At 42.3% G+C, this 288,358-nt stretch overlaps 3 protein-coding genes across 6 annotated transcripts; all 3 read left to right on the top strand.

Annotated features, from left to right (window-relative positions):
* The first annotated feature begins 51,802 nt into the window (after nt 1-51,802).
* LOC121397197 lies at nt 51,803-56,019 on the top strand. The gene is made up of 2 exons (XM_041573546.1): nt 51,803-55,037; nt 55,581-56,019. Exon 1 carries the CDS (start codon nt 51,834-51,836, stop codon nt 54,318-54,320), a length of 2,487 nt encoding a protein of 828 aa, XP_041429480.1. The 5' UTR covers nt 51,803-51,833; the 3' UTR covers nt 54,321-55,037; nt 55,581-56,019.
* Nucleotides 56,020-79,252: 23,233 nt separating this feature from the next.
* On the top strand, nt 79,253-247,313 carry LOC108699399 (kin of IRRE-like protein 1). Of its 2 annotated transcripts, XM_018231453.2 has the most exons (15): nt 79,254-79,824; nt 214,991-215,140; nt 221,484-221,633; nt 224,685-224,842; nt 225,276-225,426; nt 228,063-228,168; nt 231,558-231,706; nt 232,831-232,958; nt 234,352-234,478; nt 235,721-235,821; nt 241,049-241,247; nt 242,184-242,291; nt 243,956-244,095; nt 244,355-244,429; nt 245,618-247,312. In XM_018231453.2, exons 1-15 carry the CDS (start codon nt 79,773-79,775, stop codon nt 246,086-246,088), a joined length of 2,265 nt encoding a protein of 754 aa, XP_018086942.1. In that variant the 5' UTR covers nt 79,254-79,772; the 3' UTR covers nt 246,089-247,312. The 2 variants fall into 2 exon arrangements, with proteins under 2 accessions (XP_018086943.1, XP_018086942.1); XM_018231454.2 differs by lacking the exon at nt 244,355-244,429 and having other exon boundaries at nt 79,253-79,824; nt 245,618-247,313.
* Nucleotides 247,314-275,130: 27,817 nt separating this feature from the next.
* aph1a.L (aph-1 homolog A, gamma secretase subunit L homeolog) lies at nt 275,131-286,355 on the top strand. 3 transcript variants are annotated; one of them, XR_005963579.1, is made up of 8 exons: nt 275,131-275,316; nt 279,232-279,402; nt 279,884-279,957; nt 280,440-280,562; nt 280,818-280,945; nt 282,323-282,446; nt 282,800-285,109; nt 285,185-286,355. XR_005963579.1 is itself a non-coding variant. In XM_018231451.2 (7 exons), the coding sequence occupies exons 1-7, from the start codon at nt 275,204-275,206 to the stop codon at nt 282,862-282,864; spliced, it is 798 nt and encodes a 265-aa protein (XP_018086940.1). In that variant the 5' UTR covers nt 275,131-275,203; the 3' UTR covers nt 282,865-286,355. The 3 variants fall into 3 exon arrangements, 2 of the variants coding, with proteins under 2 accessions (XP_018086940.1, XP_018086941.1); XM_018231451.2 differs by having other exon boundaries at nt 282,800-286,355; XM_018231452.2 differs by having other exon boundaries at nt 275,134-275,316; nt 282,847-286,355.
* The last annotated feature ends 2,003 nt before the right edge of the window (nt 286,356-288,358 follow it).

Genomic DNA, 288,358 nt, shown 5'->3' with positions numbered 1-288,358 from the left:
TTAAAGCACAATTAGTAGACCAATAATGCTGCAGGGTTTATGGCTTGATCGTGGACAAAGTTTTGGCTTAGAGAGGGCATGGGCAGGTTGAATCAGGGGGCATGATTGCATGCAAAGGGTACTATTTCATTTGGGCACCATTTTATTTGTTGGCAGGGCCCACCACCCGGGTGACTTAATAATTTTGGCACCGGGGAAGGGCCTTGATAACTTAATATTATAGAGCCCCATGATGCACTAAAAACATTTTTAAGCATAAGACAATTTTAATCTTGTAGAATCACTCACCAAAGTAGAAACGTGGCCCAGCTGCTCCAGCCACAGCCCCTCAGCTCAAGGGATACAATCCGTATTCAAAGAGTAAATGTAGGTGCAGGGCACATTGGTAACTCACATATAGATCACCCCAAACGTTTGCAGATAAAAGAATGGATCCTTTATTTATACAATCATCTCTTGCCTGATGCGTTTTGTGTCACTGGGACACTTAATCATAGGCTTGATTAAGTGTGATCAGTCTATGATTAAGTGTTCTAGTGACACGAAACGCGTCAGGCAAGAGACGATTGTATAAATAAAGCATCCATTCTTTTATCTGCAAACATTTGGTCCGATGTATACGTGTGCCCTGCACCTACATTTACTCTCCCCATGATGCACTAGCAGACATGTGGGGTCGTTTTTTTTAAGATGAAACCGCAGTTTAGGGTCATGCAATTTTTTTGCTGCCATGTGAATCAGCAGCATTCATTAAAGGTAATTGCGTCTAAAGCTGCTCTTTGTACCAATCAGTGGCGGAACTACCGGGGGAGCAGGGGGTGCGAGCGGGCCAGGGCCCACACCCCCTCAGGGCCCCCCCCGGCAGCCCGCGCGCCATTGAGAATGTGGGCCGTACGGAGGGGGACGGGGCCCGGCTGCGCGTCACGCACCAGGGCCCGCCCCCTCTAGGATCGCTACTGGTACCAATACATCTTGCCAGTCTGTTTGGAGGACTCAATTTTAGGGCAACTATTGAGGCTGGGAAACCCCAAAACCCAGAGCCGGGCCAACCCAGCCAGGCGCCCTAGGCAACCTGGCTGGCCATGTCGCCGGCTGAGTGCGTGCTGTGCATGCGTGTTACGGCGCAATAGCGCGCATGCGCGAAACTGCGCTGTGGCATGCATGTGCAAAACTGTGCTATGGCGCGCATGCGCAAAAGCGCAATTAAAAAAAATATCCACGGCAGTCGGGGAGAGACAGGACCGGACAATGGGGTGGGCGACAGAGCAGGTACGTGCCTGGCGCCCCCCCAGCTTTGCACCCTAGGCACGTGCTGACTCTGCCTACCCCTAGTTCCGGCCCTGTCCAAACCTACTTCCATCTCTAGGGCACCTACAGAATTGGGCTCGGATGTGATTTTGTTGCTGAAAGTCACCAGAACAGTGCAAATTCATCCACTATGCGTTGAACCATAAATGCATTTTAGTGCATCAACTTCAATTGAAATTACGCTGGCACATGGTGGGGAACTGCATTGTGGGTAAAAAAACATTGCCTAGGGTTGGCACCTTTTGCACCTACAGAGACCAGGAAGGGGCAGGTGGATGATGTCAGGAGGTGGGGATGATGGAATTCTGGGAAGCTGCTGACATTGACCTCACATTATAAAAAGTCTGTCCCCTCCTAAAAGGGATAATGGATAACTAAGTGACATTTCATGGCAACTGCCCACTAATCTGGGATACGTAGAACCTGGTACAAACGCCCGGGCTCCGTACTGCCTGTTTGATAGGAATTTACTGAGAAATAACGTGTTTTTATTCCTACAGTTTATTGTAAGTGAATTATTTACTGGTGACCCCGACGTAACGCTTCTCTTTTTGGGATAAATTATTAAACGGTTCGATCTGTCCGGAGATTTCCCATAAATAAGTAATTTGCTGCCATGTTTAAAGCACGCCGTAAATTACTGGCTGACGCCCTCGTCTAAAATGCTCTCCTGGGTAAATTACTTCTCTCCCCGATGACTTATGAATGGAGATTGGGACGAGCACGTCAGGCTGTGGATTTACGGGGCCACATTGAAAGTGTTGGCACGTCCTTTAAACGCGGCCGGACGCACGAGGCTGTGTAGAATGTATCAGGCGCAGCCTCCTGGCTCTGGCTGACAGTTGCATGTTTGAATTCAGCCTCGGGCGATAGAGGGAATGCAGGACAGGGCACCCAGTACATCTGGTCATTAAAATATTCCCGCGGATGAGTCCTGGAGACGAATGAACGGCCGAGGTGCAGGTGAAAGTGCCGACGCAGCAAGTGTTCCACGACCCTCTTTAATTACTCGCCTGTTAACAAATGGCTAAAAATAAGGCTTAGTATAAAAATAATTGCCAAACGCAGAGTCACCATTACTATAAATCAGATTCTAATTCTATTACACATCAAAGACTGTGAAGATGTTTAAGCCTATGGAACTTAACCTTTATTCCCCAGCTAGGGATAAGCCCTTTAATGCTAATTTATGAATAAAACACACTGAAACAGAATAGTGGGTGAAAGTCGGCCACAGCTTTATTTATACTGTATATATTTATTTAATTCCCGATCCTTGCCATTTCAAAACGTATCTCGTTAACTGTCAAGTATATGACCTTATATATCTTACCCCGAATGCCGGCCACTGTGTGCAGTGGGCATGTGGTGTCGCCTTTTATACTAGGCCGAATACAGGCAAAGGATCAATAACCGCCACGCTGTGACAAGAACACTGAAATCCAACAAATATACATTAAAATGAACAACCTCAGACCTCGTCCCCTTTATTTTTTTTTTTTTTTTTTTTTTTTTTTAAAAAAACATAACAACACAACAATGGAATCATTTATCACTGGGTGGGTGGGCGGGAAGTTGTCCCTGTAGCTGCTGTGGGCGCCAAGAGGAAGCTCAGTGGGAGGCGCTGCCTTATAAGGCCGTTCCTGTGAACAAGCGCGCATGCGCGCTGCGCGATGACGTCACCCCCCGTTCTTGCCCTGCGCAAAAACGCCAGGCGCCAAGACGCCAGGCGCAAACACGCTGGCGAATTTTCGCCACTGCTTACAAAGGGGGAAATCCCCCTCCCAGTCAGTAGCGCTTTCGCTACTTGCTTCAGCGCTGCTCATCATTATTAGGGCATTTAAAGGGAATATTACAGGATTACAGGATTTTTTTTCAGTTGGAGCTGCCAGATTCTCTGCCAAAAGCTAGGTACGTTAGATAGTTTCAAGGAAGGGTCGGATGTCTTTTTTTTACAAAGTGAGAAAATACAAGGTTACTTAGATTAATGCCGAGGTTTATTCAGGGACTGGGGTCAGGAAGGCAGCATTCTTATCAGGGGTGTAACTACAGAGAAAGCAGACCCTGCAGTCATAGGGGAGCACAGGAGTAGTTAATGAGCAATTTTAATATATCTTGGTAGAATAGGCCAACTAAATATTTATTATATCTAGTCACACCATTTATTCTACATGGTCTAATATCATGGCCAGTGTATCAGAGCCATGATGGAACTCTTCATAGCAGGAACAGTTTTGTAATGTTTCTTATAGCCTGTACAGAGAGATCCCATAAAACTATGACAGCATAGGTATTCCTCTGTACTAAGCACAATTCAGCAGGAACAGTCCCTAAGTTTGCTCATAGTCTGTACAGAGAGATCCCATAAAACTATGGCAGCATAGGTTTTCCTCTGTACTAAGCACAATTCAGCAGGAACAGTCCCGTAAGTTTGCTCATAGTCTGTACAGAAATACCATAAAACTATGGCAGCATAGGTATTCCCCTGTACTAAGCACAATTCAGCAGGAACAGTCCCTAAGTTTGCTCATAGTCTGTACAGAGAGATCCCATAAAACTATGGCAGCATAGGTATTCCCCTGTACTAAGCACAATTCAGCAGGAACAGTCCCTAAGTTTGCTCATAGTCTGTACAGAGAGATCCCATAAAACTATGGCAGCATAGGTATTCCCCTGTACTAAGCACAATTCAGCAGGAACAGTCCCCTAAGTTTGCTCATAGCCTGTACAGAGAGATCCCATAAAACTATGGCAGCATAGGTATTCCCTGTACTAAGCACAATTCAGCAGGAACAGTCCCGTAAGTTTGCTCATAGTCTGTACAGAGAGATCCCATAAAACTATGGCAGCATAGGTATTCCCCTGTACTAAGCACAATTCAGCAGGAACAGTCCCCTAAATTTGCTCATTGTCTGTACAGAGAGATCCCATAAAACTATGGCAGCATAGGTATTCCCCTGTACTAAGCACAATTCAGCAGGAACAGTCCCCTAAGTTTGCTCATAGCCTGTACAGAGAGATCCCATAAAACTATGGCAGCATAGGCAGGGCCGCCATCAGGGGGTCACTGGGGGGACAGTCCTCCCGGGCCCGGTGGATTTCCCCGCTTCCAGGGGGCCCGGCCGCGACCTGACTCTGCCCTGCATTTTTCCCCACAGAGCTGCGTCCCGTGCGTACGCGTGACGTCAGTACGCACGGGCGCAACTCTATTTAAGCCGTCGCCGCCTGCCGCCTGCAGTCAGAAGATTGAGGACGTCGCTGGAGGAGGACGTGCTTCCTGGAGACAGCGAACGGACGGTGAAGACGACGAAGAAGACCCTCCTGGAGGAAGAAGAAGACGCCAGCACAAGCAGGTAAGTCCCCTGAGCCACCAATGTAGCCCCTGAGCCACCAATGTAGCCCCTGAGCCACCAATGTAGCCCCTGAGCCACCAATGTAGCCCCTGAACTGCAGGGCCCCTGAGCCCCATACTGCAGGGCCCCTGGGCCCCATACTGCAGGGCCCCTGGGCCCCATACTGCAGGGCCCCTGGGCCCCATACTGCAGGGCCCCTGGGCCCCATACTGCAGGGCCCCTGGGCCCCATACTGCAGGGCCCCTGGGCCCCATACTGCAGGGCCCCTGGGCCCCATACTGCAGGGCCCCATAGCCCCATACTGCAGGGCCCCATAGCCCCACACTGCAGGGCCCCATAGCCCCATACTGCTGGGCCCCATAGCCCCATACTGCTGGGCCCCATACTGCAGGGCCCTTGAGCCCCATACTGCAGGGCCCCTGGGCCTCATACTGCTGGGCCCCATACTGCAGGGCCCCTGGGCCCCATACTGCAGGGCCCCTGGGCCCCATACTGCAGGGCCCCTGGGCCCCATACTGCAGGGCCCCTGGGCCCCATACTGCAGGGCCCCTGGGCCCCATACTGCAGGGCCCCAGAGCCCCATACTGCAGGGCCCCTGAGCCCCATACTGCAGGGCTACCATACGGTTTGTGAATATGACCTTTGTGGTGAGGGGGCGTGGTTAAGGTGAGGGCGAGGTTAGGGGCATGGTTAGGGAGGTGTCGTGAGGGGGGCCCCGAAAATTTTGTTGTGCGGGGCCCCGTGATTTCTGATGGCGGCCCTGAGCATAGGTTTTCCTCTGTACTAAGCACAATTCAGCAGGAACAGTCCCGTAAGTTTGCTCATAGTCTGTACAGAAATACCATAAAACTATGGCAGCATAGGTATTCCCCTGTACTGAGCACAATTCGGCAGGAACAGCCCCCTAAGTTTGCTCATAGTCTGTACAGATAGATCCCATAAAACTATGGCAACATAGGTATTCCCTGTACTAAGCACAATTCAGCAGGAACAGTCCCTAAGTTTGCTCATAGTCTGTACAGAGATACCATAAAACTATATCAGCATAGGTATTCCTCTGTACTAAGCACAATTCAGCAGGAACAGCTAGGTGTTCCATTTCATTTACTGATTTAGGGTAACAATGTATCATCTTTCAACTTTCAAATGGGCATACATTTCTGTTAATAAATCTGCATTGTATTGACAATATATCTCCATATCAGGGCATCATCATCCACCTCATGATCCACATTTTTATTTTTAGTGCCCTCTCCGTGGGTTGCTGGGTATATGGGTCAACAGGTGCGGGAGCAGATGCCTCGCTGTACGGGACCAGGAAAAATCCGATAGAATCTGCTGAGCGTTTGGCTGGGACCTATGACAGAAGGGATATAGTCATAGCTGAACAAAGAAGGGACTTTATAAATACACCAACTGTATGTTGCCATATCTTCTAGTGACTCACTAGAATGTAAGCTCTTTAGGCAAGAATTCAATTTATTATCAAAATCCCAGAAGCTGGGCTTACTTGGCTTACTTACTGACTCATTGGCTTACTTTTTAGCTAGGAGAGTTATTTTTTTTCAATAAAAATTAGATACATCTCATTCTAATGAACTTAAAGAGCAAAAAATTGGGCACAGCACTTTGTACTCCTGAAACTGAGCTTTAAGAGCTGTGCCTTAAGCTCCCCATAGACGCAAAGATTTCTCTTGGCGAACGACCGATTTTTGGCCAAGTCCGACCAATCCGTCAAATTTTCATGCGGTTAGTGGGACTCGAACAATCGCACATCTTACGATTTTTCGTCCGACATCTGTCAGAAAACTGATCGGCCAGGTTAAAAAATCAGTGCAATCTATGTTTGCAGGGACAAGCAGGCAGCTCCCCTTTGTTTTACTGGCAATGTCACGGCCGGCACCCAATACCAGAACAGGTGCCAAGTACCCTGGTCTCGGCTCGGCTTCACCAGCAGTGTGACCACCGTTGGGCTTCGGGAGGAGCCCTCAGCTTACTTGGGTGCCACCTGGACTTAACGAGGGGTACAAGGCAAGATGTTCTGGCTAGCAGAGGGGCACGGCAGGTAGCAGAGTCTTTTGTGCCGAGGGTCACGGTACAAAACAGGAAACAGAATCGTAATCAGTACAGGCCGGGTCAGGGCAGGCGGAAGTAAATCATAACAGGCAGGCCAAGGTCAAAACCGGGTAATCAATCAGACAGGAGGGTTCAGCAGAAGGATAGTCGATATTCAGGCAAGGGTCAGATATAGAAGTCAGGATAATCGTAAAGCCAGGCAGGGGTCAAAACCAGAATCAGAATCACAACAAAGCACCAGGAACAAGATCCTATCACGGGCAATTACAAGCAGCAACCCTGGGCTTTAAATACTATTTGAATTTCGTATGACGTATGACGTCAGCGCGCCTGCGCCTTTAAATCCCCAGGAGGCGCACCTCGCGCGCCCTAGAGAGAAGCTGGCGCCAACGAAGACACTCTGGCGCGGCTAGAGAGGAGAGCGGTGTGGCAGGCGTCCCTACCGATGGCGCGGTGGACGACCCCGCCGCACAGGTACTCTGACAAATTGTCTTTTTAGTTGATGGACAATTCGTACGATCATTTCAAGATAATCGTGGTCTCGCGATGACGATCAGATCTTTTAAAAATCTTTACATCTATGGTCAGCTTTACTCTATATGCTGCACTGCATCCCTAAAACACCCTCAAACTTGAGCATCATTCACATATACATATGGGTGTATTCTGTGTCACAGTGCTGTCCTATGACGGGGCTCATACTGCTGTCCTATACTGACAGTTGCTGGTATCACAGTGACATTTTATGTTAGGTCATGCTGAGAGTCACAGTACAGGTATGTGTTCTCTTATTTAGAAACCCAATATCCAGAAAGCTCTAAATTACATAAAGTTCATTTTAAGCATATAATAAAACAGTAGCTTGTACTTGATGGTAACTAAGCTGCATGAATCCATATTGGTGGCAAAACAATCTTATTGGATTTATTTAATGTTTAAATTATAGGCCAGTAAGTTTGACATCTGTGGTGGGCAAATTATTTGAAGGCTTGTTAAGGGATCACATTCAAAATGTTGTCCGAGTGAATGGCATTATGAGCAGCAATCAGCATGGCTTTATGAAGGATAGGTCATGTCAGATGAATTTGTCAGACTAAATTTCCATCCAGGATGTGGCACTTGCAACAGGATCTTGACAAACTGGCAATCTGGGCAGCTAAGTGGCAAATGAGATTCAATGTTGATAAATGTAAAGTCCTGCACCTGGGATGTAACAATATCTACTTATACCCTTAATGGGACTGCACTAGGCAAATCCATTATGGAAAAGGACCTTGGAGTCCTTGTAGATGATAAACTTGTCTGTAGCAAGTAATGCCAGTCAGCAGCATCAAGGGCAAATAAGATCTTGAGTTGTATTAAAAGGGGCAGAGAGTCACGGGAGGAGGGGGTCATTCTTCCACTGTATAGAGCACTGGTAAGGCCCCATCTAGAATATGCCGTACAGTTTTGGTCTCCATCACTCAAACAGGACATTATTGTATTAGAGAGGGGACAGAGAAGGGCAACTAAGCTGGTAAAGGGAAAATCTTAGCTATGAGGAAAGACTGGCCAAATTGGGGATGTTCACGCTGGAGAAGAGGCGCTTAAGGAGTGATATGATGACTATGTATAAATATATAAGGGGATCATATAATAATCTCTCTAATACTTTATTTACCAGTAGGTCTTTCCAGCTGACACAAGGTCACCCATTCTGATTAGAAGAAAAGAGGTTCCGCCTAAATATTGGGAAGGGGTTTGTTACAGTGAGAGCTGTGAAGATGTGGAATTATCTCCCTGAATCAGGGGTACAGGCTGATACATTAGATAGGTATAAGAAGGGGTTGGATGGTGTTTAGCAAGTGAGGGAATACAGGGATATGGAAGAATCTCATAGTACAAGTTGATCCAGGGACTGGTCCCATTACATTTTGGAGTCAAGAAGGAATTTTTCCCCCTCTGAGGCAAATTGGAGAGGCTTCAGATGGGTTTATTTGCCTCCTCTGGATCAACTGGCAGGTTAAAAGAAGTTAAAAGGTTGAACTTGATGGACATGTTTCTGTATCAACCTAACGTACTATGTAAATATATTTCAACAGACCTACAGTTAAGGTGATCTAAATTACAGAAAAACTCCTTATCCAGGTCACAAACATTCCAAATCCCAATACGGCTGATTTTTGAGGCTGGGGATTGGTTGGGTCTCTGTGTTGTTTTATCCTGGGTTTTCTGGGAATCACAGTGGCATTTTATGCTGGGAACCACAGTAAAGTTCAATGGTGGTACTGTTGTAGATCAGGAGTAAATGTGTTGTCCTATGCTGGGGTTTACAGTGCCATGTTATGCTGGGGGTAAAGATAGTGTTATTGTAGGTTCAGAGTAACAGTGTCATTTAATGCCGGGAGTTAAAATTACGATCTTTTGCAGCCTATAACCCTGAAAAACCAAAAAGTCTGAGACTTAGAAAAATTTTCAACTTTTTTTTGAGGAATTCCTATCTACTCTATTGCACTTCACCTGGTCTTAGGTGGTGAAGGCAAGTCTGGCACAGGAGATAAGGTTCAGTAAAATCCGCATCTTAGTGAATTTGCGCAGTTACGTCCAGAAACGGAACTAGAGGAGGGTGGGCACTGGTGCAGGACGCGCAACCGGGCCCCCGCACTCCTCCGTACACCCGGAACTGGCCCGGGAATATGTGCCGCAAAGTGGCGCGGACTGCCGGGGGGGCCCTGGCCCGCTCGCACCCCCTGCTCCCCTGGTAGTTCCACCCCTGGTTACATCCATTCGCCAGAGTGAAAATTCGTCTGGCATTAGAGTGCGAAGTAGCACTCAAGTCTATCTCCTTCGCTAGCGAATTTATGCCAGCGGCCATTAGTATATCGATAAAGTCCTGAAATGACGAATTTTCGCCAGCGTTAGTCACTTCGCCCTTTAGTAAATTTGCCCCGTAGTGTTATCCCATGCTGGGGTCTCAGTGCCATCTTATGCTGGGAGTCACAGTAATGTCCTGTGCTGGGGTGGAGGTCACAATATCATTTTATGCTACAGTTCATTTGATTTGGGTTAACAGACCAGGAAAAGCTATTTTCCTTTATTACCCCCAATAGCATAACATGACCAGTGTAATGTGACTATACATTAGTATGGGGGTGATACAGGTATGGGACCTGTTATCCAGAATGCTCGGGACCTGGGGTTTTCCGGATAATGGATCTTTTCGTAATTTGGGTCTTCATGCCTTAAGTGTACTAGAAATTCATTTAAACATTAAATAAACCCAATAGGCTGGGTTTGCTTCCAATAAGGATTAATTATATCTTAGTTGGGATAAAGTACAAGCTACTGTTTTATTATTACACAGAAAAAGGAAATCATTTTTAAAAATTTGGATTATTTGGATAAAATGGAGTCTATGGGAGACAGCCATTCCGTAATTCGGAGCTTTCTGGATATCGGGTTTCCGGATAAGGGATCCTATACCTGTACAACAAAAAAACATAAGAAAAGTAAATTTCTTTCTATGGTTTCTAGGCCTGTTGCACCTTTTATAACTCTACGTCTCATTGCCTGTAATTCTTGTTTATTACGCCATGCGACCGGGTTTTTGTTATTCCACTAGATATGTATTTTTTTTGTAGTGTATAATCAGATGTTGATTGTGTTTGCACTCGTATGCCCCTATATAACCGCAGCCCGCCATTATAATATATTCACATTACAAGGAGATCTGTATTGAGTCAATTGCCGGTACAAGCTGAGCGTTGCTTGGCTGGATGACAGTTGTTATTATGACTCGGCGTAAAGTAGATGTTATGCCCCAAATCGTGTTCTACATGTTGAGCAATCGCACAGCCCAAGTGACTTAGGTTTACACAAGCAGGTTTTCCTGTGGAGCTGTTTGAACTCTGAGTAATCCTGAAAATTACCATTTCCATCATATTTCCGGCCCCGGGGCGCTGCGTATTCTGCCAGAATAATGAATATTTCATCTTCCAGCCCTGACTCATTGTGAGCGAATCTCCCCTTCCTCGTGTCTCATAGTCTTCCTCTGCGTAAATTGTTGCTCGGAGAGCTATTTTATCTTGTGATAGGGCAATAATCTGAATAGAGTGGGAAATCAAGAGACCGGCGGCGGCTGTTGCAGCCTCAAAGAAAACAAAGCTCGTCGCATTTGGCTTCTTGATTTTTTTCAGAGGGGACGTACCGGCTTGAACACACACATTTTAAAAGGGAATTTGTTTTTAATATCGATTTCTGTCAGCTCAAATAAATAGGTTAGAATTTTTATTTCACTGTTATGGAGATGTTTATTCCATTGTCTGTCCATCCGCTGCTAAAATACTGACTTGGCCCTCAGCCTTTCCTAAGCAGACTACTGCCACTTGTTACCCAACTCTCAGCAAACTCAAACCAAACGTTGTTTTCCCCAGTAGGCATGCAGGATCCGCCAACCAAGACCCTGTATGATCAACCTTCAAAGAAGGCTGCGTGCCTCTAAACGACACCATCTGCCCACCAGGATGATGGAAGCCAATCAGCCATGAGCAATAAAGTGAAGTCACACAATGTAATTATATATTGCATAGTAACATAGTAAAGTAGGTTGAAAAAAGACACGTCCATCAAGTTCAACCTTTTAAGTCTATATACAGTATAACCAGTCTCACTGCCAGTTGATCCAGAGGAAGGCAAAAAAAAAACCCATCTGAAGCCTCTCCAATTTGCGTCAGAGGGGGAAAATTCCTTCCTGACTCCAAAATGTCAATGGGACCAGTCCCTGGATCAACTTGTACTATGAGCTATCTCCCATATCCCTGTATTCCCTCACTTGCTAAACACCATCCAACCCCTTCTTATACCTATCTAATGTATCAGCCTGTACCCCTGATTCAGGGAGACAATTCCACATCTTCACAGCTCTCACTGTAACAAACCCCTTCCCAATATTTAGCTGGAACCTCTTTTCTTCTAATCGGAATGGGTGACCTTGTGTCAGCTGGAAAGACCTACTGGTAAATAAAGCATTAGAGAGATTATTATATGATCCCCTTATATATTTATACATAGTTATCATATCACCCCTTAAGCGCCTCTTCTCCAGAGTGAACATCCCCAATTTGGCCAGTCTTTCCTCATAGCTAAGATTTTCCCTTTACCAGCTTAGTTGCCCTTCTCTGTCCCCTCTCTAATACAATAATGTCCTGTTTGAGTGATGGAGACCAAAACTGTACGGCATATAGATTGATGGTTTTGTATTACTGATATTTACACTACTACCCCCTTCACCCACAACACCCACCACCTAACACTATTAACTAGGGATGTAGCGAACGTCGGAAAAAAAGTTCGCGAACATATTCGCGAACTTGCGCAAAAACGCGAGCGGTTCGCGAACGGTTCGCGAACCCCATAGACTTCAATGGGAAGGCGAACTTTAACATCTAGAAAAGACATTTCTGGCCAGAAAAATGATTTTAAAGTTGTTTAAAGGGTGCAACGACCTGGACAGTGGCATGCCAGAGGGGGATCAAGGGCAAAAATGTATCTGAAAAATCTGCCTGTGTGTGCTTGGAAGAGATAGTGTAGGGGGAGAGCTGTTAGTGATTTCAGGGACAGATGATAGTAAGTTTGCTGGCTAGTAATCTGCTTGATACTGCTCTGTATTGGAGGGACAGAAGTCTGCAGGGATTTGAGGGACATTTTAGCTTAGGTAGCTTTGCTGGCTAGTAATCTACTGTTCTCTTTAAACAACTGCCATACGTTGACCTTGTAGGCATTGTTTGCCCAGTTTTTTTGGACGCAGCCACTGAAGCACAGTTGCCAGAAAAAATATGCCATATAAATGCTGAAAATAGTCATTTTTCGCCATACGTTGACCTTGTAGACATTGTTTGCCCAGTTTTTTTGGACGCAGCCACTGAAGCACAGTTGCCAGAAAAATTATGCCATATAAATGCTGAAAATATAAATTTTTTTGGTTGCAGCCACTGAAGCACAGAGGCCAGAAAAATTATGCCATATAAATGCAGAAAATATGCATTTTTTTGGTCGCAGCCACTGAAGCACAGTTGACAGAAAAATTATGCCATATAAATGCTGAAAATATAAACTTTTTTGGTTGCAGCCACTGAAGCACAGAGGCCAGAAAAATTATGCCATATAAATGCAGAAAACATGCATTTTTTTGGTCGCAGCCACTGAAGCACAGTTGACAGAAAAATTATGCCATATAAATGCTGAAAATATAAATTTTTTTGGTTGCAGCCACTGAAGCACAGAGGCCAGAAAAATTATGCCATATAAATGCAGAAAATATGCATTTTTTTGGTCGCAGCCACTGAAGCACAGTTGCCAGAAAAAATATGCCATATAAATGCTGAAAATAGTCATTTTTTGCCATATACGTTGAGTCAACGTATGGCAAAAAATGACTATTTTCAGCATTTATATGGCATATTTTTTCTGGCCTCTGTGCTTCAGTGGCTGCGGCCAAAAAAACTGGGCAAACAATGCCTACAAGGTCAACGTCGTTGACCTTGTAGGCATTGTTTGCCCAGTTTTTTTGGCCGCAGCCACTGAAGCACAGAGGCCAGAAAAAATATGCCATATAAATGCTGAAAATAGTCATTTTTTTGGTCGCAGCCACTGAAGCACAGTTGCCAGAAAAATTATGCCATATAAATGCTGAAAATATAAATTTTTTTGGTTGCAGCCACTGAAGCACAGAGGCCAGAAAAATTATGCCATATAAATGCAGAAAATATGCATTTTTTTGGTTGCAGCCACTGAAGCACAGAGGCCAGAAAAATTATGCCATATAAATGCAGAAAATATGCATTTTTTTGGATGCAGCCACTGAAGCACAGTTGCCAGAAAAAATATGCCATATAAATGCTGAAAATAGTCATTTTTTGCCATACGTTGACCTTGTAGACATTGTTTGCCCAGTTTTTTTGGTTGCAGCCACTGAAGCACAGAGGCCAGAAAAAATTAAACCAGTAGGGTTTGCACCCTAGTTTGTAACGGTGGCGGAGGGAGGAGGAGGACGCTAAAGGACAGCTGTGTGTGGAGTCATGAGGCTTGAAGAGAAGGACAGCTGCATAGAAGTCAGAACAAGTCTTCCGGCGTGCAGTAACCCTCCGAGATCCACCCCTCATTCATTTTAATAAAGGTCAGGTAATCGACACTTTTGTGACCTAGGCGAGTTCTCTTCTCAGTTACAATCCCTCCTGCTGCACTGAAGGTCCTTTCTGAGAGCACACTTGAGGCTGGGCAAGACAAGAGGTTCATGGCAAATTGTGACAGCTCTGGCCACAGATCAAGCCTGCGCACCCAGTAGTCCAGGGGTTCATCGCTCCTCAGAGTGTCGATATCTGCAGTTAATGCCAGGTAGTCCGCTACCTGCCGGTCGAGGCGTTCTTTGAGGGTGGATCCAGAAGGGTTGTGGCGCTGCCTTGGACAGAAAAACATTTGCATGTCTGACGTTACAGACTGGCCAAAGGGCTTTGTCCTTGCAGGTGTGCTCGTGGCAGGATTACTGGCACCTCTGCCCCTGGAATGTTGATGAGTTCCTGAAGTGACATCACCCTTAAAAGCATTGTACAACATGTTTTGCAGGCTGGTTTGTAAATGCCGCATCTTTTCGGACTTGTGGTATGTTGGTAACATTTCTGACACTTTATGCTTGTACCGAGGGTCTAGTAGCGTTGCGACCCAGTACAGGTCCTTCTCCTTAAGCCTCTTGATACGGGGGTCCTTCAACAGGCATGACAGCATGAAAGACCCCATTCTCACAAGGTTGGATGCAGAGCTATCCATCTCCGCTTCCTCATTATCAAGGACTGCATCATCCACGGTCTCCTCCCCCCAGCCACGTACAAGACCAGGGGTCCCCAAAAGGTCACCACTAGCCCCCTGGGAAGCCTGCTCCTGTTGGTCCTCCTCCTCCTCCTCCACAAAGCCACCTTCCTCCTCTGACTCCACTTCTGGCACCTCTCCCTGCGTTGCAGCAGGTGCCTGGGTTCGTTCTGGTGATTCCGACCAGAAATCGTGCGCTTCCAGCTCCTCGTCACGCTGGTCTACAGCCTCATCTGTCACTCGTCGCACGGCACGCTCCAGGAAGAAAGCGAAGGGTATTAGGTCGCTGATGGTGCCTTCGGTGCGACTGACCATATTTGTCACCTCTTCAAAAGGTCGCATGAGCCTGCAGGCATCGCGCATAAGCACCCAGTAACGGGGGAAAAAAATCCCCAGCTGTGCAGATCCAGTCCTACCACCCAGTTCAAAAAGGTACTCGTTGACGGCCCTTTGTTGTTGCAGCAGACGTTCCAACATAAGGAGCGTTGAATTCCAGCGAGTCTGGCTGTCAGAAATCAAACGCCTGACTGGCATGTTGTAGCGCTGCTGAATGTCAGCAAGGCGTGCCATGGCTGTGTAGGAACGTCTGAAATGGGCCGACACCTTTCTGGACTGGGTGAGAACGTCCTGGAATCCTGGGTACTTGGAGACAAAACGTTGGACTATTAAATTTAACACATGTGCCATGCAGGGCACATGTGTTAAATTGCATAGTCTCAACGCTGCCAACAGATTGCTTCCATTGTCACACACCACTTTTCCGATCTGCAGTTGGTGTGGGGTCAGCCACCGATCGGCCTGTGACTGCAGAGATGACAGGAGTACAGATCCGGTATGGTTTTTGCTTTCCAGGCACGTCATCCCCAAGACAGCGTGACAACGGCGTACCTGGCACGTCGAATAGCCTAGGGGGAGCTGGGGGTGCACAGGTGTGGAGGAGGAGAAGGAGGACCCAGCAGCAGAGTAAGAAGAAGAAGAAGACGAGGTAGAGAGCGATGGAGGAGTAGAGGTGGTGGCAGAACCGCGTGCAATCCGTGGCGGTGACACCAACTCCACTGTTGTTGTTGAGCTACCCATTCCCTGCTTCCCAGCCATTACCAAGTTCACCCAGTGGGCAGTGTAGGTGACATACCTGCCCTGACCATGCTTGGAGGACCATGCGTCAGTAGTCATATGGACCTTTGGCCCAACACTAAGTGACAGAGATGCGGTAACTTGGCTCTGCACATGTTGGTACAGGTGTGGTATTCCCTTTTTAGAAAAAAAATTGCGGCTGGGTACCTTCCACTGCGGTGTCCCAATTGCTACAAATTTGCGGAAGGCCTCAGAGTCCACCAGCTGGTATGGTAAAAGCTGGCGGGCTAAGAGTGCAGACAAGCCAGCTGTCAGACGCCGGGCAAGGGGGTGACAGTCAGACATTGGCTTCTTACGCTCAAACATGGCCTTCACAGAAACTTGGCTGGTGGCAGATGACTGGGAATGGGAACAGGTGGTCAAGGTGGAAGGCGGAGTGGAGGGTGGTTCAGACGGGTCAAGGAGAGCAGAGGTAGAGCAGTAAGATGCTGGACCAGAAGGAGTGTGGCTTTTAGTTTGCCTGTTGCCTTTGAGGTGTTGCTCCCAAAGTGCTTTGTGCTTGCCGCTCATGTGCCTTCGCATAGAAGTTGTACCTATGTGGCTGTTGGGCTTACCAAGGCTCAGTTTCTGACTGCACTCATTGCAAATTACAATGCTTTTGTCAGAGGCACACACATTAAAAAAATCCCACACTGCTGACTTTTTGGAAGTGTGCGATCTGGCGGTAACAGTAGAAGTTGGCGGAGTTGGCGGTATTGGCGGCAATGGCGGGTGCGTTGGCCGGCTGAACACAGGTGCCGATACATGTTGTTGCCCTGCTGATCCCTGCGGGCTGTCCTCCCTGCTTCTTCTAAGTCTTATTCTCCTACTGCCTCTCTGACTCTCCGTCTCTCCATCTGAACTACCCTCCTCTTGCTCTCTTCTACTAGGCACCCACAAAACATCAATCTCCTCATCATCATTCTCCTCAGATGCATCAATTTCTTCTGACACATCACAGAAGGAAGCAGCAGCGGGGACCTCCTCCTCATCACTCATTATGTCCATCTCTATCGTGTTCTCTGCCAGAATTAAATCTGGTGTAAGGTCCTCATCTCCTTCATCTTCTTCTGGCAATAATGGTTGCGCATTACTCAGTTCAAGAAACTCATTGGAAAATAACTCCTCTGACCCCAGTGAAGAAGGGGCACCGGTGGTGGAGGAAGTGTTACGTGGGGTGGCCATAGCAGTGGAGGATGAGGAGGATGTTGTGGTAAAGTTAGAAACGGTAGAGGATGGGGTGTGCTGTGTAAGCCAGTCAACTACCTCTTCAGCATTTTGGGAGTTCAGGGTCATTGGCTTTTTAAAACTGGGCAATTTGCTAGGGCCACAGGATTGCATAGCAGCACGGCCCCTAGCACGGCCTCTGCGTGGCGGCCTGCCTTTGCCTGGCATTATTTTTAAAAAAACAACAACAACAACAAAAACTCAGTTGGTTTTTCTGGAAACGATAATACACACAGCTAGATGGCGGGTTGAAGAAAACACTGTGCAAATAATGCCTACAAAGTCAACGTATACACTACTACAGCGGTGGATACGGATTACGTAAAATATATGAATGCTGCTTGAAAAAAAGTAACTCAAGTGGTTTTTCTAGAGACGATAATATTATCAATATTTAGACAAAATGTGAACAAGCTCACACAGCTCGATGGCGGGTTGAAGAAAACACTGTGCAAATAATGCCTACAAGGTCAACGTATACACTACTACAGCGGTGGATACGGATTACGTAAAATATATGAATGCTGCTTGAAAAAAAGTAACTCAAGTGGTTTTTCTAGAGACGATAATATTATCAATATTTAGACAAAATGTGAACAAGGTCACACAGCTCGATGGCGGGTTGAAGAAAACAGTGTGCAAATAATGCCTACAAGGTCAACGTATACACTACTACAGCGGTGGATACGGATTACGTAAAATATATGAATGCTGCTTGAAAAAAAGTAACTCAAGTGGTTTTTCTAGAGACGATAATATTATCAATATTTAGACAAAATGTGAACAAGCTCACACAGCTCGATGGCGGGTTGAAGAAAACACTGTGCAAATAATGCCTACAAGGCCAACGTATACACTACTACAGCGGTGGATACGGATTACGTAAAATATATGAATGCTGCTTGAAAAAGTGACTCCGGTGTTTTTTCTGGAGACGGTAATATTATGGATATTTAGAAAGAATGGGAACAAGGTCACACAGCTCGATGGCGGGTTGAAGAAAACAGTGTGCAAATAATGCCTACAAGGCCAACGTATACACTACTACAGCGGTGGATACGGATTACGTAAAATATATGAATGCTGCTTGAAAAAAGTGACTCCGGTGTTTTTTCTGGAGACGGTAATATTATGGATATTTAGACAGAATGGGAACAAGGTCACACAGCTCGATGGCGGGTTGAAGAAAACAGTGTGCAAATAATGCCTACAAGGCCAACGTATACACTACTACAGCGGTGGATACGGATTACGTAAAATATATGAATGCTGCTTGAAAAAAGTGACTCCGGTGTTTTTTCTGGAGACGGTAATATTATGGATATTTAGACAGAATGGGAACAAGGTCACACAGCTCGATGGCGGGTTGAAGAAAACAGTGTGCAAATAATGCCTACAAGGCCAACGTATACACTACTACAGCGGTGGATACGGATTACGTAAAATATATTATGGCTGCTTGAAAAAAGTGACTCCGGTGTTTTTTCTGGAGACGGTAATATTATGGATATTTAGACAGAATGTGAACAAGGTCACACAGCTCGATGGCGGGTTGAAGAAAACAGTGTGCAAATAATGCCTACAGGGCAAATAATGCCTAAAAGGTCAACTTATACACTACTACAGCGGTAGTAAAATAAAAAAAAGTAAAATAAAAAAAAAATGAATATTAAAAAAAAAAATTAAAGTTGGTGCTGCTGAACTACTAGGAGCAGCAGATTAGCACACCAGTCCCACTCCCCAACACTGCTAGACTAATAGCACTGGGCTCTTATAGTAGTAGTAGTAGTAGTAGTAGTAAAACAACAAAAAAATAAATAAAAGCAGTCCTTACAAGGACTACTGTTATTGCAGCAGTCAGCAGATGAGATGAGAAGCAGGACAGCTGCCCACTGCAGCTACATACAGAGCACTGCAGTAGAAGGTAGATTACTAGCCAGCAAAGCTACCTAAGCTTAAATGTCCCTCAAACCCCTGCAGACTTCTGTCCCTCCAATAACAGAGCAGTATCAAAACGATTACTAGCCAGCAAACTTTCAACTGTCCCTGAAATCACTAACAGGCAGCAGCTCTCTCCCTACACTATCTCTTCAGCACACACAGGCAGAGTGAAAAAACGCTGCAGGGCTTCGGTTTTTATAGGGAAGGGGAGTGGTCCAGGGGAGAGCTTCCTGATTGGCTGCCATGTACCTGCTGGTCTGGGGTGAGAGGGCAAAAAAAAGCGCCAACAATGGCGAACCCAAAATGGCGAACGTCGCGCGACGTTCGCGAACTTCCGGCGAGCGCGAACACCCGATGTTCGCGCGAACAAGTTCGCCGGCGAACAGTTCGCGACATCTCTACTATTAACTTCTCCATTATAGATTTGTTCATATCTATGTGCCTAATCCAAGCATTTACTGTTCAATCCAGTGCCAGGGTTATAGCTCTGGTCTCTACCTCACCATTGACCTCTCGGAATTTCTCTGCCTATTAGATTTTACAATCAGATGTTTCTGTTTCTTCATGAATTCCAAGCCCTTCACTCCCTCGCGGTCAGTTTCATTACAAGCCTGGACTCCCGCAATGCTCCCACACATCTTGTGTTCTGTTGATCCCCTGTTGTGCCAGATGTTTCATTAACATGCGCTCCATCTGATCAATGGTCTTTCACAAACCCATTATTGTGTGGCATCACATTTGGATTCACCAGGGGGCCATGAATTCTTCTGTAGATATATTTGGGAAATCCACAGACAAATAACACACATATAAAAATGGGTAAGATAAGCTTGGGGAAATCCAGTAACTCTTAATAAAGAGAGACGTAGAAGGAAGAGAGCTTTCATGTAAAGCCCCTCATGCACCTTCTTACAGGAATGAATCCTCAAAGATAAAGACACCAAGGCCAACCACGCGACTAAGTAGAAGCGCTCCCGGGGCCAAAGCTGTAACTGGGGCCATTGCCCAAAGTAGCAGACGCAAGAAGTCAAGGTTAGAGGGGGGCTTACCTCCGGAAACTACCCCAAGTCTAGTGCTCCTGTAGCTGCGGCCAGCGCCGTTTCTGTATCCATTGCCGCCTGAGGCGGCTCCAGTAATGCCGCCCCCCCAGCCCGATTCACGCTAGTGCGGAGAGCGCAATTGCGCTCTCTCGCCCTAGTAAAGCCGAATTTCCGGTTCAAAAACCGGAAATTCGGCTCTTAAAGGCACCAGGAGCGGCTTTTTGCCGCCCCTGGAAACCTAGCTGGCGATGCCGCCTGAGGCGAGCGCCTCAGCTCGCCTCATTGGCGGATCGCCCCTGGCTGCGGCTCTAGCTGCATCCGGTACTGAGATACGGTTGCGGCCAACATGAGAGACGGAAGCGGCCGCCTAGAGTACAAGTGGCTGCCTGGACAAAAACTCGAGTGTGCCGGAACCCTCCCAAGACGGCGCCAAACTCCTACCTACGCATATAGCGAGCAGTGACACCTCGGGTGGTGAGTGTCATTAGTCCCCGGGGGCACCATCACCTAACTGCTCAGACACATTGCAGGACCCCACTAGCAGTTAAGTGTGACTCTACCCTGCATAACACACTGGAGATAACAGCTTCACTGATATAAGCAGCAGCAGTGCTGGAACCACTTCAACCCAGCAGCAGCCCCCAAATCAACAGAGAGCACTGGGAAACCTACACTGGACTGCTTTAATTGCACTCCTAAAGCTAAACATCAAGCTGGGTGCATGGATGGGTCCAGGGCCGGCCTTAGGCCTATTGGACCAATTGGGCCCAATAGGGCCCCGCACCTCTGGGGGCCCCGCACCACAGGGCAGCACAGATAATATTTCCCTCAGCACATGATGCTGCCTGGCCTGCCCCCAACTTTGAGAGTTCAGCCCATCCCCAAATCCATTGGTCCAGCCCACCCCCAACTCTGATAAGCCAGCCTATCCCCCAACTCCATAGGTCTAGCCTGCCCCCAACTCTCATAGGCCCAGCTTTCCTCCAACCTTGATAGGCCCTGCCTGCCCCCAATCCAACCAAGCCTGCTCCCAAGCTGAATCGGCCCAGCCTGCCCCAAACTAATTGGCCCAGTCTACTCTCCTATTTCCTCCCTCTCTCTTACCCTGTGTGCCCCTATTATGTGCCCCTATTTCATCCCTCTCACTCTCTTATAGGGATGTCGCGGACTGTTCGCCGGCGAACTTGTTCGCGCGAACATCGGCTGTTCGCGTCCGCCGCAAGTTCGCGAACGTCGCGCGACGTTCGCCATTTTGGGTTCGCCTTACCTGGCGCTTTTTTTTGACCTCTCACCCCAGACCAGCAGATACATGGCAGCCAATCAGGAAGCTCTCCCTCCTGGACCACCCCCACACCCCCTGGACCACTCCCCTTCCATATATAAACTGAAGCCCTGCAGCGTTTTTTCATTCTGCCTGTGTGTGCTTGGAAGAGCTAGTGTAGGGAGAGAGCTGTTAGTGATTTCACTGATTTGAGGGACAGTTGATAGTAAGTTTGCTGGCTAGTAATCTACTTGATACTGCTCTGTATTGGAGGGACAGAAGTCTGCAGGGATTTGAGGGACATTTTAGGGTAGCTTTGCTGGCTAGTAATCTACCTTCTACTGCAGTGCTCTGTATGTAGCTGCCTGCTGTGGGCACTGATCTCTTCTGATCTCATCTGCTGACTGCTGTAATAACCCAATAGTCCTTGTAAGGACTGCTTTTATTTTCTTTTTTGTTGTTTTACTTTGCTACTTTAACAGCCAAGTGCTATTAGTCTAGCAGTGTTGGGGAGTGGGACTGGTGTGCTACTGTGCTGCTCCTAGTAGTTCAGCAGCACCAACCCGAGAATATTTTTTTTTTTAATATACATATAATTTTTTTTTTATTTTACTTATCTTACTGTTCTTTAAGGTGTCCAGTGCTGTTTGCTGTTCTTCATAGTAGTGCACCAATAGTAGTGCACTTGCAGGCATTATTTGCCCAGTGGCCATCTAGCTGTGTGAGCTTGTTCACATTCTGTCTAAATATCAATAATAATACCGTCTCCAGAAACACCACCTGAGTGACGTTTTTCAAGCAGCAATAATATATTCCGTATCCACCACTGCTGTAGTGTATACGTTGACCTTGTAGGCATTATTTGCCCAGTGTGTTCTTCATTTTCAAACCACTGCCACTTAGCTGTGTGAGCTTGTTCACATTCTGTCTAAATATCAATAATAATAGCGTCTCCAGAAACACCACCTGAGTGACGTTTTTCAAGCAGCAATAATATATTCCGTATCCACCACTGCTGTAGTGTATACGTTGACCTTGTAGGCATTATTTGCCCAGTGTGTTCTTCATTTTCAAACCACTGCCACTTAGCTGTGTGAGCTTGTTCACATTCTGTCTAAATATCAATAATAATACTGTCTCCAGAAACACCACCTGAGTGACGTTTTTCAAGCAGCAATAATATATTCCGTATCCACCACTGCTGAAGTGTATACGTTGACCTTGTAGGCATTATTTGCCCAGTGTGTTCTTCATTTTCAAACCACTGCCACTTAGCTGTGTGAGCTTGTTCACATTCTGTCTAAATATCAATAATAATACCGTCTCCAGAAACACCACCTGAATGACGTTTTTCAAGCAGCAATAATATATTCCGTATCCACCACTGCTGTAGTGTATACGTTGACCTTGTAGGCATTATTTGCCCAGTGTGTTCTTCATTTTCAAACCACTGCCACTTAGCTGTGTGAGCTTGTTCACATTCTGTCTAAATATCAATAATAATACCGTCTCCAGAAACACCACCTGAGTGACGTTTTTCAAGCAGCAATAATATATTCCGTATCCACCACTGCTGTAGTGTATACGTTGACCTTGTAGGCATTATTTGCCCAGTGTGTTCTTCATTTTCAAACCACTGCCACTTAGCTGTGTGAGCTTGTTCACATTCTGTCTAAATATCAATAATAATACCGTCTCCAGAAACACCACCTGAGTGACGTTTTTCAAGCAGCAATAATATATTCCGTATCCACCACTGCTGTAGTGTATACGTTGACCTTGTAGGCATTATTTGCCCAGTGTGTTCTTCATTTTCAAACCACTGCCACTTAGCTGTGTGAGCTTTTTCACATTCTGTCTAAATATCAATAATAATACCGTCTCCAGAAACACCACCTGAGTGACGTTTTTCAAGCAGCAATAATATATTCCGTATCCACCACTGCTGTAGTGTATACGTTGACCTTGTAGGCATTATTTGCCCAGTGTGTTCTTCATTTTCAAACCACTGCCACTTAGCTGTGTGAGCTTGTTCACATTCTGTCTAAATATCAATAATAATAGCGTCTCCAGAAACACCACCTGAGTGACGTTTTTCAAGCAGCAATAATATATTCCGTATCCACCACTGCTGTAGTGTATACGTTGACCTTGTAGGCATTATTTGCCCAGTGTGTTCTTCATTTTCAAACCACTGCCACTTAGCTGTGTGAGCTTGTTCACATTCTGTCTAAATATCAATAATAATACCGTCTCTAGAAACACCACCCGAGTGACGTTTTTCAAGCAGCAATAATATATTCCGTATCCACCACTGCTGTAGTGTATACGTTGACCTTGTAGGCATTATTTGCCCAGTGTGTTCTTCATTTTCAAACCACTGCCACTTAGCTGTGTGAGCTTGTTCACATTCTGTCTAAATATCAATAATAATACCGTCTCCAGAAACACCACCTGAGTGACGTTTTTCAAGCAGCAATAATATATTCCGTATCCACCACTGCTGTAGTGTATACGTTGACCTTGTAGGCATTATTTGCCCAGTGTGTTCTTCATTTTCAAACCACTGCCACTTAGCTGTGTGAGCTTTTTCACATTCTGTCTAAATATCAATAATAATATCGTCTCCAGAAACACCACCTGAGTGACGTTTTTCAAGCAGCAATAATATATTCCGTATCCACCACTGCTGTAGTGTATACGTTGACCTTGTAGGCATTATTTGCCCAGTGTGTTCTTCATTTTCAAACCACTGCCATCTAGCTCTGTGAGCTTGTTCACATTCTGTCTAAATATCAATAATAATACCGTCTCCAGAAACACCACCCGAGTGACGTTTTTCAGGCAGCAATAATATATTCCGTATCCACTGCTGTAGTAGTGTATACGTTGACCTTGTAGGCCTTGTTTGCCCAGTGTGTTCTTCTTCTTCTTCATTTTCAAACAACTCCCATCTAGCTGTGTGAGCTTGTTCACATTTTGTCTAAATATCAATAATAATACCGTCTCTAGAAACACCACCCGAGTGACGTTTTTCAGGCAGCAATAATATATTCCGTATCCACTGCTGTAGTAGTGTATACGTTGACCTTGTAGGCCTTGTTTGCCCAGTGTGTTCTTCTTCTTCTTCATTTTCAAACAACTCCCATCTAGCTCTGTGAGCTTGTTCACATTCTGTCTAAATATCAATAATAATACCGTCTCCAGAAACACCACCTGAGTTGTTGTTGTTTTTGTTTTAAAAATAATGCCAGGCAAAGGCAGGCCGCCACGCAGAGGCACTAGGGGCCGTGCTGCTATGCTATCCTGTGGCCCTAGGAAATTGCCCAGTTTTAAAAAGGCAATGACCCTGAACTCCCAAAATGCTGAAGAGGTAGTTGACTGGCTTACACAGCACACCCCATCCTCTACCGTTTCTAACTTTACCACAACATCCTCATCCTCCACTGCTATGGGCACCCCACGTAACACTTCCTCCACCACCGGCGCCCCTTCTTCACTGGAGTCAGAGGAGTTATTTTCACATGAGTTTCTTGAACTGAGTGATGCGCAACCATTATTGGCAGAAGAAGATGAAGGAGATGAGGACGTTACACCAGATTTAATTCTGGCAGAGAACACAACAGAGATGGACATAATGAGTGATGACGAGGAGGTCCCCGCTGCTGCTTCCTTTTGTGAGCTGTTAGAAGAAATTGATGCATCTGAGGAGAATGATGATGAGGAGATTGATGTTTTGTGGGTGCCCAGTAGAAGAGAGCAAGAGGAGGATAGTTCAGATGGAGAGACGGAGAGTCAGAGAGGCAGGAGGAGAATAAGACTTAGAAGAAGCAGGGAGGACAGCTCGCAGGGAACAGTAGGGCAACAACATGTATCGGCACCTGTGGTCAGCCGGCCAACGCACCCGCCATTGCCGCCAACGCCGCCAACTTCTACTTTTACCCCCAGATTGCCAGCCTCAAAAAGGTCAGCAGTGTGGGATTTTTTTAATGTGTGTGCCTCTGACAAAAGCGTTGTAATTTGCAATGAGTGCAGTCAGAAACTGAGTCTTGGGAAGCCCAACAGCCACATAGGTACAACTTCTATGCGAAGGCACATGAACGGCAAGCACAAAGCACTTTGGGAGCAACACCTCAAAGGCAACAGGCAAACTAAAAGCCACCCTCCTTCTGGTCCAGCATCTTACTGCTCTACCTCTGCTGTCCTTGACCCGTCTGAACCACCCTCCACTCCGCCTTCCACCTTGACCACCAGTTCCCATTCCCAGTCATCTGCCCCCAGCCAAGTTTCTGTGAGGGCCATGTTTGAGCGTAAGAAGCCAATGTCTGCGAGTCACCCCCTTGCCCGGCGTCTGACAGCTGGCTTGTCTGCACTCTTAGCCCGCCAGCTTTTACCATACCAGCTGGTGGACTCTGAGGCCTTCCGCAAATTTGTAGCAATTGGGACACCGCAGTGGAAGGTACCCAGCCGCAATTTTTTTTCAAAAAAGGGAATACCACACCTGTACCACCATGTGCAGAGCCAAGTCACCGCATCTCTGTCACTTAGTGTTGGGCCAAAGGTCCATATGACTACTGACGCATGGTCCTCCAAGCATGGTCAGGGCAGGTATGTCACCTACACTGCCCACTGGGTGAACTTGGTCATGGCTGGGAAGCAGGAAATGTGTGGCTCAACAACGACAGTGGAGTTGATGTCACCGCCACGGATTGCACGCGGTTCTGCCACCACCTCTACTCCTCCTTCGCTCTCTACCTCGTCTTCTTCCTCTTCTTCGTCCTCTGCTGCTGGGTCCTCCTCCTCCTCCACACCTGTGCACCCCCAGCTCCCCCTAGGCTATTCGACGTGCCAGGTACGCCGTTGTCATGCTGTCTTGGGGATGACGTGCCTGGAAAGCAAAAACCATACCGGATCTGTACTCCTGTCATCTCTGCAGTCACAGGCCGATCGGTGGCTGACCCCACACCAACTGAAGATCGGAAAAGTGGTGTGTGACAATGGAAGCAATCTGTTGGCAGCACTGAGACTGGGCAATTTAACACATGTGCCCTGCATGGCACATGTTCTGAATTTAATAGTACAACGTTTTGTCTCAAAGTACCCAGGATTCCAGGACGTTCTCAGGCAGTCCAGGAAGGTGTCGGCCCATTTCAGACGCCTTGCTGACATTCAGCAGCGCTACAACATGCCAGTCAGGCGTTTGATTTGCGACAGCCAGACTCGCTGGAATTCAACGCTCCTCATGTTGGAACGTCTGCTGCAACAACAAAGAGCCGTCAACGAATACCTGTTTGAACTGGGTGGTAGGACTGGATCTGCAGAGCTGGGGATTTTTTTCCCCCGTTACTGGGTGCTTATGCGCGATGCCTGCAGGCTCATGCGCCCTTTTGAAGAGGTTACAAATATGGTCAGTCGCACCGAAGGCACCATCAGCGACCTAATACCCTTTGCTTTCTTCCTGGAGCGTGCCGTGCGACGAGTGACAGATGAGGCTGTAGACCAGCGTGACAAGGAGCAGGAAGCGCACGATTTCTGGTCGGAATCACCAGAACGAACCCAGGCACCTGCTGCAACGCAGGGAGAGGTGTCAGAAGTGGAGTCAGAGGAGGAAGGTGGCTTTGTGGAGGAGGAGGACCAACAGGAGCAGGCTGGTGGTGACCTTTTGGGGACCCCTGGTCTTGTACGTGGCTGGGGGGAGGAGACCGTGGATGATGCAGTCCTTGATAACGAGGAAGCGGAGATGGATACCTCTGCATCCAACCTTGTGAGAATGGGGTCTTTCATGCTGTCATGCCTGTTGAAGGACCCCCGTATCAAGAGGCTTAAGGAGAAGGACCTGTACTGGGTCGCGACTCTACCAGACCCTCGGTACAAGCATAAAGTGGCAGAAATGTTACCAACATACCACAAGTCTGAAAGGATGCTGCATTTACAAACCAGCCTGCAAAACATGTTGTACAATGCTTTTAAGGGTGATGTCACTTCAGGAACTCATCAACATTCCAGGGGCAGAGGTGCCAGTAATCCTGCCACGAGCACACCTGCAAGGACAAAGCACTTTGGCCACTCTGTAACGTCAGACATGCAAATGTTTTTCAGCCCAAGGCAGCGGCAGAACCCTTCGGGATCCACCCTCAAAGAACGCCTCAACCGGCAGGTAGCGGACTACCTGGCATTAACTGCAGTTATCGACACTCTGAGGAGCGATGAACCCCTGGACTACTGGGTGCGCAGGCTTGATCTGTGGCCAGAGCTGTCACAATTTGCCATGAACCTCTTGTCTTGCCCCGCCTCAAGTGTCCTCTCAGAAAGGACCTTCAGTGCAGCAGGAGGGATTGTAACTGAGAAGAGAACTCGCCTAGGTCACAAAAGTGTGGATTACCTGACCTTTATTAAAATGAATGAGGGGTGGATCTCGGAGGGTTACTGCACGCCGGAAGACTTGTTCTGAGTTTCTGATTCTGACTCCCCATGCAGCTGTCCTTCTCTGCACGCCTCATGACTCCACATACAGCTGTCCTTTAGCGTCCTCCTCCCTCCACCACCGTTACAAACTAGGGTGCAAACCCTACTGGTTTAATTTGAATCCAGGTAAATCCTGAGTTTTTCTGGCCTCTGTGCTTCAGTGGCTGCGACCAAAAAAAACAGAATATTTTCAGCATTTATATGGCATATTTTTTCTGGCCTCTGTGCTTCAGTGGCTGCGACCAAAAAAACCAGAATATTTTCAGCATTTATATGGCATATTTTTCCTGGCCTCTGTGCTTCAGTGGCTGCGACCAAAAAAATTGAATATTTTCAGCATTTATATGGCATATTTTTTCTGGCCTCTGTGCTTCAGTGGCTGCGACTAAAAAAAAACAGAATATTTTCAGCATTTATATGGCATATTTTTCCTGGCCTCTGTGCTTCAGTGGCTGCGACCAAAAAAATTGAATATTTTCAGCATTTATATGGCATATTTTTTCTGGCCTCTGTGCTTCAGTGGCTGCGACTAAAAAAAACAGAATATTTTCAGCATTTATATGGCATATTTTTCCTGGCCTCTGTGCTTCAGTGGCTGCGACCAAAAAAATTGAATATTTTCAGCATTTATATGGCATATTTTTTCTGGCCTCTGTGCTTCAGTGGCTGCGACAAAAATAAATGAATATTTTCAGCATTTATATGGCATATTTTTTCTGGCCTCTGTGCTTCAGTGGCTGTGACAAAAAAATGAATATTTTCAGCATTTATATGGCATATTTTTTCTGGCCTCTGTGCTTCAGTGGCTGCGACTAAAAAAACAGAATATTTTCAGCATTTATATGGCATATTTTTCCTGGCCTCTGTGCTTCAGTGGCTGCGACCAAAAAAACTGAATATTTTCAGCATTTATATGGCATATTTTTCCTGGCCTCTGTGCTTCAGTGGCTGCGACCAAAAAAATTTATATTGTTAGCATTTATATGGCATATTTTTCCTGGCCTCTGTGCTGCAGTGGCTGCGACAAAAAAAAAATTAATATTGTTTGCATTTATATGGCATATTTTTTCTGGCCTCTGTGCTGCAGTGGCTGCCACAAAAAAATTTTCAGCATTTATATGGCATATTGTTTCTGGACTTCTGGTTCAGTGGCTGCGACAAAAAAACATAATTTTTCAGGAAAGTACACATGCCTAATTTTTCAGGGTTCTGCAACAGTGGCAAAATCGCATCTTTTATGGTCACCGCAGGTGATCAATAAAGTAGACCAAAACTGGGCCCACACTGCAGAATCAGTGTTTTTTGGTTCACTTCACTGTACATTGAATTACCTCTGCCTGACCGTGCACGTGCGCACAAGCACGGTGACTGCTAAACACACCACTACAGAAATATTGCCACCAACAGGACGAACATCCTGGAGGTGACAAGCAACTAGTAATTAAAAACTATTATTTGCTCACTTGACGGTATCATTCATTAAAGCTCTTTGCGTCTTTTTGCGTTGCAGTAAGCACCGCGTTTCGTCTTTGCGTGTGAACAGGCTGTAACTTTTACACGACTTGATTGGCATGTAGACGCCGGACGTTTTAAAGCATTTTATTACACAGGTTTAGAAATGTAGTGTGATTTCTGCCCTTTACAGCACAAAACGCAGCGCTGTGTCAACAATGGATTTTTTAGAAACATTTTTGCCCTTGATCCCCCTCTGGCATGCCACTGTCCAGGTCGTTGCACCCTTTAAACAACTTTAAAATCATTTTTCTGGCCAGAAATGTCTTTTCTAGCTTTTAAAATTCGCCTTCCCATTGAAGTCTATGGGGTTCGCGACGTTCGCGAACCGTTCGCATTTTTGACGCAAGTTCGCGAATATGTTCGCGAACTTTTTTTCCGACGTTCGCTACATCCCTACTCTCTTACCTTGTCTGCCCCTTTCCTTTCTATTTTGTGCCTGTATGCCCTTATTTTCCTAAATACTTGGTGTGTCAGTAGCCAGCAACACTTTGTCTAGGGGCCCCGCCAACATGGTCCCAATTGGGCCCCACATTTGATAGGATCAGCCCTGGATGGGTCATAAAGTTTAAATACTTAGGCATAGGTATAACACGGAAAGAGGATGAATATGTACATGAAGATGTTGAACTAGTGTTGCTACCTGTTAAGACCAGAGCAAGTCAATGGAAGAAACTTCCACTCACTCTTAGGGGCAGGATAAACTTGTTTAAAATATCTCTGCCTAAATGTATGTATATTATGCAGCACCCCCAACCTGGCTTCCCCCACAACTATTTAAGCGTATAGATGATATACTATTTCCCTTCATATGGCTCCACTGGACTGTGGCGGTTTAGCACTCCCACATTTAAAAATATTACTACTATGCAACACAGTTAATGTACATACACAACTGGCTTGCGCCGGACCCTGAGAATCCACTTACGACACTGCATGCCACTATGGCGGGATCCCTAGAAGCGTTGAGGAATGCGCCTTATAGGAAATCCGGAGACATCCCGGAACTGCCACCCGTATTATCGGTTCGTCAGAAAATATGGGCGCTAGCTACTAAAACAGTATCCAAATCAAACCCCCAACCTTCGCCAAATGCACCACTTTGGAGAAATTCGAATTTTAGTTTTGTGCAAATGCCTGATTTACATTACTGGCCCAAAGTGGGAGTCTGCCATTTGAAGGACCTGCTCGTGGAAGGCACCTTAACCACCCTGGCCCAACTAAGAGAGCGCCTAAAGGTGGCCAAACACTGAGAGATCCGCTCATTTGGCTATGTCGCCAAACGAGCGGATCTCCCGCCGATATGCCCACCTTGAGGTGAGCAATATTGGACTGATCCGATAGTGGGCCCTAGGGCCCAACGATCGGATCCTAACACATGGGAAACATGAGTCGAATGGTGGGACCGCATCAAGGAACAGATGCGCCCGCAATCCGACGGGATTTTTCGTCTCATCCGATCGAGATCTGGCCGACTTGGGGGGCCCGTCGGGGGGCCCCATACACGTGTATGGCCACCTTAAGTCAGCCCAATATACAACGATTCCGGTATCTCCAGCTACGCCATGCATTTACTTCCCAATTTGGTTCTCTAACACCTAACACAACGACCTCATCCTACGAAAGTAGATTTTGGGAACCAGCCACAGGCAAGCTAATTTCCGTAATATATAAGTCCCTGATTCCTAGCCTGGGGAAACCCTTTGACAGGGCAAGGAGTAAATGGGCTGTCGACATGCCCCATTTGAGTGATGAGATGTGGGCAGAGGCAACCGAGGGGCTATATGATCACCTAATCTCCACCAAAGATAAGATGGTACAGTACAGAATAATTCACAGGACGTATATCATGCTGCTAAGGCTAAAAGTAATGGGTAGGAACCCTACTGCATCATGCCCAAAATGCAATTCTCCAGACTCAGGGTTCTTCCACTTGCTATGGGCATGTCTGGTGGAATATAAATGCTGGGCAGAAGTAGTGCAATACATTAATGAACAAGTCCTTTTACCTGGCATTCTTGCCCCGGAGGTATGCTTGCTGGGAGTGTTAGAGGACACGGCCCCAGTGATTAAGACCTGCACCCTACTAAAGACACTGTACTTCTATGCCAAAAAACATGTGGCAATGAAGTGGATGTGCCCCCTTCCCCCACAGGTTCAACAATGGGTCAGACTAGTAAACAGTATCCTGCTAGTTATTAAACTAACTTATCTGCCCCCAAAAGTTTGAGAAGGTTTGGGACCCCTGGCTGGATGTCAATCCAGGGGTAACCCCCTAAGAATACATAGGAACTCCCCTCACGTAATTAATCTCTCAATACCACTTATTCCCCTCTAAGTTTCCTCCCATTGACTACTGGAACGTGTCTTACTATATACTCCTGATGTGTATAACTTACTATTGCCCTAAAAACATGTCATTTTGTTTGTATGGTCATAGCATTGCAACTTTATGTATGTGCTGTTGTGTTGAGAAAATGTTAAATAAAAAGATAAAGACACCAAGAAAAATCCATAAATGAGTAATGGAGCACATGCCTGTGATTGTGATGCTCTTTGATATCATGGCATCTTGTTAACAGAGATTCTAACCATGACCTTGACTATCAAATATTGATATCTCCCCTAGCACAGAACGCTTTCATTGTACCAGCTGTTTCCCACCTTCAACCCTACTGTCCAGAACTCTGGACTTTGTGCTAACTTACCTGTCATGCCACTGGAGGTCCTTAGTCTTGTTTTGTTTATTTGTGTTCCTGATATACCTCAGTCTTCTGCTTTACCTCTCCGCCCATCTTATTATCCCGATCTGTTTTTCATGATCCAATCCTGACCCTTTATAAGCCTGCCCTTGACCACTGCCCGGTGCATTAAGCTATTCCCATGACCTTGTTGTTCCTGAATTCGTCTGATCCTGTTCCAAGTTCTAAATTCCTGTGACCCACCTTGTACCAAGTTCCTTCCTGCCTTGTTCCTGTTCCCTAGGTTCCCTCCTTGCTCTGCTTGTGGATTCCCCGATTCTGACTCCTGGCCTGTCCCTCGACTTTGTTTGTCTGCCGCCTGCCTTTACTGTTTGGCCTGCTTATGGACTGTCTACTTTCTTTCTACTACAAGTTTGTAAATACTTTGTGAACACCGTGAGTTTTAATCACTTCTAAGTTTTTTAAAGGGATACTGTCATGGGAAAAAAATGTTTTTTTCAAAATGAATCAGTTAATAGTGCTGCTCCAGCAGAATTCTGCACTGAAATCCATTTTTCAAAAGAGCAAACAGATTTTTTTATATTCAATTTTGAAATCTGACATGGGGCTAGACATATTGTCAATTTCCCAGCTGCCCCAAGTCATGTGACTTGTGCTCTGATAAACTTCAATCACTCTTTACTGCTGTACTGCAAGTTGGAGTGATATCACCCCCTCCCTTTTCCCCCCCAGCAGCCAAATAAAAGAACAATGGGAAGGTAACCAGATATCAGCTCCCTAACACAAGATAACAGCTGCCTGGTAGATCTAAGAACAACACTCAATAGTAAAAACCCATGTCTCACTGAGACACATTCAGTTACATTGAGAAGGAAAAACAGCAGCCTGCCAGAAAGCATTTCTCTCCTAAAGTGCAGGCACAAGTCACATGACCAGGGGCAGCTGGGAAATTGACAAAATGTCTAGCCCCATGTCAGATTTCAAAATTGAATATAAAAAAATCTGTTTGCTCTTTTGAGAAATGGATTTCAGTGCAGAATTCTGCTGGAGCAGCACTATTAACTGATGCGTTTTCAAAAAAACATGTTTGCCGATGACAGGATCCCTTTAAATATTATTTCATTGTTACCATGGATTTCAATTTCTGTAATGCTGTGTATGGTTACAACCTGGGCTACTCTACTCCCAACTTCCTGGTACTCCACAACGTCTCCCCAGGGAAGACGGGACACCTACGGTCTTCTAGTTACATAATCAAACAATTTACAGTGGTAGAAACATGTCCTCCTTGGCCAATGCAGCGCCATCTTGGTTTGGGTAACAATAACGCTTTCATCTGAAGATGGGGGGGCATTCAATTAAGGAATGGCTGGATATTAGGACTGACAATCTACCTACTCCATAGCACAGATTTAATTGCCCTGGTTTAGATCCATTGATGCTCCTGCAGCCCAGATGGAAAGCTACAATACAAGGCTAAATGGCTTTTTCTTGCTGAAGCTGAATTCCCTTTGTGTGCTTGACTATAGGAAGAGAAAACACAAGGTCCCGGTGACCGAAAGTGAGAAATGATCAGGCGGCTGAGCCAGCGCGACTCTCTCTGCTGTTAATAGAACATTACAAGAGCTTGTCGAGTGATTCAGAAGGTTTTTATTACACCTCTGTACAGCGTTAAATCACATCACTAAGGCCTATTAAAGGCGCATCACTTCTGTTTATTCTCCCAATTTCACCCCTTCAACCCCTTCCCTACTTGTTATTTCTGTGCCATTCGCAATGAGTTCTCAGTATCTTTCTAGGATGTCGGCACAACTCGTCTATATGCACGAATATCGGTTGGCACCCACACTCAGACGTTTTTTTTTTTCTATAATAAATCATTTATCAGAGATGATATGAAGAAGACAAACTTCCCAATGCAAAGGCTTTCAATCATTCCTATGGGATTAATCAGTAATAGTGATCAACGAATTTGTCCCTTTTGCCGTCGTGGAAAAATTTAAGATTTTTCCAAGAAATTCGCGAAACGGCGGAAAATTCTCAGAACGAAACTTTTGACGCTGACGTCAAATTTGCGGGCATCAAAATCGATGCTGGTGACAATTCCGAAACTGGCGACAATTTGACACACGCCTATTTTGTCAAATTGCATTAAAGGGATACTGTCATGGGATATGAAATCAGAAATGAATCAGTTAATAGTGCTGCTCCAGCAGAATTCTGCACTGAAATCCATTTCTCAAAAGAGCAAACAGATTTTTTTATATTCAATTTTGAAATCTGACATGGGGCTAGACATATTGGCAATTTCCCAGCTGCCCCAAGTCATGTGACTTGTGCTCTGATAAACTTCAGTCACTCTTTACTGCTGTACTGCAAGTAAGAGTGATATCACCCCTCCCTTTTTCCCCCCAGCAGCAAAACAAAAGAACAATGGGAAGGTAACCAGATAACAGCTCCCTAACACAAGATAACAGCTGCCTGGTAGATCTAAGAACAACACTCAATAGTAAAATCCCATGTCTCACTGAGACACATTCAGTTACATTGAGAAGGAAAAACAGCAGCCTGCCAGAAAGCATTTCTCTCCTAAAGTGCAGGCACAAGTCACATGACCAGGGGCAGCTGGGAAAATGACAAAATGTCTAGCCCCATGTCAGATTTCAAAACTGAATATAAAAAAATCTGTTTGCTCTTTTGAGAAATGGATTTCAGTGCAGAATTCTGCTGGAGTAGCACTATTAACTGATGCGTTTTGAAAAAAAACATGTTTTCCGATGACAGGATCCCTTTAAAGTCAATGGAAGTGCATTAAAATGTCGCCGGCGCCAGAATTGTCGACAGCATCAAAAAACGTATTTTCTCCAGCAGCGAAACGTGGAAATTCGCTGTGTGGCAAATAAATTCAGCCATCACTAATCAGTAACGTCAAAACAAAATGACACTACTGTTCCATTCACATGCTTTAGAACAGAGAACATGATCATGCGATCTTCTCTTCAATAATTCCATTGGATTTATTACGATTTTTAAAGGGGAACTGAAGTATAAAAAGAATCTGGATCGATATGCTGTATTTTAGAGAACCAGTAGCTACATATACCCTTATGGGGGCTGACAAATCATTTTCATATAAAATAAATGTATCCATTTCCGTGGAATTGCAGACGTTAGGAAACAAGAAAATGGTACAATTCATATGTTGTAACTTTTTATATTTCCCGCTTGATTTGTTTCATAAAAATAATATAACATTTGGGCATTTGAAACCCTACTTATAATGTATTGAATAAAGGACCTATTATCCTCTCTTATCCAGTGCTGTGAGCCGTGAATCTCTTTCTCTGTATGAAATTTTGTGCCAACCCTGAGTGTCTAATGCCCATAACGGCATGGATGCAATTTGCACGTTTTTTTTGCCCCATTTTCATATTGGTTGCATCTAGAAATGGGCATAGACACTGGAACGCTGAGAAAAAAATGCACTTTGCACATGTGACCACGTCCATTTTGTGGCCTCACCCCCTAATTACCAAGTTCATTTTACAACATTTGGCAGGTTATGAAAGTTTGAACATATTTCTTTTTTTTTTTATCAGTTTTGCTAAAGAAGGTGAATTGCCCTTTAAGCTGTGAGTCTAACTTCTCCCAAGGGACCAACAATCTAAATTGTTACAATTATTTATTTCCTTATCTCAAATTGTTACAAAGTATCTTATCAGCTGCTGTGGCTGTTCTGGGCTCTCTGCTAAATGCCAATTAAGTGAGAAACTTTGTTTCTTTTTGTGGCTGTTCAGTGCAGAGAAAGTCGGGACTTTCCAGTGCAAACGAGGGACTGCAGGCAGAGCTGTCAAAAGAGGGACTGTGCCGCTGAAAACAGGACAGTTGGGAGGTATGTGTTAATGACAGACTTGTCTTAAACTGAGTGCAAACAGAAAGTACTCACCTAGCTCTGCAAAACAATAGCAGGAAGTGTGGAGGGTTTTGTGTATATATATATATATATATATATATATATATATATATATATATATATATATATATAGACAAATACAAGATTCCTCTGCACTCAACCCATTATCAATATATTTAAGACAGAGACATTTTGTGCTACTGCTACTGAAAAATGCCTTACCCTTTAAACACAACAGGGATTGTTTGTCCATATATTGCAATATATTTAAGCTGAACAACTACGTCACAGTCATCCCATATCTGGCCAGTCCTATGCTCAATTTTCATCTGATTCATTAAGAATTCTATGGTTTCATTATACATTTTATAAAAGGGACGAATACGTTTTACCTGCAACTTACTAGCTGCTTTCAAAGTAAAACTCCCAAACTTGGCTGCCCTTTTATTAGACACCAGTGGGATCACCTGACTATAGTTGGAGGGGGTGGGAGCTACAACATGGAGCTGGTCACTGCTCTTGTAGAACTATAACAAACAAGGGAAAGTTGTGCTCACCACTAGTTTTTAAAATCATTAGGCGGGGGTGCAATGAGGGTGTGACCACAAAATACATATAGACAAATACAAGATTCCTCTGCACTCAACCCATTATCAATATATTTAAGACAGCGACATTTTGTGCATACTGCTACTGAAAAATGCCTTACCCTTTAAACAACACAGGGATTGTTTGTCCAACTATAGTCAGGTCAAATTTTCATCTGATTCATTAAGAATTCTATTGCTTCATTATACATTTTACAAAGGGACTAGGTTTTACCTGCAACTTACTAGCTGCTTTCAAAGTAAACCTCCATACTTGGCTGCCCTTTTATTAGACACCAGTGGGATCACCTGACTATAGCTGGGAAGGGTGGGAGCTACAACATAGAGCTGGTCACTGCTCTTGTATAACTATAACAAACAAGGGAAAGTTGTGCATAACCACTATTTTTTAAAAACATTAGGCGGGGGTGCAATGAGGCTGTGACCACAAAATACATATAGACAAATACAAGAGTCCTCTGCACTCAACCCATTATCAATATATTTAAGACAGCGACATTTTGTGCTACTGCTACTGAAAAATGCCTTACCCTTTAAACAAAACAGGGATTGTTTGTCCATATATTGCAATATATTTAAGCTGGCCAACTACGTCAAAGTCATCCCATATCTGGCCAGTCCTACGCTTAATTTTCATCTGATTCATTAAGAATTCTATGGTTTCATTATACATTTTACAAAGGGACTAGGTTTTACCTGCAACTTACTAGCTGCTTTCAAAGTAAACCTCCCAAACTTGGCTGCCCTTTTATTAGACACCAGTGGGATCACCTGACTATAGCTGGGAAGGGTTGAGTGCAGAGGACTCTTGTATGTGTCTATATATATATATATATATATTACACAGTTCAAGATGGACCAGCACTCCGGTAGTTTGATCAAATAGATTTATTTACACATCACTCGTGTATTCCAACGTTTCGTCCCTCGTTGAGGGTGCTGGTCCATCTTGAACTGTGAATTTATACTTTGACCGTGCACCCACCATTGATTAGTGTACGAGTGCAGGTACTTTTGTGAATTTCTATATGTATATATATATGTGTGTGTGTGTGACGCTATAGTAAATTGAGTGGCACCGTTCTCGGACTACCCCAATAATTTGAGACCTTAATTTTCTGGGATTGAGCTAGGGTTGCCACCTCACCCCTTTAAAAGCGAACACATATGGAATAAACAGTTTGCATGGCTAATTAGTAATTAATTGAGATGCATGCTGCAGACTGAACTGATTTGTGAAGCCATGGGTGGGTTGATTGCACCACTTAAGGCCCCCATACACGGGCCCTTGCGTCGCGTCCCCGATTGATATCTGCCCGAAAGTCAGCCAGATGTTGATCGGGCAGGGTAAAAAATCCTGTTGGATTGCGGCCGGATCTGTTCATTGATGCAGTCCCACGATCCGACCACCCATATTGCCTCCATTTTGAGCCGATCATTGGGCCCTAGGGCCAACGATCGGATTAGCCCGATATCGCCAATCTCAATGTGGGGATATTGGGGAGAGACATCGGCGGATCTCCCTATGTATGGCCACCTTTGGACTCAACTGGTCTGATTTTTGTCCGGTTTTCTCAATGGTTTAAACTGGACAGAAAGTTTTGATAGACAGCCATTTGCAAAACTGAGTCCAGATCAAACCCACATAGGTGGCAAACCTATCTCTATCCTGCCTGATGAGTAAGCCATATTCTTTTATTACAGGTATGAGATCTGTTATACAGAAATCAGTTATCCAGAAAGCTCTGAAATACAGCAATGCTAATTTAGAAAAACAATTTCTATTTTTTAAATGAATAGCTTTTTATGGTTCTGTAATAATAAGAAATTAACCGCACTTGATAATAACTAAGCCATGTTGAGGTAAGTATCTTAGTATTTAAATGTTTTTCCTTTATTGGCCAGATTATTGTTCGGGTTTCACAAGGCTGAAAACCAAACAGAAATTTCAGATCCGAGCAGGCCTCAGAAAAACCGAATTGTTCGGATCAAAACCAAACAGGTGGCAATCCTATCCACATAGGAGCTGACATGAAGATCAGCAGAAACATAGAGCAACAATGAATAGGCAAATCCCCGTAGCGAAAGAGAAAATAAGCAGCACTTGGGAAGGTACACCCAGCTTTTAGGCTTTTCCCTAAGTGGAACCTATGGGAACTACTCTGTTCACTTAGTCCCTACTTCTGGGCAATTGGTACCTGGAATCTTAATCCCATTCACACTCCTCGGAGGAGCCTCAGGCTGCTTAGCTAAATAGCCTGACTATCTGTCACTCCTAGAGTGACCTATAAAAATGAGTAGCCTACCCTTACTAGACCTGAACTGTCTAGGTTCCACTTCACCTTTCTTGCCTGCTCAGGTAAGGGGATTAACAAAATGGATCCTGAGCACCTGGCTGCTCAGGACTTTTTATTTTAGCACAGTCATCTTCTGGTCACTTATTGAACTACAGAGGGTACAGCTTTAAGCAGGATCAGGAAACAGCTCCCCCTCCTAAATGTATTTTAGGACCCAGTTTAGGAGTGCCTGTTAAATAATAACGGGAGACTAATTTACCAGTTCCCTACAGTATATATATATATATATATATATATATATATATATATATATATATATATATATATTATATATATATATATATATATATATATATATATATATATATGTATGAATGTGAACTTTTAAAAACAGAGCAGGGTTAACGTTCACTATCCACCACCTGCTTCTTAATACAGTAAAGGCTGTGCCGCACAAGTGTTTCCTTTATTTCGGCAGTTACTTCCAGTAACCCTGAGCTGGTATCCATCACATTTCCATCCATGGTGAGCGTGCTGAACACGACTAGAAATATGGCCACTGCTCTGTAATCTTTTTGGACATCTCATAATAGTTAACATGACAAAAAATGAAGTATCTCTGCCCCCTCCCTAATCCAGTCCCCTGCGCTCCCCTCTTGCTCCGGCTCTATCAGAAAATAGATGGTGTTGGTCACGCTTAAGATGGTTCGTGTAATCACAGGATGTCCAGGCTCTTAAATGCGATGCAGCTCCTTCCAGGCGGCATTATAAAAACTCTTAACCGCTGCTCGTGGCTGAGAGAGAACCGGGAGCTTTTAGAGAGGGGAATTGCAAATTATCATTATTATTGGCTGAATTTCTATATCCATTTGATTCCAAAGTGCTGTTGAGATTTGCTCACTCGTCCTCACTGCAGTTTAAAATGCCTGGTCAACAACATTATTCCTACTGCTCGTCTGGCTGCAGTAAAAGGCAAATGCCTCCTATTTATATCTATCTAGAAAGAGCAGTGATGGGCGAATGTACCAAAAAAATCGATAAAAGGCGAAAAAGTTAATGGGCATTAAAATAATTTTGACGTGCATCAATTTTGACGTGAGCAACAATTTTTATACGAACAAATATTTAGTCCAAAATGCATTAAAATCAACTGATGTCCGAATAATTTTGATGCACGCCAATTTTGACGCTAGCATCAATTCTGACGCATGCCAATTTTTTTTGCGTGCCAATTTTGTTTTTTGCCTCAGTTTCGTGAATGTATTCACTGGCGGCGAAATTCGCGCCTGCCGAATTTATTCGCCCATCACTAATAAAGAGCCAACACAAGGTGTGTTCTCCATTATTTTAAAAGGGAACCACTCAACTGCTGTACAGGAGTATTTGGTTGTGAACAGCATGGCAGCACAGCAGTTACAACTGATGCCTTCAAGTGATGGGGTTTTCGCTATGATTCTGTCAGGTCCATTGGTCCAATGTTTGGAGGTTTCACCCAACTGGGAAGCAGGAACAGGCAGTCAAAGCAAGACAGGCAGACAGCAATGCAGAGACTCAAAGTCCGGACAAGAGGTCAGGGCAGGCAGAAGTCAAGCATGTTCTTCAAAGCAAACAAAAAAAAATTTGTGATCATACTAGGACATTTTCTATTGATATTACATGTCCTTGTTGGTAGCTGATCTTCGCTGGTCCATGTTGCTGGACAAAATGCATACTGTGGTGCAGTACCCTTTAAACAGCTATGGGATCCATTATCCAAAAACCTGTTGTCCAGAAAAGCTCTGAATTACGGAAAGGTTGTATCCCATTGATTCCATTTTATCCATATAATGCAAAATTTTTTAAATAATTTCCTTTTTCTCTGTAATAATAAAACAGTGACTTGAAATGGATCCCAACTAAGATACAATTAATCCTTACTGGATGCAAAACCAGCCTATTTGGGATTATTTATAGTTTACATGGTTTTCTAGTAGACTTAAGGCATGAAGATCCAAATTACAGAAAGACCCATTATCTGGAAAACCCCAGGTCCTGAGCATTCTGGATAACAGGTCCCATACCTGTAATAAAGTGGCAAGTGCAACACTTTGTGCCGTGTTAATTCTGTAAAAGTTGATTAGAAAAGTGTCATGTATTGAGGACCCTTCAGCTAAATTAGACCAAAGATAATAGGCCAGCCACCTATTCACCAAACTTTAAAAATAAACACACACCTAACACAAGTTTATACTGAGTCCATGTTGTCTCCAGGTATTCACACACTATTCATTATAATGAAAGAACTACATTCAATTGGAGCTCTGAAGATACTTCTAACTACTGTATATTCCAACAGAGCTCTGAAGGTACTTCTGATTATATTCCAATGGAGATTTGGAGGTGCTTCTAATTATATTTCCAATGAAGCTCTGAAGTTTCTGGAAAGTTGTTTGGGAAAGGCCACTATGGGGAATCTTGGGCAGTGGCAGGGGACTCAGTCTGACGGACAGTTTGGGGTGAATATGTATTTGCTGTCCTAGATATATTTGAAACTATGGTTGAATGATACACAATATATATCTTATATCTGTTCTTGTTTCATGAACTAAAGGGCTTAACCAAAGGTTGGACCTTCAATACTGGCCAAAACTTAGACCTTCAAGTGGGGCTTGAATTAAAAGGCTTTGACAACCACTGATCTAATATGAAGAGATCAATGGCAACTTCCACACTTAGGAACAGCAGGAGTAACTCGGACAGGCAGGATGACCTAAACAGTTAACCCCTCAATGGGGCGTTTAAACTGAATTTTGCATTATTGAACTGTACTCTACTTGGCATGGGTGCAATTACATTAATCTACCTTAACCAACCTAAAGCTGGCCATACATTGAAAGATCCAAACAAACAGATCACAACTCCAGAGATACATGCCATCAGTATGAGAGCTACATAAACAAGCTGATACCATTTTTAAACCTGGCTGTTTTTTTGGCCAGATATTGGTTGGGTGGGCCCATCAGAGTGTCCCATACACAGGTAGATAAGCTGCCAACTTGGACTTAAAGAAGACAAATCAGCAGCTAAAATCTTCCCGTGTATGGCGACCCTCAACGTGGCCATAGATGTAGACATACGGCCGTTTGGCGATGTCACCAAACAAGTGGATCTCTCCCAGAAATGCCCACATTGAAATGGGTGATATTGGAGCTGATCCAATCGTGGCCCTAGGGCCTAACAAACGAAATCATAATGGATCCGATACAGTTGGTCGAATTGCAGGACCACATACATGCATAGATGGCCGACTTTCAGCCAGACATCAATCGAGTTCGATAATTTAACATTAGCCAAAACCACTACTAATGGATTCACTGACTAGGAATGTGCTGGCTTCTAGAAGAAGACTGCTATAGAGAGTGTGTTGCTCACTAGATGTAATATTTCCTATATACCTTTCTGGGGCAATAACCAGGCCCAGGATTAGTAGGAGGTCACCTATATACAGTACCTGCCCGAGGACAGAAATGCATCTCCTAGTTGAACCTCTTTCTGTGCCATTAACCAGCTCTGCTTCTTGAATTTGCTCTTTTATGAGCAATGTGTATTTTATTATTATTCTTCATTAGTTTCTTTTGCTGTAAAATGTAAGACTAAAGGGTATATTTAGTCTCACAGCTGTAGCCTTCCTCTTCACCAAGCCCTCTGATCCTCTTCCTCCTAGAGGTTCCTACAGTTCCTGCAGTGGCCAATTTGGCAGCTCTTTATTTCCCTTTCACATAGTTCCGCTCTAATAGAGCCTATATGGATCTCTGGCTCTTTCTGTCTCATTCAATCTTTTATTTATTTTTATTACTCAGTTGTATCACTGGCTCATCATCTCGCTCTGCTCTTGTGCATCTTCCAGACAGGCTCTTCTCCGAGAGCACAGGAGCTGCAAGAACAGCTCCCGGCAGGCAATTAATTAACTCAGAATGGAGGTCAGCCCTGTGATCGCTTGGGAGCCCATTCAGGAGGGGGCTGGTGTGTGTGTGGTGGGATAGAAACCTGCTTGGTGGAGGGATAAAAAGAGAGAAAGAGAGGCAGAAGGAAACAAATGGATAGCACAGAAGTGATGGTTCAATGTTGATAAATGCAAGGTTATGCCAAAAATAATATAAATGCAAGTTATACACTAAATGGCAGTGTGTTGGGAGTTTCCTTAAATGAGAAGGATCTAGGGGTCTTTGTAGATAACACGTTGTCTAATTCTGGGCAGTGTCATTCTGTGGCCACTAAAGCAAATAAAGTTCTGTCTTGTATAAAAAAGGGCATTAACTCAAGGGATGAAAACATAATTATGTCTCTTTATAGGTCCCTGGTGAGGCCTCATCTGGAGTATGGGGGCAGTTTTGGACTCCAGTCCTTAAGAGGGATATAAATGAGCTGGAGAGAGTGCAGAGACTAAGTGCAACTAAACTGGTTAGAGGGAGGGAAGACTTAAATTATGAGGGAAGACTGTCAAGGTTGTGGTTTGTTTTCTCTGGAAAAAAGGCGCTTGTGAGGGGACATGATTAGACTTTACAAGTACATTAGAGACATTATAGACAAATAGCAGGGGACCTTTTTACCCATAAAGTGGATCACCGTACCAGAGGCCTCCCCTTCAGACTAGAAGAAAAGAACTTTCATTTGAAGCAACGTAGGGGGTTCTTCACAGTCAGGACAGTGAGGTTGGGGAATACACTGCCGGGTGATGTTGTGATGCTGATTCAGTTAATGACTATAAGAATGGCTTGGATGATTTCTTGGACAGACATAATATCAAAGGCTATTGTGATACTAAACTCTATAGTTAGTATAAATATGGGTATATAGAATTTATGTGAAAGTAGGGAGAGGTGTGTGTATGGATGCTGGGTTTTCATTTGGAGGGGTTGAACTTGATGGACTTTGTCTTTTTTCAACCTGATTTAACTATGTAACTATGAGTGAATGTTTTCGCTAACTTTTGGTGTAAAAATTGCGGCCATAGACTCCAATCGGTAAAAAAAAATTGTTTTTGCATCAAAAAGAAATTGTTGTGCATCATCAAAACTTTTTTGTCGAACATCAAAAAAATTTTCGTCGTCGATTGACTTCAATGCATTTTGCCAGATTTTTGTTGAAGCCAAAAGGGTCAGATTCGCCCATCACTTACTAATAAATGGGCTGCTCTGAAACAGGTCACTGCAACAGTCCAATACGAGTTCTACTCTAATGTCCGTGAGGAAGGGATTGTCTGTCTGTGAGGCTGTAGCAAAAATACAATTCCCAGTGGACCTTCTCTTTTCTTCACCTCCCTAGGGCAAAATAGAAATCAGAACTGTAGGGTGGATGGGAGACCTAAAAAGATTTTGCCAGAGGGCCCAATAACTGTTTGGCTGGTAGTTTAGCACAATGAGCACAATCCCAGGTCCATATACTACTTTTGTGCAAGAATTTGACTCCCAAAAACTATTTACTGTGTATAAATAAGTATTAACAGTGACAAAACAACATTGTCTTTCAAAAGGGGAAATGGGGCTGAAAATGATGCGCTGACTCACCAAAGGATTTTCTCTTGATAAAGTCTCCTACTTTTGCATTTAAAGAGCCGGACGTCGACGTGTCAATGCAGAAGAAGGATGTTTCTAGTTGGTGCTGTGCTCAGGGTATATTTGGGCTTCCTCCTCAGCATGACACACACTGACAGCCTAATGGAGTGAAGATAGAAAGGTGCTCGAATTCAGCCTTGATGGACGGATGAGCATTGGGTCTGTCAGTCAAGCCATGATACAGAATACTGATATGTTTCCAAATATTTACTTTTTCAAGCCAGCCCTCTTTGTCTCAGGTGGAGGACACATCTCAGGGGCATTCATACATGGAGACTCTGTGGGAGCATGGTCATCAGAAACCCAAGTTTTTCTCTAATCCCAGTACATTTTGGGTCCCCTGTGACACACAGAACCATAATCAGTATTGGGTTTCAAAGCAGAAGCAAAAAATTACTTTCTGGAACTGTACTGGAATGTACCATTGGTGCTATTGGCATTCTAACCTGTCTCCCATAAATAAATGTATAAACAATGGTGCATGGCTCTGTTCTTTGAGCAAAAAATCATAAATCTAAAAGAAAAGAGAAAAAAGTTCAACAGTGGTCTCTCCCTAAGAAAACCCCCAGTCCAAGGGTTGTCAATCACTTTTTGGAGTAAATGGAAAATTCAAAGTAGAAACAGACCCACTACTAGTGAAAAAGTAGCCCACGTATTTATAAAGTTAAAAAGACTTTAATATGACATAAGCCTAACGCATTTCATGCCTAAATGGGCAGTTGCTTTTGTCTCATTCTTTTTATCAAGCTCCTGGTGAAAACATAACTTTGGGCGGCAGTTGGCTGTTATCTGATTGGAGACATTGTTATTAGGCTCAGAGTTGGAATGGTTTCTTCCTATCCAACTGTATGGCAGTTTAATGCATCTTTCCATCCTCAATATAACGAAAGTTTGTCCGTTGTTCACCTTGAAGTTAACTTTGGGAATAAATTTATAACAAGTGTATTAACCAATCAGCAGGTAGCATGTGCAGGGCCGCACTTTAAAAGCAAACATCTGATTGGTTGTTATGGGTTACTTGACGTGGTCCAGCAGGCAGAATGCTCTGAATTTAAATGTTAAAGCCTCCGGACTGATGTGCTTGTGGTTATGGGCAGTAAATGAGAGAGAATCCACACGTCTGGGGCAGTGAGAATCTATTCAGTGTGGAATCCTCCTTGACATGACACCAATTTAATTACATTGCTTCCCACATGCACCCGACCCAAGCGCTCGTCATTCCGGCTCAATGGCCTCGACTGTTAGTAATGATGCGAGACCCCAAACATTCCTCGTCCGGCGTTTTCTAATTAATACAAATTCATTCTCCCATCACAAGGAATTATCCTGTTCAATCTCTCGTGTCTCCGAGCGAGAGGGTATTTATCTCGGGGAATGAAGGGAGCGAGAGACTGACGCTGGCAGATATAGAGCCGACGAGTGATAAGCCCTTTGTCACAAATAGAAATGTACCCAGTGACAGCCAATCACAAACTCATCTTGATAAAGAAACCGCATTCGGAGCTTTGATCTTTCGATTCTGAAGCAACTGTCACTGCTATTTACTTCCTGGCAGGGGAACAGGCTCTCCTGTTACCCCTTTAAATTGGTTCTATGCCCTAGGGCCCCTGCCTTGTACAGGTATGGGATCCGTTATCTGGAAACCAGAGACCAGAAAGTTCAGAATTACGGGGAGGCCATCTCCCATAGACTCCATTTTAGCAAATAATTCACTGTTTTAAAAATTAGTTCCTTTTCCTCTGTGATAATAAAACAGTACCTTGTCCCAACTAAGATCTAATTAATCCCTATTGCAGTCAAAACCAGCCTATTGGGTTAAATTTAATGTTGACATGATTTTCTAGTAGACTTACGGTATGGAGATCCAAATTATAGAAAGATCCATTATCCGGAAAACCCAGGTTCCCAAGTATTCTGGATAACAGGTCCCATACCTGTACTAATGTAATAAACAGTCACAACTTTGGTTGGCATAAGTTATATGATGTAGACAAATTTTCAATTTTTTATAACACTACTCCAAAAGTTCTAAGCAGGTTGGGCAACACTGAAGGTGGGGGTTACAGTCTCCATATTCACTTACTATCATTATACTGCCCTTATGCTTCCATCATGACCTACTGAGTTACTGAGTTCATCTTGCCAGTAGGGCCACCATTGCAAATCATGGGGCCCTATACTACTCCCAGGAGGCCTGTCCTGCCAGCTCGAAAGGGGACAGTTTTTTCTATAAATGCAGGACACAACCAAGGCCAAGGGCTGCCATTGGGGTAGGGAGGGTGGTAGAGGGGCAAATTCAAAGTGGGGGGGAGAGGGTACCACCATGAAAGGAGTTGGGCAGATCAGAGCAGGGTTGGGCGGATCAGGAGCAACACTGGGCAGGCTCTACAATGTGCAAAGTGCAATAAAGTCGCTCCTAATTGGACCTTCTTCGACTCATTTTATACAGCTTGAGTTCCATCTGAACTAGTTTTAAATTCTGCCACTGCTAAACCACAGTTGACTGACTGGCCCAAACAGGCTAACAGAGAAACAAACCAACTTGGACCTACAAAACATAACAAACATTTTTTCATTGTGCTAACTGATTTACTACACCTTGGATTGTCCAGGGGGCAGTCTCCAGTCAAGGGCAGAAATAGAAAAGGTCCATATTGGAAATCGAAGCTATGTGCTGCCGCCATCTTGTTTTCTGCTGAGCCAATGAGTTCAGGCTCATTGTTAATGTTCCCTTTGCTTATAAGGAAAAGGGTAGGTTTCCATATCAATCTCCAGTTTTTTGAGTCTCTTTCCTTTAGCAAAGCTAATGATTCTTGTGCAGAAGGGAGGAAATTGCCTCTCTCTCTCCCCGTGAAATTGCAGCATCAGCCGGGTGAAAAATATCCCCTCTTTTTTTTCCATTAAAATATTACGGAGCGACTTATTGCTTCCAGAGACATCTGCCATAACTCATAGCTCACATGATGGGAACGGCATGCCTTCCTAAGGGCCCGCAGGGGTGCCAGTGATTAGGGAACACAATCTTATTTTCCTTAACGCTCTGTTCCCCGAGTTGTGTCGGCAGCCAGTTAAATAAAATGTTGGGCGTTCAGTGGACATGGGAATTTATATAATACAACTCCCAGCACCCCCTCTCCATACAACAGTCTTTGTATTTAATTAAAGTCCTGTCCAGATCTTATGTAGAGATTCACATTGGAGGACATCAGTGTAGCTGAGGCTGGACGCAGAGCTCATCTACATATATATATATATACATCTGGAATACAATTTTTCTGTGAATCAGAATATTTCTCAGAATATGAATTTCTGCACAGAGCTAATCCTTTGGTAATTAGATAGAGGGAGAAGAAGAGAATTTGCATAGAATTATATATCTGAGACGGTGTAGTGGATCAGCAACTTTTTTCCTCGATTGCTCTTTTCTCTTAGGGGCTGATTCATTAAGGGTCGAATATCGAGGGCTAATTAACCCTCGATATTCGACTAGGAATTGAAATCCTTCGACTTCGAATATCGAAGTCGAAGGATTTAGCGCAAATACTGCGATCGTACGATCGAAGGATTATTCCTTCGATCGAACGATTAAATCCTTCGAATCGAACGATTCAAAGGATTTTAATCCAACGATCAAAGGAATATTGTTCGATCAAAAAAACTTAGGAAAGCCTATGGGGACCTTCCCCATAGGCTAACATTGACTTCGGTAGCTTTTAGCTGCCGAATTAAAGGGGGTCGAAGTTTTTTTTAAAGAGACAGTACTTCGACTATCGAATGGTCGAATAGTCGAACGATTTTTAGTTTGAATCCTTCGATTCGAAGTCGTAGTCGAAGGTCGAAGTAGCCCATTCGATGGTCGAAGTATCTTCGAATCCTTCACTCGAATTTAATGAATCGGCCCCTAAATGTCTGTCGGGGCATTGCTGGAGAAGAGCCTTTTATTCTCCCATAATATTATCATTTTATCGTTAATGCACACGGCTTTATGGCAGCCGCAAACAATTACAGTCGCAGCACAATGAGGGAGTGACACCAATATGCCGAACAATTATACAATAATGAAATTGCTTCTGCCGGAGATGTTTGTTTTTAATTTTGTACAGGAGCCTCGAGACATACAAATGTGCCTTCCCCTTTAGCTGTCTGGAGCAATCAGCAAGACGGATCAGCAGTCCGTGCAAGATTAGCCTTTCTTCCCCCCCCCCCAGATCAGGTTAGATGTATTGCAAATTAACCTTTCTTGAAAGAATTCCCAGCATTGATTTTTTCTCTTCCCAACATAATGGGATTGAGCCCTAACTGTTAGAATTTCTAAGTGACGTTAGGCATCCTTGATCTATAGCCACAGCCTCAGCTTTTCTTGATGTCATTAGTCTCTCTAAGACTAATTGTGCCCAATGCCAAACTGCTAAACTGCAGAGCAATATTGTGCCAAAAACCCCATCATTTGTTTATATGGACAGATGACAAGACCTAATTTGTGCCAACAGTTTTGGGTCTATACAGAATGGGATTGGTGAGATGGGAGTGGAAGAACGTGACTGGCCTGCACAGAACCTTGACCTCAACCCAAGTGAACCCATGTGGGATAAATTGAAACCTCAACTGAAAACGAGGCCTGATCTCCAACATCAGTGGCCACAGGAATGGACTCAAATCCAATAACAATGTTCCAACATCTAGTGAGAACCTTCCCAGAAGAGTCAACTTCATAGCAATACTTTTGGTTTGGGAATGAGATGTTGGAAAGTCAGGAGTCTTCATACAACTGGTCATATCGTGTATATAAATCTGGTGACTTGGCTCAAGGAACACTCAAGTTTCACTCTCCCTATTGCTGCTCCAGTCGGGTGCTCTGTCCGCAGCGTCCCCACTGCTGAAATCCAAATAAACACCAAGAAAAAGGACGGCACTCCGATGCAAAGGAATATAGATTTATTCCATACTCCTGTAAGGATCCAACGCCCTATGCGTTTCGGGAAACACTCCCTTAATCATAGGCAGGATTAAGGGAGTGATTAAGGGAGTGATTCCCGAAATGCGTAGGGCGTTGGATCCTTACAGGAGTATGGAATAAATCTATATTCCTTTGCATCGGAGTGCCGTCCTTTTTCTTGGTGTTTATTTATAAATCTGGTGAACCCCAGGCAGATAGTGTGGTTTAAAAATGAAAAGACCTATTGGACATCATTAGCGTACTGAATTTCAGTGTGTCAGTGGAAAAGGTTGTGGCCATAACTGGCTACACCAACATGATATTCCAGAATGAAGGTTCCTCATCATGATATCATGAATTTTAAATGTGTTCTGCATAAAATACAAGCTTGGTTAGATAAGATGTCATTTACTCACACAGAAGTTTTAAGTTTTTCTCTGGTGACATGTTGACTACCAAACCACAAACCCCCATATGCAAGAATGCTACTTGTAAACTGCTTCTCTCTAAAGTAAGCATCAGGGTAAATAAGGATGAATATTCTTATCAGACTGCTGTGTATGAGTATTGTAGTAGACAGACTAATAGACCCACTGGGGACTTTGTGACGAGACAATGAGTGTCACAGTTACACCATATACTGTATATCACTATCTAAGGGTAGTTTTAGTGAGGAAATTAATCATAAAGGGGAACCATCCATACCTACTTTGTATAAAATTCTAATTCTACAACTGGCCATGCATTAGTAGATCAGCTGATTTGTTGAGGTCACCAAATAGATGCTTGACAGACACCCAAGTGATGGGCTAAACATGGTCAATGAGAATATCTGTACTCCAAGCCAATAACTGGATTACATGGAAGTCCATGGAGACCTGCTAAGAAAAAACTGCATACACAGCCCAATTTGGTCCACGCTCAATGGAATTTTTCAGTACTTCTTTCTGATAGCTGACATAAATGTGCAAATCCTCTCATTTGACATGCTCAGCATAAGAACAGATGGATCCTTTACAGATTTTAGCCATCCAAGTGAGCCTGGCTTGACCAATCAGAATGTTTGTACCTCAAGCCAATAACTGTATATTGTAGGAGCCCATGTAGATCTTAGAGGAATGGAATCCCCTGGCCACTGTGAACCTCACCTAGTATAAACTTCCAGCCCTCCCTATTGATATCTCACATACAAAGGCTGATCAGCTCAGTTGGCTAGGTCACCAATAAGCAGATCTTTGGTAGATCTTAGTCACCCAAGTGATAGGACAAATTGGATAGAACATTTGCCCCACAAGCTAATGAGTGGACCTCGTAAGAAGACATATAGACCTGTTAGGAGAGGGCTACACACACAGTCCAATGTGGACGTCTCCCAAATTGTTATTTCAGCCCCCCCCCATTAATATCTGACGTACATGGGCAGATCCACTCATCTGGCAAAGTCATCAAACAAATTATCAACAGATTTAGTTAATATTAACATTTGACCCACAAGCCAATGACAGAATTTAGACCTGTTAGAAGAGCATTATATCACCAACCTAATGGTCCTCTCCAAGCCTTCTTTCTCACCTTCTCTAAATTCTTTTAACGTGAGATGGACATCTCTGAAACGGATAAGTAATAACACCTACTAGAAGAACTTAGCCAAATCTTTCCAGAGCCACGCTGCTTCCCTGACCATGGAAAGAGAAATATGTGATTATTTTATTCCAGAAACAAATGCACATTAGCAGTTATGTCTCACTGTTTGCCTTTGCTTCCCGTCGGGCCGTAGAGATGCCACCAGCCTATGAACGACTCTCCTTAATGAGCTAAGAAATGTGATACTTTGTGCATACTATCTCTAGCATGAGACAACTCATTAAACCCCCTGAATAAATATCATTACGATTTTGCTTTTATAATAGTGATCACTACAGATATAACATAACACAAAGAGCACCACTGGAATCCTTGTGATGCCTCCAGCAATTTCTTGACGAAAAAAGTGAAATCTAAAGAGAAAATCACATTTAAACAATCCATCACAATATGTCTCAGTGGATCTGGGGCACTCATTTCTTTGAAACTGAGAGAGGAGATCTTTGAAGGTGAAGTTGACCTGCAATACACTGTTAATTTGATATACTGTATACAGTGAGACATTTCACAACTGGTCTTCAGGTTTTTGAATTAGGGACAATGATAACTATTGTAAGCAGCAGTCCTGTTCTACTTTATGGCTGAGATTCTAGCTATCTGTATAACAGAGCATTCTGTCCCAGTGGCTGCACAGATCCTATCTGATCCCCATTGTAAGCAGCAGTCCTGTCCTGCTTTATGGCTGAGATTCTAGTTATCTGTATAACAGAGCATTCTGTCCCAGTGGCTGCACAGATCCTATCTGATCCCTATTGTAAGCAGCAGTCCTGTGCTGCTTTATGGCAGCTGAGATTCTAGCTATCTGTATAACAGAGCATTCTGTCCCAGTGGCTGCACCGATCCTATCTGATCCCCATTGTAAGCAGCAGTCCTGTCCTGCTTTATTGCAGCTGAGATTCTAGCTATCTGTATAACAGAGCATTCGGTCCCAGTGGCTGCACAGATCCTCTCTGATCCCCAGTGAAAGCAGTCGTGCATCAGAGAGCTCTCATAGAACCAGAGGGATGGAGAGTGTCAGCCCAGGCCATGCAAGGCCTGGGCGGGCAAACGCCCAGCGTGAGGCCCAGGCCTTGGGGCCTACACTGGAAGGTGTGAGATCCACCAGGACGGTGCAGACAAGGAGTAAAGCAGCAGGGAGTGAAAGGAAAGGAGCGGCAAGAAGATCGAGATCTGTTTCCTTGGGAAGGATTTCTTCCACAGACATGGAGGATTTGGAAAAGGCAGCTGCCAGTGCTGTGAAAACGCCTGACAGGGAAGTAAAGTGTGTGATGAGTGAGAGGGAGGGAAGGAAGGAGGTTGTTGGAAAAGAAAGACAAGTGGAAAGTAAAGTAGAAATTGTATCTGTTGCAAATATGGAGGGTTGTGTGCAGAGTAAAAGCTCTGAGACATGTGTTGTTAAACATAAAGATAAAATGGAAACCAGTCAGCTTTTTATTTCTCCTGATCTCTTTGCCTCTATGAAATCTGTGTCAGGGGAAGACTGTGAGTTTGCAGGTGGAGAGGCAGCACAGAGCAAACCCAGCAAACAATCAGGGGCTGAATATGCAGCAGCTGCTTTGTACCATGCGGCCGACATGCAGTCTCCAGTGGCTGATTGTGGGGGAGGAATGGCTGCTTCTAAAACTTCCCCTGAGAGGCATCAAGCACCCCATGCTCTGGTAACAAAAACTGCCTCATGTGCGGGGGTGCGGGTGGTGTCTGGAGCTGGTGTGGAGTCAGGGGAGGCAGTAGGAACAAACTCCAGCAGCCATATTGCTACTCCCTCTGTAGAGATGTATAAGAGTCTCACAGGGAACAGCCATCTTGGTACTCCCACATCAGAGGGAAACAATTGTTCTGATATAAATGAACAACCCCAAGCAGAAAGCCTCTTAAAGAGACAGTATGCTGGTTCAAGTCACAACCAGGATCAAACACCTACCACTGATGAACTGGTTGAATTAATAAAACTGGCAAATGAGCAGGAGCTGCAGCGAAAAAAATTTAAAGTTGAGTTGCAAAAAGCATTTTATAACTATTCCACTGCTGATGTGGAGAAGCAAGACTTTTATTTAGCAAAAGTCAACAAAATAAATGAAGAGTTCAGAACCTTAGAAAAACAGATTTTGCAGAATTATAAAAAAATTGGTCCCCTTTCTGAAGTCTATACAAACAGGAGAAGGTTTGAGGACTCTCGGCAAGCTCTTAAACAGCCGGCTAAATACAGGTCCATGAGGCAAATTGCATCTGCTTCATCTACTTCTGATAGTGACAAGGAGACTAGAAGGATTGGCCAACTGAAACCAAAGAAATCAGTTGTTGCTCAGATACATGCACCCAATTTTATCTTCAGCTTGGATGAGGCAAATAATATAGAAGATAAAATGGGAAAGAGAAGCCAATCTGCTCATAAGGAAGAGGAAAGCTTTGTTTTCTCAGAACAGGATTTTCCCTCCCTTCCCTCTACTTCCCAGAATGACTGTGTCCATCAGCCCTCAGCATCCAAGGAGACCTTCACTCAACCATCAGCCAATAATACAGAGACTTCTGCAGTTGTGCAGAGTGCCCCAATGTCCTTGGCACTGGGGCATGGGAAGCTGAGTGAGCAGGAATTGACGGCAGCTGCTGGTGTGGGAGCGTCTGGGAAGGATGGAGTGGATGGAGTGGAGGCTGGAGCAGACTGTGTGAATGCAAGTGATGTTATGGAGTGTGGAGGTGGAGACATCAGTGAAAGTGTTGCAAGGCAGTGTGTGGAATCTGTGCTGAGTGATGTTAATGAAGTAAACAAAGATGCTAATTCATTGGCCGATGTGATACAACCTGTTCCTTGTACCACCCCTTTAAGTACTGCCGCTTTAATTTCTATTCCATCTTCTTCTGCTGTACTCACCACTTCTTCTATAGCCTCAACCTTTTCCCCAGCCCTTACAGTTTCTCCAATAACAACTTCCCCTTTAACTACTCCAGCTGTTTCTCAGAATCCTCTGCCTACAGTGCCCTCCGCACAGCCAAGTTCTGTCTCTGCACCTGTTTCTTCCTCTGTAAGGGGACCAAATGGTCAGCAGTCTATTCCTTCAGAAAGTGCAGGCAGCAGAAATGTGCCCCCACCACCTCCACCAAATGCTTGGAATAGGCCACTGAATAGGGTGAGGGTGCCTGGGGTGCAAAACAATATCACTGGGCCGGTTTTCAAGCAAAAGAATGTGATTAGGCTCAGGTGGCAGGGTGATAAGGAACAAATGCCTTCTAGAGATGTGATAGCCAAGGAGATGCTGCTTAAGCAAAGTACTTTAACACCTACAGGCGTCAGGGCTTATATAAAGTTTTCTGACACCGAATATGACATTGTGTTCAAAACATCACAAGCCCTGGAATTTTTTTGGCAGGATTATGACAGCTTTAAACATTCAGGCCTGTGGGAAAGCTTTAGAGTCATCTCAATCACTAAACCTGAGACAAAAAAGTCACCATTTTGTTTAAGAATGATTGTGTCCCACCCGAGGATATTCTAATATGGCTTAGACGTCATTGTAAGGTGCTTACCCCTTTGAAGAAGGACATTGATAATAATGGATATTGGTCAGGTGGGTGGTGTACTAATGTGGAATTGTACATGAGGTATAATGTGCCACAGCATCTTCCAAACTCTGTCTTCATTGGAAGTGAGCGAGGGGTGGTTTTTTATCCGGGTCAGCCAAGGGCCTGTTTCAAATGTGGTTCTTACCGACATCGGGCAAGTGCCTGTGCAGTGGTCAAGTGTTCACTATGTGGTGATGTAGGACACACCGGGAAAGATTGCAATGATGTGAAATGTAACTTGTGTGGAAGCTATGGCCACTCACATAGGGCTTGTCCAGAGGCTCTTCATAACATAATGGAGAGTTGCCCTCAGTTAGAGGAAGAGATGGCAAAGGATTTGTTGGAAGAGATAAGGGATGAGATGGATTATTTCCAGTCTGATTCACAGCCATCGGTCATTCCCCCTTCTCAGCCTCATGATACGGTAAAAGATCAGTCAGCTGTGGCAAGAGATGCAGGAGATTCTGTTCCCCTTACTGTTTCCTCTTTGTCTCAGGGAGCAAAAAATTAGTTGCCAGTTTCTATAAAAGAGGCCCCCATCATTCATCCTTTGGGAATACAGCCTCTTCCCCAGAGACAGAAACCTCTTGCACAGTCTGGAAAGGGAAATTGTGAACCAGCAGATAAGGCAATTCCACCAGTAAGACTAAGTAAGTCCCCTTTCTCACAAGATTGGACAGTAATAAAGAACAAAGACCTTTCAGGAAAGCAGTCCCCTCCAAAATACATTCCACCTATGCAAATCAGCCTAGAAAACAAATTTGAACTTTTGGCAGAGAAAAAATCTTGGGCAGATGCTATGGAAGAGCAAGATGAACTTGAAAGGATAGATATGGAAGACAAACAAAGTGTGAAACAGTGTCATGGTCAGGCTGATGTGGGTACAGATAGTGGTGCTGAAGGCGATACTGACAGTAAGGGAAAGGAGGAAGTTGTTTCAGGGTCTGAAATGGAATGTAACAAAGTGCAAGTCCGCAGGAAAATTGTCTCGGTTGAGTTCAGGGAAGATGATAAGGCTTTATCTGATGATGCAAGTGAGATGATATCGTTAGGAGATGATGATCCAATCCCATCTGGTACACAGATTAAAAGATTTGGTGATCAAGATGATAGTCAGGATGAGAGAAGGAGTAGAAGGAGGAGGAGGCACAAGAAAATTAATAACACTTAACTATGGCTTCTTGCCCCCTCAGGTTTATTTCAACAAATGTTGCAAGCATTAAAGTGGCCAGTACAAGATATCAAGCCTTTGAAGCCTTAAGCCACACCTCAGCTGACATCATCTTCTTGCAAGAGACCAGACTGACCACCACTGCAGATATCAAGAAAGCATCAAAAGATTGGCTTTGGGGTCCAGCTTTTTTTTCAATTGCTGCAGAACCTGGGGGCGGTGTTGGTATTTTGTTTAAAGGCTTTTCTGGAATATTTGTGCACCGCCTTATAGAGGTGGAAGTAGGCAGGTGTCTTCTATTAGACGTCTCTGTTGCAGGACGCAGACTGAGACTTATTAATGTTTATGGGCCTCAGTCTGGGCATGGGAGAAAAAACCTTTTGAGGGAAATTCAGCCATATCTCCATACCTCCACTTCAGTCATCATGGCTGGTGACTTCAACCAGGTCCTTAGAGCAGAAGATAGATCAAGGCTTTCCTTTGACAAATATGAAAGTAATTTTCTTAAAAACATACTTGAGCAAGCAGACTTGGTTGATGTCTTTACCCATGGTGGTCGGATGTCAAAGCATACTTACCATTGTGCAGGTTGAAGCAGCAGGATTGACATGGCTTTTGTTCGAAAGGAGGAGATCTTTACACAGACTGAGGAAATCTTGGTTGATTACTCTGACCACCTTGCCTTATCTTTTTTGCTGGGTGTCTCCTCAGTTCCAACCAAAGGTAGGGGGTTATGGAGATTGAGTTCAGATACCCTGGAGAGCGAGTCAGTGCAGCACTCCTTTGAGGCACTCCTTCAGTGTGAGTTAACAAAGATTGTGTTTTTCGACTCAATGTCGCAGTGGTGGGAGGAGGCCAAGAAGTCATTCCGCACCTTCTTCCGCAGACTATCTGTTATAAGGGAGGGAAACAAGTATAAAAAGTACCTTGCCCTACGAAGAAAGCTTGAATCCTTAATTTCGGACAGGGTGGTTGGGGAGAAAGTTTCCCGACTAAAGCTTCAGATCAAACGGCATCAGTATAGTCGTTACAGGTCCTTGGTTCTGGAGAGGGATTATGGGGGATTTCATTGCCCAGATCCCTTTCGGAATTGCAGGGAAGCTGTGACGAGGAAGTTGATTGTTGGTTTGAAGGACTCTCAGGGTATAGTTCAGAAATCTAAGGGTGGGATCCTGCGAGTTGTTCAAACCTACTATGCTAGTTTGTTCGGAAGTAAGGTTTTGGATAGGGGAAGGATGAAAGCTTTTCTGGAGGGAACCCCAGGTCCAGACCTGAAAAATTTGGATTTTTCACCCTTGATTGAGGACATCACAGAGGAAGAGGTCAAAAAGGCAATTGAGCAGCTAAAATTAAAGAAAGCCCCAGGTCCAGATGGCCTAACAGCTGAATTCTATAGAACTTTTAAGAACCTTTTGACCCCGATTCTTGTGGAGGTCTTTAAAGACTGCCTGGGAAGAGGCATTTTGCCTCCCTCCACGAGAATCTCCTCTTTGGTGTTATTATCCAAGGGTAAGGATCCTACAGATGTCAAGAACTGGAGGCCAATTGCCCTCTTGAACACAGATAGGAAGCTTTTGGCAAAGGTTTTTTTTTTCTAGGCTTGTTTTATTTTCAGGCACGTTATTGTCCCGTGAGCAGTTCTGCACGGTGAAAGGGCGGAGCATCTTTGGGGCAGTCTTGTCTGTACGAGAAGTGCTCGAAACATGTAAAGCCCAAAATAAGGGGAAGTATGTGGTAGGTCTTGACCAAGCTAAGGCTTTTGATAGGGTGGATCATGATTATCTGTGGGCGACCTTGCGTAAGTATGGCATCCCGGACCAATTTGTTGATTGGCTTTCTGTTTTGTATAAGGAGGGAGAAAGCTTTCCACTTGTCAATGGGTGGTGTGGTGAAACCTTCGGGGTTGAGGCTGGGGTACGCCAGGGTTGCCCTCTTAGTCCACTGCTATATGTCTTTGCGATTGACCCATTTCTTCGTGGAGTTCAGGCTTTGGATTTGGAGGGCTTCCAGGTCCCCTGTTACCTGCCCCTGAAGTAGGTAGCCTACGCGGACGATGTCTCGGTTGTCATCTCCCGTCCTGAAGAAGTTGGGATGTTGGCCGGGGTTATCGAAAGTTACTCAGAGGCCTCAGGCTCTCTGGTCAACGCTGATAAGTCGGAAGCTTTCTGGACCTTGGATGGTGAGCCGGATTTTCCGCTCCCTGATTTCCAGCATGCCTCCGGTGAAATAAAGATTCTAGGGGTCAAATTCAGGAGGGGTGATAATGCCAGGTTAAATTGGGAGTCAAAACTGGATGCTGTCGACTTAAGGATACAGCGATGGAAAAACTGGAAGCTGTCCTATAGAGAAAGAGTGAAGCTCATCAAAGCTTACCTGGTTCCTATCCTCCTGTATGTGTCTTATGTTTACCCCTTGCCAAAAGCTTTCTATGTAAGGATCCACAGCTTGTTCTTTCAGCTCCTTTGGGGGAACAAGCTGAATCATGTCAAAAGAGGGATCACTTACCTGCGGACTAAAGAGGGTGGGCTGGGCATGTTATGTCCTGTGGCCTTCTTTGGCACAATTTTCTTGAAATTTAATTTTGGGAATCTGGGCCAAAGAACCGATGTTCCGTGGGAAAACAGTGTCAGGGGCCTGGGCATCCCCTTTTATAGGGCAATGGTTACAAGGCGATAGGGTGAAGTTGGTGCGGGTGCGACATGGTCAACTCCCACTGCACTTTGTTGCCGCACTGAAGCTTTTAAGAGTTTGGGACATTAGGATAGGCGAACTTGGCACAGCCTCCAGACGTGATCTTTATAAGAGGGTGTTGAGTGTCTATTTTGCTGTTCCAATGGCCTTAAAGGACTGTGTAGGGGGAACTCTTGTGGAGAGCCTGCGTTACCTAACAGTAAGAGATTACCCCCAAAGTTTTTTGATCTGGCATGGCTCTCTCTTCAGGGAAGGCTCTTTGTTAGGGGGAATGTGAAATACCTGTCTGCAGTAGATAAAAATTGTCCCTGGGGGTGTGGTGTGGAGGAGACCCAGGAGCATTTTCTTTTGCAGTGTCCCATGGCAAGCAACGTCCTTCATCAAGTTTCCCAGGCCATATCTGCCCCATCTTTAAGTTCCCTTAACTATGCTGAACTTGCATATGGTGTTTTGGCAAGAGACCTTTCATATCAAAGGGAGACAGTGTACCTCATTATTACTGCCTACAAATATCACCTTTGGCAGGGTCGTTGCAAATACACTTTTGGGATGGATATGAGTGCAGAGAGGATAGTGTCCTTTATACTCAGAGAGTTATGTTTTATAAGACAGATGGAAAGATCAAAATCCTCATCCAATATTTCTTCATGGAGGGATTTCATATTTTAATGTTTAGTTTAAACCTGCTTTTTTGTTCAATGTTTATTATTTTTATTATGTACACCTTGGAGGAGAATTACTGCCTGCTTTGTTTTTTCCTTAGGGGGTCCTTTGTTTTGGGTGGGGGACGGGGTTAGGGTGGAGGGAGTGTGTTACGAGGACATTTCAAGAAGACTCTGGACTTGAATATGAATGTCCTTTATTATAGGGAGGGGATGATGTCAGTATGGACAGAGTTTGGACAATGGATTCTGACTATCCTCTGGAGGGTGGATTGGGTGGTTTGGTGTCACATACTACATGAACTGCCACAAATGGACTCTCATTAATTAGAGTTTGCATCATGCTAGTAATTTGAAGGTGTGCATTATTTTGTAAAAGGGTTTTTATAATCTATGTAAATAAAAAAATTCCTATCTGATCCCCATTGTAAGCAGCAGTCCTGCCCTGCTTTATGGCAGCTGAGATTCTAGCTATCTTTAAATAGACTAATTTACCCAGCAATCAGCCTAATTGCTGGTTACCAGGGTCAAAGACCATAGCAATCAGATAAATGAATTCACTTTGGAGAAAAGTGATAGTAAAAATTCAATTGAGGTTGAACTTTTCTTTTAATATCATCCTCTCGCCCATAGCCGGGGGATGTTCCTCAGTGTGAGATGCTCTGTGTGTTTTACTGATTTTTGGCTTGTATTCAGCAGGAACGTGCTGTATCTTATCTTGTATTCTGCGCTACATATGCAATAAAAGAAAGGGGATTGTGATAGTGTCTTGTGTCAAGCTGGCAGCTCACTCAGTAGGATGTATGGCTGTGTACCCGGCGCACTGAATCAGTACAGTGTAATCCATCTATTATTCACCATTCTGTCTCGCAGCATTCACACTCGCACTGACAACACAGACTCACATTCATCTCGGCATGTTAGATATTTAATAGACAAGCAGCGTCTCTAATACAGAATTCCATAAACACAATAAACCTGGTACTAGATGTGTCTTTAGTGGTGGTCCATCTGGGGACACAACAAATCTTACAGGGTCCCTTTATTTCTGGTGTTGTCTTTTGTTTCTTACTACAACTCCCACAACTCCCTGGCAGTTTCCATCTGGAACAGTTTAATTTTATATGCCTTATACTGTATGTATCAGCTGAGCCCTCTAAAGGCAATTGTGTGAGAAAGATATGGCAATATCAAAATACAGGACCCCCCTTGTATTTCTTCAGTTAGACCTTCAAGGCTCTTAGAGTCCCCCTCTTCCACAGGCCCCTGATTGGACACTTTCCTGTACCCCCTTCCCTTCCCATGTCACCCTGTCCGAACAAGCTATAGTGATCCACAGGTTCAAATTGACCTACTAGGCTACCAGGAGAAATCCCAATGGGCACCAATGTATGACAAATCCCATTACGTCTCTTGTTTCTACCATAGATATGTGTAATATAGATACAGTTTTCTATTTAATGGTGTGTTGAGTGGGCCCTGGATGTCGAGTTCTGGGGGGCCCTAGGAGCCGCAGCCCAAACCCTGTAAAGAGATCATAATTTTCATTGTCGCTAATCGGATTGTAAAGGAATCTTGTGCCATCTAACCCCCCAAAAAAACTGTATCTAGATGGTTGGGCTGAATAATTGCATGTAGATTACTGGGTTCTGCATGAACAACTGTGATGCCTGTACATTTGCAGGTATGTGCTTCTTAGTGATGAGAGATACAGGAGATTAATGATCCATACACAGGGATGTGTGCAGCCACTGGGACAGAATGTTCTGTTATACAGATAGCTAGAATCTCAGCTGCCATAAAGCAGGACAGGACTGCTGCTTACAATGGGGATCAGATAGGATCTGTGCAGCCACTGGGACAGAATGCTCTGTTATACAGATAGCTAGAATCTCAGCTGCCATAAAGCAGGACAGGACTGCTGCTTACAATGGGGATCAGATGGGATCTGTGCAGCCACTGGGACAGAATGCTCTGTTATACAGATAGCTAGAATCTCAGCTGCCGTAAAGCAGGACAGGACTGCTGCTTACAATGGGGATCAGATAGGATCTGTGCAGCCACTGGGACAGAATGTTCTGTTTTACAGATAGCTAGAATCTCAGCTGCCATAAAGCAGGACAGGACTGCTGCTTACAATGGGGATCAGATAGGATCTGTGCAGCCACTGGGACAGAATGCTCTGTTATACAGATAGCTAGAATCTCAGCTGCCATAAAGCAGGACAGGACTGCTGCTTACAATGGGGATCAGATAGGATCTGTGCAGCCACTGGGACAGAATGCTCTGTTATACAGATAGCTAGAATCTCAGCTGCCATAAAGCAGGACAGGACTGCTGCTTACAATGGGGATCAGATAGGATCTGTGCAGCCACTGGGACAGAATGCTCTGTTATACAGATAGCTAGAATCTCAGCTGCCATAAAGCAGGGCAGGACTGCTGCTTACAGTGGGGATCAGATGGGATAGACAGAATGCTCTGTTATACAGATAGCTAGAATCTCAGAATCTCATATTTTATGTGAAACCACATCATCCTTTGTATAGAATGTGTGAGAAATGTCTTATTTTATTCCCAATAGTGAGCACTGTGAAGCCTTTGCCTTTTCTTCATGTAACGTAATGGAATAGTGGGGATGAAAGGCTTGTGGCTCCCTGTGGCAAGACAAGGGTTAATGGCAGGGGGCCTGAGCTGTTCATTGCTGAGGGTTCACGCTCCCACCCTGTGGTTCCTTCTGTTTGATTGGAGTTTCTCTGCTTCAGCCTGAGAGCCATTCTCATCTTTTCTGATTTAAGCAGCGAGGCAGCTCCCGGGGCTACAGTTTATTTTGCTTCACTAGACCAGAAAGGGCTTTGCTTTTACAATAGCCATTATTTTATTTAGGAATCACATCTTGCCCAGATTTATAAGGAAGAAAGAACAAGCCCTCAGGGGGTGCTTGGCCTTTTTTTAGAATTCAGTTAGGGGCTGTCCATTGGGCAAGCAGATGCCGAATTACTGAGCAAGCTATTTCCAGCTGTTGGTGGATGCGTGCTCCCAGAATCCTCTGCAGAGGGCTGCTGTTAACTCTGAAGCAGTTCATTTACTATTCTGTATGTCTAGTTGGATGACAAAATTGGAAATTGAAATCACAGTCCCAGTCCTTCCAGTTTTGTTAACCTGCACCTTGCCTTACTACCATAATGACATCACCACCCAGCCTGACCTCCCTAATGACTTCACAATCTGCATGGTGACATCCCATCTAGCCTGACTACCCCAATGACATCACAATCTGTATGGTGACATCCCACCTAGCATGACCACCCCAATGACATCACAATCTGCATGGTGACATCCCACTCAGCCTAACCACCCCAATGACATCACAATCTGCATGGTGACATCCCACCTAGCCTGACTACCCCAATGACATCACAATCTGCATGGTAACATCCCATCCAGCCTGACCACTCCAATGACATCACCATCTGCATGGTGACATCCCACCTAGCCTGCCCACCACAATGACATCACAATCTGTATGGTGACATCCCACTTAGCCTGAACGCCCCAATGAGTTCACAATCGGCATGGTAACATCCCAACTAGCCTGACCACCCAAATGACATCACAATCTGCACGGTGACATCCCACTGAGCCTGACTAGCCCAATGACGTTACAGTCTGCATGGTGACATCCCACCCAGCCTGCTCACCCCAATGATGCCACTATCTGAATGCTCTGTTATACAGATAACTAGAATCTCAGCCTAACCACCCCAATGGCATCACATTTGGCAGGTGACATCCCACCCAGCCTGACCACCCCAATGATGTCACAATCTGCATGGAGACATCCCACCCAGCCTAACCACCCCAATGGCATCACAATCTCATTGGTGATATCCCACCTAGGCTGCCCATCCCAATGGTGTCACAATTGAAATGGTGAAATCACCAAAGCAGGCTGGATACAGGAAGGAGGGTTGAGGACTATGACTTTAAATGCCAATATTTTCTGTCAATTACAAAAGAAAGAATAACAAAGCAACAAAAGATTGGGATAACCCTCTCCATGCTGGCAGGCCACTACTTGTGTGTATGGAATACATAGGCTTTTGTTGTGCACGAAACCAACTACAACCCATACATAAAAGTTTGTTGGTGGCCACTATTGTGGCAGGAGCACTGACCCCACCCCCCAAACACCCTCATTTGTATAGAAGAATATTGTATATGAGGTACACTGTGCCTTTAAGAGACAACTGTATATTATACTTAGCATCACATTGTTACACTTCATTTCCTCTTTTCTCCCCTTTAAAAGCCGCACTTCATACTTTGGGGAGGCCTGGGATTTCTCTGCGAGGATCTGAGTGAATTCAATAATGGATTAGGCAGAGAAGCCGGGGCCGCTTCACCCCTCGGAGGGTCAGAATAAAAGGCCAGAAAGAAAGCCGAGGAGGGGATATAGCGGCACAGAGCACTTTTATAACCTCCCCGGCCAAAAAAAACCCCACACCACCCGCTGACTCCTGGGATACCCAGTAACTGCCTGAGCCCATTCATGTCTGCCGGAGCAGAAACACTTCTTTCTTTCCATGTGCTGGGAGCACAATTCCTTAAGCTGGAATTTCATGGTCTTTAAGGTAATGGGCCTCATTCTCTGTGGGATCAGACTTGTACTCCTGAGTAGTAATGAAAGCAAAGAATGAAGGAATCTGAAATTGTAAAACTACAACTCCCAACCCTGAGAGCGGCTTTCTGCTGAAACTAGAGAAGCATAATACATTGTCCAACATAAAGCTGCCTGGTACTTACCCGAAGTACATATTAATACAAACGGTTTCTGGTTTCTTTTTCTATTGGGTTCTATTTCTCCGGGTGCTGACCCAGCAATATTACCCTTCTCTTAAAGGATAATTAAACCTTTAAAATAAGTGAATGTAAATCTGATGAGGGTGTTATTCTAAGAACTTTTGCAATTTACATGCATTATTTATTTTGTTTTAATTCCAAGATATTAAGGGATACATGTACTGTTAATATGAATGAATTTTGTTACAACAGCGACACCTGCTGGTCATTTTCCCACCAGTCTGACCACCAAGTAGTCAAGGAAGTTGTCAGGAGAAAGAAAGAGGCTGATGTTCTTCTGCTTAGGAAAAAATTAGAAACCTTTCTTACACCTTTCCTAAGCAGAAGAACATCAAAGCAGCCTCTTTCTTTCTCCCAAAAACTTCCTTGACTACTTGGTGGTCAGACTGGTGGGAAACTGACCAGCAGGTGTCGCTGTTGTAACAAAATCCATTCATATTAATAGTACATGTATCCCTTAATATCTTAGAATTAAAACTAAATAAATAAATGTACATTACAAAAGTTCTTAGAATAGCACTCTCATCACTTTTACATTCACTTATTTTAAAGGTTTACTTATCCTTTAAGTGTCTGAGAAAGACCAGACTATTAATGCTCAGTTATTCCAGGCATCCAGCGCTCATTCTATCCGCTAATACCTCCATTACCCCCCCCCCCTTTCTGTCTCCCACACTGTCATTTTGGAGTGCGACCTCCTTATATTGTTTTTTCTTCCTCCCTGTTGCACTCCCTTTTTCAGTGCAATTGGCCTGTGTCTTTATTATTCTCCACTAATGGCAACACAACTCTTCAGTCACTCCCTAACACCTACAGATAGGCCATAAAGTCTGCTATACACTGCCAGATGCAAACTGCCAGCATCAAACTGTCGACAGCTTACTGGTTCATAAGTTGGGGGGTCCTGGAAGACCCGTCCAACTGATATTTGGTTGCCAATTGTCCAGATATCTATCAAGCAGGCCTGAAAAGCAGACAAGGACTGGATTTAGGGTTGCCACCTGTTAGGGTTTTCCTAAGGCCTGTTCGGATGTCAACTTTCTGTCCGGTTTTCAGCCTTGTGAAACCTGAACAATAATCTGGAAAATAAATGAAAGATATTTAAATAGTGGTGACTGGTGGCAACTAGTGATGTGTGGGCACCTGTATCCGACCCTAACCTGCCTGCACTTGATGCAAACCCAGCCAGCACTCCATTTATAGACCTGTATGTGACCACTGATGTCTGACATTATGAAAGGGGTCGGGCGTATATAAATGGAGGCTGCAGGAGCTGAAAGTGGGCAGAGTAAGGTTGTGGGCAGGAAGAGTAGAAGAAGCATTGAACCTGAACCTGTTCGCAACCCGCAAAATGTGTGTGGAAGTCCGACCAAGCCCGCGAGAATTGGGCCAGCCTACACATCCCTAGTGGCCAGCAATCCTAAGTGTGATCCAATTGTTGCTTTGGGGATGGATTTCTACTACCATATGAGGGTCAAATTGTTTGAGATGGTTCGACCCAAAGTTAGAGTCAAGGATGTTCTGTGTATGATGCTATGGGGCTGTTGTTGCATTGCAGGTGATGTTGCCCAATCCCGCCCTATGTTATTTCTTCCCCCGTCTATGGAAGAACAATAGTCCTACTCAGAGGCTGCAACAAGGACAACTGGATTCTCTGGTGTTATTCCCAGGGAGGAATCATCGTGCCTGTGCAAGAGACATCAGCAATCGGCGTCTGTTGCCTTTACACACCCAGCTGCTGGGATTTTATTCCTTGGGAAAGGTGGGTTCTGCAGATAAGAGAACAAATATGAAGCAATGACAAAGCCAAACAATGCTGGGGTGGAAAACTGCTGAGTCCAAACATGCTTTTATCCTTCCTCAAGGTCCGAGGGGTTTATGGGAAACCTTATTCTATTCATTAGCTCTGAAGCAAATTGCACTAGAGTTGCCCAAGAAACAAGTGGTTACATTGCACTGGAACAGGGGTGGCTGCAAGATCCATTGTATCCTTTGGAGCAGGACAAATTGTAGTAGGACTTTCCAGAAATATGTCCCTCGGTCCTTGCAGATATCTCCAAGTCATTGCTCAGCTGCTGTTTGATGATAAATTTTTGTATTGACCTTGATCTAGGAACCTATAGAAACCAGAATCAGCAGGTAGCATTTACTCATAAGTTGCTATGGGTTAGTAGACCTGGTCATAACTTTAATCTATTACCCACAGACACCGTAGACTAAAGGAGATATTTAAGGTGCACGTGACTATTACTTGCAGGGCGTCTGTTACCGGGATTTACCCAATGATAACTCAAACCCCAGTGATGATTCCATATTTCCTCTGGTTGATTGCTGAGAGGAGACTGAAGGATCCTTGAAAATGAATACAAAGTAGTGGAGACTGAGGCTGTGTTTAAATAAAGGTATATGGGCTATACATCCGACAATCCAGCGGATCACAAATAATAGCAAGATGTAATCTTTGTAAGTCAAGGGGGTCCCTAATAAACAGAAGGTCCAACTAAGAAATTCCTATAGTTCTAAAGTAGACAGGTAAGTGGACCTTGACTTACAGTTAGGCGTCTTTCTTACACCAAGGTCTTCTCTTCACTGTGGTTTCCATTGCCCCAGGCTTTTAGCACCAACCACCCTCCACCATAAGTGGAGCCCAAGAGCTGGATACAACCTTGAGCTTCAGCATCTGGTCAGGGCCCTCTTCGCCTTGGGAAAATATTATACACACATAACACAACTTTTATCCACCATTCCCAAATTATATAGTCAGCAAACAAGTGTTCATCCCAAATCCCACCCTTGCTGACCTTCAGTGAGGTGTCCGTTGAGTAACTAGGGTACAAATAGTCATCCTTCTCTAACTGGTATTCAGTCTACAAGTCACTGCTTTGGACCCCAGTTTGTTGACCACTGAGCTAGAGGAAACCACCTGATATCCCTGTGCCCCCCACCACCACCTAGAGAATCCATGTTATAGATCTAAAGCATGATTCTGCCCCCTTGTATCTGAAACTGCTATTTTGTCTGCTCCTCTTACTTCCATTATCTATTCTGCACCCCATTTACTGGCTCTGCAGTTCCATAATAAAAGCATTAGCCCTTTCCTTGATAGGTGTGTTCAGCAGGGCATTCATCCTTCTATATGTTCTCAGGGTCTTGACCATGGAATAGACACTACAACTAACCTACCATTTTTCCAGAGGTTTTCATATGAGAAATAAACACCCCAATATATGTTCTGATCTTTATTACTCCTATATCCTATATCCTGCCATGTGATTTGTCGGTATAATACGTGACATTTGCATTGTATTTATCCTGTTTTGTTTTTTAGGAGGTTATAAATAGCGATGGGTGAATTGTCCCATCACTCGCAGTGAAAAATTTGCGAAACACATTTAAGTCAATGGCCGTCAACATTATTTTGACGCGAGTCAATTTCAACGCCGTGACAATTTTTATACGCGCGCCTATTTTGTCCAAATGCATTAGTCAATGGGCATCCAAATCATTTTGACGACAATGTTTATGCACACAACTATTTGGACAAGCACCCACATTTTTTTGATGCACAGATTTTTCACTAGTTATAATTAGTATAGTTTTTCATTAGTTATAAAAGATGGAATTAACCTTTTATTTATCCTACATCTTTTATTCTGGGGGGGGGATTAGCACAGGGGGGCATTATAAATGAAATTGGCAAGTCATTTACCCTGACTGCATCCGTAACAGTAGTGTCCCTGCATCTCATTAGATAAATTGTGTCTGGTAATCAGTATCCACAGTGTTGGGGGGTCAGTACCCACTGCCTTACAGTTTCTGTGGCTGGTGTGTCAGTGCCCAGTACCTCTCACGGCATATAAAATCCTTGTTGTGTATCCACTGCATCTCTTTGTATCCGTTGACTCAACTGGCAGCTAAACAGGTTTCATTTAAGTCAAAAGGCCGACCTTGATGGACCTGCGTCTTTTTTTCAATTTGTCAATTTCTGTTATGGTTTAATGTGCTGGAGATGACTGTCACAGTGCTTACCAAAGATATAGCTATTCCAGTGCTGATTAAAAAAAAAAAATCACTATCTGAATGGTGACATCCCACCCAGACTGCCAACCCCAATGATGTCACAATCTGCATGGAGACATCCCACCCAGCCTAACCACCCCAGTGGAGTCACAATCGGCATGGTAACATGCCACCCAGGCTGCCCACCCCAATGATGTCACAATCTGCATGGAGACATCCCTATCAGCCTAACCACCCCAGTGGAGTCACAATCGGCATGGTAACATGCCACCCAGGCTGCCCATCCCAATGATGTCACAATCTGTATGGAGATTTCTTTAAAAAAAAAAATCACTCCCACGCTGTAGTTGTAGGATGCATAGTTGGACCAGCAGTGGATCTGCTACATTTAACACTGGCTTTAAGTCACCCTGTATATTGGCAACTTTAGCCTGCCCAAACAAAAAAAACACCATGCGCTCATGCCCTGTGGCCATTCTTACACCTAGATCCAATGTACTTCATCACAGACTTAGCAAAGAACCAGTTCTAATAAAGATCCACTCATTTGATGAAGGCACCAAACAAATGAATGTTTCCCCAGTCTGGTGGGGCAAATTAGTCAGATTCAAATATTTGAACCCCAGGCTAATGATTCGATCATAATCAGGCCCGGATTTGTGGAAAGGCCACGTAGGCCCGGGCCTAGGGCAGCAGGATTTTGGGGGGGGTGGCATGCTGCCCAACCACACCCACATTGGTTCAAAAACACTGGGGATGCGCTGGAGACAATCATTTTTTCGGTCCAGATGATGAAAATTTGCACAAATAAAGGGGAGGGGACAGGGGTGACATAGGGTGACATAGGGTGACATAGGGGTGGCCTAGGGGCCAACACTATGTAAATCCAGCCCTGATCATAATATGGGCCCATCAGGAGAGGAAAGAACCAATTGGAGTTCTAGTTCTTGCCTGAATTGGATCAATGTAGGTGGAAGCTAAAACTGTACTCTGCTTGAGATCTGTAACAGTCGTGTTTGTGTAAATAACTAACATGGCATCCTACTATGAAATAAAGAGGGGACTTGCAGCTGCCACCATGGCACAATTCCAGGCACAACATTATTGGTTGGTAAAAGTTTTAGCACAATAACCTGATCAAATTCCAGCACTCCACAATTTGGGAATACTGCAGTCATGGGAACAAGCTGCCATCCGCCTGCCATCTGCTCCGAACAATTCCCTGGCACCCCCGTGCCACCCAGAGCAACACCTGTGTCTATTAACCCTCTGCACTCCAGAACAGGATTTCATTCTGTAGGGACTGGCACAGACTTACACAGGGCACGGGAGGGTTTGAATTGCACTGAGCAGTCTGCAGCCAAATTAGCTAGCGGCCTTCCAAGACTGGCACAGACACTCTGGATACTAAACCTTGTTATAGGGGCCACAAGGGCAGGAATTAACAAAACACATTTCTGGCATTCACCCACCCGCCTGCTTATCTGACATGGGGAATCACTAAAATAGGTTGTAGCACAGTGTTAGGAAAGGGAAGTGAGAGGAAAAGGGAAGAAAAGAGAAAAAGAAAGAAAGAAAGAAAGAAAGAAAGAAAGAAAGAAAGAAAGAAAGAAAGAAAGAAAGAAAGAAAGAAAGAAAGAAAGAAAGAAAGAGAAAGAGAAAGAGAAAGAGAAAGAGAAAGAGAAAGAGAAAGAGAAAGAAAGAAATAGGAAGGAAGGGAAAGGAATGGGAAGGGAAAGGAATGGGAAGGAAGGAAAGAAGAAAGGAAGGGAAAGAAGAAAGGAAGGGAAAGGGATGGGAAGGAAGGAAGGAAAGAAAGGGGGGAAAGGATTGGGAAGGAAGGGGAAAGAATGGTAATGGGAAGGAAGGGAGGGAAAGGACTATTGAGGAAGGAAAAATAATGGGAAGGAAGGAAAAGGAATAGGAAAGAAGGGAAAGGAATAGGAAAGAAGAAAAAGGAATAGGAAGGAAGAGGAAGGAAGGAAGGAAGGAAGGAAAAGAATGGGAATGAAGGGAGGGAGGGAAAGGAATATAAAGGAAGGAAAAAGAATGGGAAGAAAAGAAGAGAAAGGAATGGGAAGGAAGGAAGGTAAAGGGATGGGAAGGAAGGGAATGGAAATAAAGAAAGGGAGGAAGGGAGGGAGGGAAAAGACTATAAAGGAAGGAATGGGATAGGAAGGAAGGAAGGAAGGAAGGAAGGAAGGAAGGAAGGAAGGAAAAGAAATGGGAAGGAAGGGAAGGAAAAGAATGGGGATGAAGAAAGGGAGGGAAAGGACTATAAAGGAAGGAAAAAGAATGGGAAGTAAGGAAGTGAAAGAAATGGGAAGGAAGGAAGTATTTAAAGGGGAAGTTCACCTTAAAATGAACATAATTATATAGTAGTTGAGGCCGACTGACTCAAGTCCATAATTTTAACCATTTTAAAATGGAACCAGTGCCAGTACCTACACACATTATTGGGTCCCTCTGGCTATCTGTGAACATGCACAATTCCATAAGTGCCTGAGGCAAACACACTCACCACCAGGCTATGGAAACACACATCCACCCTCAAGCCTAAAGGAGAGGCAAGTGACAGATTGAGACAACTATACTTCTTATATACCCTCTTAGTAGCGAAAGTTGTTACTCATATATATTATTTTAATTATCAAGTACCTTTACTAGTCAGTGTTTTGTTTAAATCTCTGGCTGGTTGCTAGGGTAAGTGGGACCCTGTCATGTTTAACTCCCAGATTTGAAGGCAGTAGGCAACAATTACAGGTCACCTGTTAAAGACCAACATACGATTGGTTGCTGTAGAACACTAGACCTGTGCCTTTTATTATACTGCTGTGTGTGCCGGAGGCCTTACACAATACTCATAAGAGCACAACATTGAAGAATGTTTTGCATGGAATCTGCTGCTCTGTTCATTTAGTAATTGTAAGGATACAATGCCCTTTATGGTACAAGTGTCTGTATAAACAGATATAGACTCTATTAACACAAATACCCCGCTGGGAGCTGCAGGTTGTTTTTTCATAGAAGACCTTGAAGCTATAATGTGTATGTGTTAGGGATCCAGCAGGGGGCAGTGTGGTACAATTGTTTCCCCTGTAGCTTTTGATGCAGCTTATAAATCACATTTCTGTAACAAGTCATTTTTGTGCAGAATTTACTGACTTTAGAAATCGGGCAATAATGTGTGCAAAGGGAACTTTTACATATATCATAGTTAATGAATCTCACAAGGCTGCCGTGATTCTCCTTTGAATTGGTTTAGATGCTGAAATGACATAAGGATTGCACTGGGTTGGATCAGAAACAGGGATCCTTGTATAACAGGCCTGGGTTATACAGCAGGTCGTATACTCTGTATATTTTAAATCAGACAGAAAAGTGGAAGCTGCCATAGTGATATCCTTAGAGCACTGGTAGAGCTCATGTGTATATTTGTCTATATACTAGGGATGCACCGAATACACTATTTTGGATTAGGCCGAACCCTGAAGCCTTTGTGCAATATTTGGCCGAATACCGAACTGAATCCAAACCCTAATTTGCATATACAAATCAGTGAGGGGGAGGGAAAAGAGAACGCTCGATCACTTAACCAATGGGTGCTTATTAGGAAGGCAAGATTATTGGGCAGGGCCTCTATCAAAACGCTTGGGGCCCCCATACAACTACATGATAGGTCACTGCAGGCCCTTTGTAAGCACCACCAGGGTCTAGATATTGCCTTGCACGCCTGGGAAATGCTGCTCCCAAAGGGGTTCCTATTGCCATGTAACAGGCCCCTAGCCAAAACCTTTTTGGGTTGTAAGATATTCGGTGTGTGTATGGTTGATCAGGCTGGCAGGAAAATTTTGATTGGGCACCTTTGAAGGCACCCGGACATTGGCCACTGTTTAGTGCTGAATCATCACATACAGGTAGAATTCTAATGTTTCTATCTGTATATCTGATGATTCAGGTGGGCATAAAGGTTCACTGGAGAGCGGTATTTTCAAGTGATTTATTTAAGGTTACAGGGCACTACATGTTTCGGACCTCATGAGTCATTCCTTTGCTGCACCAGAGGAAGGACCCATGAGGTCCGAAACATGCAGTGCCCTGTAACCTGAAATACTGTAAATCACTTGAAAATACAGCTCTCCAGTAACCCTTTATTCCTACCCAATACATTTTCTGGAGGTGGCAAAAACAAATCACTGTTTGATTGAGCAGCAGACAACATTGCACATGGTTTGTGGGTTCAAATACTTTATTTTGGACATTATCTGATGATTCAGGTCTACACGTGTGTATTGAAAGATCATGATTGTAACATCTATGGCTAACTTAAGGTCCCCATACACGGCACAGCTTATTAGGCAGTGTATGGGGCCCTCCGACTGGCTTCCCAGATCGAGAACGATATCTGTCTGAAAGTCAGGCAGATGTTAATTGACCAAGGTTAAATATTGGGGGTCATTTATCAACACTGGGCACATTTGCCCATGGGCAGTAACCCATGGCAACCAATCAGATTGCTGCATTCATTGTTCTACTTGCAGCTGGCTTTTAAAAGCTAATTGCTGATTGGTTGCTATAGGTAACTGCCCATGGGCAAATTTGCCCAGTGTTGATAAATGAGCCCCCCTGTCAGATTGAGGACCACATGGGTAAAGCTGGCCATACACGGGCTGATAAAAGCTGCCGACAGACTGAGATGTCAATTGGGCATGGTTAAACATCCCGTCGGATCAAAGCTGCATCTGCTCATTGATGTGTTCTTGCGATCCGACCACCCGTATTGTCTACATTAGGGCCCAACAATCAGATCAGACGATATCGCCCACCTCAATGTGGGCATATCGGGGAGAGATCTGCTTGTTTGGCAAAATCGGCAAACAATTGAATCTCTATGTGTATGGCCACCTTTAGTTGATGTAGTCCTCGATCTGACTGCCCACAATCGGATCAGCCCAATATTGTCAAGGTGAGATATCCGCTCCTATGGCGACTTCGCCAAATCTGCGGATCTCCATATGTATGGCCATCTTTAGCTGTCCAACCAATATCTACCAGATATCTATTTATTTTAGCGACCTCTCCCAACAATCAGATCTTTACATGTATGGTCAGCTTCTTAACTAGTCCTGGTTCCCCTTCCCTGCTATTGGAACATGGGGTACAACACCCCTAAATGGAACAATGGAGTATTACAGAATCCCAAATTAATATGTGACACTGCTTATATCTAAACCTATTTGCCTTGCTAATCCCATGGGACACATCTATCACCATAATCTCAACGTAATCTCACTTCGTGTTGCTCAATAAGTAATAAATCTCAGAATCTACGTCCAATAACAACACTTGACTATCCAAATGATTATTTGAACCACCCACTTCTATTTAGGATTATTCTGTTTTTAAATGGCCCAGTCCAAAAATAAGTAATGTCCATGTAACGTGTCCTTTGCATGAGGTTTTTCCTAACCTGTTGCTTTAAATAGCAGCCTATCTACACAACTTGGCCAGGCACCTCTGGAGAAGTCCTATTTAACAGGGATTTAATATGGCTGTAGTGATAATAAAATAAAATCCAGCAGACCCCAGGGTGAATATTTGCTGTTTTTTCCGTTGGAAATGTAGCGGCCGCTTCTAAGTGTCACCTGGGGAGTTGGCAGCCGGGGGAAAGGTGAGGAACGCTGGTAATTGGCAGCACTTTTGAGGGAGAGACTTGCGCTTTGCTCTAGGTGCTCCTTAAAGTGGCCAATTAGGCAGCTGCCATAGAGACCTGCTGCTCAGCACCGGCACACAGACACCGCCGCAGCGGAGAAGAAGATTGAAAAGAAATAGGGGGGTCGGGGGGAGGCAATGAAATGACACACAGGCCACTGATAGGGTTGCCACCTTTTCTGGAAAAAAATACAGACCTTCGTATATCACCCGCAACTCGGCGCTGACCAACGCATTCAACGGAGTCAACGGAGTGCGACAAGTTCCGGATTGAAGTTGCCGGATTCCCGGGAGAGCTGCAGGCGACAGGGAGACGCTACACAATATGTTGGCGCTATATAAATACATGTTAATAATAATACACTACACGTGGGTGAGCTCCGCTTTTCTACACAGCCTTAATTACTCTGAGACCTGTATTTATCTTTTTCCCTATTAATAACATTGGGATCAACCATTATTTTTACCGGCCAGGCTGGTAAAATACGGGCCAGGTGGCAACCCTACACACAGGCCACTGACTCACTCCAGCAGTGGCGTAACTACCGGGGGAGCAGGGGGTGCGATTGGGCCAGGACCTGCACCCCCTCAGGGCCCCCCGGCAGCTCGCGCCACTCTGTTCTAATGCAGCCGTTTCCGGCCGTACGGAGGGGGGCGGGGCCCGGCTTTACATCCCGCGCCAGGGCCTGCCCCCCTCTAGTTACGTCTCTGCACTCCAGATTATAATAAAGCAGCACAGCTAGGGCTGCCACCTTTTTTGGAAAATTTGTTCTCTATAAAGAACATTGGTCAGGCCGGTAAAATACTGGCCAGGTGGCAACCGTAAACCCAGCCTTGGATTTCCTCAATATTGACTGCTCTGGGGTCCCGTAGCCGACACACACTCCTGCCGTCTAATGCGACTGCAACGCAAGATTAATGTCGGGCTGCTCAGCTTCCCAAAATAGGGGCAAAGAGTGGGATTTCTATGGTATGGGGCACTGAACCTGCTTCAGGCCTGGACTGGCAACCTGTGGGTTCTGGCAAATGCCAGAGGGGCTGCTATAAGTTGCCATAGAAAATCAGTATTTAGTGGGCTAGCGGGGGCTGTTTGGGCCTCTGTGTGGGCTGATTGGGCCTCTGTGTACCTAAAATGCCAGGGCTTATTTTAATTCTCAGTCCGGACCTATTCTACAGACTGTTGTCATCTCAGTAACCCAGACACTTAAGAAATGTGCTGCACATGGGTAATTAGCAGTTCATTTAGTTGCATGCTGTAGGCTACACTGTAATGTGCAATAACTACCCAACTGCAGGGGGTCACAGGAGGGGGTCCACTAAGCACCAGCAGGGCTTTACCTTATGAGCATGCACGAGGGGGAGCTGGGAGTTGCATCAGGCAAGGGGGGGAGGGGAGGCAACATTTGTATTTGTGCCCAGGAGCCACATGTTGATACTCCCACTTGACATAAGCTTTTATACCATTTTTGATGTCATAGATGGTAAGACAGAAGTGGGGGTACACGGACATACTATAAATGGTCTATACATTGTAAGGCATGGAAACTTACTGACATATACATTTCTACATTCTTACAAGATGTGCAGTATTGCAAGATAAGACTCTTTCCTGGTCCCAACCGCACACGACCTCAAGAGCTGGTGTCTAGTCATTTCAGACAGGCAGGTGAAATCAGATATTGAGCAATACTTCTGCATAGGGCCCGAAGAGACAATGCTGACTCTCTGATTTCTAATAGAAGAATCCAGATTATTTGTTTTCACGCCCTAGTATCATTTATCTGAGTGACCACTGTCCATCTAGAACAGTGATCCCCAACCAGTAGCTTGTGAGCAACATGTTGCTCTCCAACCCCTTGGATGTTGCTCTCAGGGTCCTTAAAGCAGGTGCTTATTTTTGAATTCCTGTCTTAAAAGCAAGTTTTAATTGTATAAAAACTAAGTATAGTGCCAAGAAGAGCCTCTTGTAGAGTGTCAGTTCACATAGGGGCTACCAAATAGCCAATCATATCCCTTATTTGGGACTCTAAGGACTTTTTTCATGCTGGTGTTGCTCCCCAACTCTTTTTTCCATTTGAATGTGGCTCATTAATAAAAAGGGTTGGGGACCCCTGATCACTGAACACTTGACCATTCTCCATGTCCATATCGTGGCTTAGGCCGTTGGCATTGTGGCATCAGAGTGATTGGGGGACTTAGATAATAGATATAAACCCTATATTATTATTATTACACTCTGACAGTAACCATTCGCCCGTCAGAGGAATAGGCTATTCCCATGAAATATATCAACAATACCCTTAAATTAACTTTAAGTATGTTATAGAACGGCTAATTCTAAGCAACTTTTCAATTGGCCTTCATCGTTTCTGAATTATTTTCCTTTTTCTTCTGACACCAGCGTTCAAATAGGGGTCACTGACCCCGTCTAATAAAACAAATGGGCTACAACACATGTATTGTTGTTTTTTATTACTCCTCTTTCTATTCAGGCCTCTCCTATTCATATTCCAGTCTCTTATTCAGATCAGTGCATGGTTGCTAGGGTAATTGGGACCCTGGCAACCAGATGGCTGATATCGCAAACTGGAGAACTGCTGAATAAAAATCGAAATAACTTGAAAAACCGCAAATAATAAAAAATTAAAACCAGTTGCAATTTGTCTCAGAATATCACTCTCTACATCATAATGAAAATGTATTTAAAGGGGAACAACCCCTTTAAGATAAGGGATGACACTTTCTGCCGCTTATTGTTCACATATTGGGCCAAGATGACTGGGCTATTTCTGGTCAGGGATTGGCCAGGTATGTTATCGGGCAAATTGGGTCTCAGATGCTTTGCCTCTGTTGTTCTGCTTCATGTTAATAAACAAGCCCTTAAGTGCCTTTTCCTCCCCAGATCTAGATCCAGTATACGACTTTCTCACTTAGATGAGATAGCTGCTTAGGTTGATGGAGGATTCTGGGAAATGTAGTTCACTCGGGGGGGGCATTGAAGCAGTCCTTTTTAGTACACACGTAGGCCTTCAGTTTGTGCCCCAAAAAACAAGAGGGAATAATTCCCTGTCCCAAAGAGCTTACAATCGAATCTACAAGCCTCATAAGTAGTGATGGCCGAATTTGTCCTGTTTCGCTGTAACACTAGCGAAACGTGAATTTTGCCTCCCGCAACAATTTGACGTGCGCCTATTTGGTCCAAATGCATTAAAGTCAATGGGCGTCCGAATAATTTTAACATGGGATCGTTTTTATGAGCGCTTCAAACTGACGCAAAAAAAATTATGCCGCAGCGAATTTTCTCGGAAATTCGCAGTGAATTCGCGCCTGCCGTATTTATTTGCCCATCACTACTCATAAAGCAGACACAGAGGTCACCCATAATTATATACATACATACGAGAATGACCCATACACATAAATACTGGAGGATATACACTTTTTTTATTGCCCAGCAGTCAGCCTACTGCCTGTAATAAACTACATCCCCCAGAATCCTTGGCTACAATCACAGACAGCATGGGAATTTTGAAACAGCTTAAAGCAGGAAACTAGTTATAAAGCAACGGATATTGTGACAAATATGGTTTTACACTAAGGTCTTTGGCACACTGGAAGATTCTGTTATAGCTCAGCTTAAAGCTTGGTATGAAAACTCCCCAAATCCATTTTGCTGCCTCCATAGCAATAGGAACACATGTGACACCAATGGGGGCAATTTGATATACATCAGGGGTCTCTATGTTTAAATGTGAGGGCCTTTGATAAGTCACTATCATGTTATAACTCAGCGACAGACTGTAAGCTCTGTGGGTCTCTATTGCCTGCTGAACAAAAGTCCATTTGTTGCCATTAAGAGACAGGCACGCTCTAGGCAAAGAGACAGCCGGGTGATGGATGGAAAGATAATCGCACTGATGGACTGACGTGAATTAAAAGATAAATCTAACGATCAATCAAGTGATGGACAGACAAAGAGACAAAGGAAGCGGGAAGGAACATTGTGTGACATCCAATTGATTTCGTTGTTTTATAGAATCCCCAATCCTGGCTGCACCTTCTAACCTGTTAGTAAGAGGGTCTTCCTGCTGGCCCCATAGTACTCCTTAATTACACTGCCACTAAAATCCCTGGTATTGAAAGGGTTCATCTTGAAATTGCCCCAGAATAGACTGCCCGGCTTGAGTCACGCTTCAGTCTTACCTGGGTGCTGCAAAAAGCTTACAATCTAAAGGACTAATCTATGGGTGTGTTTGGGGCATCATTAAGGCCCCCTCTAAGGGTCGTGCCTAGTACAGGTATGGGATCACTTACAGGTATGGGATCCATTATCCAGAAAGCTACATTTTATCCAAATAGACTAAATTTTATTCAAATAATCCAAATTTGTATTACATTTTTTTCTGTAATAATAAAACAGTAGCTATAATATAATTAATCCTTATTGGAAGCAAAATCAGCCTATTGGGTTTATTTAATGTTTACATGATTTTCTAGTAGACTTAAAGGATAAAGATCCAAATTACAGAAATATCCTTTATCTGGAAAACCCCAGGTCCCAAGCATTCTGGATAACAGGTCCCATAGCTGTACTTGTGTCCCCTCTGATACAACAGCTTGTGCTCCAAAGCAGAGCAACAAATAGCCGTGCATGAGTGTAACAGGAGCAACTCCATGGGGGCAAAGTGCAACACACACACACACAGGGATTTGCCTCAATCGTTTTTGCTTCTTGTTAAAAAAAACTTAGCCCATAAGTGCCTTTGTCCTCCCCAGATCTAGATCCAGTACACTACTTTTTTCACTTAGATGAGCCAGTTCACAAATGTTTGTCCTGTGGCTGTTGGATGGAGGATTCTGGGAAATGTAGTTCTCTGGCAGAAAGCTTTCCGGCGATGCAGGTTCTTTCTTTAACGAATACACTTTCTATAAATATAAAAAAAAAAAGGAGCGAGAAATATTCTTTTTAAATGCAACCCTTTTGCTTGTTATAAAACGACAACTCCGGGCATTCTCTGTTGATAATGATACAATAATAAGAGTGGAATACCTGAGAACTGACTGGCATCATCATCGTCATCATTTATGTATAGAGCGCCGACAAGTTACACAGTGTTGTGTACAGTAAATTATCCACTAACTTAGATTGCAAGCTCTGCGGGCCTCTTTACTCCTGCGCCTCTTAATCTTTGAAACGGTGTATATTTATTTATTGTAATGTGTATTATCTTTAATTTATACTGTGCAGAGAGTATTCATCATTCCAATTAGTCCTTGCGCAAGAGGAGCTTACAATCTAAGGTCCCTATCACATTTACTCCCACTAGGGGCAATTTAGTGAGCAGCCTATTACCTGCCTGTATGTTTTGGAGGGAACCTACACCAAAATTAGGAAAACATAGAACTCCTTGCAGACGGTGTCCCAGCTGGAATTGAATAAAGGATCCCAATACTGCACTAATGTTATGCACTGAGCTACCATACTGCTTACATATAACATTAGAAATGCCTGATAACAGCAGTTATAAAAAAAAAAAAGTATTCCCCCAAAGAGCTTGCAATCAACTGCGTAGAAACCCCCTGGGAGCAGAGCTCTTCCAGACAAGCACAACAGAATTGCTCAATCCCATTTCAGACAAGATATGGAATGTTTAGAGGGGAAGGACAATTCCCTCTGTGTCACCGCATGTAAGGGGTGGGGGATGGATTGGTTAAAAAACTTCAGTCTAAAGGGAGGCAAAAGAAAAAAAAAATCCCAAATTCCATTCCTCACATCAGCAATTCCTTCCCCAAACTCCCCCTGGAACTGGCAGCCCTTTCTCTCCTCCTGCCTTTAATTAAATCCTACTGTTTCTCTTTCTCTCTCCTTCCTCGTGTGTGTTGTTCTGATACAGAGAGAGAGAGAGAGAGAGAGCGCAAGGGAGAGAGGAAAAAATGTGTTGGTGAAAAAGAGAGTTTACAAAGTATTTTTCCCTTCCCTCCCCCTACTGTTGGAGGAATGGTTCCTTCCCCCTTTGGATTCTCAATCCACTCTCATTCCAAGACTTTTTTGTGCGTGTGTGTAACAGGGGAGAGAGAAAGCTCTGCGCTCCGTGGGAAAGGAATCACCATCTCTAGCTGAACTCTACTATCCAGCCCTGGTTTTGCTGTGGGATATGGTTGGCAAAGGACAGTGAGATCCAGCCGGAGAGACAGGGACATTGGAGAGGAGGAAAATCCAGTTGAAGTCGTCAGTTTCCCTGGATTTGGGGGAGACCGGGAGAGAGCATGTTTTTTCTCTTTATCTGGATATTTACGCTGCCTGAGACTCTAACACAAGGTAAGGCACCCAAATTAAGATCCTTAAAAGCATTTCATGGAATTGAAGATGATGTTGATGTAAATGGCATGCAACTTTAAACAATGAGCCGAGATGTTTTGGGATCCTGGATTTTGGATGCTGGGTTTGGGTATATGGCACGGCGCCTGAGGGGGGGTGTAAAATGAGTTTTGGAGAGGTTTAACCATGTCGAGCGAGGAGGAGAAGGATGGAGAGAGAGGAACAGGCAATAGGGATGGAATTTTCAGACTGTTCTGTAGCCTAGACTGATGGAAGGAAGGATGAAGTGGAATTCTGTGGTTACCTAATGAGACCAACAGAGAGATGGAAGGATGCTTTTGAGATGGGGGTGGGATAAGACTTTTTGAGACTGCTGGAACAGAGAGCTAGAAAGAGATGAGTTTGGCTGTTGCTTGCTAAGACAGACAGCTGTACAGACTAGGTGGAAGAATGGATGGACTTTGGTGGAAAAATGGAGGGACTTTGGTGGTTGAGCAACTTCAATGGATGGACAGACTTTTTTTCGGATTATTTAAAGATTCCCGAGAGGGCGGATAGACTTTTGAAATGGTTTAGCTCTTGGTGACATAGGAAAGACATACAGCTGTAGACAGACTGGTGGCCAGAGTTTCAGATGGTTTAGTTGATGGAGACATAGGAAAGGCATACAGCTGTAGACAGACTGATGGCCAGAGTTTCAGATGGTTTAGTTGATGGTGACATAGAAAAGACATACAGCTTTAGACAGATGGATGGCCAGAGTTGAGTAGATAGTCTTGCAAGCAGTAGAGTAGACTTCCAATCAGTATCCCTCCCTCTCCTCTCTGTTGCTATCGAGTTTGCTGCATTGGCTGGGGAGCTTGCAACTTCTCTCCGGTCCACACGCCGCTGGACATTGATGGGGCCACCTATTGTCTGGATTGTTGACTTTGCACACGCCTCTGTGTTTGGATGGCTCATTTAGCATTTAGCACAACACCAGGGACACAAGTGTGACAATGGACAGAGCTAATGTGAGCCCAAACAATAAAGAGCATTAGCAGCGTTGTTTTAACCCTTTGCATGCCAACTATCCTCCTGCCCTGGTTGACTAAGCAAGTGGAAACGCCAAGGGGGGGGGGGGGTATGTGATGTAGATTTTTGCTTCTCTGTATAGCAATCTGTTGCTCCAGGCTTCATCCATCCAACCCATCAGCAGTTAAGGTTAACACTGCCCAGGCACATGAAATCCACAAGTACATAGCATAGATGCCTAACATGTGTCTGATATCCCCGAGCTATAAAAGTCTCTGCTGCTCCAGAAAATCGCTCCGTATTACAGAGCTGGCTCACAGCTTTTTGACTTGGAGGGGAAATGAATCATACTGGTGCAGATACCAGACAACCAGTTGATATTACATTTCAGCCGTGCAGCAGCAGCAGGGAGGGCTGGGAAATGCGCTCATCCTGCCAACCATAGCGGCAGCAAACCTCAGATGCTGCAGAACCTCTTGGGCAGCTTTCAGCTTCCTCAAATAGTGGCTTCCAGATGTTCCTCTGCCCACCCGGGTGGCAAGAATTTGTTAATAAACTGCCAACGTAGGTGGCAATGTGCTGATAAAACAGTTTAAAAAAAAAAAAGACATGACCATAGCCGACGTTTGAAAGAACGACTACTGCGATCGTGTAGGGGTTAACTGGAAGTATAAATGAAATGGAAAAAATTGGGAGCAGGGAGGAGATAGACAGAGAGATGGATATTTCCTTCCTTAATTTTACAGGAAGAGGAAGGGAAGTCACCTCTGTGTTGGATGGACTTTCCCCACCCTCTGGATCCCCCTCTTATCCATGGTCAGTTGTAGGCCACATTTCTCCATCTACAAACACAATTCCCATGTTTCCTTTCCCTGCTTCCCTTGTAGAGACTCCCCCCACCATCAACCCCAGCTCCCTTTATAAACAGCTGGCAGCCTAGTCAGCATCTTGCAACATCACTTCTCAAACTTGCCTTGATTGAGAAGATGACAGTTCCGCACTATTAACTGCTGGCAGTTGCGACTAAGCTTGGCCGCCTCTGTTCCCCCACAATTTATTGCACATAAAGAAAAAAGTTCTGGCAGTAGTCATGGTAATCCCGCTGGGAATGGCACAGCCTAAATCCATAAACAAAATAAGCCTAAACAATGAATAAAGTTCTACCAGAACTCTTTGGGCTTCAGTATTAGCTCACCAGATAGCAGCTACAGAATTTTCAAACTCCAATTCATAGTAACATAGTAAGTTACATAGTAAGTTAGCTTGAAAAAAGACACACGTCCATCAAGTCCAAGTCACACTCTCTCTCTCTCTCTCTCTCTCTCTCTCTCTCTCTCTCTCTCTCTCTTCTCTCTCTCTCTCTCTCTCTTCTCTCTCTATATATAACCTGCCTAACTGCCAGTTGATCCAGAGGAAGGCAAAAAACCCCATTTGCAGCCTCTCCAATTTGCCTCAGAGGGGGAAAAATCCTTCCTGCCTGACCAAAATGGCAAAAGCAATTCTTATCCTGATTGCTGTTTAGTCTAGGAGCCCCTATATACCCAGATTTTAATAAAGGCTCAGGCAACTACAACTCCTTAAACCAGAACCAAAGAATTGCCTACAAACACAAGACAAAGTTATTATACTTTACATGGAATTGGCACTGTATTTACCCTGCTGTGTGTTTTGGGGTATTATACATGGAATTGGCACTGTATTTATCCTGCTGTGTGTTCTGGGGTATTATACATGGAATTGGCACTGTTTTTATCCTGACGTGTGTTCTGGGGTATTATACATGGAATTGGCACTGTTTTTATCCTGACGTGTGTTCTGGTGTATTATACATGGAATTGGCACTGTATTTATCCTGCAGTGTGTTCTGGGGTATTATACATGGAATTGGCACTGTATTTATACTACAGTGTGTTCTGGGGCATTATACATGGAATTGGCACTGTATTTATCCTGCTGTGTCTTCTGGGGTATTATACATGGAATTGGCACTGTTTTTATCCTGCCATGTGTTCTTGGGTATTATACATGGAATTGTTCATGCCAAACTATGAAAGAATCCATGTAGAAAAGGTCTTTAATTAGCCTTTCCCAAGAAAAATCACCCTCCACGTATGGGCCCATAACAGTTGCACAGGGCCCTCTTGGGAGCCAGTAGAACAGCTTTGGAATATCCGGGCTCTACTTTAACTGATGCTCATTTTCACTGGAGCAAGCAAAATGAGTTTTCCTAATAAGAATCAAGTAAAGAATAAGCAAAGCTAAATATACTGTATAACCTATTTCCTATATATACTGTATAACCTATTTCCTATGGCAGTGCTGTACAATTTTTTTCCATAGGATTGGCTAAATAAGTGATATACAATGTTGGGCTGGATTACAGTACTGTCTACAAGTGGTGGGGCTTGGGGCAAAACAGAGAACATCATTTATATATAGTAGGACTGCCCTACTTAAGACACTTCAGCTATTTTGGACAGCAATTCTCAACATCCTGAAGGCTGAGTAGCTAAAATTCTACAGGTTGGGCAACAATTATGGAAATTTGGACTCTTGTCATACTGTATTGCCCTACTGTTGTCATCTTCTCCTATTGCTGCTCTCTTTTCCTATAACAACCTAATTTCCTCAACCACTTTTTAATTATAACTTCTGTATTGTGGTAACCCACAATATGGGGCAAAAGTTAGTCTCCATACTATTGGTCTATAGCTTTGGATAGGTTGGGGGGGTCAGCTTGAATACAAACTGGGATTAGATGTGGTTCAAATGTTTATTAATTTTCCTGGTAGCTCAGCCCAAAGGAAAATTAGAGTCCTATTTGGGGTGATTGTCCTGTATATTCTTGTCTAGATATTCATAGAATTATTGTAGAATGAATGACTACAAGACTAAGGGTTGGTCAACAAAGGGAAACCTGAAGACCAATCCCCCAAAGACACATTGATGGTCATACAGAGAAGTCCAAAGAGAGGATGGAAGGTGACAACAACATCCCTGTTTTATGGGATACCCCTCATTGCAATGCAAGTTACACATCACACCTAGAGCTGAAAGTCTACAATGGCTTAAAGAATTCTTGTTGTAGCTATAGCAATGGTCTTTAAAGCTAATGCTACTCCATAGATCCTGCATATTGGTACTCATTATTTATGGGCTGCAAGGCAAGCATGATCTTGATGTTGGTATAATTTATGACTATAGTGTTTATAGCCGCACAAGCCTCTTTACTAAACGATAACTCGAGAGAGAGAGATATGGCAGAACAGACGCCAGAGATAGGGCATGTGTCATTAGATATTATCACAATGAAATGAGTCAATTCCACTGAGCTTAATGGGAACGGTGAGTTAAAGAAAGGGAATACAAATGGCATGACTTCACCATAAATGCCTCCTATTGTTTAAGAACCTCGGGTATTTAGCCTGAAATGTGTCCGCAGCTCAATGCAAATGAGGTGCAATTAAGTGTAATTAGAATCAGTGTGCACATTAAAAAAACAACAAGTATTTGCATAGAAGGTGGAAATGTGGTGGAAAAAAACCAGATAATGTTTCATGGTGAGCGTTTTAACAGAAATAGTTGGGCACAGATGTCTTTAGGGGGTTCAAACAGGGGCATAATGGGCCTCTTTAACAGCAGTTGTGAGGACAGAGATAGTAATAGACTCTGGGAAGGGAGTGTGACTGTTGAATAGCAGGTATAGTAGGGAGAGATGGTGCCTATAGTAACAGTGGGATAATAGTCTCTGGGAAGGGAGTGTGACTGTGGGATAGCAGGTATAGTAGGGAGAGATGGTGCCTATAGTAACAGTGGATAATAGTCTCTGGGAAGGGAGTGTGACTGTGAGATAGCAGGTATAGTAGGGAGAGATGGTGCCTATAGTAACAGTGGATAATAGTCTCTGGGAAGGGAGTGTGGTTGTGGGATAGCAGGTATAGTAGGGAGAGATGGTGCCTATAGTAACAGTGGGATAATAGTCTCTGGGAAGGGAGTGTGACTGTGGGATAGCAGGTATAGTAGGGAGAGATGATGCCTATAGTAACAGTGGATAATAGTCTCTGGGAAGGGAGTGTGACTGTGGGATAGCAGGTATAGTAGGGAGAGATGGTGCCTATAGTAACAGTGGATAATAGTCTCTGTGAAGGGAGTGTGACTGTGGAATAGCAGGTATAGTAGGGAGAGATGGTGCCTATAGTAACAGTGGAATAATAGTCTCTGGGAAGGGAGTGTGACTGTGAGATAGCAGGTATAGTAGGGAGAGATGGTGCCTATAGTAACAATGGATAATAGTCTCTGGGAAGGGAGTGTGGTTGTGGGATAGCAGGTATAGTAGGGAGAGATGGTGCCTATAGTAACAGTGGATAATAGTCTCTGGGAAGGGGGTGTGACTGTGGGATAGCAGGTATAGTAGGGAGAGATGGTGCCTATAGTAACAGTGGATAATAGTCTCTGGGAAGGGGGTGTGACTGTGGGATAGCAGGTATAGTAGGGAGAGATGGTGCCTATAGTAACAGTGGGAAAATAGTCTCTGGGAAGGGAGTGTGACTGTGGGATAGCAGGTATAGTAGGGAGAGATGGTGCCTATAGTAACAGTGGATAAAGGTGGCCATACACGGATAGATCCGCTCGTTTGGCGATGTCGCCAAACGAGCGGATCTCCCTCCGATATGCCCACCTTGAGGTGGGCAATATCGGGCTGATCCGATCGTGGGCCCTAGGGCCCAACGATCGGATCCTAGCGTTCGCCAAACGGGCGGTCGGATCGCGGGACCGCATCAACGAACAGATGCGGCCGCGATCCGACGGGATTTTTAATCCCATCCGATCGAGATCTGGCCGACTTTCGGCCAGATCTCGATCGGGGAAGCCCGTCGGGGGCCCCCATACACGGGCCAATAAGCTGCCGACACGGTCTGTCGGCAGCTTTTATCGGCCCGTGTATGGCCACCTTAATAGTCTCTGGGAAGGGAGTGTGACTGTGGGATAACAGGTATAGTAGGGAGAGATGGTGCCTATAGTAACAGTGGGATAATAGTCTCTGGGAAGGGAGTGTGACTGTGGGATAGCAGGTATAGTAGGGAGAGATGGTGTCTATAGTAACAGTGGATAATAGTCTCTGGGAAGGGAGTGTGACTGTGGGATAGCAGGTATAGTAGAGAGAGATGGTGCCTATAGTAACAGTGGTATAATAGTCTCTGGGAAGGGAGTGTGACTGTGGGATAGCAGGTATAGTAGTGAGAGATGGTGCCTATAGTAACAGTGGATAATAGTCTCTGGGAAGGGAGTGTGACTGTGGGATAACAGGTATAGTAGGGAGAGTTGGTGTCTATAGTAACAGTGGATAATAGTCTCTGGGAAGGGAGTGTGACTGTGGGATAGCAGGTATAGTAGGGAGAGATGGTGTCTATAGTAACAGTGGATAATAGTCTCTGGGAAGGGAGTGTGACTGTGGGATAGCAGGTATAGTAGGGAGAGATGGTGTCTATAGTAACAGTGGATAATAGTCTCTGGAAGGGAGTGTGACTGTGGGATAGCAGGTATAGTAGGGAGAGATGGTGTCTATAGTAACAGTGGATAATAGTCTCTGGGAAGGGAGTGTGACTGTGGGATAGCAGGTATAGTAGAGAGAGATGGTGCCTATAGTAACAGTGGTATAATAGTCTCTGGGAAGGGAGTGTGACTGTGGGATAGCAGGTATAGTAGTGAGAGATGGTGCCTATAGTAACAGTGGATAATAGTCTCTGGGAAGGGAGTGTGACTGTGGGATAACAGGTATAGTAGGGAGAGTTGGTGCCTATAGTAACAGTGGATAATAGTCTCTGGGAAGGGAGTGTGACTGTGGGATAGCAGGTATAGTAGGGAGAGATCGTGCCTATAGTAACAGTGGATAATAGTCTCAGGGAAGGGAGTGTGGGTTCATATCAACTAGAAGGCCAGGAGTTCATTTCTGGGGCTTTGTATATCAAACATGAGCAAGATGGACAAGTCATTTTATACTGGGTAAGGAAAATGTCTCCCTCAGTGTCGGACTGGCCCAGTAGGATACCAGGAAAACTCCCGGTGGGCCAAGGTGTCAGTGGCCTCCTGCTTCTAACCTTTGGCCTGTTTCATGGTCATTCCCTATTTCTTTATGGGAATAAAGTGGCTTGATAATGGAAGAATAGAGTATAGTATGTAGAGAAAAGAGACTAGGAGAATAAAGAGGTTGAGTGAGGAGAGGAGGTATAATAGTTTGGATATAATAGTTTAGGTTTTCTGGTGGGCCCCTGGTATCCCAGTCCAACACTGGTCTCCCTGCCTGGCCCTTCATCACTTGAAGAAAATCTATGCCAGAGATCATTAACCTGATGTTCTGCTCATGTTTCTGAGCTACAACTCCCACTGGCTCTCCAGCTGCTATAGAACTGCATCCCTCAGAGAACAGCTAGAGAGCCACAGGTCAGGTTTACTGATAAAGAGAGTGTGGCCAGCTCAAGCTCTTTCCCCCTCTCCCTCCCTCTCTCCCTGCCTCCTAAATACTCTTTCTCGTGGAATTTTAGCGGGCTGAAGAGATCTTAATGCCCAAGTAAAATATGCAAATCTGTGCCTAAATGGATGCACTCGAAGCATTCAATCAGCCAAATGAATAAAGTCGTTGCCATTAAAGCTTTTTTTCTGATCCATTCAGATATGATGCATCGGATTCAAATCCGTAGGTATTGTTGCCTGTCTGAGCCAAAAACCCTCTTTAAACCATCCCAGTCGTTGGCATCATTTGCAATTATCTTGTTACAATTTCTGGACCGCTGCCAATGATTTACTTACTAAAAATATGACTTATCCAGCTATTAAAAAGCCGATTTTTAGAGAATCTTTAAGGGCAGAGACACACGGTCAGATTCGGGGAGATTAGTCGGCCGGCGACAAATATCCTTTTCTTCGGGGCAACTAATCTCTCCAAACTGCCTTCCCACCGGCGATTTTCATTTTAGCCAGAGGGACGGTAGTTCAGGGAGATTAGTCGGAGCACTTAAAAGAGGAAACTTTGGGCGACTTCCGAAAACGAATTGCTCCGAGTGCCACCCCGCCAGCAATTTTCATTCTAGCCGGTGGGAAGGCAGTTCGGGGAGATTAGTCGGAGCACTTTGCTTTCTGAAGTTGCCCGAAGTTGCCTCGTGAGGAAACTTCGGGCGACTTCGGAGAATGAATCGCTCCGAGTGCCATCCTGCCGGCGACTTTCATTCTAGCCGGCGGGAAGGCAGTTTGGGGAGATTACTTGGAGCACTTTGTTTTCCGAAGTTGCCTCACGAGGAAACTTCGGGCGACTTCAGAATCGTTCCGAGTGCCATGCTGCTGGCGATTTTCATTCTAGCCGGCGGGAAGGCAGTTTGTCACTGGACGACTAATCTCCCCCCAAATCTGACCGTGTGTCTCTGCCCTAAAGGGTCTCCTCTTCTTCGGGGCGACAATCTCCCCGAACTGCCTTCCCCCTGCCCTCTGCCGGCTAAAATGAAAGTCGCCTTGGCAATGCACACGCAGCGCTTCGTTTTCCAAAGTTGCCTCATGAGGAAACTCCGGGCGACTTCGGAAAACCAAGCTCCGCGTGTACATTGATGCAGGTTGAATTTTTTTGTGTCATTCATAAAAAAAAAAATTAGACAGCAAGTTTTGAAACTTTTACAAGATGAAATTTGGATGAATTCTGAACCGAAGTCTACAAAAGTGCCAGGATTTGGCCTAATCTTGGATACAATCCGTGCCTAAAATTCCGTATACAGCCAACCCCCATAACAACAGTTAAAATTCTTGACAACTAGATGTTTTTGATCAAAGATGATGCCGTTTTTTTAAATCTCAATACTCAGAACAAAATCTTAGATTCAATATATATTCTGATCCAAATTTTACCTTGCCAAAACTTTACATTGGATCAGAAAAAAACTGAAATCAGTATTATTGTGAGTTATACGGTTTCACACTTTTCTTTGTGCAGGGGAATCTGTTGTCAATTATAGAAATTGCCTACATAACACCAATTTTGGCAGAAAATTACAGGGAAAATGTAAATTATTTTCCATATGATTAGGAATTGTGAAAAAAAACCTGAGATTTTGCTGCAATTGGTTCTAATTTTTTATTATTTGTGTTTTTTGAGTTATTTAGCTTTTTTTTCAGCAGCTCTCCAGTTTGTAATTTCAGTCATCTGGTTGCTAGGGCCCAACTTACCTTAGCAACCACGCATTGCTTTGAATAAGAGACTGGAATATGAATAGGAGAGGCCTGAATAGAAAGATGAGAAATAAAAAGCCATAACAAAACATTTGTAGCCTTACAGAGCATTTGTTTTGAAATGGGGTCAGTGACCCCCATTTTAAAGCTGAAAAGTCAGAAGAAAAAGGCAAATAATTGAAAGACTTTAAAAATGAAGGTAAACTGAGAAGAGAAAAGTGACAAAACCCAGAGGGACCCACTTGGAGCTGGAAGGAGGAACAGTAAAAAGGAGCAGAAGGAAATACTTATTTACAGATAGGGTGATAAATACAAGGAATGGCTTTCCGCCAGATGCAGAGAGAAAGGAAATATGAAGCCCCGTGGGAATGTTAAAAAAAAGGGAATTTAGTCTTTCAGTGTAAAAAAACTTACTCCGGGTCTTGTAACCCATAGCAACTAATCCTATGTTTGATTTTACACAGCAGGCCAGGAATGATAAATGGCGATTGGCTGCCGTTGCTGTTATAAACTGTCAAATTATAATTCTTTATATAGCACCAACATATTCTACGCCTGGTTGTCAGTCTGACCATCAAAAATCTTTTTGAAAAATATAACGTTTTCCGTCTCAGGCCCACCCCCATGTTTCAGTGTGTTTTGGGTTATGGTGGGGCCCTATAAAAATTTTTTAGCAGTGGCAGCCAGTAAGTCATACCTCACAATTGTCCCGTTTTTCACGGGACAGTCACGACTTTGATTAAACCTGCTGTCCCGGATTGTTACTGAAATGTCCCAACTTTCTCTTTGATCCCCTGCACTGAACAGCCAGAACATTTCTAAAACTTAATTGGTTTATGGCTAGGGATGCACCAAATCCAGGATTCGGTTCGGGATTCGGCCAGGATTCAGCCTTTTTCAACAGGATTCCGATTCGGCCGAATCCTTCTGCCCAGCCGAACCAAATCCGGATCCTAATTTACATATGCAAATTAGGAACGGGAAGGGAAATAAACAAGGAAGTAAAAATAATTTTCCTATCCCACCCCTAATTTGCATATGCAAATTCAGATTCTGTTCGGTATTCGGCTGAATCATACGCGAAGGATTCGGTGCACCCCTACTTTTGGCAGAGAGCCCAGAATATGTGGCAAATGCACTTGGATACTTTTGTAACAATTTAAGATAAGCAAAGGATTAAGATAAGCAAATGATAAGCAAAGGATTGTAACAATTTAAGATAAGCAAAGATACAATTATAACAATTTAAGATAAGCAGGTCTCTTGGGGAAACTGTGACTTGCAGCTTAAAGGGCAATTCACCTTCATTAGCAAAACTGTAATAACACATAAAAACTACATAAAAAAGGCACCTCACTCCGAGTAGCAATTCTATTCATCCCTCTTTCTATTTCCAAAATGTTGGGAAGTATGGTGTAAATAGCTGCAGTTCAACAACAACCCGGGGGTCTGCGGTGTGCCTATACCTGCTCTGTATAAATAAGCAAGTTGTGTCTGGAGCCAGAGAAACCTTATCTCCCAGCAAGGAGAGCTATTACAGAATCCCTTGTGTTTCCTTCCATGTGACAGCACAATCCTGCAGTGAAATGTATATCCTGCAAGTCTGATAGAAGAGGCAGGAGCCCGGAGTTAATAGGAAAGGTAATGTGAAGAGTGGAGCAGACAGGAATAACACCAGCAGTTACTAAACCCTTCCACGCTCCACTGAACGCAAGAGAATGGCCTCTATGTGCTGCTGGAATGTGCCCTACACTCTCTATTCCACACCAGCCTGCGCACAAAGGCAGCTGGGAAAAATAGAAAATGGGGGAAAAAATAGGAAAATCCCCAGATTTATTTCTATAGGGAGTTCAATTAAGGGCTAGTCCACACGGGGACAAAGCGCCGCATTTTCAGGCGACTGTTGAAAAGCGCATCGCCTCGTGTGGTTAGCACAGGCGTTTTTACATAGGCGCCCATACAAAACTGTCGCCTGCGCCGGTCGCGGCGCTTTGACGCCGCGACCGCAAACGCGTCGCTATCTCCCCGTGTGGACTAGCCCTTAGAGTTCTGTGGCCCTGGGGCCACCCCATGGCTCTTGTCATTGACATCAATTGAACTTTTTTAGCCCCACTATTGCCAGTGGTGTTGCTATAGGGTAGAAGACCTTAAGGGCTCTTACTGACCAGCGTTTTTACCTGCGCTCCCCTGCGTTACGTTTTTCTGCGTTCAGCCGCAGGGGAGCGCAGGAATAGACGCATTACGTTTTTTCCAATGGGGCTGTACTCACACAGGCGCGTGTAGGCAGGAAAAATGCAGCATGTTGCGTCTCAACTTGCGTTCGGCGCCTACACGCGCCTGTGTGAGTACAGCCCCATTGGAAAAAATGTAATGCGTCTATTCCTGCGCTCCCCTGTGGCTGAACGCAGAAAAACGGAACGCAGGGGAGCGCAGGTAAAAATGCTCGTCAGTAAGAGCCCTTATACAGGTAAGGGATCCGTTATCTGGAAACCCGTTATTCAGAAGCTTGTACTTGATCCCAACTAAGATATAATTAATCCTTATTGGAGGCAAAACCAGCCTATTGGGTTTATTTAATGTTTAAATGATTTTCTAGTAGACTTTAGGAATGAAGATACAAATTACGGAAAGATCCGTTATCTGGAAAACCCCAGGTCCCGAGCATTCTGGATAAAAAGTCCCATACCTGTATATAATATATATATATATATATATATATATATATATATATATATATATATATATATATATATATATATATATATATATAATATATATATAAACTCATATTATTAGATAACAGAAATAAGGCAGATTTCCGCTTTAATTCTGCTGGAAGGAACTGCAGGGTAGATGTATTTTTGCAGTTCTTCTGCCTGACTGTGTATTGGCATATTCTCCTGTCTATCAACCTGTCTGCTTTGGGCAGACCACGTTCAATCAACAGATGACTGCTTCACTTAATAGGCCGGTTCTATGACATAGTGCAGTGAATGTATGTTTAAATCAGTTCTTTTGGGGGTTTTTTTCTCTCTTTCTCCTACTGAAAACATATAACTTGGGTGAATAAACGAAATAAGAGGGACACTGGGAAAGGGAACATTCTGCTCTTTGCATTGCAACTTGGGGATGTTTGTAGATAAGCAGAAAATTGAAGAGCCTGGACTAATACAAAGGATAACATTGTTACAAATTGTGACATCACTCATGTAATTTATGGAATCAGTTCCTCCAGCTGCTTATAAACTACACCTCCAGACATCCTTCTGAGCTGGACGTGGAACTGTACAACTATAAACAGTCAGCCTGCCTATAACCGTTTTGCTTTAACAGTCACACTTGTGACGTCATTCATGATGAAGTAATAGTATATAACTTATATAGTCCTATATAACTTAAATTGATATAAAGCTAGGATATTTAACCTTCTTTGGAAACTGCCAGATGGTCCTGACAGCACTATAGCTAGACAACATTTTACACGTCTCCATGTCAGCTCTGTCTTCATATGGTTACTAAACACTCCATTGTGACATCTAATATTTATCATTTATTGGAGCTATATTTTCCCTTATATTTCAAGCCAGAGAGGAGTCGTGTGACTATATAAAAGCAAAAGGCCACAGGTCAAATTATACAGGTCAGAGTGTTCAGTCTTGCAATCCTAGCGTGGTCTCTACTAATGGAAAACAGTATCAGTAAAAAGAGCCTTCAACCTTTGAGCGCTAAAGATTTCATGCAGATGATGCGAATGTAAACGTATATTTTAATCTCCTAATAAACGCAAGTTGTAAGATATATAATTATAAATAGAAGGGTGATGTCACAATAGTTGTCCCTAATAGCGATCATTGCTTATGAGATTTGAGTAATAGGGTTCTAATGGAAACCACTTACCCCATATTTAATAAAAGGCACTGTTTGTCTAGTAGTAGTAACCCATAGCAACCAATAAGATGACCAGTAAATTCTACCCGCTGATTGGTTGCTATGGGTTGCTGCACGTGGGCAAACTTAGTGCCTTTTATTGCATGACCCCCTAACTCTTCTAAACACTGCGTTTCTTTCACCCATCTCAATTTTGTATGCTATAATTACGAAGCCAATTCCCTGAGGTCTGAAAAGAGCATTAATGTTGCTTATTTCTGCCATGGCAACATAGAAATGACGCATGAGTGATGCCACAATGGCACGAGTAAAGCCACAATGGTGCAATTTGGCAGCCATGGGGTTTAGATTTTAATAAATAACCCTATCTATTTGTACCATAGGTGAAACAATGTACCACCAGCTCATTGTAGGATTATAGCAATATTATCTACAGGGCAATAACACTGATAAATCAATAGCCAGTTGGGCATATAAAGAGCTATATTCTGAACATAATGTATTGAGTTCTCCGGCAGATCCGAGGTTACATTTATTAGATACGGGCAAGGCGACTGTGGGGGGAAAAGAATGTAGCGTAAAGTAATATGTGAAGTCAATCACAGCAAATCCTGTATTTGTGTTCATCCGTAGCGCGGCCCAGGGGCTGCTCATCTCCGAGCCCAGAAGTGGCTTTAATAAGCTCTGAAGGATATGCCATTCCTCTGGCTGCCCCGGCCGGATCCCATTCTGTACACACTGTACGTTTCAATCAATTGCTACAGACGTTTCATGCTGGAATTACCAAGCTGTTTCGCTAAGGTCGGAAAAGCGCATTAATGTTGCTTATTTCTGCCATAGCAACATAGACATGGCGCGGGTGGGGTATAAAAAGACACTTTTACTCACAAAACTCAACCCTTTGCTGAGACTATTTCTATAGTCTCTCTCTCTATAGAGAGGAAGGATGAAAAAAAATATAGATTTTAAGAGAAGAACCTTGGTTCCTCTTGTATACCTCCCAACTGTCCTATTTTTCGCGGAACAGTCCCGCTTTTGACAGCTCAACCCACAGTACCGGATTGTTACTGAAATGATCCGACTTTCTTTTTGATCTCCTGCACTGAAGAGCCGGGAAAAGATACAAAGTTTCTAACTTAATTGGCTTTTGGCAGAAAGCCCAGAATACATGGCAGGTGCACTTAGATACTTTTGTAACAATTTAAGATAAGCAAATATACAATTGTAACAATTTAATATTAGCAAAGGATTGTAACAATTTAAGATAAGCAGGTCTTCATTAGCAAAACTGTAATAACACATAAAAACCACAGAAATGTGTTCAAACTTTCATAAGCTGCCAAATTTTGTAAAATGAACATGGTAATTAGGGGGTGTGGCCACAAAAATGGGCATGGTAAAAAAAACATCCAAATATATTTCCAAAATGCTGGGAGGTATGCTCTTGGTACAGAAACAAAAAATCCTAAGGGTTCATAGGCAGTGGTGTAACCATTTGTAGCCAGTCATCTCCCTCCTCACGGAAGAACTTTGGGCCAGATTCAATGCAGTGAGAAAAAGGTTTATCACGTGAAAAGTCATGGACGAGATTAGAGATGAAATTCAATTCAGAAAAACTTATCACTTGGTTTATCGCTTGAAAATCCTATTGAAGTCAATAGGAAAAAACTGGAACTGAATTTGGAGAAAAATCTTTTCCCCTTAAATTGAATTTCATCCATGAGTTTTTACTCTTGATAAACCAGGAGATAACTTTTTCTCCCTGAATTGAATCTGGCCTTTAGTGGGATCATTCCCAAGTCTCTGGTGGCAGTTATGGAAGGATACATTCCCAACTCATTGGAGCAGTAGAGACTATTTATCAAAGGTCGAATTTCAGAGCTATGTGAGCTTTTTTAGACCTCGAATGTACTCACAACTCAAATGGTTTCATATTTAAGACTCAAATGTAAAAAACTCGAAAAAACCCGAAAACGTTAAGTGATTGAGTTTTTGGCTAAAAAAAACAAAAATCACCCGAATTGAGCGAAACCCACTGAAAAAGACTTAAACATCATGAAGGCCTACATGACCCTCAACAGGTTTTGGATGGTGGATTTTCGGATTTAAGATATTTCCAGATTCGGGGTATAATAAATCCCGAAAAAAATTAGTTTTTTAATTTAGAAAAGCTCAAATTTTTTGTTTTTTTTTACCTCGAAAATTCAAGTTTTGACAGCAGGGGCCCACCCGAAAACCTTTGACCAGGGGCCCACCAATTAATCTTAGACCAGTGGCCCACTCTTAGTACTATTTTTCTTCCTCTCCTCACTCAACCTCTATTCTCCTAGTCTCCATCTATTTAGCCTCTTTGTTCTCATAGAAATAGGGAATGGCCATTAAATAGGCCAAATGTTTAGCTGCAGGAGGGCCCACTGACACCTGGGCCTATCTGGACTTTTCCTGGTATCCCTGTGGGCCAGTCCAACACTGAACATCACTCCCTGCTGTGTGCGGCCTCTAAGGCTTGTGACACACGGGCAGATTTGGGGAGATTATCGATTATCGATAATCGAATCTTCTTCTGGGTGACATTTGCTATTATGAAAAGTCGCCTGCACTAAAGCACATGCAGCACTTCGTTTTCTGAAGTCGCCCGAAGTTTCCTCGTGAGGCAACTTCGGTCGAAGCCCCGTGTTCAGCTTTAGCGCAGACGACTTTTCATTATAGCGGACAGGAAGACACGCTAAGGCATTTCGGGGAGATTGTCGCCCAGAAGAAGAGGAGATTAGTCGCCAGGCAACTAAATCTCCCCGAATCTGCCCGTGTGTCACAAGCCTAAAGGTCTCCATAGACACAAAGATTTTTCTTTGATGAACGACCGATTTTTAGTGCAATCCAACCAATCCCTCAAATTATTGTGAAGTTAGTGGGAAACGAACGATCGTAAATCTTATGGTTTTTTGTCTGACGTCTGTCAAAACATTGATCGGCCAGGTTAAAAAAAATGTATTGGCCCCAGTGAAATCTATTTATGTCTGCAGGGCCAAGCAGCTAGCTCCCCTCAGTTTTCCTGGCAATATCACTTGAAACTGTTGATGGACAAATCGTACATTTAAACGATGGTTTCAAGATAATCTTGGTCTCACGATAGTGAAAAGATCTTTTAAAAATCTTTTGGCCAGCTTTAGGCAGGAACTAAATTGCAGAAGAAATTGGCCTGAACCGTAGGTTGCCCATCAGCGTTATCGTACCTTTCCAGGCCTAATTGTAAATATTCCCATTTTTGTATGTGTGTGTGTGTTACTGACCCCCTTCCCACCTTGCTACCTCCCCTGCTGGGTAGCCTTTCCACTGATCCACAACGTTTGCGGAGCTGGAGATCGGATTTGAAAGATCGGCTTTTGTTATGCCTCGCCGGGCCCTCGATTCGTTGCCAGACCCTGACAAGCCGTGCGGAAAATAAAACAAACACGCAGCACACACCTCTGAGTCTGCATTTATCTTATTTTTCCTCGCCGCCGGTACCTTCTACAGGAGGCTGAGGATATAAATTATGTAATTGTAACAGGTGATTACTGCATTGTGCAAATCTCTCCTTAAAGTGCCTCGTACAATAGGCGCTGCCAGCTCTCCGCTGCGCTGTTGCTCTACCGTTTGGGGCTTTTTTACTTCTTTTTATCCAAATGTTTGCTACAAGAAGTAGGAATTTTATATTCTCGCTTGCGGTAAAAACCCTTTCCCTGCCATGATGAAGTGAAAATCATTGTTGAGTCCAAACCTCCATCCATTATATTTCTACAGGAATGGGATCCCTTATCCAGAAACCCATTATCCAGAAAGCTAACTGGCAGATGCGGGTAACTTAGTGTGTCTGTATGGCATTTCTCACGCTTATATACACAGGAATAGGATCCGTTATCCGGAAACCCATTATCCAAAAAAGCTCAGAATTACGGAAAGGCCGTCTCCCATAGACTCCATTTTATCCAAATAATCCAAATTCTCTAAAAATTCTCTGTAATAATAAAACAGTAGCTTGTACTTGATCCCAACTAAGATATAATTAATCCTTATTGGAGGCAAAACCAGCCTATTGGGTTTACTTCATGTTTACATGATTTACAGAAAGATCTGTTATCCGGAAAGCCCCAGGTCTCAAACATTCTGTATAACAAGTCCCATACCTGTATTTTTTTTATACTCTTTACAAATGTGCCAAGACCCAGATATGGGCTCCAGGCTGATCTATTTTTTTTCTTTAATCCAATGTGGCCACATGGAAACTAGGGGCCACAATGGACCACCAGGAGCCACTGGTACCTATTAAGGGTTCATTTAGGATCAAGGCACAGCACAGCAAGGGTTACTAAGGTACAAAGTCCAGGACAGGCCTAGGTTAATAACAGGATACAGGGGGACCTACCATGGGCAAAGTGTTTTAAAAGGGAGGTTCACCTTTAAGTTAACCTTTAGTATGTCATAGAGTGGCCAATTCTGAGAAACTTTTCAATTGGATTTAATTTTTTATAGTTTATTTGCCTTCTTCTGACTCTTTCCAGCTTTCAAATCAGGGTCACTGACCCCATCTAAAAACAAATTCTCTGTAAGGCTATAAATGTATTGTTATGGCTGCTTTTTATTATTCATCTTTCTATTCAGGCCTCTCCTATTCATATTCCAGTCTCTAATTCAAATCAATGCATGGTTGCTAGGGTCATTTGGACCATAGCAACCAGATGGCTGAAATAGCAAACTGGAGAGCTACTGAATAAAAAGATGAATAATTCAAAAACCAATAAATAAAAAATGAAAACCAATTGCAAATTGTTTTAGAATATCCCTCTCTACATCATACTAAAAGTTAACTCAAAGGTGAACAACCCCTTTAAGCAACACTGAACTAGTCAGGTTCCCAACATGGAGGTTATGGGTCAGCAGGTCACTGCTCCGCCTCCCTTCCTTGCTTCCTTCTGCCTCACTTTTAGATGATGTCACTTCTGAATCTATGATGATGTCACCAGTTAATTAGGGTGGGCTGTGAGGAAGTGAAAAGGAAAATAGTGGTAAAACCACAATGAATAAAACTATTAGAATAAAGGGTAAATTCTCACCGTGTGCTTTATACAAAAAAAAAGTTAGTTTTAGGGCAAACTTCCCCTTTAAAGGCTATCTGTGCAGCTTTAAAGGGGCTCTGCACCTTTGAGTTAACTTTTTGTATGATGTAAAGAATAATATTCGGAGACAATTTGCAATTGGTTTTCATTTTTTATTATTTGTGTTTTTTAAATGATTTCGCTTTTTATGCAGCAGCTCTCCAGTTTTCAAGTTCAGTCATCTAGGATCCAAATTCCCCTAGCGACCATGCATTGATTTGAGAAGAGACAGGAATATGAACAGGAGAGGGCTTGATAAGAAAGATGAGAAATAAAAAGTAACAATGACAATAAACCTGTAGCCTTACAGAGCCTTTGTTTTTAGATGGGGTCAGTGACCCCCGTTTGAAAGCTGGAAAGAGTCGGAAGACAAAGGCAAAGCTATAGAAAATAAATAGTGAAGACCAATTGAAAAGTTGCTTCGAATTAGCCATTTACATGCAAACAGGTTACACCAATCAGGACTCTGTATTTTCCCTTAGCAAGGGGGGGGGACAAATGCACAAAGAGTGAATCGGGGATTATTTGCCCTTGCACATACATTGAGTGATTGACAGTGAAATGAATAGGGAATGCCTGGAACAGGGCTGAGCTCCGTTGCCCATAACATGATGTCTTTTCCATCATTGCTGGGGCCTGCGGGGGTTAAACAAACCCCTGCAGCTCAGGGCAGACAAGAAATGACTTTACCATGTTACTAGTTGCTTAGTAACTGGGAGAATCAGTCCGTTTCCAGTTTGTGAGCGCCTGGCAAGGTCGGGAAAGTTTTTTCCGTACAGCGGGTCCCTCCCGTGAATCATATTTGTTTAATGGATCATGGAATGTAACTGATCATAAAACTGTCCAGAAATATATCCACCCCCCCACAAACCAATGATTTACGTAAATTGTTTTTTTGGCCCTTCGGCTGTTGTTGAACTACAACTCTTAGCGACAGCCCCATCAGTTGCAGGAGATTTGTGCAACAATGTCATAAAGCGTAACATGGTATTAAAAGGGTTAAATGTAGAGGAGAATTTGTACCCCTCTAGGCAGTGGCGTAACTAGATATTACTGGGCCCCACAGCAAATTATTTTTCAGGCCCCCAAAATGTTTTGGGGTTGACTTGTTTCTCCAATATTTATTGAAATTTTATATGAATTAGGGCCCATGGGGCCCCTATACCTCCTGGGCCCCCCTGCAGCCGCAGGGTTTGCTTCCTCTATAGTTACGCCCCTGCCTCTAGGCTTGTCGATAATACCCCGACATGGCAGGCTTCGCTAAAAGATTAGGCCCTCGCCCATCACTTCATTCCTATAGTGTAACCGCACATCACTACCCGCGGGCGCTGAATCCTCCTAAATCTGCTCTAAATCTCTTCATTTTCCTGTTGGAAAGCTCTAAGGGCCTGGAATCTGTCCATCCTATCTACTACATTCACTTAGTGCAGCTGTATGGCATCTCCCACACACACACACACATATATATATATATATATATATATATATATATATATATATATATATATATATATATATATATATATATATATATATATATATATATATATATATATATATATATATATATACACACACACAGGAATAGGATCCAATATCCGGAAACCCATTATCCAAAAAAGATCAAAATTACGGAAAGGCCTTCTCCCATAGACTCCATTTTATCCAAATATCCCAAAAGAGATTTCCTTTTTCTCTGTTATAATAAAACAGTAGCTTTTACTTGATCCCAAGTAAGATATAATTAATCCTTATTGGAAGCAAAACCAGCCTATTGGGTTTGTTTCATGTTTACATGGTTTTCTAGTAGACTTAAGGAATGGAGATTCAAATTACGGAAAGATCCATTATCCGGAAAGCCCCAAGTCCCAAGAATTCTGGTTAAAAGGTCCCATACCTGTATATAATATATATATTTATAATGAATATATATAAACTCATATTATTAGATAACAGAAATAAGGCAGATTTCCCCTTTAATTCTGCTGGAAGGAACTGCAGGGAAGATGTATAAATATCTGTACTTTTGCAGTTCTTCTGCCTGACTGTGTATTGGCCTATTCTCCTTTCTATCTCCTGTCAATCAACCTGTCTGCTTGACTGTCGGTCTCCCTGCCCACCTGCTTGTCTCTCACTAAGGGCCCGCACCCCCCCCCCGTGCATCCCAGGGGCCGGAACTGACTGTCACCCACGTCCCCATTCCTCCATGCTGGGGCAGACCATGTTCAACCAACAGATGACTGCTTCACTTAATAGGCCAGTTCTTTGCAGGCCATTTATATAGAGGAATGAGAGCTGTTTAGCCAACTATACCATCCAGCATCCAACAAACAGCCTGGGATTTACAGCAATTATTACAGATATGGGATCTGTTATCCAGAAAGCTCTGAATTACTAGATGGCCACCTCCCATAGACTCCATTTTTAGCAAATAATTCAGATTTTATTTTTACAATGATTTCCTTTTTTCTGTACAAAAAAAACACTACCTTGTTCTTAATCCCAAAATGATGTAATTAATCCTAATTGAAGGCAAAACAGTCCTATTGGGTTTTTATTGAATGTTTAAATGATTTTTTAGTAGATTTATGGTATGAAGATCCAAATCACGGAAAGATCTGTTATCTGGAAAACCCCTGGTCCTGAGCATTCTGGATAACAGGTTCCGTACATGTACCCTTGATTTGTACAGCACTGACATATTGCACAATGCTTTATAGATATTATACATTATTCTCATCAATTCCTACCCCAGTGAAGCTTACAATCTAAGGTCCCCATCGCAATCACACCAAGGGGGTAATTTACTAAAATCCGAATTTATCTCATATTTTATTTTAAAAAAAACATGACCAAACTGCCATGCTCGATTTGACCTTATTTATTAAAAAAATAACCAGATTTAATCGGAATTGCGGAAAAACCCAAATTGCTTACATTTTTTCGGGTTTTTTTTCCCAAATCACTCAAAGTTTTTGCCCGAAAAAGTCAGATTTTCGAGCTAAACCTAGCACAGAGCAGGATAACTCCAGATTGAGGTTGGTGCCTCTCCCATTGACTTATACAGGACCTCGACAGGTCTGAGATGACGACAGATTTTCAGATTCTGGCTTTTTGGAGCAATCTGGAAAAATTCAAGGTTTTTTTTCATGAAAAATTCAGGTTTTTTTTTTATCCCAAAAAGCAATATGTCAGTGCTATACAAATCAAGGGTACATGTATGGGACCTGTTATCCAGAATGCTCAGGACCAGGGGTTTAACAGATAACAGATCTTTCCGTGATTTGGATCTTCATACCATTCGAGGTTTAGTAAATAACCCCCTTAGGGTCATTTTTTTAAGGAGTCAATGAACTTGTCTGCATTTATGGAGGGTGGGTAGAAAACTCACACAAACGTGGGTGGCATATAAAAGCTTCAGTCTGTTGCCCATCTGGCTACCTCCCTGTCCCGTACCTGTCACCAGGTCTCAGGCATCTGCCAGTTACCCGCAGCGACTGCTCATGGCTTGACTGATGCCACCTTTATTTTCTAATCAGCTGCATTCACACTCCTGTCAATAGCTCATTACCAGCAGCTGCTGCTCAAGAGCCTCTCACAGTATCTAAGTCAGTGCTCATAGCAACCGGTAACATCTGAGCCCTTGGGGTCTGTGTGCTTATCAGCGCCAGGGGCTTAATGATGCTTCGTGGCGCTTTTCATTTGTAGCGCAGCGGCGCCCGCCACTTTAAAAGAGGAGTGAGCAACTCGAACGTGACATACTGCTGTCTCCCGTGCAAATCTGGGACACTTCATTAGGAAAACTATACCCCTCAAACAATGTAGGTCTCTATAAAAAGATATTGCATAAAACAGCTCATATGTAAAACCCTGCTTCATGTAGATAAACCATTATCATAATAATATACTTTTTTAGTAGTATGTGCCATTGGGTAATCGTAAATAGAAAACTGCCATTTTAAAAACAAGGGCCGCCCCCTGGGATCGTAAGATTCACGGTGCACACAAACCAAAAAATTATACTTGTTAGGTCACATGAGCCAATTAACAGACAGAGTTGTGTCTTTTGCTTCCACACTTCTTCCTGTTAGGGTAAGGGCACACGCTAAGATTCTCCCCGAAAAGCCTTCCTGTCTGTGATTTCAATTCTGCCTCACAAGGAAACTTCGGGCGGCTTCGGAAAACGAATCGCCGCATGTGATTAGCTCCGGCGATTTTTCATTTTAGCCAGCGCAGACTGAGGGAAGGCGTTCTTAATTTAAAAGTGAACCACCCCTAAGGGTAAGGTCACACTGGGCGTTTTGGGGAGATTTAGTCTAATCGACTCGTCTTTGCGGCGACCAATCTCCCCGAAACGCCCAGTGTGACCTTACCCTTAGAGGTGGTTCACTTTTAAATTAAGTTTGTTATAGAATGGCCATTTCTAAGAAATGTTTCAGTTGGTCTTCATTATTTCTTTTTTTATAATAGTTTTTGAATTATTTGCCTTCTTGTTCTGACTCTTTCCAGCTTTCAAATTGGGGGGGGGGTCACTGAACCCCATCTAAAAAACAAATGATCTCTAAGGCTACACATTTATTGTTATTGCTACTTTTTATTACTCATCTTTCTATTCGGGCCTCTCCTATTCATATTCCAGTCTCTTATTCAAATCAATGTGTGGTTACTAGGGTAATTTGGACCCTAGCAACCAGATGGCTGAAATTGCAAACTGCATACCTCCCAACATTTTGGAAATAAAAAGAGGGACAAAAAAAGTTGGCGCACGTAGCGTGGCAATTTTTTTGGACCATGCCCATTTTGTGGCCACACCCCCTAATTACCATGTTCAATTTACAAAATTTGGCAGGTTATGAAACATATTTCTGTGGTTTATTTTAGTTATTACAGTTTTGCTAATGAAGGGGAATTGCCCTTTAAACTGTGAGTTTAACTTTTCCCAAGGGACCTGCTTATCTTATATTGTTACAATTACTTATTTGCTTATCTCAAAATTGTTACAAAAGTATCTTACCTGCAGCTGTGGCTGTTCTGGGCTCTCTGCCAAAAGCCAGTTAAGTTAGAAACGTTGTTTCTTTTTCTGGCTGTTCAGTGCAGAGAAAACCAGGACTTTCCAGTACAAATGAGGGACTGCGGATTGAGCTGTCAAAAGAGGGACTGTCCCTCTAAAAACGGGACAGTTGGGAGGTAACTGCAGAGCTGCTCAATAAAAAGCTAAATAACTCAAAAACCACAAATAATAAAAATTTCAAATGGTCTCAGAATATCACTCTCTACATCATACTAAAAGTTAATTTAAAGGTGAACAACCCCTTTAATACTGAGACAAGAATTTAACTCGGACTCACTTTAAAACAGAAGGAAGCGTTTTCCTTTGCACCTCCATAAGCAGGTCTGGCAGGAATTAAGAACTGGCAGTTGCAAGAGGTACGGGGATCCCTCCCAGCCCCCTTATTCATTCCACACAGCGGCCAGGCTTTTATAGGCTTTATTAATGGTGTGTATCTCCGCTCCGTGCTAATCCGCCAGACTCCAAGTAACAGGCCTTGTGGGGATGTAAATGTGTCAGGATACTAATTATCAGCCTATCATTTCTCAGGATGATTTTTAGAACCCCCTTCTCAATGCCCACTGCCGCCGCCACGTGAATGTCAAGGGGAAGTTTCTATTTCCCGTGTTCCTTTTCCCCTTCAAACTAAAATCAGCTCTAATTGTGCCTTTTGTCCCATCACAAAGGAAGGAGTGGGGGGGGGGGGATCAGGGTTATTAATATTTCTTCCTGCTCCGGAATCAATTTCCCTATTTAATCACCTCCTTTGCAGTCGGAAATATCTGCTAATTAATCAAATCGCGGCCTTTGTTTCGGTGCAGTAAACGCCACCATCAGCTGACTGGCTTATCGGCGGAGGGGTTAATCCAGTAAAGGGTTAATAAGGAGCACAAGTTCTCTGAGCATCGGCAGATGGAAATGGAAATGCCGCGCCGCCTGGTAGAAGACATATGAGCCCCATCTCTCTGTATATTACACATATAAATAATATTCTGTGTATAACAGTCGTGGTTATGTGAGTCGGAGTTGCCCTGTTTATTTACAAACACATCCGTTACACTGTGTGCGTGTGACAGAAATCCGAATGTGTGCCTAATATTTGCACAAGCGTAAGAGGCTAATGCATCAGGTGCAACCCCCAGCTCATGCATTATCCTGCGCATTATCCTGTATACTCTGTGCATTACAGAGGGGATATAAACACACATCACTGGGGACATAGCACAAAGTTGTGGTGTTAAGCTGGCCATAGATGTAAAGATTTTTAAAAGATCCAATCGTTATCGTGGGGCCACGATTATCTCGAAATGATCATTTAAATGTACGATGTGTCCATCAACTAAAAAGACCATTTCAGGCGATATGGCCAGCAAAACTGAAGAGTAGCTGCCTGCTTGGCCCTGCAAACATAGATAGATTGCACTGGGACCGATAAAGATTTTTAAACCTGGTCGACAGATGTCGGCCGAAAAATCGTAAGATGTACGATCGTTCGAATCCCACTAACCACACGATAATTTGATGGATTGGTCGGACTGCACTGAAATCGGTCGTTCACCAAAGAAGAATCGTTTATGGGAACCTTTAGGGTAGAACTACATGGGTGATTTAGGTCCGATCCGACGCCAAGCGAAACTCTGGCATCAAGTCTTATGCGACGAAGATATGGTTAGGAGTAGGAATGTCGGATGTAGTTGGATATGCCAGAAATAAGGTAAGAAATAGAAATGTTGGATGAAGTTGCAGCGTGCATCCGACACGGCAGCATTTGTATCCTACAGTTGTGTTGTGCGACTGCGACTTCATCCGACATTTCTATTTCTTACCTTATTTCTGGTGCATCCGCCAGCATTTCGTGACGTTGGATCGGACCTAAATCGCCCATGTAGTTCTACCCTAAGAGACAATTCCCTTTTGCATGGCCGCATTGATACCATTAGGATTGCCACCAGTTCGATTTTATCTTCGCTCCCCTGCGTTTTTGCCTAGAAGATGTATTAGAGCTCACTCTATTAAAATCACCAGACGTCATGTCTCTCTACATGAAGAATTTGTGCAAAAGGCAGTTAGTTTGTTAGATTTTGTTTGTACTAGAATCAGTTATTTTAATGAGCTCTAATTCATCTGTAGGAAAGGCGCCCCCCTATAAGATATATTGGATCTAACTGTCAGTGAATATCTGACACCCAACTGCTGCATGAAGACAGAATTAAGAGAAACAGAAGCTGAGAGTGGGACAGTGAACATAAACTTGATTATTTCAGAAACAATGCAGAATATTTAATTGTTTGTATTTCGAAATTTTCTTATTTCAGTGTGATGAAGCTTATATTATATTTTAATTTTCGAGATAGTTCCCCTTTAAGGATATTCTATAAATGCACTGTACATATTCTGTCACATCTTATGCATATCGACAGAGAGACAGATGGATAAGTTCAAGTATTATGGAACGCATGTTGTGGTTTAATAACAGCTCTCCCTAATATGGAATAAATCAGTTCCAGAGTGAGAAGGCTGTCCTGGAATGCTGGGAAATGTAGTCCCGCAGCAGCTGCTCCCGGGAAAGCTCTGACAGCGATTTCAGGCCTGAAAAAGTGTGAGGCCTTTGTGTATCTATATATATATATATATATATATATATATACTGTATATATATATAATGCTAGCAGCCCTGGCTTTCTCTGACCTCATATAATGAGTCTGATACCCTCCATTCCCCCTGCTCTAAAGCCTGCACTCTAAACCTCTTATCTGAGCCGGCAGACTGACATTTATGAACCCCAGCGGCGACGTCCCCCCCCATTGGGTTCACCCCCTGCTTTGTTTGCTGCTTGCTTGGAAAGCCTATAAAAGCATCTCTATGAGGATACAAATGAAATTTTTATTATAAGGGAGGGGGAAATAACAATAAGGGGACACTGGGGAGTTTGCTGGGGAAATGTGTAGCCCTTTTGCAATGGAAATGGCTCACTGGTTACCGAATCTCAAAATCAGACCCTCTCCTATTTCAACAGACATCATAATTATTTGCAAATTTTTTATATATACCTTTGAATAATGCAGCATAGTATCTCCCATTCGTAGGTGCTACATGTAGCTACGTTGCTTCTGTGTGCTCTGCTTATCTTTTTCCCATAGCACTAAATTGCTCCACTAAACATCTTATCTTACAGCCATAATAGAACCAGCAGAGAGACGGGATCTTTCCCAGAAATCCTCTGCCAACTCCTGAGATCCACAGCGGCCGTGGATTCTAGTGAGTGTGCTACTGCTACACAAAAGCAAAAGAAACAAATTTTCTGCTCAGTTTAAAGGGATACTGTCATGGGAAAATGTTTTTTTTTCAAAATACATCAGTTAATAGTGCTGCTCCAGCATAAATCTGCACTGAAATCCATTTTTCGAAAGAGCAAACAGATATTTTTATATTTAATTTTGAAATATAACATGGGGCTAGACATATTGTCAGTTTCTCAGGAGCTCCCAGGCATGTGACTTGTGCTCTGATAAACTTCAATCACTCTTTACTGCTGTACTGCAAGTTGGAGTGATATCACCCCCTCCCTTTCCCCCCCCCCAGCAGCCTAACAACAGAACAATGGGAAGGTAACCAGATAGCAGCTCCCTAACACAAGATAACAGCTGCCTGGTAGATCTAAGAACAACACTCAATAGTAAAATCCAGGTCCCACTGTGACTCTTTTAGTTACATTGAGTAGGAGAAACAATAGCCTCTCAGAAAGTAGTTCCATAGTGCAGCACTGGCTCTTACAATACATTAGTTGATACATTTCTTGCCGGAAACAACTTTAGCCTCTACTGAGCATGCTCACTGACACAGAAAAAACAGGAAAAAAAAATAGAAAGCAACTAAAAAAAGTGATTTCTGGAGTACTATTTACAAACAATGGGACTGAATAAAAGTGTTTGGAGAGTGAAACTTTATGAGAGTAGAAATACACAAAATGGCTACACCCTGTAGCACTTAAAGAGTTGGAGAGGTAGAAATGAATATATAGAGCTGGAGATGTAGTGGTTCCCATTAAAGGCACCTCTTGGACTAGGGATGTAGTAGTGCCCATAGAAAATATCCGTAGGAATGGAGAAATAGTGATGCCCATAAAAAACATCATTAGGAATGGAGAAATAGTGATGCCTATAGAAAACATCTGTAGGAATGTAGAAAAAGTGATGCCCATAGAAGGCACCCCTAGGACTGGGCATGTAGTGGTGCCCATAGAAGACATCCTTAGGAATGGAAATGTAGTGGTGCCCATTAAAGTCCTTTTCTAATAGCAGGGCTCCATCTGACATTCATTGCCTTTAGCAGGCATGTAACACTTCCATCTCCATGTCCCTTAACTCGTAGTGTGAAATTCCGAACAAGCCGGCAGTTATGCCTCGTTTTTGATTTCCACCATTCAAAGTTGACGTTTTAGAACTTACTGTAGCATTAAGTTTTAAATTTAAATGGAATCTAAAACTAAGGTCAAAACTAGCCATGCAGCAAGCTATAATTACAGGTGTTGCATTGTCTTTGAGGGGCAGATATGAGGTGTCTATGGACACATTGGGAGAGGATGTCACCAATGAATTCCCTAAGGCCAGGGCAGCCATCAGGGGGGGACAGGGGGGAGAGTTGTAGGGGGCCCCGAGGGTAAGGGGGCCCGGCCATGCCGCACTTTCTTGATTAGCCGGGCCCCCTTGCTTTCTGAGAGCTGCGTAAGAGTAACATGGTAGGGCCGCCCTAAAGGTAACCCTTTGTGGTCCCTGTTGTGTGGTGGGGCCCTTTGCACCAATTTTTTTTTAAACTTCTGGGGGGGGCAGTTTTTTTACATGGATGTTTAAGGGGGGCCCTGGCCACCAATTTTCTTATAACTTGGTTGGGGGGCCCTGGCCACCAATTTTTTTTCCCCATGTGGGGTCCTAGCCACCAATATTTTTTAATGGGGGGCCCTGACCACAAATGTTTTTTCAATGGGGGGGCCCTGACCACCTATTTTTTTTATTAACATGTGGGAACCATAGCCACCAATGTTTGTTTTTTTTAGTGTGTGTGGGGGGTGGACCTGTGGGGTGGGGAGGGTGGTGGGCGCAGCCCAGGGGGCCCAGGAAATTTTTTCATATGGGGCCCTGCGATTTCTGATGGCGGCCCTGCCTAAGGCTCCATGTGATGACTCCTGAGATTGGCAATATGTAGATTCTGGTAAATGCCCCAGACAGTTGTTATTTAATGGTCTGTGGGAGACTGTTTGGGCTCCAGTGTAGCTGAAATGGCAGGTGCTACCTTGAATCTCAGTCCGGACATGGCGGCAGACAGTGGTGTAAATTCATTTTCTTGGGCCCCCCTTTATGTCATGTTACTGCTACCCCTTATACCTATGGGTATGCAAGGTTGTAGACAGGAGGGGTGCCAGGTTTATGTGGGTACCATGGGCAGTTAGTTATATCACATGGGTATGTTTTTGTGCACGCCCACTGAAAAAATGCCAGTGGAGAAAGAGTTAATCCTGCCTCCCCCCCAGCCCACGCCACTCAGCAGTAAGGAGGCGGAGGAGCAGACCCCAGTGGCCCCCACTATTAGCCAGAGTCGGAAAGAAAATGATTTTCAGGAGATGAGTAAGTGTAAATGGCACCGTTTGCCGGCTCCTTCTGAGCTCCCGCGCCTGGCAGGGTGGCCCATTATTGTCTTTGTTAGCCAAAGCCAACAGATAAATGCATTTATTTTTATGTATTTTATATATCAATAGCTGAATCATTGCGATGAGGCGGCTAAAAAAGAAGCTCTGCGTGCCACCACTCCGGCTTCGCACAATCCATCCTCGTGGTAATGAGCCACTTTTATTCTAAGGATCTCAAAGGGCAGCTATTTCTAAAAGAAAAAAAATACATTTGGGTCCCAGTTGGAGCCAATTTTACTTCTTAGGTTGTCGCATGTTGGCCACACATAGAATGCGGACTGGGCAACTCTCCTAGGGGCCATGTTTGAACACAATTCAATTACTATTTATTAGCCTTTATTTATAGAGCGCTGGTATGTTCCACACCAAATTACAAGATTATAAAACAATCCCATCAGTCCCTGCCGCAGCAGAGCTTACAATCAAAGGCCCCTATCACATTCACACTCACTAACAGTCAATGTTTACAGTACGGCTGCCTAGGGTAAGAGTGGGTGATATAAGAAATCTCAGCAGAGGCAGAACAAACCAAACCACTGCACAATACATAAAAAGCCCTCAATCAGAAATAACACCATAGTGTTGGCTCATTAGTAAAAAAGGTACCCATGTAAATTGTAATTGTAGAGAAAAAATATTTCTTTACGTCAATGAGTTGATTTTATTCCCAGCCCTTTAACAAAAAAAAACGAAGTGAATGTTGTAAATGATTAAAAATAAAACAAAGTGTCTGGGAAAGCATTTTAGTTCAGCTTAATTATTAAAAGTTTCTCTTTTTTCACATGTATAATGGATGGGGATTTAATTTTATCTGCATGCTCTATTCTCCAGGGTAATTTAAATGCTAGTCTATTGTTACTACGGGAAAAAAGCATTGGAAGGGACAGGTACAGCAAGACTAGGAGTGTTCCACGTTAATCTCAAAATACAGGTAGGCGACTTATGATCCGGAAAAACCTTTATGTATTATGTTCATAAATTCTGAAATGCCATAATACATGGAGTCAGGGTCAGACTGGAGCCTTGGAGCCCACCAGGGCTGCAAATAAAGGGGCCTCCTCACATTTCCCCTTGGGGGCCCTTCCCGATGTCCGATACCCTGCCCGTGGTGCGCGAATACGCGGACACGGCACAATACGAAAACACGGCACAAACTCTGCGAGCCGCTTTATTTCTTTATGGGGGAGCAGGTCTGGGCCAGCGATGGCCCACGAGGGACAGGGCCAGTCCGACACTGCATGGAGTCCTATTAAAGCAAACCATTTCCCCAAAAACAAAGCCAATGCAAGAGCAATGGAGGCTGATGTTAAAGGAGAAGGAAAGCTACCAAAGCAGTTTATTGCCAATAGATTAGCCACAATAGTGCAAGCTATAACTCTATATTTATTCTGTATAATGCTTTACCATACCTGAGTAAACAGCTCTAGAAGCTCTGTCTGTTTGTTTAGGATAGCAGCTGCCATATTAGCTTGGTGTGACATCACTTCCTGCCTGAGTCTCCTCCTGCTCACTCATAGCTCTGGGCTCAGATTACAGCAGGGAGGGGGCAAAAGGGAGTGGGAGAGGAGCAAACTGAGCATGCTCAAGCCCAATGACTTTGAGGTATATTGTTATATTTCTGATAAGCACCATGTTGTATGCTCAGAGGAGACATTATCTCTATTAGAAGTAATATTTGACATTTAGAGCTTCTCTTGAATAGGTGTCTAAATACATTTTTACCCATAGTAAGCAATAGGGAATATGTAGCAACCTATAACATTTATATACAGATAATTGTTATGAAATCGGTCCCTAGATGTCAAGTTCCCGCCAAGTCCAAAACTGCACACAAGTGATATGGGGGTTGGGTTTTCCCAAGCCACACTTGACCCTAACACTCCCTCCCTCAGCCCGAGCCCGTCCGCATCTGACTTCCTTTTATAGAACTGTGCCGACCCGCCCGCCTGCCGATAAAGTCACAAAAGCTATAAAGCTGGAAGCCGGCATTTGATGGTGGCGCGAAGAGGAGTGCAAGGTCGGCCCAAACCCGCCCGACCTGCAGGTAAACCCGTGGGTCCTGCGTGTATTGGGCCGGCCCGCACATCACTACTGCATACAGCTCAACATCACTTGTCTCTAGTCCACAACAAATACCCACAGTGCCCCTCTGCCACCCTACTCAATAATTCTAAACATGATGCCTTGTGCCTAGTTTAGATCAAAATGGCAGTTGTGTTGACGGGTCACTCAGAAACTGGCGTACCAGCTGGGTGAGTGTGAAACACAGCAGCACACGTAAGCTTTGTATAGACAAACACAACTCCTGTTTATATCTAAGCAGCCCACGGATTGCTAAATCCCTTTAGTTTTCTCTCCTGCTGATTGTCAGCTCATTAAATTATTTGGCACTGAGCGGCTCAGCAAATGCCACTCCGCTGTTGGGTTAGCGGAGGGGGAAATTAAATCTCTTTCATTCGGGTGTCCATGTTTATACAGTGTTGATTTTGTGACTATGTGCAATGTGGAACTGACACGCTTGTTCTTACACAACAGGTTTAGTTGACACCACACTGTTGAGGCCCGGGGCTTCCCTAATGCTGTGATATAAATAGTGGGCTGGAAAAAGTGCTTGCACTGTACTTTCTAGTAGAAATAGACATGCCAGCTCTCCCGAGTTTTAGGGAGACACCAGCAACCCCTGCTATTGTAAATGCCTGGAAATACACCCAAATTTTAGTGCATACTGATTAGGCTGTGATTGAGGTGTAGCTAGGGGTGTAATAAGTCCTGACCAGGGGCATCATTAGGCATGGCCAACAAACTTCTAGATATACATTTTGGGAGACTGATGTCTCTCTAGAATGAGGAACAGATCTGTAACAGGAGATGGATTCAAGTCACATGATTAACAGGAAATGAGCAAAGATGAGCTCATTTCCTGTGACATTTTCATGATTAACAGGAAGGAAATTATCTCATCTCTGCAAGCAGAAAAATAGATTTGTTTCTAGAGTGCTTTGGGCAGAACCATATCTATACTAGGGGGAGGGATAAGGGTGTGATCATACCTCCCAACATTTTGGAAATAAAAAGAGTGACAAAAATTTTTTTCCCGCACGTAGCGCAGAATTTTTTTGGACCACACCCCTTTCTGTGGCCACACCCCCTAATTACCATGTTTGTTTTACAAAATTTGGCAGGTTATGAAAGTTTGAAAATATTTCTCCTTATCTAAACTGTGTTTATGTGTCTCAAAATTGTTACAAAGTATCTTATTTGCACCTGTTAGCTGTTCTGGGCCCTCTGCTAAAAGCCAATTAAGTGAGAAACTTTGTTTCTTTTTCTGGCTGTTCAGTGCAGAGAAAAGAGGGACTTTCCAGTACAAATGAGGGACTGCGGGTTGAGCTGTCAAAAGAGGGACTGTCCCTCCGAAAAAGGGACAGTTGGGAGGTATGGTGTGATTAAATATGGAGAACATTTTTGTAATGTACTTCTATGCAATGGCGATAGTGTAAGGATCTGTGTCTTAGTCTCGGATCCCCAGGTGTTCATTGACTATGCTTTAACATACAATATAGGCAGCAGGAGTTTTTTAAGGAGGCCCGGAATTACACTACGATATGTTCATGTTTATCAAAGTAAACGGAGTGACATTATTACCCAGAACTGTCTATTCATTGCTCATTGCCCACATTCCACCGATTGCAGCGAGAGCTCTGCTGTCCTTTGTGGTTAAGTGGTCAGTCATGGAATTACCCAGAATCCCCCTTGCCTGCAGTGGGGAAAAGGGCTGTGCGATTATGTGGTAATGGTTCGTCATGAACCAGAATCCCTTGCTCCGGTGGGAGCACTTTATGCAGTGTGATTATGTGGTTAGAAATGTTACTACCCATAATCCCTCACTGTGCTGCCAAATCCATATTCATTGGAAATGATAGTGATATGGAGCATAATTAATGTAAATATAGTCTCTTTTTCTTTATATCTGCATTATTTCTATGTAGGGGGTTGTTGGCGTTTCTGCTTGGGGGGGTGTTAAATTAGTGTGGAGAAGACTTGTGCTCCACATCATTAAATTCCATTATCAGTCATGGAAGTGCATTTGAGAAGCACTCCTAGAGGGCTCCGTGGCCTGTCTGTTTTGATTTACGTGCGCAGCAAAATTAATTTAAAAGGTGTCACTTACACGGTAACCCTTTCGCTGCCCGGGGGTAACTAATAATGCATGGGGGGCCCTGGAGGCCAAACTGCACAAAGTACAAAGTGATTTCAAAATTGGTTCTCGTCGCTGTTAGTACCAAAGACTGCGGGCAGGAGAATCAACCCACAGAGCTTAACGGCTAAAGAAAATGAACAATGCCAGGGACTCAGAGCGGTGCAAAAGTGTAGGGAGGGCACATTTAAATGAAAGTATGAGAAAGGCTGGGGGCTGCAAAATAAAAGCGAGTGGCTAACAATAGCCACCTGTGTGTCCCTAGGCTGAATGGCACATATTCTAGGCCAGTGATCCCCAACCACTAGCTTGTGAGTAACATGTTGCTCTCCAGCCCTTTGAATGTTGCTCCCAGTGGCCTCATACCAAGTGCTTATTTTTACTAGGGATGCACTGAATCCAGGATTTGGTTCTGGATTCGCCCAGGATTTGCCTTTTACAGCAGGATTCGGAGTCGGCCGAATCCTTCTGCCTGGCTGAACCGAATCAGAATCCTAATTTGCATATGCAAATTAGGGGCGGAGAGGGAAATTGCGTGAATTTTTATCTCAAAACAAGGGAGTAAAAATGTTTTCCCCTTCCCACCCCTTATTCGGCTGAATTTTCCCATAAGGATTTGGGGGTTCGGTCGAATCCAAAATATTGGATTCGGTGCATCCCTAATTTTTACTGTAAATTACTGATTTGGAGGCATGTTTTGTTTGCATAAAAACCAGGTGCATTGCCAAACAGAGCCTAATGTAGGTTGACAATCCGCATAGGGGCTATCAAATGGCCAATCGCAGCACTTATTTGGCACCCCATGAACATATTTCATGCTTGTGTTGCTCCCCAAATGTTTTTACTTCTGAAGGTTGCTCACCGGATCAAAAGGTTGGTGATTCCTGTTCTAGGCGTATCTGTCAAAACTGGTCAAATTCTGCATGGCTGACAGATAATTACGTACAAGGGATGTAGGAGTCTGGAGTCTGCACCTCAAACCATATAAAAAATTTGGGGGCAAATCAGTCTCTGTTCTTAATGCCTGTTGTTCGCTGGTTACAGTGCTGTAACTAGGGTTACTCAGACCTGGGTGCAGGATTGACACCCTGACCCCCCCACCTACACTCCAATCAAACACCTTTAAAGATCAGTATTTGATCTGTAAGTCAGAACGTCCCCTGTGGGCCCCAAGGGGCTTTGGACACAGGTGTATTCTCATTCCCTGCACCCCCAGTAGTTACACCATTGATACCATATGGCAGCACCACTGTATTCACTTGGGGAATGTGTCTTTACTCTCTCATTCAGAGCCCAGTGACCTGCAGCAATTTATTTGTGTAGGATGCAAAGTGCAAAAAACATGGCCGATTATTTTTTGCATCTTGCCCTTACAAAGCCCCCTTGGGTGCAAATAGATCTTTATCAGTACAATCTGTATAAATGTAATTATAAAGGTGGACAGTTTGAAATATGGGACTGTGTGCCAGCTTTATATATCTTTATATATTTTATATTACACAGACAGTTTTGTTTGTGGCTTATCCTGACTGTACGATTATAGCACCCTGCAAGCTCTCCCAGAATCCTTTGCTGTGCTAATCTGCTATCTGCAGAGAGAAACTTTGCCTTGTAGTCACAAAGCATTTTCCTCCATCCCTCTATATCTAAGTGATATAGAGTAGCGCTGCCCAGTTTTCTTTTACTTCCATGCATTGTTATGCCACTGGAAATGAGCCCATTCTCATCGTTTCTGCTGAGCAAGACTTCTGATCTAATATTTGGCTTGTCTCATCTCTTAAATTTTCTATTTAAAGTGACAGCACTTTGCTAGCATACTGATATATGGTGCACACTTTCCTCCAGGGCTGATAGAACAGGAGGTTTCAGGGTTTATTTTTTTTTTATCTGCACACATTTATTTCATTTATTTGCATTTTAATGGACAGCTAATATGTAAGAATATAGCTCATTGTGTAATTCCTTTTCTTCTATATATATATATATATATATATATATATATATATATATATATATATATATATATATAAAACACACACATATATTACACATTACACATTCATCTTTTATAGATGCTGCACCTGCTCACCCCGCCCCTTTTGTGACATCAGTGGTGGGGCGGGGTGGCGCGGGTCTATAAAAGCAACCCGGAAGCACGGATGCGGGCGGGTGCAGGCTAAGGGAGGGCGGGTTAGGGTCGGTTGTGGGTCGGGAAATTTCCCCGACCCGCATATCACTAAGTTCTGCTCTGTCATCACTCACCCCGCCCCCTGACAGCATTGGCCCGCCCCCAACATCACTGAGCCACCACCCTACATGACTGGCCCGCCCCCTGTTGCGGATGATGCAGGTTTGGGTTAGGTTGACTTTTTGTCTACTCACACATCTCTACAAAGTAACAAGTAGGCCCTGCGTGTGTATGGCAGACAATTACCAGAATGGGGTGGGATTACAATATACTGGTGTGACCTTAGAATGTGAACTGATGCTTGTCCCCCACCAAAAAAATGCCATTATGTTGTCCAACCTTTATAATCAAATAACAGAAGAATGTTTTATAGAATAATTACAGAATAAAATGTAAAAATACAAATATATTCAGTGGCATAACTACAGAGGAAGCAGACCCTGCTATGCAGGGGGGCCCAGGAAATATAGGCGCCCCATGAGACCCTAGTTCATATACAATGTCAATAAATATTGGTAAAACCGGTCAACTTCTAGACATTTTGAGGTCCTGAAAAATAATTTGCTGTGGGGCCCAGTAATTTCTAGTTACGCCACTGAATATATTATAATTGTATTATGAATAATAACAAATATATCAAGTGCCGACATATTCTGCAGAAGGGTGTACACATCAAACATACATAGAAATACTGACCAATACAGGAGGCAAAAAGTTGGCTGTCACTTTTTTTTGGTTGTTTTTCATTCCGTCGGTCTCGCTCACGACTCCCTTGCTAAAATATTCGGGATGCAGATAACTTGTGGATTATAGCTAACACAAGATAAAGATTCCCCTAATTGCTTGGCTTACCTACGGTTTTATCATCAAAGCAAGGCGTTATCCCCTCTCCTGCCCTCCCTCTCTCTTTATTATCTCTTAATTAATCACTCTGGCTTTCACACTTAGCAGATAATTAGTGTCTCCTGGGCACAACGCTCATTTTCATAACCTCCCGCTCCCAGGCAGAGAGAAGCAGGCCTGGCAAGGCAGAGACGAGGCTTTAGAAGGCATCCATACTTAATAATGTTTTCACTCTTATCTCGAAAATATTGATGGAGGTTCTATCAGGAAATTATTAAAATAAAGTGCAGTATATTCCAATTTAATCTAATAGATTTAACTTCTTGTAGAAATCTCTGGGACCAAAATGACTGTTTCAGCTACTTACCCGTGTGGATAAATACAGTACAGTATGGGGGTGTGAGTTATTCTGTGAACAAAGCATTTCTTCTTTATTTAAATTGAAATTAATACACTGGAGTGGATGGAAAACCTTCTTCTCATGGTCATATAGGGGTAGTTCTCCTTTAAATTCAGTATGATACAGAAAGCAACATTCTGAGAATATTAGTAGGGATGCACCAAATCCAGGATTCTGACTTTTTCGGCCGAATCCTTCTGCCTGGCCGAACCGAATCCAAATCCAAGCGGCGGAGAGGGAAATTGCGTGAATTTTTGTCACCAAACAAGGAAGTAAAAAAATATTTTCCCCTTCCCACCCCTAATTTGTATATGCAAATTAGGGTTCGGATTCAGTTCGGTATTCCGCCGAATCTTTCGCGAAGGATTCGGGGGTTCAGCCGAATCCAAAATAGTGGAATCGGTGCATCCCTAAATATTAGTAATTGGCAAATTACTAATTACTTTTTTCATTCAATTTTTTTACTTTTTTGTGTTCTTTTTAGTTTTTTAGCTTTTATGATTAGCAGCTATTCCTCTTGGAATTTAAGCAGCTATCCAGTTGCTAAGGTCCAGTTAACCCTAGCAACCAGGTAGCGGTTTTAATAGCACACTGGAAGATTAATATGAGAGAGCCTTAGTAGAAAGATAATAATGAATGGTAACAATATTATTTGCAGAATAATATTTTTTGACTGGGACCAGTGACCTTTAAACAGTCGGCTAGCATTTTAGACTGTAGGCTGGAAAGAGGCAGAAGAGGAAGGCAAATCAATAAAAAAAACTATGGAAAATAAAGGCCAATTGAAAAGCTGCTAAGAATGTTACACTCTATAATATACTATACTTTAGCTTAAACATGAGCTACCCCTTTTAAATGAGAGCCATCAGCCAACAGTCCTGTTTTTTGCAGAACAGTCTCACATCATTGACCCCAAAAGAGGTGGAATTCATGGGACACCGAGTGGATTTTGGAGAGTGTCAGGGCATAACTAGGTGTGCTCAGTTCAAAATGGGAACATGGTCTAGTGTGTCCTTTGATAATTCAAATGTAGGGCGGTATGCATTTGCTGAGTACATAAAGAGTTAAAAAGAACAAATTTGTCAGACACCCACACAAATCTAATCATTGCAAACAATAATGTAATATGTCTAGAGTAATAATGTGAACTTTGTTGTGTTTATGAAATTATCAACTTTTGTACCGCATACAAAACGTTTTATGGAAACGTTTACAGGATAGTTCCATATCAAAATGGCTGACCATACCAACAGATCTGCTTGTTGTCATAATGATAATGCAGGCATTTCACCTTCCACAATATTTTGGTGAGTCTTGCCGTCCCCTCATCTGGTCACTTGCAATAACAGAACAGTCCCTGTAATTTAAATCCAAGTTAAAGATGTTGTTCACTTTTGTTATGATGTTGAGAGTGATATTCTGAGACAATTCTATTGTTTTTATTTTTTGTGGTTTTTGAGTTACTTAACTTTTTATTCAGCAGCTCTCCATTTTGCAGCAATCTGGTTGCTAGGGTCCAATTTACCTTAGCAACCATGCATTGATTTAATAAGAGACTAGAATATGAATAGGAGAGTCCTGAATAGAACCAAGAGTAATCAAATCAATAATAAGGGGCAGATTTATCGAGGGTCGAAGTGAATTCGAGGGAAATAAAAAAATTCGAAATTCGAAGTAATTTTTTGGATACTTCGACCATCGAATAGGATACTACGACTTCGAATTTACTTCAATTCGATTCAAAGTAAAATAGTTTGAATATTCGATAATTGAAGTACTGTCTCTTTAAAAAAACTTCAATAGTTCGCCAAATTAAACCTGCCGAAGTGCTATGTTATATGTTAGCCTATGGGGACCTTCTACAAACTTTTTCCAAGTCTTTACACATCGAATTAAAATCCTTCGATCGATCGCTGAAATCCTTCGAATCGTTCGATTTGAAGGATTTAATCGTTTTAATTCGATCGATAGATTGCCAAATTTGATGAAAAAACTTCGAATTCGATATTCGAATTCAAAGTATTTAAATTCGATGGTCGAATTTCAAAGTATTTTCAACTTTGAAATTCGACCATGATAAATCTGCCCCTAAATGTGTAGCTTTGAAGAGCATTTGATTTTTAGATGGGGTCAGTGACCAAGATTTGAAAGATGGAAAGAATCAGAAGAAGGTAGCAAATAATTAAAAAGACTGTAAAAAAAATGAAGACCAATTGAAAAGTTGCTTAGAATTGATCATTAAATTACATACTAAAAGTTAACTTAAAGGGGAGGTTCACTTTTGAGATAACTTTTATTATGAAGCAGAGAGCAATATTCCGAGGCAATTTGCAATTGGTTTTCATTTATTATTTAAGGTTTTTGAGTTATTTAGCTTTTTATTCAACAGCTCGTCAATTTGCATTTTTAACAATCTGGTTGCTAGGGTGCAAATTCCCTTAGTAGTCATTTATTGATTTTAATAAGAGACTGGAATATGAATAGGAGAGGGGCTGAACAGAAAGATGATGAATACCAAGTAGCAATAACAATACATTTGTAGCCTTACAGAGCATTTGCAGCGCCGGATTTGCTGGGCGGGCACCTGTACTACCTCACGCAGGCGCCAGAGCGCTGGCGTGCAAGTGCCGGAGCACTGGGGAGCAGCGCGTCCCCAGTGCTCCCCATAGAGCTGCTGGGCGACATACCGCCCCAATAAATGTGCCACCCTAGGGCCGGACCTATGTGGTCTCGCCACAAATCCGGGCCTGAGCATTTACTTTTTAGAAGGGGGGTCAGTGACGCCCATTTGAAAGCTGCAAAGAGTCTGATGAAAAAGGAAAATAACTATAAAACTATAAAAAATAAATAATTAAAATCAATTGAAAAGTTGCTTAGAATTGTTCATTCTATAACATACTTAACATTACCTTAAAGGTGAACCACCCCTTTAAAGGTGAACCACCCCTTTAACTGCAAGATTGAAAATTACATTTGAAAAAAGAAGCGCAAAGGCATCATTGAGGGTGTACTGAAAGTGTCACTAAGACACACCCAGAATACAAAAGTGCTGTAATGGCATCTATGGATGATTTCACTTCCTTATATCTATAAATGTCCATCAGCTGATTTAGATATTTAAAAAACAACATTCAACCAAAATGGCTGTGCAAACAGACCTGCATCTTGTCATGATGATGATGTCACTTCCTCCTACAGAACTAAACCTGTTTTCTTCGTGTCAGATTAAAGCGAAGAGTCTGAAAATGTTTTGATTCGTCGGTTCTCCTTATTGTCTCCTCATGGTCATTTTGCAGTTTCTTTACCATCCTTCATTTATACAGTGCTTGCTATTAATGACTCTTTCCTGAAATGAGGAAAAAAAGAACTCATCATTACTTCAGATTTTCTTGTTTATGAGATTGTAAAGCACTGCGGATCTTGACAGCGCTATATAAATAAATGATGATTGTTTTGCTTCCTACTGTGGTCAATCCAAAATGGCTGACTGTACCAACAGGCCTGTGTGTTGTCATGATTATGATGATGTCATTTCCTCCCAGTGGATGATATTTTGAGGTAAAAAGGCGCTTCATATTAGATTAAAAAATATTGTACGTGTGTGTGTGTGAAAATGTTTCCCTCATGGGGTATTTATTTTCTTGATTTCGTTGTTTGCAATTTCTCTATTATCCCTTATTTATACAGCGCTTACCAGAAATTATTCATTTCTTCTCTGAATTGACTGAGGGGGAAAAAAACTCATCATTATTCCATATTCTCTGTTATTTATGAAATTGTTTTGTTTCCTTCGGTGCCGCTTAGAGACAGAGAGAGAGAGAGGAGATTTTTAGATGACATGTTACTCTCTTCAGGTCATTATAAGCGCACGGCAGCGCCACGCCATCAACTCATTTACATGTTAATGGGCAGCTCGTTGCCTCCCTCGGCTCTGCAGGCCAACTTGGAGTTAGAGAGAGAGACCTCTCACTCTGTAATGGCCTCCAACAGAGGCTTGAAGTCTCAGATTGATTTAGAAAGCTTTTAAATGCGGATAAGTGGGTTTACGCCATTGCTCTTTAACCACTGAACCGTCGGAGTGTACATGTGCACATGTTGGAGGCCAGTAGAAATGTTCACGTTTCCATGGCAACAGAATTGTGATTCTAGTCGCCAGAAAAAAACAAAATGAATGGAAAATGCTGTTTTTCTACTTTTTTTTTTTTAACACCATTTCCATCTCTGATTTCTTTCTTTGTAATCTTTAACTATCTCCGTATCTTGTTGTGCTTCCAAAGCAGAGCAAAGGCACGTAACAGGAGCTGTGCTACACAATGCACCTAAAAAGGACAGTTTTGGTGGCAAAGTTTTTCATGTATTTATTAGTAGAGCAGGCAGGTACAGTATTCACTTGTTACCATTAGTAACACATAGAGCGTATCTTTGGCACTTAGCCCTGTGCCTGACCCATGTGCCATTTCAACATGTCCTGAATCACCTGGGGTTTACATCTGTGGAGTAGAGCAAGCAGGCCCCAACAGTATGGTGGCCATACCTCCCAACATTTTGGAAATAAAAAGAGGGACAAAAAAGTTGGTGCGCGTAGGGGGGGGGGCGAAAATTCTTTGGACCATGCCTATTTTTGTAGCCACAACCCCTAATTACCATGTTCACTTTGCAAAATTTCGCAGTTTTGTTAATGAAAGTGAATTGCCCTTTAAGCTGTGAGTCTAACATTTCTAACAAGGGACCTGTTATCTTATATTGTTACAATTGTTTATTTGCTTATCTAGATTGCTTATCTAGATACATTTGAATTGTTACAAAAGTATCTTATCTTCTGTTATGGCTGTTCTGGGCTCTCTGCCAAAAGCCAATTAAGTTTCTTTTTCTGTCTGTTCAGTGCAGAGAAAAATGTGACTTTCCAGTACAAACTGCAGGTTGAGATGTCAAAAGAGGGACTGTCCCTCTACAAACGGGACGGTTTGGAGGCATGTGGTGGCATCTCAGCTACAAAGGGCTAACATACACCAAGCAGTGTACAGAGGAACAGAGGAGCAGTTTTAGCCTCTGAGAAGGGACTGTGGCTGCAGAATAACAGGTGTAGTAGGGAGAGAAAATGCCTATAGTAGCAGTGACACAATAAACTCTTGGAAAGACTGCAGCTGTGGTATAGCAGGTCTATGGGAAGGAAGTGAGGCTGTGGGATAGTAGGGAGAGATGGTGTCTATAGTAACAGTGGATAATAGTCTCTGGGAATGGAGTGTGACTGTGGGATAGCAGGTATAGTAGGGAGAGATGGTGTCTATAGTAACAGTGGATAATAGTCTCTGGGAAGGGAGTGTGACTGTGGGATAGCAGGTATAGTAGGGAGAGATGGTGCCTATAGTAACAGTGGATAATAGTCTCTGGGAAGGGAGTGTGACTGTGGGATAGCAGGTATAGTAGGGAGAGATGGTGCCTATAGTAACAGTGGATAATAGTCTCTGGGAAGGGAGTGTGACTGTGGGATAGCAGGTATAGTAGGGAGAGATGGTGCCTATAGTAACAGTGGGATAATAGTCTCTGGGAAGGGAGTGTAACTGTGGGATAGCAGGTATAGTAGGGAGAGATGGTGTCTATAGTAACAGTGGATAATAGTCTCTTGGAAGGGAGTGTGACTGTGGGATAGCAGGTATAGTAGGTAGAGATTAGAGATGTCGCGAACTGTTCGCCGGCGAACTTGTTCGCGCGAACATCGGGTGTTCGCGCTCGCCGGAAGTTCGCGAACGTCGCGCGACGTTCGCCATTTTGGGTTCGCCATTGTTGGCGCTTTTTTTTGCCCTCTCACCCCAGACCAGCAGGTACATGGCAGCCAATCAGGAAGCTCTCCCCTGGACCACTCCCCTTCCCTATAAAAACCGAAGCCCTGCAGCGTTTTTTCACTCTGCCTGTGTGTGCTGAAGAGATAGTGTAGGGAGAGAGCTGCTGCCTGTTAGTGATTTCAGGGACAGTTGAAAGTTTGCTGGCTAGTAATCGTTTTGATACTGCTCTGTTATTGGAGGGACAGAAGTCTGCAGGGGTTTGAGGGACATTTAAGCTTAGGTAGCTTTGCTGGCTAGTAATCTACCTTCTACTGCAGTGCTCTGTATGTAGCTGCAGTGGGCAGCTGTCCTGCTTCTGATCTCATCTGCTGACTGCTGCAATAACAGTAGTCCTTGTAAGGACTGCTTTTATTTATTTTTTTGTTGTTTTACTACTACTACTACTACTACTACTATAAGAGCCCAGTGCTATTAGTCTAGCAGTGTTGGGGAGTGGGACTGGTGTGCTAATCTGCTGCTCCTACTTTAGCAGCACCAACTTTAATTTTTTTTTTTTAATATTCATTTTTTTTTTATTTTACTTTTTTTTATTTTACTACCGCTGTAGTAGTGTATAAGTTGACCTTTTAGGCATTATTTGCCCTGTAGGCATTATTTGCACAGTGTTTTCTTCAACCCGCCATCTAGCTGTGTGACCTTGTTCACATTCTGTCTAAATATCCATAATATTACCGTCTCCAGAAAAAACACCGGAGTGACTTTTTTCAAGCAGCCATAATATATTTTACGTAATCCGTATCCACCGCTGTAGTAGTGTATACGTTGACCTTGTAGGCATTATTTGCACAGTGTTTTCTTCAACCCGCCACCTAGCTGTGTGACCTTGTTCACATTCTGTCTAAATATCCATAATATTACCGTCTCCAGAAAAAACACCGGAGTGACTTTTTTCAAGCAGCCATAATATATTTTACGTAATCCGTATCCACCGCTGTAGTAGTGTATACGTTGACCTTGTAGGCATTATTTGCACAGTGTTTTCTTCAACCCGCCATCTAGCTGTGTGACCTTGTTCACATTCTGTCTAAATATCCATAATATTACCGTCTCCAGAAAAAACACCGGAGTGACTTTTTTCAAGCAGCCATAATATATTTTACGTAATCCGTATCCACCGCTGTAGTAGTGTATACGTTGACCTTGTAGGCATTATTTGCACAGTGTTTTCTTCAACCCGCCATCTAGCTGTGTGACCTTGTTCACATTCTGTCTAAATATCCATAATATTACCGTCTCCAGAAAAAACACCGGAGTGACTTTTTTCAAGCAGCCATAATATATTTTACGTAATCCGTATCCACCGCTGTAGTAGTGTATACGTTGACCTTGTAGGCATTATTTGCACAGTGTTTTCTTCAACCCGCCATCGAGCTGTGTGACCTTGTTCACATTCTGTCTAAATATCCATAATATTACCGTCTCCAGAAAAAACACCGGAGTCACTTTTTTCAAGCAGCCATAATATATTTTACGTAATCCGTATCCACCGCTGTAGTAGTGTATACGTTGGCCTTGTAGGCATTATTTGCACACTGTTTTCTTCAACCCGCCATCGAGCTGTGTGACCTTGTTCCCATTCTGTCTAAATATCCATAATATTACCGTCTCCAGAAAAAACACCGGAGTCACTTTTTTCAAGCAGCATTCATATATTTTACGTAATCCGTATCCACCGCTGTAGTAGTGTATACAATGCCTACAAGGTCAACGTATGGCAGTTGTTTAAAGAGAACAGTAGATTACTAGCCAGCAAAGCTACCTAAGCTAAAATGTCCCTCAAATCCCTGCAGACTTCTGTCCCTCCAATACAGAGCAGTATCAAGCAGATTACTAGCCAGCAAACTTACTATCATCTGTCCCTGAAATCACTAACAGCTCTCCCCCTACACTATCTCTTCCAAGCACACACAGGCAGATTTTTCAGATACATTTTTGCCCTTGATCCCCCTCTGGCATGCCACTGTCCAGGTCGTTGCACCCTTTAAACAACTTTAAAATCATTTTTCTGGCCAGAAATGTCTTTTCTAGATGTTAAAGTTCGCCTTCCCATTGAAGTCTATGGGGTTCGCGAACCGTTCGCGAACCGCTCGCGTTTTTGCGCAAGTTCGCGAATATGTTCGCGAACTTTTTTTCCGACGTTCGCTACATCCCTAGTAGAGATGGTGCCTATAGTAACAGTGGGATAATAGTCTCTGGGAAAGGGAGTGTGACTGTGGGATAGCAGGTATAGTAGGGAAAGATGTACCTATAGTAATAGTGGGAATAATAGACTCTGGGAAGGGTCTGGGTCTGTGGGATAGCAGCCAGGTATAGTAGGGAGAGATGGTGCCATTAGTAAGTGGGAAAAATATACTCTTGGAAGGGTGATGGGATAGCAGCCAAGTATAGTAGGTTGACACAGTGCCTGTAGTTCTGGGAACATCAGCCTCTGAGAATGAACTTTGTCAGAACTGAGAGGTGTTGGGATTTGTAGTTTAGCAACAGCTCAAAAGCTTTTTTGTTGGCAGGTCTAATGTTATATAAATAATGAGACCAAGGAAATCTATCTTGTTCCAGGCCCAGCCACTACTGAAGACAACCCTATCTGTGTCTCACCAAATGTCTCCTTTCTCTCATCCCACCCAGTGTCATTAATCCTCCGTATTTTCTCTCAATGGAAGATAAGGAAAGAAAATAACAAAATAAGAGAAATATCTTTTTCTTCCTTTTTTTAAGGTCTAGTTTGAAGAGTAATGTCCTGTCATTGTTGCCTTGGAAACAGGGAGATTATATAAACGAAATGGAAATCAAAACAGAAGAGAGAAAAAAAAAAGAGGGTGATAAAGATGCCAAGGTGGGGGGGGGGGCAGAGAGAAGGACACAGTCAGCAAAAGAACAAGACTGATACCAGGAGGGAAAAAAAACTTTTTTTTATTTTAAATTCTAGAGTCCACTCTATTAGTAAAACTGTTTCCATAGCAACTGACACAAGATAAAGAGAGAGGGTGCCTCTGAACTGGTGTATTTGTGTTTTACGAGGGCAGCCCAATAGGAGTCAATGTTTAAGAGACAGGAACAAAACCTTTCCAGGATAATTAAGCGCCAAATGCTGAGGGTTTTTAGGCTGAATCGTTAGCTACAGGGCACTGCCGTGTGAATCCATTAAAATGTTCTACACGGCTCGATGAGATTCACAGGGGCACATTGATGCCCTTCCAATTCTCTTCTCCAACTTTCGGGTTATTTCTCTTGGAAATTGTGATAGAAAATCAATGGAAATATTCTTCAGTTATTCTTTCATTTTTTAGTGCTTGGACTTCCTGTCAAAAAGGAAGTGACATGTCCTTAGTATTTTTACATCATTAATGACATCAGAATTTAGCAAAAACTATATATTTTGAACAATGTTTTGACTTGTCAAAGAATCTTATCAAAGAGTCATATAGATATGAGTAAAGATTTCCCTTTTATATGTTTTCCCTTGAGCCACCATTTTGTGATGGTTTGTGTGTCACTCACTGATCACCTGACAGGAAGTAATGCAGCTCTAACTCTAACACAAAGTAGTGTTGGAGAATAAGGGTGATGACACACGTGCAAACTCCGGGGAGATTAGTAGCCCAGCGACAAATCTCCTCTTCTTCGGACAACTAATCTCCCCAAATGCCTTCCCGTCGGCAAGAATTTGAATCGCTGGCGGGATGGCATACATATTCACTTTGTTTTCTGAAGTCACCCGAAGTTGCCTCACAAGGAAAGTTGGGGAGACTTTGGAAAGCCAAAACGATCCGTATGCCATCCCACCTGCGATTCACATTTTTGCCGTCAGGAAAGGCATTTCGGGGGGATTAGTCGCCCGAAGAAGAGGAGATTCATCACTGGGCTACTAATCTCCCCTTTATCTGCGCGTGTGCCACCACCCTAAGACTCAGTGCTGACCATTGATTGGCTGATGTAACCTATCATGTATCATACCTCCCAAGTGTCTCGTTTTTTGAGGGACAGTCCTGATTTTGACAGCTCAGTCCCGGATGGTGGTTTGTTACTAAAATGTCCCGACTTTCTCTTTGATCTCCTGCACTGAACAGCCAGAAAAAGATACAACATTTCTAACTTAATTGGCTTTTGGCAGAGAGCCCAGAATATATACTTAGATACTTTTGTAACAATTTAAGATAAGCAGGTCTCTTGGGGAAACTGATTTGCTTCTTAAAGGGCTATACACCTTCATTACTAAAAATATAATAACATGTACAAACCATAGCAATGTGTGCAAACTTTCATAACCTGCCAAATTTTGTAGAAAAAACTGCAGCACCTCTTAGTTGCAAAATGTGAAAGTTTGTGTTTATTGGTCAGTAACCAACAGGCAATGTTTCGGGCCTAGTCTCGCCCTTTCTCAAGCCTGTGTGTGATACAAGAAATGTAACCCCCACATTAGGGGGAGTGCACCATACCAGGACCCACCCCAATCATGTTCAAACCAATTATGTGAAAGACAGTGTTAAGTTTCAATAAAGTCCAAGTTTTCCTTCCTTTTTGTGCATCATGTCTGTCCATATTCCATAGTGTCATATGATTCCATTCATAAGAAATAATGTAATTTTCAAGTGTGACACTGGTGAATAAATATGAAAAATAAGAAAAATAAACATTCATATAAGGTTATAGAAGCTATAGTACCTTTTTTAAACTTTGTAAAATGGACATGGTAATTAGGGGGTGTGGCCAAAAAAATGGGTGTAGTCCAAGAACATTTTGCCACGCTCCGTACGGCAAATATTTTTGTCCCGCTATCTATTTCCAAAATGTTGGGAGGTATGATTATGTGTGTCCATGGTTTGTGTATGAACACAGTGCTTCATTGGAACCATATTGTGTGTGGCTATACCTAAACTAAATTTGAAATACCCTATGACCTCCTCTACTGCCCAATTACCTCATATAAATGCTCAGTTCCTGCTCTCAATGTGTATAAGAAACGGATCAGCACACACACTGATTAATGCAGTCGGGGAATATCCCCTTTTATTCAGCCACCAAACATCAACGTTTCGGGGGGGAACACCCACCGTTCATCAGGATGAAGGGTGGGTGTTCCCCCCCGAAACGTTGATGTTTGGTGGCTGAATAAAAGGGGATATTCCCCGACTGCATTAATCAGTGTGTGTGCGGATCCGTTTCTTATACACATTGGTTGCTAAGGGACCCGGCCAGGTCAACGGAAGGAATGCACCACCAACTGCAGGATTGGTCAACTACAGGTGTGCGGTAGGAGAATTACATTGTAATTCAGTTCCTGCTCTCAGCACTGTCCTGCCTCTGCTCCTCACCCTTTCCCACTCCAGCCACCCATTTTTCTGCCTTGTGACCTCACCACCCCATCCCCAGTGTTTTCACCATGAGCCCTTCACCTGAAGCCCAGTATTACAAAAAAAAAGAGGCATCCCTACATCCTTTCTCCGTCCATTCAGCGCCCATTACAGCGTACACTTGATTGGTCCATGGATGCCCACCTTAAGTTACACCCCCACTTTTCTTTGGAGGGCATTATCAGATAGCAAGGGATAGGAATAAGTAAGAAACAAGGGACTAGACTGATCTTGTTGCCTTTCTCCTGGCTGTGGACCAACTAGAATTTAGGATCTGAATACCTCAACAAATATGCAATTAAACTTGAGCAGGATATGCCTCATCTGAAGTAATGTTCACAGACAACTCACATTTTTTTCTCTTTTAATTGCAATACTATAGAAACATGTGTCAGTATATATTCTGTGTATATCTAAATATCTCCTGCATTTTGTCATTAACAGCAGAATCTCATGAGAATTCACATTCCCCCCAGGCTAACATTATAGCACTAAGCTTGCACTGACACACGCTTCCTTCCAATTAATGGATATACCTGAGAATATCTTTGCCCTTGGTTTGTTTTGTACTAATGACTTTAAATGGTTCCTCTGCTTCGTGTTGACGCGTGCACCTCTCCCTGTCAAGGCATTTCTTTTATTTTGCATGTGGCATGACAACTTTTGTGCAATTTCCAGATGGAGAAGGATGCCCATTGTTAGACTCATTTTCACTGATAAATATATGACAAAAATGGTGGCTGTATTTAGCTGGCTACAGTTCTAAGAAGCCACTAGCTCAATAGACTTCTAATATAACTCTTGAACCAAAAAAGTCCGACAATCAGTGCTAGTTTTGGTCAAATCCCCCTAGTTGACCGGCCTTGATTTAGAGTTCCCCTTTGCTTTTAACCAAGATACCCCTCAGGCCCCCCCGGCAGCTCGCGCACCACTTATTCCGGAGGGGGGCGGAGGCGGGGGGCGGCCCGTCCCCATCTAGTTACGTTGCTGTCAGCCATATAATTTTGTCAAATCATTTTCACCTCAAATCTTACCCTATCTGACCTTTTAACTGGGTTTTAAGATCAAGACTTTATATAGATCAAAACTGCATTATTCCCAGATCTCACCCTAACTAGCCCCCTGCAAGTGTTGACACTGTTATAATTAAAAGAGAACTAAAGTGTAACCAATACATAGGTAAGAAATGCTACACATTTTATATGTGGTTGTTTATAAGACCAAGTCACCACCTAGGAATAGCTTCCTATCTTCTTATTTGCTGATTAAAAGCACATGCTTTTTAGGGTTGCCACCTGTCTGGTTTTGACCTGGGCAGCCATTTTTGGCCTGTCTGGGTTCAACCGGCCAACCTGTTTTTTCTAAATTAGGAGGACCAGGCAGGATTTCCCTAAGCTAGTGATCCCCAACCAGTGGCTCATGAGCAATATGTTGCTCCCCAACCTCTTGGATGTTGTTCCCAGTGGCCTCAAAGCAGGGGCTTATTTTTGAATTCCTGGCTTGGAGGCAACTTTTGGTTGCATAAAAACAAGGTGTACGGTGTACCAGGTGTTGCTCCCCAACTCGTTTTAGATTTGAATATGACTCATGGGTAAAAAAAGGTTGGGGATCCCTGCCCTTGCTTGACGCCCCCTCTGATGTCACATGTCCCCTCCCCAACATCACACACCCCGCCCCATGATGTCACAGTTCCACCCCTGTGATGTAATCTCCTCCCCAGCTTTTCTAAAGCTGGGGCGGTGCTTTGGGCTGCTCATCTTAGGGACAGTCACAAAGTATACAGTATCTATATTATAATATAAAAGTCACAATGCAAGTATAAGTTGCAATTCAGCTTCACGTGACATGGTAGCTCAGAAACCTGGAAACGTGATTTAATAATCAACCCTGTAATTTTCGGTTTCCATGACAGGCAAACCTCGTTTTTAGTTTGATATTTTCTGACGACCCCCAAGCATAGCTTCTCAGCAGCTGCCCAGATCACACTGAGCATGTGCCGTGTCACTGACACAAAAAGAACAGGATCCATTCTGTGGACAGTTTTACGGGCTGGATTATTGCTGATATAGAGATACTAAACCTCTAGGCTGGTACAGTAAATTCAGTATATAAAATACAGCATTTATAGCCATAATACTTTTTAGGCTTTAGTTCTCCTTTAAGGATATGAAAGCTTTTTGTTTTGCATTTTTATATCACAGTACTATTTATAGACCCTTTTCAGCTTGATTGTAATTATGATTGCGACAGTCCAAAGGCCCGGATATTGACTTGGATGAGTATGCGAGGCTGTGGCGAAGAAGAAAAAACAAACGGTTAAGAAACGTCCTCCTAATCTGATGTTTTAAGACATTTTGGGTCTAGATGCCCTTTGCTGTACAAAACGTGTTCTACTTGCCTATTTACAGTTGAAATGTCAATTATAATACACAAGTGTCAATGGATGGAGATGACATCACTGAATTATTTTTATTACAAGGAAATATTTTACACAATATTCATGGCACTTGCAGAGTTAAGGGATATACTTTATAAGTTATTAGAGCTGATTAACTCTTTCCATCATAAGAAGGCATCTGTAGACCTCCAAGGCTTTTTACAGACTTTTACTGTCCATTTCCTAGACTTTTCACTCTATGACATCATTACTGTAACAGGGTTTCTTTGCCTGTGGATATTCGGGTTTAGCAGTTAATCGGTGCACTGAAAAGAATGAGCAAAATTATTCTGGTTTTCCTGATTCCTTATAGTCCTATGAACCCATAGATTCAGTACTTATCAGTATCCAGACGGGTCCCATTCTCTTTAATGTAATGTAGATCCCCGGGCAAAGACTTTAACTGATTTTTACAAAAGCAAAAGGGGAAACTTGCAGCCAGTGAAGAATGTCTCTAGGTTACATGAGCATTTTTTAAGCTTTAATAGAGAAACTCACTCTCTCTCTCACACCCATAACTGTCATGGTCCACCTACTGCTATAAATGAGGTTGGGGAATTGGAGACCAGAATTCACATTAAAATGTAGGAGAAAAAAAATAACTGGATCCCAAAAGAGCGATCATTTATTAAATATGAACAGGCTCAGTTCCGTTTCCCTTTATGAATGATATCTACATATTTCATCCTCCAAAAAAAAAAAAAAAAAGCACATCAAAGGAACCAAGTGATACCAGAACCCTTGTGATAAAAGCTCTGGCTATGGGATCAGTAGCTTTTTCATTGGTTGCATTACACATTTTAGGCATCTGTAGCATTTTAGGTGTGTAGTACAGGTATAGGATCCGTTATTTGGAAACCTGATATCCAGAAAACTCAGAATTACAGAAAGGCCATCTCCCATAGACGCCATTATAATCAAATAATTTAAATTTTTAAAAGTGATTTCCTTTTTCAATGTAGTTATGAAACAGTACCTTGTACTTTATTCCAACTAAGATATAATTAATCCCAATTGGATGCAAAGCAATCTAAGTGTAGCACAGTGAAAATTGTTGACCACACCCATTGTTGCGGCTACACCCCTAATTACCATGTTAATTTTACAAAATTTGGCAAGCTATGAAAGTTTGAACAAATATATGTGGTTTTTATGTGTTATTACAGTTTTGATAATTAAGGTGAATTGCCCTTTAAACTGCAAGTCACGATTTCCCCAAGAGGCCTACTTATCTTAAATTGCTACAATTGTTTCTTTGCTTATCTTAAATTGTTACAAATGTATCTAAGTGCATCTGTTGGCTGTTCTGGGCTCTCTGCCAAGAGCCAATTAAGTTAGAAACTTTGTATCTTTTTGATCTGTCTGTGCAGTGCAGGAGATGAAAGAGAAGGACCATATCCAGGAAAAACAGGAGGTATGCACAACACCCCTCCAGCAGCTCTCCCCCCCCCTCCCCATGCATTGTGTACCTTTTCTCTTTGTGGCTGCAGTTGGGTCCTGGGGAGGTCAGTAGGCAGGTAGCGAATTTGGGTAGACGAGGCCCATCTGGCAAAATACCAACCAAGGACAGTATTACAAATTTACAACTACATTGCCAGTACATTTGAAATAACCAATCAATCCACTCCGAGCCTACCTCTGATCCACCCTTTTCAGGCAGTCCTATATACTTACCAAATCCCCAGCCAATTCCACGCTTCATGGCGGGCTCCGACCCCTCAATGTCAAGGCTCTGCCCACTTGAAATCACAATCCCACCCCTTTGACATCACACCTTGCCCCTAATGGACGCACCCCCTTCAGGCCAATATACTTCAGCCGAAAATGTGGCAATGCTGTTTTGCCTGACCTCTTGTGTGGGGCCCTCTAATTATACCGGTATCTCTAAATTCTTATCTAGAACTACATCTGCCCATCATCAAAATGGCCTTTCTGTAGCCATTCTAGATCCAGAAGAACACTCTATACTTTATTGGACCCAATTCCAGAAGATGATGTTCCCTGTTATGGCTTTCTTAGGGCATTTTTGCAACAGGGGTATAAAGCAAGCCATCAACCATGAAAGGCACTAATAAGCATTCCATGGGGTAAACAGTCGGCCAATAAGATCTTTGTTTTGGAAAAACACATTTGGAGGGACTTTCTAATAAACACAAACAAATCCTGGCAGTAGAAAGAGAAGGAGGCCTCTTTAATAGCAATGGACTGGGATAGGTATGTATTTAAGTGGCCTAGGCATCTGAATGCTATAAAATAATACCCCCTGTGTAAGTAAGTAAGTAAATGAATGCCTGCTTGTTGGACTCAGAAAAATGAGCCTCTTATTAAGAACTGATGTTTTGCTCATTCTTCTCTGGGGGGTTCCCACCCCCCCACCCTCGGAATTCTAACAGTGATCTGAAACACATGTTGTGAATCAGTTACATTGGTGTTATACTGCTCCTCTGTGACCCCAGAGATGCCCTTAAGAGAAGGGGGGAGTGAATATATAAGAGACTGCCCCGGGCCATATCAGAGCAGCATTTGTAAGCAGGGAATATAGAGAATAGAGAGATGAAGACATCAACAAATCAAGGGCCCGACTTGTGACCCTTGATTTGTGCAACTCCCAGCACCACCTTACTATCATTGAAGCAAATACTGCGACTTCATGTGACGGGAATAATAAGTGCAGCCTCGATTTTATCATGGCTTTATATGCCCTTTAAATAGTTTGCTCCATAACAGAACTCCCCAGAAGAACGCCGAAAATGACATGTTTGAGTATTTTATTCAGCATGCAAGTAAAAATTTATTTCTGACTCAAGAACACGAGATCTTGCGGATAGAATGAGCTTTTTTTCGTGAGTTGGTGCCCATTCTAGCGCTTCCACTTTATTGGGGTTATACACAGTAACACCCAAAATTAATGAACTGGTTGCCAGCTCTCTAGAAAGCCTTCCAGTGATTTAAGGGGAAACGCCTCAGCCTAGAAAATGAATGTGGTTTGCTCATATATCTTGTATAATGTATGTCTGCCGCCTGTGTGATCATTCTACTTCCTGCTACTCCATAAGCAACTGTGCGGTGACGCTTTACAGCACAGCTGTTCAGCCATTGCCCTATAGATCTTGGCTGACTTTCTATGCTGAGAATATCGACGTCTGTCCCAAAGTTGCTGACCAGTTCAGTCCTGTATTTCAGAAAAATTAAAGGGTTAGGCATATTGAAACAAGGAGGCGTTTTAAATGCACACACTGTACTGTCTCCGGGAAACAATATGGCAGCTCCAAGTCATCTGTAAATGCAAATATGCAAAATGTTAACGAAGCGCTATTTCTGTGAGGCAGTGGCCATTCTAGCCCTGGCAGTTTACTGAGGTTATATACATAATCACCCAAAATTAATCATTTATAGTGGCCTGGCCACACCCACAACCAGTCCTTTACTGCCGCCAATCTGTCCAAACTCCTCCCTGACCTGCCAAACCCCACCTACTTGGAAGGCCACTCTCTTTTGTTTGCAATCTGGGTGCCATGATTTGCCAGGGGTGGGGTGGCCCTATGATACCTATGATATCTATGGCTGTCTCCCACAGACTCCATTATAATCAAATAATTCAAATTTGTAAAAATTATTTCCATTTTCTCTGTAATAATAAAACAGTAGCTTCTACTTGATCCTAACTAAGATATAATAAATCCTTATTGAAAAGAATCCAGCCTATTGGGTTTATTTAATGTTTAAATAATTTTTTAGTAGATTTAAGGCACAGAGATTAAAATTACAGGATGATCCCTTATCCAAAAAAAATCCCTCAGATCCCGAGCATTCTAGATAATGGATCCCATACATATATATATATATATATATATATATATATATATATATATATATATATATACACTTCTTCAATACATTTGTTCCACGATTGGCTCATGTGCAGAATGTCCCACATATGCTCCAATCATTGGTCAGATTGGGTGAGTGGAATTCTAGGGTAGCATCAGACCTAGATACAGCACCTGCACCCCTAATATTTACCCCCATCATATTTAACATGCCAATGACCCTAAATCTGCTATATTGAGTAAAAGGAAAGCTATACAAGCATATTTTTAAGGCAAAAAAAGAGAAAGTTTACCCTTGCTGGTGCAAAGGATATTTTTTACCCTCCTCCTTTTGTCCCCAAAGGTTTATTAAGGATCGCTACCTCAACATCATGGCCAACTTAAAGCACTCCCAGTAGCCCAAAGTCTTACAGGATCCTACTAGAAAGCTGTTTTCCCCTTACAGAAGAGTCCTACTTTCTTTAATTTATACCTCTGAGCTTTTTCCCCCACTTGCATTTTCTATTTAAAGGTTCTCTCCATTATGTTTCCCTGACATCGGACCACCATCTGCATGCTCCCCTCCACCGGGAATTCCTTTATAAAATAGACAGAATGATAGCACGTTGCTTCTTTCCTCGCACACGGATGTCCATAAAAATGTAACAAGGCCCTCGGACCCCCAAAAATAAAGGGAAGGGGAAAAAAAACTCCTGTGCTTGTTTATTTATGTTTCTATTTCCCAGCTTCCTCTCCTCATTCCTCTGATCTTTTAGCTGTGTATGGACAGATACTGTGCAAGGGTTAGCTACAGATGTGCTGCCTGTAGTAGATCAGAGAGAAGGAGCCCTGCTGTGTGCCCAACCTGGAGGGGAAGTCTCTTGCCTTCTTCTCAATGAGCTATTTGACCTCCAGAAACCTATGCCTGGCTCATAGAAGGAACAAAGTTATCCTTTGTAATTTGTACTAGGCAACATTTTTGCAGGCAGCTCATTTATGAAATCCTTTCTTTGCTGATGGTGTAATCTCCTTTCCTCCAGTATGAATAGCAGCTTTAATGTGATTGCACTGTCTCAGGTGAAATATGTTCCCTAGACAGTTATTTTTATTGTGTTTTCGTTATTATGTCTTGAGTTTTACCCCCTGTACCCATAAATCACGCCTCAATTAGAGGTAGAGCAAAGGGAACAGCAAAGGCTTAAAGGAGAAGGAAAGCTACCGAAGCAGTTTATTGCCTATAGATTAACCACAATATTGCACTATATTTATTCTGCAGAATGCTTTACCATACCTGGGTAAACTGCTCTAGAAGCTCTCTCTGTTTGTGTAGGATAGCAGCTGCCATATTAGCTTTGTGTGACATCACTTCCTGCCTGAGTCACTCATAGTTTTGAGCTCAGATTACAGCAGGGAGGGGAGGAGGGAGGTAGAGAGGAGCAAACTGAGCATGCTCAAGCCCTAGCCCTGGAGGTTTAAGCTGAAGACAGGAAGTCTGATACAGAAGCCCATGAGTACACAATAGAAGGAAAGAAATGCTGTGTTTCTTTTGACAGAGGACACAGAGCAGCATTACTTTGAGGGGTTACTGGTGTATTTATATAGAGCTTTCTGATAAAGCTTACTTAATTTTAGCCTTTCCTTCTCATTTAATCCATGTGCAATGACATTTACAGTAAAGTGGTAAAAGGGGCTTCCAAACTCAAGCGTTACAGATTTGAACCCACTGCTGTTCCAAAGAGGCCAAACCCAACATATTTTAGGAGTGGGGCAACACAGCAATGGTAATAAATGTCATTAATGACATACCCATTTGGCTTATGATTCCGACAGACCATAGGGATGAAAAGCACTTGCACATGCAAATTCATCCATTAACTTGTCCTTAGATTTCCCACAATGCCCTGCATGCTTCTTCCCAGGTCTGGCTTCTTATTTCAAGAGGTCGAACCAGTAGTGCAGAGAATAGAAAGGAGCTGACAAATACTTTTTTTAAGTTGCAATTGCAATTCTAAATAACAGTAGAACCACTGAACATGTTTACAGTAGTTCATGAATACTGGAAAGTTGTTTAGAATAACATTTTCTTTCATTATGACTATTAAGTTGCATACACATGGGCAAACAGCTCCCTGGCGTGACCCACCTTGACCAAAGCAATGCCCTCCCCATCCAATATCTGACCAGAGGTTGTTCAGACAGTGACGGGAAAATCCTATTTAGTGTTGTAAGGCCAATTTAGCTCTGACCTAGTGATGTGCGGATCAGGAAAGACTCAACCTGCACCCAACCCTAACCCGCAAAACCTTAACCCGCTAAATATTGACAATTGTAGGACCCGAACCCAAACTGTACCCGTTTTCTTGTTCTTTACGTTACTTGTGTGCGTGCCTCTGGTTACAAAACAGGGAATCTTGCAGGGCACCTGGGGAGCTGTTATCTGGTTACCTTCCTATTGTTCTGTTGTTAGGCTGCTGGGGGGGAGGGGCTGATATCACTCCAACTTGCAGTACAGCAGTAAAGAGTGAATGAAGTTTATCAGAGCACAAGTCACATGACTGGGGGCAGCTGGGAAACTGACAACATTTCTAGTCCCATGTCAGATTTAATATAAAAAATCTGTTTGCTCTTTTGAGAAACAGAGTTCAATGCAGAATTAATCATTCTTAATTAATGCATTTTGAAAATGCATTTTTACCCATGACAGTATCCCTTTAAGAATCCTTGGAATATAGGACCGCCTGCCTGCAAGAAGAAAAGAAATAGAGGCAGACTTGTGATGTAGTGACTTATCAGGGGCATTAGATGGAGGTGCATATTGGTAAAAAGGACCGACCAGCCAAGCTCAGCGTAAAACAAGACTGGGGCCCACCAGGATTTTCCCCAGTATTCTGTTATGCCAGTCCGACACAAGTTCTAGTCCAGAGCTGAGCAAGGCAAAGAAGGGATGGGGGGGCAGCATGGCAAATCTACTTGGCCCAGTGCCCCATCAGCTTGCCCACTCACAATTGCTACTAAACTCTACACCATGGATGCAGTTGCTGTCACAATAAACTAGTGTCCCCGGTAAGTCTTTGGCTTGCCTCCTTGCTTTCCTTCTTGCCGAGCCTACAATTCTGCTGGGCCTGTGCCCCTTCCCCAATTGCACCCTAGGCACCTGCCTAACTATACAGTATTTCTGGCCCTGATCTGGTTTAAATTGCACCCTATGCACCTGCCTTACTATATTTCTGGCCCTGATCTGGTCAAACCAATGCATGGCCAGCTTCATTGTCCCACCATCTGCAAGACAGAGTATAAAATATGTCTGTTCAGCTGTTCTTGTCTGTGGCACAGACTCTTTACCCCGACCTATAGGAGACTAATACTCACATCTTGCATTTTTATAATCCTCGCTGTGATGGAAGCCTAATGCAAGCTTTACTTATGCACTTACACCTTCCTGCTGCTATTAAAGAATAGGTCCCAGAACGCGTTGTACCCTTCCAAATCCAAAAAATGAGCAGAGACTCTTTCAGCCAGAACAGACTGCAGCAAAAAAGCAGCTTCATTAGTGAACCCCCCAAGTTCAAGTTATTCTAGTAAACAATGGCACTTACCTGCCTTGCTTGTGTCATTACAAGAGAGAGAATAAAGCTGGAGGGGAGATGTCAACATCCGAAAACACGTGCACAATAAAGGCCGCCGAGTGAATGGGCCACGCGAGGTATCACCAAGGAAACAATGCAGGCCCAAAACAATGTGCATTGAGCCCAAAGAGAGGGGGGGAGATTCCTGTTGTGCATGTGCCATGGTTAACCCCTTCCTGCATGGCAGATAATACTGAGCCCAACATTGAGCCTTAACATACATTTATAGATTTGTAATTATTAAAGAGCCATTGTATTCATTATTTTAATGTTCTCTATGGGTGTACCTAATAAGAATATTACAAACTGGAGGTGTATTTTTTATTTGCTTAACTTCCTCCTTATCCTTTCCTTCAGGGATAATAATTCCTTTACAATAAGACAAAGGGGTGTGGCCTTGCAGCTTAAAGGGTGTGGTATGACATAACTTGGGTGTGACCTATCAAACATGGTGCTTTCCATAGAGTGGGCATCTCCCTAGATTTTCCCTTTTCCTGTAATTACAGATAACTAAAGTCAAAGTCACTTTATATTCCATTGACCAATGCATCATTCTGCACGACTCTTAAATTCAATGTATTCCTAGGACTCCTAGACCTAGACTTGCCCTTTAAGCTGTGCCTGTTATCTTATATTGTTACAATTACTTATTTGCTTATCTGGAAACAGGTCAGAAATCATTTTATAACTGGGAGTCCATACACCTGATTTCCGTATATCTTTAGACATAGCCAGAGGGACATGCCCCGGTTCCAAAGGCAATCGGCACACAAAAAATATATGTCCCAAGGCTTGTTTTCAGTAAAAATAAATTATTTATTAGTATTCACATTTTAAAAAGTTTTTGATACATACTGACTCCACATGGCCCACCTATCTCGAAACAGGTCTGGACTGGGATTCAAAACAGCCCCTGGCATTTCAGGTACACAGAGGCCCAATCAGCTCCCTACCAGCCCACTAAATATTGACTTTCGATTAGGGATGCACCGAATCCAGGATTCGGTTCGGGATTCGGCCAGGATTCGGCCTTTTTCAGCAGGATTCGGATTCGGATTTGAATCCTAATTTACATATGCAAATTAGGGACGGAGAGGGAACTTGTGTGACTTTTTGTCAGAAAACAAGGAAGTAAAAAAATTTTCCCATTCCCACCCCTAATTTACATATGCAAATTAGGGTTCGGATTCTGTTCGGTATTCGGCCGAATCCAAAATAGTGGATTCGGTGCATCCCTACTTTCGATGGCAAGTTATGGCAGCCCATCTGGCATTTGCCAGAACTCACAGATGGCCAGTCCGGACCTGTCTCGAAAATTGTTACAAAAGCATCTTTTCTGCTGCTGTGGCTGTTCTGGGCTCTCTGCCAAAAGCCAATTAAGTTAGAAACGGACATGCCAATGCCATGTATAATACCCCAGAACACACAGCAGGATAAATACAGTGCCAATTCCATGTATATTATTACCCCAGAACACACAGCAGGATAAATACAGGGCCAATTCCATGTATAATACCCCAGAACACACAGCAGGATAAATACAGGGCCAATTCCATGTATAATACCACATAACACACAGCAGGATAACTGCAGTGCCAATTCCATGTATAATAGCCCAGAACATGGAACAAAAGAAAAAAAAACGGGAGAGTTGGGAGGTATGGTTGGGATGTATGACTGTATATAGATTATTATAATGTATTTATAAAGCACCAACATATTCCTCAGTGCTGTACAATGGGAATGTGTATTTTCCCATAAGGCACAAGGCAGTGTTTCCTACAGCAGAACTTTCCGATTCCGAACCAGTTCCAGCTTTTATATTTTAAGTCACAGGCAAACAATGAAGTGTTGTTTTGGTTCCAGTTTGGGGGTTTTTAAACAGTAAAGTTGCCCTTCTCTTCAGATGGGCCTGTTAAGACAGGACTGGAAAGTGTGGGGTTAATGAGGAGGTCTGTTCATCTCTTGCAGGGAGCCCAGAGCAGGAAATTCCTGGAATTCCTTGCTAGTGGGGTCATTGCAGAGCTGAGACTGCAGAGGAAAATACAAGAGGGGGAAGGGAGAGGGAGCGCACACAGAGATACAGGGAGAGAGGCAGGGGGCAAAATGGAGCAGGTAGGGATAAGTATACCTGGGGGTTGTTAGTGGGGGTGGAATGCTTGAAGGATTAACGACAGCCTGAGTGCTTACTAATAGAACACAATACAGAGAATATTGCCTCTTGACTAAAGGGTCATGGGTGCAACTGGAAAATGCTTCCCCGAAGGCTTAAGCAAAATATCACATGTAATTGTATATCTGTGTGTGTATAATTGCCTTTGTAAATTTTCCTTTTATTTTGATTTTTTTTTTTTTCGTTTTAGCACAGCTTTGGCCTAGATTTGAGTCTTGCATTGCTGGGGTCCTGGGTTCAATTGCAGCCAGGACATTATGTGCAAGTAGGGTTGCCATCTTTTCTGGAAAAAAATATTGGCCTTCCTTTATATTTATATTTTTTCCGTATTAATAACATTGGGATCAACCATCATTTTTACCGGCCAGGTGGCAACCCTATGTGCGAGGAGTATTCCGGTGGTCTCCCACACTGCAAAGAACGTACAGGTTCATTGGCTCCTGAAAACATTGCCCCCCCCCAGGTTGAGTCACCTTAGATTGTAAGCTCCACTGGGGAAGGGACTGCTGTGAGCCAGGACCAATAGGAAGCCTGCACTGCAAGTCACAAGTCCATTATTTTCTATAAAGCAAATTTTGATTAACTTAATTCTATTTACCCTTTATTACCCCAACTGAAGACATGACCGGCCTCTGTTTTTGGCTGTGAAAATCTCACTTTAACGATGCCCGACCCCCCCCTCCTTTCCTTCGCACACACTCCCTTGCTCTAATCCACTAGCCCCCCTCCTGGGCAGCAATTAGCAACAAGTTACTAAAACTACTGTGCTTTTTGTGTCCCTCATTAGCCTGGAGTAAACGAGCAGTCATAGGGGAGAGAGATGTTTATTACACAAGGAGGCCAGGGTCAGAAATTACTATACAGGCAGTTGCTAATCCGGCCAGGTTTCAAAGTACTGACTGATTTATGTGTTAGAGACTTGGTGGATCCAAAAGCAGCATGAAGCTAGAGCTCTCTCTGTGGGACGTTTTTTAGATTGAGACACACATGTAATCAGGGCCCCCCTTGCTGTTTCAACCATAGTTCCATGAATATCTGGGACAAAGGCACAAGCTGACAATAATTGGGCCAGAACCTATATCAACACTGTATAGGAGTAACCTAGTCTATGCCAAGGTGAATCAGCGTTAAGGCTCTGGCAGTTCTTACCCTATACTTTTCGGTACAGAGCACTTATAAATGAGTTGCCAGTGCTCCTCTCTGCGCCCCCTCCTGCCCACTGATCCTTTCTGCTATAATAGATAAGGCAGACTACAGGCAGACTCCCATTGTACTGTCAGCAAGACCATCATGTGGTTCAGTTCAACATGTTAGATATTTAATGGCTCATTACTAAGAAATACAGTGAACAAAGTGCCAAAAAAGACACTGCAAATAGACAATGCAAATTTTCCCCAGCATTCTCTTTTTATTGTACCCACGACAAGACACATCAGAAAAAATTTCAATTCCAGGTATAATACCCCTGAACACACAGCAGGAAAAATACAGTGACAATTCCATGTATAATACCCCAGAACACACCAAAAGATAAATACAGTGCCAATTCAATGTATAATACCCCAGAACCCACCACAAGATAAATACAGTGCCAATTCCATGTATAATACCCCAGAACACACAGCAGGATAAATACAGTGTCAATTCCATGTATAATACCCCAGAACACACAGCAGGATAAATACAGTGCCAATTCCATGTATAATACCCCAGAACACACCACAAGATAAATACAGTGCCAATTCAATGTATAATACCCCAGAACACACAGCAGGATAAATACAGTGCCAATTCCATGTATAATACCCCAGAACACACAGCAGGTTAAATACAGTGCCAATTCCATGTATAATACCACAGAACACACCACAAGATAAATACAGTGCCAATTCAATGTATAATACCCCAGAACACACCACAAGATAAATACAGTGTCAATTACATGTATAATAGCCCAGAACACACATCATGATAAATACAGTGCCAATTCCATGTATAATACCCCAGAACCCACCACAAGATAAATACAGTGCCAATTCCATGTATAATACCCCAGAACATACAGCAGGGTAAATACAGTGCCAATTCCATGTATAATACCCCAGAATACACTGCAGGATAAATACAGTGCCAATTCCATGTATAATACCCCAGTATACACTGCAGGATAAATACAGTGCCAATTCCATGTATAATACCCCAGAACCCACCACAAGATAAATACAGTGCCATTTCCATGTATAATACCCCAGAACACACAGCAGGGTAAATACAGTGCCAATTCCATGTATAATACCCCAGAATACACTGCAGGATAAATAAAGTACCAGTTCCATTTATAATACCCCAGAACACATGGCAGGAAAAATACAGTGCCAATTCCATGTATAATACCCCAGAACCCACCACAAGATAAATACAGTGCCATTTCCATGTATAATACCCCAGAACACACAGCAGGGTAAATACAGTGCCAATTCCATGTATAATACCCCAGAATACACTGCAGGATAAATAAAGTACCAGTTCCATTTATAATACCCCAGAACACATGGCAGGATAAATACAGTGCCAATTCCATATATAATAGCTCAGAACACATGGCAGGAAAAATACAGTGCCAATTCCATGTATAATACCCCAGAACACACAGCAGGATAAATACAGTGCCAATTCCATGTATAATACCCCAGAACACACTGCGGGATAAATACAGTGCCAATTTATGTATAATAACTTTGCCCTGTGTTTGCATGAAATTCATTGGTGTTGGTTTTGGAGGGGATAAACCTTACCACTTCTTCTTTAAAATATGCCTATGGCTGCCATTAAAAATTCAGAAAACACTAGGACATTAATACTTCTTAGTAAAAAAAAAAAAAGAGAGAGATATTACTAATACGTAATAATTCTGGACTTAAATAATTCTTAATAAATAATATCTGTAGGGCATTAAAGGACAAGTAAAGTACATTGTAGAGAGGTGATAATAATTAATTCATTTGTATGGTTTAACAATTAGCTTTACCAGAAAAGAGTTTGTATAAAAATGATGTATTAAATACCATTAGCGTTGGATCCAGAGCTTACTCCTATTGCCGTTCTTAAGATGGAAAGGGGTTTTGGTTGCCCTCCCCAGAGCAATTTGTAGAGTTTTGGAATTCATTGGACTTTTTTTTTAACCAAACCTCTGTTTTGAAAATATTGATACTGTCCATTAGTATGAGACAATCTTTGTTCCATTGTCAAGTTCTTCACCAGGACATTTGGGGGGGGGGTGGAATTTCGTTTGTTCATGATTGTGGTATCATTGGCTGGAATGTCGGTCTGAATTGTATTATTATTTTCTATTAAAATTTTCAATAAAAACATAAAAAAAAACCTTGGCCCCAGCTACTGGCTGGCCCTATGTGCATTTAGGTAGAGATTCCACTTAAATACCATATAAGCTAGTAGAGAATACCTTTTAAAGCTAGTTCAAAGACATCAGTGCATGTTCGGATTTGTTGAAAGAAAACTAATGTTCCAATGCTAAGTAGCTCTTTCACACAAGAGCGTGTTGTGACAGTTGTATGAAAATATGTTACTAGTGCCACCCCAGGTTCTGTTATACTGGACCTGCTGCTTAGAGAGGATTTAAGTAGCAGTAATGTTAAACTGTTAAACCGTGAGTTCCTGAAATATTAAAGACTTAAAGCATACCTCCCAACTGTCCCTTTTTCGGAGGGACAGTCCCTCTTTTGACAGCTCAACCGCAGTCCCTCATTTGTACTGGAAAGTCCCTCTTTTCTCTGCACGGAAGAGCCAGAAAAAGAAACAAAGTTTCTCACTTAATTGGCTTTTAGCAGAGAGCCCAGAATAGTGCAAATAAGATACTTTGTAACAATTTTGAGACACAAAAAACACAGTTTAGATAAGGAGAAATATTTTCAAACTTTCATAACCTGCCAAATTTTGTAAAGCAAACATGATAATTAGGGGGTGTGGCCACAGAAAGGGGTGTGGTCAAAAAATTGCTGCGCTACATGCGGAAACATTTTTTTTGTCCCTCTTTTTACATCCAAAATGTTGGGAGGTATGCTTAAAGGAGAAGGAAATTCCTTTTATACTTGGGGGTGCCAAAAGTTAGGCACTGAACCTGCGTGGGCAGCGTTGGACTGGGCTGGCAGGACACCGTGAAAAAACCTGGTGGACCGAAGGCTTTTGTGGGCACCGCTGGGCTAGATCCGCACCCTGCGCTTGTTTCTCCTGTAGGAACCCCAGTGGGCCCCAACCCCCCAGTCCGACCCTGGGCCTGAGGTTATTCCAATGAGAACCACGGATCGATTATCTTCCTGCTTCTTCTTTCTTCAAATTTCCCAGAGCAGATGCATGCGCAGCAGAATTAAATATGCAAATTTTTTGTTAAAGTTCGGCTTTTCACTCTACTAAATATGCGCAGCCGCTAGAAGTAAGAAGAAGCTGAAACGCAATCGCTCAGGAATAACCCTAGGCCGGTCCCGGAGTTTCAGGTAAGTAAATGCGATCACTTGGGGGTGCCTAACATTTAAACACCCCAAAGTATAAAAGGACTTTCCTTCTCCTTTAAGAGTCTAATGATATACAGCAACCAATCAGAGGTTTGCTTTCATTATTCTAACTGTGCTAGACCTATTAAAGTTCATTGCTGATTGGCTGAAATTGGGACAGCTACGACCACAAACCTCATAGTCTGCTGTGCGACTGCAGGGATTCCTAAATGAGAATTTGGGGGATTTGGGATCATGGAAGGGTTAATATGCTTCATTCATTGTCAGTACCTCATTCACCTCCTCCCAGAAATGCTGAGTACCAGCTTTATTGGTCTGCCGTTAATTAATTTGTGTAATAACCCAGTTAGGAACAATAGCTAATTGAGACTTCTACAACAAAAAAAAACAAACGAGAGATCTTTAATGATGAGAAGATACTATAATAAACCCCCGGCCCCGCTGTCTTCCTTTGGTGCAATGGCTGCTTCCGTTTGATCGTTATAATGAGGCCTTCTTTCCAGAAATGGCTGATTAAGTATCTCAACTTGTCTTCCCTTATAAGGATCCTGACTATGTAATTGTTCTTCATACATAATTATGGTATTTATGTGATGAGTTTAATAGCTGGGGGGAGGGAGGATATTTCCCGATGTTTACCCTGTAATACATTCCTTCTGTTGGGTATGTATTCGTTCTCCTTCTTTATTGGATAAACGAGTAAAAGTCTAGCACCAGGTCTAGTGACCCATAGCAACCAATTAGACAGAGGTGACCCGTAAATGCAACATGCTGATTGGTTGCTATGGGTTACTAGACCTGGTGCAAATGTCAGACTTTGCTGCATCATGGAAACTCCATCTGTTGGTGGGTTCAGACTATGTAATATTCATATAAAGGGATCGGGTTCTTACAAATAAAAGTTTGCAGCTGTATCCCCCAAAAAAGAGTTAAAGGGATAATCCCCCCTTAAATGAACTGTTAGTATGTTATAGGATGTTCTATTCCTATCAACTTTGCAATTGGTCTCCATTATTTTATTTTTTTTAATTATTTGCCTTTCTTTTTTATATTTGTCCAGCTTTCAAATGGGGTCAGTCACCCCAGAAGCCAAAACACTGTTACTCTCTGATGCTACAAATGTATTGTTAGTGTTACTATGGTTACTTTTAATCCTTAGCCCTCTCCTATTCATCTTCCAGTCTCTTTTTCAAACCACTGCCTGGTTGCTAAGGTAAATAAGACCCTAGCAAACAGATAGCAGCTGAAATTCCAAACTGGAGAGCTAATTAACTTAAAGCGGACCTGTCACCCAGACACAAAAATCTGTATAATAAAAGTCCTTTTTAAATTAAATTTCTATTTTATATTAAAGCATTCATAGCTGTCATTTAAAAATCTCAGCTGTCAATCAAATATTGTCTGCCCCTCATATATGCCTAGGTATAGAGGCGGGGCAGACAATTACTGTCCCTTTCCATTCAGCACTTCCTAGATGTCACTGCTCTCCCCACACTCCACTGTTCTCTTTACCATTTAATTGTGTAGCCAGTACATGGGGATGGACATCAGGTCCCCCATTCGTGTGCAAAAACAAGATTTTGAGAGGATACAAGGCTTGTCTTAAAGGGATCCTGTCATCAGACAGGGGGAGAATGGGAGGGATATCACTCCAACTTGCAGTACAGCAGTAAAGAGTGATTGAAGTTTATCAGAGCACAAGTCACATGACTTGGGGCAGCTGGGAAATTGACAATATGTCTAGCCCCATGTCAGATTTCAAAACTGAATATAAGAAAATCTGTTTGTTCTTTTGAGAAATGGATTTCAGTGCAGAATTCTGCTGGAGCAGCACTATTAACTGATTCATTTTGAAAAAATGGCTGCTGGCTGCTTGCTATAATTATGAATTGCCAGACTGAAGGAAACAAGATTCAAATAATTTATACAGTGTAATTAAAGTTAATTTTGCTTGACTAATGTGATAAAATAGGTTTTTGAAGAATCTTTTTGGGTGACGGGTCCCTTTTAAAGGGGTGATTCACCTTCAAGTTAACTTTTAGTATGTTATAAAATGGCCAACTTTTCAATTGGTCATTATGTATAGTTTTTGAATTAATTGCCCCAAATAGGGGGTCACTGACCCCATTAAAGATGAATGCTCTGTAAGGCTACAAATGTATTATTATTGCTACTTTTTATTCCTCATCTTTCCAGACTTTCATTTAAATGAATGCATGGTTGCTAGGATTATTTGGATCTGAAAATTGCAAACTGAATAAAAAGCTAAATAACTCAAAAACCACAAATAATAAAAAAAATGCAAATTGTCTTACATCATACTAAAAGTTAATTTAAAGGTGAACAGCCCCTTTTAAAAAAATTAAAACTGATTACAAATTGTCTCTGAATATCACTCTCTACATCATAATAAAGTTAATTTAAAGGTGAACAACTCCTTTAAAAAAGCACAAAAAAAATTAAAACCAATTGAAAATTGTCTTGGAATATCAATGTCATACTAAAAGTTAATTTCAATGGGAACAACTGACCTGACACTTCTCTATGGAGAATTTACAAACTGAAATTAAAAGGTACATGTACAATTGTTTAGCGTTTCACTGCACTCCTGTTGGGGCAGTCCTGTTATAGAAGTCTTGGGTCAGTTATCCCAGAACTGTCCTTTATTCGGGAGTGGAAGTATGGATCTTGGGCCCCACACTTGAGAAATAAGGAGGGAGCCTGCACCGTGGGCTTCTTCTATTTGGGGGCCCTAAACTGTGCAGCTTGCCTCAGGCCCCTCAACCAATAAGGACCACCCTGAGTTGACTTCTGCGTTTGTTACTGTGCTAACTTTTGGTTGGGCCCAAAGAGGGGCAACTGCTATGGCACAGCCACAGTCTATTCTCACTACAACTATAGGCATGTTGTTTATGGTGTTTCTGCTGTTGTCCCTATTTGGACCCAACCAAATAAAACCTGGTTCTCTTGCTCGTATATGTTCTTAATGTGGCATTTCAACCAAATTACATATTTACCCCTTCATTAGACCCGGGGCAGGTATACTACCTACTACCACATATAACTCATTGCCTTATATAGTCTGAAATGGCTGCTCTAAAGCATTTTTATTATAAAAATTCCAGAAGGAAAAAAAAATCACGTCTCATTCTAATCAAACAGTTGCCCCCTCCCCAAATCCCCCAAGGCTCTTAATGCCCTTTTTTAAAGTGGTTGTGGGAAGCTCGACCTGGGGTATTTGCTCAAACCAATTAATCAGCCCTTAATTTGTTTAGACACGCAGAAAATTCCTGCAGCTGTTTATCTGGTAGATAACCTTCTCCAAGGAGAATTACAATGGCTCTCTGTATTCTCCAGGGTTTTTTTTTTCATTCAGTATGATGGCCTCCCTATGGATATGATACGCAGATCTCTACGGCAAGTTAATGCGTGTTCATTTCCAACCCTGAGACTGGGGCCTGGTATCTCTCAGGCTGGCACAGATTCCCCTTGCATACCTCTGGTATTCAGCTATGCTGGTTGGCTGAGAGTAGACAATGTATTTGGCGAGGATTCAGTCCAGAGAACTTGTTGCTGATGAGTCCCCTTTGGGAATTGTCTGAGAGCTATCTGCTCTGCTGAAGCATGAAGAGGTAACAGGCATTGACCAAAGAGCCTAAGCTTTTGAACAGAAGAAATAAAGTGGTGGCCTTTAGCTGACAAGTACAAATGAAGGTTATGGAGGCCCTCTGGAAAGCCTCCTCTACAGCAGTGTTGTCCAACTTTCTACACGCAGTGCAGTAGTATGAGATAATGTCGCATTCAATACATACAAGGGCTAGATTGTATTAAAGTGTTTATGGAAAGCTAAAGCAGATTGGTAGTCCTTGGAGGACCATACGAGCTCTAGTTTTCCATAGACACTTTAATACAATCCCTTGAATGTATTAAATGTATGGAAAGCTACAGCACATATGGTCCTCCAAGGTCTACCAAACTATCAATCTGCTCTAGCTTTCCATAGACACTTCGCACACTTTCCACAGAAAATCATGCCCTTGAATGTGTGGAATAGAAAGCTAGAGCAGATTGGTAGTCCTTGGAGAGCTAGAGCAGATTGGTGGTCCTTGGAGAGCTAGAGCAGATTGGTAGTCCTTGGAGAGCTAGAGCAGATTGGTAGTATTTGTAGGTCTAGAGCAGACTGGTAGTCCTTGGAGAGCTAGAGCAGATTGGTAGTCGTTGGAGAGCTAAAGCAGATTGTTAGTCCTTGGAGAGTTACAGCAGATTGGTAGTCATTGGAGAGCTAGAACCGATTGGTAGTCCTTGTAGGTCTAGAGCAGAGTGGTAGTCATTGGAGAGCTAGAGCAGATGTGCAGTCCTTGTAGGTCTAGAGAAGACTGGTAGTCATTGGAGAGCTAGAGCAGAGTGGTGGTCCTTGGAGAGCTAGAGCAGATTGGTAGTCCTTGGAGGTCCATATGTTGCCCATGGGCCTCTAGTTAGACAGTCTGCTTTAGAGTATTCAGAAACAACCAGCCGAACTAGATGATGGTGTGTTAATGTCTACATAGTTACATAGTTAAATTGGGTTGAAAAAAGACAAAGTCCATCAAGTTCAACCCCTCCAAATGAAAACCCAGCATCCATACACACACCCCTCCCTCATGGATCCAAAGAAGGGCTGTAGGCTAGTGTAGTAACTAGTGAAACTCTGAACCCACCATAAGAAGTTGGAGATTAGCTATTATTGGTTTGTATATGTTGTCATGGTAGCATGTGGTCAGAGTTGCTGGAGCAGAATGGATGTTGGCAGGTCAGACCTACAGTATTAAACCAGCCATACATGCTTAGATTTACTTTTTTGGAATGTCATCAAATAAAAGGGACTTTATTCTGGTTTGGCCAGACCAGGTCTATCTGATCATTAGACCTCATGCCTCTGTGCTGCTGGCACTCTCTGATATCTTTGTCTAGACAATGCCCCAACAATGCTTAAGAAAGGAGGCCGGGGGCAGTTTCTTGTTCTGCTGATCAGGATCGGGATGGGTAAAATGTTTAATGAAAGCCTTTCTGTTGCAGAATTTAACTTTCCAATTGCTCAGGCTCTAAACACCACTACAGAATGCACGTTGAGATTAACCTGTTTGCTGAGATGGGAGCCATCCAAGAAAAAGCAATATAAAGTCATAATGTTTTTTTATTGCTTTTTCATCTGCTCTGGCAGCAAAGGAAATCACTGTACTGAACTAAAGTATGCATATGAGAGGAACAATAATGAGCCCTAACGAGCAGGGACCTCCCTTCCTTCTGTATACGTCAGTAGTTGTATGTCATTTCGATTTAAATGTAACTATCATACTGCGCTGCTGAATATGTTAGTGCTTCATAAGTAACATGTCACAGGCACAAGCGTATGACTCTCTCGAATGCCCTAGAGCTGCGATCTTCTGTCTTTGTTTCTCGAATCTGTAAGTGGGTCAGCTGGTGCTCAAACACAACCCCGATGCTGGGCATTGCAGTTCAGCCAGGTTGACAGTTCTGTAATTGTATCCAGTCAATTTAAAACTGCTCACAGGTCTGAGCACATTTGCTTTTTCCTTCATTTTCTTTTAGATTTCTTGATATCAGTGGTTTTTACTAGGATGCAATGAATTTACTTTTTTTGGGGATTGCAGAATCCAGAACTGTAATTTGCATTTGCAAAGGTCAACATTATTAGCCTAAAGGTGGCCATACATGGGTTCTTTAGACCGATTCGGCAGCTTTTCGCCCTGCCATTAGTGGGCATATTGGGTTAAGATCCCCTCGTTTGGTCAAACGAGAGGATCTAATAGTGTATAGCCACCTTTAGGTGGTTCTTTCCCTACAGGATTTTCAAACCAACCAATAGATATCTGGACAGTCTCTTGGGGCAGGCAGTTGTTTTGGCCACATACACGAGCCAAAAAGCTGCTGACTCGTTCTGGTCAATTAGGCAGTTAATGGCATTCCATGTATAGTTCTTGTGACCACATAGCTGTTTAATCTAAGGTTATTCTAATTATTCCCTGTTATCTCCTCAGCTCCCCCCCAAAATATTAGGATTGACATCCTATTAAGGCAAATAAGAGCAATATTGCAATTAGCAGTTACAGCCCCTGGAGCGGAAGCTTTGAGTGATAGGTGACAGTTATTGACTGAATGTGTGTTTCTACGGAACAAATGAGCTGTCAGTGGCGTGTAGCACATTGTACGCACTTACGGCTGGCGAATGTTCAGTTATTTGAAAGAAAAGGGTGGTGGGGGGAGAAATCTGTCTCCTTCGGTGCATGAGATTGGGCTTATTGGTTATGCATTTACTTTAGCTAATGAGCAACTTGGGTTTAGGGAAAGTTGGAACTGTGGTTTGGGGCTTTAAACTCCAGCTTTGGATAGTTGGCATCTCAAGCTATGTCGCCAGTTTCGGGTGCAAGTGGTTCAGCCAAAAGGCAGGTCAGTGGGTCCAGTCAGGTCCTGGTCAGACGTGAGTCTTCCCAACCAGACATGTGCAGGTCTTTATGTTTAATTTCCATTTTCAGATTTGCTTTGATAAAGCCAATGAGAAACGCGTGTTGGCAAACTGTTAGCATTTTAGCAATTGGATTGGACTCCAATTTGCTTTTATTAATCTTTTCTAACCTTGGATATTTTAACCTTTTTTGACTGCATTTGTATTTCTTCAATCTCTTTTACTATAAGGCTCTGTGGGCTCAGGGAAATTCAGCTCTTCTTCAAAGATAGTAAGGTAGACTCGAGACCACAGTCCCCAGGGTCCTACTTTCTCCCCGTGTGGGGTCCCACAGGGCCTAGAAAATATAACCAGGCAGTAGATTCTCGGGACTTCTCCACCTCTTAACTATTTTCCATTTCCTTGCTTTTATTTCTCAAATGCTGGTTTTGGTCTGTATATTATAAATGGTTTATTAATTCACTTCCTACACCAAACAGCCCGGGCTGTTTTTTTAAAAAAAACAATCCTAACTTATTTTGTTTGCACATTGGCAATCTGAGATGGCAATTAATTGGGGGCAGTAGCACTTTAAATGTATTAATTTAATGGTGGTTGATCTGTGGTCGATTAATCCAATTGAAGATTTGCTTTAAATATTGAAATAGCACATGGTACTTTAAATGTTCTTATAAGCAATCGTTTAGAGACTTAAGCACTTGGATAACTACATTTATAATAAAGCCTCATGCCAGTAATATAATTATGTTTTAAAGTCTATGTATTGCACTAAGCACTTATTTAGTCTACAATTGGGTAGGTGTGTGGAAGGAAGGGGGTTTACTTCTTTTTTCTTGGTGTAAACTTAATTTCCATTTTCTTCATTATGATTTTTTTTCTGTTATTATAAGGGAGAAGTTTTCCTAACAGAAAATGTGCCCTATTTTTCTATTCTCCCAGTGGTGATGATGTACTAGTCCCCCTTTAATCAGTATTCCCTATAGAGTACATTTACCCCATTATCTTTCCCTGCCACTAAAGGAGACTGTGTTTTATTTTGTCTATTTGCTAAGAGACATCCCCCCACCCCATTCCATGGTTCCCCACGCACCCCATTCCACCATAGTGTATAATTGCAACCGCGGCTCCAGCACTCTCCGCCGTGTACTTTAAGAAATGAAAAATAAAACATCTTGAACATCTCCGAGCGCAGCGTTATTCCTCTCCTGTCAGTTCCGTACAACTTCCCCCTCGCGTTTAATTGCTCGCCATAAAATTTACATATTCATTTTGCTGACATTTTCCAGAAAGCTGTTTTCTTTCCGACTGCTTCTCCCCCCAACTCCAGCGAGCCTCAAAAGTGCCTCAGATCTACTGAGATTCCCAAAGTACCATGGGAAATCTGAGCTTTTTTTTTTGTTTAACACATTCGGCTTCAGGGGAGTTTTCTACGTCTACAGGTCCAGTATTATTTTGGGGTACCAATTTTTCAGGACTCTATTGAGGACAGGCGGATCAGAGATATGTTAGAAAATACAGCATCTTCCTACATTATATCTCCCCCACCATGTTACTAGAAGCTTAACTGGGGCAAGGAGAGAGGAGTCCTGCGGGACCCCTTAAGGCGGGTAGTTGTGAGAAGGGAACAAGCAGGTCTGTGGGTCCATTCGCTAGGGATGTATATACGGGGAGATGTGTGAAACAGAGCAGCTAATTGGCTTGGAAGTAGCACAGAGAAAGGAGGACTTGAGACAGCAGGTGATGGACACAGTAAGTAGGTGTTCCTTCTGTCTGAGGACCTGTTAAGGGAGAAGGGGGCGATATAAAATACACCCAACATGGACCTCTCCATATCCCCCTGAAACAATTCCTCTGAGGGTTATAGTACATTGTAAGGCCTTTAAAGGAGAAGGAAAGCTCCAAGACAGTTGATTGCCAATAGATTATCCACAATAGTGCAAGCTATAACACTATATTTATTCTGCAGAATGCTTTACCATACCTGAGTAAACAGCTCTAGACACTGACTCTGTTTGTTCAGGATAGAAGCTGCCATATAAGCCTGGTGTGACATCACGTCCTGCCTGAGTCTCTCCCTGCTCACTAACAGCTCTGAGCTCAGATTACAGCAGGGATGGGAGGAGGGAGGGGGAGAGGAGCAAACTGAGCATGCTCAAGGCCGTGCCCTGGAGGTTTAAGCTGAAAACAGGAAGTCGGATACAGAAGCGCATGTGTACACAATAAAAGCAAAGAAATGTGCTGTTTCTTTGACAGAGGACTCAGAGCAGAATTACTATGAGGGTTTACTGGTGTATTTATATAGACCTTTCTGATAAAGCTTACTTAATTTTAGCCTTTCCTTCTCCTTTAATGAATCAATAGGCAGTGGGGATACAGAATTTAATGTCTGGCCTTCTCTGGGATCCCAAGTTCTGCTGGCCACCACTATCTCCTTGTCTGATTATCCGGGAAGCAGTTTTGGGTTAGAAAGGAGAGATACCAACTGGGACAGTATCAGGGCTTGTGGTGCTCATGCTGGGCCTGAGCTATGGCAGCATTCATAAACTGGCAAGGGCTCTTTATCTCCAGACATTGTGGGGCCTCATGGAGAACCAGCTGTAGGTTAGAAGAATATGGGGTCATGGAAGTAGACAGGACAGCATATTAAGATGGCAATAGTAGGTAACAGTAAGATGTTGACAGTAGACCAAGTTGGCAGCAGAACGGCAAGATGGCAACAATTAGGGTAAATTGATGACTATAGGGCAGGATGGATAAGGCAATATGGCAACAATTGGGGCATATTGATGACTATAGGGCAGGATGGATAAGGCAAGATGGCAACGATCAGGGTAAATTGATGAGTATAGGGCAGGATGGACAAAAACAGGGCAAGATGTAAATAGTAGGGCAAAATGTCAATAGGGCAACATGGCAGTAGTTTGACAAAATTGTCGTAGTAGATGGATGGTAGCAGTATGGCAACAGTAGGGTATGAAGATAGTAGGCCAAGACTATAAGGCAAGATGGCAACTCTAAGGCAAGGTTATGGCTGTAAAGCAAGATGACAACATTAGGGTAATGTATAATCATAGTAGGACTGGGTGGATAATGGTAGGGCAAGATGGCAACCACAGGCCAAGATAGCAACAGTAGGGCAACATGTTGACAGTAAGGCAAGATGGCAACAATAGAGTAAAATAATGATAGTAGGACTGGGTGGATAATGGTAGGGCAAGATGGCAGCAATATGGCATTATATTAGTATTTTCCGACCAGTAGTCTTCAGTTGAACAGGAGGGTTGGCAGGGGGTCATTGGGGGGCACTGTTCAGACAATCCTACTTTCTGTAGGTAGTGGGGCCATTGGATGTGCCCATTCTACACCCAATCACAGCAACAAACTCAACACCTTCACATCTTGATCAGAGGAAAGGGAGGAGAAGCAGATGCTAAATAATTCTAGTTGCCTGGTTTCATCTCTACTTGATCTTGTCTCTCTCTTTGTTTTCCCCTTCTCCACGTTTCCTTTTGTCTCCGTCTCACGTTTAGCGCCGCTCTCCTCCTGTACCAGTTAACTTGATTTACTGTGACGTCCAGTGGTGATGTCGCCGCCGTTCGTCGGGATGCAAAGCAGCCCCCCGTTCCCCGCGTCAGCCAGATAATCGAGGTGGAATATTTGATCGTTCAGGAAATGAGGTGCTAAATTTGTTGTTAGACTGGTGTCAGAGCCAATAAAGGAGTCAGCAAGTGCTCTGGGGCTGGGCGGCTAAATGAGAAATCATTAGGTTATTTGAGATGGAGAGAGAGAGATATGTCGTGGAAAGAGAGGGGAAAGGTGAAAAGGATTCTGAGGCAGAGAAAGAAATGATTTGAGAAGCATAATGCGGAGAGATCAAAGGGACGATATTCACTGTGCACACAAGCTAACTCCTGTGCGTTCTACCTCCTCACTTCAAACACAATACTCCCTCCAGCGCCTTTATAATTCTCCTACACATCCAACATTTCCTTCAAACAAGCCCCGTTAACCCATTGGGGGTCTCGTGGGAAACCACTGAGAGCAGAGGATAGAGGAATTGGTGATTTTTGGGCACAGGACTTCAGTTGTCCCCTGCACTGCATGTCACAGGCACTCGGTCCCCTCAGTCCATTGGAGCACCCTGGTGCCCTTTTCCAACTGTTAAAGCTCACAGCCTCCTGCTGCTCTCTTCAGTTCATCACAGATCATTAATACCTTCTGCAGTGCATTTCATAGGCACTAGTGTCCCCACAGTATATTACAACACCCTGTGCTCCTTGTGATATATTTCATTTCCACCTGTTAAACCTTACAGACTCCTGCTGCTCTCTTCAGGTCATTGCAGAACCTTAAAGGGATACTGTCATGGGAAAACGTGTTTTTTTCCAAAATGCATCAGTTAATAGTGCTGCTCCAGCAGAATTCTGCACTGAAATCTGGTTTTTCAAAAGAGCAAACTGATTTTTTTATATTTAAATTTGAAATCTGACATGGGGCTAGACATATTGTCCGTTTCCCAGCTGCTCCTAGACATGTGACTTGTGCTCTGATAAACTTCAGTCACTCTTTATTACTGTGCTGCAAGTTGAAGTGATATCACCCCCTCCCTTCCCCACCCCCCCAGCAGCCAAACAATAGAACAATGGGAAGGTAACCAGATAGCAGCTCCCTAACACAAGATAACAGCTGCCTGGTGGATCGAAGAACAACACTCAATAGTAAAATCCAGGTCCCACTAAGACACATTCAGTTACATTGAGTAGGAGAAACAACAGCCTGCCAGAAAGCAGTTCCATCCTAAAGTGCTGGCTCTTTCTGAAAGCACATGACCAGGCAAAATGACCCAAGATGCACCTACACACCAGTATTACAACTAAAATATACACTTGCTGTTTCAGGAATAACATTTTATATGATAGACTGTTGACAGCTTCATGATTCCCGAGTGCTACTTTTACATGAGTAGATTATAAACTCCTTGGGTTAGCCATCCCATGATGCCATTAGAATAACCACACTACTTACTAACACAGAATGTGGCCTAGGTCCCAGTTTACAGAAACCAATCAGAGATGAGCTTTCATTATTGTTTATGCAAAAGACTGATTAAAGCCAATGGCTGATTGGTGGCTTGGGGTTCATACACAGGAACAATTTTGCCCAGTGTTAGCAAATGGTTGCACCAGGTATAGTAACCAGTAACTACTACTACCTGCTTATTGGTTGCTATGGATTACTAAATGCAAACTTGGGGGGGGCTCATTTATGAACACTGGGCAACTTTGCACCTGGGCAGTAACCCAGAGCAACCAATCAGCGATTGGCTTTTTCCAGGCAGCTGCAAGTAGAACAATGAATGCAACAATCTGATTGGTTGACATGGGAAACTGCCCACGGGCAAAGTTGCCCAGTGTTGAGAAATGACTGCTATGAGATTTTACATTACCCCTTGAAGTTGATCTTGTGGCTCCTAATGGAGAACCTGTTCCTTTTCTTTTATTAAAATCTTTATCATGGCTCCTTGTCAAGCAAAGGATAATATGCAAAATCCTTCCACTTACCTTCCTAGCCCTTCACTCCTCCGCCCCTCACTACATCTCTTCTCCATATGTTCCCTGTCATCTCCTCCTCTCAGAGCCACCTCTGTTTCACACCACCCACATCTACTACCATCTCCCATCTCTTAAACCTCTCTCCCTTCCTTCTCCTTATCTCTGCAATTCCAGGGAGAACATACAAGGGATATGCTTAGTGGGCCTCAGTTAGTTGCAGGAAAAAGTCGTATTTATTAAAGGAGTTGTTCACCTTTAAATGAACGTTTAGTATGATGCAGACATATTCTGAGATAATCTGTAATTGGCTTTAATTTTTTATGATTTGTGGTTTTTGAGTTATTTGGCTTTTTATTTAGCAGCTCTCCAGTTTGCAGTTTCAGTAGTCTGGTTACTAGGGTCCAAATTCCCCTAGCAACCATGCACTGATTTGAATAAGAGACTGGAATATGAATAAGGGAGACCTGAATAGAAAGACGAGTAATAAAAAGTAGCAGTAACAATAAATGTGTAGCCTTACAAAGTATTTGTTTTTAGATCGGGTTGATTACCCCCATTTGAAAGCTGAAAGAGTCAGAAGAAGAAGCCAAATAATTGAAAAACTATAAATAATAAAAAAATGAATGTCAACTGAAATGTTGCTTAGAATTAGCCATTCTATAACATACTAAAAGTTAACTTAAAGGTGAACCACCCCTTTTAGCAAACTTTCAGTATGTTATAGAATGACTAATTCAAAGCAACTTTTCAATTGTTCTTCATTATTTATTTTCAGTTGACATTTTACAGTTTTTGAATTATTATTTTCTCCTGACTCCCTGGGGTCGCTGACCCCATCTAAGAAACAAATGCTCTGTAAGGCTACTTTTTATTACTCATCTTTCTATTCAGTCCCTCCCCTATTCATATTCCAGTCTCTTATTCAAATCAGTGCATGGTTGCTAGGGTAATTTGGACCCTAGCAACCAGATGGCTGAATTTGCAAACTGGAGAGCTGCTTAATAAGAAGCTAAATAACTCAAAAACCACAAATAATAAAAAATGAAAACCAATTACAAATTGTCTCAAAATATCACTCTCTACATCATACTAAGGGGCTGATTCATTAAGGGTCGAATATTGAGGGTTAATTAACCCTCGATATTCGACTAGGAATTGAAATCCTTCGACTTCGAATATCGAAGTCGAAGGATTTAGCGCAAATTCTGCGATCGTACGATTGAAGGATTATTCCTTCGATGGAACGATAAAATCCTTCGAATCGAACGATTTGAAGGATTTTAATCCAACGATCGAAGGAATATCCTTCGATCAAAAAAACTTAGGAAAGCCTATGGGGAAGGTCCCCATAGGCTAACATTGACTTCGGTAGCTTTTATCTGCCGAACTAGGGGGGTCGAAGTTTTTTTAAAGAGACAGTACTTCGACTATCGAATGGTCGAATAGTCGAACAATCTTTAGTTTGAATCGTTCGATTCGAAGTCGTAGTCGTAGTCGAAGGTCGAAGTAGCCCATTCGATGGTTGAAGTAGCCCAAAAAATACTTCGAAATTCGAAGTTTTTTTACTTCGAATCCTTCACTCGAATTTAGTGAATCGGCCCCTAAAAGTTAATTTAAAGGTGAACAACTCCTTTAATAAATAAGATTTTTTCCTGCAACTAAAAGTTAACTCAAACAACTCCTTTAATTATCTGCAATTAACTGAAGAGAGTAGTAGGAGGCTCCTTTACACGGTTGCCTTGAATTTCGCACAGTAACACCTACTGATGCAGGGGAACCCTTTGTACCCACATGCAAAGATTTCCAATTGAATAGCGGACAAATAGAAGGTGGTAGAGAATGCCCAACATCGATGCCCATGTGCCTGACTGCTGTTAGTAAATGAGGCTGCTGCCTCTAGTTCAATCCAGCCCGCTGCGCTTTTCCCCTTATCACCCGCCACACATTATTCCTCCATGCTGGTATTTATCATGTGTGCCACTATGGAAAATAATATTCCGGTCCAATCGGATTCTCTCCAACCAGAGGCACTTGTATTATTTATGCTAATCCTATTTACTCATTTTTAACTCCATTCTGCCGGGATCCTCGAGGCAAAAGAAGTTAATTTCCGTCACTCGCGCATTCATTAAACATATAAATAAATAAGGAGCGGCTTTGGGAAAGATGACCGGGGGATTCGGAAATGGGAATCCAGCCTTGCATTTTAATGAGTTTGGAGAAGCAATAACCAGCCTTTCATCTCTGTCTTGCACATATATCTATATTCTTCCTACTCTATACTGGGAATTATTATCCCGTTAGCTTGACAATCACAATCCCAGTGGAGAAAATCCCTCCACAGGCCTTGAAAGTCTATTAAGTAGCGATAAACTGTTACTTTCACTAAAAGCTTGCGGCCAGCTAAGGATGCTGGGAATGGAAGTGCCCTGGTTAACCCTGGAATGTGATTGTTACCTCAGTGTTTCTCTATATTTGTAATCTTGTTATGGCCCAGCCTGAAGGCCAGTTAGGGGGAGATTTGGGGTGAGTGCTTATTTGTACCCTGGGTACCCCTGGAACTATAGCAGGGTGACTGTTACCCCAATGTTTCTATATATCTGTAACCTTGTTATGAGCTAAGGGGGCCCAGCCTGAAGGTCAGTTACGGGGAGATTTGGGGTGAGTGTTTATTTGTACCCTGGGTACCCCTGGAACTATAGATTTGTGCTTATTTGTGCCCTGGGTACCCCTGGATCTATAGCAGGGTGACTGTTACCCGAATGTTTCTATATATCTGTAACCTTGTTATGAGCTAAGGGGGCCCAGCCTGAAGACCGGTTAGGGGGAGATTTGGGGTGAGTGCTTATTTGTACCCTGGGTACCCCTGGAACTATAGCAGGGTGACTGTTACCCCAATGTTTCTATATATCTGTAACCTTGTTATGAGCTAAGGGGGCCCAGCCTGAAGACCAGTTAGGGGGAGATTTGGGGTGAGTGCTTATTGGTGACCTGAAACTATAGCAGGGCGACTGTTACCCCAATATTTCTATATATTTATAACCTTGTTATGAGCCAAGGGGATCCAGCCTGAATGCCAGTTAGGGGGAGATTTGGGGTAAGTGCTTATTTGCAACCTGGGTACCCCTGGAATTATAACAGGGTGACTGTTACGCCAATGTTTCTATATATCTGTAACCTTGTTATGGGCTAAGGGGGCCCAGCCTGAAGACCAGTTAGGGGGAGATTTGGGGTGAGTGCTTATTGGTGACCTGGAACTATAGCAGGTGACTGTTACCCCAATGTTTCTATATATCTGTAACCTTGTTATGAGCTAAGGGGGCCCAATTTGAAGGTCAGTTAGGGTGAGATTTGGGGTGAATGCTTATTTGCTTATCATACCTATCATGACTAATATGACAGTCCAGCATAGCATGTAATGCATAAGGTGGTGGCTCTGCAGCATGGAGAGAGTTAAACTGATAGACGCAGATACGGTGCTTCATTGCAGTTTTGTTTCCCAGTGAATGAGAAATTCTAGCTTTTTCATTGTCTGGGCTCCTTCTGCAGCAAGAAGCCAATTATCATTTAGTGCTGTGGAGAATAGGAGACGATCTGGGGTTCTGTGTTTTATCTACCTCTCAGCCTGCAGAGAAAGCTGGGGCAAAGTCACACAGAAGACTTGGAATGGTTCTCCAACCTTTTACAGTACTACAATAACAAGATACATGAAAAGCAAAAATACAGGCAATCGGCACCTCAGCACATATTGTGTAGTTTTAACAAAAAGAAAAGCCATTTTCTTGTGGCTTTAAATCTCCAGTCACACTTATTATTTAAAATGTAATTTTAGGGACAAATGTGCTAAGAATTTTTTTATAAAGGGATAACCTTGTATTTAGGATCAATTGCTTCCATTAGTCATCACTTTATAAACAAACGGCAAATCTGCACCTGGGCAGTAACCCATGACAACCAATCATATGATTGCTTTTCGTTTTCAACTTGCAGATGGCTGAAAAAAGCTAATCACTAATTGGTTGCTATGGGTTACTGCCCAGGTACAAATTTGCCCATTGTTTATAAATGAGTCCCTTTCTGTTTATAGTTATATACAGTTGCATCTGCATCCACTGTGTCATCACAGTTAAAACTTTATATACAGGTGCAGTTATTTCCTGTTTGTAATCTTCTATACAGGAGAAATTGGTTCAAAACTTGCTGTTCATAACATTGTATACAGGTGCAACTGCTTCCGTTGTGTCATCACTTCCTGTTTATGACCTTGTATACAGGTGGAATTTACTTAAATTGTGTCATCATCTTTATGGTCATAACCATGTCTTGAAATTGCATCCATTTTGCTTCCACTATGTTGTCACTTCCTGTTCATAACCTTCTATACAAAATGAATTGCTTCAAATATGTCATCACTTCCTGTTCATAACACAGTATAAAGGTGCAACTGCTTCCGTTGTGTCATCACGTCCTGTTCATAACCATATATACGGGTGCAATTATTTCTATTGTGTCGTCATTCTCTGTTCACAGCCTTGTAAACAGGTGAAATTGCATCCATTGTGTCATCACTCCCTGTTCATGACCCTGTATACAGGTAGAATTCCTTCCAATGTGTCATCATCTTCATGGTCATAACCATGTCTTAAAATTGCATCCATTTTTGTACCACTTCCTGTTCATAAGTTTGTATATAGGTGCAGCACTTCCTGTTTTCATAGCCTTACATACAGGTGAAAACTGATTCCATTGTGTCATCACCTCCCGTTCAGGTGCTGCCTTCACATACAGCAGGGATGCCCATCTAGCTGCCTTTAATCTGCAAGTAGCACTAACACAAAGAACATTTTCTTGAAGAGCCTCAAGAAATACATTTTAAGACTTTGTCGTTAGAAGTCAAACGTGGCCTCCAATCCATGAGCAAGGCTTGAATGAAACAGGAAGTTATCTAAAATTATTTGCTTGAGATGTTTTGAATACACCACGATTGTGACATTAAATCCCTAATGCTATTGTATTATTTAAAACAGAAGTCCTGGATGTGTATCAAATTCTACAAACGTGTTATGATGATAGATTTATATTAAACGGCCAAGCAGAAGTTTGTAATTATACAAGTAATTCCATTGTGTCATCACTGAACCCGTACCATCATCCCATGTACCAGGGCTGTCCAACTTATCTGATAGCGAGTGATACAGCCGTGGTCTGACGATGAGTTTCTGTGAAGCAGCGCACCATGTCCTTGTATAGAGGAGCAAGGCCTGAATGGAACAGGGAGTTACCGAAAATACTTCCATTGTCTAATCACTTCCTGTTCAGGTGCCATCACACAAAGCATCTCAAACAAAGTGATGAGATGAAAAGTTACTTCAGTTATTATTCTGGAAAGCAACAGGCTGGAGACCAGGAGATCCTCGAGTAGCCCTGATGAGCCTAATTACAGGTCTGCAGATGGGAACCATTACCCAATTTATTGTTTTATGAACTGCCCCTTGTTATCAGGTAAATGATTGACTTTAAATATTGAGTCTTAGGTTATGTATTAACAGTAGCAAAGTATGAACAGGTCTAATCACCAATAACAGCCAAAAAGATAACTTTGATTATTAAGACTATACTAGACCATTAACTGCTAACTGGTTGCTATGGGTTACTAGACTTCCTGTCCCTTCATATTACATTAATCTTCCAAGATAAGAAACTAGAGCTCTGACTGTGTAATCTAATCAACTGAATGCTTTACCTCAGTAAATACAGAGCTGTATCAATATAACCATGGGACTGCTCCGTTTTGTCCACAATGAGCCACTGCTTTGAAGGGACGGGGTTTATCTATCAAAATTGCTTCACCTTTGGTCACTGTTATAGACAAGGTGTTGAAAAGCAAAGCACAGGCACATTTCGCGCATCCTGAGGAGGAATGCTGTGATAAAACAGGAAGTAGGTTAATGTCACTTCCTGTGTGACTTCACATCCTGTTCATGGCGAGCAGATGGCCAACGAAAGGAAATGGCTTCATATGTCTTCATGAAACAGAAAGCGGAAAATAACTAACTGTGCAACAAATAACAAAATGGTCCAGGAAGGGAGCCATCGGTGTTCTGCATGGATGAAATTAAAGGAGATGCAATGGAAATTACTGGGGTTGCCAATTTTTTAAGCACCCTGCCTAATAAATTGGTATTTGGGGGTACAGAGCTTTACGAAAGCATCAGGTAATAAATATTACAATGAAATTCTAAAGTCCAAATACAGACATTATTTATCAATTTTTAGAGTTTAATGTACCTCAAATGAACTCGAATGATTTATTATTGAAAAAGAAACTCGAATGGGAAAAACATGAAGATTGGGGGTTAACAACCAGGAAACTCGAATCGCTGGAATTTATTGAGTTTTCAGTGAGAAAAAACCCAAATCTCTCGAATTGATCGAGTTCTCAAAAACCCTCCGAGAAAAACTCGAACATCATGCAGGCTATTAACATTTTCAAATGGTCTAAGGAACTTCTGCCATTGACTCCTCCGTGACCTCGACGGGTTTTAGGTGATGTATTTTCGGATTCGAAATAATAGATCTTGAAAAATTTTAGTTTTTTTCTTAACCTGAAAAAAGTGAATTTTGACCAAATCAACTTGAAAACTTGAATTTTCATGGAAAACACTACTTGAATCTTAATAAATCTGCCCCCTAGGGTCGTACTGGTGAAGGGTAGCGTTGTCTTAAGTTAAAGGGTTCTTACGGTGGGCTCTGTTTATGGAGACCCTGTGTTCTGATGACCTTTCTGGATTATAAGAGGTTAAAATAGTAGCGTTACATCTTCCCTTGCAACAAGGTGGGCAATAAGAGCCAGGGGGTTATAACTATATTTGATTGTTATCCGCGGATTGAGTTTAACGTTCTAACATACTGTGCTGAGTGTGCATGGGGTAAAATGAATTCGCCGTGTTGCCATTCAGAGTCGGCAGGAGAACGTTAAAGGTCTCCAATACCATCATCTCAAAATGTATTTGTTTGACTTACCCTGAGAAAAAGGCACACAAAGAAAATAGCAGCGGGTCACAGAGGGTCACAAGTCCACCAGTGTGTCTCGGAGTCTCCGGCTGATTCCGCTCATAAATAATGAAATTGATTTTTTTAACGCAGTGGTTCAGCTTTGCCTTGATATTCTGGATTCCCTTCTTATCCCCATAAGATAGCAACGTGTTACAAAGCCCTGGCCTACCATGGGGTTAAAGAGGAGAAAATAACTCAGCAGCATAAAGTGTATGGTCTTTGTCTGCTCTCCTGACCATAAACCTGGAGTCAAAGGGCAGTGTAACCTATTTTCAGGAAACAAAGCTTTTTTTCGAGCCGGAAAATAGTAGAGTAGATTCAATTCAGTGAGAAAAAGGTTTATCACGTGAAAAGTCATGGACGAGATTCAATTTGAGATGCAATTCAATCCAGAAAAACTTATCTCAAGGTTTATCACATGAAGAGTCATGGACGAGATTCAATTTGAGATGCAATTCAATTCCGAAATATTTATCTCATGGTTTATCACATGAAAAGTCATGGACGAGATTCCATTTGAGATACAATGCAATCCAGAAAAACATTTCTCATGGTTTATCACGTGAAAAGTCATGGATGAGATTCAATTTGAGTTGCAATTCAATCCAGAAAAACTTATCTCATGGTTTATCACATGAAAAGTCATGGACGAGATTCCTTTTGAGATACAATGCAATCCAGAAAAACTTATCTCATGGTTTATCACGTGAAAAGTCATGGATGAGATTCAATTTGAGTTGCAATTCAATCCAAAAAAACTTATCTCATGGTTTATCACGTGAAGAGTCATGGACGAGATTCAATTTGAGTTGCAATTCAATCCAGAAATATTTATCTCGTGGCTTATCACATGAAAAGTCATGGACGAGATTCAATTTGAGATGCAATTCAATCTAGAAAAATGTATCTCAAGGTTTATCACATGAAGAGTCATGGACGAGATTCAATTTAAGATGCAATTCAATTCAGAAATATTTATCTCATGGTTTATCACATGAAAAGTCATGGAAGAGATTCCATTTGAGATACAATGCAATCCAGAAAAACTTATCTCATGGTTTATCACGTGAAAAGTCATGGATGAGATTCAATTTGAGTTGCAATTCAATCCAAAAAAACTTATCTCATGGTTTATCACGTGAAGACAAGAGTCATGGACGAGATTCAATTTGAGTTGCAATTCAATCCAGAAATATTTATCTCATGGTTTGTCACGTGAGAAGTCATGGACGAGATTCAATCTGAGATGCAATTCAATTCAGAAAAGATTATCTCATGGTTTATCACGTGAAAACTCTATTGAAAAAACTGGAACTGAATTTGGAGAAAAGTTTTTTCTTGTCCAATTAAATCTCGTCCATGAGTTTTCACGTGATAAACCAGGAGATAATTTTTTCTCACTGAATTGAATCTGGCCCATTGTTTGCAGTAGCTGCATTCAAGGCCATCAGCCATAAGGTGCTGGGAGTTGTACTTCAATGAAGAGCTTGCAGGTGGGGCAACACTAATACAGAGTGGTGTCATCACCATGTTGCTTTTTATTTAGACCAAGTGCTAATGGGAATTGTCCATGGCTGGGGCACACCAGAAAACCCCTCTGTTATTCTGGTTGGCCAACACTATTAGCCTGAGTTGGGGTTGTATGCCAATGAGCTTGAATGACCAAATCCTACTCTTCATAATCTTTAGGAACAGCAAAGAGCTTTAGCCCACTAGGCATATTAAGGGAGATGTTGAATTAAAAGGAAATTTTCCAAATAGGCCCCCGACAGAGCCATATACAAGCCGATATTAGCTCCCCACTCAGCCTCTCCAAGTTGCCTTACTGGTTCATGTATGGGTCCAACACAATGTCCTCTAGCCTTGCTCTCCACCATTCAGGCCTTCCAAGGTCTTCTGCTGTCCTTCTACCTCCACTTCCTTGCTTTGATTGATATGGCATGTCTGACCAATATATAACATGGTGTCACTTGCTCCACTTTCCAGAACTAGGATGGACTTATGGTGGCCACTGTTGCACTCTAGACAGTAGCCTCTTCTGCCTATCCCAAATTCCAACCCTGAGAATGAGGTCGTTAATGCTGTCCTTTCCTGACGGTCTACATAGACCCCAATTATGATCCGATCATTGGATCAATGCCTGTGTGTACGGCAGCTAAAGTCTCTGTATTAATTAATTAGTAAAGTAGAATTTACCAATTTTCTGTCCTTTTAGTGTTTACCTTCCTGTATAAAAATAAAGTGATTTAGCCATACGAGTGACACACATCCTACACTGCACCCCTAAATATTTCATGCCACCATATTGCGTTCAAATTAAAAGTCAGTTAATTATTTAATCTCCTTGTCTTCGGGATCCTTAGATCGTACAGCGTGCCATTAACACTACATGGGGTCTCTTTGCTAAGTGAACACACACACTCACATTCCCATGCACATACACCCTTAAAGGGAACATACACCTTTTTGGTTTTGCATAATTAATTATGGTATCAATACTGCTGCCATCTTGCCCGCCATCTTGACTTACCATACCTTCTGCCCACCACTCTTCTTTCTTATTCTTACAGCCCCCTATTTAGACCCCTAAAGACTGCTCTGAGCAAGTGCCCCACATATTCATAGACACACACACAAACCAGAGATGGAAGCATATTGATCCTCGGGAACAAGCCTGCCGTCAGCATGATGGAACTGACCCGACCTCTTTCCTTAATCGCTTCGAAAAGTCAGCCTGCTTTTACTCCAATCTCTTAACTGGGATTAATTATAACGATTAAATGTTCCAATTAGTGCTCCAAGGTAGCAGGGACCTGACGGAGTTTCCAAAAAAATCTATAAAAGGATGAAAAAGAGTGTGAGGCGAGATGAGGCAGAGGGAAAAATATTTTTGTTCCACTTTGTCGGAGTCAGAAGTGATTATTGTGGGACACCTACAGGGAGAACCTTAGTTATGAGTCCAGTCTCCTGATAGTGTCTGGCTAATGGCTACAGTATCATTCCAGAGCTGTATGCGAGGAGGCGGAAAAAAGATGGCAAAAGCAGGAACCGGTACCTGCATTTGCTCATGGCATATGCAGATCTCATAAAACTATGGCAGCATAGGTATCCCCTGTACTAAGCACAATTCAGCAGGAACAGTCCCCTAAGTTTGCTCATAGTCTGTACAGAGAGATCCAATAAAACTATAGCAGCATAGGTATTCCCCTGTACTAAGCACAATTCAGCAGGAACAGTCCCCTACGTTTGCTCATAGTCTGTACAGAGAGATCCCATAAAACTATGGCAGAATAGGTATCCCCTGTACTAAGCACAATTCAGCAGGAACAGTCCCCTAAGTTTGCTCATAGTCTGTACAGAGAGATCCAATAAAACTATAGCAGCATAGGTATTCCCCTGTACTAAGCACAATTCAGCAGGAACAGTCCCCTACGTTTGCTCATAGTCTGTACAGAGAGATCCCATAAAACTATGGCAGAATAGGTATTCCCATGTACTAAGCACAATTCAGCAGGAACAGTCCCTAAGTTTGCTCATAGCCTGTACAGAGAGATCCCATAAAACTATGGCAGCATAGGTATTCCCCTGTACTAAGCACAATTCAGCAGGAACAGTCCCTAAGTTTGCTCATAGTCTGTACAGAGAGATCCCATAAAACTATGACAGCATAGGTATTCCCCTGTACTAAGCATAATTCAGCAGGAACAGTCCCTAAGTTTGCTCATAGCCTGTACAGAGAGATCCCATAAAACTATGGCAGCATAGGTATTCCCCTGTACTAAGCACAATTCAGCAGGAACAGTCCCTAAGTTTGCTCATAGCCTGTACAGAGAGATCCCATAAAACTATGGCAGCATAGGTATTCCCTGTACTAAGCACAATTCAGCAGGAACAGTCCCCTAAGTTTGCTCATAGTCTGTACAGAGAGATCCCATAAAACTATGGCAGCATAGGTATTCCCCTGTACTAAGCACAATTCAGCAGCAACAGCCCCTAAGTTTGCTCATAGTCTGTACAGAGAGATCCCATAAAACTATGGCAGCATAGGTATCCCCTGTACTAAGCACAATTCAGCAGGAACAGCCCCCTAAGTTTGCTCATAGTCTGTACAGAGAGATCCCATAAAACTATGGCAGCATAGGTATCCCCTGTACTAAGCACAATTCAGCAGGAACAGCCCCCTAAGTTTGCTCATAGTCTGTACAGAGAGATCCCATAAAACTATGGCAGCATAGGTATTCCCTGTACTAAGCACAATTCAGCAGGAACAGTCCCTAAGTTTTCTCTGCTGGTTGTCGGCTCTGCAGCCTTCATTTATAGGCGCACAAATGCCCTGCCCCTTTTTGTGACATCAGAGGTGGGCAGGTAAGTGCGGATCTATAAATGGAGGTTTTGACTGGGTTCGGGTTGGGAATTTTTTCAACTCCCACATCACTAGAGCGAGCCCCACCTGCCTCCATTAAATAAGCCTTTATATTGCTGATACTGCCATTGTATATAGAATCACTGCCATAAAGTAAGACAGGACTGTGGTTTTGGTCAAAATGATCAAAGACAGACACAAGAGTGCCCCAAAAATACATACAAACACAAGTGCAAAATAGACCATAGGCCTCATTTTCTAAACAGAGTTCCATGTCTAAAAAAAAGGGGAGAGCAAATTAAAACCCTTGCGGTGGATTGCCCCATAAGGTGAAGTTCTTTGCATGCAGTGAATATTGAATTCATCAGTTTTTCATTCAGAGGGAGCGGGTACGCCAGGAGAGCCCCATACATATCACTTGCCTATGGCTGCCATTAAATACAGAGCTGAGTGCACCCAAAAATAAGAACGTCTTGCCCCAGGGCAATGGTAAATAAGCCCTCCCCACTTTCCTAATCATTCCACACTCATCCCAGGCACCAGACTTTTCTCTCCTTTAATGTAAACACTGTTTAGAATATTGCGGCTTAGAGACAAATTTGCCTGGATTACTTTATATTCCTGTAATTTCAGCGTTTACAGAAACAATACGGGGGTGGGGGGAGCCAGTCTCATCGACTTCAGAGAAAATGAATTTCAAATCCATCACGAACAGTGAATGAACTTTAATACCTGCAATTTTAAGTGGCAAAAAAAAAAAAGTAAGTAGTGTGGGTTTTCTTTCTGCCGCTTGTATTCATTAAAGCTAAAATTGTTCTCCCGGGGCCCCCAAGGAGGCTTGGAAATGCCATAAAGCAGTAAGAGGGAAGGAGAGAAACGGCTCGCAGCACAATTGGGCTTCAAATGGAGAGAGATCACCGATACGCGCAGAACAAATAGCTATTTAAGCCGTTAAGAACAGAAATTAGACATGGCAAGGTGCATCGCCAACTGAGAACTGCCCTCTGAGCTGCTGCTTTCTGATTGGCTGCTGCTTTCCAGAACACTGTGCCACTCAAGAGGTTCTGCAGCAGCTGGCATCTTGCTGGTCTTTAAAGGGAACTAAAGTTTACAAATAAATCCAGCAAAGGGGCAAACGACTCTTTTTCATAAGCGATTTGTTGTGTCTCTTTAGCCATTTTGGGTTTTTTTCCCCAAGTTTTTGTGAATTCTGGCAGGTTGCAGAATGCCATAACATGAGATTCACTGGGTGGTGGTAATTAGTGATGTGCGAATATATTCGCCAGGCATGGATTTGTGGCCAATTTCTAAATTTCGCCACCTGCCAATTTATTCGCGAAACTGCTGCAATAATTCGCTCCTAAATAATTTGCTGCGACAAAAAAGTCTTGAGAGTAGAAATTGACACATGTTTGGACAGAAGAGTGAAGCGTGTAAAAATCGCATGAAATTTGACGCACGTCAAAATTATTTTGACGCCCATTGCGTTTTGCATTGGCGTTTCGTCATTTTTTTTTCGGCGTTCTTTAAATAAAAAATTGGCAATTTAGTTTGACTGCGCATGTGTTTGAAATATTGGAAAATTTGAAGCAAGAAGAAGCCGGAAGAGAATCGATCCGGGGTGCTCATTGGTATAACCCCGGGTCAGTGCAATTTTCTGCTGTTAGGAGCACCAGCCCGGGGCCCAAAGGGGGTGTGGGGTCCCCTGTGGTGGAAGCCTGGTGGGCCTCAGACCTACCAGAACACTGGCCCAGGGTTTCAGGTAAGTCAATACAATCATTTGGGGGTGCCTAACATTTGGCAACCCCAAGTGCAGGATGACTTTCCTTCTCCTTTAAGCTGTGAGTCTAACTTTTACCAAGGAAATTCCTTATCTAAACAATTACTTATTTCCTTATCTCCAAAATTTAACAAAGTATCTTAGTTGCACCTGGTGGCTGTTCTGGGCTCTCTGCCAAAAGCCAATTAAGTTACAATCCTTGTTACTTTTTCTGGCCATTCAATGCAGAGAAAGTCGGGACTTTTCAGTACAAATGCAGGACTGCGGGTTGAGCTGTCAAAAGCGGGACTGTCCCGCTGAAAACGGGACAGTTGGGAGGTATGCAGAAATAATATGGAGGGGGGAAAACAAAATGCTAAGTTACTAGTAAAAAAAAGCAAAGGGACCTGTGAAGTGATAGAAGAGAAGATGGATTGGGTAAATGGGAAGAAACAAGAGAACAGGGGTAAAAAATGTAATATGGATGGAAGCTGTGCCGTATAGGTGATGGTGGAAAAGAGTATAAAAAGAGAGAGACAAATTAAAATGAGGAATATAGTAGTGGCACCTGCAGGTGAGAAATTGTTAAGAGAGCAAAAGGATAAATAGGAGGGTACATGGAACAGCAGAAAAACAGGCTAAATTCCATATATAGAATACAGCTTTTCTATCCACAGTCTATTTTAGGCTTTAGTTCTCCTGTACCATTCTCCCACTTACCTACACCTACACGGGGGCAAGGGCAGTAACACCCAACAACGGCTGTGGAGCTATTTTATTCAACTTTGTCATTTCAAAGTAAGTAAAAAAATGAAATGCTTGGGAGGATTTCAACACCCACACTGCGGGGGGGGGCACGAGAGGCAACAAGGCCGCCGTGTAATAAGCGGCACAGCTTCCATCCATATGTTTCTATACAGATGGCTTCTCGTGTAAAATCAGGTCTTGCACTATTAAGACGTGCCGTTGGAGCAGAAATAACATGGTGGAACATATGGAAAGAGCGTATGCATCCTTCATTTCCATCTCTAATTGATCTGCTATGTCTCGTATGTTTCCTGCCTGTAATCTTATTAATGCTACAGAAATAGAAATGCTATTCCTTACATTTTGGGGTCATGTACCAGCCCACCCCAGCCCTTTAGCAGTAAAGATCTGTGCTTTTAAAGATGCCCCAGTAGCTCCCCATCTTCTTTTCTGCTGATTCACTGCACATGCTCTGGGCTGCTGTCCCTTATCTGAGCTTAGGGACCCACTCACAATATAATGTATATAAAAATAATAAAATTCACTGTACAAGAATGATAATTCAGAGTCAAATTACATGGCAGCATAGAAATCAGTGCAGTCTGTATTAGGACTGATTAATAATCAGCATCTATGAAAGATGTAACCTCGCTTTCTGCTAATGGTTCGATAATTTCCCACGTCCCCTAAGCTTAGCTTTTTCAACAGCAGCGTTGTGCTACACACTGAGCATGTGCAGTGCCACTGACACACAAAAGACGCCTAACAAGGTCCAAGATGGGGAGCTGCTGCAGATAATTTGAAGATCTGAAGCATTACTGTTAAAGGACTGATCTGGTACAGTGAGTTTATTATATGAAATACATTTCTAGTAGGGTTGCCCCCTTTATTGTTTTGGGAAAATGGGGAGGGGACGGGGCAGGTGATGTCGTGGGGGCAGGCTGGGTGACGTTGGGGGCGGGGTAGTGATGTCAGGTGTGGGCCGGGTGACATCAGGGGTGGGGCAGTGACATCAGGGGTGGGTGATGTAGGGGGCGGGACTGATGACGTGGGGATCAGCAATTAGCTCATCGCCATTAGCGATGGACAAATTTATTCGTCAGGCACAGATTTGCAGCATATTTTTTAGTTTTGCCGCACATGAATGTTTTTGGCAAACTGCGGCAAAAATTCCTTGCCTCAAAAAAAAATTGTTGCACGCCAAAATTGGAGCATGCATAAAAATTGTCGTGCATCAAAATTATTCAGAGGCCCATTGACTTTAATGCATTTGGACAAAATAGTCGCGCGTGTAAAAATTGTTGCGCGTCAAATTAATTTTGATGCCCATTGACTTCGATGCATTTCATGCATTTTTCACTGTTTCACAAAATGTTTCGCTAATTTTTGGCCCATCACTAATAGCCATGTCCTATCCATTTCCTAATGTGGAAATCTGAACCGGCACTTTTCACCCTTCCAAAAACCGGGCTGTCCGGGTATAAATCAGACAGGTGGCAACCCTAATTTCTAGCTGGATTCATTTAAAACTTTAGTTCTCCTTTAAGGCCTAAAAAAAACTGGGGAATAAACACAACAAAAACCCTTTTAAAGCTGCCCATAGGCACCGACGAGCATTTCGTCAGTAATTAAAAAGCCACTCAATGATCTTGGAAGCCAATTTCAGATTAAGGATCCTTGGCGCCTTAGAACAGTTGAGGTTCCCCCCGAGGTGACACAGATGGTGGCATTGTCCATGAGACGACGACTTGGAAAAAGCTCAAGACTTAAAGGAATCATTGAGCAGCACAGCTGCCCCCAAATCCTGGGAACGGGAATCTCTCTGAATCCAACGGGGGTGATAATATGCCCCAAATACTGTGCCAGCATTGGTGATATCAAACCCCAAGATGGTGATATCAAACCCCAAACAAATATATATATAGCCGGAGTATTATGCAACCAGCAGTTGTGACTTCTACGGCTCGTGAAGATCTCATAAAAAGCCTGAGAATGCAGAGTGCCATTAAAAGAAAATCTCCATTCGGGTAGCAGATGGCACGGCAGAGCTTTATTCACAAATTATAATTATTAGCTGTGCCAGTAGGAGAGGGAAGGTCTCTGCTTCACCGCTTTGGAACGCTTGGCTCAGGCCGATCATTACTCTTAACTCATGTGGGCTACGAACAGTAACTCGTTGGTGCCGAGGGGCTCAGAGATGAGAAGCTGCTACTGATTCAGTGACGTCATACAGAACATCCCATGTTTAATAGATAAAAGTACATCAGAACTGCGATCAAAGAGGAACTGTGACACTGCACCACATTGCTCTGTAATAAAGGCAATAACTAGATATTTACATTATATATAACATTGTCTTTCCCATTTTCCTTAGCAGTTTAGAGGATAATGTTTTCTGATGGGTACATTATCCCTTATAATACATGAGTGATACTCAGAGTTCCCTGTATAACTCAGCCTGCAACCTTGTGTCTTTATATGGTCACAGAACAACCCCTCAGTGACTTCTAATATCCTTATCATTTACAGTAGGGGGTACATTATCCCTTATAATACATGAGTGATACTCAGAGTTCCCTGTATAACTCAGCCTGCAGCCTTGTGCCTTTATATGGTCACAGAACAACCCCTCATTGACTTCTAATATCCTTATCATTTACAGTAGGGGGTACATTATCCCTTATAATACATGAGTGATACTCAGAGTTCCCTGTATAACTCAGCCTGCAGCCTTGTGCCTTTATATGGTCACAGAACAACCCCTCAGTGACTTCTAATATCCTTATCATTTACAGTAGGGGGTACATTATCCCTTATAATACATGAGTGATACTCAGAGTTCCCTGTATAACTCAGCCTGCAGCCTTGTGCCTTTATATGGTCACAGAACAACCCCTCAGTGACTTCTAATATCCTTATCATTTACAGTAGGGGGTACATTATCCCTTATAATACATGAGTGATACTCAGAGTTCCCTGTATAACTCAGCCTGCAGCCTTGTGCCTTTATATGGTCACAGAACAACCCCTCAGTGACTTCTAATATCCTTATCATTTACAGTAGGGGGTACATTATCCCTTATAATACATGAGTGATACTCAGAGTTCCCTGTATAACTCAGCCTGCAGCCTTGTGCCTTTATATGGTCACAGAACCCATCAGTGACTTCTAATATCCTTATCATTTACAGTAGGGGGTACATTATCCTTTTTCTTAATGCCAGAGGATCTGCTAGGAGCTGTGGGGATGGTTGTTAACTTAGTACTCTAATATAGACTTACGAGATTCTGTTCTGTGTTTATACTGAATAAGAACCAGGTTCTAGCTCTGTGTGTTTTTCCTTTGTACATTTTGACCTTGTGCAGTTTATTTATTCTTCTGTGCTTCAGGGATGACTATTTCAAACCTGGAATCAGGAAGGAATTTGCCCTCCTTTTGAGACAAATTGGAAACATCTTATGGAACTGAAGGCTTGAAATTGATGGATAATGCTTTTTAGACCCTCAACTGCCATATAACTGTGCGCACCCCAAATTCACCCAATGCCAATGTCTGTGCCACCCCCAACAAAGAGATGCAAGCTCATCAGCCTAAGAGCATATGTGAACTGACACGCAAAGCTGCTTAAGACACCAATGTTCCCCCCAATGGAACTGGAAACAGCTGGAAATTAATCTAACCCTGAATTATATTTGTATAAATCCGAAGCCCCTCTCATACCTTCGACTTTGCCAAGAAGAGGAATACGGCTCAAAGTTAATCCCCACCGCAGAAAAACATCTTCCATTTTTTTTTATTCTCTCCCTGTTGCTTCAGCCTAAGTGCTTAAATCAGGATTAATCCTCTCCCTTCTCCCTCCCTTCTTCTTCCTATAGAGTTCCTTTTTTATTTGCTCTGAACCTATATCTTTTCATGGCAGCCTGAATTCCCAGCTTATTGCTGAGCAAATCCCACTGTGTGTTCAGCCGAGCAGGACCCAGTTGCCTACAAGGGGCCCGAACTCTTAATAAGCAAAACTTTCTGGGTATTAATCCAGGTGTTTCATGCGGAGATTCAGAGAAACAGGTGTGCAACCCAAATCCAATTATGTGATCAGCTGGAAAATTGGTATTTTATACAATATCTTTCAATGAAGGAAGCTTTTTTGGAATTGGCTATCTATATCATATTCTAATATTCCCTTTATACCACTGTTACTATAGGCACCATCTCTCCCTACTATACCTGCTATTCCACAGTCACACTCCCTTCCCAGAGACTATTATCCACTGTTACTATAGGCACCATCTCTCCCTACTATACCTGCTATCCCACAGTCACACTCCCTTCCCAGAGACTATTATCCACTGTTACTATAGGCACCATCTCTCCCTACTATACCTGCTATCCCACAGTCACACTCCCTTCCCAGAGACTATTATCCACTGTTACTATAGGCACCATCTCTCCCTACTATACCTGCTATCCCACAGTCACACTCCCTTCCCAGAGACTATTATCCACTGTTACTATAGGCACCATCTCTCCCTACTATACTTGCTATCCCACAGTCACACTCCCTTCCCAGAGACTATTATCCACTGTTACTATAGACACCATCTCTCCCTACTATACCTGCTATTCAACAGTCACACTCCCTTCCCAGAGACTATTATCCACTGTTACTATAGACACCATCTCTCCCTACTATACCTGCTATCCCACAGTCACACTCCCTTCCCAGAGACTATTATCCCACTGTTACTATAGGCACCATCTCTCCCTACTATACCTGCTATCCCACAGTCACACTCCCTTCCCAGAGACTATTATCCCACTGTTACTATAGGCACCATCTCTCCCTACTATACCTGCTATCCCACAGTCACACTCCCTTCCCAGAGACTATTATCCACTGTTACTATAGACACCATCTCTCCCTACTATACCTGCTATCCCGCAGTCACACTCCCTTCCCAGAGACTATTATCCACTGTTACTATAGGCACCATCTCTCCCTACTATACCTGCTATCCCACAGTCACACTCCCTTCCCAGAGACTATTATCCACTGTTACTATAGACACCATCTCTCCCTACTATACCTGCTATCCCGCAGTCACACTCCCTTCCCAGAGACTATTATCCACTGTTACTATAGGCACCATCTCTCCCTACTATACCTGCTATCCCACAGTCACACTCCCTTCCCAGAGACTATTATCCACTGTTACTATAGGCACCATCTCTCCCTACTATACCTGCTATCCCACAGTCACACTCCCTTCCCAGAGACTATTATCCACTGTTACTATAGGCACCATCTCTCCCTACTATACCTGCTATCCCACAGTCACACTCCCTTCCCAGAGACTATTATCCACTGTTACTATAGGCACCATCTCTCCCTACTATACCTGCTATCCCACAGTCACACTCCCTTCCCAGAGACTATTATCCACTGTTACTATAGGCACCATCTCTCCCTACTATACCTGCTATCCCACAGTCACACTCCCTTCCCAGAGACTATTATCCACTGTTACTATAGGCACCATCTCTCCCTACTATACCTGCTATCCCACAGTCACACTCCCTTCCCAGAGACTATTATCCACTGTTACTATAGACACCATCTCTCCCTACTATACCTGCTATCCCGCAGTCACACTCCCTTCCCAGAGACTATTATCCACTGTTACTATAGGCACCATCTCTCCCTACTATACCTGCTATCCCACAGTCACACTCCCTTCCCAGAGACTATTATCCACTGTTACTATAGGCACCATCTCTCCCTACTATACCTGCTATCCCACAGTCACACTCCCTTCCCAGAGACTATTATCCCACTGTTACTATAGACACCATCTCTCCCTACTATACCTGCTATCCCACAGTCACACTCCCTTCCCAGAGACTATTATCCCACTGAATACATGTAATTGATGTGACAGACATATAATTTTGTGATGTTTTAAATTCTTAAAACCTTAACCTTAAAATCCCAGCATGCAGTATCACAGATGAGGATGTTGACAGTATAAATAAACATGTCAAATGTTCCAAAATGGCAAAATATATTGTGATGAGACATAGAAGAATGGGAATCAGTGATATTTCCCTGCATGATTTATAAGAGGATATATTTTGGAATGCTCCGCTGCTGGCCAGTTGAACAGAGTTATATATTCCAACTCCAGAATCACCTTTTCACTTGCATTACAATTGCTAATTCCCCTCCTTGAAGCAATCACTAAATGACTCCATTAGGGCTGCTACACGAGGGAGCGCTCTTATCGCCTCGCTATGAGTTTTTACTGCCTGCTGCGCGCATATTGAACAGAAAGAAAATAAAACAAATAGGTTGCAACGATCCAATTCACATGAGGGTTTGGAGGTGAGTTTATGTCCCGTGCAAATATTTCCGGAAGCCTCTCACCACTTTCTTTCTCTAATAAAGAAGAAGAGAAACACAGAATATATAGTGTGCCTGTTGTGTTCCTTAGGGTACAGAAATTGGGGATAATATCACTGTTGCCCAACTTGGTGCCTTTTGTCGTTGTTACAGTAGTATCGCTGTTCTGTCCCATCCAGCAGGAAAGAGGTTAACACACTGCATTTTCTGCTGAATATGGGTTTTTGCCAAGACAGAAAACAGTATCTGTGAAATAAAGATCCGATTTATGTAAGAATTTTTCCCTGTCTCTCTGTTCCCCCTCTCCCTCCTATCATCCCGCCTAATGAATCCTGATCCTCCGGCACTTTCAGGAACGTTCCGGTAGAGAGACAGACTTGTAGAGAGACACCTGCAGACATTTCCATGCGCCTGCCACTTCCATTTTTCTCCCAGTCATTTTACTACTAAATGCTGAATATAATAAGTATATATATATATATATACACGCTTGCATTTACTTTCTTCTCTTACAAACGGCAGAGAGGCTAAAGGCAAAGTTTAACATGACTGACATTGGAAAAGCCAAAGCACATTTTGGAATTCTTTATTCTTGTTACTACTATACACATTGCTGCTCCTACCGTATGTTTTGCATAATTGGGTGGCAGCTAGGAGCCCAGTACTAAGTGCCTACTATAGGGCTGCTTTGCACCCAATACCACTGGGCTCTGCACTATGCACTGGGTTTTTACTCAAATTAAAGTTGCAGAGCACAATCATTGTCCTGGACCAGAGATTCCAACCAGGGATCCAGGTACATCTTTCTCCGCCCACTCCACCTCAACCACTCCCACAAATCACCCCAACCACTCCCACAATTCACCAAAACCACACCTCCTGATCATGCTTCCTGCTCTGGCAGTTTCTGAGCATTTTAGCTGCAATTTCGATTATTTTCAGTGGCTGGGCTGACACTGGGGGTGATCAGATGAGAGAATTTAAATTCACTCTAAATTATAACATTTTATTCATTAATAGCAAGTGTATTTTTTAGTTGTAATATTGGTGTGTAGGTGCATCTCAGGTCATTTTGCCAGGTCATGTGCTTTCAGAAAGAGCCAGCACTTTAGGATGGAACTGCTTTCTGGCAGGCTGCTGTTTCTCCTACTCAATGTAACTGAATGTGTCTCAGTGAGACATGGATTTTACTATTGAGTGTTGTTCTTAGATCTACCAGGCAGCTGTTATCTTCTGTTAAGGAGCTGCTATCTGGTTACCTTCCCATTGTTCTGTTGTTAGGCTGATGGGGAGGGGGAAGGGAGGGGGTGATATCAGAAGTCTGAAAACCGGGCAAGCCTGTTCCCTGCTTCCTGAGTGATTTGGGCAATCACAACCTATGACATCACTGGCCCACAGTTTTGCAGCACTGGCCCGCCCCTTTGCATCATCAACCCTGCATCTGATGTCACTGGTACCGCCCCTGCCCTGACTTCCAAAAGAAGAAAAGGCGGCAACCCTAAGTGATGATGATGATGATGATGATAGAGAGTTGCTATGGGCACCAAAATAACTCCATCGTTCCAGGCACCACAGCAACAAAAATGTTTTTGGGTCCCTGTCGGGTTTTTTTATGCATCAGTATTGGCTGGCTTAGATTGTATCATTCTGCACACACACTGTGGCCCCCACCATACCAGCTTACTAACCCATGTATGGGGCCCAATTGATATCGGACAGGTTAGAAGATCCAGTAGCCTGGTGATCTTATCCATATCATTGTGAACAGGCAGAAAAAGTTCGGATCAGCCCAATTAGACCCAGAATGTTGGTGGTGAAATCAGTACGTTTGGCTTTAGCCTCATCTGGCTCCGTTTTCCCAGCGTCTGACAAGAAGCTTAAATGTTTTCATTGCAGAATAAATAGGGAGAACGTTACAGCCCTTTTCCCCGTGCCTTTAATTCATTTAAAATGGAGCGGTTGATAAATCAAGCAAGCGAGGTGACACTTAGCCTTTCCTTGCAGTTTCCCCGGGCCGTAAAACAAACTCCCTGCCAACTTGGCACGGCCCTTTGCGAAAGAAAAAATAATGCCAGGGTATTGATTTCAGCTTTTCCATTTGCAAATCAGTCCCTTCAGAATTCAACGTTCCGCCCCCACTAAATGCAACATGGACTGGCCAAAGGGCTAATGCTTTTTTGCTATCTTATTCGATGGCTGCATTTAGCTTCCGTTAAGTTCACTGATGATGGAGTATTATTGTTTATGAAGCACCAACGTATTCTGTAGCGCTGTACTTGATAACTGATACATTAGGTAGTGAGGTGCTTGCCTACAAGAGCTTACCATCTATAGGCGGTAAAAGGGTTAAAGTTTTTCAGCAGACCTGGGGGCTTGGGGTTGTAGCAGGGTACAGGCAGTAACAAGGCAATAAAGAAGCGCAGGCAATTCCCAAGATGGAGACGCGGAAGAAGCGTCGGTTGGAAAATGGTTGTAGCGTTCCATTAGAGAACAAGCACTCGGGGAATGGTTACAAGTAGAGCTATTTTCTCTGCTCGCCTCTTGCCATTTGTTCTTACACAATCTCTCTAATCATTTGTCAGACTCAGAGCGGATCTCGCCGTCGCCGCCGCTCTACGGTTTCACTGGGAGCTGCCACCCCTCTCCATTCATTTTGGTTATAATTCAATGGAAACAAGGCCTAGTGGACGCCATTCCATGGGACGTCGATCTCTGGTGCAATAAAAGATCTTTTCTGCCATTGGCACTGAAGTCGGATTCAACAAATGTTGGCGCTATTAAAGGGGAAGCTTTGTTTGAAGTGGTTTTAATCGTTAATTCGGTGTAGGCGGGTGTAAGCCTGACTCCTATTATTAATTTCTTGTTTCCCTTCAAAATGAAGCGATGTCGGACTGCTTGAGTATACTTCCTGGAAACTGTTGACCACACCCAGTTACACCCCTGACCACACCCTGTTATGAACTTGGCCACACCCTGAACACTGTGTAGTTTATAAGTGCTGCAGGTAATACAGGAGCAGTACCAGTGTATTCAGTAGGGGAACTGGGTTATTTTTATTGTAGGAGGAAGATACTCAGAGTGGGAGACAGGGGTGCCTTCTGTCCCGTGGAACTCTGGGCAGGGGGCGGAGCCGTGATACAATTGGGGCGGCGCTGTGACATAACAGGGCGGGTCTGTGATGCAGCGGAGTTGGGCCATGATGTCAGGGGTGGGGCTATGATGTGGCTTTAAAGGGGTTGTTCACATTTAAATTAACATTTAGTATAATGTAGAGAGTGATATTCTGACACTATTTGCAATTGTGGTTTTCATTTTTTATTATTTGTGGTTTTTGAGTTAATTCATTTTTTACTATCTGAAATCTGGTTGCTAGGGTCCAAATTAACCTAGCAACCAGGCATTGCTATGAATAAGAGGCTGGAATATGAATAGGAGAGGGACTGAATAAAAAGATGAGCAATAAAAAGTAGCCATAACAATACATTTGTAGCCTTACAGAGCATTTGTTTCTAGATAGGGTCAGCGACCCCCATTTGAAAGCTGGAAAGAAGAAGGCAAATAATTAAAAAACATAAAAAATTAATGTCAATTGAAAAGTTTATTATAATTAGACATTTTCTACATACTAAAAGTTAACTGAAAGGTGAACCAGATAAGTCCACCATCAGATGGGTGGAGCTGAACAGATGAACACCAATGAGATGCTCCCGTAACTGCGCTTATTTTAGCGTTTGATAAAAGATGTATCAAAGGTTAATTATAATGCTAACATCTCATAAAAGGTTGTGCCAATAAATACCCTGGCTGAGGAGGGTGACGTATTGCAGGAAAGAGGCCAATCTCAGCCCCCCATACACAGTTAATCCTCACAGTTGTTTATGAATTTTGCTTATGACTTTAATTAAGCAGTTTGGGGCTGAGTCCATTGTGGGACAAAGGTTATAGTAGGAATCTGTACACAATATTTAGTGTTTATTTAATTATCAATCCAGTGATTTGAGCTCCGGCACCCACAGTTAACCATTAGCAGGAAGAATATGACATTTTATTGAACGTTAAAGGGGAGATAAATCCAAAAATAAAATTTAGCATGATGAAAGTCCTGACTCTTGTAGCAGATTGCATTAGAGGTCAGCCTTGCAGGGCAGAGAATAGCAAGGTATGGACAAGTCATAAGAATCCCTCCCTTAGTATAGGACAGAACCCACTGCACTTCAGCTTTATCTCCCTTTCTATGGAGCCGCTGGATTGTGACCAATATTTAACAGCCTCTTACCCACGTTCACTGCACTTTAAGGCTGCCAGGCTCCTTATCCGCAATAAATGATTTATTTTGCTGTTAGTCCTCTGGAGCAGGGCTCCCATGGCATCCGACAACACACATTTACTTGGTTAAAAGGTTTATTGAAACTTGTGTTAAGTGAGGCTCGACGAACTGCATCCGATTTCCCTCCTTCCCATGGGCCCCTGGGGTGCACAGGTCACTGATTTAAATCACGGTGTAAGAGTATGTTGGAAGGGTTACTGCCTGCTCTGCTCTCATTTCCCTACAGAAATAGGGATTGGTAACACTAGATAGGTACCTAATATATATGGACAGAGACAAGAGAAAGTGTTGGAAGGGTTACTGTCTGTTCTCTCTCATTTCCCTACAGAAATAGGGATTGGTAGCACTAGATAGGTACCTAATATATATGGACAGAGACAAGAGAAAGTGTTGGAAGGGTTACTGTCTGTTCTCTCTCATTTCCCTACAGAAATAGGGATTGGTAACACTAGATAGGTACCTAATATATATGGACAGAGACAAGAGAAAGTGTTGGAAGGGTTACTGTCTGCTCTGCTCTCATTTCCCTACAGAAATAGGGATTGGTAGCACTAGGTAGGTAGTGCTTTTATTTTTCTTTAGTAAAATGATGTTTAATATAAGTGTGTATGGTACTTTCTTACATCCCATTGGGTTGTGCTGGAGCCTCAGGTAATGGAGTTTGGCCATTGGTTGAAGGGTAGGATAAAGAAGTGCAAGCCTGTGAGGTGCAGCAGTAAGTGGAATCAGGATGTTCAGTTTGACCTTGTCACACACCAAACAATCTGCCTCTATTGTTACATCACTGTGACAGGGCCGCGTTTATTTGATGAGTCTTTTTCATTCCCGACACAATGGCTTCCCCTTAGAGGGAGATCAAGTCTGCCGTCAGCTTGAATGAAAGGGGGAGTTTCGGGAGGGAGGCAGAAGGCGAGAGGCTGATTTTCAGGTCAGACTTGTGAAGAACATGCTGCTCTATTGTATATTTATATATATTTATATGTAACAGTTTCACTGACCGTCATTTGGGTATTACTAGGCTATTAATATGGCAGGGTGTGGGCCCCAGGGCCACCATCAGAAATCTATGTGTTAGACAGGGAGTCGATTTTTAGCCCACCACCGAGCATCAGATTGGGGCCAGGGGGTCCTGATCCCAGTAGAGCTGCTGCATCAGTCACCCACCCCAGAGTAATGGGGAGTAGCTTTGGTTGATTGGGCTCATGGTCAGGCATGGCTTTTAATTGGCTTTTGTTTTATTCTACAAAGTTCTCAGGCTCTCCCCTAGGGGTCTCAGATGGGAGGTGGGACCCGAGGGAGAGGTACCTGCTGACTAGTTTATATGGACTGGCCGGCTAGAGTACCATGCATTTATATGTATACGTGTGGGCTGCCATATTGTTTGCCTTAAAGGGGTTGTTTACCTTCAAACAACTAGTTGGTTTCAGATAGATCACCAGGAATAAAGACTTTTTCCAATGACTTTCTATTTTCTATGTGTGAGCGTTTTTCTAATATTGAAGAGTAAAGTGTCATTTTTCACCTTCTGAAGCAGCTCTGGGAGTGGGGGTCGCCGACCCTGTAAACTGTTCTAAATGGATACATTTCTTATCTGTGTCCCTGCTGAGCAGAATCTCTGAGTTTCATTACAGGCAGCTGTTAGACTTGATACAATAGTTGCTGATACTCCAGAGATGCTGCTGAGAAATGGATCAACTCAATGTTGCATTAGAATTACTGAACTGTCAGACTCAAACACCAGAGACACGAACATTCAACTTTAAACTTAGATTTTGGAAAAACAGTAAAAAATAAATAATGGAAAGTAATTTAATAAAAAAGTCTTTATTTCTGGGGAACAATCTAAAAACAACTGAATTGAAAAAAGTGTTTGGAAGGTGAACAACCTGTTTAAGAGAAAGGAGTTCACCCCCGACATCTACGTAAATACAACTACATTCCTCCCAACATTATGGATATAGACAATTTTTGTGGCCACACCCCCTAATTACCATGTTCATTAGTGACATTGGAATTCTTTATTCCCGTAAAACAACTAAATCCCTTTATTGGGAGACAATGAATAACTAGTAAGTGGAGCAGCACTTATACTACTGGGAGGCTTTTATTCTTAAACACAAGAACCCAACAGCCCACCCTGGTCTCTCGTTCCCAAATAAGTCACAGTCACAGGGGTTGGCAACCTCAATTATAAATAGTAAAAAGAAAATGAACCGGCACTACCGACTCCATGCAAGCGGGACAAGCCCTGCGTGTTTATTCAAGGTAACGTTTCGGGGGCATGCCCCTTCGTCAGGCTTTTATTCTTGTTACTACTATACACATTGCTGCTCCTACCGTATGTTTTGCATAATTGGGTGGCAGCTAGGAGCCCACTACTAAGTGCCTACTATAGGGCTGCTTTGCACCCAATACCACTGGGCTCTGCACTATGCACTGGGTTTTTACTCAACTCAAAAGTTGCAGAGCACAATCATTGTCCTGGACCAGAGATTCCAACCAGGGATCCAAGTGCATCTTTCTCCGCCCACTCAACCTCAACCACTCCCACAAACTACCCCGACCACTCCCACAATTCAACAAAACCACGCCTCCTGATCATGCTTTCTGCTCTGGCAGTTTCTGAGCATTTTATCATCCCTCCCAACATTTCGGTAATAGAAAAAAGGACAAAAAGATTTGCCGCACTGAACGCAGTGGAATGTTTTGACCACGCCCATTATTGTGGGCACACCCCCTAATTACCGTGTCAATTTTACAAAATTTGGCAGGTTATGAAAGTTTAAACACATTTCTGTGGTTTTAACTTGTTATTAGAATTTTGCTAATGAAGGTGAGTTGCCCTTTAAAGGAGAAGGAAAGGTTAAAAGTAAGTAAGCTTTATCAGAAAGGTCTATATAAATACATCAGTAAACCCTCAAAGTAATGCTGCTCTGTGTCCTCTGTCAAAAGAAACAGCACATTTCTTTCCTTCTATTGTGTACTCATGGGCTTCTGTATCAGACTTCCTGTTTTCAGCTTAAACCTCCAGGGCTAGGGCTTGAGCATGCTCAGTTTGCTCCTCCCCCCTCCCTTCTCTGCTGTAATCTGAGCCCAGAGCTATAAGTGAGCAGGGAGTGATGTCACACCAAGCTAATATGGCAGCTGCTATCCTAAACAGAGACAGCTTCTAGAGCTTTTTACTCAGGTATGGTAATACATTCTACAGAATAAATATAGCATTCTAGCTTGCACTCTTGTGGCTAATCTATTGCCAAAAAATGCCTTCGTAGCTTTCCTTCTCCTTTAAGCTGCAAGTCACAGTTTCCCCCAGAGACCTGCTTATCTTAAATTGTTACAATTGTTTCTTTGCTAGTCGTAAATTGTTACAACTGTATCTAAGTGCAGCTGCCACATATTCTGGGCTCTCTGCCAATTAAGTTTTGGAAACTTTGTATCTTTAACTGGCTGTTCAGTGTAGGAGAGCAAAGAGAAAGTCGGGACATTTTAGTAACAATCCGGGACTGCGGGCTGAGCTGTCAAAATTGACAGTTGGGAGGTATGCAACTTTACAGAAACAGATCATTCTGTCCTCATATTGTCTCATACTGTACTGAGTAAGAGACATGGCAGCTCCCAGCCCTTTGTATAAACTCAGATAAAGGGAGACGGCAGCTAGACAGAGGGACAGCACAGACGGAATGTTCTCGCAGAAGTAACCTCGCCTGCCTCGCACTTGTTATAATAAATAGTTTCTGTGATGCCCGGGAAGGATAGAGAAAAGGCACATTTTCTGGTGTAATTGGGACAATGTTACAGCAGCCCAGCGGCACATTTTATTAAGAACGAAATGTCAGGCTCGATGCTTTGTTCCCGACACAAGTTATGTGTTGCCCTGACTGTCGCTCCTGATGTTATTATAATTGCAATATTTCCTCTCTTCCCTGTGTCTGTGTACGGCAGCACTAACATCATCAATAGATCTCTCCCAGCTCCTGCCCTTTAACGCTCCCCAGCAGCCAATGCCTGCCCTCATATCTGCGCTCACTAGGCTTGTATTACTATAAGAAAAATTATTTTTGCATAGAGAGAATGAAAATTAATATAATAAATATAAAGCACATTTGTATTCATACACGTGGGATGGAGCTGCCATACTGCTGTTAGCAGTGTCAGACTGGGCCGGCCCAGATCCGCTACTTAGTGGGGCGGCACAACCCCGCTTTGTTCGGGGTCGCGGTAGAATAGAATATCTGCGCATGCGCACAAAGGTAGCGCCGCGGGCGTGCTAGTCCCCTGCAACACTCCGGAGCGGTTGCCCCACGCCTCCCAGTCCGACCCTGGCTGTTAGAGTCCAAATAGAGGCAAATGTGAAGGATTGGTCCCAACCACCCTGCAAGGATTTTTTTTTATGTTCCTTTCCGGATGAATGGGGCCGCGGAGTGACGTCACTTTCTAATACAAAATTCGAATTTTCTAATTTTTTATGGCCAAAATTGTCGAATTCGACTAGGGAGTTATTCAAATCGATTAGAGTTTTTTTTAAAAAAAAAATTCCAATTTGATATTTATCATACTCTGGCCCTTTAAGAACTCAAATTCAAGTATTCGCCACCTAAAATCTGCCAATTGCTGTTTCAGTCAACGGGAGACGCCCAGGGATCAATTTGGAGTTGTTTGCAGGCTTTCTGACATTCAAGTTTTTTTGGGGGAGAATTCGATTCGAGTTTTCGGGTTAATTCCCCCGAGTTTGAAAAATTTGATTTTTTTTCAATAAATTTAGATTGGTCGAATTTTGAATTTATGGGAGTTTAGGGGAGTTTTTAAAAACTCAGGTGACTTCGAAATTCGACATTTGTGCCTCCCCCCGTGTGTAGCCTTAGGGTTCTTACACGGGGGCGGTTTTTCCTGCGTTCCTCTGCGTTGCACTTTATTCCGTTCAGCCGCAGGGGAGCGCAGGTGTAGACGCAATCAATTATTGTGAAGGGGGCTGTACTCACACAGACACATGTATGCGCCGAACGCAGTTGAAATGCAACATGCTGCGTCCCAACCTGCGCTTGGCGCTTACATGCGTCTGTGTGAGTAAAGCCCCCCTTCACAATAATTGAGTACATCTACTCCTGCGTAGTGATGGGCGAATTTCTCCCATTGTGCTTTGCCGGAAAAATTACTAATTTTCCGTGAAATTCACAAAACGGCGAAAAATTTGTGAAACACAAATTTTGAAGCTGGCGTCAGAATAGTCGCCGACGTCTGAATTGTCACCGGTGTCTAAAAATATTTTGACGCCGGTGACAATTCCAACGCCGGTGACTATTCTGACGCCAGCAACAATTCCGAAGCCCATTAAAGTCAATGGGCAACTACAATTGTCGCTGGCGTCTAAATTGTCTAAACCATGAAATATATTTTGAAAATTTCACCAGCGGCGAAATGTGGAAGTATACCGTCAATTTGCGCTTAGCGAATAAATTCGCCCATCACTACTCCTGTGCAATTGCGATGCAGGGGAGTGCAGGAAATACGCCCGTGTGTAAGAGCCCTTACAGAACATTTGTTTTTTAGATGGAGTCAGTGACCCCCATTTGAAACCTGGAAAGAATCAGAAGAAAACAGCAAATAATTAAAAATCTATTCAAGATAAATAACGAACAGGGATGGGCGAATTTTTTCGCCTTGTTTCGCTGTGAAACTGACGCCGATATACTTGTATGGCGTCACGCTTCAAAACAAAAATGACGCACGTCAAAAAAAAAATCATTTGATGCCCATAGACTTTAATGGGTGTCGGCGACATTTCGCCGGCGGCAAATTTTTGCCGAAAACGAAACAGTTCAAATTCGCCCAAGCCTAAAGACCAATTGAAAAGTTGCTTTAAATTGGCAGCTCTATAACATACTAAAAGTTAACTTCAAGGTGAATCCCCCTTTTAACATCCAAACCACGGCTGAGAACGTGTAACTTTTTGAATGGACACCTTTGTGTGGGACAGAATAGCCAAGCTGGGTACCCGTATCCCTGGAGGGTAAAGGCTGCAGATAAGCTTCAAATTCAGATAATTACAGGGGAAAAAAAGTCAAAAAATAATCCTATTGACGGGGCAGCAGCAATAATAATAATAATGCCCCCAAGCTGATTTCATAGGGATCCGTCGGCACCTTCAAAGACCTTTCCACCTTGTGCCCGGTCACCTTGTGCCTGGTCTTTGCCGTGCGGGGGAGGGATGAGACGGGCACCTCATTAGGACGGGATGTAACAAATTGCAACTATTATACTTTGCTTTCTCTGTCGTTTTTTTTTTTTCTGCTTCGGAGACTTTGCCAGTTGACGTAAATCTGGCTAACGATCTGCTGGGAATGGAGACAAGACTTGATTAACTGGCGCCGCAGCCGCACAAAATGGTCAGTAACCAAGTAGCCAAGTTCCCTTCCCTTAAAGCGGTGCTTCATCTCTGAGTTAACTTTTAGTATGTTATAGAATGGCTAATTCTAAGAAACTTTTCTATAGGTCGACATTCTTTATTTTATATAGTTTTTTTAATGATGTGCCTTCTTCTTCTGACTCTTTCCAGCTTTGAAATGGGGGTCGCTGACCCCATCTAAAAACAAATGCTCTGTAAGGCTACACATTTATTGTTAGTGCTACTTTTTATTACTCATCTTTCTATTCAGACCTCGCCTATTCATATCCCGGTTGCTAGGGTAATTTGGGCCCTAGCAACTGGATTGCTGAAATTGCAGACTGGAGAGCTGCTGAATAAAAAGCTAAATAAGTCAAAAACCACAAATAATAAAAAATGATAATCAATGGCAACTTGTCTCAGAATATCACTCTCTACATCATACTAAAAGTTAATTAAAAGGTTAACAACCCCTTTAAAAACCATGGGGTAACAGGATTTAGGGCTCTTACACATGGTTGGTTTTTCCAGAGCTCCACTGTGTTGCGCTTTCTTCTGTTCAGCCGCAGGGGAGCGCAGGAGTAGTCGCAGTCAATTATTTTGAAGGGGCTGTACTCACACAGACGCATGTAAGCGGCAAATGCAGGTGAAATGCAACATGTACAGCCCCCTTCAAAATAATTGACTGCAACTACTCCTGCGCTCCTCTGCGGCTGAACAGAAGAAAGTGCAATGCAGGGGAGCACAGGTAAAACCGCCCATGTGTAAATAAGATGCTCTGCAACTTTAGCGCCTGATTTATTGGTCTAAACAGTTCAACTTTAAGTTAACTTTTAGTATGTTATAGAATGGTCAATTCAATCAACTATTCAATGGGTCTTTCTTTTTTTATAGTTTTATTCAATTATTTCAGTTTTCTGGCTCTTTCCAGCCCCATCTAAAAATAAATGCTCTGCAAGGTTACAAATATTCTTGCTTTTGCTACTTTTTATTACTCATCTTTGTATTCAGGTCTCTCCTATTCATATTCCAGTCTCTTATTCAAATCAATGCATGGTTGCTAAGGTAATTTGAACCCTAGCAACCAGATTGCTGTAACTGCAAACTGGAGAGCTGCTGAATAAAAAGCTAATTAACTCAAAAAAATTTAAAACCAATTGCAAATTGTCTCAGAATATCACTCTCTACATCACACTAAAAGCTAATTTAAAGGTGAACAACCCCTTTAAAAACCACGGGTTAACAGGATTTAGATGCTCTGCAATGTTTAGCACCCGATGAAAACATAACTTTTAGTATTTTATAGAATGGCTAATTCAAGCAACTTTTTGATTGGCCTTCTTTTTTTATAGTTTTTCAATTATTTTATTCTTCTGGTTCTTTCCAGCTTTCAAATGGGGGTCGCTGACCCCATCTAAAAATAAGTCCTCTGCAAGGCTACAAGTGTATTGTTATTGCTACTTTTTATTACTCATCTTTCTATTCAGGCCTCTCCTATTCCTATTCCAGTCTCTTATTCAAATCAGTGCCTGGTTGCTAGGGGAATTTTCACTTATGCTGATTGCTGAAACTGGAGAGCTGCTGAATAAAAAGCTAAATAACAAAAGCCACAAATAATAAAAAATGAAACCCAATTGCAAATTGTCTCAGAATATCACTCTCTACATCACACTAAAAGTTAATTTAAAGGTGAACAACCCCTTTAATGCAGGGATATATTCAAATCAAACAGTACCCCAACACTCCATCACATTTCTACCCACTGTACCATCATGCTGCCCAATAAATTAGGGATGGGCCGAATCCATTATATTGTATTTGGCTGAACCCCTGAATCCTTCATGAAGGATTCGGCCCAATACTGAACCGAATCCTAATTTGCATATGCAAATTAGGGGTGGGAAGGGGAAAACATTTTACTTCCTTGTTTTGTGACAAAAAGTCCAGCGATTTCCCTCCCCGCCCCTAATTCGCATATGCAAATTAGGATTCGGTTTGGCCAGGAAGAAGGATTCGGGCGATTCCAAATCTTGCTGAAGCAGGCCGAATCCTGGCCGAATCCCGAACCGAATCCTGGATTCGGTGCATCCCTACAATAAATATATATCACTAGGCTAGTGCCACATGCTTCTTGGCAGTTTTGTGCCTAACAAGATGCCCTACCTAGTGATGGGCGAATTTGCGCCGTTTCGCGTCTCATTTTTGCGAATTCGCGCCTGGCGAATAAATTCGCCCATCACTAGCCCTACCATTGGAATACCCATATTGTGCCAAAATCATGGCAGAAATTCCATTGGCACAAGGATCTTTCCTGTCCTAATTTTTGCCACTCTCCCCCCTCCCCATTCATTTTTTTCCTGGAAAGACAAAACAATCCTCCCCCCAAGAATAACACAATCCGGCCCTTTCTCCCACAGCTTGTTTGTAGGATAAAAGATATAAATAGAAACCCAGACCACAAAAATGCAGCTTAAATGTGAAAACGTAGGAGAAGGGGAGAGAAGATAAAAAAAAAACATAAAACGCAGGGAGATTTAGTTCCATCTGAAAGCTGTCGGCATGAATAAAAGGCTGTTCTTTGAACCCTGAGTTTAATAGCGAGAGGAGAGAAAGAGATTGGAGCTGCGTGCCCTAGGGTTTAATCAGAGCTTCATTTGATAAATACAGGGAGACAGGTTCTACACTGTGTGAGTGTTGATGCTTCTCTCCTTCCCGACTTATTCTCTCTCCTTCCCAAGCTCCCCCTAGTCCCTTAAGCTCCTTCTCACTCCCTCTTCCTTTTAACAATCCTCTCTTGTACCTGCATTTCTTATTTATGGAGCCTGCTTTCTCTGCACTCCTTATTTCCCAGGCTTCTCTCCCCCCAAGAATTGGCAAAATTGAGTTAATTTAAAGGGAACCCATAGCTATCACCAACTCTTTGTATATGGTATTTAATTTGTAAAGTATGATGTGTAAGGGATACTGATCTAAAGGAGACATTTGAGTAAATGAAGGGGATACTGCAAGCAAGTAGATATTGGGGTGGTTAATGAGTTGATTAAGTAATTATTATCCCATAGTGCTTAGCATAATACAAAATAGTTGCAGTAATGCAATAATGTATCCTCCACTGTAAGTTTTAATGATATTAGAAGTCACTGAGGGATTGTTCTGTGACCATATAAAGGCACAAGGCTGCAGGCTGAGTTATACAAGGAACTCTGAGTATCACTCATGTATTATAAGGGTTAATGTACCCCCTACTGTAAATGATAAGGATATTAGAAGTCACTGAGGAGTTGTTCTGTGACCATATAAAGGCACAAGGGTGCAGGCTGAGTTATACAGGGAACTCTGAGTATCACTTGTTTATTATAAGGGATAATGTACCCCCTACTGTAAATGATAAGGATATTAGAAGTCACTGAGGGGTTGTTCTGTGACCATATAAAGGCACAAGGCTGCAGGCTGAGTTATACAGGGAACTCTGAGTATCACTCATGTATTATAAGGGATAATGTACCCCCTACTGTAAATGATAAGGATTTTAGAAGTCACTGAGGGGTTGTTCTGTGACCATATAAAGGCGCAAGGCTGCAGGCTGAGTTATACAGGGAACTCTGAGTATCACTCGTGTATTATAAGGGAAAATGTACCCCCTACTGTAAATGATAAGGATATTAGAAGTCACTGAGGGGTTGTTCTGTGACCATATAAAGGCACAAGGCTGCAGGCTGAGTTATACAGGGAACTCTGAGTATCACTCATGTATTATAAGGGATAATGTACCCCCTACTGTAAATGATAAGGATATTAGAAGTCTCTGAGGGATTGTTCTGTGACCATATAAAGGCACAAGGCTGCAGGCTGAGTTATACAGGGAACTCTGAGTATCACTCATGCATTATAAGGGATAATGTACCCCCTACTGTAAATGATAAGGATATTAGAAGTCACTGAAGGGTTGTTCTGTGACCATATAAAGGCACAAGGCTGCAGGCTGAGTTATACAGGGAACTCTGAGTATCACTCATGTATTATAAGGGATAATGTACCCCCTACTGTAAATGATAAGGATATTAGAAGTCTCTGAGGGATTGTTCTGTGACCATATAAAGGCACAAGGCTGCAGGCTGAGTTATACAGGGAACTCTGAGTATCACTCATGTATTATAAGGGATAATGTACCCCCTACTGTAAATGATAAGGATATTAGAAGTCACTGAAGGGTTGTTCTGTGACCATATAAAGGCACAAGGCTGCAGGCTGAGTTATACAGGGAACTCTGAGTATCACTCATGTATTATAAGGGATAATGTACCCCCTACTGTAAATGATAAGGATATTAGAAGCCACTGAGGGGTTCTGTCAGTACATGATAATTACTTGCCTTACTATAAATGATAGGAATATGAGAAGACAAGAGACAACAAACACATATATTTCAGAGATTTAGCCTTAATTATTTGCTTTACACAACCCCCTGCTTGAAAGTAAATGCACATCTGCAGAGAATTCTCTGAAACACACAGGTGCAAGTTATAATTTATAATTACAGTGCCACCTGCTTTGGCAGCAACCTAAAAAAGTGACCTAGTAATTTATGTGCATGTGTTAGTCATCTCTAACACCCAACTTAACCGTTTCCCTTCCAACAACATAGAATCGACATAAAAACAAGGAACAATGAAACACACATGAATTATGAAACACTAAGAAAAGTGAATGATATTTAGATCTCATCCAGGTAATTAGATCCTTTCTGCATCAGTTGACTGTGAAGTGTTCTACTTTACCCTGAAGATATTCAGCTGCTACTCAAATGTATCTGGTAAACCTGCCATTACCCAGACCAACACCAAATCCTTCCTGATTCCTACAACTTCCCCTTCTTACTTTAAAAAAGGGGTTGTTCACCTCTGAGATAACTTTTATTATGATGTAGAGAGTGATATTCCGAGGCAATTTGCAATTGGTTTTCATTTTTTATTATCAGCAGTTTTTTAATTATTTCGCTTTTTATTCAGCAGCTCTCCAGCTTGCTAGGGTCCGACTTACCCTAGCAACCATGCATTGATTTGAATAAAAGATTGGAATATGAATAGGAGAGGCCTGAATAGAAAGATGAGGAATAAAAAGTAGAGATAACAAAACATGTGTAGCCTTACAGAGAATTTGGTTTTCAAAAGGGGTCAGCGACGCCCATTTGAAAGCTGCAAAGTGTCAGGAGAAAAAGGCAAATAATTCTAAAACTATAAAAAAATAAATAATGAAGACCAATTAAAAAGTTGCTTAGAATTAGCCGTTCTACAACATACTAAATGTTACCTCTTTAAGTGAACTTCTAGTATGTTCTAGAATGGCCAATTTGTATCAACTTTTCAACTGGTCTTCAGTATTTATTTTTAATTTTCCAGCTTTCAAATGGGGGTCACTGACCCTGTCTAATAAAAAACAAATGCTCTGTAAGGCTACAAATGTATTGTTATTGCTACTTTTTATTACTCCTCTTTCTATTCAGGCCTCTCCTATTCATATTCCAGTCTCTTATTCATGATAATGCATGGTTGCTAGGGTATTTTGGACCCTAGCAACCACCCAATTCCCTTTATGAATTTAATTGCCCATCCCTGTGCTTCTCGAATTGTTTGTGTTGTGAAGACAACAACAGTAGTATGATATATACATATACCCAGACCCCACCATTCATACCAGGATAAGGGGAGTGGGACTGCTAATATAGAGAGTGCAATGGTGGCTAAGGTTGGCACCTTGTTTCTTTGTGGAAAATGGGTAGGGGGCGGGCATGTGATGTTGGGGGCAGGTCTGTGACATTGGCGGGTGGACCAGATGGCATTGGAGGGAGGAGTGATGTAGGGGCGGGGCAGATGATGTGGCAATCAGCAATTGGCTGATCGCCATGTCATTTACTTAAATGTCCTGTCCGGATTTCCTCATTTGGAAATTTACACCCAGGCAGCCCTTCCAAAAACCGTCTGTCCAGGTGAAATCCGGACACGTGGCAAACCTAATTATGGCTGAAGAGGAAATTCACCTCTCAATCTTACCAGGTGTAAGGTTCTCACGTGTTTGTTGTTCTTCGGTGTCCTATTTGTCCCCATCGATGTCACATGAATAAATTTTAATGCTCTCTTTAAAGCCAGGCCTGATGTATATACCCAGCTGATATTCATATGTGCCACATACATTGTGCACTGGGCAGATTGTAATTCTGAATATATTAACCCATGTTTTAACCCAAAATGATTCTTGTTTGGGTGCAGATTGACCTGCAGTGGAAACCCAAGAATCACCTCCAACTTGCAAGTAGGGTTGCTACCTTTTCTGGAAAGAAATACCGGCCTTCCTATATATTTATCTTTTTTCCCTTATTAATAACATTGGGATCGACCATCATTTTGACCAGGAAAAACACCGGCCAGGTGGCAACCCTACTTGCAGGTAGTGGTAGCTCCAACATCCCCCTCCATCAACGGGCATCACTATAGGGAAGTGCAAGGAACGTCTTCCATTAATGAATGGCATCAATATACGCAATGACTTTATCCATTTCTGCATGACCCTTCTAAATCATGAACGGTTTGGTTTGGGATTTGGCCAAATGCTTCATGAAAGATTCAGGATTCAGTTGAATAACAATATAGTGGTTTGGCGCATCCCTAGTCGGCATTGATCAATATTTATTGGTCTCTTGCGGTCCAGTCAATGGCTACTGTGCATGAGATGCGGGTGCCTGACGAGAGCAACAACCTCATGCTCAGAATTGCACAGGCTCCAAACCTTCATGTTTATTGTCCTCTCGGAGAACTTTTTAGCCACAAATATCATCTGTATGGTCGGAGTATTTATATTTATGGAGCAGTTCTCACCATGAATCAGTGCAACCCAACTTCACCTAATCCTGAGTAAAGTGTAAATAATTCAGCAGCTGCAGACAGGGCCGATGTCTGTACACAGGTTCCCTTTTAAACAATGGAAAAAGCAGCAACAGAAAAATAAAAGATTGGGTCGGAATGACTTTACCGTCGAGGCTGATGCATGGAACGAGACAGGAACAAGGAAAAACTCTTAACTCATTCCATCATGTCCAAATACCACTGGTTGTATCTCCTACGATCTGACAAACTGCCAATGAAATCGATGAGAAAGCTGGAGCTTGTAGAGAAAACATACGGGGGGAATCATAGGAAACATCAGGCGGAGACGTTTTTAAAGATTGTTCAGGTTGCTAAAGGCTGAGAAATGCATTTTTTTTAAATATTTTTTCACAATGGAATATGAATTTTTATTAAACAATAGTAGGGTAGTAGCTATCATTTCTTAGAGATCAAGGAGGCAAGCTTGCCGTCTATAAAGCAAACAGACTTCTGTGATGTTGGGGCGCAGGGCAAACTGCACTGAGAGCAAATGTTCAGCAACACAATTATTGTGTAAATGATCCAATTTTATGCTCATGTATCGAGATTCATGTTTTCTTTGTCCATGAAGATGCATTGAGTTTTACATGAACAAGAGATGGAGCCTGCGCGTTAGTCGGTTCTGTTGTTGCAGTCATACCTCCCAACATTCTGGAAACAAAAAGAGGGACAAAAAGATTTGTGCAGAGCGCAGCGGACATTTATTTGACCACGCCGATTTTGTGGCCACACCCCCTAATTACCATGTCCATTTTACAAAATTTGGCAGGTTATGTTCTCCCAAGAGACCTGCTTATCTCAGATTGTTAGAAAAGTCTAAGTATCTATTCTGGTCTCTCTGGCAAAATTAAGATTTGGAAATTTTGTACCTTTTTCCTGGCTGTTCAGAGATCAAAGAGAAAGTCGGAACAATCCGGGACTGCGGGTTGAGCTGTCAAAATCGGGACTGTCCCACGAAAAACAGGACAGTTGGGAGGTATGCAGCTAATTCCATAAAATGTGGGGTACAATGGAGTGCATAGAGCTTCTGTTGTAAGGGCCTCACCAGTGGGGTAACTAGAGTGTGTCGGGCCCCCCTGCAAAAAAATCTTCAAAGAGGCCCAGCACCCTCCTATCCCCATCCTCCTGCCCGGACTCCACCCACTCACCACATAGACTCCACCCACTCTCCACACAGACTCCACCCACTCCCCGCACTGTGTCTCAGCACTCTACATCCCACAGGTAAGAGATTGGCTGGAGAATTGGGGTGTTCTTGTTATAGACGAAGGTCTACCTCCTCTATAGTTGCGCCGCTGGGCCCCACAGAACAGGTTAGGATAGCTGCACCCCATTAAAGGTGGAATTTGTGTGTAGAGTGAAGGTCTCAGCCATTGAAGATGAGCACAGGTTTGTCAGGCAGAGCCATCTGGTCCTACTGCCGCCATATTCTCCTTCTGTAGCCATCGAGGACCTGCTTTATGGTTATATTGTGCTGAAAGGAACAGGCAGGTGGCAGATAGATTTTGCCTGGGTAGGTGCCAGTAAGAATTACATAGTGAGCACAATGCAACGTGCCCAGTCTAAGCCCCGGGCTGCTAAACGATCGCAGCGACTCAGGTTAAACGGCTAATGAAACTGCTCTTAATTTTTGGCCTCAATTCCAGGCCTGTCTGAGAGAGCAAAAGCCATTTCAGCCTTAAATGTCTTGGCAGCTTTTTTTTTTTTCTTCGTATTTAAGCCTTTGTAAAAATTGAAAGCCTTGTTTTTTTAAGCTCCTCAACGCAGCAGAAAGACAGTTCTTTGCAGATAAAGCCAATGGGTTTTATTAAATAAAGAGGAGGGAGCATTCTGTCCCTCACACTTCCCTACGGCTCCTTCTCTGTTATTCTCACCCTCTCCGTCTAGCCTCTCCCTAGCCATGGCTCATTGTGTCTCCCCCACTATCTTTCTCTGCAGAGTCCTACCATTCAAATCAGTCTTTCTTTATATCAATTGCCCCTTGTCATCACCTTCTTCATGCCACGTCCTCCATTCTCTGGGATATCTCGCTTCTCCTCTATCTGTCTGTTGTAATCTCCTCTCAGACTCGGCATGGAAAGAGGTGGTGTGGGGCTGACATGTGTCAAAACCTCAGCTCTACATAGGTATGAACCAGCTTCTTTCAGTGATTATACAGTATGCCTTCTTTGCTCTGGAGTGGGTTGTTTTTAGGTGGGTTTTTATCCAAGAGAATAGTGTTCAGCTTCTGCCATATAGTGGGGTTGAATCCTGAATGCACCACCTGTTCTGACACAATAATAATATTATTCAAAGAACTCTATAGATCCCATAGCCATAAAAATAAAGGGCCAACTCCACCCTATGGGACTTTAGTTCAGTAGTTGTAGGACTTTTTGCTTTGGAAACCACTGGAGTCAAGGAATTCTTCTGCCTTGTTGTTCTTAACCCAAAGATGCTCTGCTCTCTACTCAACCCTCATCCATGTCCCTCTCCTGAGTCTGGATGTCGCTCTCCTGTTTCTCAGCCCAGTATCAAAAGTTATTGTTCCCTTGCTTTAGAATCATTGTGCACCAAAAACGGCAGAATTTAGTTCTTCACCTACCACCCTGTCCTCGGCATGGTCTTTGGATTCCAAAGCTTTGATTTTCCAATTCTAAAGATGGTCATACATGTAGAGATCTGCTTGTTTGGTGACCTCTCTAACGAGCGGATCTCTCCCCAACATGCCCACATTGAGGTGGGCGATATCTGGCTGATCACAATGTTGAGCATATGGTCAGTCGGTTCGAGGACCACATCAACAAACCGATATGGTCCTCGATCCGACGGAATTTTAAGCCCTGCCGACATCTGGTCGACTTTTGGCCAGATAATGATTGGTGAAGCTTGTTGTCTGGCCCCATACACTGCAGACTTAATCTGTCGTCATCTTATATCTGCCCATGTATGGGGGCTTTTATGAGGGTTTTATCTGTGAAATAACTCCAGTCTCCTGAGGCCTCAGTTTCTAGGTTGCTTGATATTTTTTCTTTATCTTAGTGCTTGAGTGACAAGAAAATTAGAGCAGTTTTCCATGAAGTGTATCGTTGATCGCATTCTAAAACAACACCCTGATAATAAATGGAGAAATACCAGCACTATTTGCAATGGAACCAAATACAGGGAACCATCCAGGCCTAGGTACTTCATGGACCCTTGAAAAATAGCAATTGTAAGTAAAGTGCTTTAGATCAAAATGGCAGCAGTAGGGCAAGATATTAAGAATTTATACTGCTATTTTTAGTAACTTGCAGCTTTTTTAATTGTTGTTGAAGTACGCCAAGACCTTTGGACAGTCGTCCCACCAAGAAGATGCATCAGAAGATTGGATTATCAGTAAGGACACGTATCTAAATCCATGGAGATAACATAATGGTCCCAATGGGCCCAGACCTAAACCTATGGTCATGCAACATGGCCAAATTGTCACAGCTACGCAAATGTATTGGCATATGGCCAAACAAGAACATTTGAGTAGATCTGAATCCTATGGTTTTTCTCAAAAGTTGAGTATTTCTGATAGCCACTTGCTATATCAGAAAATTGGTACATTTTTTAAAATTCTACTTGACATGAAATTTGTCACGCCAGTTCTTGTGACTGAGCAGGACAACCCTGAGTTCGAGACATGATTCAATACCTTTTGTTATAATAAAGATCCCGTATTTGACAGGAACCCATAAAACATGACATGCGCGCCATTATTTATGATAATGTGCCCGTCCATTTTTCACCTTCACCAAACAAAACGATGGAAGCGGGACGCTTGGTCAAAAGCATTAAGCCATTTAGAATGGCAACGTATGAAGAGGAACGGCCACGCGTTCTTTTGTGATGCTGCCGAGGAGACGGGAGCAAAGGCGTTGTGATGTAGATGAAGGGAAACTTGTGACAAAGAGATCAAAGCTCCAGCAAAGTCACTTCTTAGATCGGAGAGAAATTTAACGAGACACGACCTTTGTGTGATGTTATGAAAGGCGGAAAGTGAGGTCACATTCTGAAATATACTGACAAGTCTCCTGGGTTGTAAGGACATTGGGACATTTATTTCAGACATTAAGGGAAAAGCGAGAGTTTAACGCGGGGTCTCCGTTCCAGCCGCACTCTTTTTAGATAAAAATAAACACTTCAAATCTTATTTGCACGTGAATTAATAAACAACCTTAACACAGAGGGGGAGGTGAAGATGACAATAATGGGAATCACTCAAAGATTTGCTCCAAATATTTGCCTGATTTGTTACAGAAGTTATGTTCAGCATTTTGTGAATTATTCTAGTGCTGAAACATTTTTAAGGACTGATAAGTAACAAAATCTAAACTAAAACCCTGTGTCTTAAAGGTCATACCCTATCTGCTACAGAACAAAAGAAGTATAAGACCTGTATAACTTAGCTCATAGACTAACACTTTTATTTGATTGCAGAACTCCTCTTCTAATATCCTTATCATTTACAGTAGGGGGTACATTATACCTTATAATACATGAGTGATACTCAGAGTTCCCTGTATAACTCAGCCTGCAACCTTGTGTCTTTATATGGTCACAGAACCCCCTCAGTGACTTCTAATATCCTTATCATTTACAGTAGGGGGTACATTATCCCTTATAATACATGAGTGATACTCAGAGTTCCCTGTATAACTCAGCCTGCAGCCTTGTGCCTTTATATGGTCACAGAAACCCTCAGTGACTTCTAATATCCTTATCATTTACAGTAGGGGGTACATTATCCCTTATAATACATGAGTGATACTCAGAGTTCCCTGTATAACTCAGCCTGCAGCCTTGTGTCTTTATATGGTCACAGAACAACCCCTCAGTGACTTCTAATATCCTTATCATTTACAGTAGGGGGTACATTATCCCTTATAATACATGAGTGATACTCAGAGTTCCCTGTATAGCTCAGCCTGCAGCCTTGTGTCTTTATATGGTCACAGAAACCCTCAGTGACTTCTAATATCCTTATGATTTACAGTAGGAGGTACATTATCCCTTATAATACATGAGTAATACTCAGAGTTCCCTGTATAACTCAGCCTGCAGCCTGCAGCCTTGTGCCTTTATATGGTCACAGAACAACCCCTCAGTGACTTCTAATATCCTTATCATTTACAGTAGGGGGTACATAATCCCTTATAATACATGAGTGATACTCAGAGTTCCCTGTATAACTCAGCCTGCAGCCTTGTGCCTTTATATGGTCACAGAACAACCCCTCAGTGACTTCTAATATCCTTATCATTTACAGTAGGGGGTATATTCTCCCTTTTAGATGAGTGATACTCACAGTTCCCTCAGCCTGAGGCAATGCACATGTTTTGATCATGCAGCAACTACATAACCTTATCTTTAATATGCAGTGAATTTCTGTTCTACAACTGGATAACTCTATACATCCTAATATCTCTCATTTCTTGCACAGCATAATAACATGCAAGTCTTATATAAACCAGGCAAGTGAACCCCTTCTGTAGCTGACAGCCAAAACCCAGAGCAAATGCTGTCTCTGCAATCCCCTAAAGCCGGACCTGACTGTGATATACGCTGAATAAATATTTTTTTCTCAGGTTCTGTGTGCTTTTATGATTTCCCCAAGATAATGTTGAGTGCTGTACAGTTCATCCTTTGTTTCTCAGGAAGCTTTTGTTCTGAGCCTGCAGAAAGGTCCCAGCATGCCTCCCTGTCACATTCAGCCTTGAGTTACACAGCTGGCAGCTAGGGATTGTGGGCATATACAATAAGAAACTGCGGTGGGGGAACTGGTGTTTGGGCTCTACGGGAAGCCGACTCTGCCGCACTTGCGGCTGGGCTGAAGCACGGGTCCCCCCCAGAGTATCTGGGAACATTCATAAATATGTCAATTTGTGTTCCTTTGCATTACTTATGGTATTTGAAATCGAGGTATTCCTTTTACTGTCTGTGATCTCTTAAAGTAGTATGCCATCCTATTGGCCTCCAATGTGGCCTTAAAGCAGGAGGATCTAGTTCTTCTTAAAGGAAGAGATTCATGTTCTTCTTAAAGCAGGGGGTTCATGTTCCTCTTAAAGCAGTAGGTTCATGTTCTTCTTAAAGCAGTAGGTTCATGTTCTTCCTAAAGCAGTAGGTTCATGTTCTTCTTAAAGCAGGAGGTTCATGTTCTTCTCAAAGCAGTAAGTTCATGTTCTTCTTAAAGCAGGAGGTTCATGTTCTTCTTAAAGCAGGAGATTTGTGTTCTTCTTAAAGCAGGAGGTTTGTGTTTCTCTTAAAGCAGGAGGTTCATGTTCTTCTCAAAGCAGTAAGTTCATGTTCTTCTTAAAGCAGGAGGTTCATGTTCTTCTTAAAGCAGGAGGTTTGTGTTATTCTTAAAGCAGGAGGTTCGTGTTCTTCTTAAAGCAGTAAGTTCATGTTCTTCTTAAAGCAGGAGGTTCGTGTTCTTCTTAAAGCAGTAGGTTCATGTTCTTCTTAAAGCAGTAGGTTCATGTTCTTCGTAAAGCAGGAGGTTCATGTTCTTCTTAAAGCAGGAGGTTTTTGTTCTTCAGAACAGGAATTGGTGGATACATGGAGAGTTACATCACTAAGAACACTGCATTCAGAGCTCCCTTTAAAAGGATACACATGGGAGCAACAGATCATACCAAGTCATATGTAAAGCGACTATTCCTAATATTCTGATTTACTCAATGACTTGGCATACCACATCTAAAGCTCTTCTGACTGCTCATTGTTGTTCTGGGATGCCCCTGTGTAAACAGCTTCAAAGTGGGTGAGGCTGAAACCCGTAGGCAGAGCATTAGAATAATCAAAACAAGAACGAAAACCAACAGCAGTAGAAAAAACAACAACGTAAATTTGTGAAACACACGCCTGTACTTAGAAGATGTTCACACGTTGAAGTTGTTGACTTTAGCTGCAGGAAAGAGCATGCTCTTCAACATTCTAACACCAAAGTCCTTTTTTGGAACTTCAACCTACTGGTCTGGTTATAAAAGATCTGGGAACACATGTGGGAAGCCATATTACTCTGACGATTGGTTAAATTAAGCTATGGTAGTGTAAACTTCTATACTGGCTCAAGATAGGCTCAAGACCCCGGCCAAGTAGTGTTTACACCCGAGGCATGATATTTGGCCCAGTGTTCCCCGTTTGCTCCCCATCTCTGTTGCCACTCATACAACTGCCTGTTGGATTTTCACTTGCTGATGAATTGATTGCTCATAACTGCACCCCTTCCAGATGCACCCGACGCAACTGCCTCTTCTGCCTAAACCTAGTTCCAGTCCTGGTTTAAATATTCAGAAAAAAAAGCTATAGCTAAAGACCCTATACAAATGGCAGTCACAATGGCTACCATTGTTTTATAAAACTGGAGGGGAACAGTACATTATATTTTCATGTATATTGACTCCATTGTTTTTCATAATGTGTTATGGGTATAACTCCTTGATCCAAGACACGTCACTCTCACTCTCACTATTAGGTCTAATACATTATTAGGACACCCTTTTAATGAAAGCTTTCGGGTACTTATAATTGTGTGGGTGATAAAAGTTGTGATACATGAAACTCAAATAAGGGTTCACATCTTAGTCCTCAATTGCCAAGACTTCCTATGTGTTTACTTTTCTAATCGGCTCTCAGCTATCTGTGAAGCGTTAAGGTGTGTATGGCCTTGATAAGTCAAAGTGGCTTGTGTTTGAGCACAAAGTCTGAGCAGTGGCTTTTCTATTTTCCCACTAATCGTTGAGCAGTGGTAACAGCACAGAAAGGATATTCCGACAGAAATGAAAGTATGACAATTTAGTGCAATCGGATTCTCTGGCAAGATAACAGGGAAAGGTGGAAATTCTCTTGGTAGCCCAGCGCCAGAACTCAGAACATTTCATTCATCTGCAGCTTATCTCCCTGGCGAGATTCCCGTCTTATATGTGCTCTCTCTGAACAGGCGAGCACAAAGAGCAAGGATGATTTGAATAAGTAAGAGATTGGGAGGAAAAGGCAACAGCAACTCTCTCGAGGGGATTCCGAATCCAACCTCAAAGCCAAGAGAAACTTCTAAGACTCTTGGAGAATAAGGAGGGAATGCGGTGTGTGAACTGGTCGTCCTCCTGTGGAAAAGGACAAATAGGAGGGGTACGGGTGTACTTTAAAACATTCAGTGTAGGAGAGATAAGTACAAGTTACTCATTTATAAAAGAAGGTCTTAATCGCTCAAATAGCTCCTGATCCATAAATGTTCCCCAGAATTGTGTTTTTATAGAAAATATCTAGGGTGTCATAGCTTTATGGCATCTCTTTTTCTCTGTACTGAACACCAATGTACTTGTGCTTCTATATTTAATTCCTGTATGGCTAATTACATCCCTAGTGGCAATATTCAATATTCCCTGGAGTGCTAAGCCCATTTCCATCCTGTTTTATTTTTTGGAGATAGTGGTTACTAAACTTTTGAGGCTTCATACTTTACTGGGACCCAGAACAGTGGCTTGGATTGAACCCAGTCTGAAGGTTAAGGTTAAGGCTGAGGCTGATGGTTAAGATTTAGGGGGGGGGGGTATGTCTCAGTTCTCGAACTAGGGGTAGGCAGAATAGTCTGGTTCCTAGGGTACAAAGTGGGGGGGGCTAGGATTCTAAGCTCATACCTCTTCTGCCATCTGTGAGTTGTGAGTATCGTGCCAGTGGGGGTTGTTAGCGGCATGAGTATATGAAGGAGTTTGTTAGTGGCAGGGTTGACTGGGAAAAACCCGGAGGGCCCCCGCTCTTTTGGGCTTTGATGACCCAGACCTCTGCTGGCCCAGGATGCGCCAAATAAGATGTGGGCGGCGGTGCCGGCAGATAGGATTTTGCAGCTAGGGGCTCCTGAGGCTGCAGTCCAGGTGGGCCCCGGGCCCCCCAGTTCAACGCTGATAACCGATTAATTGATTAATACGTGATCAATTGATAATTAAGGGAATCAATTATATAAATCAATTTGACTAAAGTGCATGTGCTGAGTAAATTAAAACACATTTATTAATTCATATATTTTATAATAAATTTCATAGCATTCCACAGTACTAGTCTATATAGGCTATGGTATACAAATTTTCATATTGTAGAATGTTCGTGCAGTACTCCCACCAATCAACACACACCCATATAAATCACCATATATGGTGATTGTCGAACATTTACCAAACACGTTCAGATACTGTCGGACAGTTGCGGGAAACCGACCAAAATGTTCCAACCAGCCCGATCGACTTAACGAGCGATATGCGTGAAACGATCAGTCGCTCAACATCCACGCACCAAATATCGGATGTATAGTTGTTTCGTACGATAATATTGGTGCGTGTATGGCCGCCTTTAATGGTGCCTGGAGGAGGAATATATGGTGGTTTCATGATGATCAGCTGGGTATTTTACCGGCCTGGCAGGTAACAATGATGGCTGATCCCAATGTTATTAATATAGGAAGGCCAGTATTTTTTTCCAGAAAAGGTGGCAACCAGGTCCGGACTGAGAATTAAAATAGGCCCTGGCATTTCAGGTACACAGAGGCCCAAACAGCCCCCACCAGCCCACTAAATACTGACTTTCTATGGCACCTTATAGCAGCCCCTCTGGCATTTGCCAGAACCCACAGATTGCCAGTCCGGGCCTGGTGGCAACCCTAGCTGGGGAGGGGGCGGGGGCAGCAGGGGACTTGCCTTGGATGCTCCTCCCTTTTGGCTCAGACTTCGTATAATTTTTTTGCAACAAACTTCTGTATGCCCAGCTTGAAGGTTAATTAGGGTGTGGTTTGGGGCAATGTTCCCCAAGGCATGTGCTAGCGAGAGCGCACACACATTTTCATCCAGGCACTGAACAAAATGTATTAATTCTGACATGAGCACACAAGCACCGAGAAGAAAGTAGAGGGAACATTGGTTTGAGGTGATTCTTTAAATGAGCTAGAAGGCTGAAAATGCATAGTTTAATATAAGTGAGCACTGGTGAATAACCATGGGGAGCTTCATCCAAATGTTGGACCAAAAAGAGAGGCTTGAACAGAAAACCACGAAGACCACAATAACAGGACAGCAAAGGCATCTTTGTAGAGAGGAAGATAAATAAATAACTATACATTCAGCTCTTTTAATGCCTTGTAACCTAAACATTGGCATGATACTGTGACCACCAAACATAGCATTGTCCATCAAAAGGATCATTTCACCCAAAAAATCCAAACCCAAGGGTAACAGCAAAGAAAGTGAGCTCTGAATGAATAACGACGGTGCCAATTCATTTCATTAATGCGTTTCCCTTCAGTGCCACAGTGTTAATATTTGGCAAACTTAATTCTACTCTTGTTGACTCTTGTTGATGAGAAGGAAGAATTAAAGGATGGGGGAAGGATTTGCCTTCTCTAATCTAAAATATATTTTGCCGTTGACTCATAGCAATCCTTCAAAGATGCTCACAGCTCTTGCCTTGGTGATGAATTCTATTTTATTGTTCCAGCACTGTTAATCTCACCAGGCAATAAGGAACACAAAGACCATAATGAAGAGAAAGGTATGGGGAAATGTCATTCTATAACCTCCTCATATTAGATCGAGTCGGTGGCGGTTGTTTTTAATGTATTTGTGTACGGCTTTTATTTTAAGTTTGAAAATCAATTTTATTCTTGGAAAACGCCAGCAATGACTTTAGACGGGGTCAGGTCAATGCGCTGCAAAACATTTAAGCAGAACACAAGGTATTGTGTGGCCCTTGACTATAGGGAGCAGGAAAGCTTTTAATAGGTCATAGCAGGAATCGTTTGTCGTTCCATGTACACAGCGCGATTCTCAGAGGTTTCTGAACGGAACGCTCAGTCTATTTATGTTGAGATCATTGATTGCTTCCATGGAGCAATTCTATTCATGTAAATTCATTTCTACTACTCCAGGGTTGCTAACAGGCTTTAATGATATCTCAGAGCCAGAACTTGCATGTTTCAGCCCTGCAGGACTCATAACAAGCCTTGTTTATTAGAATGGCTGCATTTAATAGCAACCGATCAGTCAGACGCACAAGACTTCTGTGCTTAATTAGGGATGGTCCTGGCAAGGACTATGTAAGGTCGGCTCATCAGCAACACATTAAATTGCTGATTCTTTTTTAGGACTTGCTAGAATGTGCTTCCAATGTACCAATTTTCATACAAGCCCTATAAACCAATGATAATCCCTACAGAAGCAGTTGTTGGACTTTACCACCTGAAGACCTCCTTGTAGTTCTGACCTTTGATCAAGGCCCCTTGTAGTTTACGATACAGGAAGAATTCTCAACCGGTCAACCATAGTTCCAAGAATATATGACAGCATGTATATCTTCACCCCCCCACACCAAAACTCACTTTAATTGACCTTTATGATGGGCTTTCAAGTGTATCTACACCAGAAGAGCAACTGCTCCAGGCCTATTTCTCAAAAGTAGGTTTTACATATTTTTCTTTAAAGTTTAACCAGAAAAAAAATCCACACTATGGTGCCTATTTTCCCATTTGCTTCTCCCAATGTCACTCTTATGTCACTCCAATTTAAAGTCTTTTTGGCTGACCACACGCACAGTAACTTACACCTCTTTACTTTACTACAGCAAGGCTATGGGAGATTATAAGGAACACGGTGGCCATAGAAACACAGAACAAAAGAGTTTTGTGAGATGCAGAATCAGAACCTTAACATCGAAAGCAGGGGTCCCCAAACTTTGTTACCCGTGAGCCACATTCAAAAATAAAAAAAGAGTTGGGGAGCAACACAAGCATGCAAATAAGGGCTGTGATTGAGCCAAATAAGGGCTGTGATTGGATATTTGGTAGCCCCTATGTGGATTGGCAGCCTACAAGAGGCTCTCTTTTGCAGGACTCTTGGTTTTTATGCAACCAAAACTTTACTCCAAGCCAGGAATTCAAAAATAAGGTCCTGCCTTGAGGCCACTGGGAGCAACATCCAAGGGGTTGGAGAGCAACATGTTGCTCGTGAGCTACTGGTTGGGGATCACTGATCTAAAGGATGTGGTTCTTGCCTAACTTGTCCCTGTAGGCTCACAGTATAATCAATAAATATTTTTTGGGGAAAAACATCCAATGTTGATCAAAGTAGAAACAGGGTTAACTTAACAGTATTATTGGGGGTCCAGGTGCTTATGCCCCAGACCTTCAGATTTAGGAGGTGATAGACACATTTATTCTTTGATTGCAGGCTGGACTTCACTCCAATAATTGACACAGTTAAAAAGTGATTTATTAAGGAGTCTGGCCATACTCTGGGCAATAAAAGCTGCCAGCTACGCGGCCCTACCTGCATTCCATTCCAAACTTAGCAAAGGCTGCAGTCAATGCTGCTGGTACCACACAACCCCCCAGCTGCTCTCCAACTACTGTCCTGGTTGGTCCCCATCCAACTGCAAAAATCCAGTTGAGCAAGGACAACATTTTGTGCGTCGATGTGGTCCTTGCCCAACTTGTACCTGTAGGCCCACAGTATGATCAATACACTGTTTTGTAGAATCTTACCAATATTAATGGGAGGTCCGGGTGCTCATGCCCCAGACCTTTAGGAGGTCTGGCACAAACCGGACTTCGCTCCAATAATTGATGCAGTTAAAACTTTATTTATTTAAGACTAAAACATCTCAATCTTTGTAGCCTTACACGTTTTGTGCCTTGATGGCACTTAGTCATAGGCTAAGGATCAGGGCCGGAACTAGGGGTAGGCAGAAGAGGCACCTGGCTAGGGCACAAAGATGTGGGGGCGCTGGGCAGGTACCTGTTCTAAAGTTTTCTGCCTACCCCTAGTTCGGCTCGTTCACTCCCCTGCTGCTCAATTCCCTCCTCTCGTCCCCTCCGTCCATCACTCCCCTCCCTCTGTACGTCACTCCCCTCCCTCCCTCTGTCCATCACTCCCCTCCCTCTGTCTGTCACTCCCCTCCCTCTGTCCTTCAAACCCCTCCCTCCCTCTGTCCGTCACTCCGTCGTCACTCCCCTCCCTCCGTCACGTCCCTCCTTCCGTCACTACCCTGCGCCTTCCCTTTCTTTAATCTCCCCCTATATAGCGCACGCTCACATGGGGGGTGGGGGTAGCTGACTGTATGCCTAGGGCACCCTGTCAGTTTGGCCGGCCCTACTAAGGATCTTCTATACAGTGGTATTTAAATGAAAACAATGTGTTTGTGATTGGTCTGTTTTCATTTAAATACCACTATGTTTAAAAGATCCTTAGCCTATGACTTAATGCCCAAAAGGCACGAAACGCATAAGGCTACAAAGATTGAAATATTTTTTTTTTAAGTATGCCACATTATGATCAGCCCAGTTTGGCCCCAGATATGGGTGGCATAAGCAGGCAAAACTCTTTACAAGTATGGCCATCTTTATAGAAGCTAACTACAACAATTAATCAGGAAATAATTAAATATCCTCTTTTTAATATTCCCATAGGGCAAATACAAAGGAAAAATAATTAAGCTTTACAGACCCATTAAAGACTATCAGGATTCCAAGAAGCATGTTCGCCACTCACTACGTGCTCTAGTCTACAATAAAAGAAACAATAATGTGGAAGTTACCCGAAAGCAACGCTGACAATATCAGATCGGAGTGTTAAGTGGCAGGACGTCACAGCATTTCGACCCACCGTTTGTGCTGTGTTGTCTCCCCTCGTTTAGTGCGGTTAATTTAATTGACTTGGATTGGGAAAGGGAGTCGTGCAAAGGTTGCACTTAATGTATGCTTTTAGTGAATTAAACATATAAAGAGCCACGGATCAGAACTTCGTTACAGTCTGCCTACTGAGACCAGCCGCAGGGCACAACGCTCAGTGCCTCCCCGTGAAATAAATATCAATGTAAATGATATTAATGTGCAGACCTGCCGGTCTTTTAAGATAAACAGCATATATTTTACAAGAATATGAAGATGTACCTCATCCATAATACATGATTACGTGGCTAATTCGACAGCACAATGGCACACGTGCTGAAAGTGGCAGTCAGTGGCAAACAGAGAATTACTGCCCATCATTGAATTGAAAGCTCCCTGACAGATGGACATGGAAAGGTGAAGGGCGGCCAAAAACACTCCGGGCAGAGCGACACCTGCCCCCTTCTAGACCTATGTCCTGACACTGTTTAATTAAGGCGATGTAATGAAAGCTATTCTTATTCTGCATTGTTTCCAACCTACAGTGTTTAACCTACTGTCATGGGAAAACATGTTTTTTTCAAAACACATCAGTTAATAGAGCTGCTCCAGCAGAATTCTGCACTGAAATCCATTTTCAAAAGAGCAAACTGATTTTTTTCATATTTATTTTGAAATCTGACATGGGGCTAGACATATTGTTAGTATCTCAGGAGCCCCCAGTCATGTGACTTGTGCTCTGATAAACGTCAGTCACTCTTTACTGCTGTACTGCAAATTTGAGTGATATACCCCCAGCAGCCTAACAACAGGATAATTGGAAGGTAACCAGATAACAGCTTCTTGGTAGATCTAATAACAGCACTCAATAGAAAAAATCCAAGTCCCAAAACACATCAGTTAATAGTGCTGCTACAGCAGACTTCTGCCCTGAAATCCATTTTTCAAAAGAGCAAACTGATTTTTTTTATATTTATTTTGAAATCTGACATGGTGCTAGACATATTGTCAGTTTCTAAGGAGCCCCCAGTCATGTGACTTGTGCTCTGATAAACTTCAGTCACTCTTTACTGCTGTACTGCAAATTTGAGTGATATCACCCCCAGCAGCCTTACAACAAGACAATGGGAAGCAGGTCCGGACTTAGAATTAAAATAGGCCCTGGCATTTTAGGTACACAGAGGCCTAATTAGCCCACAAGGAGGCCCAAACAGTCCCCATCAGCCCACTAAATATTGACTTTCTATGGCACCTTATAGCAGCCCCTCTGGCATTTGCCAGAACCCACAGATTGCCAGTCCGGGCCTGATGGGAAGGTAACCAGATAACAACTCCTTGATAGATCTAAGGACAGCACTCAATAGAAAAAAAGTCCCACTGCGACTTCTTCAGTAACACTGAGTAGGAAAAACAACAGCCTTTCAGAAAGCAGTTCCATCAGGGAGTGCTGGCTCTTTTTGAAGAACATGACCCAGGCAAAATGACTTGAGATAGTTGCCTATATACCAATATTACAACTAAAAACAAATGTTCAGGAATACAATTTTACATGGTAGAGTGAATTATTTGCAGTGTAATTTAGAAATAAAAACTACACCATAAAAATCATGACAGAATCCCTTAAATCATACCTCCCAACACTGTAGACAACACTTTTGGAGGATGCTGGGAATTGTAATATGTTGATGCCCAAAGTTAAAATCAAGTTGCTTTAGCAAACAGTGGGGCCCCTGCTCCTATAGAGATAGCAGGCAGAATAAGAGCCTGCTGTGTATCCCACACACTGGGGAGCTGAGCTGAAATGAGCTTTCCACCATTTCCTTACAAAATGCTAATTAAAAATCAAAGGTGCCAAAACAATAAGAGTCTTGCAGAGAGAAATCTTTCATTCCCCTTCTTCCGTTTCTTTCCCTTCCCCTCCTCTCTCTGCCCCGATACATGTGGGCGATTGTTCTTCTGTAACGTCTCAACCGTTCCCAGCCGCGCCAGGTCCTCTAAGCCCCCGAGCCGCTCGCCATACAGGGACGTGCCCCGCTGTGCGTTCTCTGGGAATACACACCGCAGCTTCAGATGATTTTCTGCAACTAAAAAATAATGGTCTTAGCGGCTGCTGGGCTGTTAATTAGTGATATGGGGCTTTGGGGGAAACATACTTTTTGGGGACAATTAGTAGGAGGGTTGCCCTTCAGTTGTTGCACTTTCACGATAACAGAAGAGCTCCAAGTTGGGCAACATGGATGTTAAAGGTCACTGTCTTCATGCTGCGATGATGGGCCCTTATTTCTATGGGTACCTATTTATGAGCGGATTGTTTCTTCTATGTTTGATGATTACCAATGACCCCATAGCTTAGATTCTCAACAGAGCACACTGAGCACGTGCAGTGCCACTGACACTCCTAACATGATCCAAGATGGAGACCTCCTGTGCACAACTTTGAAGGACAGGATCATTAGTGACATAGAGATGCTGAACCTTTAGGCTGGTGCAGTAAGCTCAGTATACAAAAAACAGCATTTCTAGGCATATTTTTTTCAAGGGTTTAGTTCTCCTTGAAGAAGAGGGTTCTCCATCTTGGTAACTTGCCAGATTTTTAGTCAGGTGTAGAAGGAACTTGTACCTCTGACTGCTAAAGGAGAAAGTCCTCTATAGATGGGCCATAAGGGGCTCCTTAGCACTAACAATAGACTGTAGACCCCTTGTATGGCCTGTGTCCATTAGTTTAATACCACAATGTTTATTAAAGGTCCTTACCAGTCCGCCACTGTCCGGGAACACTGGGGTTAAATATCCAATGGTTCCATTAAGACAGGCCATCTCGGAATTTCGATCAGCTGGCGCAGAGCCTCTTGGGCACGGGGCTGTCACTTATCCTTACAAGACTCAACTTCATGAAGCGGAACACTGATTGAAATTTCTGCTTCCAAAGACAAGGGGTCCCCAAGGAAAGCTGCCAATTCCTGTTTAAAGGATGACTAATGTTACAGCGTGTTGCAACAATCACTGCTATCACTTCCACCTATGTCCCAGGAACTTCACATACATGATAGGGGTGGGTGCTACGTGGCACCTGCTTGAACCCTCAGCTGGGTCCTTGCCATGGCCTGCAGCCAAACATCCGATTGGTTGCTATGGGTTACTAGGCCTGGGGTGTATTGCCCAGCACCCTGCAGAATATCACTTCATGAATATAAGGATAATTGGGTGGTCAGTACAGAAAAGATTATAATTGCATAATCAATGGCCGCATTCTCTCCCACATTTTAAGTACGCTGAGAAAAAAGTAAGATAGATCTAGATTGACATCCCTGTGTTTGAAGTTGAATGGCTGTTTTTATCAAGATATTAATAATACGTTGGGAAATACCTACTGTGCTTGCTTAGTTTTATTATATCACTATGTACAGCCTATGAGCAAACTTAGGGGCTGTTCCTGCAGAATTGTGCTTAGTACAGGGAATACCTATGCTGCCATAGTTTTATGGGATCTCTCTGTACAGACTATGAGCAAACTTAGGGGACTGTTCCTGCTGAATTGTGCTTAGTACAGAGGAATACCTATGCTGCCATAGTTTTATGGGATCTCTCTGTACAGACTATGAGCAAATTTAGGGGACTGTTCCTGCTGAATTGTGCTTAGTACAGGCGAATACCTATGCTGCCATAGTTTAACTATATCTCTCTGTACAGACTATGAGCAAACTTAGGGGCTGTTCCTGCTGAATTGTGCTTAGTACAGGGAATACCTATGCTGCCATAGTTTTATGGGATCTCTCTGTACAGACTATGAGCAAACTTAGGGGACTGTTCCTGCAGAATTGTGCTTAGTACAGGGGAATACCTATGCTGTCATAGTTTCATAAGATCTCTCTGTACAGACTATGAGCAAACTTAGGGGCTGTTCCAGCTGAATTGTGCTTAGTACAGGCGAATACCCATGCTGCCATAGTTTTATGGTATCTCTCTGTACAGACTATGAGCAAACTTAGGGGACTGTTCCTGCAGAATTGTGCTTAGTACAGGGGAATACCTATGCTGTCATAGTTTCATGGGATCTCTCTGTACAAACTATGAGCAAACTTGGGGACTGTTCCTGCTGAATTCTGCTTAGTACAGGAGAATACTTTGCTGCCATAGTTTTATGGGATCTCTCTGTACAGACTATGAGCAAACTTAGGGACTGTTCCTGCAGAATTGTGCTTAGTACAGAGGAATACCTATGCTGCCATAGTTTTACTATATCTCTCTGTACAGACTATGAGCAAACTTAAGGGGATGTTCCTGCTGAATTGTGCTTAGTACAGGGGAATACCTATGCTGCCATAGATTTATGGGATCTCTCTGTACAGACTATGAGCAAACTTAAGGGGATGTTCCTACTGAATTGTGCTTAGTACAGGGGAATACCTATGCTGCCATAGTTTTCTGGGATCTCCCCGTACTAACTCTTGTTTCCATTAGCCAAATACAGGCAATTTAGTTGTCCTTTAAGTTAAATAAGGGGAAAGTGCTGCGTTTTCTTACTTTCTGTACAACAGATTTCTGTAGGACATACACAGACGATCTATGCCCTAATTTTCCCAGTGGTAAATGTCTAATTCCCAGGAGGGTGTTGGCAGGCGTAGCCCAATCAATACCATGTTAGCCCCCGGGCTGACGAACAAGCGTTCCATATTTTTTTTTCTAAACCTCAAAAGGCTGAATCAAAGTGCTGCCTCGCTGAAAACATGACCGGTATTGATCGCCCTGAATGTTCGGAAAATAAAAAGGGAGGGGGAGGAAAATGACTGCGTTTAGTGCTACAGTTAACGCCAATTACTCCCCGCGGGTTGCCGGTTGGTAAAGCTACAGCTTGACGTCTTGGTTAGGGAATAGCAAGCGAGGGGGGGGGATATTTACCCTTTACTGCATGCCTCTTTTGTCTCCATTAACCCTTATTTAAGTTTTAACTTACTATCCTTGTTTTTAAGAACAAGCTACAAAAAAAAGCAAAATGAAGACCAACTGCAACTCCAGATACTAACATTTAAATTAATTGTCCACCTTTTTTTAAAAAAAAATCTGTTTTTCCCTTAATATCTGGCTATGTAATCAGCATCTTTGCCCCAATTTTCAGTGCTGGTTAATAGTCCATGAAGGAAGGTCCATCACGTGCCTGTGATTCTGGTTCTCACTCCAGTGCAATCTCAGCAGGTGCCTCTTGAGTAAAGATTGATATATAATAGACAGCCGTGTTCTTGCAAGTCCATAGCAACTGATTGCCTGGCTGAGGACCACCTGCCTCCCCCTCCCTTCTCTCCTTAACTCGTTCGCCTCTTCTTCCCGTATGTCTTGTGCCTTCTGGGCTGAACAATTCTCCTCCAACCGCAAGCAACCAAAGGTTGGATTTTCTCCTTGACCTACTGACTGGGATAAGATTATAGATATGCCCTTGGTGGGGGTAAGATAGTAGGATTCAGATTCAGACATATTATTATAAGTGAATTAATGATCCACCCAAGACAAGGTTGAGTTGGGACCTGAAAGTCCACAGAGCTTGTAAAAACTAATTATTTGAAGACCAGTCAAGAGTAAAACACTTGCAATGGCTTTCAACATGCACTGGTCACACCACTCCTTCGATTTAGCATCCTTTTATATACTTTAGAATAAAAAGATTCATGGTTTATATATTTGTTCTTTATTATAGTGGGGGGTATATAAGCTCAAGTCACAAGATGCCTTTAAAAATTCAAAGATACGACGATATAAATTCAATGATATGATGGGAGGCTTTAGGCCAAAGGTATTTGGAAGCAACCATCTGCTCTTCAAGATTTCCAGTTATATTTACATAATTGGGATTATAACAGCTCCAACAATGTTAATAAGGAAATGTGTCAGTCATTGCCAGGGATTTGGCTTTAAAGAGGATACTCTACTCATACCTGTTTATGTCCATGAATAGAAAACTTGTCCTCAAAGAGGAAATGCTACTGATACCAAGTTGTCTCCTTGTAGAGGAAACCTACTCATACCAAGTTGTCTGCTTGTAGCGAAAACCTACTCATACCAAGTTGTCTCCTTGTAGAGAAAACCTACTCATACCAAGTTGTCTACTTGTAGAGGAAACCTACTCATACCAAGTTGTCTCCTTGTAGAGGAAACCTACTCATACCAAGTTGTCTCCTTGTAGAGGAAACCTACTCATACCAAGTTGTCTCCTTGTAGAAAAAACCTACTTATACTAAGTTGTCTCCTTGTAGTGGAAACCTACTCATACCAAGCTGTCTACTTGTAGAGGAAACCTACTCATACCAAGTTGTCTACTTGTAGAGGAAACCTACTCATACCAAGTTGTCTCCTTGTAAAGGACACCTACTGATACCAAGCTGTCTCCTCGTAAAAGAAAACTTCTCATAGCACATTGTTTTCTTGTAGAATAAACCTACTCATACCAAGCTATCTTATTGTAGAGCAAACCTACTCATACCAAGTTGTCTCCTTGTAGAGGAAACCTACTCATACAAAGTTGCCTCCTTGTAGAGCAAACCTACTCATACCAAGTTGTCTCCTTGTAGAGGAAACCTACTCATACAAAGTTGCCTCCTTGTAGAGGAAACCTACTCATACCAAGTTGTCTCCTTGTTGAGAAAACCTACTCATACCAAGTTGTCTACTTGTAGAGGAAACCTACTCATACCAAGTTGTCTCCTTGTAGAGGAAACCTACTCATACCAAGTTGTCTCCTTGTAAAGGACACCTACTCATACCAAGCTTTCTGTTGAAAGTGACTCCTACATGTCTAGTCAGTTAGGCAGAATGGTTGAAATAAGCCAAACCTGCCATGTAAATATTACTCCAATGAAGTGCCCACATTTTTTTATGTGGTTGATCAGGGGTAACCGCTGACTGATTGCTCCAGAGTAAAATTGCAACAACATAGTAAGCCCCTCCCCCATCAGTTTCATAATTCTCATCCAAAAAAGTTAAAAAACAATAGCCTCTAGGAACTGACATTTTGCATTTTCAGGATATTTTTTGTCATTTTTTGCCCCTTCCACAGCTAGCAGGAGATATCTACCCTGCACCCACTACTCATTCAATCATCTCTTGGTTTAACACAAATCTTTCTCCTATTTCAGGCTAAAATGTATGTATTGTTGACTGTTGCTTCTTTCTTTCCTCAGCTCTTCAACCACGTTTCATCCAGGAGCCAACGGACCAGACTGTGGTCGCTGGACAGAAGGTGGTGCTCACTTGCGTGGTGCTCAATTACTCCGGCATCGTACAGTGGACCAAAGATGGTCTGGCCCTGGGTCTGGGGCAGAATCTGAGAAGTAAGAATGCTTCCCTTATTAGTGTGAGGATTGTTATCATGTGATTGTAGCAAAGAGCCTGGGGTTTAGAGTCCCCAGTTACCTGTCCTCTTTCAAGGGGAACTCCAGCTTCCAGGCCAAAATCTGATAAAGAGGCCACATAACACAGGAACCCTTAATATCCACATCACAATTACTTGTTTCTTCAAAAAGTATGAATAAATGCCATTTCCTAAGGTGAAATCCAGCTGTTTAATAGTTCTTCTCTTTCTGCATCATTTGAAATCCTGGCAGGGAAGGAGGGACTAAACACTGATGTTACAAATTGTAACAACTTCTCCACAGCTTACAGACAGCATGCAGGAACTACATAACCCACAATGCATTGCACTGGGATCTTCCTTTCCTTATTGAAATCACATGTGCAGGGAATTGTGCGGTTTGGAGGATGCAGGCTGAGGACAGATGGCTATTGATACAAAGTAACAGTAGTCAGTCAGCTCAGCAAAGTAGTCAGACAGATCAGCAGGAGAGCAGGGGGCTAGGCTTAAGGAACTGTTCCAAACCAAAAAAAGTCTGCATATTTTTTAATTGATGTATATTGCAAAGTTGCTTGAAATTATGTTTACTTTTCAAAAATGTATGTTTGTGTGGAGTTTCCCTTTAAGTAACAGAAGATACATCACAAGTGGCATCAATAGGGAGAAACACTTTAGTAGGGCTCATTGCCATTGTCACATACAGTGAGTATTAGGAGCTCTGAAATGAACCTCCTTGCTCCAAAATCAGTAAAGACTGGGACTGAGAACCACTGGATGCCACGGAGTTACAGGCGCTATTGGACCCAGCCATGGTCAATTCCCTTTAATATCAATGTTTAGAACTATATTTTCCTAATATGGCCCAATTAATTAAATACATGGAGTTCATCCAGGTATATACTCTGCCCCATAGAGCTTACACTCTAAGTTGGATTCTAAAAGCACCAGTACTTTATGTGACCCATTATATTCCATGTATATCCCATACATAAACAGTACAGCAAGAGGTTTGTTCAGAACATTCCTTCTCTGTTTATGGGAACTGCCTTAGACATTCTATAGCTTGACTGCCCTTCCAGTACAGGACCCATTCTTATGCTGATGATGAAATCTCATTTTCTCCTGCCTTAGTGGAGGTTATTTGGTCTCCAGCATCATTTTACATAAATATAATGTCAGAGGAACTGTCTGGAAAGGGGTTAAGTGCCTGACGAGTGTCTCTACACCACCGTCCTTTTAGGGCTGATTTGCAACACGGTATAGATCGTTCCCTTCCCTCCCAGGGCTCTGCCACATATCTAATACATCAGGACAGGCTCTTTAAGTCTTCCCCATCCATCAAGCGCTGCTTCTCCTCGTCCGCCGCCAGAAACCACAAGCAGCAATTTATCCCCCAGCCCTGCACACAGCTCAGGATTCTGCTGACTAACCAGGATTGCTCCAAATACTTCATTTTGTTGGCGGCTTGTCGACACTGTGATAGATGCCAAGGGCTTTTGCTGCTTGCAGCTTGGGAGGCACAGAATGGGGAGAGAAGATAAGCCTGGGGGGGGGGGAGAGGGCTAGGGTCAGATTAAGGTGGCATTGCTTGTCTTGTGCATCGTTGCCATACAGCAGCTCCTCTGGGATCAGTAGAAATTGGAGAGGGTTACAGTCACCTACTGTTTGGGTGCTTGAGACTCCAAACATCTTCTACTCTCAGGGAATGCTGGGATTTGTAGTTGAATTATATCTGAGGGCCATACACGCACCGGTAATATCGTAAGTAACGAATTTTCGTACAATATTCGGTGCGGGTATGGTGGGAAATGAGCCGACCGATATCGGCAGAAGACTTGGATACCGGTCGGCTCATCAATCGGGCTGGCCGGAAAAATGTTAGTGCTGAATCGTCAGATACAGATAGAATTCTATTGTTTTTACCTGTATATCTGACTGATTCAGCTCTACACGTGTGTATTGAAATGAACCATCTTTCTTGGAAAGATCATAATTGTAACGGCTATGGACACCTTAAAGGTCCCCACAGACGCAAAGATCTTTCGCCGGTGATCGATCGATTTCAGTGCAATCCGACCAATCCGTCAAATTATCGCGAAGTGGGAATCGAACAATCGTGTATCTTACGATTTTTCGTCCGCCATTTGTCAGAAAATTGATCGGCCAGGTTAAACAAAATTATCGGCCCCAGTCCCATCTATCTATGTCTGCAGGGCCAAGCAGGCAGCTCCCCTCAGTTTTCTTCTCAATATCACCTGAAATTATCTTTTTAGTCAATGGACAAATCGTACATTTAAACGATCGTTTCAAGATAATCGCGGCTCACGATAATGAAAAGATCTTTTAAAAGTCTTTACATCTATGGCCATCTTTAGGCCCTGCGTGTATTACTTCTGTTTTTGTGGCCGTGTTAAAATATTGTTTCTACTCTACAACTCCCAGTACCTTCAGCCACAGCTGCAGAACCAAATTACCTGAGTGATTAGATCTGGGCACCCCATTGTACAAATTCTTGTTCCTCACCAACCTTAAGGCCCCCATCCACAGGCCAATAAAAGCTGCCGACAGACCAAGTCGGCAGCTTATCGGCCGATGGGCTTTCCCCAGTCGATAACTGCCCGAAAATCAGGCAGACGCTGATCGGGCAGGTTACAAAATCCTGTTGGATCGCGGCCGCATCTTTTCGTTGATTCGGTCCCACGTTCCGACTGCCCGTTTGGCCTCCATTCTGATCCGATCATTGGGCCCTATAGGTTGGGTTAACCCGATATCGCCCACTTCAATGTGGGCATATCGGGGAGAGATCATCTGCAAACAAGCGGATCTCTACGTCTATGGCCACCTTTAGACGGTCTCTTGATGCCTCCAAACTTCTCTGAGCAGTCTCAGTCCCACACAAGGGCTGGGACACAGAGACAAAGGCACAGCTATTCCCTGCAGTGAGGAACGAGCGTTCCCCTATAAGAAGATAACACTTGCAGTTAATATATTGTACAGGGAAGCGGAGATAGTCTCTATCAGGGATGTAGCTCTCGTCTTTTCATAATCGCCCAACCTGCTTTACAATGGTAATAAAATAAAAGTGCTATCCCAGCTAAAAAGGCTCAGATCCTTCCAGTGCTCCACTCGGCCAAATACTAAAACGGCAGATGATGAGTGAGGCAGCGGTGATCGATGAGAAGTGATGTCATCCCTTTGTATCACTAATTAATGGGCTGGTAACGGCTGAATAGGAGCCAGAACCAGCTGCACTACCCAGCGCTGCCTCCCCTTTCCCTGTTCACTAAGGAGCAAACAGCATGGTAGTTTCTTTCTCATGGAGAAATGATGTTTTAGAATTTAGTTACTTGCATTACCTTTCCTTTTATTTAGCAAAAAAAAAAAAAAATGATTGTGGGGTTGAGTTCCCCTTTAAAGGGGTTGTTCCCTTTCAAACACCTAGTAGAGGCCCATTTATGAAAGGTCAAATTTCGAATTCATGGACATTTTTTCTAATTCGAATATACAATTGACTGGGAGTTTTTTAAGACAAAAATTTGAATGTCTAATATTCAATCCGACCCAAAAATTTGTATTCAATTGGTATTCGATTCTAGTTTTTCTCCCAATAAAAAACTCTAATGGCTATTAACATCTCCAAATGGCTCAACAGATCTCTGCCATTAACTTGTAAATGATCTTGGCGAATATTCGAATTAGGACTGTCTCCATGGTCCATGGAGGTGTGATAAATCTCACATTCTAATTTACATTTGAATAGGGGGATTAAAATGCGAATGTGTGAATTTTGACACTCCAAAATTTGAATCTGAATTCGGATTTAATATTCGACCCTTGATAAATCTGCTCCAAGTTGTTCTCAGATAGTTCACCAGAAGTAATGACTTTTTCCAATGACTTTCTATTTTCCATGCATCACCATTCTAATATTGAAGAGTAAAGTGTCATTTTTCACCTTCTAAAGCAGCTCTGGGAGGGGAGGTCGCCGACCCTGTAAATTGTTCTAAATTGATACATTTAGTTGATACATTTGATATCTCTGTCCCTGCTGAGCAGAATCTCTGGGTTTCATTACAGGCAGCTGTTAGACTTGATACAATAGTTGCTGATACTCCAGAGATGCTGCTGAGAAATGGATCAACTCAATGTTGTAAAATTGTAACAGAATCTGCACCTGAATTACTGAGCTGCCAGACTCAAACACCAGAAATGACACGAACATTAAACTTATATTTTGGAAAAACAAAAAAGAATGAAAAATGGAAAGTAATTGAAAAAAAGTCTTTATTTCTGGAGAACAATCTGAAAACAATTGAACTGAAAAAAGTGTTTGGAAGGTGAACATCACCTTTGGGCAGGGGCACACGGGCATATTCGGGGAGATTTAGTCGCCTGGCGACTAATTGCCTCTTCTGCGGGCCGACAATCTCCTTGAACTGCCTTCCCTCTGCCTTCCGTCTGTTAAAATGAGAAATCGCCTGCACCAATGCACTTGCGGTGATTCGATTTCCGAAGTTTCCTCGTGAGGCAACTTTGGAAATCGAAGTGTCGCGAGTACCATTGCGCTAGCGTTTTGTCATTATAACAGGGGGAAGGCAGTTCGGGGAGATTGGTGGCCTGCAGAAGAGGCGAATAGTCGACAGGTGACTAAATCTCCCTGAATCTGCCGTGTGCTAGAGTCCTGCAGCGGGTCGGGTACACGTGGGTACCCACATGGTTACCTGCAAAAACCTGCGGTACCCTGTGGGTTGCGGGTAGAATTTCCAGGTGCGAGTATAGACGTGGGTCGGCGGTTCTGCGGGTTTGCGGGTCGGGCCACGAGTCTTCTCAATAGAGATGTTAACTCTTTTTTTATGATCATGCCTACTTCCGATGATGTCACTTCCGGTTTACAATGACAGCACTTCCTGATTTTTGATGGTCAGCGGGTCACAGGTCCGGGTTGCGGACAAGGTACTTGCGGGTCGGGTAGCGGGTCCAAGCGTGTAAGAATGCGGGTACGGGTCGAATACGGGTTCCAAAAAATGGACCCACGCAGGATTCTACCATGTGCCCCTGCCCTTTAAAGTACCAGCCAATGTTCTATTTAGGTGTTTGTAGAATTTACACACAACAAACTGTAGTGTACGCAAAAAATCCTAGTATTGATAGCCTTAATTAACTAATGGCTTGCCCCCCTACTGCTCCACACACACAATCTATAACTAACACAATCTATAACAAGTGTGAACAAAAGATAGTTTGTGTGCACTCAGTCGAATATTAATTAGGCCAATGAAAAGTCTTTGTTTCAGCTCTACTGTGTCCTGCCATCTTGTGTCCGCTGCCCAAACAAGTCCCGCCCTATGGTGTTGTATCAAATTTTAGATAATGCATAATTATGATTCCCAGTTATTCGCTATGCTGGTAATTTGCATGGGGGGGCCTTTCTAAATTCATTTGCATACATTATAAATAGTGTGGGACGTAAAGGGTTTGTAAATCCAAATAAAAACGTTAATTCGAAGCAAATTTCCAATGTGCAAGTCTCTGCACTGCTGGTTCTGACTACGTGTGCTAGTAAAACATTGCTGCAAAGGTATGGGGGTCATTTATGAAGTGTAGGGCCCCTTAGTGCTTTTGTATTTGTGTCCAGGGTCAAAGCAAAGGACTAGGGATGCACTGAATCCACTATTTTGGATTTGGCCGAACCCCTGAATCCTTTGCAAAAGGTTCGGCTGAATACCGAACCGAATCCTAATTTGCATATGTAAATTAGGGGTGGAAAGGGAAAAAATGTTTTACTTCCTTGTTTTGTGACAAAATGTCACGCGATTTCCCTCCCTGCCCCTAATTTGCGCATGCAAATTAGGATTCGGTTCGGCCAGGCAGAAGGATTCAGCCGAATCCGAATCCTGCTGAAAAAGGCAGAATCCTGGCCGAATCCCGAACCAAATCCTGGATTCGGTGCATCCCTACAAAGGACCCACTTGTTTATCAAAGAAACATGCTAAACATTGTGTATTCAGAACCAGCAGTGCAGGGGATAAGCAGATAAATAACAACTCTGGCTGTTTGGTGTTCTACCTGTACAGGGGAAACATGAAGTCAATATAACAAATGCTGACCCCATTTATATATCACCCCCCTTCCAGATCTTTGCTACGCTACGCCTTTTGCTAATAAATCCATTCATTTCATTCCTTTGCACTGTTATTGCCTTCCCATTGTTTTGTTATTCAGAGCAACAGTGACACCTGAAGGTGGTACAGTTGAACTACCAGATTTTATTTATCACCAGGGATTTGTGAAATAACGTCCCTTTCCTTTCGTTTTCTCCTTAGTCTGGCCCCGCTATCAAATCGTTGGAAATGTGGAGTCTGGGCAGTACAACTTGGAGATATCTAACGCCAGCATTGTTGACGATGCCAATTTCGAGTGTCAGGCCACGGAAGCCGCCCTTCGATCGCAGAAGGCCAAGTTGACTGTATTAAGTAAGTTTGATGTATTGGGGACTGATGCAAATTGGCCCCATTGGTGCTTACAAAGAGCCCATTTCATTGATGACAGGGGCAACAGGTGCCAACGTGATTTTGTTGTATTTCCCTGGGGTACCATTATGTATATCATGTAGGTTGTTACAATATGGTCTTGCACAGAATTTACTCTAAAGGTACATGTTGGGGTGTCCACATGAAGGTTAGAAACTCTGGGGTTTATATCTGTCCAGCTAAACTTGAGTGTTTGTAGCAGAAATAAGGTAATTTCCCTATAACTCTATGTGAGTTGCACAGAGGTAGCCAGACTTATCCTGTAGTGATACAGTAGGCCATGCCATTCATCCATAACTGTATCCAAACTGTATTGGGATGTATAGTTGGGTGCAAGATAGCCCATGATAATTTCAATTTCTGTGTTTGTAATTCAGCATTAAGAGAACAGTGTAAATGGATGGGTGTAGGGTGAATCTCGATTCACCCACAACCCCCCTTTTTTGTATTTGAATCTCGATTCACCCTATATCCATGTATAAAAGGGGACTGCCTGGGCTGCTACTGCAGATCTGACCTTCTGGGTAGCCAGTATTCATATAAAGTAGGACTGTATGGCCTATGGTAGTTTAGCAGTTGTTATTCAACTCCACTGAAGGCCATAAATGTTTGAGAGGGGGCAGGTAAGGTGTCTTCTCTAAAGAAAGCTCCAGAATCCGTAAATGCAATGCTTCCAATATACTTGGGTTGAGGGGACTCTTGGACCTGTTCTGGAGAATGTTCTCACACCTGATGCAGCTCTGGGTTTATTCAGAGGGTGCAGCCATCCCCACCCTTTCAGCTCATGTGATCTGTACAGTAACGCGGCAAGTTTCCCTTGATTGCCAACGACTTGCAGCAACTTGTTAGGGAGCAATCAGGAGGCACTGAGGGTTGGAAGCAGGGAGAAATCAGCCAGCTCAACAATCAAAGGATAGAGTCCCATTGTCAGGCAGCAGAACAATCAGACGATTGTACGAGTCTCTCTTCCATGAAATCGCTTTATTTTCCCTTCTCTGCTTTTTCTGAATTCAACAGCACCTATGCCAACACCCACGTTTTTCGGCAGCTGAGCACGTCATGGACTGAGGCAGCCAACCTAGCTGTTTGTCTTTGAAACTGTAGCTCTACTGTCGCTGACCAAAAGTGATCACCGTCGCTGACCAAGCAGTGATTTCTGTCATTAGCCAAGCGATGGTCACCATTACTGACCAAGCAGGGATCACTTACACCGAGGAGGGACATTCTGTAACCAAAACTCCCTGGAAGGCCCTTATTTTTATAAAAAAAACTCATTTGTGCTGTGAGTCCCAGTCACAAAGTAGAAGCAACTGCCGCAACAATGAAAAGTATTGAGTGGGAGCCACTCCAGGCCACTGTTTTCTATGCAGTTGGTACAGGATTCAGCCAAATTCAAGTCTTCTTCGAGAGGATTCTGAACCAAATTGGAACCCTTAAAATCATGTGCTTTATCCCACATGACAATGAAAAGTGCTTTTAATGTACCCTATTTTTAGTAGCCCAAAAATACAGAGCCTTCTGTAGGTTCGTGGGAACGGCTATGGGAGCAACCAAAGTAGCCTTATTTGCCATCAACCTTAAAGGAACTCAGTAATCAGAATGGCCTGTGTCCCTCAGACCTAATAAAGCAGAATACTGTATATTACACACCAAAGAGACACATGGAAGAACCCCAGGAGAAATCACATACACGGTGATCACAGCACATCATACACAAGCAGCCATTCATATTTCATTTCTCGCTATTGAACATGTAATTTTCAGACGCACAATCCATATTTCAATTTCAAATAGATGCTTCTTGGCAGATTTTTAAAAACAGCTACACCTAGAGGGAGAGAGGAATTCTTAGATTAACCATTAGGAAAACATGAATGAGTCCATTATCTAAAATTAAGGATGGATGCATTAGAAGTGCCAATGCATGCTGGGAACTGCAGCTTAATAGGCTGGGGCCTGCTGGTCAACGATCCGTGAATAACCAAGAACATCACTGTTATACTTGAGGATTATTTCCATATATATGTGTGTGTGTGTGTGTGTGTTTGAATAATCTATAACTGCTCAGCCTATTGTGTGCCCAGAACATTCCTTCTCTGTACATTTCTGCTTCTACAAAAGGTTAAGTGCGGCCATATGTTATCTCTTTGCATGGATATTATTATTATTATTATTATTGGGATATTATGGGTGTTAGCTGAGGGAAAGAGAACAATTTCTGTTTATGAGAGGTTTACGGTAGCGTTGCGAAATCCAAGTAGAGATAGCAGACAGTCAGGAGGAGACCAGAGTTAAGAGCTCTGGATTGAGATTGGAGAGATAGATCTAAGTATAGTCAGCATAGAGGTGGTATTGGAAACCATTCGAGTTGATTCGTTTGCCAAGGGAGGAAGTATAGAGAGAAAATAATAAGGGGCCCAGGACAGAGGCTTGAGGAAACCCAACAGAAAGAGGTAGGGGAAAAGATGATACTCCATTGTAGGAGACACTGAAGGAAAGATTAGTGAAGTAAAGAGAGAACCAGGACAGAGTCGTGTCACGAAGGCCAAGAGAACGGAGGGACTGGAAGAGGAGAGGATGATCCACAATGTCAAATGTAGCGGAGAGATCAAGAAGCATTAGTAGTGAGAAGTGGTTGTTGGCTTTTGCTGTTAGAAAGTCATTAGTTAGTCGGATTAGGGCAGTTTCAGTGGAGTGTTGTTGCTTAAAACCAGATTGTAGGGGGTTCATCAGGTTATTGTCAGAGAGAAATGGCGTTAGTCGCTTGTAAACTAGGAGCTCAAGTAGTTTAGAGTGGAAAGCTAGCAGAGAGATAGGTCGGATATATGTGCTGAAGGTGGGTGATCAGTCAAGAGAGATGTATAAACCCCTATGAGACACATTGGCTGTTCCACACACAAGCTATGGATGAATTTGTACTCTCATTTCTCCATGAGACTGAGGCATTAATATCTACAGAAATTTCAAAGTTGACACGTATCTCTTCTGTTCTAGTTCCTCCTGAAGATCCAGTGATAGACGGAGGTCCCGAAATCCTGCTCAGGGCTGGCACACCAACCAACCTGACGTGTCGTGCTCACAGCGCCAAGCCCCCAGCTTCGGTTGTTTGGTTTCGGGATGGCAACCAGCAGGCTGGAGATGTCTACAGTACTGTGAGTAGCCCAAGGCCATGAGTGCATCTCTTTCCCTTGCTTCATCTTGCCTTTGTTCTTATGTTAAAACCTTCCCCTGTTTATTATATTCAGCATTCCTTTGTTGCATCCACCTTGGCTCTGTGACGTTTTGTGACACATCTAATGGTACAAACTAGGATTGTCATTATAGAATAACTAAATGTACATCTATATGCCGTCCGTTTTGCAACGAACATCATCTCTGTATTTCTATTGGTCACGATAATATTGAGTATATCCTAGCCCAGAAAATACCTGAGGCACAAAATCTGTCAATAAAAAAGTCAAACCCAAAACCCAACTGGAATGTTATCTCTGTAAATCTCAGTTAAATTATTATTCTATTATATTTCGTCTGCTTGTTGGTACATCTACGTATGTCAGTATGTCTAACACCAGCCCTTTCCTACAGGAGGTACTAGCTGATGGGAAAAGGGCAACCACAGTAAGCTATCTATTGATCAGCCCAACGGATCAAGACATTGGTCGGGTGTTTACATGTAGGACATCCAATGAAGCCATCCCATCTGGAAAGGAGACCTCTGTCAAACTGAATGTCCACCGTAAGTCAACTGTCACCACAGCGTCCACCATTAATTTCCATTATACTCCTGTATCTCCTCAGATCTGTCTCCACCCTCTGTCTCTCTTTTCAGACTCTCCAGTTCCATATTCTCTTGTTTTCTATTATTTACCCCATTTATTTATTTATTTTCATTTTGATATTCTAACAACCTACTGCTATAGAGATAAAAAGAGTGCCAATGACACCTTAACAAACCTGCCATAACTTCTACCTTAAGAGCCAGGCCAAGACAATACTACTTGGCCAGTACACCATCAGCTCCCCCCTTCCACCCACTGCTGATGTGATTGCCACACCCAACCCCCTATTACTCATTGCTCACCTCCTCCTCTTTGCCTCTCGCAGGGTCTTTAACTCTACTGGAACTGCCCTAACCCCAACTGTGCCCTAGCCATGTGCCTACCCCTAATTCCAGCCCTGTCTGGCTCACATTCACTCACAGAAAGACATAGCTATAGACATACTTGTACTGTGCATTATTTATTATTATTCATAAACATTCAATGTCCCTATTAATAGTCAATCTAATAAGATGTATACCCAACTGCCCAGAGGTGTCCAACACAAGCAGATTGTTGAGCAGCAAGGTTAAAATTAGTCCAACGGGCTGAACAAATTTGGCCATGTATGGGCACCTTTACACTCTATATCAATAATTTTATCCCATAGTGTAGACAATGCCTTTTCCAGGAAGAAAAGATGTGTAAACAGGCTTGAGTAACAGAAAATGCACTCCCCTGTGCAAACACAAAATGTGAAAGTAACTTTACTAACAGTAAAGTAAATCAGTCTTTGAGGGATGAGCAAGGAGATAAAAAATGTCACTTTCTAATTAACCCACAGACAGTAATTATCCAAAAGAACACACTGCTCCAATGTACTGGGCACATGTATTAAACCCTCACTATTTCCCAACTGGCCTTCTTTGGCTTGCTCATTGATTTTCCTGCCTGCGCTCTCTGCACTAGTGATTATAGACAGGCTGGAAATTGCCTCCTCATGTCTAAAGTGTTTGGATGCTCTCTTGATAGGTTTCTTTTATGGCAGATATATAAAAAGAATTTCCTTTTTTTGTCCTATCTTTGGCCTACTATTTGTTCCCCCGCTCTTCAGGGTAACCTGAAAAGTTATATTTCAGTTAAAATACTCAAGAGGGTCTACTAGTTCCTCTAAATGTTTAATTAGACCCCATGTTCTCTCTACTCTGTAAGCTTCCATCATAGTATCATAGTGCAGGTCACTGTTGAAGAAAAAGATTTCCTCTCTATGGTTTCATAAGAGGATTCTAGTCCATCCCACTTAGGTCAAAGACCTCCTGCCCCTCCACCTTTATGCTGCCATCAGAACATTACTCCAGGTAACTGCATAAGTTATCTCCTGTGCCTCTCCCTCTGTAGTTCCATAAGAGTTATTCTAGTCCATTCAACTACTTGAGCTAAAGACCAAACCCCCTACTCTTCAAGTGTTCACCAAAAGGAACTATTCCAGTTCACTACCTGAGTTACAGACCAACTAACCACTCTTTCTTCATGAGCTAACACAAGAGGGTTCTATAAGAGCCAATGATTTGAATTAAAGACTTGTTTCCCCTTCCGCTGTAAGTCCCGCCCACTACTTTAGATATAAGCTCTTCCCCTGTGAGTTGTCAGAATCTTTGATGATCTTCTCCAAAGGAGGCTGGTGCAGATGGATAATAATGGTGACCACTTGAGACAGAACACCATCAATGGACCAAAACTGTTCTCATCTCCAAGGGAATTTTGTTATCTGCCCAATATATATCTGGTCAATTTTCAGTAGATATCAGACAGGCCTTCGGAGCGGCCCCACACACACTGTATGTCCAACTGTCACTTTTTGTCTCCTACTCCCCTTAACCTTACATCTTCTTTTTCTACTAACTTCTTTCCCTATTCTTACTTTTCTTTTTTTCTTTGTTCTCTTTTCTTATCCTACCTCCTTCTTTCTCTGCTTTTCCCAATTTCAGTTGCTTTGCTTTTCTCATCCTCCTCGTTCTTGACTTGTTAAGCATTTTTCTTCTCTGTGGTCTGTCTTCCTTCCCAGCTTTATTTTGCCGTTCCCTCATTAACATAAGACAATCAAGAAGGAGAAAGGGAAATCAGCCTTAATGTGCAATGCCAGCTGTGTATAGAAGTCAGTATCTGCATAGACGGCATGGCTGTGTGGCTTAAAAGACCATTTAGTTAATGGCATTTATCTAACCCAGGCTTATTTTGCATTCACTGCAACAACGCCGAGTGAATTCAGATGAGGGAAGCGCCACAGTACATCTCTTTGATAGTGATTTAAGATATTCCTAGCTATTTATCACTTGCATGTATGAAATCTCAGTCGAAGGGATTCTAATCGATTCTTTTCCCTTTTTTTTTCACCATTGCACATTGTCTTCTGCGTTGAAAGACACATGGTTATGAGGACCACATTCATCTACATGGGACATATTGCATTAACCCTTTGATTGGCTTCTTCTCTTCCGTCACCTCTCCGTCCTGTCTCATTCCTTCATAACATTTACTATTACAACAGATATGTATTTTTTTTCCCTTTACTGGCCACATTATTAACCTTCTGATCCATTTGTTTTCTCTTCAGATCCACCGACTGTAACATTGTCCATTCATCCCCAAACAGTACAGGAGGGGGAGAGGGTGAGATTTACCTGCAGCGCCACTGCTAACCCAGAGATTAAAGGTTACAGGTCAGCAGATTCAATATCCTCTCATAAATGTTCTTTTTTTTACCCCGCATTGAATTTTTCTATCTTTCTTTTTGGTGGGTCATTAATTGTCAAATGAAAGATGTCACATAGTTGTTAAATTTGTAATGATGTCACCAAAGCAAAAAGGATTAGCCACCCGCTGAAGCCACATTCATTTTGATAAAGAAAACAAGCTGTAAACAAACAGAACAAACCTCGCACTGCAGCTACATTCCATCAAATTAATAGACAGAGTGTGAGCAAACAGAAGAAACCTTCCACTGATGCTAAATTCATTTTAGTTAGGGATTGCACCGAATCCACTATTTGAGATTTGGTTCGGTAGTCGGCATAATCTTTCATGAAGAATTTGGGCGAATACCGAACCGAATTTGCATATTCAAATTTGGCACGAGAAGGGAAAAGTGGAAAAAACATTTTTAATTCCTAGTTTTGTGACAAAAAGATAAGTGATTTCATTAATTTGCATTTGGAAATTCAGATTCAGATTTGGTTCGGCCAGGCATGAGGATTCAGCCGAATCAGAATCCTGCTGAAAAAGGCGGAATCCTGGATTGGTGCATCCCTAATTTTAGTGAATAAAAAACCTGTGAACAAACAGAACTAACCTCTCACTGCTGTCGCATTTATTTTAATACGTGCAATGGCTGTAAACAATCAGAACAAACCTATCTCTGCAGCCATATCCATTTTAATAAAATATGCTGTGAACAAACAGAAGAAACCTCTCACTGCTGCCACATTCATGGTTTACATGAAAAGGGCTGTGATCAAACAGAACTAACCTCCTGCTGCATTTTTATAAATTGAAGGCTGATAACAAACCTGCCACGTTCATTATAATAAATGCAAAAGGTTTGATTTCTGGTTCCCTCCTCTCTGATGGCGATTGGCCACTAAGAGCATATGAACTTAAAGCAAAGAGCAGAGGACTGGAAGACAAGTGGACCGCCATATAAAACGCCAACCCCCAGCAAATGGGGTTGGGGGGTAAGGGGGAGCAGGGACATTCTGGGGATGGGAAGAAGGGAGAGAAGCCATTGCAGAGAACCTGTGGTTTAATTACAGGGTTCCCTTGTGTTTGTTAGCTCTGTGCACTAGATGGGGCATTAAAGGCGCTACTTGAACAAAGTGCACTTTTAGGTAAAACTTAGGGAATGTAGCACTTTTGCCCAACACTAGTAAATTAGCCACACAGTGCCCTTTCGATTACCTATGCTGAATATGTCAGTGATGTAGCGTTTCTCTTGGTGATTTGCATACAAGTGCCTCCTGACTGCAACCAAAGGTGCTGCTGATGCCAATTCCAAAGTGATTGGTTTCTCCTGTGAGACCTGCTCATTGCAGCCAGACACTGACTGATTATAATTACTTAACCTTGTGTCATCGGAATGGCCGGCAGCACGGGTCAGTAGAAATCAGCCCTTCCATAAAATCAACAGACGACTGCAGACTCGAGAGTCAAGCCTGGCTGTCCATTAAACACCTTATCTGAGGAATTTTATGCCTTTTTTATTTTATGGTCCTGTTTACTGCCAACTGCTTCTGTTTTACAATCATGCATATTTAAACCAAACGGGTGTATTAATGTTTTATTTATCGCACCTTTCAAAAGCGACTCTTATCCTCTGTGTGTTTGTGTTTCGCACTGTAAGTCTGGCTCAGCAATGGAAGAAAATGTGGCGGGGAGGGTGGGGGGGACTAGCGACTGCTAATCCAATTCTAAACATCTTGTAGATTAAAAGTGGCAAGGTGTGTAAACTTGTTCAATCCGTGTCTGGTGTTCCCGCTAAAGGGATTCTACCATCTCATCATTTCCCATTTTATAATGCTCTTTAACTCTTGATATATGTTTAAGCCTTGCTGTACAGTCTGCCTAAAAGCGTAGGCTTTAAAACATGGTGTTTTTGTTTGCTCTTTATTTAACCTTCCTGCTCTCTGTTTTCTTTTGTAAACAGTGGTGTAAATCACTATAGAAGCTAGACCTATGGACACAAGGGAGGTAATCTACTTAGACCCTAGATCAGGGATCCCCAACCTTTTGAATCTGTGAGCAACGTTCAGAAGTAAAAAGAGTTGGGGAGCAACACAATCATGAAACATGTTCTTTGGGGTGCTGTGATTGGCCATTTGGTAGCCCCAGGGGCGTAACTATAGAGGAAGCAGACCCTGCGGTTGCAGGGGGCCCAGGAGTGTAGAAGGCCCAGTGAGACCCTAATTTATTAGCAATTTTAATATATCTTGGTAAAATAGGCCAACTTATAAATATTTTGGGGCCCTAAATTGAATTTGCTATGGGGCCCAGTAACAACTAGTTACGCCACTGGGTAGCCCCTATGTGGATTGTTAACCTACTCTACATTGAGGCTCTGTTTGGCAGTACACCTGGTTTTTATACAACAAAAACTTGCCTCCAAGTCTGGAATTCAAAAATAAGCGCCTGCTTTGAGGCCACCGGGAGCAACATCCAAGGGTTGGAGAGCAACATGTTACTCACAAGCTACTGGTTGGGGATCACTGCCCTAGATGGAAGCCCAACAGTAATAAAGGACACAAAAGCGCGCCCTTAGTTATCATTCAAAAAGCAATTCCACCCAGGGTCTGGCTGCACTCTGCACCTCATGCTGAATAAAATATTCAGAGCTCCCAAATTTGTACATCTGAATGATGGATAAGGGGAGTGAGGGTCTGGAAACTATGTTGACTACCCCATGTCACTTCTCATGAATTCAGTGCTGCCAAATGCAGACAGCAATGTATTCATCGGAGGATGAAAGGTTTCTGTGCTCCGTTTGTAGCAGTCGAGAACATTGTATAAACTTTGCACATAGTAAACGGCCCCCTATTGAGCAGTCAATAGAGATCTCTCATCACTGCGGAAACAGTGGCCATTATTTTTGAATTAAAACAGGAGAGTCAAGTCTGAAGATGAGTGGTTTAGAGTAAAGCTGGCCATAGACACAAAGATTCGATCGTACAAATCCTCGATTCGATCATAAGAATGCTCGATCCGTCCAATTTTCGGACCGTGTGTGGAGAGTCCCGACATTTTTCTTCCCACGGAGATCGGTCGTTTGGATGATCGGCCGGGTTAAAAGATTTCTGTCAGCTGCCGATAATATCTCTGCGTGTATTGCCGATCGTACGATTTTCAGTGGGAGACACTAGCTTTTGTCGGACATAACTATCTTATGATTGCTGATCTGTTCTTTTACTACTTTATTTGATCTGAAAGGTTAGTGGCAGGTCGGGAGATGGGGAAGTCCGATCGTTCGAGGATTCGAACGATCGGATCTTTGCGTCTATGGCCAGCTTAAGCCTTTTTCTCTTACTTACGTACATATGTCCATCTGGGTGTGTTTCCATAGGTGGGCCAAGGGTGGCATGATCATCGAGTCGGCAAGGGACAGCAGTTTCGAGACACAAGTGGATTACTCCTTTTTCACGGAACCAGTCTCATGCGAGGTGCACAATGAAGTGGGCAGCACAAACGTCAGTACGCTGGTGGACGTGCAGTGTAAGACTTCAAGTTACTTGTATGGAAGAGAAGGAGGGTTTTGATTTAGAGAAGCAGAACACTGTAAAATATAAGTATGCGCCAAATGTTTTTAGCAAAGCCAAGTTCAAAAAGAAAGGAGATCAACAGTTCTAGATGTCCCATCACCCTCTTGAAAAGCAAGCACCACATATTCATCCTACATGATAAAAATGTTCCAGTAACTGATCAGAAAATGCCATCAAGGGTATAAATGACTTTGGGTTTTAAAGTTTCTGAATGCCATAAATGCCTTGGGGTTTATTTATCAAAGAGTGAAGTCTGAGATCACCACAGTCCTCTAGAGTGAAATTCCGCCACTCTCCATTAATTTTTATGGGATTTTTAAAAGAGTATTTATCAATGGGTGAAAGTGAAAGTTCATCCTTTGACTTTAAGAATCCCATCCAACTTTAAAAATCCCATAGAAATGGATGGAAAGAGGCGGTATTTCACGCTAGCGGACTGTGGTGATCTCAGACTTCACTCTTTGATAAATATACCCCCTTGTGTTGACAAGAACAGGCCATAGATTAATTTGCCTGGACACCACAGTTTTAGGCTTAGGGTGCCTTGGGGTTTATTTATCAAAGAGTGAAGTTAGAGATCACCACAGTCCTCTAGAGTGAAATTCCGCCACTCTCCATTAATTTTTATGGGATTTTTTAAAGAGTATTTATCAATGGGTGAAAGTGAAAGTTCATCCTTTGACTTTAAAAATCCCATCCGACAAGAACAGGCCATAGATTAATTTGCCTGGACACCACAGTTTTAGGCTTAGTGTCATCTTGAATTTCCTTTCTTCTCTCACTGGATATAAAATAGGACATTGGCTGTTTTTGGTTATAGGAAACGGCACAATTCTAATCCATTAAAAACATATCCTTTATTCTTTTGAAGCAGTGAGGGAATCTAATCCTCTAGTGATAAGCTTTTGATTTATAATACGCTCTTGGTTTAGTAATAAAGATGGACATGAATAAATAATGAGCAATACCCCTGACACAGGATGGGGATTTCTATTTTAAGAGCCAGTGAGTGAGATTTTTTTTTCTACTTGATGTGGATGCCTGGGGAACAAACTAATGAGATTCTTCTTCTCGCAGTCGCACCACGCATCGTGGTCGAGCCAAAGCCTACAACCACAGACATGGGATCTGACGTAACCTTGACTTGTATCTGGGCTGGAAACCCTCCGCTAACTCTGACTTGGACAAAGAAGGGATCCAACATGGTAGGTTTTTTTATGGTAATCATATCATTATATGATAGACCATATTATCATGAATGAGTAATCTTTCCAGACCTTTCATGTAGAATATATTTAGTTTGATTTAAGAAGTTGCCAGTAGAAACCAATCAACTCGTTCTGAAGAGTCTACTTCAAGTTAGAAAATGAAAACAAAGACCTGATTGTTGCCATTGGCAACAATCAAGTGCAATGTAGCACGAGTGTTTGTAAAATCAACCAGGAGCTACATCTTCCAGCATCTCAGCCACAGCTGAAGGCATCAATGGATTAAGTAGACACCATATTTATGTAATTGTTTGCCACACTTTTGTTGTAAACCTTAAACAACCAATATATGTATGTTAATCATCAACAACTATCATCAACCATGTGCTAGGAGTTTTCTTTAGTGGCCAACACATAACCTTTGCTTTGATTATTGAATGTACTGGATACACCAGGTGCCTGGTGCTGCCTTTAAAAAGGTTTCTAATCAGTTTTATAGAATTCTTTTTTTTACATAGCAACAATTTATATCTGCAATCTCAATGCTATGTTTTTTCTCAACCATCTGTTTGGTCGAGCATCTTCCCACCTTAGCCTGGGGACTACTCAATACTATAATACTAAACTCATAGCTGAAGCCACCAAGCTGTTCATACTTGCAAACGAAATGCTCCTAGAGCAGTTAACAGCTACTTCTAAGTAGTCATCTAAGAATCTACTTCAACCTTCAGTTATTATGACAGGCTGCCTTGGTGGCCACTGCTAGAAATCAGAGAGTAAAATAATTCTCGGTTTGTACCTTAAATAATCCAAAAATTTATATCAGTTGGGATGAGAAGAGATGTGGACAGGATTCCTCAATAATAGACCACTATTCCTCTTAGTAGGCATTATAATACCTCCTCAAAGCAAAAGTCTCTAATTAGTAGAAAATCCAACACATCATTATGTTTGTATTGCTGTCTTCGTATAAAAGACATATTTAGTTAGCAACGTTTAATCTATAAAATCTTGGAAGTCCCCTTCTTCCTCAATAATTTAGAAAACCAACTTCAAGTCGTATCAACACACTAGAGCCTACTTCAATGGTCTCATTGCAGAGAGCACTCGGAGACTGTTCTAGCTATAAACAATGTGTGGGTCTAGACATTATGCTAGGAACTTCATATTTTTGGGATTTCTCATCTGCTTTAGAACAAGTGCTTCAACTTCTTTCAGTAATTCAATTGTTTCTTCAGTCTTTAAGCTACCCCCAGCTAAGGGTGCTCACTAATTCTTCTTGACTGTTAATACTTTGTAAATATGTCTGTTACTATGCTTCCACTGTACAACCCTACTGGATATGTTGGTGCTATCATACAATTCATTATAATAATGATTATCTCTCCAGGTACTAAGTAATGGAAACCAGCTGTTCCTAAAGTCAGTAAAACAAGAAGATGCTGGGCCCTATGTGTGCAAAGCTATCGTCCCACGTATCGGGGTTGGAGAGAGAGAGGTCACATTGTTTGTGAACGGTAATGCCTTAATTAATGATCAGCAAACTTATAATTATGGGAATCTTTACAAATTTAGACATGGGTGGGACTGTCCTACCAGAGTACTAGATAATCTCTTGGTGGGCTCCAGGCAAGGATGATTCCCACTGGTCCGTACTTATTTCTACCATATACCTACATCATCTATTAAACTAAGCACTGTCTAAATCTAATTATTATGAGAGGAGGTCATTGATTTAAGGTTCTTTGGTGGGTTTGGTGATGCCCAGTCGAGAATTGAATTCAGAGAGAGAGAGAAACTGAGAAACCTCCAGTGGAAGAATTCCATAATAGTATTCTCGATCTCTTCTGCTGTTGAGAACTTGGCATTCCTTGGCAGCTGAGGAGAATTCCAAATAAGCCTCAGTTGAGCTAAAATGACCCCAATTCTTGTGTTATTTTTCATTATCTTGTATTCTGCAGTGCCAAGCCAAAATCCATTTATAATATCCAGAATGATAATTTCTCACTGTAGTCAATACTTCATTGACTACCTTGCTCCACATACAGATGATTGCTCTAGCAATAAAGGATTACCAGGTAGAGGAAACCAAGATTTTAATTTTAACTTTATTGCTGCCCTGAATTAAAGACCTTTTTTTTTTACTGTTTCTGATATTTGTAGAGAGGTAACTGGTTTAGTAAAGCAAATACGAGTACCTACCACGGGCAAATAAATAACAAGAAAAAAAATGTAGCTGGTTGGGGGGGAAATTAGATTTTTCTTTTTTTTGTAAAGTGCGTGAATTATCCAGTGATGGGTCAGAGGAATTTCATTAATTCCTCTTTATGAGATAAGGGAATTGAATCTCATGCTAATCTGAATTAAAGAGAGCATTCTTATGGGCCTGCTCTGTCACTCGCACAGCCAATAATGGCTGCAATTAACAATTCCGCCTTACGCAGCAAAATTGTGCAGAGAGCATGTAAAGACTGATGACTGAGGTTCTCTTTATATCCAATAACTGTAACAACATATCCTGCACCACGTCTGGTATGTAAGTGACACCCTTTCAACCCGCGCTTCTTGCCACCTCAGCACAGGAGGATCAATCATTTTGGCATCCCACTTTATGCCTGTGTAATGATATTCTTAGAAGCTGTATTTTTGGTCAGATCCATGTAGATATGTTTTTTTTAAAAAAAAAAGTCAATTTATTAATTGAAATTGAAGAGATTATGAGTTGTACTAATTTCTCTTCATTGGCTTTGGTGAATCAGGTCCCCCTATAATTGCCAGCGAGGAGGTGCAATATGCTGCACGCGGAGACAAAGGCAAAGTGGAATGTTTTATCGGAAGCACCCCGCCGCCAGACCGTATTGTGAGTATTCTTATTATTAATACATATTTATAAAGTACCAACATATTCCAAAACACTGTACAATAAAGGCAGTAAAAATCTCTTTAGCTGTTCTCAACTTGCGCAAGCCAGAAACAAACTGGCCCAGGAATGTGCCAAAAATAATCCCCTTCTAGATGGATATCTGGCCTGGACTTGTCTACGTATTTATTCCCAGGAAAATCCCTGTATTCTCAGGCAATGGCCCTAAACATACTTATAATGTCTGTGTACTCTGTTTTGTTTTTTTTTAAAGATTCTGTTCAAACAATTCACTCTACCATGTAAAATGTCAGTCCTAAACCAGCAAGTGTATTTTTTTAGTTGTAATATTAGTGTGTAGGTGCATCTCAGGTCATTTTGCCTGGTCATGTGCTTTCAGAAAGAGCCAGCACTTTAGGATGGAACTGCTTTCTGACAGGCTCTTGTTTCTCCTACTCAATGTAACTGAATGTGTCTCAGTGGGACCTGGATTTTACTATTGAGTGTTGTTCTTAGATCTACCAGGCAGCTGTTATCTTGTGTTAGGAACCCCGATTCCTTTGCAAAAGATTCGGCCGAATACTGAACAGAATATGCAAATTAGGGGTGGAAAGGTAAAAACATTTTTACATCCTTGTTTTGTGACAAAAATTGCATTTCCCTCGCCCCTAATTTGCAAATAAGGATTCGGGTCGGCCGGGCAGAAGGAGTCAGCCGAATCGGAATCCTGATGAAAGAGGCAGAATCCTGGCCAAATCCTGGATTCGATGCATCCCTAGTTGTTTGGCTGCTGGGGGGGAAAGGGATGGGGTGATATCACTCCAACTTGCAGTACAGCAGTAAAGAGTGACTGAAGTTTATCAAAGCACAAGTCACATGACTGGGGGCAGCTGGGAAACTGACAATATGTCTAGCCCCATGTCAGATTTCAAAATTAAATATAAAAAAATCTGTTTGCTCTTTTGAAAAAAGGATTTCAATGCAGAATTCTACTGCAGCAGCACTATTAACTGATTCATTTTGGAAAAAAAACCATTTTCCCATGACAGTATCCCTTTAAGGTTCTGCAATGACGTTCCAGTTAAGGCTCTTTCCTTTGCTTCTATAAAAGGTGTTACCAACTTTGCTTGTAGATTTTCCTGGTCTCCTTTCTTCTTTAAAGCCCACCTCCACTCTGGCAATGTGATGTTTTGCAAACAAAAAGGAATAGACGGTCCACCAGGGCTCAATCCTTGACTAATAAACGCCTCTAAAATCAGCTGTTTTCATGCATATTGGCTATTTATTCATGAATCATTTATGAGATATTTTATGCACATTATAAATGCATAAATGAACTGGGATCCCCCCTAGCAATTAAAGACGCATCAGGTTGGACGTAGTGCCCATCAATGGGGCTAGGGTGGGTGAGAAGATGTTTTTCCTGAACACTATGAAATGTGCCACGTTCTTATATTGCTAGAAATAAAACATCAACTTTCCTAATGGAAATGCCATGCAAAAGAATCCGATTCTTTGAGGCTCATGTTTAATAAAAAGACAGCTACTTTAGATGCAAATTTCTAATGGCCCCTGGAGAACGTGCAAGTACTGCAGCTCTTAGAGCTCTCAGAGAAGCCGGGGGTGGTGGAATAATAATAATCATAATAATATAAGTGGGAAGGGACAATTATCCTACTGTCCTGTGTTAGGTTTAGGGATGCACCGAATCCAGAATTCGGTTCGGGATTTGGCCAGGATTCGGCCTTTTCAGCAGGATCCGGATTCGGCCAAATCCTTCTGCCCAGCCGAACCGAATCCGAATCCTAATTTGCATATGCAAATTAGGGGCGGGAGGGAAATTGCATGACTTTTTGTCAGAAAACAAGGAAGTAAAAAATGTTTTCCCCTTACCACCCCTAATTTGCATATGCAAATTAGGGTTTGGATTCGGTTCGGCGTTCGACATTCGGCCGAATCTTTCACAAAGGATTCGGGGGTTCGGCCGAATCCAAAAAAGTGGATTCGGTGCATATATAGTTAGGTTAGACAATTCACTAGACACCTACAGACCATGCAGGCAGGGCTGCCGTTACAAATCACAGGGGGCCCCGTACAACAACATTTTTGGGGGCCCCTGGGCCCCACCCACCCTGGCCCCCGTGCCCCTCCCCAGATCCCGCCCACTCCACATCACAGTTAAAAGACCACACAAACATCAGTGCTAAAGAAGGTAACCCATACATTGGTGGCCAGGGGATTAAAAATAAATAAATAAAAAAACACACATTGGTGTTCAGTAGAATTGAACTTGTGGCTTCAGAACTTCAATTTCGCCTCCTTTCGTGACTTTGGGTCTTTTCGCCGATTCAGGACTTCAATTTCAGCTGTTTCCATGAATTCGGGTCTTTTCAGCGCTTCAGGACTTAAATTTCGGATGTTTTCATGACTTCGGGTCTTTTCGCCGATTCGAGACTTTGGCTATTTTCGTGGTTTCAGATCTTTTCGCTGCTTCAGGACTTCAATTCCAGCTCTTTTTTTTACTTCGGGACTTTTCGGCGCTTCAGGACTTCAATTTTGACTGTTTTCGTGACTTCGGGTCTATTCTTCACTTTAGGACTTCAATTTCGGCTGTTTCCGTGATTTCAGGTCTTTTAGGCGATTCAGGACTTCGGCTATTTTCGTGGCTTTAAGTCTTTTCGCCGCATTGGGCATTTTATTTTCGGCTGTTTTCGTGACTTCAGGTCTTTTCAACACTTCGGCTTTGGCTATATTCATGGCTTCAGGTCTTTTTGCCGCTTCTGGAATTCAATTTCGGCTGTTTTTGTGACTTTGGGTCTTTTCGCCACTTTGGGACTTTTGGGAGTTGCTTAGAATTAGCTATTCTATAACATACCAAAAGCTAAGTTAAAGGAATTGTTCAGTATCAAATAAATAGGCTGTGCAAAATAAAACGTTTCTAATATAGTTAGTTACGCAAAAATGTAATGTAAAAAGGCTGGAGTGACTGGATGTGTAACATAATAGTCAGAACACTACTTCCTGCTTTTCAGTTCTCTTGGTTTCCACTGATTGGTTACCAGGAAGTAAGTTGCTGAGTTAGAGAGCTGAAAAGCAGGAAGTAGTGTTCTGGCTATTATGTTACACATCCAGTCACTCCAGCCCTTATACATTACATTTTTGCCTAACTAACTATATTACAAACATTTTTTATTTGGCACAGCATATTTACCCAGTTTTTATTTTTATTTTTACACTGAAATGTTCCTTTAAAGATGAACCTCCCCTTTCAGCTGTCCATAGAAGAGCCAGTATACAGTGCTAAAACGAGCCAGCAGCCTATTGGATCTGCTGGCAAGTTTAAAAATCCCATTGGGTATGGACTGTATGATAGCCAGGGAGGAGAAATCGAGCGCCGCACAATGGATCACCGATGTGTCGCCTTTTCTGAAGAGGAGCGCAAGAAGAGTTTCGGAATGTTATTTCTTAATAAAGACTTTTCATAAAGTTTAATTTGTCTTGGTGGGTTTTTTTCGATGTATACTAAGGAATTTTTTAAAAACATTTTTTGATGTTACTGGTCCTTTAGGGAAGATTCAATTACGGAAAGATCCATTATCCTGAAAACCCCAGGTCCCAATCATTCCAGATAACAGGTCCCATACCTGTAAAAGATTTCGTAGGATTTGAACATTTTGGTTGCACCTCTTTGTTCATACCAAATCTATGGGGCCAATTTACTATCAAAAAATTTGTGGTTTTCCTATTTTTTTTTTAAAGCTCTAAAAATTCAAGATTTATTAAGTGTAAAAACCACAAACATCTCTAAACTTTGCCAGGTAAAAGCTGTCAAGGCCCTATAGAAGTCAATGGAAGCTGTGCTGATCCTCCTAGACTGTTTTTAATCAATTTGGACTTTTATAGGTTTTCAGGGGGTTTTTTTCACTAGGAGGTATCCGAAAAACTGGAATGAATATTCCGTATTAGTACTTTTTTAGGATTGTTCAGCGTTATTTTCAGTTTGTATTTTATTTTAATAAATGTTATGACATTCGTGGTTTTAGATAAAGTGAGTTTAGTTGTGGTTTCAAAAAACACTAAAATTTGACATTAAGGGGCAGATTTATCAAGGGTCGAATTTTGAAGTAATGGGAGTTTTTTTTGAACTTCAGGAAATTCGGAAAAAAAAGGCCAACCGAAATTTATTAAAAAAATCAAAGTTTTTCTTTGCAGGTGAATCGGCTGTATTCAATCGTTCGACCGTAGGAATATCGCAAAATCCTTCGACTTCGATATTCGAAGTCGAAGGGTTTTACTTAGACGGTCGAATATCGAGGGTTAATTAACCCTCGATATTCGACCCTAGGTAAATGTGTTGAAAGTCCCGTTTTTCTCTGCACTGAACAGTCAGAAAAAAAAACAAAATCTCTAACTTAATTTGCTTTTGGCAGAGAGCCTAGAAAAGCCACAACAGAAGATGAGATACATTTGTAACAATTCAAATGTATCTAGATAAGCAAATAAGTAATTGTAACAATATAAGATAACAGGTCCCTTGGGAAAAGTTAGACTCGCAGCTTAAAGGGTAATTCACATCGTTAGCAAAACTGTAATAACTGAAAAAAACCACAGAAATATTTTCAAACTTTTATAACCTGCGAAATTTTGTAGTCAAATAAATTCTGCCACACTATGCACGGCAACTTGTTTGCCCCTCTTTTTATTTCCAAAATGTTGGGAGGTATGTATATACAAAGACATTTTTGAAAACATTTTTTTGATGTGGAGGACTTTAAACCCTGATATACAATACAAGAAACTTTGAGCTAGAGTAATTATTTAGAGCAGTGTAATAAAGCAGGTGTTGGAGCTTGAAGTCCCTAAATCAGAGCTTTCTACATAACAAATTCTATATCTGTATTACACGTTATGTTGGATGTTAAATGAGATTGAAGTCTTATGTTGTGTTTTTATAGCAACATTACTTAACGGTAACCAACTCTCCCCAAACCTCTAGGAAGTCATATTTTAAGTAGTCAATATAGTAATAAACAAGTACAAGAAATATTGCAAGCATTAAATCCAACTAAAGGGAAAACTCTCTGCTAACTATGCAACTAGGTTGCATGTCTCACCACCTGCTAAATCAACATAATTCTGGGAATGCATATACAACAGACGCGTTTTAAAGCTATATTTGCATTGCAATAAGGGGTTTCGTGTCATTTCATACATTTTTCAATGTTAGGCTTGGGCCTGGAAAGAAAATGTGCTAGAGACCGGAACTCTCGAGCGGTACACGGTGGAACGGACCACATCAAGCAACGGTGTCCTGTCTACGCTCACCATTAACAACGTCATGGAAAGTGATTTCCAGACCTACTATAACTGCACGGCGTGGAACAGCTTTGGACCAGGGACGGCAATCATTCAGCTTATGGAGAGAGGTAGGAACCAAAGTCACCTTGTCTTTTCATGTGAAAGTCAGTAATCAATGGAGGCAGTAGTCCAAGAGTACAGAAAGACTGGTTGGTCTTCTGACTGGTCTGTAGTTTTCTAGATCACACTTCCCAAGGTTGAAGCGATGCGGGCACCAAAAAGACTTGGGGGAATATTTTTTGCTCTTTGAAACATTTGTAAGTCCAGCCCATGGCCAGTTAGGCTAAAATATACAGTGAGCACACACAGGACCGCCATCAGAAAGCACAGGGCCCCATACGACAAAATTTCATGGGCCCCCTGGGCTGTGCCCACCGCAAGCCCCACCTACAGGTCCACCCTCCCCACCCCACAGGTCCGCCCCCCCACCACACAGTAAAAAAACAAAAAAAATATTGGTGGCTAGGGTTCCCACGTTAATAAAAAATAAAAAGATATTGGTGGTCAGGGCCCCCATAATAAAAATTATGGGCAGGGCCCCCCCATTAAAAAATATTGGTGCCTAGGACCCCACATGAGAAAAAAAATTGGTGGCCAGCCCCCCCCCCACATTATAAGAAAATTGGTGGCCAGGGACCCTTAAACGTCTATGCCTTTCCGAAGTCAGCAGCTCTCAGAAAGATGGGGGACTCTCCCCCCTGTCCCCCCCTGATGGCTGCCCTGAGCACACATGTTCTGTCTTAGATATTCATGGCAGAGTTGTATTTAGAAGGTTCTTCCCCAAAAACTACATGTAGTACTGCCCGATCTGAAAAGTGATTTTGTAGTACAATTGTGTATTAATATGTTTATCACACAATAAATTACCATCTTTTCAGTTTAATACATGAACGGAAGCTTACGTGCAATAAAAAGAAATGAAATATTCTACATTTAAATGTAGCACCCATGTTTTCAGTATCCGAACATTAAACCGACGATTTTCATGTTTTTATTTCCGGCAGAGGTGGTCCCAGTGGGAATCATAGCTGGAGCAACGATCGGTGCCGGGATACTTGTCATAATCTTCTTTGGCTTCTTCATCTTCTTTCTCTATAGACGTCGTAAAGGGAGTAAGTATAAGAACTGCAGAGAAAAGTCTTTCTCTAATTACAGGTGCAAAGTTTGCACCATATTTAAAAGCCCCATACCCAATACAATGTACTTGTGGGCAGTGGTTGGCCGGATCATTACTTGGCCAGAATGAAAATCTGGTGCAGGGCCCAGAGCAGGTGCAACTTAAAGCTTGTCCATATATTGCAATATATTTAAGCTGGCCAACTACATCAAAGTCATCCCATATCTGGCCAGTCCTACACTCAAATAGCATTCATTCATTAAAAAGGGCAACCAAGTTTGGGAGTTTTACTTTGAAAGCAGCAAGTAAGTTGCAGGTAAAACTAATGGGGTTATTTATCAAAGTCCGGATTTATCTCAATATTTTCTGCTACAAACTCGATCAAATCCGCTTGGGTTTTTTATGCTTATTTATTATTACATTTTCCAGAAAATTTGGTTTGTGGGAAAAAATTCAGATTTTCAAAATTTTTTCGGATTTCCATCCATTTTTCATGAAAACTTCGGGGTATTGCACGAAACCCAACGCACATTAAGGGGCCGATTCACTAACTTCGAGTGAAGGATTCGAAGGTAAAAAACTTAGAATTTCGAAGTTTTTTTTGGGCTACTTCGACTACGACTTCGAATCGAAGGATTCGTAGTAAAAATCGTTCGACTATTCGACCATTCGATAGTCGAAGTACTGTCTTTTTAAAAAAAACTTCGACCCCCTAGTTCGCCATCTAAAAGCTACCGAAGTCAATTTTAGCCTATGGGGAAGGTCCCCATAGGCTTGCCTAACTTTTTTTGATCGAAGGATATTCAAACTATCTGCTAAATCCTTCGACTTCGACAAAACTATCTGCGCTAAATCCTTTGACTTCGATATTCGAAGTCGAAGGATTTTAATTCCTAGTCGAATATCGAGGGTTAATATTCGACCCTTAGTGAATCGGCCCCCAAATAATCATTGGGACTTCTCCCATTAACTTATATGCAACCTCAACAGGTCTGAGATGCCAGATTTTCAGATTCAGACTTTTCCATCCTCAGGGTTAAATAAATTCCGAAAAATTTGTGATTTTTTACGTCAGATTTTATTTTAAAAAATTACGAATTTTTTGTGATTTTTGCATTCGGAGTTTAGTAAATAACCCCCTTAGTCCCTGTGCAAATGTATAATGAAGCAGTAGAATTCTTAATGAATCAGATGAAAATTAAGCATAGGACTGGCCAGATATGGGATGATTTTGACGTAGTTGTTCAGCTTAAATATATTGCAATATATGGACAAACAATCCCTGTGTTGTTTAAAGGGTAAGGCATTTTTCAGTAGCAGTATGCACAAAATGTCTCTGTCTTAAATATATTGATAATGGGTTGAGTGCAGAGGACTGTTGTCTTTATCTATTTTGTGGTCACAATCTCATTGCACCCCCGCCTAATGATTTTAAATTAGTGGTGAGTACAACTTTCCCTTGTTTGCAACTTAAAGCTTGCCATAGGTAGGTGGTAATTATAGAGCTTCCTAGTGCTTTGCACTGCTGTGGTCCTATTTGTCCGCAATGATCCATAAGCTAGGGGCATGACATATGCAAGTGAAGTCTTATCAACCCTTATGAATCACTCATGAGATATCATAGTTACCACAGAACTCAAAAAACATGTTAAATTTTAGGTCGCAAGGACGTCACTTTGAGGAAGCTTGATATCAAAGTGGAGACAGTGAACCGGGAGCCACTGACCTTACACTCCGACAGAGAGGAGGACACCTCCAGCGTCTCCACAGCGACACGAGTCATGAAGGCAATCTATTCCGTAAGACAAGACTATAGAAGCTTTATAGCATAGCTGGGAATGTGTAAGAAAACTTTGTAAACACTTCTGGATTTTATTGTGACATAGTCAATAGGGATCATGGTTGGTGATGATTTAGTAGAATAAAGGGTTTGTAGAAAAAGTACTACAATTTGAAAGACAATTGAATTGGCTGATCATGGCCATGGGTTCTTCCATAATCCTAAAAAAAGCTGAGGTCAGTGTAGTAGGACATCATGTTTTCTTTCTTCCTTTGTAGTCATTTAAAGATGATGTTGACCTGAAGCAAGACCTTCGTTGTGACACCATCGACAGAGAAGAGTATGAGTTGAAGGTGCGGCACCCATATGTTTCACATCGATGAATATGTGCCTTAATTCCGATTTACAAACTCTCTAGTGTTTCTTTACCAGACACAGTTCAGTGTAGCCATGGCAGTGTGGGTTGACATGAGTCATGGGACTTTCAAAAGGGGTATCATCGGGGCACTAGAATGGTTATTCTTATACTCCTTGTATAAGCATGAAAGCACTGTCTTGCATGAAAGACCATGATGTGATGTATTATTATTGTGTGACGTGATGTATGATTTCAATTATGAATTTCCATGTCAATTTAATGCCTCTTTCTCTTTCTCTGTATGCTGTGTATACAGAGTGAAGCAAACATTGACATACAGTTGCATACTTTTTATGTTTTACAACCACTGCATTCCTCCATCACAGAAGGGACATTCTCTAGTTATCACATCATGTATTTGGTTATGATGGGACTTCATTTCAGCTGTATGGACTTGACTGTGCATGATTCCTTGGCCGGGACTCTTTTGATGGAACTCTTAACATATCAGAGCTATCTGGACATATTGAGAACTGTACTGTCTACAGTCATATTTATTTCAGTGAACTCTACTTCCAGCTGGATGGTGCATTGCTTCAGTAGACAAGTCTTTGATGGGACTTTACTCAGTTGCTGGACCGATGCCTCAAGAAGTTTGGAACTGTCTACATGCTCTTCTGACTTCATTCCTATGGATTCTTCTTTAGAGCAACTTGACATTCCCCATATAACGCCTTTCTTCAGTTTTATGCAACACAGACAGCTGCAGTCATCAACAACAACAGTATAAGGCTCTGCAATTTCCCTCATAGCTTTGTAAACGCTAGACGCCCGCACTGTGTAATTGTGATAAACAGATACCATGTTGAAGGAAAACGGAAAGCTATGTTTTAACATATGTCTGTAGTTGAAAAGAGTTCATTTTATTTAAATGTTTTAATAAATGTATGCAACTGTATAGTGGCTTTTGCTTCACCCTGTAATTACACACACCTTGTGCAGACATGCTGATGACTATGTAATTTATTGCTCAATTAATGGATGGAAGGTAAGATCCATTAATCAGTTTTATTTTGTTCATAGTCAACCAGCCTACCTGCTTGTTTCCTCTTCTTCAATGCTGACACCACTTGCTGGAAATTCACCACTCTATGAAAGTGACTAATCTCTTTTTATTCCATAGGATCCGACCAATGGTTACTACAATGTTCGAGCCCATGATGACAGGCCAAATTCAAGGACGGTGCTGTACCAAGATTACCGTACTACAGGAGCAACAAGATTTGATGGACGGCCATCTTCCCGTCTCTCTCATTCCAGCGGTTATGCCCAACTCAACTCTTTCGGTCGGGCCCCTGCTTCAGACTATAGTACAGACCCAACTACTACAGTAACTCCAGCCACAACAGATACTACCAGTCAACTGTCATATGATAACTATGAAAAGTTTGGGACGCATGGGTTCCCCTCTAACTCTGGGTATCCCACATTCCGCCTTGGCTACACACAGCCAACCACCACAGGTATGGATCGGGGACCATATGATACTTATGACCCAGTAGGGAAGTACACAGGTGCCACACGCTTTTCATACACTTCCCAACATTCTGATTATGGACAGAGATTTCAACAGCGAATGCAGACACATGTCTGAGGATGGACTAAAATGATGGTGGGCATAAAGGGGAATAGCAGAGAGGAGAACATTGCTTAAAAGTGAGTCTTCTCTGGGATGTCACCATAAGACAGGAGGGGACTCCAGGAAGAGCAGTGCCCTCTCACAATGTCACCTGATACTCAGGGACCCTTATGTCTTGACCTCAGAAGTCCCCCTAAAACCAGCTGCAGTAGCCCAACCAGGCAGAGCCTTGTGGCTTTGATATGGAAGAAGATGCCAATCAAAAGGCTGGCCTTTTAGCACCTGAGCATTCCTTCAATACCACTGATTTTGCCATCTGGAGCATGGCAACTGGTATGACTAAGAGCCAACTAGGTACTGGTGAAGCTTTTGTCTCCACCACCACTTTTGAATAACCCCCTGCAGACACTCCTCCCTTGGGCACATTCCTGCTTTTTAACACTCCCATCAACTGCCGCAATTGTTGCGCTTTCATTTTGACACAAAGCTGTTTTTGTTATTTTTGTTTTAGGTTCTTTCTTTCTTGTTTGTTTAATAGTCAACCACACACATTCCAGCTACTGGAAGGGATGGAGAGTAGAGGGGTATATCAATGTAAGATGCATGCCATGTATGGTTTTGTCACTCTTTTGGTGTAGAGTAGACCTCACAACCCTTGGAAGCTATTCTGAGTATTGCTTGCTAAAAAAAACAACTCTAACGAGTTGGACGTCTGACATTTAAGTTGCTTAACCAGTGACGCTTTTTCCACTCATGTTTGATTCTATTTTCTGCTGGTGCAAGTTGTATAAGACGGTATTCAGCAACAACACAAATGTTAGGTTCTATAATGAGTCATACGGACTATGCTGTAAGACCAACAACCGATACACAAACAGGACTTGTCTATGAAAGGCATTCACACATAGCAACACTTTTTAAAGTCAGCCGTATGGTAAGGTAGATATGTACATAATAACAAAGAACTTCCCCCCTGAATAGTTTGCACATTTTTGTTTATTAAACAGGGCTTTAAATGGGAATTAATAACTACAGGTCTCGATGTTAAAAAAAGACGGACAAATACCCATCAGAGAAATGAGTTAAAATATCTGTGACTGATGAAGACTATATACCTACAGTACTGTTTCGCTAAAAGGCCAAGGGGTATATTTATCAAAGAGTGAAGTTAATAGTGAAGTTCCGCCACTAGAGTGAAATTCCGCCACTTCCCATTCATTTCTATGGGGTTTTTAAAGGCGTATTTATCAAAGGGTGAAATTTCACTTTCATCCATTGATAAATACGCCTTTCAAAATCCCATAGAAATGAATGGGAAGTGGCAGAATTTCACTCTAGTGGCGGAACTTCACTCTTTGATAAATTTACCCCCAAATGTGCTGCTACATTAAGGGGCCGATTCACTAACTTCGAGTGAAGGATTCGAAGTTAAAAAACTTCGAATTTCGTAGGTTTTTTTGGGCTACTTCGACCATCGAATGGGCTACTTCGACCTTCGACTACGACTTCGAATCGAAGGATTCGAACTAAAAAATCGTTCGACTATTCGACCATTCGATAGTCTGTCTCTTTAAAAAAAACTTCGACCCCCTAGTTCGCCATCTAAAAGCTACCGAAGTCAATGTTAGCCTATGGGGAAGGTCCCCATGGGCTTGGCTAACTTTTTTTGATCGAAGGATATTCCTTCGATCGTTGGATTTAAATCCTTCGAATCGTTCGATTCGAAGGATTTAATAGTTCGATCAAAGGAATAATCCTTCGATCGTTCGATTGAACTATCTGCGCTAAATCCTTCGACTTCGATATTCGAAGTTGAAGGATTTCAATTCCCAGTCGAATATCGAGGGTTAATTAACCCTCGATATTCGACCCTTAGTGAATCAGCCCCTTAGTCAACCACTGGGTAAACACCCAACGGATAATCCTAGGATCATGGATGGTATATCCATTGCATATGTAACCAGTATAAAAAAAGGAGATAAATGGGTCTTGGCACTAAAAAGATTGCACTGTAAATTACTTATATATTTCTTTAATTTCAGTGGCAGCCTCTAAGTAGAATTTAGTCAAACCTCCGATGGAATCAGAGCAATGAAAACTGAGGCAGGGTACTACATTTATACATATATGTATAAATGTATCTTGATCTAGAATGTGAAGGTACCGTTCTATAGTAATAGTCCAACCTGAGAGTAGAACACCAAATGCATGGGTTTTGGAGCCAAAAAGGCCCTTACAAATTCTCTATAATTATTAGAGAAAGAGCAAATAGGTTTTGTTTCCTATCAGTTCATTTCGTTTTTTGGTAGATTTCTGCCTCCAGCAAACTAGGCAATTTTTTTTAAGGGAGTTTAATGTGGGGATGCACCGAATCCAAGATTCGGTTCGGGATTCTGCCAGGATTCAGCCTTTTCCAGAAGGATTCGGATTCAGCCGAATCCTTCTGCCCAACCGAACCGAATCCTAATTTGCATAAACAAATTAGGGATGGGAAGGGAAATCATGTGATTTTTTGTCACAAAACACGGAAGTAAAAAAGGTTTTCCCCTTCCCACCCCTAATTTGAATATGCAAATTAGGATTCGGAATTCAGCAGAATCAGGGGTTTGTCCGAATCCAAAATAGTGGATTTGGTGCATCCCTAGTTCAATGACTTGCTGATCAATCAGCGGTGTGTAAAGCAACCCACCAAAAATTGTTTTTACCAAAAAAATTAAAAGATTAATAATTCTACTTTGAAATGAAGTGAGCAGCAGAATCCAGACAATCTATATTCATTTAAGTTGATACCAAACAAAAACTAGAAGGGAAGGAAAGATCTTGTTTTTTTAAAGTTAGAATAGATCACTATTAGACGTTATAGGAGACATGTCTCTTTCGTAAGGTGGTGGCACCACTGAGGCACGTGACAGTTTATCATATATATTTATAATAGGTCTTAGTTTGAAGATAATAGCACTCCCAAATTTGGAGGCACAAGTTTATATCCTTTACTTTTTTATTATTATTTTAAAATTTTGGAGGCTGACTGACTATGTAAAGTCTTTTAAAAAAAAAAAAAAAAAAAAAAACATTTTAATCGATGCACCATTTTAAAATTCTACTTAACAACTGAGCTTGAGATTTCCTTCTATCCCCCATATTTAAACATTAAGGGGGTTATTTACTAAACTCCAAATGCAAAAATCATGAAAAAATATATTTATTTATTTTTATAAAATCAGACTTTTTCCGAAATTTTTCGGAATTTATTAAACCCAGAGGATGGAAAAGTCTGAAAATCCGGCATCTCAGACTTGTCGAGGTTGCTATAGGTAAGGGGAGAAGTCCCAATGATTTTTTGATGTGTGCTGGGTTTCATGCAATACTTTTCGGGTGAAAATTCGGAAAAAATCTTGAAAATCGGATGAAAAAAATGTGAAAATCTGATTTTTCAATTTTTTGGGAAAATGCAATAATAAATAAACGCAAAAAAAACCCGAGCGGATTTGATCGGAGTTTGTAGCAGAAAATATTCAGATAAATTCGGACTTTGATAAATAACCCCCCAAATACATGACAACCCCATATAGAACACCATATAGTATTCTGATTGAATAAATCATTCATTTTCGATATTTTAAGGGGGATACCAAAATAAAATGCAATACTTTAAGGGGGCTGCAAAAAATAACTGTAAAAATTCCCAGTGATCGTTTATTTCTCCACATAGTAATCTCTTTCATTTTTGTCCTGATTCATGTGCCTTATCATTCAAGATTTATTTATTAAGGGATTTGAGGGGTATAAAGAACATAGCACTGGTTATTCCTTTTATTAGATTCACCTGGGGGCAGATTTATCAAGGGTCGAAGTGAATTTCGAGGGAGTTTTCGAAGTAAAAAAATTCTAAATTCAAAGTAATTTTTTGGATACTTCAACCATGGAATAGGATACTATGACTTCGAATTTACTTCGACTTTGATTCGAAGTAAAAATCGTTCGAATATTCGACCATTCGATAATCGAAGTACTGTCTCTTTAAAAAAACTTTGACTTCAATACTTCGCCAACTTAAACCTGCCGAAGTGCTATGTTAGCCTATGGGGACCTTCTACAACATTTTTCTAAGTCTCGAATAAAAATCCTTCGATCGTACGCTAAAATCATTCGAATCATTCTTATCCGACCGCAGGATTTTGCTGAAAAAACTTTGAATTCAATATTCGAAGTTTTTTAATTCGATGGTCGAATTTCGAAGTTTTTTGTACTTCCAAATTCGACCCTTGATAAATCTGCCCCTTAATCTGAGACAGATTAAAACATTAAAATAGACATTAAAATAAGGATTTACAATGTGGTGTCCATATATAATTATCTAAATTTTTTCAGGATGATTTTACAAAATAATATGGGCGGCTTATTTATGTTGAAGTCTAGGGCAGCCTGACTGAATTGCAGATACATTTACGAAGCAGCAATCTTAAATATTTGCAGTTTATGATATTGCATCAGCAGATCGATTCTTTTCTTCTAACATGCATCAGCTTTAGGGCTATCGTGCAATGAGTGGAATTTTATTTTGCCAAAGGTTTTCTGGCCACTATAATATTACAAAAATATTTATCAATGATTTGCCTATTGCCAAAGATATTTCCCTTACAATGGTAGAGTCAATAATAGTTGGAATAGTCAAAAATAATAACTGTTTAAAATATCAGTTTTTAAGATGGACATGGGCTGTACTAATGACTTGGGGACTATTCATTTATTTGTATTTTTCTTTACTCTAGTGTTTAATGGAAAACTATCAGAATATGTTACGTGGCTTTTTAACTCCCATCCTACAGCTCCCCAAGTTTTAAAAAAAATGGCAATGTTCTTGTGTTTAACGTAACTGGTTCTTTAAAAACACTTTGAGTAACAGTTCTCCAAAGGCTAAGGGGGTTATTTACTAAACTCCAAATGCAAAAATCACAAAAAATTTGTGATTTTTTTCCAATAAAATCGGACTTTTAAAAAATCACTAGTTTTTGGAATTTATTAAACCCTGAGGATGAAAAAGTCTGAATCTGAAAATCCGGCATCTCAGACCTGTCAAGGTTGCATATAAGTCAGTGGGAGAAGTCCCAATGATTTTTTGATGTGTTCTAAATTTTCAGGTGAAAATTCCGAAAAAATTGTGAAATTCATGAAAATCAGATGAAAAAATCAGAAAAAAATCTTGAAAATATGATTTTTTTTCCCACAAAGCAAATTCTCAGGAAAATGGATTTGATCTGAGTTTGTAGCAGAAAATAATGAGATAAATTCGGACTTTGATAAATAACCCCCTTAGTGTAGCCAAATAATTGCTGGAAAATGTATCTACCAAGCTGACCAGGCTACCTTTTTTTGTCAGTTCATGGACATATTGGCGGTGGAAAGCTAGAAAAAAAGCCCAATCCTCTCCCACTCCAGCAATGTATATAACCAATGAATTAAGCAGTTATTTCACTGGAACACTGGGAGGCAAATTTATCAACATTTCAATGTTTGAGGCTTTTGAAAATTAAAAAAAAACAGGAAAACTCAGAAATCACAATTGTGCTCTTATTTGTGGGAAAAAACTAATAAAATCACACATAAATGTTAATTTTTTATTCAGTCCACACAGTTTCAAATGAATCTCTTTAAAATAGCTTGTATTTTGAAAAAACAACTTCCATTGACCTCTATAGAAACGCATCAGCTTTTAGTTGTCAATTTCTAGTTTTTAAGTTTATTGCACTTTTAGGGGCAAATTTATTTAGAGTCAGCTTTATCAAGTGTCGAATTTAGAATTTGAAAAACTTGAAATTCGAATTCAAAAAGACCAGCTGAAATGAAATCAAAGGGTTTTTTTTTTGGCCGAATAGGTCAGTTTTTGATCGAATGAGAATCGTACAAATTGAAGTAATAACACATTCGATTAAAAAAAAACTTAAGATTTTTCAAGGTCCACCAATTGACTCCAAATAGGTTCTAGGAGGTCCCCCATAGGCTAAAACAGCAATTCGGCAGGTTTTAGATGGCGAATGGTCGAATTCGAATATTTAAAGAGGCAGTGCATGATAAATTTTGAAATTCAAATCGAATTTGGACTATTCCCTAGTTGAAGTACACAAAAATTAGCTTGAACTTAGATTTTTTGATAAATGTGCCACTAAAGGTTGAATAGTAAATTCGAATTCAAATTTTCAAGTGTCAAAATTCACACATTTGAATTTTAATCGCCCTATTCAAATGTAAACTAAAATGAGAGATTTATCACCTCTCGACCCTGGAAACAGTCCTAATTTCGCCACATAAAATCTGCAAGTCAATGGCAGAGGTCTGTTGAGCCATGTGAAGATGTTAATAGCCTTCCTGAAAAAAACTCGAATCAAATACAAATCGAATACAAAACAAATTTTCGGATTGTTCCTATTCGATCGAATATTAGGGGGCACATTTACTAAGCTCGAGTGAAGGATTCGAAGTAAAAAAACTTTGAATTTCGAAGTATTTTTTTGGGTTCTTCGACCATCGAATAGGCTACTACGACCTTCGAGTATGACTTTGACTCGAACAATTCAAAGTAAAAATCGTTTGACTATTCGACCATTCGATAGTCGAAGTACTGTCTCTTTAAAAAAAACTTTGACTACATACTTCGGCAGTTTAAACCTACCGAGGTACAATGTTAGGCTATGGGGACCTTCCCCATCAGTTTTCTAAGGTTTTTTTTTATCAAAGAAAAATCCTTCGATCGATCGATTAAAATCCTTCGAATCGTTCGGTTTTTTTCGTTCGATTTTTACTTCGATCAATCGTAGTATTTGCGTTAAATCCTTCGAATTTGATATTCGAATTCGAAAGATTTTACTTCGAGAGTTGAATTTGAGGGTTTATTAGCCCTCGATATTCGACCCTTAGTAAATGTGCCCCTAGATGTTTACATTTTTTCTTAAATAACCTCCCAGTCGAATTGTGAGTTTATTTGAATTTATTAGAGTTAAAAGAAATTCACATGGATTCGAAATTCAACCTTTGATAAATCTGCCCCTTAGTATATCTTTAATATTTGAGTTTGGCAAATAGTCAAGATCACAATTTTTACTGCAAAAAAAAAAAAATTTGCTGAAAAAAACCTCAAACTGGAATATTGATAATTTTACCTCATCGACCTAAGAGAGTCTGGATTTGCATATTTACAGCACTGACATGGTGAAGAATAACATTTATTATTTAAATGTGTTTTAAGAACTATAAGGGTAGAACATGGGTAACTATACAAAAACATAATGTGGGGTAATAGTATCTCTTTAAAATCTCTTATTAGCAAATTCACTGAAAACGGTCCAATGGGAATCATCCCCAGTCAGCGTGCTAATCATCACTGCTATTTAGCCACACCTACTTTTTATAGAATATAAATATGTGAACACACAAGGTACATATTCAGCTAAATTGCTGAGTCCCCCTTATTCTTATTTAATGTCTTTATTTAATACTAATATGCATAGTTCTGTATCACTGCACATATTCACAAAAACTAGTGTAAATGTACAAAGCACTTTCAGCTTTTCTCTTCTCATTCCAGATTAGGAAACGAACAAAAAAAAAAAAAAAAGATTTTCTAATGAAATGTTAATTCATTTGTTTCAATATCAACTTTGTCTAACTTTACTGATTTTGTACTTTTTGAAATGTATTTCTTTACACGTTTTGCTGTTTAAAGCAAAGCTCACCATTGCCTATTAATGGTTAGAATATAGATTATTTCTTAATTCTGTTACCACTTGAAACTACTGTATTTGTCCACAAGAAAACCCACGCACAGGAACTCTAATTAGTTGTATCTTATTAAAAAATATCGCCATTTTTAAATCATGCTGCAAAGACCTACAAAGATTGGTGCATGTTTCCCTTAATTATCATTAAGTTTAAAAAAGGTCTTTTCAGACCCCAGAAAAATTGTGCAGAGGTTCACATAAGAATCGGAAGTTTTTTGTTGTAGATACTAGTAATCGAAATTCTATATTTTTGTTTTATTATTTACTTTATCTTCTACCCCTCTCTTAGATATATTTTGCAAATTATATTCCAAACATTTTTCCAAAGTATTTTTATTTTGCATTTTTGTAACAGAAGAAGAAACAAAAAATTAAACATAAGAATAGAATGGGATTTTCTGATTTCTGGGTCCCACTATAATTGCATTTCACCCTGTCTCCATCTTATTTTCATTGCAGTAATAGGAGTAATAAATAGTGATGGGCGAATTTCTCCCGTTTCGGTTCGCCAAAAATCGCAAATTTCCTGCATAATTGCAAAACGGCAAAAAATTTTCAGAGATATCGTGAAATTGGAAAGTTCACGAAAAAATCGTGAAATTCTAATGTTTTCATGAAAAAAAGTGAGATTCTAAAAGTTTCACCAAAAATCGCAAATTTCCTGCATAATTGCAAAACGGCAAAAAAATTTCAGAGATATCGTGACATTGGAAAGTTCACGAAAAAATCGTGAAATTCTAATGTTTTCATGAAAAAAAGTGAGATTCTAAAAGTTTCACTAAAAAAATTCTGAAATTCAAATGTTTTCACTAAAAATCGTTAAATTCGAACATTTTCATGAAAAAATTGTGAAAATTGGACATTTTCTGGAAAAATCCTGAAAATCGGAAATTGACGCCGGCAAATTTTCACCAGTGAATTTTCGCGGGAGAGTCGAGGCAGCGAAATGCGGAAATTTGTCGCGAATTCGTGCCAGACGAATTTATTCACCCATCACTAGTAATAAAAGTAAAGCCAAACAGCAATCACTTTTATAAAATGATAGGCTGTAAAGTGTTTTTGTTAATTTCCAATACCCTCCTCTGGGGGGAAAAGAAGAACAGTCAGTAAAGATTTGGTGCATCCCTAAGAAAATACCCCAAAATAAAATACAAACTACAGCTAAATGCACATTTCTCAAATTAGTGCAATCTACATGCTAACATTTAAAGCTAAACTATCATTAGCTTACATTAGCTTACTTTTTAACCTAATCCTATTAAAAAAAAAAAAGTTTCTAATTTGGTTTAAAATTTGGTTCATGGGCAGCAATTGAACAGTTTTTCAAATTAGTAATTATTTTTTTTAATTTTCAGTTGCAGAATGAATTCATTATTAAACTTTTTTGCAAAAATCACAATTCTTGAATGTTGAATATATACTTCCCACTGACTTCTATAGAAGCTTTCCAAGTCTTAGCTGCCAAATTTGAGATGAATTTAAGAAATTTTTTGTCAATTGATAAATCTCATTTGAAAAAGATTCAAGATTGTGTTTTTTGACCACGATATTAATAAATTGCAGAAAAGTCTACCTAGTAAGCTGTCCGGGTAGCCTTTTTGTCAGGAATGGGCAGCTAAGGGAAATACTCTAAAATAAATTCTGTTACACAGAAGCAACAAAGAAGAGCACTGCTGTATTTATAAAAGAATAAAATTGACAGTTTGCCATAATTTCACAAGAGTTTTATTCCTTTATGATTTCAAGGGGCAGATTTATCAAGGGTCGAATTTCAAAGTAATGGGAGTTTTTTTGAACTCCCGTAACTTCTAAATTCATATAAAAGAAGACCAAACTGAAAATTATTAAAAAAGGTTGAAGCTTTTTTCTGCGGGTGAATAGGCTGTATTCGATCGTTCGAATCGAAGTAAGATCATATTCGATGTCGATTGATTCAAAGTTTTTTCAAAAAAGTTAATAAATTAACTAAATATATATATATTAAATATATTTTAAGAGGTCCCCCATAGGCTAAAACAGCAATTTGGCAGGTTTTAGATGGCAAATGGTCAAAGTCAAAGTTTTAAAGAGACATTTGAATTTTCCCATTTTTTTCACATGCAAATCAAATTTGGACTATTCCCTAGCTGAAGTACACAAAAATACTTCGAAATTCAATTTTTTTACTTAGAATTCTCAATTTGAATTTCAAATTTTTTTTCGCATTTGAAATTCCATTTTTCGAATTTGAAATTCAAATTTTTTCACTAGAATTTTCAATTCGACCCTTGATAAATCTGTCCCTAAGGGCAAATTCAAAAAGACCAACTGAAATTAAGTCGAAGGTTTTTTTCCCGAAAAGTTCCAAATTCGAATCCTACGAATCGAAGTAATCGTGCATCCGATTGGATTCGATTCAAAGTTTTCAAAAAAAACTTCCATTTTTCAAAGTCCACCAATTGACTCCAAATAGGTTCTAGGAGGTCCTTCATAGACTAAAACAGCAATTCGGCAGGTTTTTGAAGTCAAATTTTTAAAGAGACAGTACATGATAAATTTCGATATTTGAATCTTCAAATTATTTTCAAATTCAAATAGAATTTGGACTATTCCCTAGTCGAAGTACACAAAAATAACTCGAAATTCAAATTTTTCAATTCGACCCTTGATAAATCTGCCCCTAAGTGTTATCCTCTGGGGAATGGGGACACATTGTCTTTTCACACTTTGATAAATATCTCCCTTGGAATCAATTCTCAATGACAAAAGTACTTACTAAAAACATGACTTTTTAATGATGGCTAATGAAACCAAAGGGCTAAAAAGTGGGGTAATTAATAATAATAGTCAATCTTTTAACCGTTTTTATGTGAACTTCTTCTTTATGACCATAGTTATTATTCCAAACCTGCCCCTTTTTTTAATGCATCTGTTCTTTTTGCAAACAGATGTCGATATGTGGTAATTTTTTGTGTAAATATTCATATATATTTTTTTTATTATATATCAGTCATTCAATCTTCAAAAAGCATACCCAAGTCTTATTATCAGTATTATGATTTTTTTTTTCTTTTGATGAGCACAAACTTGACGTTTCTTGAGGTGACGGCCAAGAAGAATTATCTTTTGTTTTGCTGCATTGTTATAAAGTTTCTTCAGAAAAAAAACAAGCAGATTAAACGTATTACTTCTGTCGAGTATTCCCGATGTTCTTTTATCTTCAGAGTTATTGCACAAATTCACTACACGACACTGACTATGTAGACATTTTATGAGCAGTTGATGGAGTAGAATTAAGAGATGGTCAGCCTGAGATATTTCCATCGTAAAACTCCTGGCCAACCAAATGTTGGGACCTCTGCAAATCTTCAAAAATTAAAACCAAAAAACAAGCCGTTTCTTAATAAATTCATCTCATATTTGATAAAAGAAACAATAATACGCATATCCCTGTGGACTATTCTAGGAAACCTCAAATTACAAATGATACATGCAAATGGGTTTTTAAGGCTTGGAACTTGACATATGGGAATTGTTCATGTGATTCACAATAGATTTGGTTGATTTGCAAGTTTTTCGCACTCCATCCATCAAAACTCAACATATCAATTTAATCAAGGTAATTGCCTAATTTGTCACTCCATAAGCCACCTGACAAAACGGATGTCAAGCGAATGCCTGCTGTTCACAACTGCAGCATCTCACCAGAAAAACAGAGGAAATCAGAGATAATACATTTTTTTGCAGAACAATAAATAGAGTAATACTCTGGAGTGGTCGTGTAGCCTGTTTTTGTGGGGCTTCATTAAGTAAATAGAGCATCAACATAAGGCCCATTGGTTGTTGCTGTTTAATGTACATTAACAACAAAAAAATTGTTGGAGAACAATAATATACTGTATTACTGCAATTTTTTATCAATCTCACCCTACTGTACCTGCTATCCCTCCATCCCTTCTAGGAGACTATTATCTCCACTGCTACTATAGGCACCATCTCTCCCTACTATACCTGCTATCCCACAGTCACACTCCCTTCCCAGAGACAATTATCCCACTGTTACTATAGACACCATCTCTCCCTTCTATACCTGCTATCTCACAGTCACACTCCCTTCCCAGAGACTATTATCCACTGTTACTATAGGCACCATCTCTCCCTTCTATACCTGCTATCTCACAGTCACACTCCCTTCCCAGAGACTATTATCCACTGTTACTATAGACACCATCTCTCCCTACTATACCTGCTATCCCACAGTCACACTCCCTTCCCAGAGACTATTATCCACTGTTACTATAGGCACCATCTCTCCCTACTATACCTGCTATCCCACAGTCACACTCCCTTCCCAGAGACTATTATCCACTGTTACTATAGACACCATCTCTCCCTACTATACCTGCTATCCCACAGTCACACTCCCTTCCCAGAGACTATTATCCACTGTTACTATAGACACCATCTCTCCCTACTATACCTGCTATCCCACAGTCACACTCCCTTCCCAGAGACTATTATCCCCACTGTTACTATAGACACCATCTCTCCCTACTATACCTGCTATCCCACAGTCATACTCCCTTCCCAGAGACTATTATCCACTGTTACTATAGGCACCATCTCTCCCTACTATACCTGCTATCCCACAGTCACACTCCCTTCCCAGAGACTATTATCCCCACTGTTACTATAGACACCATCTCTCCCTACTATACCTGCTATCCCACAGTCACACTCCCTTCCCAGAGACTATTATCCCACTGTTAATATAGGCACCATCTCTCCCTACTATACCTGCTATCCCACAGTCACAGTCCCTTCCCAGAGACTATTATCCACTGTTACTATAGGCACCATCTCTCCCTACTATACCTGCTATCCCACAGTCACACTCCCTTCCCAGAGACTATTATCCCACTGTTACTATAGGCACCATCTCTTCCTACTATACCTGCTATCCCACAGTCACACTCCCTTCCCTGAGACTATTATCCCACTGTTACTATAGGCACCATCTCTCCCTACTATACCTGCTATCCCACAGTCACACTCCCTTCCCAGAGACTATTATCCACTGTTACTATAGACACCATCTCTCCCTACTATACCTGCTATCCCACAGTCACACTCCCTTCCCAGAGACTATTATCCACTGTTACTATAGACACCATCTCTCCCTACTATACCTGTTATCCCACAGCCTTCCCAGAGACTATTATCCCGTTACAATAGGCACCATCTCTCCCTACTATACCTGCTATCCCACAGTCACACTCCCTTCCCAGAGACTATTATCCCACTGTTACTATAGGCACCATCTCTTCCTACTATACCTGCTATCCCACAGTCACACTCCCTTCCCTGAGACTATTATCCCACTGTTACTATAGGCACCATCTCTTCCTACTATACCTGCTATCCCACAGTCACACTCCCTTCCCAGAGGCTATTATCCCACTGTTACTATAGGCACCATCTCTTCCTACTATACCTGCTATCCCACAGTCACACTCCCTTCCCTGAGACTATTATCCCACTGTTACTATAGGCACCATCTCTTCCTACTATACCTGCTATCCCACAGTCACACTCCCTTCCCAGAGACTATTATCCACTGTTACTATAGACACCATCTCTCCCTACTATACCTGTTATCCCACAGCCTTCCCAGAGACTATTATCCCGTTACAATAGGCACCATCTCTCCCTACTATACCTGCTATCCCACAGTCACACTCCCTTCCCAGAGGCTATTATCCCACTGTTACTATAGGCACCATCTCTTCCTACTATGCCTGCTATCCCACAGTCACACTCCCTTCCCTGAGACTATTATCCCACTGTTACTATAGGCACCATCTCTCCCTACTATACCTGCTATCCCACAGTCACACTCCCTTCCCAGAGACTATTATCCCACTGTGACTATAGGCACCATCTCTCCCTACTATACCTGCTATCCCACAGTCACACTCCCTTCCCAGAGACTATTATCCACTGTTACTATAGGCACCATCTCTTCCTACTATACCTGCTATCCCACAGTCACACTCCCTTCCCAGAGACTATTATCCCACTGTGACTATAGGCACCATCTCTCCCTACTATACCTGCTATCCCACAGTCACACTCCCTTCCCAGAGACTATTATCCACTGTTACTATAGGCACCATCTCTTCCTACTATACCTGCTATCCCACAGTCACACTCCCTTCCCAGAGACTATTATCCACTGTTACTATAGACACCATCTCTCCCTACTATACCTGTTATCCCACAGCCTTCCCAGAGACTATTATCCCGTTACAATAGGCACCATCTCTCCCTACTATACCTGCTATCCCACAGTCACACTCCCTTCCCAGAGACTATTATCCCACTGTTACTATAGGCACCATCTCTTCCTACTATACCTGCTATCCCACAGTCACACTCCCTTCCCAGAGACTATTATCCACTGTTACTATAGACACCATCTCTCCCTACTATACCTGTTATCCCACAGTCACACTTCCTTCCCAGAGACTATTATCCACTGTTACTATAGGCACCATCTCTCCCTACTATACCTGCTATCCCACAGTCACACTCCCTTCCCACTGTTATCAAATAGTCCATCCTGAGAGGTCATTATAGCAACTACTAATAGAGGTGCTGCCCTGTAGGGCTCCTTCTTTACTTGACCCATTGCAGTTTGACTACTCAAAGATTAACACAAAATTTGTTGAAAAAAGGAATCAGTCCATTATTTGGTGTGCTGTTTAAAGCTATTCTTCTTCTTTTAAGCCCTTGAAATGGTAACTTATTTCCCATCACATGCTGGGCCAAATCAGGCAGATATTCATACCTTTGCCTAGTGATCAGATTTAAATATTAATGTGTGCAATAAAGCAATGGATTACAGCAGGTCACCCTGCAAAAGCATTGCATTTCTTTGTTGTATTGCCCCTATACACATTCACTGAATTCTTTAAACGTTAGAATGTGTTAAGAATATGTCTTTACTCTATACAAGATGTAACTCATAGCTGTCATTTCACAGAATTCCTCACCCCACATTTTAGGATAAAACAGAACCTGACATGCAGATGGACTGATGTTGCTTCATCCAGCAATGGAACATGAGTCACCAACATGTGTAATATTTTAATTTCTCTTTAGTTGCACCTTCATCCTTCTTAAATAAACTAGAAAACAGAGGGCTAGTGTTATAATAGTGTAATATGCTAGCTGGTTCACTCAGTATTTCATTTGACACCAAAGCCTATAAAATATCCCAAAAAGGCATTCTGTAATTGGCAAAAATAAGCCGAGGAAAATAAAATCACATCAGTTTGGAAAGAACTTTCCTATAGCTTATTAGATCCTGCTTAATGTGTAGTTAGTTCCGAGTTCTAATTACAGAGCTGAGAAAAGCACCTCCGGGGAAATCTCCAGGCTGCAATAGGCATTAAATGGTCAATGTTTCTCCGGATGACCATTAAGCCAGTCTGAAGAGTCAGCATGAACTGCCTTATATTGTCTGCAGTGTGAACCTTGTGATGAGTTTAACTGTGTGTGGGACAGGAAGGAAGTTTATTTTGCATCTATTATACTTGGATATCAACTTCTTCATCCAAACGATTCATACTTTTTGAATATGTTATAATACGATAATCTCATATGTGAATGTTGCATTCACTAACAGTTCAGTGGTTTTCAGAGTTTTTTGGGTCATGCCAACTTTTTGGTCTAGCATTTGGTCAGGCCTCTTAGTTCATAACAACTCACCCCAAATCTCCCTCTAACTGACCTTCAGCCTGGGCCACCTTAGCACATAACAAGGTTACAGATATATAAAAACATTGGGGTGTCACCCTGCTATAGTTCCAGGGGTACCCAGGGCACAAATAAGCACTCACCCCAAATCTCACTCTAACTGGCCTTCAGGCTGGACCCCCTTAGCTCATAACAAGGTTACAGATATATAGAAACATTGGGGTAACAGTCACCCTGCTATAGTTCCAGGGGGACCCAGGCCACAAATAAACACTCACCCCAAATCTCACCCTAACTGGCCTTCAGGCTGGGCCCCCTTAGCTCATAACAAGGTTACAGATATATAGAAACATTGGGGTAACAGTCACCCTGCTAAATTTTTAGTGTGTGTGTAAAAATATTGGTGTAACAGTTACCCAGCCATTGTTTCAACAAGATCCAGGATTCAATAACCACTGACTCTCTAAATCTATTGTCAACATTTAAAATTTTCAAATCACGGGTATTTTTGACCAGTACTGAAACATATTTCTTTCCCTTGTACAAGTGTTGTCTCAATCACCTTCATACTCATCATGAAAGGTTATGGCACCAATAAAGCCAAAAAGACTTTGTGGATAGAGACAGCTAAGAAGGAACATCTATAAAGATTGTCCTTCAATGACCTGTGATGGCCATTATAAAGTAAAGTATTTCCAATGGATAGAAAAGGTTTTCTGACAGTATTATCATACAGGGATGGTCCAAATATCTCTCAATGATGAATCTTATTTTAGCAAAAGTCCAGTTGGGGTGAACATGTGTTACAATGCAACAATCTACTGTATTTATAGAAGGTCTCTGTAGTTGTGTACAGGTGACACCTTTTCTTCTCTGGAGCAGACAGAATATGGTTTGGAGCACATCTTGGATGGAAATGATACTCAAATGAAATTAGAATTAAATGAGTTTTCAAGAACACTTGTACTATTACATTTGAAAGTTTTCAGTTTCTTCCAGGCTAGCAGGATGGTGACTTAATCACAAGAGGTTCTCCACACAGTCTTCTCCTCAATGAACAATATTTCTTCATGACATTGCTGGAAAAGGGGTTTCGAGTTTTCCTTCTTTTTCCTTATACCCATATTAAAACTTGAAAAGTTAAATATCGGAGTTTTCAGCTGTGTACCGAGTGAAAGAACAGCACTGAATGTTCCATGGGAGGCTTCACTAGATGCCGGTCATAACCAATAATCTGTCAATTAAAGTTGGCAACATAAAACGAATATTCATCTTTAATAGATTTTCTCTGCGGCACAGGAAGTTTCAATTGGCCATACATAGCCATCGTTCATACCCACTATTTACAACACAAATACTATTACATGTTTATGATACAAAGTTCAACAGAATCTGAGGTTTTAAAAACAGAAACCACTTGAGTTGAAAATACTGCATTTGAGTTACCACTGAATTTGTGGAGCCAAGGACCTTGTGTTCAAGAGTTGCTATTCATTAAGACATCTGATAAAAAGGTAACGATTGCTCCAGTTGTAGTAACCCATAGCAACCAACAAGTAGGTAGGATCTACATGTGCATTACCCTCTGTTTCACTAATGGTTATGTCCTATTATTGTAGAGTAGTCATGAAAAAGGATCCATACATTTGGAGGCCCATTTATCAAAGAAGGTCGAATTTCGAATTCATGTGAATTTTTTTTTAATTCGAATATACTCACAATTTGACTGGGAGGCTATTTAAGAAAAAATTAGAATATCTAATATTCGATCGAATGGTTGCAACCGGGAAAATTTGAATCGTATTCGATTCATATTCGATTTGTACCAATTGAGTTTTTCTCTGAAAAAAAAACTTGAATGCAGGAAGGCTATTAACACCTCCAAATGGCTCAACAGACCTCTGCCATTGATTTGTAACATAGTAAGTAAGGTTGAAAAAGACACACATCAAGTTCAACTTTTTTTTTTTATTATATCTGCCTAACTACCAGTTGATCCAGAGGAAGGCAAAAAACCCATCTGAAGTCTCTCCAATTTGCCTCAGAGGGGGAAAAATTCCTTCCTGACTCCAAAATGGCAATGGGACCAGTCCCTGGATCAACTTGTACTATGAGCTATCTCCCATATCCCTGTATTCCCTCACTTGCTAAACACCATCCAACCCCTTCTTATACCTATCTAATGTATCAGCCTGTACCACTGATTCAGGGAGACAATTCCACATCTTCACAGCTCTCACTGTAACAAACCCCTTCCCAATATTTAGGCGGAACCTCTTTTCTTCTAATCAGAATGGGTGACCTTGTGTCAGCTGGAAAGACCTACTGGTAAATAAATCATTAGAGAGATTATTATATGATCCCCTTATATATTTATACATAGTTATCATATCACCCCTTAAGCGCCTCTTCTCCAGCGTGAACATTCCCAATTTGGCCAGTCTTTCCTCATAGCTAAGATTTTCCCTTTACCAGCTTAGTTGCCCTTCTCTGTACCCTCTCTACATGTACATGAACTCGGCAGGTTTTAGGTAGCGAAATCGGAATTAGGACTGTTTCCATGGTCGAGGTGTGATACATCTCACATTCACATTTACATTTAAATAGGGGGATTAAAATTCGAATGTGTGAATTTTGACACCAAGGGGCCGATTCACTATGGGTCGAATATCGAGGGTTAATTAACCCTCTATATTCGACTAGGAATTCAAATCCTTTTTAGCGCACATAGTTCGATCGAACAATCGAAGGATAATTCCTTCGATCGAACGATAAAATACTTCGAATTGAACGATTCGAAGGATTTTAATCCAACGATCGAAGGAATATCCTTCAATCAAAAAAAGTTAGCCAAGCCTATAGGGACCTTCCCCATAGGCTAACATTGGCTTCGGTAGCTTTTAGATGGTGAACTAGGGGGTCGAAGTTTTTTTAAAGAGACAGTACTTCGACTATTGAATGGTCGAATAGTCGAACGTTTTTTGCTTCGAATAGTTCGATTCAAAGTCGTAGTCAAAGGTCGAAGTAGCCCATTCGATGGTCGAAGTAGCCCAAAAAAAACTTCGAAATTCGAAGTTTTTTACCATCGAATCCTTCACTCGTAGTTAGTGAATCGGCCCCTAAAATTCGTATTCAAATGTACTATTCCACCCTTGATAAAACTGCCCTTTAGCTAGGAAGGATTGAGAACAATGGCATTTTTCTCAGAAATAGCATTTTTTTGTACACAGACCAGAATTTGCTTAAAGGAATAGTTCAGTGTGAAAATAAAAACTGTGTAAATAGATAGGCTGTGCAAAATAAAAAATGTTTCTAATATAGTTAGTTAGCCAAAAATGTAATATATAAAGGCTGGAGTGAGTGGATGTGTAACATAATAGCCAGAACACTACTTCCTGCTTTTCAGCTCTCTAACTCTGAGTTAGTCAGTGACTATAAGGGGGGCCACATGGGACATAACTGTTCAGTGAGTTTGCAATTGATCCTCAGCATTCAGCTCAGATTCAGAACCAACAGATATGACCCATGTGCCCCCCCCTCAAGTCTCTGATTGGTCACTGCCTGGTAGCCAGTCAGTGTAAACCAAGAGAGCTGAAAAGCAGGAAGTAGTGTTCAGACTGACATGTTCCATTTTTGGCTAACTAACTATATTAGAAATGTTTTTTATTTTGCACAGCCTATTTATTTACCCAGTTTTTATTTTTACACTGAACAATTCCTTTAAAGTTAGCTGAAGGTTCCCTTTTCTATTATTTACTGCTATCGAATTACTGCTCAGACACAATATATTTAACTTTTATAAAAAAAATCAGTTTTGTGTCTTCTATTTTCTTTCATATTTTGTACCACAATCATTTTTCATTTTAGAATGTTCCCAGAAAAATGTATCCACCAGTCACAGGACAAGTCACAATTTTGCTTCCAGTTATGGAACAAATGAAAGAACGTGAATAATGATAATTATTTGCTTTATGAATTATGCAATGTCATTTTCAGTATTCCTGTAATTGTTTTGGTATTTACACTTTTGCTTAAACATTTTGCATTTTCATTTTGTGTTTGCACAGACAGCTGTGCTCTTTTTATCACCACGCAAGACAAACATCTTCAGACTGTACCACTGGTGAATACAGACCACCAAAAAACGTAAATTCATCAAACGAGTGTTTATGCCTCCGGGCTGGTTGTCCTTAACAAGTAAGGTGAGCAAGTTCAGACACATCACAATAAACACACACAGAACATATTCTAGAGACAATAACATGTTTGGAAGTGGATGTTGACCTTATATTAACTTTTAGCATGCTGAACACAGTGGTATCCTAATGCAATTTGTGATTGGCCTTGGCTCATTTTTGTTCTGTGGGTCTCAGGTTAGGAATGGAAAGGGGAACTAAACCCACCCATTGGTTTTAACAACTAGGGCCCCTGTACAGATCCCCTGCCCCTCCTGAACTTCACCAACTTAACTCAACAAAAAGTATCCTGTTCTTGTGCATCTGCTGACCAAATGTAAAGCAGTACAGTAGGGTCACAACACTTATGATCCTAGCATCATCAACCTTGATTATCAAACAGAAGCATGCTCATTGGAAGCCATGTCACTACTGGGCAAGCCACAACACCGTTTCTAGGCCCTGCTCCACAGGAGAATGCTCAATGGAAGCCAACCCGGTTCTTTCTTACAGTGTATAAGTTCCTAATATTTTCACAATAGTCAAACCAACCAGCCTCGGGTCTAAAAAGTTAGATATAGCACAATTTTGGTGCACAAGGGAATGGACAAATACTGATTTGACCAATAAGCCTCCAGAAGGCAACAGCATCAGGTTGACTTATACCTAAACAAGGGGGAGGGTTAAAGCAGCCAACTATGTTTTCCATTTGCTGGATCATTTGAGGTGCACTATAGCCTGATTGGCTAAATCACCACATGGAGTGCCACGTAGGTCCCAATGTTCGTACACAATAGAAACAAAACACCTGGAATAAAATCATCCAGTACAAGGTGGAGTTACGTGATCTTGAATTGTTGTCATTTTTAATGATGTTGCGCGAACCACACAAGTGAGCAAGTATAAAATGTGTTGAGTCCACCATTGCCACAACTGTAGCCAAGAAGGGGCTATAAATATATCGACGGATTTTAAGGCCCCCGATTGGTTCAGCTTGCCTAGAACATGGATCCTTGGTTGTGAATAAAAACAGTAACATTGGTTACCATAATGGGAGGAATTCACAAAAAGTGGCAATACCGAGACAAAATAAAAGTGGGGATAGATTTGCTGAATTTCCCACCATATTCCCAAACCTCTATCTCCACTTCTGTGAATGTGTCTTGTAGACAGTTTCCAGATTTTGTATTTCACGTGACATTTTAAACAACATTTACCTGAGTTTGTCTTAAGCTATTCTTATGTCTGTCTGTGGATCATCCTGCCTGGAGTTGAACCTGTGGCTTGCTATGCAGACTCTTATACTGCTGTGCTATATTAGCAGACTGCTAAGGTCCTGGTTCATTGTTACAGGTATACTTGCATTCCCTGGTAGGCATGGTGAACTTAGCTGTTGCTAATTTAGCCCCAGGTGCTCAGTATTAGTCAGTGGCGTAACCGAGGAGGTCAAGGAAACCGCGTGTCTAGAAGGGTGGGGTTCTCGGTTCTGCTCCTGTTATCTGGTTCTGACCCGGCCTGTCTGACTACATCTATATCTGGATCTTCCTTACTGGCTCTTTCCCAGTATAGTATACGTTTTGACCCCCTTGGTTGCCCCTGTGAGAGTACTGGATTCTTGTGCGGTAAGTCCTGGTGGCAACCGAGTAGCCAAGAGCCGGTTCCAAAGCAAAAGTTGGATGTTATAGGCATAAGAGCACTCCTAGACAGGAATCCAGTCTCTCCCCTGGGGTTTGGGTTTGCCATACAAAGTCTGCCATCAGGGGACTCTCAGTTGTACATAATAATGTTTACGCCTTTTAAAGGTCAATATGGTAGAACACAAGATTTATCACATACACTGTGAGTGAATTTTCAAACTCTCAGTCGATGAACGCAGCACCACATGAGTTACATCCATTAGGTGTTGTCTCCAGTAAAACCACCTGGCGATTTTTTAGTTTTAGTGGCACTACATAGATCATACATCCCCTCTCCCCAACCACATCAGTTACACATGTACAACTTAACTGTGGCCCAACTTAAAGGGATATTGTCATGGGAAAAATTTTTTCTTTCAAAACACATCAGTTAATAGTGCTAATAGTGCTGCTTAAGCAGAATTCTGCACTGAAATCCATTTCTCAAAAGAGCAAACAGATTTTTTTATATTTAATTTTGAAATCTGACATGGGGCTAGACATATTGTCAGTTTCCCAGCTGCCCCCAGTCATGTGACTTGTGCTCTGATAAACTTCAGTCACTCTTTACTGCAAGTTGGAGTGATATCACCCCCCTCCCTTCCCCCCAGCAGCCAAACAAAAGAACAATGGGAAGGTAACCAGATAGCAGCTCCCTAACACAAGATAACAGCTGCCTGGTAGATCTAAGAACAACACTCAATAGTAAAATCCAGGTTCCACTGAGACACAGTCAGTTACATTAAGTAGGAGAAACAACAGCCTGCCAGAAAGCAGTTCCATCCTAAAGTGCTGGCTCTTTCTGAAAGCACATGACCAGGCAAAATGACCTGAGATGCACCTACACACCAATATTACAAATAAAACTCAACTAGGAAGATCCCAGTTTAGTTTCCAGTAAGTATGTGGTTGCTCGCTGAACAACAAGCAGGACAGAAGAGACACAGCTAAAAGTGCGGCCGACACTGTTGGACAGCTCTATAGTTCTGAGCATGAAGGGGTGTGTACTGACTTTACTTTGCCTTTAAAAAAAAGATTTATAAAATGCATTTGTAGCGCTATAGTAAATTGTGTGTTATTACACCACTATTGAGCTCCACTCCCACTAAATGTGCTCCGGCTGAGACCTGTAATCTTAGGGAGTGAGCCCTCGCAACGGTGTGGAGGCAGGGTGTAGTGCAACTGGAACTGGAGACAGGGTATAATAATTGGGCGCCAGTGGTTCTTATAACTTAAACATGAACTGGTTTATTGAACATACACAATCCTCAGTGGAGTATACAATAGAGCAGGGATCAGGAACCTTGGCTCTCCAGCTGTTAAGGAACTACAAGTCCCACAATGCATTTGCCTTTAGACTCCTTCAAAAGGCTCCATTATTGCATTGTGGGACTTGTAGTTCCTTAACAGCTGGAGAGCCAAGGTTCCTGATCCCTGCAATAGAGCATGACAGGATTTAGCATCACATTGGATAGGCAATACTCACAGCACCATATGGTCAGTAATAGTCCCCACAGGCAAGAGGACGTGCTCCGCAGCAATAAAGGTACACCCAGCTTTCAGCCTTTTCCCTAAGTGGAACCTAAGGGGAATCTATCTACCCTGTTCCTATACACTTAGTCCCTACTTCTGGGCTATTAGTACCCGGGATCTTAATCCCTCTGACTCTCCTCGTCGGAGCCTTGAGCTGCTCAGCTAAATAACCTGTCTGTCTGTCACTCCTAGAGTGACCTATAATGGTGAGTAGCCTATTCTTACTAGACCTGACCTGTCTAGGTTCCACAGAGCTCTACCTGCCTGTTCAGGTCAGAGCCAGCACAAGATGGACACTGAAAGCATGGCTTCAGAGCCTTTTATATCCTAGCACAGTGCCATCTGCTGGTCACTGTTAGAAGTAGCAGGGGGCCTAGCTTAGAGCAGAAAGAGCAAACAGTACCCCTCCCAACTGTATTTTAGGACCCAGTTAGGTGTCCATAACATTGAGGGACTGCCTGACAATAATACTAGGGGTGGCTATTTTACACATCCCTACACATTCATTAAAAATGTTAACATTGCCTCATATGCTAAACAATAATGCTAATAATAAAAATAACAATGATGCAAAAACTATTTCCAAGAACTATTTTATGTTGCTACTTTTATATATAAAAAGTTAAAAAAAAATCTGCTTATTTTCTTGTTTATAAACCTAGTGTTATCCTGTTCAATTATACAGATAACAGGGTTTGTACCCTAACAATAGGCCGGTAATCCCCATGAATATGCTAATGACTCCCCCATACTGCACCTAAAAGTGGGGTGAATGGAAACTGAAGGAAACAATGCAGAGTTGACTCAGGGAAGAGTTACATTGAGCTTTAATTCCATTTAAAAATGTAGTTTTAACAACATATTCACAGAAGTGTCAGCAAGCTGTCATTTTTTCACCAAAAAATTAAAAGAGGCGGTTGAGTGAATACGGAGATTTGCACCAGTTTTAACACTACTTTTACTCCACTTTTTCCTCCATTTTTGTGAATTCTCCCTGATGAGTGACAGATTTTGGTTGTGACAGTTGAAGCCTCTGACTGCCATCTTATTGGTTGATTTCTGTTATTGGCCTTGCGCTCCTGCTACAGGTTTGTTGCAATCCAGGCATGACCATGATGCCACCAGGGCAGAGGAGACTGAATAGGATCCATAATCCGGAAACCCGGTATCCAGAAAGCTCCAAATTAAAGAATGGCCGCCTCCCACAGACTCTATTTTATCCAAACAATCTAAGTTTCTAAAAAATTTCATTTCTGTGTAAAAATAAAACAGTAGTTTGTACTTGATCCAAACTAAGATATAATTAATCCTTATTGGGGGCAAAACCAGCCTATTGGGTTTATTTAATGTTTATATGATTTTCTAGAAGACATAGAGCATCTTTTGCGAAAATTTAATATAAGCTTCATCTCACTTAAGGTATGAAGATCCAAATTATGGAAAGATCTATTATCCAGAAAAAACCCAAGTCCAGAGCATACTGGATAATAGGTCCTATACCTGTACATGGAAAGTGGTACCTCAACCCTACTCATGATCACTTACAGACTAAGCACAAGTGAAGATCAGGCTTTAGTTGACCTTTAAAATTTCATGGCTGGAAAGAGCAAGAAACAATATTAATAGTCATCTAAATGTAAAGGCACATCTGTAAATTTGGTGACCACATAGAAGAATGTGTTTTGTTGAGGTTTGGCAGCATCCAGATAACTATCTCATTTCTCACTAGAAAAGGCCCTCAAATCCTTATAGTTCACACAACGGAAAATATTATTTGACTGCCCGTGTAAAATTCAACAGCAATAAGTTAAATTGAAAAACTTAACTCTAGCAGTTATATAGTCACTTGTGTATACTGAGAGCAGGCGACATTACAGTTCAACAAGAGGAATATGATCTCTGATTTTCTGTCACTTACATTGACGAATCAACAGCACCATCTAGTGGTAACATCATCAATACAAAATGCAGATCTGGTTCTCTTATTTCTTCTTCAATATCTATATTTTTATTCATATAGCACTACTTATGCCAATTTCTTCATATCTGTAACCTTCTTATGAGCTAAGGGGGCCCAGCCTGAAAGCCAGTTAGGGGGAGATTTGGGGTGAGGGGTTTATTTGTACCCTGGGTACCCCTGGAACTATAGCAGGTTGACCATTACCCCAATGCTTCTATATATCTGTAAACTTGTTATGAGCTAAGGGGGCCCAGCCTGAAGGTCAGTTAGGGGGAGATTTGGGGTGAGTGTTTATTTGTGCCCTGGGTACCCCTGGAACTATAGCAGGTTGACCATTACCCCAATGCTTCTATATATCTGTAAACTTGTTATGAGCTAAGGGGGCCCAGCCTGAAAGCCAGTTAGGGGGAGATTTGGGGTGAGTGTTTATTTGTACCCTGGGTACCCCTGGAACTATAGCAGGTTGACCATTACCCCAATGCTTCTATATATCTGTAACCTTGTTATGAGCTAAGTGGGCCCAGCCTGAAGGCCGGTTAGGGTGAGATTTGGGGTGAGTGCTTATTTGTGCCCTGGGTACCCCTGGAACTATAGCAGGGTGACTGTTACCCCAATGTTTCTATATATCTGTAACCTTGTTATGAGCTAAGGGGGCCCAGCCTGAAAGCCAGTTAGGGGGAGATTTGGGGTGAGGGGTTTATTTGTACCCTGGGTACCCCTGGAACTATAGCAGGGTGACTGTTACCCCAATGTTTCTATATATCTGTAACCTTGTTATGAGCTAAGGGGGCCCAGTCTGAAGGCCAGTTAGGGGGAGATTTGGGGTGAGTGCTTATTTGTGCCCTGGGTACCCCTGGAACTATAGCAGGGTGACTGTTACCCCAATGTTTCTATATATCTGTAACCTTGTTATGAGCTAAGGGGGCCCAGTCTGACATCTCCATTTAGTTGGATGGAGGCAGAGAGTATATGAGAGCTAGAAAAGACAGTAGGGGTCATTTATCAACACTGATCAAATTTGCCCATGGACAGTAACCCATGGCAACCAATCGGATTGCTGCATTCATTGTTCTACTTGCAGCTGACTTTAAAAAGATAATCCCTGATTGGTTGCTATAGGTAACTGCCCTTGGGCAAATTTGCCCAGTGTTGATAAATGAGCCCCAGTTACTGTACAGGAGAAGATGGTCAGGCTGCCCTATATGATTTATTAGTAATTACATGCATTTCTGTATTGTATTGACTCAAATTCAGTCAAAATACCCCCCACTCTATATAAAATTGTTTATATAGTCAGTTAACCCTACAGCTGCTGCTATCAGGAGAGGACTACTGACCTGGACACCTGGTATTAGCAGCCAACATTAGCAAAGCATTACAAAGTAGCAAAAATTGGGCTGACTCACTTCCAGGAATGTGCCATGCAAAAGGCATCACTGAGTTCCTGGACCAAACTAAACACCCCAGCACCCCTGCAGCAAATTACACTCCCTTTATATCCATGTAGCACAATACAGACTGACAGTGTGGATCTCCAATCCCTTTTTTTGTCTAAGGTTACAATGCCAGTTCTAATTTTCAAAACCAGGCTAAGTCAGCTCAAAACCAGCCCAAAACTAGCCAAGAGGCACTTCAAAAGTAGCCCAAAATAGCGCAATATATTCAATGAAAAATAAATACATGAATATATGTTAAAACATGCCTTTTTCGAATTTTCACTGATTTGCAGATTTTTCCATAAATGGGACAGATTCGCCCGTCACCAGGGACGTAACTACGGAGGGGGGCCCAAGAGATATAGGGGTTCCTATAAGGCCCTAATAAATAAACTATTTTAATAAATATTGGTAAAACAGCTCAACCTCTAGACATTTTGGTGGCCAGCAGATTTTTGCCCCAAAATTGTCTGAAATTGAGGAAAGTCACCGGAAAATGCAAGAATGCTTAGGAGGGACGGAAGACTGGGGTACAGAGCCCAAATTCGGGTAACTCCCATTTAGAGTTGCCGCCTGCTTGGTAAAAATGATGGTTGATCCCAATGTTATTAATAGGGAAAAAGATAAATATGTAGGAAGGCCGGTATTTTTTTCCAGAAAAGGTGGCAAACCTAGACTTGCCTGCTGGGTATTGTAGTCTTACATTAAACTTGGCATTCGGCAAATTGTTAAACAAAAACTACATTACCCAACATGCATTGGGAGACACAGGCTTGGCAAGAAAATAGGGTTGCCACCTTTTAAAAAATAAATAAATACCGGGCAGTGGTGGGGCCGGATAATAAAGGGGCGGGCCATAACGCAAACGGGGGGAGCCGGCGTTCAGCGCCGCAAAAAGGGGCGGAGCCACAGGCTAGCAATGCAAAAGGGGCAGGACCACATCGCAGAAGCCAAAGGAAATGTACGTTTTTACAGGAGGGCAAGGGCTTTTGTAAAGGGTATTACAAATTACCGGCAGCTACATTGCCAGTAAATTTGTAATACCAGCAGGGCAGCCATCAGGGGGGACTGGGGGGAGAGTTGTAGGGGGCCCCGAGGGTAAGGGGGGCCCGGCCACACTTACTTGATTAGCCGGGCCCCCCATCTTTCTGAGAGCTGCTGACTTTGGGAAGGCATGGACGTTTAAGGGGCCCTGGCCACCAATTTTCTTATAATGTGGGGGGGGCCTGGCCACCAATTTTTTTTTCTCATGTGGGGTCCTAGCCACCAATATTTTTTAATGGGGGGGCCCTGGCCACAAATGTTTTTTTATGGGGGGCCCTGACCACCAGTATCTCCAGGTGGGGAGGGCGGACCTGTAGGTGGGGCTTGTGGTGGGTGCAGCCAAATTTTGTTGTACGGGGCCCTGCGATTTCTGATGGTGGTCCTGAATACCGGCCCCAGCAGGTGGTTTACCGGCTAGGCCGGTAAAATACGGGCCGGTGGCAACCCTACCACCTGGCCAGTAAAAATGATGGCTGATCCCAATGTTATTAATAGGGAAAAAAATACAAATATATAGGAAGGCCGGTATTTTTTTCCACAAAAGGTGGCAACCCTGCAGAAAAAGTACAAAGTACAAAGCAGCCACAGGCCCAAATAGTAGCCCAAATCTGTATCTTGTCTAGTTTCTACTTTCAAACCAGCCTGGGCTTTAAATTAGCTGACAATTTGTCTGGAAACCCTCCAACCTGGCAACCCTAGTGGTTACAATACCATACCCCCCAACCGTCCCGTTTTCCGTGGGACAGTCCCGTTTTTGGGTGTCTGTCCCGCTGTCCCGGATAATGGACTCATTTGTCCCGCCGGCAGCGGCGGAGGGGAGGCGGCGATGCCACGATGGCCTTTGTTATGCGGCAACATGGCGGCGCACACGCTAGGATCTCAGCTGCGCACTGAAGCAAACAAGGAAGGTGTTCCGGTTCTGGGGAATGACCTCATTTCCGGTACAGGCGGCACCGCCCACATGCTGGTGATGCGTACTGCTAAGCTTGCAATGATGAATAGTAAGGGAGAATACGCTGGCTGGGACGTTTCGGTAACTGTTCTGTAAAATGCAAGGTTATGTGGGTTATTTTGCTTAGGGAGCATTATAGAGCTAAAATATATGTATTTATTGGAGTCAGTGTCAGATATAATATCAACCCTACAATGCAGAGTGTATGATGTGTGGATGTGTGTACGTATGATGTGTGTACGTATGATGTGTGTACGTATGATGTGTGTGTATGATGTGTGTGTGTGTGTGTGTATCTGTCTGAATGTGTCTCACTGTGTGTCTCACTGTATGTATGTGTTTCACTGTGTGTGTGTGTATCTGTCTGTATGTGTGTTTGTATGTATGTGTGTGTTACTTATTTACAATTTGTAAAATGAACATGGTAATTAGGGGGTGTGGCCACAAAAATGGGCGTGGTCAAAAAATTATCGCGCACAGCTCGGTACAACTTTTTGTCCCTCTTTTGATTTCCAAAATGTTGGGAGGTATGACAATACCACAGCATTACCTTATCTAGGAGCTGCAAGGGCTGATGGGATTGGCAGGGGAATAATGGGACAGAGAATAACGAATGATACACAGGAATTAAATATGAGAGGATGATATAACACAGCATTAACTTATGCACCTACCAAGAGAGTATCCCGCCGTTTCTCCCTCTTTAGCTAAGCTACACGGATACTTTATAAATAAAAACTACAACTCCCAGAATGCCAGTCGCTCAGCCCGGCGCGTGATTATGTGCGTAGGCTGCGCCGCGCTACACAGGAGGCGGAAGTGGGGCTCTTCGCAGAAAGATGGCGCTGGCCGTATTTTTCGGCTGCACTTTTGTGGCCTTCGGGCCGGCTTTGTCCCTGTTTATCCTCACTATCGCCGTGGACCCGCTGAAAGTCATCATTCTAGTGGCCGGGTGAGAGAACGGAGTGCTGTGTATTCCTCTAACTTGGTTTTTGTTGTATTTGTCCCCACCTAGAGGTTTCTTTAGAGCTACACCCTGATGTGTACAAACAGGGATCTCACAGCAGCTTCTCATTCGCTTTCCCTGTCAGGGAGTGGAGAGAGATGTAGTTCAGTTGAGTTACAGATATACAGGACCCTGGTGCCTTCTTTATGTTAATTATTATTTTCTACCATTATTATTCTCAACTTTATTAGCTTTCAAGCTGTGACATAGGGATCAGCACATTTAAAGGGGAACCTCACCCTTACTGTCATGGGAATACATGTAGAGTTCTGCACTGAAATCCATTTCTCAAAAGAGCAAACAAGTATTTTTATATTCAATTTTTTAATCTGACATGGGGCTGGACATATTGTCAGTTTCCCTGCTGCCCCCAGTCATGTGACTTGTGCCTGCACTTTAGGATGGAACTGCTTTCTGGCAGGCTATTTCTCGTACTTAAAGGAACAGTATCGTCAAAAAATAAGTGTTTTAAAGTAATGAAAATATAATGCAGTGTCGCCCTGCACTGGTAAAACTGGTGTGTTTGCTTAAGAAACACTACTATAGTTTATATAAACAAGCTGCTGTGTAGCCATGGGGGCAGCCATTCAAGCACAGGATACACAGTCGATAACAGATAAGTACTACTATAGTTTATATAAACAAACTGCTGTGTTGCCATGGGGGCAGCCATTCAAGCACAGGATACACAGTAGATAACAGATAAGTACTACTATAGTTTATATAAACAAGCTGCTGTGTAGCCATGGGGGCAGCCATTCAAGCACAGGATACACAGTAGATAACGGATAAGTACTACTATAGTTTATATAAACAAGCTGCTGTGTAACCATGGGGGCAGCCATTCAAGCACAGGATACACAGTAGATAACAGATAAGTACTACTATAGTTTATATAAACAAGCTGCTGTGTAGCCATGGGGGCAGCCATTCAAGCACAGGATACACAGTAGATAACAGATAAGTACTACAATAGTTTATATAAACAAGCTGCTGTGTAGCCATGGGGGCAGCCATTCAAGCACAGGATACACAGTAGATAACAGATAAGTACTACTATAGTTTATATAAACAAGCTGCTGTGTAGCCATGGGGGCAGGCATTCAAGCACAGGATACACAGTAGATAACAGTTAAGTACTACAATAGTTTATATAAACAAGCTGCTGTGTAGCCATGGGGGCAGCCATTCAAGCACAGGATACACAGTAGATAACAGATAAGTACTACTATAGTTTATATAAACAAGCTGCTGTGTAACCATGGGGGCAGCCATTCAAGCACAGGATACACAGTAGATAACAGATAAGTACTACTATAGTTTATATAAATAAGCTGCTGTGTAGCCATGGGGGCAGTCATTCAAGCACAGGATACACAGTAGATAACAGATAAGTACTACTAAAGTTTATATAAACAAGCTGCTTTGTAGCAATGGGGACAGCCATTCAAAGGAGAAAAGGCTCAGGTTACACAGCAGATAAGCTCTGTCTGTCTAATGGTGTTATCTGTTATCCATTAGTTAACCTGCTCCATATAGCCTTTTTCAATTTCAGCCATTGCTCCACAGCAGCTTGTTTATATAAGTTATAGTAGTGTTTCTGAAGCAAACACATCAGTTTTACCAGTTCAGGGCAACACTACATGATATTTTCATTACTTTAAAATACTTTAATTTTTTAGTGTTGCTGTTCCCTTAAAGGACCAGTGACATAAACATTTTTTTAAAAAAATTAGTTTCTTTTTAACGAAAATAAAAAACCCAAAACAGTTTTAACTTTTAAATCGCAAAGCTTTTAAATCTCTATTTCTCCTCCCTGGCTATCTCCTATAGAAGGCAGGGAGGAGAAATCGAGCGCCGCACAATGGATCATCGCCCTGTCGCCGTTTCTGAAGAGGAGTGCATGCAGAGAATCGGTAAGTAATTTCTTAATAAAGGCTTTGCGATTTTTTTTTTTTTTTTTTACTGGTCCTTTAATGTAACTGAATCAGTCTCAGTGGGGCTTGGCTTGAGTGTTGTTCTTAGATCTACCAGGCAGCTGTTATCTTGTGTTAGGGAGCTGTTATCTGGTTACCTTCCCATTGTTCTTTTGTTTGGCTGCTGGGGGGAAAGGGGGGGAGTGATATCACTCCAACTTGCAGTACAGCAGTAAAGAGTGACTGAAGTTTATCAGAGCACAAGTCACATGACTGGGGGCAGCTGGGAAACTGACAATATGTCTAGCCCCATGTCAGATTTCAAATTGAATATAAAAAAAATCTGTTTCAGTGCAGAATTCTGCTGGAGCAGCACTATTAACTGATTCATTTTGAAAAAAACATGTTTTCCCATGACAGTATCCCTTTAACTGTGAAGCTGTGGTTAGTTAAATCCCTGGCCTTGTGGTGTTGGTCTTACATAAAAATCTCAGACTGGGGGCAGGGGTTTAGTGAAGAAGATCACCACCTCAGCTTAGTGCATTCAGTTCCCTGGGCAGACTAGATAGGTACATGAATTAGGACTGTCTCTGGGTTAACTATAGTGTTATTTGGTGGTCCCACCTGGCACTTTTTTTTAAAAAAATGTATTAGTATACCACGAAAAAAAAGAGACTAATTAAACTTTAAAAATCGCACAGCCTTTATTAATAAATAACTTATGAAACTCCACTTGCGTTTCTCTTCAGAAAAGGCGACATGGCGACGATCCATCGTGTGGCGCTCGATTTCTCCTCCCTGGCTATCTTCTATAAGGAAGACAGGGTGGAGAAATCGAGCGCCGCATGATGGATCATAAAGGGGAACTCAGGCTTCCAAACCAAAATTTGATAAAGAGGCCACATAACACAGAAACCCCTAATATACCCATCACAGTTACCGGTTTCTTCAAAAAGTATGAATAAATGCCATTTTCTATGCTGAAATCCAGCTGTTTAACAGTTCTCCTCTTTCTGCATCATTTGAAATCCTGGCAGGGAAGGAGGGACTAAACACTGATGTTACAAATTGTAACAACTTCTCCACAGCTTACTGACGGCATGCAGGAACTACATAACCCACAATGCATTGCACTGGGATCTTCCTTTCACGTGTGCAGGGAATTGTGGGGTTTGGAGGATGCAGGCTGAGGACAGATGGCTGCTGATACAAAGTAACAGTAGTCAGACAGATCAGCGGGAGAGCAGGGGGCTAGGCTTAGGGAATTGTTCCAAACCATTAAAAATCATGAAAAGTCTGCATATTTTTTAATTGATGTATATTGCAAAGTTGCTTGAAATTGTTTACTTTTTAAAAGCTTAAAGTTATGTTTTTGTGGAGTTCCCCTTTAAAGGAAAACTATACCCCCCAAACAATGTAGGTCTCTATTAAAAGATACTATGTAAAACAGCTCATGCGTAAAACCCTGCTTCATGTAAATGAACCATTATCATAATAATATACTTTTTTAGTAGTATGTGCCATTGGGTAATCATAAATAGAAAATTGCCATTTTAAAAAATAAGGGCCGCCCCCTGAGATCGTAAGATTCACTGTGCACACATACAAACCACATGTAAGGTCACATGAGCCAATTAACAGACAGAGTTCTGCCTTTTGCTTCCTCACTTCTTCCTGTTACAGTTAGTGTTGTAGTATTTCTGGTCAGGTGATCTCTGAGGCAGCACAGATAGAGTCACGAAATGGTGGTTCAAGGCAAGAGATGTAAAAGGGCAATATTTATGTAAATATATATTCCAGTTTGGTAAGATTCTTTAATATGTCATTCAATTTGATATAAACTATCTGTTTCTTAAGTATTCATTTTGGGGGTATAGTTTTCCTTTAACTCAAGTTCATGCTAATCCTGTTTCCTCTCTGTCAACCATTGTTTTTTCTCATACAGCTCTTTCTTCTGGCTGGTGTCTGTTTTACTGTCCTCCTTGATTTGGTTCATCTCCGTCCAGATCAGCAACAAGAATGACGCCAACCTGCAGTACGGGCTCTTGATATTTGGCGCGGCCATTTCTGTTCTGCTACAGGAGACTTTCAGATATGCCTACTATCGGTTACTCAAGTAAGAAACTGAGCATTCTGATTGGTTGGGGGGTACCTGCTAACGTCATACCTGAATGCATTCTGATTGGTAGGGAGGCTTCTGCTAATGCAATCCCTAGATGCATATTGATTGGTTGGGAGGTACTTGCTTATGTCATCTTTAAATGCATTCTGATTGGTTGGGAAGTACTTGCTTATGTCATCTCTAAATGCATTCTGGTTGGGAGCCCCCTGCTAATGTCGTACCTGAATGCATTCTGATTGGTTGGAAGGCTTCTGCTTATGTAATCCCTAAATGCTTAATTGTAATTCACCTAATTAATTGAATGTATTGAGATGCCAGCTATGTGCAAAGGTGCAAATTTGATTCATCCTCCTTTACTTTGCTTAATAACAAAGAAATAAAATGGATCACTCCTGTTCTGGTCCAGTGGTGAGTGCAATGTACTACAAGTCCCTGGGAAATACCACTAATACTCGTGTTTTAACCTCCTACACAGGAAAGCAGATGAGGGTCTTGCTACGATCAGTGAGGACGGAAGATCTCCAATATCCATCCAGCAGATGGCCTATGGTGAGCATGCCTTCCACGTCTGCACAATTATGCTGCAGCTTGTCAGGAAGTGATGTCATAGGATGATGTCATGATGCTGAAGCTAGCAGTATGTCCACTCCCAGTGCAACATGTAAATATGAGCATAAATGCAATAACACTTCCACTTTAACTGTCAGCAATATGGCAATGCACACAATAGAGTCCTGCAGTGGGACATGTACCTGCAGGTTACACTTTTCTGGTTGGAGTTTCAGGTGCGGTTATGGATGCAGGTTGCATACCTGTAGCAAGTTTTATTGCTTTACACATTTTTGGAAACAGTTTCTGCTCTGCCCACTTCAGATGATGTCACTTCCGGGTTCGAGCAACAGCACTTCCTGTTTCTTCCGGAACCACAACTGCCTTATCCATGGCCCCTCTGACCAAGAGGGGGGGGGAGGGAACAATAGCAATTATATGTATTAATAACTTAAAAATGGCCTCTTGTGTCTTTGCCGCAGTTTCTGGCTTCTCCTTCGGGATAATCAGCGGGGTGTTCTCTGTCATTAATATACTGGCGGATGCTATTGGGCCCGGCATTGTGGGAGTACATGGCGACTCGCAGTATTACTTTCTTACTTCAGGTGAGTTACTTTGACTATTCTGAGCCTGCTGGGTGCACTATGCTGGAAGAACAACAAACAATGCACTAGAGGGAAGATTGGGAAAGAGGAGCAGGGGATGGGGCTTCTTTTATTTGGATAAGGCTGCTGTGTATGTGTGTGTGTGTGTGCAGCAGTCCTGTACACTCAGACCAGAAATATATGTTGCAACAGCCACTACTACTAAGTGTATCAGGCCAAGCAGGAATTTGTAAGTAACATTTGGCTCCCTTCCAGCATTCCTTACCATGGCCATCGTGTTCCTGCACACCTTCTGGGGCATTGTGTTCTTCGCAGCCTGTGAGAAGCGGAAGCCTCTGCACATCGTAGGAGTGGTCCTCAGTCACCTGGTCACTTCCGGTCTGGTTAGTAACCCTCTATTATAAACTTCAACTTATTAAAGGAAAACTATACCCCCTCCCAAACAATGTAGGTCTCTATAAAAATATATTGCATGAAACAACTCGTATGTAAAATACTGCTTCGTGTAAATAAACCATTTTCATAATAATATACTTTTCTAGTAGTATGTGCCATTGGGTAATCATAAATAGAAAACTGCCATTTTAAAAAATAAGGGCCGTCCCCTGGGATCGTACGATTCACTGTGCACACAAACAAACCATACATGTTAGGTCATATGAGCCAATTAACAGACAGAGTTGTGTCTTTTGCTTCCACACTTCTTCCTGTTACAGTTAGAGCTGCAGTATTTCTGGTCAGGTGATCTCTGAGGCAGCACACAGACCATCACAAAATGGGGGTTCAAGGCAAGAGATGTAAAAGGGCAATATTTACTTAAATATATATTCCAGTTTGGTAAGATTCTTTAATATGCCACTTAATATGATATAAACTATAAGTGTTCGTTTTGAGGGTAAAGTTTTCCTTTAAGAAAACCTTTGCCTCTTTTGCTAATACATGAGCAGAGAGCTGCCATAAAACCATTTCACTGTGCTAAGCATAGTTCTGGAGGGAGTTCCCCAAAGGTTATTAGCCTGTATATAGAAATATAGTAAAACAATACCAGCATAAGTATTCCCCTATACTAAGCACAGTTCTGCAGGAACAGTCCCCTGAGTTTGCTCATAGTTTGTACAGAGAGATCCCATAAAACTATGACAGCATAGGTATTCCCCTATACTAAGCACAATTCAGCAGGAACAGCCCCTAAATTTGCTCATAGTCTGTACAGAGAGATCCCATAAAACTATGGCAGCATAGGTATTCCCTGTACTAAGCACAATTCAGCAGGAACAGCCCCCTAAGTTTGCTCATAGTCTGTACAGAGAGATCCCATAAAACTATGGCAGAATAGGTATTCCCCTGTACTAAGCACAATTCAGCAGGAACAGTCTCCTAAGTTTGCTCATAGTCTGTACAGAGAGATCCCATAAAACTATGGCAGCATAGGTATTCCCCTGTACTAAGCACAATTCAGCAGGAACAGCCCCCTAAGTTTACTCATAGTCTATACAGATAAATTCCATAAAAATATGGTAGTAAAAACATAGGCAGTCCCTTGCATAACTTACAATTGTATGAAAAAATTTAATGATTAATGGTTTAAACCTTTAAATTCCTCTTTCTTATGTGTTAGAAGCAGCAGCACCTCAGCCAGTCTGAGAACAACATTCTTGCTTTAAAGTGGGTCCCAAAAAGTCCCTTAGTGTTCACATTTGATCATACAAGGTGGGAAGCATTCCCCTTTATTCTGCTTTTTTTTTTCCTCTCGCCTGCAGACTTTTCTAAACCCAATGTATGAAGCCAGTCTGATTCCAATTTACATAATCACCCTCGGTATGGCATTGTGGGCTTTTGTGGCTGCAGGGGGCAACTATCGCAACATCCGAAAATGCCTTGCTTGTAAGTATGACTGAGTATTGTCCTGCATCCTAGAGCGTTCTAGCCCAGCGTTCTAAACAAATGTTCTAGTCCAACACTATAGACCAACGTTCTAGACTGTCGTTCCAGACCAGCATTGTGCATTCATAATGTTAGTGGATTTTCTTGACAACAGAAGTTCTTTTGCAGAGATAGAGGGGGGGGGGGGGTTGTTAAGTTTTGGCAGCAAAGTTCTGCTCCGATTTTTTATATATGTAGCCGCTGGCAGCAAAGGGGTTTGTTTTTACCCCTCCTGCGATTCTTATTGGACCAGTCTGCCCCTCCTGCTGCCCCCTGGGTATTAGTTTAAATGGGAAACTGTTTTGTTTCTGCAGGCAGACGGCAAGAAAGTAACCAGGTTATGGTATATTCTGCTCTTCAGGTGCCCGCTGAAGACTGATGCCCCAGCTCAGCTGCCGTGCAGCCACGAACAGACATTGTATAACAGAGACACAGTCCAAGTGCTCCTCTCTCCCAGAAGCCGGCTCACATTCCTCTGCCTCTCCGGACGAAATAAAGGACATTATTCCTTCTCGTTTATTTGCCTCCTTTCGTCTTAACGTGCCGGCGCTGGGGCCTACTCAGGCTGCGCAGAGCAATCTGGCATTGCTCGCACACTCAACCAAGTACAATAGCAGAACTCTGGAACACACACATGTGCCGTTCTTGAGCAGAACCTTCAATAACACAAAACACTGTACATTGGACCCCTAATTTATTTCTACTGGTTCATTCCAGATTTTATTCTCGGCCAGTTGGGAATTTGTCTGTTCGACATCCGACTGAGAGTTGCTTTCCTGTTCTGCACTGGCTGAGAGTTTTCTCTTCCATTCGGCTGAGAGTTTCCTGTCTGTTTGACGTCGGCTGAGAGTTTCCTGTCTGTTCGACGTCAACTGAGAGTTTCCTGTCCGACGTCAACTGAGAGTTTCCTGTCTGTTCGACGTCAACTGAGCGTTTCCTGTCTGTTCGACGTCAACTGAGAGTTTCCTGTCCGACGTCAACTGAGAGTTTCCTGTCTGTTCGACGTCAACTGAGAGTTTCCTGTCTGTTCGACGTCTACTGAGAGTTTCCTGTCTGTTCGACGTCAACTGAGAGTTTCCTGTCTGTTCGACGTCAACTGAGAGTTTCCTGTCTGTTCGACGTCAGCTGAGAGTTTCCTGTCTGTTCGACGTCAGCTGAGAGTTTCCTGTCCGACGTCAACTGAGAGTTTCCTGTCTGTTCAGCATCAACTGAGCATTTCCTTTCTGTTCAAGTACAGCTGAGAGTTTCCTGTCTGACGTCTGCTGAGAGTTTCCTGTCTGTTTGACGTCTGCTGAGAGTTTCCTGTCTGTTCGACGTCCGCTGAGAGTTTCCTGTCTGTTCGACGTCCGCTGAGAGTTTCCCGTCTGTTCATCTGAGAGTTTCCTGTCTGTTCGACGTTCATCTGAGAGTTTCCTGTCTTTTCGACGTTCAGCTGAGAGTTTCCTGTCTGTTCGACGTACAGCTGAGAGTTTCCTGTCTGTTCGACGTACAGCTGAGAGTTTCCTGTCTGTACGGCATTAACTGAGCGTTTCCTATCTGTTTCGCATCCGATGAAAGTTTCCTGTCTGTTCAACATCACCTGAAAGTTTCATCTCTGTTTGACATCAGTCTGAGAGTTGCTTTGCTGATTGAGTACCGCTGATACAGCTGAGTGGCACTTGCTATTGGACTTTACCTCTGGATATGGAATGGATTGTGTTGCCTTCCTTTCAGCTTTTACATCCAGAACAGTCCAAGATGAGACTGTTCCTCAGGTAGAGAGGACACAGCTGCTCTGCTTTTTCTTTTTTTAATCCTACCCTTCGACCTGATCCCTTACAGCAAATGTCTACACTGGGCTCCCTGCAGCCATTGTGGAAGGAGGGACTCGTCAATGAAATGTGTTTTGATTGGTCGGACTAATCGGTAATCTGCATACCAATATCCTCCAGCCCCTCTCAAATGAAATGTGTGGCTTTAACATGATTTCTATTCGTTATGACTGCAGTTGGTTAACCCTTCATGCAATACGTGGGAAGTCCTTACTCACAGGCCACGTCCTTCTATTTGTTCCAAATGAAAGCGTTTTCGTCTGATTCACATTTGAACAGATGAACGGAATCAATTGTTGGCTAATAAACTGAAAACTAACCTTTAATGAAAAAAATACTAAATATCTTTTTTTAATCTACAAGCAGGTTTTGTGGTTGGCCAGTCTGCCTGTGTACAAATACCTATGGCAGCTCCTCATCTCCTGCATTGGGCTTTATACACGTACCCCAGGGAAACAGGAGAACCAGTGGGGATACGTCACATACTCCATTCGAGTTACTCAGATATTGATTTTAGTTGCTACAGATGTGCTAAGCTATTGGCAGCTTTGAATTTTCCTCTGAAAACTCCTCCATACGGATTGTGCTTTCTGTTCTGTAGTCTCAATTATAAATTGTGAGCTGTGCTCAGCCCTGACTGACAGGTGCCTCTTTCTGTTTTGTAAAGAGATCAGAGTGTGCAAAATATTAGAAAGTCCCAGCCCTCGACACATAAGGAAGTTCAGACCCCTGACACATAAAGTCCCGGCCCCTGACGCATAAGGAAGTCCCGGCCCCTGACGCATAAGGAAGTCCCGGCCCCTGACGCATAAGGTAGTCCCGGCCCCTGACGCATAAGGTAGTCCCGGCCCCTGACGCATAAGGAAGTCCCGGCCCCTGACGCATAAGGAAGTCCCGGCCCCTGACATATAAAATCCCGGCCCCTGGCGCATAAGGAAGTCCTGGCGCATAAGGAAGTCCCGGCCCCTGGCGCATAAGGAAGTTCAGACCCCTGACACATATTCCCGGCCCCTGACACATAAGGAAGTTCAGACCCCTGACACGTAAAATCCCGGCCCCTGACGCATAAGGAAGTCCAGACCCCTGACGCATAAGGAAGTCCCTGACGCATAAGGAAGTACCTGCCCCTAACGTATAAGGAAGTCCCTGTCCCTGACGCATAAGGAAGTCCCTGTCCCTGACGCATAAGGAAGTCCCGGCCTCTGACGCATAAGGAAGTTCAGGCCCCTGACACATAAGTCCTGACGCATAAAGAAGTCCTGGCCTCTGACGCATAAGGAAGTTCAGACCCCTGACACATAAGTCCTGGCCTCTGACGCATAAGGAAGTCCCGGCCCCTGACGCATAAGGAAGTCCCGGCCCCTGACGCATAAGGAAGTCCCGACCCCTGACGCATAAGTCCCGGCCTCTGACGCATAAAGAAGTTAGACCCCTGACATCCTACAGAGCAGATGGCATGGAGGACTGGCTGGTCAGTGGGCACTTAATCACAGGTAGGTGCCAATATGTTAGGCAATGTGCTCACCTCTGCAGTTTGGCACCCTTGTGATTTTAGATTTTCTTACCCTTTAAACAAACGTACAGAGCCTCTCTGTATTAGTTGAGATGCAAAATATACACAGAACAATGTGCAACCTTGTAGCTTCCCTGTCTCTTAGATTGTAGCTTGGTTTCTGGGAGTTGCAACAGTCAAACAGTCTCTCTGCCCCAGTTTTTGGGCACCTTGCTGATAAAGGGCAACCTAATTGTAAAGTTACTGTTCAGTCCCAATATTCTTAGGCCTATTTAGTCTTTGATTCTAAAAAGAATTAGAAATTAACCACTCACCTGCCAGGGCATATCTGCTGTAATAGGCATCAATACACCTGTGTTCTTTCTGGCAGTTTCCCCCAGTTTTCTTTTCTATGCACTGAAATCAGGGGAGACCCCAGGGTTAAACAGCTGCCAGTTCTTCCCTTTCATCAGCAGGTAATATCTGATTTCAGAATGTAAAGTGCTGCCACTGTTACTACAGCCCTACAATACATTTTCTCAAATAAAAAACAAGTGTGTTGCCATATTTATGTTTCTTTTGTGCGTCATCGATCCATAGGATGGAAATCCACTTCAGAAAGCCATCCAGCCCTTGATTGAAACTAGGAGTGCACCGAACACAGGATTCCGCCTTTTTCAGCAGAATTCAGATTCGGGCGAATCCTTGTGCCTGGCCAAACCGAATCCTAATTTGCATATGTAAATAAGTAGTGGGTAGGGAAATCACATGAAGTTTCGTCACAAAAGAAGATTTTTTCCACTTTTTCCTTTCCTGACCCTAATTTGCATATGCAAATTGGCATTCGGTATTCGGCTGAATCTTTCACCAAGGATTCAGGGATTCGGCCGAATCCCAAATAGTGGATTCGCTGCATCCCTACTTGAAACTATCCATTGTATCTACCAGTACCATTGATTCTGGACAAGAATCTGTTTCTCATCCTTTTTAGGGGTCATGATCGTTATGATACCAGACTATCCCCCATAAATATACAAGTCTGTCCTTCCATCACAAGAACTTCCACAGCAATGAAACACAGACCCCAACAATGGTGAACCCTTAATGATCTGTGAAGGGATTTCTAGGAGTCTTGTCATGGTTTGATCTAACTGATATTTGATCAGCAGCCGGACTAAAGTTTTCCACTGGGCCAGTACAGAACCATAGGCATGCCCTTAGTCTATTAAAGGGGTGGTTCACCCTTAAAGGATAAGTAAATCTTTAAAATAAATGAATGTAATATTGATGAGGGGGCTATTCTAAGAACTTTTGCAATGTACATTCATTATTTATTTTGTTTTAATTCCAAGATATTAAAGGATACATCTACTGTTAACATGAGTTTTGTTACAACAGCGCCACCTGCTGGTCCGTTTCCCAACAGTCTGACCACCAAGTATTCAAGGAAGTTGTCAGGATAAAGAAAGAAGAAGCCCCGCCCATTGTGAGCATCCATTGGTTAGAGCTCAGAGGGGTTGCAGAGACAGACATAAAGTTGTGCATTTAATATTTATTGAGAGCGCTACAAAATATCAAGGGTGGAGCAGTGCGTATCAATCACAGCATCAAAGAATATAAAAATACTTTCTAATACACACAGGCCTGGGACAATACAGTGGCGGTTAAACTGCAACTCCCAGCATTTACTCACCATAAAGCGGACCAGGGGCTGCTGGGAGTTGCGGGTCACCCGCAGTGGATTTGGGGTCCCTGTTTACATCATAAATTTCGTTATCAAGAATATATCTCACTGCTGTTGTTCCCTTAATGAAAGGGAAATTATAGCTAAATGATCATCTGCATTAAAGGATAAGTAAACCTTTAAAATAAGTGAATGCAGAATAGATGAGGGGGCTATTCTAAGCACTTTTACAATGTACATTCATTATTTATTTTGTATTAATTCCAAGATAATTCCAAAAAATTTCCTAAGCAGAAGAACATCAGAGCAGCCTCTTTCTTTCTCCTGACAACTTCTTTGACTTCTTGGTGGTCAGATACTGACCAGCAGGTGGCGCTGCTGTAACAAAATCCATTTATATTAACAATACATGTATCCCTTAATATCTTGGAATTAAAACAAAATAAATAATTAATGTACATTGCAAAAGTGCTTAGAATAGCACTCTCATCAATTTTACATTCATTTATTTTAAAGGTTTACTTATCCTTTAAACAGTCTGGAGATGGTGGGGCATCTCTAATTAAACATTGTATTAATCAACTAATGTATTTATTAACTAGTCGATTGGCACAGTTTAACACAAGCAAAGGAACGTCTGTTGGAAGACAATGGAGCGTTGTTATACAGACTTCCTCCAGTGCATGGAGCAATATGGCAGCACCCGTACATTTGTATGAACTTAATTTAGCTACAGGTTCCCTTTAAAGGATCAGGGAGTACTGTGCCCCCCCCCCTTCAGGAATTGAGTTCCATGTCACAGCATTATGAAGTATTTACATCACAGCATTATTAGTGGCTATAGAGGTAGAGGGAGTGCAAGGCAGGTTGTTACTATGGCAACAGC

The sequence above is a fragment of the Xenopus laevis genome, chromosome 8L (genome assembly GCF_017654675.1).
Source record: "Xenopus laevis strain J_2021 chromosome 8L, Xenopus_laevis_v10.1, whole genome shotgun sequence".
NCBI classification, from domain to species: Eukaryota; Metazoa; Chordata; class Amphibia; order Anura; family Pipidae; genus Xenopus; species Xenopus laevis.
The sequence above is the reverse complement of the archived record's forward strand: the minus strand, read 5'-3'. Positions and strand labels throughout refer to the sequence as shown.

Coding starts and splice junctions, on each gene's coding strand:
- LOC108699399 (XM_018231453.2), top strand. CDS start 79,773: ATGTTTTTTCTCTTTATCTGGATATTTACGCTGCCTGAGACTCTAACA. Junction 225,427..228,062: donor TGTCAAACTGAATGTCCACC/GTAAGTCAACTG, acceptor TTTTCTCTTCAG/ATCCACCGACTGTAACATTG. Junction 244,430..245,617: donor GAGAAGAGTATGAGTTGAAG/GTGCGGCACCCA, acceptor TTTATTCCATAG/GATCCGACCAATGGTTACTA.
- aph1a.L (XM_018231451.2), top strand. CDS start 275,204: ATGGCGCTGGCCGTATTTTTCGGCTGCACTTTTGTGGCCTTCGGGCCG. Junction 275,317..279,231: donor GTCATCATTCTAGTGGCCGG/GTGAGAGAACGG, acceptor TTTCTCATACAG/CTCTTTCTTCTGGCTGGTGT. Junction 282,447..282,799: donor CATCCGAAAATGCCTTGCTT/GTAAGTATGACT, acceptor TTGTTTCTGCAG/GCAGACGGCAAGAAAGTAAC.
- LOC121397197 (XM_041573546.1), top strand. CDS start 51,834: ATGGAGAGTGTCAGCCCAGGCCATGCAAGGCCTGGGCGGGCAAACGCC.